General features: G+C 47.6%; 4 protein-coding genes and 3 long non-coding RNA genes across 31 annotated transcripts in view; 3 read left to right on the top strand and 4 right to left on the bottom strand.

Annotated features, from left to right (window-relative positions):
* Positions 1-37,022: 37,022 nt before the first annotated feature.
* Positions 37,023-89,387, bottom strand: LOC106029413 (uncharacterized). 11 transcript variants are annotated; one of them, XR_010825443.1, is made up of 5 exons: positions 88,245-89,387; positions 51,894-51,974; positions 47,816-51,126; positions 40,288-40,443; positions 37,023-39,393 (listed from the first exon to the last, which is right to left on the bottom strand). It is a non-coding gene; the product is annotated as an uncharacterized lncRNA (long non-coding RNA). The 11 variants fall into 11 exon arrangements; XR_010825451.1 differs by having other exon boundaries at positions 47,816-48,025; XR_010825446.1 differs by lacking the exon at positions 88,245-89,387 and adding an exon at positions 56,362-56,404.
* Positions 89,388-97,839: 8,452 nt separating this feature from the next.
* Positions 97,840-105,815, bottom strand: LOC136786558 (uncharacterized). The gene is made up of 2 exons (XR_010825546.1): positions 103,757-105,815; positions 97,840-98,676 (listed from the first exon to the last, which is right to left on the bottom strand). It is a non-coding gene; the product is annotated as an uncharacterized lncRNA (long non-coding RNA).
* Positions 105,816-112,954: 7,139 nt separating this feature from the next.
* Positions 112,955-167,136, bottom strand: MAJIN (membrane anchored junction protein). Of its 7 annotated transcripts, XM_066978807.1 has the most exons (15): positions 162,733-167,132; positions 154,509-154,608; positions 148,416-148,736; positions 145,267-146,128; positions 143,371-144,763; positions 142,756-142,878; positions 139,033-139,078; positions 137,249-137,324; positions 133,676-133,801; positions 131,082-131,113; positions 130,155-130,264; positions 126,254-126,308; positions 117,593-117,665; positions 115,544-115,688; positions 112,955-113,293 (listed from the first exon to the last, which is right to left on the bottom strand). In XM_066978807.1, the coding sequence occupies exons 6-15, from the start codon at positions 142,854-142,856 to the stop codon at positions 113,248-113,250; spliced, it is 810 nt and encodes a 269-aa protein (XP_066834908.1). In that variant the 5' UTR covers positions 142,857-142,878; positions 143,371-144,763; positions 145,267-146,128; positions 148,416-148,736; positions 154,509-154,608; positions 162,733-167,132; the 3' UTR covers positions 112,955-113,247. The 7 variants fall into 7 exon arrangements, with proteins under 7 accessions (XP_066834908.1, XP_066834906.1, XP_066834909.1 ...); XM_066978805.1 differs by having other exon boundaries at positions 143,371-146,128; XM_066978808.1 differs by lacking the exon at positions 145,267-146,128.
* A 3,299-nt stretch (positions 167,137-170,435) lies between these two features.
* LOC125180555 (apelin receptor A-like) lies at positions 170,436-172,797 on the top strand. The gene has a single exon (XM_066979078.1). It carries the CDS (start codon positions 171,193-171,195, stop codon positions 172,273-172,275), a length of 1,083 nt encoding a protein of 360 aa, XP_066835179.1. The 5' UTR covers positions 170,436-171,192; the 3' UTR covers positions 172,276-172,797.
* Positions 172,798-181,564: 8,767 nt separating this feature from the next.
* On the bottom strand, positions 181,565-234,905 carry MORC2 (MORC family CW-type zinc finger 2). Of its 3 annotated transcripts, XM_066979099.1 has the most exons (26): positions 234,677-234,905; positions 229,028-229,081; positions 226,863-226,897; positions 226,300-226,368; positions 219,692-219,782; positions 217,839-217,947; positions 216,432-216,591; positions 216,238-216,349; positions 214,785-214,910; positions 207,611-207,690; positions 202,603-202,685; positions 201,589-201,674; positions 198,045-198,185; positions 197,356-197,510; positions 197,077-197,205; positions 195,727-195,832; positions 191,508-191,640; positions 191,095-191,169; positions 190,591-190,971; positions 190,054-190,194; positions 189,906-189,960; positions 188,972-189,113; positions 188,432-188,623; positions 188,239-188,332; positions 185,260-185,448; positions 181,565-184,545 (listed from the first exon to the last, which is right to left on the bottom strand). In XM_066979099.1, the coding sequence occupies exons 1-26, from the start codon at positions 234,742-234,744 to the stop codon at positions 184,477-184,479; spliced, it is 3,075 nt and encodes a 1,024-aa protein (XP_066835200.1). In that variant the 5' UTR covers positions 234,745-234,905; the 3' UTR covers positions 181,565-184,476. The 3 variants fall into 3 exon arrangements, 2 of the variants coding, with proteins under 2 accessions (XP_066835200.1, XP_013054426.1); XR_010825563.1 differs by lacking the exons at positions 181,565-184,545; positions 185,260-185,448 and having other exon boundaries at positions 189,019-189,113; positions 234,677-234,866; XM_013198972.3 differs by lacking the exons at positions 226,300-226,368; positions 226,863-226,897; positions 229,028-229,081; positions 234,677-234,905 and having other exon boundaries at positions 219,688-219,782.
* Positions 234,906-234,982: 77 nt separating this feature from the next.
* Positions 234,983-241,205, top strand: LOC125180550 (uncharacterized). The gene is made up of 2 exons (XR_007159181.2): positions 234,983-235,784; positions 235,915-241,205. It is a non-coding gene; the product is annotated as an uncharacterized lncRNA (long non-coding RNA).
* A 13,913-nt stretch (positions 241,206-255,118) lies between these two features.
* The window catches only part of SMTN (smoothelin), a 27,134-nt gene continuing 5,614 nt past the window's right edge, over positions 255,119-276,638 (top strand). The window contains exons 1-19 of one of the 7 annotated variants that reach the window (XM_066979096.1): positions 255,119-255,290; positions 262,184-262,344; positions 262,593-262,752; positions 262,920-262,998; positions 263,106-263,443; positions 265,627-265,729; positions 265,998-266,311; positions 266,541-266,604; positions 268,056-268,148; positions 268,479-268,871; positions 269,967-270,058; positions 272,350-272,466; positions 273,807-273,965; positions 274,102-274,177; positions 274,486-274,650; positions 275,531-275,593; positions 275,759-275,822; positions 276,229-276,399; positions 276,477-276,600. In XM_066979096.1, the coding sequence (XP_066835197.1) occupies positions 255,240-255,290; positions 262,184-262,344; positions 262,593-262,752; positions 262,920-262,998; positions 263,106-263,443; positions 265,627-265,729; positions 265,998-266,311; positions 266,541-266,604; positions 268,056-268,148; positions 268,479-268,871; positions 269,967-270,058; positions 272,350-272,466; positions 273,807-273,965; positions 274,102-274,177; positions 274,486-274,650; positions 275,531-275,593; positions 275,759-275,822; positions 276,229-276,399; positions 276,477-276,600 (2,787 nt within the window). In that variant the 5' untranslated portion in view covers positions 255,119-255,239. The remainder of the gene's footprint in view (positions 255,291-262,183; positions 262,345-262,592; positions 262,753-262,919; positions 262,999-263,105; positions 263,444-265,626; positions 265,730-265,997; positions 266,312-266,540; positions 266,605-268,055; positions 268,149-268,478; positions 268,872-269,966; positions 270,059-272,349; positions 272,467-273,806; positions 273,966-274,101; positions 274,178-274,485; positions 274,651-275,530; positions 275,594-275,758; positions 275,823-276,228; positions 276,400-276,476; positions 276,601-276,638) is intronic. The other 6 variants (XM_066979097.1, XM_066979093.1, XM_066979095.1 and 3 more) reach the window with 6 other exon arrangements.

The raw sequence follows: 276,638 nt of genomic DNA, 5'->3' as shown, positions 1-276,638 counted from the left end.
GCTTGAAACAACACCAACATCTCTCTGCCCTTCATTTATGAGTCTGTGCCAAAGCATTCAGCAGGCTATTTCCAGGTCTACTGTTAAGGGCAGACCCCCTCCTTTTAGGATTTACACTACTTCACCCTGGCCTTTGCTTTGAGCACAACAGCCCACCACACATAAACACTGGTTCTGCATAAAGTCCCAATGGCAGGCGTGGCAGCGTTTTCCATCATGATTTACTGTTTACTCACCATGTCCTCTGAAGGCTGTGACTGGCAGCTCCATCATAAGGAGAGCCATGAGGTGGCGAGTCACCAGTTTAACTCTGGAAAAACTGGACTTTTCTGAACAAATTCCTCCAGCTGGTTCCCACTGGAAACGAAAGCCATCCTGGTGCCTGTGGTGTGTATGAAGGGACTGTCCTGGGGTGCTTGTGATGCCGGTGGGGAGCAGGATCTCAGGGGATGGAGAAACCCAGCACAGGATGTGGAAAACTTGATGGCACCTCTTGGGGTACCTGGCCCCTAACCCTTGCCCAGGCTCTGTGAGGCAGCAACATGGCACTACAAACCTCAGTTACAAGCCAGGATTAAAAGGCTTTACAAAAATTCATCATGTGATACCACTTCAAGGTAAGCCTTTTTAAAAACAAACAAACAGACAAAAAAAACACCAGATTTATGGAATATATTGGTCTTCCTCTATGGAGACTGATAGTTATTTGATAAGAAATTAATCAAATTTGTCTGACATGATTTACGTCTTGCAAACTCAGTCTGACTCACACCTTTCAAAAAACACTTTCCTACATGTATCCTGAAGGTACCCAAAGACAACAGTTTCTTGAGTTTCTTTTCACAGGGGTTTGGCACCAGGCTGGCAACTTGCTGTTTCCAGTAAAACTGATTATACGTATCGGAATGAAACACGATCTCACTGCTACCTTTGTTATTAAAGATTTGGTATTAAACATAATGATCTTATTGATTCCTGACTTTGTATTGCATTTAGGGATGGAGTCCCCAGACTTTTGGGGCTTTGCTCTTCTGTACTGGGAAGGCCTTAGCAGTCACTACTTGCTGTGATGAATATAGATGAGAAGGCAGGATCAGTACTTCACACGTTACCTTTTCAGGAACAAGTAATTTCCAACTTTCCTGCCTTCTAACAACTCTAGCGATTTTCTCATTGTTAAGCACACCAGATTATGACACTGGTTTAATGTGTTACACTGGTGATAATAATAAGCAGCTCTGTGCATCAGTAGGTCTTAAAATATTCACTCAAAAGAGGGTAAAACACACAATTTTACAGAAAACCAAGGCATAGAATGATGACAGGCTTGTGATGATGCTTCAGAGCAGCTGCATAATGTGGAGCAAAAACACAAATTTCAGGGTCAGCTGTCACATTAATTGGTCTCTCTTTGGCAGGGTTAACATGGTCATGGTCTCATTGCACTGGCTATTGCATAAATCCATTGTCAGACATATTCCCAGCTCCACAGTGACTGTGCAGGCTGAAATAAGAGAGGGGCATGTGGTGACAGAGCATGAGGGGCAATAGCATTGCACAGCTCCCAGGACAGGTACTTGCCTTACTCAGGCTTACTAGGCTTACTTGTCTTTTAACACGGACATTTCACCCCATCCCTGCTAGCGATGCCCACCTATGCTATCACAGTCAGCATTTCTAGAGAGCCTCTGTGACTTTTTGAAGGGCAGCTTTGCAGATTGTTTTCATGCACACACACACACAAAAAAAAAAACCAATAAAACGAACAAAGTAAAAACACTGCATTTCCTTCTCATGCACACCTGCCTCATGTAGGGAAGTAAAAAGATCCTTGAAGGAAAAGGGAAAAGTTCACACTTTTCTGCAAAGAGAAGATTCAGTTGGGCAATTCCCGAAGGACGGCTGTCCCCTGGTGATAACCCTGGGGTGCTGTACTGCGGTACTCTCAGGTGCGCTGTGCTCCCCATGGCTCATTTGGATGTCTCTGATTGCTGCACGGGTGCTTTGGGTCCCATTGTGAAACACACAGTCCTCAACAAGCAATGAGACATCACTCCTGGTCCTGGTCCTGGTCCCCGCTCCCAGGCACAGCCACACGGAGCTCCGCATCTCCTCACCATTGGGGCATTTCTCTTCTGGGCAGCAGGGACAGCAGCACTGCTCTGTCACTCTGGCATTAGCTACAAATACACCCAGGGCAGTGAAATGGCCAGACACTAGTGCTGTAGATTGTTTTGGGGGCAAACACCCATGTTCCTACAGTGTTTTACATGTTAGGTAAATCAACGCTGGCCAAGGATGCATCCTGCTACACTGCTGCCAGCTGGCCATGTATATACCCTTATGCCAAGCCCTTGCTTCTAGGCAAAAGGGCTTCAGCAGCTGTAATGGAGGAGACCAAATGTTGCAGAACTGGGGTAAAATTTCTCCATGCAAGAAGACCCCATCAGGCACACGGATCATTTACTCGTCACGTTCATTAGCCTCAGCTGGGAGATGAGTGACATTTGTTCTTACCTCGGGAAGAATTTTACCAAAGAAAGGCCAGAGAAATTATGACATATTTCTGGAATGAATCAATCACTTTAATTAGACCATCCAATATACCTGGAAAAAATCCCAGAGATGTTTTCAAGCACAAAACCCTTTGTTCATTGCGGGACCCAAATGGCTCATTTTTTTCTCCATCTGCACTCTCAGTCTATTGGAAGCCACCACCTCTCTTTTCACCTTAGCCTCACTGACACCATCACACTCACACCTATGACAACAGTGTTTGTACAAATAATTTCTCTTGTTCTGTTCCAATCTTGTCTATCTTTATACTTTCCTTTGTTCTCCCAGCTAGAGAGCAAACAGGATCTTACTTCGTATGCATCCATCTGCTCCAAATACTGTTCCTTCCCTTGTGCTCACTGACTGCATCGCAGCCATCTCCATAGTAACTTGGGAAAATGTTTTCTCTCCAAGAACTGGACAGAAGAAACCGTGAGTGCCACTGGAAGATCCAGCAGACATCAACAAAGACCAAGGCTAACAGCATGCCTTCTCCATCTCAGGAAACACCTGGGGAAACCAGTTATTTCAAACAATGGATAAGCTACCTCATTAAGTGACATAGCTGGGGCTGTCTGTAGGAAAACTGAGTTATTTTATAGTCCTTGACAGTTCTATATTATCTCAGGTTGCCCACTGATATTTCTAAACAGTAAGAGCCAACCTTGAGAAGAAATCTAGCAAGGGATGGAGGGATGGTAATGAATTTCATCCTCATAAAGTGTCTTGATGCTGAATGTACTTGCTAAGGTGAAAAAAAATAAAACAAAAAACACCAAGTACTGATTTGGAAGGTTCAGGAGAACAATCCTGAGGTTTGTAGCAGGATGTCTGAAGCCAGAACAGGAACTCACAGGAGCACTACTTCATATGGACTTGTTCCTGGAGAGAACCTAGAGGAGATGACGATAGGGAAGAGCATGAGGAATAGCCAGAAGATTGTTCTGACACTAGAAGCACTTCACAAAACAAAGAAAAACACAGCTGATTTGTCCAGGTTTACTCACTTTACACGTTGCTTGTCTGCAAAGCAGTTCCTACAGCAGTTAGAGGCACCTCCGTGAGCCTTACCTGGACCACACAGCCCTGCTTCTACCCCCATCCCCGCTGGGGATGCTGTGCCAGAGGAAGAGCTCTTGCTTGCAGGGTTGTGCAGAAGAAGTCCCTGGAGCAGAAAGGAGAGGATACCCATCTTTCAGATCTGCCCTACAGCTCAGAGTTCCCCACCTCTGCTCTGCAGCAGAAGGAAGCCCTGGCCTTCAGTGGGGAGGCACAAGAAGGGCTGTGAGAAGCAGGGGTGATGAGAGGACATGGCTGCCTCAGCTAGTAAATGCATAAGCATGGGAGAAGGACACCTTTGCAACTCTCTGAGCTTTTCTAAACCTCTTCCCCCAACCCTTGGTGACCGTTTCCTTCTCCATCTTTCAGGGAGAAACTCCCCAGAATGTTCCCATGAAGTTCTGTAGGAGCAGAGGTGGAAATAATGGTGATAACAGCACACTGATAACCCTCCAGTGTCCCTGACCCATCTGACATGGAACAGTGCTCTTTCCTAATGGCTGGCACTCATTAGTCCCTCATTGTTCAGGTTTCTTTGTCTTTCTCTGCTGCTCTGGGTGAGGCATTTTGTGATACGGCCTCCAGCTTCATTTGCGGACCTTGTAGCAGCGCCTAGCCCAGCCCAGCCCAGCCCAGGGGGGTCTAGGTGGGGAAAATCTGTTTTCATCCTGGTTAAATATCAATGCGGCCCTCTGAGTTCATCATTAGACGCTTCCTGTAGAGTCAATATAAGCTGTGGAGACTGGGTGCAATTAATTTCAATTAAGGCGATTGGCTACATTTGATCTGATGAGTCAGTGTCCAAAATCTCCTATTTTTCTCCACAGGAATAAGGGAAAAAAGGGCTTCCTGGGTGACTCTGCATTAAAGCTTCCCGTTGACTCTTTTCTCTTTGACTATGGTTTATAGCCATATAAAAAATGACTCTTTCATCTAACTAAGGGTTTAGTTAACATATCTCAATAGTTCCCTGCTGGAAGGACAGGTGCATGAATTCATTTTAAATTAGAAGTTGGAAAGAGGTGAAAATCCCATAAAAGATAAATAGGCTGGAACAGGGAAGTGCAGAAACAAAGGGAGAAAATGCAATGGCATTCAGCTTGTATAATGCAAATGGGTGTGTTTGCAGAATAAGCACCACAAGAAAACAGCTTGATCATCTTTAAATCTAAAGGTGAGACTGCGTGGCACGGTAGAGGTGGCAGATGGCGACAGACAGTGCTCAGATCAGTCCCAGCACAGCGTAAATAGCCCGGAGACAGCAGAGCTCTGGGGGGCTCCTGCTGGGAAGCCCTGCTCTCGATTGCCATCGCCTTAGCAAGAGACTTGGGTAAAGTGGTGAGGATTTGCAGACCAGCATCACCCACAGCACGGAAATGGGGAGAGGTGAGAGAAAGACACAGATGCGTCTGGCTTGGTGAGCACACAGACTGATCTGGGCTGAGGGAAGGGGAATCCATCCGCAGAAGAAATGGTTTTCTTTGTGCTGATACACAGGACACGGACAGAAAAAAACACACTCTTTTACCAAGAACAAGGTAACGAGCAGAACCATTTTCCAGGGATGTATAGCTGTGGCTGGAGGTCTGTTTGTTTGCCATTTCTCTAAGAAGGAGGAGGAAAACAAACACCGGGGTGGACTTCCCAGCAGTACGGTGCCGCAGGCTGTGGGACTCATTTCGGAGAGAAGGGCAGGTTATTCCATCACCTGCAACACTGCAGCCCAAATGTCAGCAGGATTGCCCTCCCCAGGCCCTTAGGGGAGGACTGGGCCATTTCATGGAGCTTTTCTGCCTCCCTCCTATGAAGCCACGGCTGTGGTTGTTATTTTCCCTTGCTGATGTCTCCAGCAGATTTTTTTTTTTTGTTGCCCATGAAGCAATTCATGTGAGCAAGCTAGCTGTGTGGGATGGAAATTTATTTTACACTTAAACAGCTAATGTTTTGTCTGTACAAATTTCCATGGGGACAGGCAATAAAGCATCTGGGACAGCCCCTAAATAATGGCAAGATTGTTGCTGGGTGCCCAGGGATTTCACCGAACAGATGTGGCAGAAGAAGAATGATTTGTAAATGGGTTGATAGTAATTAGTGTCTAGTTTTACCACATTATAGTCCAGGCTGATGGTGGGCAGCAAGTTCAGGTGAGCAGCAAGGAAACAAAAACAGCTTCTGCCACTGCTCTTTCAGGCTAGAGGAGCTGAGCTAGCAAGGTTATTAGGTAAAGTTATAGAGGATTTTTTGGTCACTCTCTGATTATTTTTGCAGTTTTTAGGCAGGGGTTGTGACTCTGCACCCACTCTAAACAGGGCCGGTCCCTGCAATGGTGGCATCAAACCCTGCGACTGAGTGGGGTTCCGCATTCAGAGTGGCACAGCAAAGTCCCTGAGCTGTATGGGCTTGTATCACGGTCCTTCGCCCAAGGACCTGGACAGGAAGGCAGGAGGGAGAGACGTGGCCTTCCCTTTGTCTTTCCGGAAAGGTTTTGGTTGGGTTTTGGCCACCAATGCTGCCCTGCTGGATGGTGTGGACACCACCTTTAGCAGCAGTCCCATAGCTCCTCTCATGTTGTGACTGCAGATTTGTACCATGTCTACTCCACCATCATCCTACAAGGACGCAATTAAAGACTCACCCCCAGTGCTGCTCCTTGGCCTGTTTTTGTGTGGCCAGGCCATGCATTTTGCTATGTCCGTGACTCCAGCAATGCCCAGGACTGATTTGGTCCCTCTCGTCCTTGCAAGCTGACCCAGGAGGCACGGTGCTCGCGCTAATCTGTCGCTGGTGACTGGTGTCACTGGCACGAGTGACACCTGTCCAGACAGGGCCCTGTCCTTTCCTTTCATCCCAGTCCCGATGCCGAGAGCAGACCGGGCCCTCTTCCTTCTGTCTCCTGGTGGATTTTGGAGGAGAATGGCTACTCCTGGCTCAGTACCCTTAAATCAGGGTGGCTGACAGAGAACTTGCTCAAAGTCTTGGGAATCCCACCAGGACTGAAAAAGAAGAAGTTCCCCAGGGTAATGTCCACAGCCTGTCCTGCCAGAATGGGTGTCCCACGTGCTGTGCTCACACAGCCAAGGATGAAAAAATCAATGCCCTGGGAGGAGCGTGTGGTGCGTGGGGCTTACAGGGACTGTGAAGGCAGGAGCCTAAGGACCTGGGTACGACTGTTCCCCATCTGCCTTCAGATCTGTGCTGGGAGCGCAGGGAGTGAGGAAGAGTAATGATTTCCTGGGAAAAGGAATAAAAATTCTGCAAGGTAATATAAACCCAGCGTGAGTAATTGAGTCATGTTTGGCAAAGATTGAGTCTGCTGTAAAAAAATGTCACACTATTTTTGTAAATAAGGGCTTTTGCCTTCTCCCACCTCACGGACATGGTCCATGAGGCTGTGCTGGTCTCGCGCCCACACCAGCAAGGCACTGGGGTCCTGTCCACGCAAGCTGCATCGTGGACATCTGTCCTCTTTCCCCCATGACACTGCTCTTCTGCGGGAGAGGGATGCCTTTTACTTCACCAGGGAACCAAAGCACTTCTGTTTAAAAGCCAGGGATAGCTGAAGACTTATTTTCTTCATTTAATTCACATGTACATGATCCCATAAAGTGGGATGGAAATTAATTTACTTTCAAGTCCCCACACTGGAGGAAAAAAGAAAAAAAAAAAAAAAAGAAAAAAAAAAAGATCAGCCAGACTATTTTGTTTTGGTAAAATAAAAATGTTTGATTCCAATTTTAGGTTTTTGCTTTTTGTAGATAATCTGAAATAAAATAAACAATGCAAAATCTAATTTGGAAAAAGAAAACAAAATGTTCCTTTCTGAGAAAACCAAAATATTTTGGTTTTGTTCAGTTTTTCTTCTGAGTTAAAAGCTGAACAGTCTTCCACAAATTATTTGGCTTTCAGTATGGAGGGTTTGCAGGCAGGAACAGGGTCTTCTGCAAATTTCTGTCAAGTGCTCTTAGGAATTTCTCTCTAATATTGCTCATGAATTGACCATTCTTAAATATTCAAGACATCTCTGATGAAAACAAGAGAGAGGCTGTGATTTGGCAGCTTGAAACTCAGCTCAGGGACCTTATTTCCAGATAAAAATTTTCGTAGTGATGGAAAAAAAAAATAATCCAAACTACTAATTTGTTCTCAACCTCCTCAGTCTTCACACAGAAGGTATCAGAAAAACAACACCCCGCAGAGCCCCAGGTGGTCTGGTGCTGAGCAGCAGCACATCCAGCCTTTTACTCCAGAGGTAAACAGGGAGTATGCGCCCCAAAGGCTGCAGACAGGGACTGCCTGGAGAAGCACGACGGAGGGTGGTTATCTGCTCAGTGGTTCCTGAGGAACGAGGCCGGTGGCTCACACCCAAGGTGGTCGTAGACGTTGCTGCTGTCCACACCGAAAGCCCAGCTCTGAGACGTCGGGTGTGGTGCAGCAATTCAGGTCCCTCAGCTCTGCCGTGGTCCTCGCGGGGTCTCTCACTGCCCCTCAAAGCGCAGAGCACACCTAAGGGGAGCCAAACACGTGCAAGACCTGGGCAAGAGGCAGAAGCTCTCCTGCTGGCCTCGCCTGACGTGAGAGCAGTGCCAAGGCTCTGCTGCAGCCATTCCCCTCCCACAGCTTCTCTGCTCCTTACACAGAGCTTCACCTACTTCATCCACATCCAAAAAGATCTTGCACAGCTGAAGACCTGGAAGATGGGATAAGTACGGTGTTTTCTGTTATGCACAAGGAGCTCCAGCTTCTGCTTTTGCTGATGACTCTATACAGAGGTGCCTTTGACTTGGCTAGGAGCTACCAGACACAGCTTTACTCCTTTTCTGGTCAAACATTGGGAATTTACAGCCACACTGGGCTACAGATAGAGGCAAGGTTAAGGAGGAGGAGGCCGGATGATGTTGGTCTCCTGTTCCCCTCTGCACAGGAACAACCCACCCACAAGCTGGTTTCTTTGGTCCCCACCTCAAGCTGCTGCCCTTGGACTGGGAGAGCAGGGTGCCAATGCCCAGCATCGCAGCCACTTGGCAAAGGGTGAAATGCCCTGAAAATGGACAGCTTTTTGGGGATTAGAATATGATTTGCAAGGTGCAAGGAGTGAAGTCCTTCTCCATGCCAGAAAGTGCTTTATCTTTTCTTCAGATTTACTTTGCCGTGGGGCAGCAAGGTACCTTGACTCTTACCCTCTGCCCACCACACAGTTACAGCCTCCTCTTCTTCTCACCTCCTCCAGTGTGGGGTTGTGTTGTCCCTCCCCCCTTTACCAGTCCCTTTCCTCACAATATGCATTTCTCCTTGATTTATTTCCTTTTCTTCCCTCTCCATGTTGCAGGCAATGGCAGAATCTTTACTTCACTTTCTGCCCCATTCTGCCAGGCACAGAGGGTCTGTTTGCCCACTCCCAAACCGAAGTGTGAGCACTTACCCCTGGCAGCGTCTCAGAGCAGCGTGGGAAGGATGGTCTTTGTCCTGGCACCAGAGATGGCTCTTCAGTGGAGATGGGACAGTAAGGATCTGTTTTGTCACCACGAGCTGTGCTTGTGCCACAGATGCCGAAGTCAGCAGCCCTTAGAGGGCCCGGGGCTTGGAGGGTCCTCACAATGCCAGGAGTACCCAGACACTGGGCTATACGCAGACATTTTGGTTTTCTATATCCTGTTATTTTCCCTCTTTCCAGCTGTTTCCTCACTCACCCATGCACCATGAGAGCAGCCGGCAGCACTGGGAGGGCATGGTTGGACCAGGTGGGGAGGCGTGGGGACGCTCCTGTACGAGGGACACACTGAGATCCGCGCAGGGAGCACCTCTGGGTGCTGACTCCCGGGAACCAACCGCAGCAATTAGCACAGCAGAATGAGGGGCACGGAGCTGCTCACGACTGTATTGTTTGAGAGCTGAAGGCGTTGCTCATCCAGACAATGAGCAGATCATCACACATGAAGAATCGGATTATCTAACCAACTGGAAAAATAGAAAAGAGATTAGACTTAATAGGTCAAAAGGCAAAGTCCTGCCCTTTGGGATAACAGGAGGAGCTTTTTCTCTGAACTAAGGATTCACTAATTAGACATAATGAAAGAGGGGAAAGGTCAGCAACAGTACGCGTTGGTTAGCACTAGTGTAACTATGGATTGATGGAGGGATGGAGCTCTAAAAGCAGTTGCTGTAATTTGGGGATGCTTCTGAAATATTTTCAGCAAAGTTAAAGAAGTAGTAGCCTACTATACGAAATATCAGTAAGAATTTGATTGAACTGTTACTTATGGGTTTAGTAAAAAAAATTAGTTTTAAATTGCGTCAGGAAAGAGGAAGGCTGTTGAATCAGGCTGTTTGGGGGAGTGGAGTACCTGTCTTAGAAAAACACACTTTGAAAGCTTTGCTTTGTCAGTATAGCAAAATGACTTTGAGAAGTTGGGTGATGATTCTTTATAAATACATCTGGGGGATAATATCAAATGTGGAAAAGCTATTAAGGGATAACATGGAAATAGATCAAATAGATATAAACCAGTCATGAGTACACTGAAACTGGAAATTAGAAGATTTCTAACTATCCAAAGAGTGAAATTCTCAAATGCTTTCCAAAATCCATTTGTCTGTATGGAGATGAGGAGGGGGAGGCAGGAAGGAGGGAACATAAATTATATGAAGATGGAGCTCTTGATGAAAGGAGCTGTTTGATAGAGTAGAAATAATTCCAGGGCTGGAAGCTAAAGGCCCTGGGCATGTGATTTATTGCTATTACACTGGATGGAGATTTGATCACTGCATGCCAAGTGCATTTGCCTGTGCTATATTTATATCACATTAATCCCAGATTTCAGTCTTCTGCTGGTCACTTGCGTGGTCTAGGAATCCTTGTTCACTCCTCAATTTGCCACTTGACTTCTGGCCCTGTTTTAGCCTTCCTCTGAATCACTGCAAGTGCTGTTCACAAAGGGTGGGTTCAGAGCAGGGTGCTCCTCTGGTTGACGGTAGTAGGAAAGCCTTCCACGTGATAGGCAGGATTACAGTGATCTTCATCTCTGGGATTAGGAAAGAGTTCCTCTGTCAAGAGCTGGGATTTCAGGTTATTTTATTTTATTTTATTTTATTTTATTTTATTTTATTTTATTTTATTTTATTTTATTTTATTTTATTTTATTTTATTTTATTTTATTAATGAAATGGTCCATTTCTTAATATCACTTCTGAGAAATTAATCTAACTGAATTCCCTGCTATTTCAGGAATCCAGGAGGCTGGTGATGGCTTGGTCTCTGCTGCGAAGTTTGACAGCGATGCGTTTGCTTTCTTACACTGCATTTGTAATCTGCAGGGCATTGAAGCGAGATGTTTTGTGGGCTTTGGTGAGAACTAGCATTTGAAGAGGTGTTCTAGAGACCCTTCTGGGTTAAGCTTTTGTTGCAAGCATGCCTGTGCTTGCAGAACACTGGACTGAGACCGGTTGGTAACTCTCAGCCTTGTGTTTCCAGCAGTGGTTACCCTTTGCCAGTACCATTTTAAGGCATCAGTTCTTGGATGCAGCCCCAGGTCCTTGATTTAAAAACTGTCTGCATTGGAGCAGGTCCACAGGGAGCCTGTTCAACGTCTGGTTGTCAGTGGCATTCAGCAGCGCATGTCCATAGGTGGCTCTTCACCACGTGTACAGTGAGACACGGTGTCCCCACACACCAAAAAGGGGTGAGGCTCTGCAGCCACCTGCCTGAAGATCCTGTGAAAAAAATGGAACCGCAAAAGGCAGTAGGAGGGTGCTGTCTGCTCGTCTTTCTCACTGGGAAATGGTTATTGTAGGTGGTCTGGTAGGCCAGGATCCCAGCCCCTTCACCTGGTCTAGTTTGGGAGCAACAGCGACGCCCAGCTGCATCTCTGAAGTCGCATGAGGATCTCCATAAGCCTAAGCTTCTGTGTCCTGATTATCCCAGGAGTGATCTGGAGAGGGGAAAGGAATCAAGGAAAGAGGAAAATTGGCATAAATGAGCTAAGGTAGCACTTTCCCCCTGCTGGGAACAATTCATACATTTCCTCCTGAGTTCAGGCAGTCCTGGCCCCCCTCCTGAAGCGTTCACATGGAGCCGAGCTGGGTTTCTAAAAGTGGGGTCACCTGTTTCCTGTATCTCCGTAGCTCATACCCTTGTCTAATGTGGCACAAGAGCAACACACAGGCACCACGTAATTAAGGAACAACCGATCAAAGGAGCTGGAGCTGTCATCTGTGAATCTCACATCCCTTCTCCTCCAGCACTTGTATACACTGCACACTTCTTGAGCAAAGCATCCCGTCTGTGGGATGCCCTTAAGCAGCTGTGAGTGGAGCATCCTCCTCCTGCTGCCTCAGCAAAGGAGCACTCACTGCTCCTCAGTCAGCAATGATTGCATTTTGCAGGCACATTTGGGTTGGCAGGTGAGTGATGGGGAGACAAAAGCTCCTTTTGTGCTCTGACGGTGGCAGTGGGAAGGCTGGGGAAGGCGAAGGGACTGCAGCAATGTGCAATCTTTCCTCTCAGCTACAGACAGATGATGACAAGAACAGTTTCAGGACTACTGGGAAGGAATCAAAGTGGCAATGTCATACATGCTCCTGGCCCAGTATAAACTGAGATTCATTCTGAATTCTCAGCCCTTCATCACAGGAGAGTTAGGTGTACTGGTTTGTTGTCTTGGTCCTTTCAAGAGTGGGATGTTGCCTGAGCTGCTGCCAGCTTCTCCATGCTCAGCTCTTCTTCCATGCACGGCTCCCTTTAATTTTGCTTTGTCTAAGCTTGGACTTTGCTCATTCATATTTCTCCTTTTCCTACAAGGGAAGCATGGTCCTAGAGTGGGCTACAGCATCATCCCAGGTAGGCCTGAGACTGACAGACTTGGAGCCATGCCTCCCCCTCATCAATTCATGAAGCCCCTTTCGAACTCAAAGCTTGGTTGCAGCTCTCTTATTTTAACCTCTAAATGCTTTGTGCAAATATTGGCTCAGTTACTAACTAAAACTAACAATAGCTATTTATTTATTAACACCCTAGAATACAACAAAAGTTTGAGAGCTAATAATGAATAGCGAAGTGAATGAAGCAAGTGGAGTTTCTGCCTCCTGGTTTTGTAAAAAAAAAAAAAAAAAGAAAAGTCTAATGTCTAAAATATTCCTCTGTCTCCATTATTTTTTCTGTTCTTCTGAAGTTCAGCTGTTGATCTTGAGTTCCCCTTTGCAATTAGGCTTAGAGGATCCCAGCAGCACCCTCCTTTATTTCCAGAACAACTTATTTTCCTGTTCAGAAGTGGGTCCTGTTCTTCGCTGACCACTTGTCCCGCCTTCCATTGTCTTCCCCACTGTGGCACCAAGGACAGAGCTGCATGTACCAAAGCTTCTGCGTGACTCGTTTTCCCACCTGAAGTTTGCATTTTCTTTTTCCATCGTGGTATTCACACGATGGGTGCTGTGTGCTGGGTGAGGTCTGGGAATCAAAGGCTTCAGAGGGGCATGATACACATGGCTTCCCTCACTCCATGTCAGACGAGGTCTTGTTTCAGGTGGCTTGGCCAGTTCAGACCCACCTGGGACCTTTCCCATGTAATGCAGAGTGGTTCATCCATCCTGTATCTGTTACAACCATTTTTTTTTCTGAGTGTAGCAGAACACTAAAAATAAACCCATGGCTCTCAGGCGGATTTCAACTGCTCCCATTTTCCAGTGGGAATCTACTTGTTTTGTACAATAGTATCAGTAATGAGCGGAGCAAATTTATAGCAAAGAAAACTTCCCAGCTCTCTAAATTATTATTGTAATGATATATTGTAAACCTGCACTACCAAACAATTGGCTTAGTTGTTTTACATTTATGGCAAAGATGATTTAGATCTCTACTGGGAAATAAAATGCGAAGAAGTGAAGTTTATTATAGATAAATACATTAAGAAACCATCTTTCAGGCAGAGTAGTGGGGGAGGTGAATGTGTACTGGTGATGGCTGTTTCAAGTGTCTTGAAATATGAGTTATCATTTCACCAGTTTAGCTGAGTATGCCTGTCAAGTATCTGTGAGGCTGAAATGCTGACCTCTAAAGCTGAACTTGCTCTGGAAGTATGTTAGATGTCTGTCATTCCCATGAGCTGCCAAGATCTATCTGGGAATTCATTGTGTACAGTCTGCATTGTACGAGGCTTTGCCAGACTCAAAATCAATACTTTGTGTGTGGTCAAACAGCACTGACAAGATCTGGTGTGGGAGACACAAAGTTTATTATTTGAACAGCTAGAAAATAAGTCTCTTCCAGTAGAAAATTATGAAAAAAAGAAAAAAGATCCCCAGCAAAATTCAATAGCAAATTTTGAATTTTTGATGTAAATCTAAATCTTTTTTTTTTTTTTTTTGTCCAGTGTTTTTCTCATCTGAGTTGCTATCACTGGAGTGTGCCTCAGGCTGTTGGTCTTATGGTCGTGGAGATTTTGGCACTGGTGAGGAGCTGCAGTCCCTCGTAGCACTGACATGGTCACCAGGCGGCAGGAGGAGCTGCGACCACAGCAGAGCATGGAGACATGAAGAAGCTGCTACAGCTCTGAAGGCAATATCACAGCAATATTTCAGCTGTGGGGAGCTCAGCAAGAACATACTGTCTCCATGGAGCATATGCACATTTTACACACACAAAAAATTGGTTTAGACAAAACCCCAAGTTTCTTTCAAAACACATTTGAGGCAGAATTTTTAACCAGCATTTTCTGTATCATCACATCATCTGAGACTGCAGTGCCTTCCCTTTTTCCAGTGTCTACATTTCCATCTCTTTGTCTGCCTGCTGAGCCTACAGCCATTTTCTGCTTGTAGTGGATTCTGCTTTTTGCAGAGGACATAAAACACTGTGCTCTCATTCTCTCTATTCTCTCTCTTCAATACTCAGCCCTTCTTATTTATTTATTTATTTATTTATTGCAGTAAAGAAAAAAAAACACAAGTGGAGAGTACTGCCTTTGCTTTTTTATGTATGAGAAATAAAGTAGGAAAGCAGTAGCACACAGGTACAGAACTTGTATACATTTAAGTGACACTAAACCTGCTGTTTCAAAGCATAACTACTATTGTCTATTAAAGTCACTTATGAACATTAGTAACACCACTCAAGAGTAGTTTGCTTCATAATTTAGCCCTACTCCTCTGTGACAGAAGGAGCAAATAGAAAAATGAAAACTGGTTGTGCATTATAAAACTCAATTGACAGAGACGTTGTTCTTGGAAGGTCTGACTACAAGATGGGTGGGTAATTGATACTCGTGCACAACTTAAAAATGGGGGCAATGCCTGGCCATGTTAATACATCTGCATTAAACCACTAATGTAGCTGTTGCTATGCCTACAACAGGTGCACCTGCACTGGCAGTGATACAGAGCTGGTGGTTACGGCTCTACCCTGGGTGTAGATGGCTCAGTCTCCTCTGGCTGGGCAAATGCCCCAGCCCCTGGACCCAGTGCCAGGGTGAGCTCATAGACACCCAAGAGCTCCCTACTCAGCTCTTCTGTGAGGACTTTGTCTCCTTAGCAGTTTCCTCCCTTGCCATACTGCTTGGCTCGGGAGGTTCCTGCCATCAGAGCTGTCCCACTGACCTTCCAGAGCAGCTTGCCTGCTGTCCCCTGGTGAGGGGACTGCTCTCCTCACAGGCACCTCATGGGTTTTGTGGGAATTTTTGCCCACAGTGATGTCTATAAAGTGCATTACTGTTTATCTACATCCTTTTCTCCTTAGTCACACCTAGAACTCCTTGTAGAGCTTGGTATGTTGGCAGCTGCCAACTTTGTTCTACAACTGCCATGGTGAATCAGTCCTAACAGGCACATTTTTTCTTATACGCTGCCTTTCTAGATATATATTACAGTAAATTAGTTTAGAGACCTATCTGCTTCTGGTGAAAGGCATGGCTGGTGGACACCCAACTGTGCATCCAGTAAGTAGGGGGCAGGACTTGACCACACGCTTTCCTGTCTCAGCACAGGAACGACTTTTAAATGATGCTTACTAAGAGCATGAACCAGCAGAAAAAAAAATAATCAGAAAAAGCCAACAAACATCTTGCAAGAGGAGCTCCCTCCCTGATAATCTGAGCCACCAAGTGAAACTGGATGTGTAAAATGGCTCACACACTGATTTCCGTATTTCTTTAAACTGGAGAAATGTCATAGACCTGGTGGAAGGCTGGGCCTTTGTGGACAGTCAAAAAATTCAGGTGGACAGTATCTGAGCTGGCGTCAGGACTGCCGTCATACACATGGGTTTTCATGAATGTGAATACACTTACAAAGATGACAGGAAAAAGCCTGGAAAATAAATAATGGGAGATCACAGAATAGAATCATAGAATGATTCAGGTTGGAAAAGCCCTCTAAGATCATCTAGTCTATCCTTTAACTGAGTATGGACATGTCCACCAATAAATCATGCTACGAAGTTCTACATCGATATGTTTCTTGAAGACCTCCACGGACGATGACCCCACCACTTCCCTGGGCAGCCCATTCCAACGCTGCACAACCCTGTCAGTGAAGAAATTTCTCCTAATGTCCAACCCAAACCTCCCCCTGGCACAACGTGAGGCCACTTCCCCTCATCTTATCACTTGGTGCTTGGGAGAAGAGCCTGATCCCCGCCTCGCTACAGCCTTCTTTAAGGTAATTGTAAAGTACAATAAGGTCTCCCCTGAGCCTCCTTTTCTCCAGACTAAACACCCCCAGCTCCCTCAGCCGCTCCTCGTAAGACTTGTGTCCCAGACCCTTCACCAGCTTTGCAGCCCTTTTCTGGTTATGAAATCGGAGACAAATCTAGAACAAAGAAAATAAACATCTGCCTGTCCTGCATGGGGTAAACAGAGTAGCAGAGTACCAAGAGAAGACACATATGCCCCCTTCATGAGCAAGTTCAATCTTAAAACTTGATTTTTTTTTTCTTCTTGCTTTTTTATTTTTCTTCTTTCTACTCACTGCTATCTGTGAGGCTGTGCCAGAGCCTCATTCCTCCAGCTGTTAGGAGCATTCTTCTAATTTCCAGCCTAAATTTATGTCTGGTCAATTTATAGACACATATCCTTGTGATAATATTGCTTTTAGCTTAAATGGCTCTCTTCCTCCTTGGAGTTTCTGCCAGTGAATTTATAGAGAGCAATTTGAGCCCTTCCTCATGACCACAAGTGAGCAGCGAGGGCACAATGAGAAGCAGATGGAGAGAAAGAGGCTGCTGCTTCCCTGCTGGAAATACTCTCCTGATTCATTTTGGACTGCATTTAAATGTTGATTATGTGCACGACACCTTCATTCTGTGATCAGACAGTGCATCAAGATCCATTTCGTCAGTCGCTGCTAGCTGATGAGCACTGGGAGAGCGGCGTGCAGCCATCCCTGCAGCCCCGCGGCCAGTGTCTGCGGCAGCCCGGCCACCCCAAAAGGCATTCAGTGTCCTTCAGGGTGTTACTGGGGACTAGCAGGACCACTGAGCCTGTCCCCATTCAGGCAGGCTAAAATTACACAGCAGGGAAATCACTCTTTGAAGGGACTCACACACAGTTGGTATTTCTTCCGCGTTCCTTCCTGCTGCCCTGCCTGCTACTGGCTCAACAGATGGCAGGGTGCAGGTGTGGGATGCTGAGCTTATCCCCTTGCCTTGTTGTCTCCATACAGAGGGGAAAATGCTTAGTTGAGGGCGCTTTGGAAGACTTGGTGGGTCACGGGGGCCCGAGCTCCTCCCCAAACACGCCACTGGCAAGGGCATGCAGTTACCGAAATGCAAGCCTTGACCCCAAGAGCGGGTCTCTGTGGGGATGAGTGCGGGACTGAAGGCTTGGGCATGTGCACTGCTCTGCCTCTTACGCACCCTGGGGGCCTACAGAAGTTGTTCCTGCAGGCCAGGCTTGGCAGGGCAGAACTGGCCTCAGCTTTGTGAGTCTATGGAGCAACAGTGGGGCCTGACCTTTAACTCTTGCAGGGGGAAAAGATTTTTCCATGGGAAACCTGCAGAGTACATCACAGCCTGGCAGTAATGCCATGGCCCCTTGTGCCCTTTATCACTGTCTCCTCAGGTATTCCCCATTTGTTTTTTCTCATTTGAGTTCTCTTTTCTGAGCTCACTGCTTCACATTCGTTTTCATTGAATTTTCTCTTACTCAGTTTGCAACGTTTCTCTTATTTATTGAGGTTAGTTTTGAACTCCAGCCCTGCTCTCCAAAGTATTTGCTCCTTACAGCAAAGGTTCACCCACAAATTTGTAAGTGCATTTGCTAGTCCATCATCCATGTCGTTAATAAAAACGCTGAACACAACCTGACCCCTGCAGGGCTCCACGTGCAGTGCCCAGCCAGCCCGGCAGCACACCTGCGATGACTGCTCTTTGAGCACTGTTTTGAAGCGCTGCTTCTGTCTGTTTGTCTCCTCTTCCCAGAGCTTCCCCCTTTTTGTTTAGTTTCATTGTCAGGGCATGTTCCCCTCTGGCCTTTGTATTTATAGGCAGCCTTTATTGAGCAGATGTGCAGGCAGCCACAGGAAATCTGTGCAACACGGTGTTCAGATAGGCAGCTTAATAAATCACAGGTGCCGTGAAACAATCCGTCTCTGAAGAGCTGATGCAGAAGGAGTCACAGCCACATCAATGGGATGAGGAGCATATGCTGAGCTGTCTCTAGTCTTGCCAATGCTACAGCGACTGTCTGGTGGCACTGGGACTGAAATCACCTTCTTGGGGGCATGGGCAAATGGGTATGGGGGCTGTCCTGGTATCACAGCCAAGGCTTTTGCTTTTTCTCCCCACGTCCTCTGCAGAGATCTGTATTGCCCAGTGATGCCATGTTGACGATGTAGCAAGCAAAGCTCCCCCAGATGTATAGCTTTGTCCTCTTTAAAAGCTGTCCTGGTCTGGTCAGACAGAAAACGTCAGGAGGAAACAAAAGGACAGGAACAGTGTGGGCGCCTTTCTGAGCAGGAGCATCCATCACTTGGAGGACAGGTTCAGGGTCTGTCCCCCTGCACAGAGTCAGCCAGGAGCCTCCTGCAGCTCCCTTTGACTTCAGCAAGAGCAACATCTCAGCATCTCCCAGGCCCTGGTGCTACCTAGCCTCTCAACAGCAGGCTCTGGAGGCATCAACATTACTGAGTGATGACATGATAACAGGGACAAGAGGATATGTTAGAATAATACAGCAGTGGAGAGGACATGTCTCTCTGAATGCTCCTCTCATCTTCAGCCAGCAGCTATGGGTTTGATGCAGGAGCCCAGGGTCAGGTTTCTGGATGGTTCCAGTAAGAATTCAGCTCTTGGCAGGTTATACTGGTATCTACAGCAGCAGATCTAAACATCTACAGCAGCAAAACAATGGAGACCAAGCAGAGCAGCATCACGGTGCCTGTGGTCCAAGCCTTGCATACTGCACCCAAACATCTGGGCTGCTGCTGTGACTCCAGCCCCTTCTGCCACCTCGGTAAGAAACCAGGCGGTGTTTCAGCTCCCTGCTCCATCACTGGGGAGGGAGAGGGGCTGGGGGGGTTGGCTTCCTCTTCCCAGCTGGCAGAGCTCTCCTTCCCCAGCAAAGTGCAGCCCTGCTGTCCATGGTGACACCGGATGGGGTCTGTGTGTCCCTGCTGAGAAAGCGATGTGCTGCCCCAGGGTGGTGGGCAAGGGAAGGAGGCTGTAGGACTTTGCTTGCGTTTGTATTCCAGCTCTCTCCAGAGAGCACACCCGTTTTGTGCTGACTTCTACAGACCCAGGCTTGAAACCCTGCGCTGGCATGAGAGCAGAGGAAGAGCTGATGCAGGGGATTTCTGTTAACGACCCCCATGCAGGGCAGCTCTTGCTATGGAACTGCTACATGAGGGGAAGGTACGCACATGCAACCATTAAAAATTAGAATCAGAAGTGATTCCTCAACCCTGTCTCTGAAATCCAGACTAAGGCTTTGCAATACACAAGCACTGAAAGCAATGACTTTTTGATCCCAGATGCTTGCCTGCCTCTCCCTTCCCATCCCCCTATCCCAGCAGGGGTTCCCTGCCCCATCTCCTAGATGCCTAATTATGCTCTAATTATATGTGGGTCAGGCTGTGTACAAGGTCTAAGACATGACAGAAACACACTGAAAAGATGGGGTCATCTATCCCAAGGGGAAGAGCAAAAAAGTGCTGGCCAGTGAGGGCTTGGAGGAGGAACTGGGATAGAAGGGGCTGGATGGTCCTAGGGCCATCCACGCCACAAAACAGGAGCAGCATGCAATCACGGCAAGTATTGGCACTCAGCAGGAATTTTACCCCTGATCTGGGACCAGAAACCCGACCACAGGTGATGCAGCTCAGCACTGGTAGCTCAGCTCTGTGGCTGAGCAAGAAGAGGCCAGAGCCCCCTGCACACATACAGACCTGGGCACAACCAACCTTCAGCCCCCGTGCTGAGAACGCCTCAGCTGTTGCCACTGAACACCCAACAAGCCCTGTGCACCCAATATAAGGTATGCACTGTCCTGTAGCTGCCATGGCCTAGCTTGAATACTTAATTTCAGGGTGACCCAGCCCTCCCAACAAATCCCTACATGCACAAACAATTGGACTCTAACCCCAATACTGCAGCATAGCTCAGTCCTTGCACCAAGCCACTGTACAAGCCAGCAATGGGCTTCCAGCTCTGTTTTAGCCTCATTTTGAGCTGTCAAGCATACAGCAACCCAATATGAGCACCAATCATGGCATGTCTGTAACCGTGAAGTCCAGGACAATCCCACTCCTAAGTTTGCAGACACAGTCAGGCCATGAAGCTGCATTGTCCTTGCTGTGTACTCCTGGATCTCAGCAACACCACAGCTCAACACTGAGCTCCCAGCTGAACACTCAGACCCAAGGATGCTCAGGATCAGAAAATCTCTTCCTGCCTACTCTGAACTTCTAGCTTGGCTCAGCTTTGACTCTTCATCATGCAGACAACCAAAAGTTTGCACATCCCACCTTAAAAAGCTCAGAGTCTGAGCTGAACAAGCCTAATGGATTGTCTGCATTGAGTAATCCCATGTTACATCAGCTCCCATCACCAGCAGTGTGCACAAAGCCCCCAGACCACCCCTCTGCCCAGGCTGCTGCCCTGCATCTCACAGACCCCTGGGGCTGCCCACTGCTGTGTGCTCGCCATGCTGAGATTGATCCACAGCAGTCTTTGTTCGAGGGCTGTGTCACATAGATCAGTGACAGCGTGCACAATGTGTGGGTGTTTGCTTTGTCAGTAATACTTCATCATCTTTTAATTCATTAAATATGTTTGTCATTCATCTCTATTAGAGGTTGACACTGCTGCTGTTTGCTCTGCCCTGTGTCAGTGTGCTTGTAAATTTATACAATAACCAAGAGAAAATCACATTTGTCTTCTTTTGGATTTAGAAAATGTACTTTAGGAGATGAGCTTTTCTTCATGTGTTCACAAATCTCACAGCCTTCCACCCTCCGACCTCCCCTTCACCCTGCCCACCTCCCAGCCCCATCTATGCACTTCCCAGTCTCGCTCCAATACATCCATCACACATCCCAGCCTCATCCAGTACGTGTTCCAGTCCTGGGATCCTTCAGTCCCAGACCCTCTTATCTCCCACATGCATGTTCTCCTTTGCTCATGCCACAGTTTACTCCCTGCACCCTCCTACCCTGTCAACACACCTTCAGGGACTTGGGACCCATTATTTTCTGAGAGATGGGTGCTGAGTTGAGAGGGGCCTTTCTGCCATCTCTCTTCTGGGAAGCTGATTCAGGGCCTGCCTCACCCTTGGTGTTCCCTGTTAAATAGAAGGATAATGTCATGCTCTACTGGCTACAAGGCTCCCTGCCACTTTCATCAATATCAGAGGTACAAATCTGGGGGTCTCAGCAAGGCTCAGCACTCAGCAGTGAGCTGAGACAACGCCTCCCAACGAGTGGGACAGACATCATAATGTGGCAGACACCACCTTTTCAATGTGCACTGCTACCCTCAGAATCAACAGCCGTGGGTGTGTGTGCATATGCCTGTGCATGTATGTGTGCGGGGATTATACTCTCTGGTTGCCCCTGGCTCTTCCGGCCCTTCCTTGATATCCCACCTGCAGTGCTGTGTCCAGTTTGAGGCTCCCCAGTGCAAGGAACGCATGGAGATGCTAGACTGAGTCCAGAGGAGGTATCAAGGTGGTCAGGAGCTGTAGGATGGGAGATGCAGAGGGATTCCCATAAGCCTGGAGATGAAAAGGTGAAGAGATTTTATCGGTGCCTTCACTCCTCTGATTTGAGGGTGTAGAGACAGAGGTGCACAGGGATGGGGCAAAGAACTGAGCCCAAGATGGTTGTGAAATTCCAGCCAAATACAGGAAGGAAATTTCCCACAGTGAGGGTGGGCAAATACTCAAACAGGGACACAGAGAGGTTGTACAGTCTCCATCTCCGGAGATATCTGAAACTTTGCTGGATGAAGCTTGACTAACCTGCTGTAGATATGCTCTTTGCAGGGATTTGGACCAGAAACCTTCTGAAGTCCCTTCCAACAACATTTGATCAGATTATTTCTTAATTTTCTGTCTCCAACCCCTATTTGGCTTATACACTCTGCCTGTTCCCCGGGTGAGGCAGGACCAGCATGCAGCCAGTAACAGCCTGGTCCTCAGAACCCTCCATGGCCAGGGCTCCAGCAGAGGCACCAATTAGGCCTGACAGATTAGCAGCTGAGAAGGTGCTGAGCAGGGTGATTTTGAGGTTTGAACCAGCAGCTGAGAAAAGGCAAAGGGAGCAGATCCCATTACTGGGCTTTGTGGTGGGAAAATGTCCTGTGTTTCAGCACATGCCGTCTTAATGATACAGTTGTGTTCAGCAGCTTTGAAGACCCAGGTGCCCCGATGAAAAGACTGCTCACTTTGTCTTCGATTGCGTTGGATAATTAGGAAACGTAGGTCTTTGTGTCTTTAAAAGATGTGTTTGCTTTTGCTAAATGACACCATGTTCTGCTTGCTCTTTTCTATTAATCCCTAAATACTGTAACGGTGTGTTGCAGACAGAGATTTGTCAAGACTAATTCTATTACTGGGCAATGTTTGCTTTAAACTTTTATCTATTAAAAATAACAGGCATTTGCAGAAGGGCTTGCAGGAGGAGCAGCAAACCCAGAAGTACCCCATTCACAGACAAACCCTTCTAGCAGGCTGCTCCCCTGTTCTTAAGAAACCTTTCCCACTGAAGCTTGCTGTTCCTCTGGAAAAGAAAACAGGGCTAACTCTTCATGGATGCAGAGGAAGAACATGTCTAAAGCAGATGGAAGTGCAGCCTGAAGGTTAAAACTGTACTCACTCGTATAAAGTGATGAAAGTTCACACCTAGATTTCTGCAGTGTCTCACACCTGGACGAGACATAGATCCTCTGGGAGACATGCGTGGCTTTGCCCTGTGCCATTCCAGCTCCCTCCATTTAACCCACCCTCCCTGCTAGGTCACCTTTGTCTGCAGGAAGGAGCATGGGGAATTCCGACTGACTTTCTTGGATATCTTTACTGCATGGGAAAACACTGGAGGATAAAGGGATCCTGTACATTAACAATAACTGTTGCATCTGCACTTGTGCTTCTGCCACCTGTGCTGATGGTAGTGCACAGCAACAAAATACTGGGAGACTTCTGCTTCTGGCTTATTCACTTGCTCTGGAGCTTTGCTGTGCTTTTACCTCCCATTTGCAGCTGCCCAGTGCTGTGGCAGTCACAGCACAGTATGCTTGCTGTCAGAGCCACACTGTTGAGCAGTCCAAATAGATTTGTCTGGATGATCTGGGCTGGGAGCTCTATGGGGTATGCTGGTCAGGTCCTGCTGCACATGGTGCATCACACTCAGGATCCCATGAGCCTTCACAATGTGTCCACCTGAGGATCCTCAGCTTTCCTTGTGTGCAAGATCAGAATGATCAGCCTAAAGGCTTTGGATTTGCTTTGTTTATCCACAGCCTGTTTAATGTTTTGAAAGCAATACATCATGGATTAGGGTAGTTGCTAATACTCTTTCTGGCCCATCAGGGTTTTTTAAATCACTCATCCTATGCCTTTCATTCAGTACACAACAATCACACCATTTGCTCTATCACGGCAGAGACTGATGCTTCTGTCTAAGAGCAGCAACATCCCCTGTGTCCAAAGGACCTGCCTTTGTGAGCATGTCTGCATAGCCAACTACCATACAGCTGCAAGCTCCTGCAGAGCACAGACCCAGCTGTGCTTGGATGTGCATGCTAAGACAGGAGAGCTCTGCAGATGTGGGTGGGTGCTAGCTGTGATTACTATGTCTGTGGTTACAGAACAAAGCGTGCACCAAGGCAGCTGAATTGGTGTCAATGTGCAGCAAAAATGCAGCTCTCATGGAGTCTGAAGCAGGACAGACTAGAGGACCAGTGGTGCTTGTAATGAAAGGAGTCCTCTGAATGGGGAGTCTCAAATTCTGGTTCGTGTTTGCTCATATATTGTTGACTGCTGAATATAAATGGAGTCACAGGGCCAGGTGCTGCAATGTCAGTTTTCATCTGCCCTCTGAATTGTAATGACCCGTTAAGTGGTTTGCAGCCACCCAGAGTGCTCTGACAGAAGGTGCTGTGTGCAGGGCAGAGTTCTGGCACCTTTACTGCTCCTCTGTCCAGTCATCTGCAGCTCTTTAATTTCTGACATGGATGGGTCCCAGAGGAATGCTTTTCCTGAATCAAATGTTGGCTCATCCTACCTGTGCCCCATGAACATCAGTGTAGTTTATAGGGCAGTGAGGGATGGAGTTTAGCACAGCAGGCTGTTATGTGATGCTGATACTCCTGTGAGTCAGACAGAGAGAAGAGCAGATGGAACAATGGCTCCATATTCAGAATGCAACTGATTTGATCACACTGGTCTTTATGCTGACAGAAAATCATTTCAGGACAATGACAGAAATTGTTTGCATCTTCTGAGTCTCTGCTTGAGAGAGATTTGGTCAGTCAGTGTTTCTGGGAACAGGTTTTGGGGTGCCCAGGCTTGGATCAGGAGGATAATATGAGTTTTGCACTTTGTTTTCCCTAAATCTTTTCCCTCTTTTTGTGAACAAGCTGTAGTCATCATTGCTGGGGCAATCAAAGTCATTGGGAGAAGCATCAGTGAAACTGAGCTCCTCTGCCAGGGCTGTTGGGGCTGCTGAGTTTCAGCAGCAAGTAACTTTTATCTGCTCACACTAATTCAGCATTGTCCCTTCAAAATGTGATCTTGTCACTGAGCTGAACTGTCTGAAGTCTGCTGTGCCAGGTGCACATCTGTGCTCAGATCCACTATTAACAATCATGAAACTGTGGCCTCAGTGAAATGAAGGGCACTCTTATCTCATCTCTTGAAAAAGTCGATGAGAAATGAGACAGTGATGACAGAGAGGCAGAGCGCAGATCTCAAGCAAGGCTCAGTCCATGAACATCTTCACGCAGGAGGACAGAAAACTGTGCTCCCCTCTGAGCCAGGAATGCTTACCCTGAGACCTGGTCCTGCACTGGTCCCAGTTCTGCATTGGCACAAATTCTCAGACTACACCCAGCCTCTTATCGTGCACCTTTCATCCACCTGTGGGTTACAAAGTGCCCCAGAGCACCTCCATCTAAAAAAGAAATACTTGGGTAAAGAGGAGCTGTTTGGTCTGTCTCTACCATTTTATGGGAAAAGGCAGAGCCAGATATTATTACCAAAATGCTGGACAGGCACTACAACTGTAAGATGAGAGAACATTAAGCCACTCTACTGCAGCATATGGATGTTGTTGAAAAGACCAGAAAATGCAGTGTTTTTTTGTTGTTTTTGCTATTGTTTGTCTGGTTTTTTTTTTTTCCTCTTTTACTTAGATATTGCCTGGTCATCAGTAGGTGAACCCCTAAAGAAGCTCTCCCTCACTGGGTTTGGGCCATGGGGCAAGAGTGCCCTCTGGCATGTCCTGCAGGAGCCTGCCCAGGCTACTCAGATGTGCCGCAGATTCCTCCCCACCCCTGGGCCTGAGCCGCCTCCCCTGCAATAAGGATCTGGGCTGGATGCATTGCTGGGCACCAGGCTGGGGGGGAGCACCATCATGGACACCCACCCCGAGTACAGATTCAGCCTTAACTGCTTGTCAGAGGTCTGCCGCCCATCACTGCTCACATCCTCATGCCGACGGTGCAGGCTCAGCTGCATCCCCGTCCTTTTTCTGGCATTTGCTGAGCAGGCTGTCTACAAAATGCCTCTTCTCCGAGAAGCTGAAAGAGAGAGAAAAGTACAGGCAAGGGGAGCAGACTGCGTGGCAGCAGCCAAGACCTGCCTTCTCCTGCCCCCACCCCATGTCCTTCCCCTCCCTGCCTCAGCCCTTCTCCAGCACTCACGGCATCAGACAGCCCACCTGCGAGGGTCAGGGCATGTACCTCAAGGCCTTTACTCCTCCTGGGCTGGGGCCACAAGGTGGACTCCAGGCTCGATCTGGACCGTGAGCGCCTTGTGCCCAGACAGCACCACTATGCACCGGCCAGCCAGCTGTGTGGGAGGGAGAACCCCCACAGCTGGAGCCAAACAGGAGACCCGTGACCCCCACCCGCTCCCTGAACAGCTCCTGCAGCTGCGCTTGGCGCTGGCTGGAGCAGCCTGACGGAGAAATCATGCACCCCTCCTGACTTCAACAGACCTGGCCAAAACTAGGTTCAAGCAGAGTCCAGTGTGCTCTTAGCACAGCTCTTACATACACGGACCCCCATGGAAATTGAGCAGCCCTCACATATCCCACGGCTTGCGTAGAAATATTGCTCACTGGCTCCAGATAAAACATCTAAACAAATGCCTTTAAGAGAATGAGTCTAACAAAGGTTAGCTTTGAGAGTTAACTTTGGTACTTGGGGGAATCTGTAGGCTGCTGCTCTGTAGTGATGGAGCAGTGCTTTAGAAGACAATATCTGCACAGCAGCCAAACTGCTCCTGTCTTGGGCTGTTCAAACTGCCCCTCACAGAGCATCTCCCCACCCTTTTCTGTCCCTATTACCAGAGATGTGGCAGTGGCTCCTATGTGGCCCTTCCAGTCGCCACAGAGACTGAAGGAGGATTCATAATCCCCGTCTACATGCAGATGTAGAACTGATGTTCGTGGAGTCAGTGCTGGACACAGAAAATGACCGTGGTCAGCACTTTCAACTTCCAGCTCTCATGCACTTGCATCCAGCTAAGCCTCTGCTTTCTTTCCAGCTTGCCAGTCATCTTCCCTCTTTGTTATAGATAAAGCTGTGGAAGCTTTAAATATTTTTTTATGGATGGCAGAACGTGCATCCGCGAGATTTGGTCGAAAAGCCTTTTACGTGGAAAAACTGTAGAAGCTGGTGCGACAGGAAGGCTGGTATTCTCTCCATCTCAAAAGTAAACAGAGTCGACATGCACGACATGCAGCTGGGTGGGATTCTGCCCTCTTGAGTCCTGTGCTGCACCCCATGGTCCTCAGGAAGTGTTGTAGACCATGTAGAGAAAGCAGAGGTCACAGAAATGCTCATTCAGGTTTCTTGGCAGGTTTTCCCAAAAGACCCAGTTTAGGGACATAAATGGAGCATTTGAAGTTATTAAAATCATCAGCATACAGGAATGTCCCACGTCTTGCCATGACAATGCCGAGGTCTGCTCCGCGATCAGAGTCCAGGCTTTCCACGTCCCTCACTGGCTCTCAGCTCCCTGAAGGGGCTTGTGCAATTGTCCAGCCCTGCTGGTATCGATAATACATAAGTGACAAAATAAAATAGAAATTACTAATTTCAAGCTTCACTGGTAGTAAGGAAAAGAAAATCAATGCTTGGCAAATGGAACCAGGAGAAACTGGAAGAAAAGGAAGGCTCTCTCCTAGCTTCAGTAGCTTGTCTGTGACAAAGGCGGGGGGTGAGGCTGTAAAAAGGGGTCTTGACAGTGTTGCTGTTTCAGCTGCGGCATGTTAAAGCTGGCCTTTTGCATATTAATGGCAAAATAAGCTCCCTGTTTGTTCACACAGCTGTCTCAAGTCCCATTGACGTTGTGTCTGTGCTGTGCCCCTGCAGAGTGGCAGCGAGCTGGGCTGCACGGAGGCCCATGCTGCCCCGGCAGGGCTTGCACCCATTTTGCAGAGCAGGAGATGGCCTGCAGGAGGTAGCCCCAGTGGTGCTGGTGAGGTCCTGTGCCCACCCGCTCCCTCAGCTGTGCGCCTCAGAGACCTCTGTAGCCCATGGGCAGGATGGGTGCAGGAGGCACAGCAAAACCGAGGCGGGGGGAGAAAGCAGCCGGGATGCAAAGTGCTTCAGCCAAAAGCCAGGGCTCAGTTGTGCACTGCAACATTTGGAGAAGCTCATCGAATTTACAGGCACATCGGCTCCCAGGGTGCTGGGAGCTAAGACACAGAAGTTCAGAGTCAGATTTCAAAGGCACAGCTCACATTTAGAGACCCAAATAAGGGGCAGATGCTTGAAAAAGCTTTGGTCTTGAAGATGTCATTGTAGCACTGTAACAAGATGTCCTGGTTTCACTTAGGACAGAGTTAAGATTTTTAAAAGGCTAAGGGTCTAGGGGGGCTGAGGGCACAAAATGCGATCACGGGCTGCAGAAACTCTCCCTGAAACGAGGTGGAAATGATTAGGAAGTACTCCTATGGTGAGCAGATGAATAACGTCTGTTTAACTGCCTGTAAAACAGCCAGGTACAGATAAGTCCTCTCAGCCTCCTGACACAGGCAGAAGCATATTTTCAATTAAACTGAGAGATGGAAAATCCAGTGTTGATGAAAGGACATTATCTTTTGCACCGTGAGGTGGGATTCAGCTCCACGAGCTAGAGACATCTAAAACACAGACCTCTGCACCTGAACTGGCTATTTGAGGCTTCTCTTTAAGACAGTCAGGGGAGACAGGCATTTTCAAGTAGCAATTCATCTGGCCAAATGCAAATATCCATTTGCGGAAGCGATAACTCCATGCCTCACGCTCTGCTGACTGTATCTGCTAGATGTCTGCTGATAATAAGGCTGACTAGGAAGGCCAGCTCAGGTTAGACACCTTGCCTAGTCACTTGAGTTTTTCTGTGGAATATTAAACCGTGGAATTTATTTCCACAAAAGGTTATGGAAGGCAAAAGATAAACTATATTCAAACAGAGACTGGAATAAATATGAAAAACAGGAATAGCCACAGTTATTACAGGTGATGTTAAGAGCATTTTGGAACAGATATAAAACTGCTTGCCTCTAGTCTTAAACTCATTTTAAACTCTTAGGATTACAATTAAGATCATCACACGGGGCACCCTATTTCATGTCTACCTGCTGGGTGATCAGAGGTAGGCTACTAATTTGGATGGACTGTGAATCGACTTGAAACTGTCAATATTTTTACCTGCACATGGTCTCCCAAGGTTTCCTGAAACTCTTAACAGCTGGTACTGAATTGCAAGTAGTGTGAAATCAGAAGTTTAATGGAATAGTATAGATTAGACTGGAATACAGCAGAATACAGTAGAATAGGATAGAAGAGGACTAGAAAATTAAAACAAATACACCTGTGAAGGAAACAAAAAGCACATGGAAAAGGATGCTTTGAATACCATCCACGAGTGCATGACATAGAAAATGCTCAGGCAGGTAGGTGGTTAACTCTCTTGGTCTCACAGTGGTTTTGGCATACAATTAGAGTTACTGTGGGATCAAATTATAAACCAGACAGTGCAACCCATCTGCAGGCCAGTGAGCAGCTTTATGAATGGTCCTAATGGAGTCAGCATAACTAGTTAGCATGAAATACACTCCACAGCACACCAAGCTGAGCCTCAGGACTGCTCCTTTCAAAAGTGACTAGAGAAGCAGCAGCACAGAAGAGAGCACGGTATGTAGACAGGAGCTGTCATTCCTATGGCAGATTCAGGGAACTGCGGTAAGCCACAGTAGAGTTCAGAGCCCAAGAACAAACTGGCTTGGTTTTATGAGCTATAACTGCAGTGGCTTGTTTAAAAACATAAGAGAGAGAAGCACCCCTGTGATGAGGCAGTATGAGTGAGATTGGCTACGTGCCAGAAGCTATTGCCTCCTAAACCAGTGGAAGGAAGACCAGTTAAAATGTTGGGTACATGAGAAAACAAGCTCTGTCCACTGGATGATGCCGGGGAACAGCTACAGGTATTTAATTTCATATTAACTCAAAACTGCATCATTAAAGAAGTGATCAATGGACAAACCAAATGTGTTGCCCTCACTCTGAGCAGATCAGATCTGAACTTCAGCCTAGTTTCACAGAAATCATAGAATGGTTTGTGTTGGAAGGGATCTTAAAGACCATCCAGTTTCAACCCCCTGCCATGGGCAGGGACACCTCCCACCAGAACAGGTTGCTCAAAGCCCTATCCAGCCTGGGCTCGAACACTGCCAGGGATGGGGCATCCACAGCTTCTCTGGGCAACCTGTTCCAGTGCCTCAGCACCCTCATAGGAAAGAATTTCTTCCTTATATCTAATCTAAATCCACCCTCTTTTAGTTTAAAGCCATTAGCCCTTGTCCTGTCACTACATCCCCTGACAAAAAGTCCCTCCCCAGCTTTCCTGTAGCCCCCTTTAGGTACTGGAAGGCTGCTATAAGGCCTACCTGGAGCCTTTCCTTCTCCAGGCCAAACAACCCCAACTCCCTCAGCCTGTATCCATGGGAGAAGACTGTGCTGTGTGTTCCTCTAAACCATGGTTACCTAAACCAGCCTGATTTTGTTGGGTAGCTGGTTCTTGCTGTGAAAAGTTCATTCCTCTGTAACAACCCATCTGTGACCATTTCTTCTGATTCTTCTTCACTTGATAGTGGTTTTTGGTTTAACCTGGGAAAGCTAATTTGAGAATGTCTCAATCTGACAAAGCATCATGCAAAAATTTGTATAGAAATCCTCTTGCATTATATATACTCTTCCTAGTGCTTCTGTGTAGATTTTCTGGTTGTTCTTCAGGTTAAGACCCATCTTTTAACTTTGTGTTTGTATAGCACCTATTGAACAGTTTTGACCCATGCCGTGGGCTCTTGGGTCTGTGGACTGAATTAATTGTCCAAGCATTCTGCCAGTATCCTTGAATGAGGGTGTTTGGTTTTGTTGTAGCCATTCTTATCTTCTGAAACATACAAGGAATTAACATAAAGAGAGCAAGGGACAGAGAGGTTGGCTACAGCCCGGAGAGGGTGCTGCAGACCGCCATCATTCAGCAAGCCAGGCTGGCTGTGGCTGGTCTGTAAAAGTGAGAGACTCAAGGTAAGAGGTGACCAATTAGGGCAGTAGGTGTTGTCTTACAGTGTAGCACCAAAGCTACACATAGCAGGTGGATGGGGAAGTGTTGCTGCAAAGACTCTGCAGGAATACACTGGGCTGTTTGCAGTAGCTGAGCTGCTCATCGTGGCAGCATGGAGCAGGACATAGATAAAAGCAGGCTGCTGTCAATTCCCATTGTCCAAATTCTACTTGTGCACGGACGGGAGATGAAAAGCATACTCCACCTATATGAACATGGAACAGGTGGGGACCTAGAAGCACTCAGTGACCCTTTAAGACAGGCTTTTGCTCCCAGAACATCTTCCTCTTGAGTTGTAAAATCTTCCCCTAAGTGAAATTGGTTGTCTGAGTTATAACAGCCATCAAATACAGAGCAGGCACATGGAATCTTCCACCTAAACTGTAGCAATTACACATATCAAAGAACCGCAGCATCACAGAATGGCTGAGGTTGGAAGGAACCTCTGAAGATCATCTAGTCCAACCCTGCTGCTGAGCTGGATCACCCAGAGCACGTTGCACAGGATGGCATCCAGGCAGAGTTTGAATACCTCCAGAGAAGGAGACTGCTCAACCTCTCTGGGCAACCTGTCCCAGTGCTCTATCACCCTCACAGTAAAGGAGTGCCCCCTCATATTGAGCCGGAACCTCCTGTGCTTCAGTTTGTGCCCGTTGCTTCTCGTCCTGTAGCTGGGCACTACTGAAAAGAGACCAGCTCCAGCCTCTCAACACCCTCCCTTAGATATTTATGTACATTGATGAGGTCTCCTCTCAGCCTTCTCCTTTCCAGGCTACTCAGCCTGTCCTCGTACAACAGGTTCTCCAGTCCTCTAATCATCTTCATAGCTCTCCCCTAAGCTCGCTCCAGTATTTCTGTGTCCCTCTGATACTGGGGAGCCCAGAACTGGGCACAATACTCCAGGTGTGGCCTCACCAGGGCTGAGCAAAGGGGTAGGATCACCTCCCTCAACCTGCTGGCAACACTCTTCTGACTGCACCCCACGGTACCGTTGGCCTTCTTGGCCACACGGGCACATTGCTGGCTCACGGTGTAGTGGGTTTATGTGACAAGGTTTTGGTAGCAGGGGGCCATAGGGGTGGCTTCTGTGAGAAGAATCTAGAAGCTGCCCCATGTTAGATAAGGGCCCCGCTGCTGACTGGAGCTGAGCCAATAAGTGATGTTGTTTGCGCCTCTGTGAGAGCATATTTAAGAAAGGGAAAAAAAACGCTGCTACACAGCAGCTGGAAGAGTGAGAGGAGTGAGAAACAGCCTTGCAGGCGCCAAGGTCAGTGAAGAAGGAGGGGGAGAGGTGCTCCAGGCGCTGGAGCAGAAGTCCCCTGTGGCCTGGGGTGAGGATCATGGTGAAGCAGGTTGTCTCCCTGCAGCCCATGGAGTACCACAGTGGAGCAGGGTTCCACACTGCAGCCTGTGGAGAAGACCATGGTGGAGCAGGTGGACCTGCACTGACGGAGGCTGTGGCCTGTGGAGGACCCCCACCGGAACAGATTCTGGGCTGGAGCTGCAGCCAGTGGAGAGGAGCCCACACAGGAGCAGGGGGTCTGGGTGGAGCTGCCGCCCGTGGGGGACCCAGGCTGGAGCAGTTTGCTCTTGATGGATGTGCCCCATGGTATGGACCCATATGTGGAACAGTTCTTGAACAGCTGCTGCCTGTGGGAAGCCTACGCAGGATCAGTTCGTGAAGCCCACAGCACAGGGGAAGAGAGTGACCAAGAAGGAGTGGCAGAGACGAAGTGCTATAGACTGACCGCAGTTCCCATTTCCCTGTTCCCCTGCACTGCTCGCAGGGAGGAGGTGGAAGAGGGTGGATGGGGGGGAAGGTGTTTTTGGTTTCTTTCCTTTGTTTCTCACTTCTCTAGCTTGTTAGTAATAGGCAATAAATCTTACTGTCTCCCTACTCTGAGCCTGCTTTGCCTGTCATGATAATTGTGGAGCAATCTCCCCATCCTTATCTCAACCCTTGAGCCCTTTTCATCGTATTTTCTCTCCATTCCTCTTTGAGGAGGGGGAGTGAGAGAGTGGCCATGGTGGAACTTGGCTGCCCACCCAAGTAAAACCACCACACACGGTCAGCCAGCTGTCCCCTAGGATTGCCAGATCCCTCTCTGCAGAGCTGCTCTCCAGCAGGTCAGCCCCCAGCCTGTACTGGTGCTTGGGGTTATTCCTCCCTAGGTGCAGGACCCTGCACTTGCCTTTGTTGAACTTCATGAGGTTCCTCTTGGCCCATCTCTCCAGTCCGTCAAAGAAGCATGCTATAAGCATGGCTCAAGACCCATATGCCCAAGACACAGTAGGAATAGAGAAGAGCCTGTGGCAGGCACTGCTTTTGGGACATTTGATACAAGGCGTGGAGTAAGAACCATCATGTTTCCAGCTAGAACGCAGTGAAGGCTGTTATATGGGTTTGGGTAACAAACAAGAGGAACCGGAAGCCATTGTGCAGCAGGCAGGCTATGACTTGGTTGCCATCACAGAAATGTGGTGGGACCACTGTCATGACTGGAGTGCTGCAATGTCTGGCTACAGGCTCTTCAGAAGGGACAGGCAGCACAGAAGGGGTGGTGGTGTGGCTCTCTATATTAGAGAGTGTTTAGATGTTGTGGAACTTGAGGCTGGGACTGATAAGGTTGAGTCTCTGTGGGTTAGGATCAGAGGGACGGCCAACAAGGCAAGCATCCTGGTGGGGGTCTGTTATAGACCACCGAACCAGGATGAGGAGATGGATGAGGAGTTCTACAGGCAGCTGGCAGAAGTTGCAAAATCATCAGTGCTTGTTCTCGTGGGGGACTTCAACTTCCCAGACATATCCTGGAAGCACAACACAGCCCAGAGAAAGCAGTCTAGGAGGTTTCTGGAGAGCGTGGAAGATAGCTTCCTGACGCAGCTGGTTAGAGAGCCTACCAGGGGAGGTGCCCCGCTAGACCTTCTGTTCACAAACAGTGACGGACTGGTGGGAGATGTGGTGGTCGGGAGCTGTCTTGGGCAGAGTGACCATGAAATGGTAGAATTCTCTATTCTTGGTGAAGCCAGGAAGGGGACCAGTATAACCGCTGTCTTGGACTTCCAGAGGGCTGACTTTGAGCTGTTCAGGACACTGGTTGGCAGAGTCCCTTGGGAGGTGGTTCTGAAGGGCAGAGGAGTCCAGGAAGGCTGGGCACTCCTCAAGAAAGAAATCTTAAAGGCTCGGGAGAGGTCTGTCCCCACGTGCCCAAAGACGAGCTGGCGCGGAAGAAAACCGGCCTGGCTGAACAGAGAGTTGTGGTTCGAGCTTAGGAGAAAAAAGAGGGTTTAAAATCTTTGGAAAAGAGGGCGGGTCACTCACGAGGACTATAAGGCTGTTGCGAGGCTGTGCAGGGACAAAATTAGAAGGGCCAAAGCTCATCTGGAGCTCAATCTGGCTCAATCCGGTTAAAGATAACAAAAAACATTTTTACAAATACATCAACACCAAAAGGAGGACTAAGGATTATCTCCATTCTTTACTGGATGCGGGGGGAAATTTAGTTACAAGGGATGAGGAAAAGGATGAGGTGCTTAATGCCTTCTTTGCCTCAGTCTTTAGCGGCAAAACCAGTTGTTCTCTGGATACCCAGTACCCTGAGCTGGTGGAAGGGGATGGGGAGCAGGATGTGGCCCTCACTATCCACGAGGAAATGGTTGGCAACCTGCTACAGCACTTGGATGTACGCAAGTCAATGGGGCCGGATGGGATCCAGCTGAGGGTACTGAGAGAACTGGCAGAGGAGCTGGCCAAGCCGCTTTCCATCATTTATCAGCAGTCCTGGCTATCAGGGGAGGTCCCAGTCGACTGGTGGCTAGCAAATGTGATGCCAATCTACAAGAAGGGTTGGAGGGTAGACCCGGGGAACTATAAGCTTGTTAGTTTGACCTCAGTGCCAGGGAAGCTCATGGAGCAGATTATCTTGAGTGTCATCACGCGGCACTTGCAGGGCAACCAGGCGATCAGGCCCAGTCAGCATGGGTTTATGAAAGGCAGGTCCTGCTTGACGAACCTGATCTCCTTCTATGACAAAGTGACACGCTTGGTGGATGAGGGAAAGGCTGTGGATGTGGTCTACCTTGACTTCAGTAAGGCTTTTGACACCGTTTCACACAACATTCTCCTCGAAAAACTGGCTGCTCGTGGCTTGGACAGGCGTACGCTTCATTGGGTTAAAAACTGGCTGGATAGCCGGGCCCAAAGAGTTGTGGTGAATGGAGTTAAATCCAGTTGGAGGCCGGTCACTAGTGGAGTCCCCCAGGGCTCAGTACTGGGGCCAGTCCTCTTTAATATCTTTATCAATGATCTGGATGAGGGGATTGAGTGCACCCTCGGTAAGTTTGCAGATGACACCAAGTTAGGGGTGTGTGTCGATCTGCTTGAGGGTAGGAAGTCTCTGCAGGAGGATCTGGATAGGCTGGACTGATGGGCTGAGGCCAACTGTATGAAGTTCAACAAGGCCAAGTGCCGGGTCCTGCATCTGGGGCGTAACAACCCCAAACAGCGCTACAGGCTGGGAGATAAGTGGTTGGAAAGCTGCCTGGCAGAGAAGGACCTGGGAGTATTGGTCGATAGTCAGCTGAATATGAGCCAGCAGTGTGCTCAGGTGGCCAAGAAGGCCAACAGCATCCTGGCTTGTATAGGAAGCAGTGTGGCCAGCAGGTCTAGGGAAGTGATTGTCCCCCTGTACTCGGCTCTGGTGAGGCCGCATCTCGAGTACTGTGTTCAGTTTTGGGCCCCTCGCTACAAGAAGGATGTCGAGGTGCTCGAGAGAGTCCAGAGAAGGGCGACCAAGCTGGTGAGGGGTCTGGAGAACAAGTCTTATGAGGAGCGGCTGAGGGAGCTGGGATTGTTCAGTCTGGAGAAGAGGAGGCTCAGGGGCGACCTCATCGCTCTCTATAGGTACCTTAAAGGAGGCTGTAGCGAGGTGGGGGTTGGTCTATTCTCCCACGTGCCTGGTGACAGGATGAGGGGGAATGGGCTAAAGTTGCGCCAGGGGAGGTATAGGTTGGATATTAGGAAGAACTTCTTTACTGAAAGGGTTGTTAGGCATTGGAATAGGCTGCCCAGGGAAGTGGTTGAGTCACCATCCCTGGAGGTCTTTAAGAGACGTTTAGATGTAGAGCTTAGTGATATGGTTTAGTGGAGGACTTGTTAGTATTAGGTAAGAGGTTGGACTAGGTGATCTTGGAGGTCTCTTCCAACCTAGACGATTCTGTGATTCTGTGATTCTGTGATATACCACTGCTCAGCAGAAAATCTGAATGCCACAAAAATAAACTTCTTACAGAAGTACAAATTCATAGCCAGCCTTTGCCTGATCCCTGGGGGATGGAGATAAGTGAATACAGATATAAAGAAGATAGTAATAACCCTCAAGTCTAAGGTCTGACTAAGATTTTTGACAGAGAGTACATGAAAACATATGGTATGGTAGAAAGTTCAGAGGCCATCTGTTTTCACTGACTATGAAAAACTTTATGCTGCAGCAGTGCAGTAATCATGATAATGACAGCTCATATAGTACTAGAAGTAAAAGAAATATGCAGCTGGTTATAAGTAGGAAAGTGCGGTAGTAAGTTGTTTTAAGTATGTCTTGAAACGAAGCGTAAGTTGTCTTGCCAGCCTGACCAGGGCCTACCAGCTGAAGGAAAAGCTGCAAGTACTTAGTTCTTCTTTAGTTTCAGATGAGAAGAGTTTTATTATCAGGAGACGTAGTTAACAGCTGAAGAAAGGAAATTAGGAGACTGAATTGGGGATAGCACAGATCCAGCAATGAGGGCCTGGCTAGAACTGGAGAGCAAGCCCATGACAGTAACTTCCATCTCGTAGGTGGCTGCTGCTAGTTCTTTTGGCCCCCACAGACTGCCAGGCACCCGTTTGCACGTTGCAGGGTTATGTGCTCATTTATCTTGGGTTGCATCTCAGGGAACCTAAGTCAAAGGCTTTCAAATGTAACTGCAGTCATAAGTGGGCCCTGAGCTTTGTCTGTGAAGTGCCTGAAAAAAGCAAAAGACTTCACTCCTGGAAATGTCTTTCCACAGGGCAGGTCAGCTTTTAGCTTTTCCAGTAGTTACTGCATTCATTATTAATATACTTTGCATGCTTTAAAGGGCTCTAAGCACAAGACTGACAAGCAGTACGGCTTCTCCTGGCTGTTAACAGCCATCTGGGCTGTCTCATTTCTGTGCCAGTATGTTCTGTTTTGAAGACCAGCACCAGTCTCCAAAGCAACCTAGTGCATGGTGTGGAAGATGTCTACCGTGCTGAGTGTAGATCTGTTCTCACACAGCTTTTCTTGACAGCAGCTCTTGTAAGATGCTAATACGTTGCATTACACATGCACCTTCCTGACAGCTAAGAGCTTAATACCCAGTACAATGCCTACCTTACAGAGCAATAGAGGTACTGCTGTTCTGCCTTTGTACAGGGAGCTGAATATTGCTTTAATGCATTCATATTTAGCTTAGGGTCCCCAGAGGGCTGTTGATTTATCTGTGCTCTTAGGCTTCCTATTTGGCACTGATATTGTGTGTCACAGAGCAGAAGGGAAGGATTTGCTGCACCTTATCTCCATTCAGATGATAGTGACGCTCCCTGATAACTCACTAATCCACAGAGATAAGAACACTGCAAGCAGATTTTGCAGCCCTTAGTATGAAATGTGTGCAGGGATTTATGTTATTCCTGCAAATACTGAAATCATACATTTTGCTGTGTGAGCCACAAACTTCATGTCACTACGACAATTAGCTCCCAGGATCAGGCGTATTTCAAACAGCATTAACTAGATGAGCAGACAATGTGATATAATAAAGAGAAAAATAAGATCAGATGAGCAAGACACTTAATGTAACATCACTTTTACCACTACATACTATTACCAGAGAAGCAGAATTAGAAGATACATTTTGTTGCTCCCCCCCCACCCCCAATAGATTTGTTATTTTGTTTGGAATTTGGTGGTAGTGGTGGGGAGTATGGAGACGAGAAGGAAGAGGAAAAATCTTCAGATTCTTGGGGAATAAATGTCTGCCACGGACATTTAAAACTCACTGAGAAGTGACAGCTCTGGACATAGGGGTTTCATCCTCTGAAGGCTTTCATGGCTGCAGTAATCATCAGGGCTGAACAATGTTTGGGTAGAAAAAGCCAAAGTTGGGCCTTGTGCATAACCTCCCCTCTGCCCCCGCACCCAGGCATCGTCCATCTCATTAATGCTCAGTGTCACATCCTTAAAGGGGATCTTGCATCTTATCTACTATAGCCATATTGATGTTCTGGTTACATTTATACAGTTGTTGTTTGTTTGTTTTGTTCGTTTTTATGCTACTTTCTTGGTTGTGGTGGCCTGTGCTGTCTTTATGGACTTGGACTCTTGCTGTGCTACAGTTCTGTATTTCAGTTCCCATGAGTTGTTCACTGGGACACCTTGTTTTTGTGTCTGACAGGCACACCTCAGAGCTGGCTCTTTCCCAGAGAACTGTCAGATCATAGCTGTGAAGTTTCAGAGAGTGTGAGCAGGTCTTCCTGCTCTTGGATGTACAAATCTGTGAAGCAGAAGGACCCAGCAGTCCCAACAGTAGCTTCTAGAAAGTGGAAAGTAGTCTGAAAATACAGATGGACCTGTAAAGCCAAAATATGTGATGAAAGAGAGCTGCAGCAGAGTGGTACAAAACCTGGGAACATGTTCTAGGGACTAGAAAATTGATCCTACACAGCTCTCTCACAAATGCCGAGTTTAGCTTTGCTGTGAGTAAGTGGTTTAAAAGCTGAAGCAGGTGGGTTTTGGTAGTCCTCCTCCACCTCCCATGCTCACACAGTTGTCAGAGGTGTTACAGCCTGAGTGGAAGGCGAAGCGTGTCCCTGTAGACTCAAAAGCCAGGATCTTCATTTGTCCATGACATCTGAAAAGGCGTGGGAACATTCTTATTGCAGCTAAGCCCACCTAGCACCTGCAGAAAGTTTCAGGGTTTGTGCAGTAGCTGGGATGCAGAACAACAGTGTTTAACTCTTCTTTCTCCTTCTAGGCCTCCAAGTGACTTTTCACCACCTGCAATAAGGTTTAAGTATAAAACAAGAAGTGCAAATGTCTCAGAGGCCTCCCCGGCCTAGACCTGTAGGCAGACACAGCATCACAAGGCTGCTCGACCTAAAGGGCAAAATCCAAGGAGACCAGTGGCAGAGCTACAAATTGCCTTGAGAAACCAGATAGCAGTTCTTTATGGCAGCAGCTCTCCTACAGAGTTACTCTGGAGTCCAGTGCTGATGTTGCTGTGCTCCCAGTTATGTTGTCAGAGCTCAGAAACACTATCTTCCTCCAAAGGTTTCACTACTTCATTTATGAGAAAAGGGGCAAAACCTTTTAAAATGTTCCCAAAAGCCCCTTGGGTTTTTCATTCACTGAAAAAAAACGCTGGATTGATTCCATTTTGCATTCTAGAAACTCTGTCCAGGGATGTTTGAAAGGATGCCTCGAAGCAGAGATCCCTGTGTAATCAGAAATGTCGAGACGCCCAGCTAAAATAGAAAGGGAGAGACAAATGGCATTAAAAGCAGGGGTCCAATAAGAGGATAGAGAGCTTTGAGAATTAGTTATTTGACTCTTTTTGACCTAAATCTCTAGTTTAATAAAGCAAAATCTTTCCACGTGGTGCTTTTTAAAGCCCTTTAACAGAAGGTTTTTGCAGCCTGCCCAGGGACTCAGCAGAGGATAGAGCTTACCAAGCCTGTCAGCCGGCAAAAGGAAGGGTGGTTGAACCACTGCCTAATCCTGCTCACCCTATTCTGCACCTCACTCTGCACGCTCTGCTCAGCATGGAGTAATGATCTTTCCATTGCTGTAACCTTCACATTACCATGCATAGGGGAACGGGTGAAAGCTGCAAGGCTGAGACCAGGCGTTGATTTTCCTGCAGGGATGAAGCAGGGCAGTGCTTCCAGCACTTTGTGGGAAGGTAACTAGAAGAAAGGGGATGTCAGGGTGGGTGGTTTCAGCATAACACCGTCCCGCAGCCTGCCTCACCCTCCTCATGGGCTAGTCTGCAATTGTCTAAATGATGGGAAGGTGATTGCCTTGATGCAATTGCCTAACCATGGACCCCCCTCCCCCTGCTGGGAAGCGGCGTAGAAGCAGAGGACTGCAGAAGCAGATCCTGCCCGGGGTTTGCAGCCACTCCATGGAGCCAGAGCTGGAGGCTGTGGGGGATGGTGAGCGGTGATGAGCCTGGCATTGCAGCTGAGACAGCACAAGGGAGAGGGAAATAAAGTCAGTGGTTATGTCTGGCATTACGGATTTCATGCTAGTAGTTGTGCTGGAAGGAGACCCCGCCAGAGGCTTGTGTCTCCTAGGGCTGTGTGTCCCTGACCAGGGGGCTCTGCTGCACTTCCCTGCTTGGCAGAGAATGAGTTCACCTGAGCATCCTCTGCTTGAAAAAAAGGCCATCTTCCCTGGAAATGAAGAGACTGTTCACTGCTCTGAGCTAATCCAAATCCTCTCTGGCAGGCCCTTGCAGTAGGGAAGATTTCTGTGCTCCAGGATCTTCAGGATCTGCTCATCCCAGATGAGGGCTGACAGTGACAAAAAATACATGCTCTTTGTCAAAGCCTGTGCATACTCCTCCTCCAGTGCTTTGCTGAAGCTCTCTGACTGCAGAGCTGAGCTTATCTATCAGTGTTTTCACTTTTCCACCACTCAGCTCTGGAGTCTTGCTTCACTGAAAGAGCCTGCAGGGATTCCAGAGGGATCAGGGTTTCCATTCCAGTCCTTCATGAACTCTCTGGAAATCAAGATGACACCATCATTTCCAGCTGTGAAGAAACTGTGGATGTCAGTTTAAAGACCATGTCTAAAGCTGGTCCAATTTCAGCCAGCCACGTGCTGCTTAATGCATCTATGCCACTGCCATGCATGCTACTGCAGTGAGTTGAGCTTCAGATATGTAAATGCAGTGCTACAATGGCACCGGATTCTTGCACAAATTGGCCGCTCCCTCTAAAAAAACACCCCAAGGCCCCCCAGAATGGGACAGTCTTCAGGAAAAGTGTAGACTGGACAATTGGATCGGATTTGGCAATGTGAAGCAAGAAATCATTCCTATCAAGTACAGACCAGCACACAGCCTGGAAGTGAGACTACAGGGACCCAGGAATCTCTGCCATACATGTCTGTAGCTCCCAGCCCCACCCCTTTCTATCTAACCACAGCCAAAGTCAACCCGCTGCAAATGACAGTGCTTGTGAGATTTCTGGCCAAGTTTCCTACAACCAATAAATGCTCAGAAACCTCCCAACCTGATGATTGTTAAACGTCCCTGAGCCCTTCAAGCCGCCAGCACCTGCAGTGTCTCCCAGGGCTAACCCCTGACATGCATACCGAAGGGTTAACTGGGCTGCTCCAGGCTTTGACAGGTTCTGGCAGCTTTGATTTACTCCATGTTCATGGTGAAAGGAGGGGTAGTTTTAGCCTTATAAATAAAGAGAAAATCCCAAATCTGTTGAATTAAAGTCTAAGCACCAGCTCCTATAATCACTCTGCAGAGTCCCTGGGATCTTCTCTCATTTATAGAGTGATTTTTTTTTTCACTTGAAGGTACTGCACACGCCTGATTTCAATTAATCCTTCTCTGCCCAAGTCCTTTAGGCATATGGCCTGAGAGGTTCCTGGCATGGAGCGGGTAACTCTGAGACCTCCTAATCCAACATCTGCCAGCTGATAAATCCCCATGCTCTTTTGAGTGGCCCAGTAATAACTTTAATCACCCCAACCTGTTCCAGCTTGCTTGTGTGATGCTTTCCCCCTTCCAGTATGGAAGGGTGATTTAACATCTGATGCTGCATTGGCAGACAGTCCTCCTGCTGTCCTCTCACAGCCACTGTCACTGATGTGGACCTTAGAGGACCGTCACTGGCCAGGACCTTGGAGCACGAGTTCCTCGGGGGGAAGAAAAGTGCCTGGTGTGCTGCACTGCCCTGCTGAGTGAGCAGACTAGAGCAGCTCAATGACTTCGCAGGATGCAAAGAAGTAGCTGTGCTCAGTAAGGAACAGCAGAACACCTCGGGCTACAAAAAGCCTGTGGAGCCCAGGAGGGGAATGATGAAGTCCAAAAATATGAGATGTCATCATGGGCTTCGGCTCATTTGTACAAAATTTCCCAGCTTCAGGATTTACAAGCCATACCATGTTCAAAAAGAGCCTACAATTTAGTGCCTGAAGAACAGTGGCCATTACAAGGTCAACGTCCAGCCTGAAGGAACATATAACACTGAAAGTCTAGAGCTCTGCATCCTGAAATAAAATGGTTAGGGGCTTTCAACCTCAGGAGGTGGACAGAGAGAACATCATGCAATAAGGTAGCACTACAGGATTCAATGGACAATATGGTTTCACAAAATATTTAAAGTTGGAATTTACTTGAGGGGTGGTGGGAGCCTGTTTCTGGTTTGTGCTGTGCAGAGCATTCAACCAAAAGATTATAATGTTCCCTTCTTTTTCTGTAAGTATCAGCATTGCGCTTGTTTCAGGCTGTATAGTCTTGTTTGCCTGTTTACCAGGTGCAGATGAAACTTCCCTACTGGCTGATAAATAGGGGAATTTACTCTCCTCTTCTGTTTGTTCAGTAGCAGAGTTGCCTCGGGAAGCAGAGGAATGGAAAATATTTATCCATGAATGACCTCGGCAAGGCAACGTTCCCGAGGGACGCTGTCTCTGAGATGGGGAGAGAATAAAGCATACATGGGTATGAAATCCTGGAGGAGCTAGGGCAGGCTTGTCCTCAGAGCAGGGAAGGACACAGTGCTGGTGATTACGTGTTAAGGTCAGGATGAACAGAGCATTCTGCAGCATGCCTGTTTTCTGAGTGCAGCATAGTGAAAGGGTTGGAAGATCCTGAAGATCCTGACATTCTCCAGCTTCCATTTTTTATGAGAATTTTGTTTAAATGCTATAAAATCACATGCACCACCCAGGATCCATACAGGAGGGTTTGGAGGACAAAAGGAGTTTATCTTGCCTGGGTTCCATCTGAAATGCATCTTGCCCAGTGAGGAAGCTGCAAATTCCAGTGAATACATTAGTTCATTCAGTCTCTTTGACAGTGACTGACATTTCCTTATCTCACCTGTCATTATACAGTATCACAGAATAATACACCAGCAACGTTCTACAAGGACTGTGTGCACTTCCACTCTGACTTGGTACTTACACCACAGCCCAGTGGCAGTGGTGCATGTGACTAATTCTATTCTGTCACTGGTTTCCAGTTCTGCTGTCTCTCTATCAGTGTTTCCAGAGGCCTGGTGGATGACGGCTTGGTAGAGTTAATTTGTAAAAATGATAAGCAGGCTTCTTCAGCCCCAGAAGTTACAGAGAATTTCTGAGGAGGTTCCGACTCATGCTATTTGTCTCCCTGCCTGGCAGGTCAGATTAATAATGCAGCTTCCTATTGCCTAATGTCAGTGATGCTGTCTCAGCAGTGCACAGCCCCCCAGATGCTGGGAAGTCACATGTCTGAAGGGGAAATGACTGGAGTGGACACAGATAGTCTCACTGAGGCCCCGTCTCCAGCAGCTCAATTTGATTAAACAAGTAAATCAAAAGGCTGCAGGAGATCAATGTTCCTGACAGATGGAGGCCTTTCAGGAGTGGCACTTGCTCTGAACTTGATCCATCATTGCTGTGGGAAGGGATCCCAGAGCTGCCATGGGATCTGGCTGCCCTCTTGTGCAGAGGCAGAGCTATGTGCAAGTGAGAGCCTGTCTGGCAAAAGGCAGCAGGTACAGCACAGAGTGGTGAGGAGCTAAAGGTCTCCCTCTGGCTGTCCTGGCACTCCTGATTCCCCTCAGGCTTCTTTCCCCAGTTCTAGGTTGTGGCCAGACGTGGGCCCTCACTGTTTTGTTCAACATAGCACATTTCCCTGGAACGCAACATGGCGTTCATATTAGAAGTGTGGCAGGGAGGATGAAAAATGAGGAAGTGGGGCTCAAATGGCTTAAATCAAGGGCTGGGTGGTGGCAACCACATTGGGACCTGGGCTCTTCTGTGGTCTTCTGCTCTGCCCTACTCAGAGGCTGCTGCCCAGCAGGGAGGTTCACACTCCCAAGTTCGGTGCATATGCACACAAGCAGCTGCTGCCCTATCCAAAGGCCTCACTCTAACAGATCCTCCACCTTTGTGTGAGCAGAATCCACCAGCAACCCCCTTGGGTGGTTTCTCTCTGCTGGTGAGGTCTGGACAAGGCAGTGCTTCAGCGAGCACAGGGTCAGGAAGGAGACCTGGGACAGCGGGAGACTGCACAGGGAAGGTGAGCTGCATGGCAGGATCCTATGCCAGACCAGGGTTGGGAGAATGGCCATGTCCAAGGGGACAGATGCTGTCACCTCTCGGACAGAATGGGAAAGTTCTCTATTTTTGAGGAAGCTTTTGGTGGGGCTGTAGCAAAATCTCTTCCCAATCTGAAGATGGTGTCATATTTTCTGGCTACTAGGTCTGTTCTTCAGGTGTGATGTTTTCAGCCAAGTTCACCTGTCCCCTGCTAAAATAAAGTATTTGCCTACCTGGCCATTCTTCTTGCCCTGGAGTAGTCATACAAGAAGTCTGTATAGACCGGCAAAAGTTCAGTATAGACTGACAAAGATATTGGGTAGGGGTGGAGGACCAACTGCGATCTGCTAAGCAACTTTCAGTGGTTACTGAAAAAATCTGGTTGCTCACTGTGCTCTCAAATACCCATCTTTTGGTATGTCTCCCCAGACCCTCTAAGCTATTGCCATGATTATTTTGGATCCACTGTGGGGGTTGGCTAATTCAATTACTGTTGGTGTCTGGAAAGATGCTGAGAAGGAAGGAAGGTACAGATATGACCTGTTGATTGAGCAAAAACAGTTTCTTTGTGCAGGAGCCTTTAGAATGGTTATACAGTACATTTCCATGAGTAGTAGAAGGCTTCCCAGATTTTCTTGAGGGTAATTTTAAAAGTTCCAAAGATATTGTTCTAAAATATGATTCATTTGTTGGTTGGGTCATCCTGTGGGATGCTTAGTGGAAGAGAGGCAAGAAGCTTGATTTTGAAAGATTTAAGAGCTTGTGATAGGAATCCAGGTCAAACAGAGCTTTCAGGTGGAAAAAAAACCACCTCTGTTTGCTTACCTTCAGGCTTGCCTTCACTCCAACAACCTTTTAAATTTCATGGATTGCAAACAAACTCGACATGGTATTGTGTGGTATCAGGAAAAGCCTTTTCCCTTCCATCATACCCCAGACTTGGCTGCGTATCTGCTGCCTGGTCTCAGGACTCATTTTGCCTGGCTGGACCAGCCGATCTTTCTTCTTCTTCCATGTATCCATCCAAACCTTTCTGAATATGTTATTTTCCAGCACTGAAAACAATCTGTGGCAAATTCCACAGACAATTTACACACTCTATGGATAGACTGTTTTTTTTTTTTTCCTGCTTCTTTTGAGCCTGCCGTCTGACAGATGCAGAATGCTTCTTGGAAGAAATGGCAAACAATTGTCACCTCTTTTGCAAGCTGGAGATTCATGGTCTGTTTATCTATTTCTCACACAGATGTCATTTGTTACCTTTCATCATCTCTGATGCCCTTTTCTATGTTTTCTTCGCAGTTTTACAAGTCTTTCTGAGATGGGGAGATCAGGATTGCAGAAAATGTTCAAGAAGTGAATACACCATGGATTTCCACAGTAGCATGAGGTTGTTCTCTGTACTGTTTTCCACTCATTTCTGACTTAGCAAGATTTACTTTTTTGATTACTGACAGAGGAAAAATCCCTATCTTTTGTCTATCTCTCACTGGATTCTTCTCTTGAAGCATTCTTCAGTGACTGTCAGGAGGAAGAAACCCTACCCTGGGAGTCCAGCTCTTCTACTCTGCTCAGGGCAATGCAGAGATTAGCCAAGGGTACTGTATCCATTTATTATTTGTGCCATGTTGACTGGAGGAAGATTCACATGATGATTTATTAGATATATATCTAAAATACTAAGGACTACCAAACACAAGGCTGTTGAATATGTGTTACTAAACTGCATCCTCTTCTGCCTTATTATCCTACGTATTTAAAGCAGCATGGTCATGATATTAGTTTCCTGTCCTACTGTTTTCCCTGCAGAGACCCACATGAGTTAATATGAGGAATCTTTGCAATTATCATAGTGTAATTATCTGTAGCAAAGATACACTTTGAGATGGAGGAGAGATGACTAGTTAATGCTACAAATCTATAGTAATTAGAATTAAATTCTTAGAGTATTGGATTCCCCTCAGTGACCAGCTCATTAATCTCCTGAGTCATTTAAAATATTTTTTATTATTAACATTCTTTTGTGAGTTTTTTTTTTTAATTTCAAACGGAAATTTTATTTTCTTTCCTTCCTGCACTGGAGTGTTTATGGGCCTCAACCACCACAACTAGCAGTTTCAAATTTGCATTTTTTATCAAAGCTTTTTCTTTTCTTTTTTTACTGGTTATCTAGGACCATTTTCAACAACTGATAATCACCAGCATTTTTCTTGAACTTAAGGAAGTAGCTAGATTTTGAGCTAATTTTCTGCACTGTAGAAATGGATTAAGCCGACTTTCATCAGGCCTTGCCTATTAACACTGTCTGATGACCTGACCAGTTTCTGTCATACAGTGGAGTCAGTTTTGACCTTACGCTGCTGTCTGACAGTGACCAAATATGGATCTGAAGGCTAGAGCCATATACATGAATTTGGGGAAATCTTGATACAAACCTCAGTCTTTAAATAAAGAATTGTTTGTGGTGAGGATGTAGACCCAAGAAACTGAATTAGTAGTTACTGGTTAGAATCCAGAAGCAGCCTCAAAATGCAGCCAGTTGTAAACAGTGTAGGTACAATTTGAGAAAGGGACCAATACTTCAAAGATTTTTTTTTTTCTTTCTGCTAGAATAAATCTCAATGATGCACTTCCAGTTGCAGTAAGGAAGCAGTATTTTAAACTAAGTGAGGAATCCCCTGGAACATTTGGATTTTTTTGGGTAGATTATCTTGATGAATTTACTTGTGGGTTCATGCATCTCAATAGCACCTCCAGAAAGCATCAGCCTTTGTGAAATTGCATTAAATTAGCAGTTAAGTGTTTGGAGACTTAGTTTCTTAATATTGTTTAGCCAACCATATCATGCAGATTGTGAAAAGTGCTTTAATCTGCAACATACAGGACTTCCTGAGGGATTAGCCACAGCCCTGATATGTTAATACTGCAAAAATGGATGATCCAATTAAGCTCTGCTAAACCATAGCAGAATGTAAGGTCCATATGTTGGCTTATCCTTATGGTTTGTGTATTAGTTGGAAATTGCTAGGCAGCCTGTACTGGTCACTGGATTCTGAGGCTTCATCAGGGTTGGTAGAGAAAGTGAAAGCTCTTTGCCTTTCTGAGGAGGGCTTTCCCCCTTCCCTTTACAGTGTATGCTCTCTCACAGGGCAGTTTTCCAAGAAGAAAAGCATCTGTGTGTGACCAGCCCATTTTTGGAATAGCCCAGGAAAGCAAAAGCTTTCCCTGTATGCTTCTGGGCCCTAACACCATTCCCAAAGGGCAGCTAAGTATGAAGAATTATTTTCATCAGCAGGTAGAAAGGTGCCTTGATAACTTCAGTATGACTATATCTGTACTCTCACCTAGGCTTAGTGCAAAGGACTGACCTGCTGGGAGACAGGAAATACGGTTAACAGGTCTGCAGTGGGTCCCGGACCTATCATGCATTTGTGTCTCCACTCAAGCCCATGGGAAATACTGTTCTGTGAGCTGTTTGATAAGTTTTTTTTTTCCTCAGTGTGCTTTGTGCGGCCTTGTCATCTCCACACAGACCAGACTCCATCAGAAAACGCTTTGCAAATGAGTTCCCTGCCCACCCTCAGCAGTGTTTCTGTGTTGCTTATGTGGGAGATGTAATACCTGGGCTCCAGAAGCAACTGGAGTTGAATAAACTGTTTCGGGTTGAGGTGGGAAAAGCGGTCCTCCAAGCTGCTTCTAGGGCAGTCCTGTTCTCTGCCACAAGACATGCCCTGCTGTCCACCTTTGCAGACTCTTGTTGAAGAGATTTCCTGCTGGGTGACTGCTCACAGCAGCTCCTCCAACTTGTTAGCTCTTCTGAAGAGGGAGGAGCTGACAGAAGCCACAAACAATTAGGATTTCCCACTACAAAAACTATAGTAATAATACTGCAGGGGCATATCCCTGAATGAAGATTTTAGGTTTCTGCCTCTGTACTGGGACTCTGAATATGAAAGTCAATCAGCAGTCTGGTGATCACCTTAATTATGTGCATTACTGCACAAAACATATGGCTCTACATTGCATGACTTCCTTATAACGTTATATTTTGTCCTAATGGTTTTCTGTATTAATACTTTTCAGTCTGACATTACTGCCATAACTAGGAACTATACGTGTAACTGGTTACCTGTGTACCCTGAGAACCACATGACAATCAAAATGAGTAAGTGATTGGAGAAACTATTATACGAGAAGAGATGAGAAGTATATGGCTTGTTTGGTATGACTAAGTGAAAGCTGAGGGAAGATATGATTGCTGGCTATAGAGTTGTCAGCAAATAAATATCCAGAGACAGAAGCTAAACAAGATTCTATTGAAACAAGAACTAATAGATGAAAACTAACTTTGAGCAAATGTAGGCAAGAAAGCAGAAGATGACTGGTGCTTTGGAATAATCTCCTAATCAGAACAACTGGAAGAAAAAATCAAATGTGTTCTAACGTAGCTTAAAACTTTTATGGATTATACAATGCACTACTTAGTAGCAGTGGCCTAGCCTTTACCATGTGCAGATTCCTTGCACCACTATTTCAGGGCTAGGGCTTGTGTTTTTAAGCACAGATTTTTTTTTCTTTTTTTTTTTCTTTTTTTTTCCCCTCGAACTATGTTCTTTGTTTTAGCATTAAACCAATAAATATAGGCTAATTTACACTGTATTGCTGGTGGATTTCTTAATAAGAACGTCACACATGCAGGTTGAACTTCTCACATTGCCCAGAGAAGCTGTGGATGCCCCATCCCTGGAAATGTGTAAGGCCATGTTGGATGGGACTTTGAGCAACCTGCTCTAGTGTGAGGTGTCCCTGCCCATGGCAGGGGGTTGGAATTAGATGATCTTTAAGGTCACTTCCAACCCAAACCATTCTATGATTCTACGAAATGATTTTTGCCAGAGGCTGAACCAGAGATCACCAGTTCCCCTCCAATCTGTAGCATTCTCTAAGTCTATGACCAGAACTTGTAGAAGCCATCCTTTTCTTTTGTCCCTCAGAGCTGCATTCCTAGCACTGCTGGCTGGCAATGACCATTCACTGTGCAAGGCCACCACACCAGAGGAGAGTTTGCTGCTACTATTTGTGATGCTGGGTCAGGTAAACACACAACATCCTCGAAAATGATGTCTATTTGATGTTCTGCTGTTGCCTGATGCATGCAGTGCACCAGTTGTCACAAGTGTGCTACCCATCTGCTTGTGGGAAGCCAAGTTTGTCTTGTTTAGAATTCCAGGACTCCTCTGCACTGGTCTGCCTCACGTCATTGAGACTGTGCTGCTGCTATTTTGTGATATTTTTGTTCTTTTTTTTTTTTTTTTTAAAAAGGACACCTCTGTTACTCTTAAATTGTGAATTAAGAACAGAAGACAGTAGTTACACCTATAGTTACTAATTTCCTGTGGTACAGAGAATAGCATACAACACCTTCTGGTGCAGAGAAATAGTTCAGGTTTTTCCCTTTTGGAGGTACAGATACACGCTGCCATTTCTTGGGGCACTTCTGAATACTTCTAATTTTTTCAGCTCTCTTTGTGATTGTATTACAGTATCCCTTCCCCCATATTTCTAGCTGTTATTTTCTCTTATTGATTATTTCTTTTTCAGACTGGGACAATATTAGCATACTGTAGCTTTTAATTATCTTTCAAAAACTTGGCCCTTGGACTTGTTCAACTGGCTTGAATACAAATATATTGCTTTGCCAGTTAGGATTAAGAGAAGACACTTTTCTTGCCTCTTTCTTGTCCTTGGCATTCCCAGCTAAGAGTAAAGTTCATACTGGAAGACATGATTTTATCTTCTTTCTTTCCTAATAGTTTAAGGAATTTTGCATTTAGAGAGGTTCAAAAGTTCACCAAGCAACACGATGGCTCTCTGCTTATTATGGAGTATTCTGGTTAGTTATACAAATTGAAAAAAAGTTTAAAGTGTTATAGACACCTGCCTTCCTTATCAATTCATTCATGTTTATGTGCTTAAATTAAAAGGCTAAAAAATATATATGTTTGAATTGTAAGCTCTTTGCTAATGTGCCAGCTTCTACCAAAAGATGGAATGATGTTCTGAGGACATTTAAAAATAGCAACCAGTAAGGGCTGGGGCCATTTTCTTGATACACTGAAGTTCATCATTTACACTCAGCACTGCAGAGCTGGGTGATGATCATTATTGGATTTCAAGTGCAATTTTGGTGATAGCTTTGTGCTCCTGGGAGGTAAGACATTTCAAAGGAAGAACAGGATCTCTCCCATTCTCAGTAATGGTTACAGTCCTTGGGCGCAAGGCAGATACCATGCTTGTGAATCTCTCCTTTTATTTTCCTTGCTTTTTTTACAAGTGCACAAAATAAAACATTTCATTTGGGAATGCATGAAATATTTCATGCTGAATGGAACACTGTGTTTGGTTTTTTTTTTTGGTTTAGCAAGATAAATAACATTCCAGTGTGATCCAAGTAAAACCTTTTTTTCCACTTGATTTTTCAATTTTGCTGTCAAACTGAAAAATCAGCTATTCTCCGAGACCAATAACAGGCAGCTCTGCTCTCCCATATGGAACAGCAATGTCCTGATGCTGAACAGAAGAATATTTCCTGACAGCATTATTTGTTGTAAGTCTTAAAAGATACTCTGATCACAAAGAAGAAAGTGGAGCAGAGACTCCAGGCTTTCCTCACCAGTAGTGCAGCTGATCAATTTCAAGAGGCACCAGCAGGAAGCCGGTTCCTTTCCCTGCATCAGGAACTTCAAAACATCCCAAAGAAAAGTGATTTTATTCCTTTTTCTGTCTCACAGGCTCTTAAAACAAGTGACTTGCACCTTCAACAATCCTGAAGGAAGTGTTTTCAAGATGAAAAGGGGAAATGAGCATTCACTGAACCACTGTGGATGTCATGTGGGCCATCAGAGAAGTCTGGTCCCATCAAGCAGAGACTCCTAGGGAGAAAAAAGACTAGCCCAGAAGGAAACTAACTGCTTCAGCTCAGAACCATCTGGGGTATGGTTCCCAAGCCCTTTGGTGCAAGAAGTGTCTGGCCCTGGTTATTAGTAGCTAGTTTGGCAAACTCCAGAGTAACCAGCTGAGATCATGGTGCCTCTGCCTGTGCTACCCTTCACTCTGAACTTGAAGGTATGGTGGCATGGCAATGCCAGCTGAGGTATGCAAAACTGCAATCTTCAATTAACATAGCTTGGATACAGCCACTCCAGCAAAAACAAACCAGAAGGGTTTATTCTGTTCTGGGGAAACTCTAAGTGGAAGAGTGATTCCATTTTGTGCAGCTATTTCAAATACTGTTTTTTTTCTGTTTCAGAAAACAAAGAAACAAACAAAAAACACCACCAAAACCAAAATTAAACAAAACAAAAATCAGACCATAACTAAACTGAAAACCTAACAGAATTAGAAATTCTCCCCGACAGAATGGTGCAGGCCATTCTATTCAGGGCTAGGTGGCAGGCTGCCAGGGATGTGGCAATACAGTAATCCTTGGTGTTTCTTCCCACTGCAGCACCCTGAATGAACCTGGGAGGATGGTCTCCCATGACTTCAGACACTCATTACCCTTCCAGCCTATGGAAAATGAATTTGGATGCCTCAGTATTGGAGCAGTAAGAGATACTGAGTAGTGGAAGTGAATCCACAACTGGAACATTTTAATAAACAAGCCAATGAAGCTTGAAGGTAATGAAGCGCTACTAACCTTGAAGGAAAACCAGGGCCATAGTAGAAATCAACAGTTCTAGTGGAAGGTAGTATCTTTATAATCAAATCTGGATCATGGCTGTAGAAAAACAAAACAAAAACAAACAAACAAAACAGTTTACATGAGCTTTTTATTCCTTTGTAAAATGGAAACCACTTAGAACAGAAGGGATTCAGGTGTTCCTCCAAACCACCTCCCTGACAAAGGCAGGAGCAACTGGTGTGACTCCTGTTATTTCTACCCACCCTAATCTTGAGATTCCATGGAAAAGAAGGATGTGCACTTTCCCTAGGAAAACCTACTTCATTACTTTATGAGCTTCTCTGCTAGACAGATCTCTCTAATGTCTAACCACATTGTTCTGTGCTGCACTTTCAGCCCACACTGAACAAGGACAAAAATATTCCTAAGCTTTGTTTAAGTGTCCTTTGTATATTTGAAGACAACTACCATGTCTGCTCTCAGTTATCTGTTCTCTAGACTAAAGGGACCCCAGATCCCTTTAGGTTCATCTAGACTTTCATAAAACGTAGAGAAACACCAAATTTAGGCAAGGTGGCTCAGGACACTTCCCACACAGGTCATGTTTCCAGGCCTTTTATTTCCTGCTTCTGGACCTTTTCCAATAGCTCCACGTTGTTCTTGGAACAATGCTCACAACAGAAGTTCTCAAAACAGAGTCAACTATTGCAGCTGAGACATTATAGGAAGCAAGTGGTCTACAGCACAGATTGCATGTGTCTTATATGTTATATTTGTCCTTCTGTAGGCCTCATACCTTACATGAGGTGTATATATATATATATATGAGGTATATATATGTGTGTGTGTGTGTGTGTGTGTGTATATATATATATATATACACCTTACATATACCTTCTGTAGACCTCAACCCTTATATGTTATATTTGTCCTTCTGCAGACCTCAGATAGGCCACAGGATAACTATCTTGGTCATGAGGTTACAAGCTCAGTCCCTACCTTCCAGTTCTTTTACTTCTCTGTCTCCAGAACTGTTCCCCTAGTGTTTTTTTTTTTTTTTTGGCAATTAGTGTTTTTTTTTTCTTTCTCAACTTTATAATTGTGCATTTGTCCTTTCTGAAATGCATATTTTTTTTTCCCATTGGTCCAACTTGTCAAGAACATTCTGAATTCCAACCCCTTCTACTAAAATGTTTCCAGCCCCTTTTATCTTAAGGTCATGTGCTAACATAACCACACGGTTCATTCCCTCTTTTAAGTTAGTGATAAAAATATTGACTACTATCTGGCCTGGGTCAATGTCCACAAAATCCCATCTGACTCAATGTTTCAGTTTAATAGTAAACTGTTGATAACTGCTCCCTGAGTGTAGCTTTTAAACTTCTCAGGAGAGCTTTCATCCAGAAGATGTTTGTTCAACTTTCTGATGAGAATATCACATGAACCTGTGGCAGAAGTCTTTCTAAAATCAAGATATATGATTTCTACCACATCTTCCTTCTCTACAGAGCCCATTACTCTGTCAAAGATGGAAATTGCATTAGTTTGACATAATTTTTTCTTTACAAATCTGTTAGCCGTTGTTATCGCCTAGCTGTCTTCTGGGTGTTAAAAAAATATATGATTTTGTATTTGGATCTGCATTTCTCTAGGAGTCGTTAAGTCTATAATTCTGATTCATCTTTATTTTATGTGTAAAGAGATCCCAGTCTGCCATTTTTCATCCTTTTGAAAACTACTCCATCTTACTTTCAAAGAAAACCACAAAACTGTGTTGAGATTACAGGCCTCTGAGAAGTGGCTGAAGCAGTGATTTTTTTCTTAGGTCACGATGATTTGAAAGAATTTATGAACAATCTCATACCTTTGTTAGATGATGAACTTTACTTCAAGTAATTAATCCTGTTTGTTAATAGAAGCTTTCCCTCCCTACTGACTAGTAACTGGTGCTTTCCTAGGTCTGTCTCTTATTTCTGAAGTGTTTGCAGTATGTCTCCTCCTGACTTCTTATGTCCCTTACTACTAGTATTTAATTTGGGTCTTGATCTTTCTGATTTTTTTCTCTGGTAATCTGGGCTATTTTGTGATGCACTGCTTAGCGAGATTACCTACTTTTCCCTTTTTTCTCTTGCTTTTGTTGCTACTGATTTAACCAAGCTGGTCATTCCTGGTTCTTATTTGACATTTTCCTTATAGGGATTAGTTGCACTTACACCCTTGCTATCAGTTGACCTAGGAAGCTATTAGTCCTCCCGAACCTCCTATTCTGATCAGCTGTCTTTATTATGGATACACGCACTGAACTTTTTGTCTCTATCTTTAAAAAAGTTTTAAGTTTGCTTTCTTCCTTTCTTGCTCTTTTAAGGATCATTAACTACAGTCATTTCTTGATTAGAATATTATCGAAATTCTCTTCCACGGTCCTTATTAGTGAGGATAAAACACTATAGCACTGCCGTACCAGTGGCTTTCCCTACATCCCTCTGCAGTTTTTTCCATTATACAACAAGAATCTCTGGAAATTTGACCCAACTTTCACGTTTTTCGCAGGAACTGTCAAAGTATTTTAAGTCTACTGAAGTCAACAGCTTATGTATTTTGGGGGCTAGTGGGAACCCTCACTTCCCTTCCCTCATCTTGTTTTCCAAAACTTCTGGGCTAGCTCCAAATACACAACTGCTTGTCAATACCAGCTGAAGATCCCTCCATGTTACGTCTCTGTCAGCTTTGGCCCTACTTTGGACGTAGCTGCATCCCTGCTAGCAACCATCGCTTCCTCCACAAAAGCTTCTCAAAATGTTTGGGATTATTCCTGAGAGCGATTTACCTCTGGGTACCAGCTGCAAAACCCTTCAGGGTAGGGACACCACAAGTTTGGCCAAGTTTATGCATAACTGTATGCCTGACAGCTACCCTTGCCTTCTCACCTCAGCATGCTTCTAGAAAAAGATTTGGCTTCCTCCAACAGAGATTTTTTCTTTGAGGATCCTAAACTCGGATCCCTCTAGGCTAGGTAACAGAGAATTTGGGCTAATTTGGACGTTGGTACATGCCCGCTAGCTACCTTTGCCTCCACCACATTGGACTTAGGGAAAATTTTGCCTTACCTGCATTAGTTCTGGTCAAAAGCAGCTTACCTGTCTGGTATTTGTTACCTGCCTGTGTCTGCATGTCCTGTAGCTCTCACGGATTACCTCAAATTGCACGGAGGTTCCCCACTTTTTTCTCCATTTGTTGAGGTCTGCTCCTGTTTGACCCTTAAGGCTCTTTCCAAGCATCTCTTTCAGCCTTTCCTTTTGGCATTCTCTGAACACAGCTGAAACCTCGGCTTGCTGCCTCAAACTCCTCCAAGGCTGTTGCTCTAATTCCTTTGTGTCCATCGGTGTACGTTCCCAACCCTGCAACAATGGAATAGACAGTTTTTGTTTGATTTTGTTTTGTCTGGTTGTTTCTTTTCATTATGACCTTTTCTTTCTTTGGTCTTTCCTTCAATCCTACCACTTTTGTTAGTTTGAATCCTCCTCTTAGTTTTGTTGTTTCTTTGCTTTTTTCAGACATCAGCACCCCACCCCATTTTCCCTGTGCACTGCCTCCCTCATAGAATCCTACAATGCCTGGGGTTGGAAGGGACCTTAAAGACCATCCAGCTCGAGCCCACCTGCACTGGTGCCCCAGGACCCTGTTGGGAGCCGCACGTCTGGGCTGGGGCCAGCTCTGCCTTGGGGGTGACTGAGGCTGTGCCTGTCAGCCCTGCACTGGGACATGGCGGTTGCCTAGCACCACTCTGGGTCACAATATGCACTGCCCCTCACAGCACAGGGCTGCCATGTGGTCACGGTCCCTGTCCTTGGCTTCCCAAGGAGCTGCGTCCCCATGCTTGGTCCTGAGCGAGGTGCTGGATGTGCGAGTCCAGGAGTCCCCAAGTGCCACAGGGTGGACTTCTCTCTCTTTCCCCTGGAGCTGAACACTCTCTTTTGGTTCCACCATACCTCTGCCCCTGAGAAGCTCCACAGCCAGGACGTCCATGGCCCAGCTCTCTCAAGCTCACGGCTGGGCTGTCCTGCCCCAGGGGGTCCTGACAGGTGCCTGGAGCACACTGGAAAAGTTGGGCCTACATGCCTTAGTTCTGAACAAAAGCAGCATACCCAGGCTGTGACAAACCCTCTTTGGGCATCAGAACAGAATCTTGAAGTCCGCGGTGCCCAAAGTGAAACCTTTTTCTTCATTCCTTATAAAATAAACATTAAAGTTAACTCTTAAGGAGATAATGAGATTAAGGAAGTACATGCTAAACATAGAAGACTAAAATACGCAACTTTTTGCCCAAAATATGCTCATTGTCATCCCAGGGTGGGACAGATAAGCTTAGGATATAAAAGTGTTAGGAGGTAGTGGTAAAAAAGTTAATGACAGCAAAACCCTAGAGTGAGGAAAAAAGGGAGAGCTGGGGGGTTGGGGGGGAGAAGAAAAATTCAAAACCTACAAGAGGCAGTCGATGTTCTGTGCTCCTTCTCCACCAAGACAGGGATGTTAGTGTTGGGGAGAATCGAATGGATGTTTTACTAATGTCTCTTAGGTAATGGGACATACAGTATAATTAAGCATTGCCAAATGTACTTACATTATCAATTAATCTATGTACACTGGAAACTTAGGGAGTACACTGAACATTTAAAGGAATCGTTGAAGGGGAACCCTGGGAGGGAACAGGTACAACCTGACCTTGGATAAGGGCCTGGAAATGCTGAAATGAGTTGAAGCAGAACCAAGGAGCGGAGGGAGCATGCGTCGAGTAGAAAGGTGAAAAGTTTAGTGAAGAGGAAGACTCCTTACTTCATCTGGACGACCACCTGGACGACCACCAGAGTGCGCCACGCATGTGCAAAGGGGAGGGGAGCTAATTAGAATGGAATGCGAGGCTGATGTTGCAACCTGTAATGAATATGTATACCTGACACAATATTGTATGTATAAATAACGGCTGGGAAGTAACGGGACTTGAAGCCAGATTTGGGCACCTGCCCCGGCTTCCAGCGCTGAATAAAGCACCTTCATATAATCACTTGGTGGTTATGTGGTTGCTACGCTAACAGGGACACCTCCTTGGTAAGCTCTGCACCTTCACCTTCACTTTGGTGAGGAATACCTGCGATAGCATTTATACGTTAAATAAACATATTAACTGCCTATTGGGTTAGGGGCATAGATTCATTTTAGCTGCCTATCGGGTCAGTGGAATAGACCCAGAAGAAGGAGGACAATCCCTTGTCATGAAGACCTCAGGGTTCTCCCATTTGGCTGCATCTGTTCAAAAACCAGCCTGCATACAAGCAATGCAGGAGAAGGATCTCACGGAGATCCCCAAGGCTAGCCCTCATTGATCTGGCAAGTTTAACTCCCCCTTTGCTGTAGCCTCCCAGACAGCATAAAGACACACTTTGCTAGTCTCCAAGAAGACATGCAAACTGCCTGTGCTATCAATGCTGCCCTGGATGCCACACAGCTGGCAGATCTGGTTTGCCAACACCTTGTGGCTACCTCCACATACAGATTTACTTTGGGATCCTACCCTCAGATCGCTTCAGGCTAGGTACCTGACAACTTTGCCCAATTTCCGACGGAGGTACCTGCCTGGGTACCTTCACTTCCCTTCCCTCATCTTGTTTTCCAAAACTTCTGGGCTAGCTCCAAATACACAACTGCTTGTCAATACCAGCTGAAGACCCCTCCACGTTACGTCTCTCTCAACTTTGGCCCTACTTTGGACGTAGCTGCATGCCTGCTAGCAACCATCGCTTCCTCCACAAAAGCTTCTCAAAATGTTTGGGATTCTGCCTGAGACACATTTAGCTCTGGGTACCAGCTGCAAAGCCCTTCAGGGTAGGGACACCACAAGTTTGGCCAAGTTTACAGGGAAGTGTATGCCTCGTAGCTACCCTTGCCTTCTCACCTTGGCGTGTTTCTGCAAAAGATTTGGCTTCCTCCAACAGAGATTTTTTTTTGGGGATCCTAAACTCGGATAACTCTGGGCTAGGTAACAGAGAATTTGGGCTAATTTGGAGGTTTTTACATGCCCGCTAGCATACATTGCCACTGCCAGATTGTACTTTTGAAAACGTTTCGCCTCCCTGCGGCTGTTCTGGACAAAAGCAGCGTACCCGTCTGGGGTAGCTACCTGAATTTTGGACAAATTGGGAATTATGTGCATGCCCAGTAGCTACCCGTTCCTCCTCCCAGGCATACTTTCTGAAATGTTTTGGCCTCTTCCAGAGAGAGAGGGACTTGTGGATTCGGTCCGCAGAACCCTTCAGGATAGGTACCTGAGAACTTGGGCCAATTTTCGACGGAGGTGCATGCCAAGAGGCTTCTCTTGCCTCTGCCTGATCTGGTTTGCCAAAACCTTGTGGCTACCTCCACATACAGATTTACTTTGGGATCCTGCCCTCAGATCGCTTCAGGCTAGGTACCTGACAACTTTGCCCAATTTCCGATGGAGGTACCTGCCTGGGTACCTTCACTTCCCTTCGCTCATCTTGTTTTCCAAAACTTCTGCGCTTGCTCAAATATACAACTGCATGTCAATACCAGCTGAAGACCCCTCCACGTTACGTCTCTCTCAACTTTGGCCCTACTTTGGACGTAGCTGCATGCCTGCTAGCTACCTTTGCTTCCTCCACAAAAGCTTCTCAAAATGTATGGGATTCTGCCTGAGACACATTTGGCTCTGGGTACCAGCTGCAAAGCCCTTCAGGGTAGTGTTAGCGTAGCAACCACATAACCACCAAGTGATTATATGAAGGTGCTTTATTCAGCGCTGGAAGCCGGGGCAGGTGCCCAAATCTGGCTTCAAGTCCCGTTACTTCCCAGCCATTATTTATACATCCAACATTACGTAAGGTATACATATTCATTACAGGTTGCAACATCAGCCTCGCATTCCATTCTAATTAGCTCCCCTCCCCTTTGCACATGTGTGGCGCACTCTGGTGGTCGTCCAGGTGGTCGTCCAGATGAAGTAAGGAGTCTTCCTCTCCGCTAAACTTTTCACCTTTCTCACTCGACGCATGCTCCCTCCGCTCCTTGGTTCTGCTTCAACTCATTTCAGCATTTCCAGGCCCTTATCCAAGGTCAGGTTGTACCTGTTCCCTCCCAGGGTTCCCCTTCAACGATTCCTTTAAATGTTCAGTGTACTCCCTAAGTTTCCAGTGTACATAGATTAATTGATAATGTAAGTACATTTGGCAATGCTTAATTATAAAACATCCATTCGATTCTCCCCAACACTAACATTTCCCCCCTTTGAAAATACTTCACTCATACCAAGAGCAAGTATTTTCATTACTATTAGGTTGAATCAGGTTAGTAGAGGTTAGTGAGTATAACTTGATATAGAGATTAGTAAGTATAATCTTAACGCATCTTCGTTAGTCTACTATCTTATTGATTCCTCTATGCCTGCTTGTTAACGCTAGTACTATAGAATGGGGGTGGAGTAAGTGGGATAGGGTGTTCTGGGTGATTCCCAGTAACCTACTAACCTCCTTAACCACATTGGCGATGAAATGTGGTCCCCTGTCTGAAGAAATACCCAATGGTACACCAAATCTAGGGATTATTTCCTGTAGTAACCATTTTACCGTTTCATTTGTTTGGTTGGTGCGACAGGGAAGGGCCTCCGGCCATCCTGAAAAAGTATCAACCCCTACCAATAGGTATTTATAACCTCTTGCTTTAGGCAGTTCTACGAAGTCTATTTGCCAGTAATCTCCAGGCTCTATCCCAGCTCTAGTTCTTCCCATCTCAGCATGTTTCCTTGCTACCGGATTATTCTTTAAGCAAAGCTCACATTTTGACATTACTGACTTTGCCATTGTTAACATGTGTACCGAGATGACACCTCGTTTCAAATAGGTCACCATTGCTCCTGCACCCCAGTGACATTCATTATGTTTTATTTGTAAGATTTCTCGCATTACTATAGGAGGCACTATAAGTTGTCCTGTCGTAGTCACATACCAGCCGTCAGGATTCTTCTGGGCCTTCATCAAATTTGCAAGTCTCTCATCTTCTGCTGAATACTTTGGGTCTTTAGGTAATTTAAAACAAGAGAGGCCTACCTTTGATGGAATTAGAGCCATTACCTTCCATACTTCACGCGCAACCTTCCGGGCCGTCAAATCTGCCAGTCTGTTACCTTCTGCAATCTCTGACACCCCTCCTTGATGAGCTTTACAATGCATTATGGCCACCTGTTGGGGTTTCTGTACAGCTGTTATTAATTTCAATATTTCTTCCTGGTTTTTTATATTAGTCCCTTGTGAGGATAGCATTCCCCTTTCTTTCCATAATGCCCCATGTACATGAACTACCCCGAATGCATATTTTGAATCTGTCCAAATATTCACGTTCTTACCCTCGCTTAGTTCCAGGGCTCGTGTCAGGGCGACTATTTCTGCTCGTTGGGCTGAAGTCCCCGGAGGTAGGGAATTTGCCTCAATCACTACCTTTGATGTAGTTACCGCGTATCCTGCATAACGAGTCCCATTTTCCACAAAGCTGCTTCCATCCGTGAAAAGTTCCCAATCCGGTCTCCCCAGAGGCTGACCCTTTAAGTCTGTTCTGCTGGCATAGGTATGTTCGATGATCTCCACGCAATCATGACTGAGGTCTCCTTCCTCCGTAGTTGTTCCTAGAAACACTGCTGGGTTTAATAAGTTAGTAGTTCTTAAGATTACATCATCTTGCTCAGTTAGTATAGCTTGATATTTCATCATTCGGCTGGGCGATAGCCAATGGCCCCCCTTTTGCTCCAATACCGTAGTCACCATATGTGGCACGAACACCTCAATTCGTTTCCCTAATGTGAGCTTCCTGGCTTCCTGTATTGAAAGGACTGTGGCTGCCACGGCCCTTAAACACGAGGGCCATCCAGCGCTTACCGCGTCCAATTGTTTAGAAAAATACCCCACAGGTCTTTTCCAGCTCCCAAGTCGCTGGGTCAGTACTCCTAATGCCAATCGTTGTCTCTCATGCACAAACAGCTGGAAGTCCTTTGATAAGTCCGGGGCATGGCATTCTGTACCCCGACTTGTACCCAATCTTGATATCTCTTCAGCCTCCTTATTCCATCCCCTGTGTTATAATCCCATTGGGGATCCTCAGTGGGGAAGTTTTGATCTAGATTTCCAAGCACTAATCCATTTCGTATATCTTCTCGGGCTCTCTCTCTGGCTGCCCGCAATACCATGTCTTTTTCTGTCGAGTCCATCAAAGTATCCAGGATCACCTGGAGATCATCCCAATTGGGATTTTGGGTTTTAATTATCATTTTCATTACCCTGGCTACTTTATCTGGGTTTTCCCTGTAGGTGCCGGCTGCTTGTTTACATATCATTAAATCCCCAGCTGAAAAAGGCACCTTAACATATACCGGTCCTTCTGTCCCCACTCCTTGCCTGAGGGGAGCGATTATTTTCCCTCCCTGTTCATTTATAGTTTCTCCTGCCCTTCGCTGTTGCCGGGTCCTATGTGACACAGGGGAGACTAAAGTCGGGGATTCTCCATCACTACTGCTATCTTCCTTTTCTCTTTTCCCTCCCTGTCCTGGCTCTTCCGGCGGGACGGCGCAACTTCCAAATCAATATTTCCATTATTCATTTCCCCATAATACTTATTATTCTCTATTGCCTGATGCTGTATACAGCGTCCCTCCTTAGTACATGCACAACAACGTTCCTCAGTTGAAACTTCAAGCACCATTATTCCACAAGCATGCTGCCATTCAGGCTTTCGGCGCAAATAAAAGAATAATTCCACATACGGCAGTTCATCATATTTTCCTTCCCACTTACAAAATAGCATTAATTGTAAAATTGTATTATATTGCAATGTTCCATTCTCAGGCCAAGTTTCTTGGTCCTCTAGTTTATACTGTGGCCACCAGATATTACAATAATCAACCAGCTTTCCTTTCCGCATTTCTTGACCAAAACCTCCCTCTTTCCAATGTGCTAGCAAACACCCCAGTGGGGATGTTCGCGGGATAGGTACATCTTTTCCCAGAATTCCTTTAATCTTTTTCATTTTGAGCTTATGACACAAACCCAAAAGCTGCCAGAGCAGCAGCACACTCTCCCAGAAGCTGCCGGAGCAGCAGCACACTCTCCCAAAAGCTGCCGGAGCAGCAGCACGCTTTCCCAAAAGCTGCCGGAGCAGCAGCGTGCTCTCCCAGAAGCTGCCGGAGCAGCAGCACGCTTTCCCAAAAGCTGCCGGAGCAGCAGCGTGCTCTCCCAAAAGCTGCCGGAGCAGCAGCACGCTTTCCCAAAAGCTGCCGGAGCAGCAGCGTGCTCTCCCAAAAGCTGCCGGAGCAGCAGCACGCTTTCCCAAAAGCTGCCGGAGCAGCAGCGTGCTCTCCCAAAAGCTGCTGGAGCAGCAGCACGCTTTCCCAAAAGCTGCCGGAGCAGCAGCGTGCTCTCCCAAAAGCTGCCGGAGCACCAGCACGCTTTCCCAAAAGCTGCCGGAGCAGCAGCGTGCTTACTACATACCAATAATACCAAGTGCTGACCCTTCAGCACAAACCAATACAATTACCAATACCAAACCACCAATGCCGAACCTGCAGAGCTTTCGCTCTGTCTAACGGACGGCGCCTAGGCTTACCCCGGGAGCTCCCTGCCCAACCGAGCGTGGCTTTCGCGGCGTCTGACCGGCAGGCTTTCCCAACCAAATCGGTACCGAATACCCAAAGTTGAAAGCACCTTTGCTTACCACTCCAGTGGTACATCGTGAGCAGCGGAGGTCGGTCGTGGTCGACTGCTCCCCGAGAATCCCTCGGTGCCGGCTGGAGCGAAACCGAGACACGAGCCGCCTCAGCAGTGCCCACGCCGTCCCATCTGGGTCGCCAAAATGTTAGCGTAGCAACCACATAACCACCAAGTGATTATATGAAGGTGCTTTATTCAGCGCTGGAAGCCGGGGCAGGTGCCCAAATCTGGCTTCAAGTCCCGTTACTTCCCAGCCATTATTTATACATCCAACATTACGTAAGGTATACATATTCATTACAGGTTGCAACATCAGCCTCGCATTCCATTCTAATTAGCTCCCCTCCCCTTTGCACATGCGTGGCGCACTCTGGTGGTCGTCCAGGTGGTCGTCCAGATGAAGTAAGGAGTCTTCCTCTCCGCTAAACTTTTCACCTTTCTCACTCGACGCATGCTCCCTCCGCTCCTTGGTTCTGCTTCAACTCATTTCAGCATTTCCAGGCCCTTATCCAAGGTCAGGTTGTACCTGTTCCCTCCCAGGGTTCCCCTTCAACGATTCCTTTAAATGTTCAGTGTACTCCCTAAGTTTCCAGTGTACATAGATTAATTGATAATGTAAGTACATTTGGCAATGCTTAATTATAAAACATCCATTCGATTCTCCCCAACACTAACATTAGGGACACCACAAGTTTGGCCAAGTCTATGCATAACTGTATGCCTGGTAGCTACCCTTGCCTTCTCACCTCGGCATGCTTCTATAAAAAAAATTTGGCTTCCTCCAACAGAGATTTTTTTTTGGGGATCCTAAACTCGGATACCTCTGGGCTAGGTAACAGAGAATTTGGGCTACTTTGGAGGTTGCTACATGCCCGGTAGCATACTTTGCCTCCACCAGATTGTACTTTTGAAAAAATTTTGCCTCCCTTCGGCAGTTCTGGAAAAAAGCAGCGTACACGTCTGGGGTAGCTACCTGAATTTTGGCCAAATTGGGAATTATGTGCATGCCCAGTAGCTACCCGTTCCTCCTCCCAGGCATACTTTCTGAAATGTTTTGGCCTCTTCCAGAGAGAGAGGGACTTGTGGATTCGGTCCGCAGAACCCTTCAGGCTAGGTACCTGAGAACTTGGGCCAATTTGGGACGGAGGTGCATGAGAAAAGGCTTCTCTTGCCTCCCGTTTATCTTGGTTGCCAAAACTTTGTGGCTACCTCCACATACAGTTTCTCTTTGGGATCCTGCCCTCAGATCGCTTCAGGGTAGGTACCTGACAACTTTGCCCAATTTGGGACCGAGGTACCTGCCTGGCTACCTTCACTTCCCTTCCCTCATCTTGTTTTCCAAAACTTCTGGGCTAGCTCCAAATAAACAACTGCTTGTCAATACCAGATGAAGACCCCTCCACGTTACGTCTCTCTCAACTTTGGCCCTACTTTGGACGTAGCTGCATGCCTGCGAGCTACCTCTGCTTCCTCCACAAAAGTTTCTCAAAATGTATGCGATTCTGCCTGAGACACATTTAGCTCTGGGCACCAGCTGCAAAGCTCTTCAGGGTAGGGACACCACAAGTTTGGCCAAGTTTATGCATAACTGTATGCCTGGTAGCTACCCTTGCCTTCTCACCTTGGCATGCTTCTACAAAAAAGATTTGGCTTCCTCCAACAGAGATTTTTTCTTTGGGGATCGTAAACTCGGATTCCCCTGGGCTAGGTAACAGAGAATTTGGGCTACTTTGGAGGTTGGTACATGGCCGGTAGCATACTTTGCCTCCGCCAGATTGTACTTTTGAAAAAGTTTCGCCTCCCTGCGGCTGTTCTCGACAAAAGCAGCGTACCCGTCTGGGGTAGCTACCTGAATTTTGGCCAAATTGGGAATTATGTGCATGCCCAGTAGCTACCCGTTCCTCCTCCCAGGCATACTTTCTGAAATGTTTTGGCCTCTTCCAGAGAGAGAGGGACTTGTGGATTCGGTCCGCAGAACCCTTCAGGCTAGGTACCTGAGAACTTTGCCCAATTTTCGACGGAGGTGCATGCCAAGAGGCTTCTCTTGCCTCCCGCTTATCTTGTTTCCCAAAAAATTGTGGCTACCTCCACATACAGATTTACTTTGGGATCCTGCCCTCAGATCGCTTCAGGCTAGGTACCTGACAACTTTGCCCAATTTCCGACGGAGGTACCTGCCTGGGTACCTTCACTTCCCTTCGCTCATCTTCTTTTCCAAAACTTCTGGGCTAGCTCCAAATACACAACTGATTGTCAATACCAGCTGAAGACCCCTCCACGTTACGTCTCTGTCAACCTTGGCCCTACTTTGGACGTAGCTGCATGCCTGCTAGCAACCATCGCTTCCTCCACAAAAGCTTCTCAAAATCTTTGTGATTATTCCTGGGAGAGATTTACCTCTGGGTACCAGCTGCAAAGCCCTTCAGGGTAGGGACACGACAAGTTTGGCCAAGTTTACAAGGAAGTGTATGCCTGGTAGCTACCCTTGCCTTCTCACTTCGGCATGCTTCTGCAAAAGATTTGACTTCCTCCAACAGAGATTTTTTCTTTGGGGATCCTAAACTTGGATTCCTCTGGGCTAGGTAACAGAGAATTTGGGCTACTTTGGAGGTTGGTACATACCCGCTAGCTAACTTTGCCTCACCAGATTGTACTTTTGAAAACGTTTCGCCTCCCTGCGGCTGTTCTGGACAAAACCAGCGTACCCGTCTCGGGTAGCTACCGGAATTTTAGCCAAATTCGGAATTATGTGCATGCCCAGTAGCTACCCGTTCCTCCTCCCAGGCATACTTTCTGAAATCTTTTGGGCCTCTTCCAGAGAGAGAGGGACTTGTGGATTCGGTCCGCAGAACCCTTCAGGCTAGGTACCTGAGAACTTGGGCCAATTTTCGACGGAGGTGCATGCCAAGAGGCTTCTCTTGCCTCTGCCTGATCTGATTTGCCAAAACCTTGAGCCTACCTCCACATACAGATTTACTTTGGGATCCTGCCCTCAGATCGCTTCAGGCTAGGTACCTGACAACTTTGCCCAATTTCCGACGGAGGTACCTGCCTGGGTACCTTCACTTCCCTTCGCTCATCTTGTTTTCCAAAATTTCTGGGCTAGCTCAAATATACAACTGCATGTCAATACCAGCTGAAGACCCCTCCACGTTACGTCTCTCTCAACTTTGGCCCTACTTTGGACGTAGCTGCATGCCTGCTAGCAACCATCGCTTCCTCCACAAAAGCTTCTCAAAATGTATGGGATTCTGCCTGACACACATTTAGCTCTGGGTACCAGCTGCAAAGCCCTTCAGGATAGGGACACCACAAGTTTGGCCAAGTTTATGCATAACTGTATGCCTGGTAGCTACCCTTGCCTTCTCACCTCGGCATGCTTCTATAAAAAAAATTTGGCTTCCTCCAACACAGATTTTTTCTTTGGGGATCCTAAACTCGGATTCCTCTGGGCTAGGTAACAGAGAATTTGGGCTACTTTGGAGGTTGCTACATGCCCGGTAGCATACTTTGCCTCCGCCAGATTATACTTTTGAAAAAATTTTGCCTCCCTTCGGCAGTTCTGGACAAAAGCAGCGTACACGTCTGGGGTAGCTACCTGAATTTTGGCCAAATTGGGAATTATGTGCATGCCCAGTAGCTACCCGTTCCTCCTCCCAGGCATACTTTCTGAAATGTTTTGGCCTCTTCCAGAGAGAGAGGGACTTGTGGATTCGGTCCGCAGAACCCTTCAGGATAGGTACCTGAGAACTTGGGCCAATTTGGGATGGAGGTGCATGAGAAAAGGCTTCTCTTGCCTCCCGTTTATCTTGGTTGCCAAAACTTTGTGGCTACCTCCACATACAGATTCTCTTTGGGATCCTGCCCTCAGATCGCTTCAGGCTAGGTACCTGACAACTTTGCCCAATTTGGGACCGAAGTACCTGCCTGGCTACCTTCACTTCCCTTCGCTCATCTTGTTTTCCAAAACTTCTGGGCTAGCTCCAAATAAACAACTGCTTGTCAATACCAGCTGAAGACCCCTCCACGTTACATCTCTCTCAACTTTGGCCCTACTTTGGACGTAGCTGCATGCCTGCTAGCTACCTTTGCTTCCTCCACAAAAGTCTCTCAAAATGTATGGGATTCTGCCTGAGACACATTTAGCTCTGGGAACCAGCTGCAAAGCCCTTCAGGATAGGGACACCACAAGTTTGGCCAAGTTTATGCATAACTGTATGCCTGGTAGCTACCCTTGCCTTCTCACCTCGGCATGCTTCTGCAAAAGATTTGGCTTCCTCCAACAGAGATTTTTTCTTTGGGGATCCTAAACTCGGATTCCCGTGAGCTAGGTAACAGAATTTGGGCTACTTTGGAGGTTGGTACATGCCCGCTAGCTACTTTTGCCTCTGCCAGATTGTACTTTTGAAAAGGTTTTGCCTCCCTGCGGCAGTTCTGGACAAAAGCAGCGTACCCGTCTGGGGTAGCTACCTGAATTTTGGACAAATTGGGAATTATGGGCATGCCCAGTAGCTACCCGTTCCTCCTCCCAGGCATACTTTCTGAAATGTTTTGGGCCTCTTCCAGAGAGAGAGGGACTTGTGGATTTGGTCCGCAGAACCCTTCAGGCTAGGTACCTGAGAACTTTGCCCAGTTTGGGACGGAGGTGCATGCCAAGAGGCTTCTCTTGCCTCCCGCTTACCTTGTTTGCCAAAAAATTGTGGCTACATCCACATACAGATTTACTTTGGGATCCTGCCCTCAGATCGCTTCAGGCTAGGTACCTGACAACTTTGCCCAATTTCCGACGGAGGTACCTGCCTGGGTACCTTCACTTCCCTTCCCTCATCTTGTTTTCCAAAATTTCTGGGCTAGCTCCAAATAAACAACTGCTTGTCAATACCAGCTGAAGACCCCTCCACGTTATGTCTCTCTCAACTTTGGCCCTACTTTGGACGTAGCTGCATGCCTGCTAGCTACCTCTGCATCCTCCACAAAAGTTTCTCAAAATGTATGGGATTCTGCCTGAGACACATTTAGCTCTGGGTACCAGCTGCAAAGCCCTTCAGGGTAGGGACACCACAAGTTTGGCCAAGTTTACAAGGAAGTGTATGCCTGGTAGCTACCCTTGCCTTCTCACCTTGGCATGCTTCTAGCAAAAAGATTTGGATTCCTCCAACAGAGATTTTTCCTTTGGGGATCCTAAACTCGGATTCCCCTGGGCTAGGTAACAGAGAATTTGGGCTACTTTGGAGGTTTTTACATGCCCGCTAGCTACCTTGGCCTCCGCCACATTGTAGTTTTGAAAAAGTTTCGCCTACCTGCAGCAGTTCTGGACAAAAGCAGCGTACCCGTCTGGGGTAGCTACTGGAATTTTGGCCAAATTGGGAATTATGTGCATGCCCAGTAGCTACCCGTTCCTCCTCCCAGGCATACTTTCTGAAATGTTTTGGCCTCTTCCAGAGAGAGAGGGACTTGTGGATTTGGTCCGCAGAACCCTTCAGGCTAGGTACCTGAGAACTTGGGCCAATTTTCGACGGAGGTGCATGAGAAAAGGCTTCTCTTGCCTCCCGTTTATCTTGCTTTGCCAAAACCTTGTGGCTACCTCCACATACAGATTTACTTTGGGATCCTGCCCTCAGATCGTTTCAGGCTAGGTACCTGACAACTTTGCCCAATTTCCGACGGAGGTACCTGCCTGGGTACCTTCACTTCCCTTCGCTCATCTTGTTTTCCAAAACTTTTGGGCTAGCACCAAATACACAACTGCTTGTCAATACCAGCTGAAGACCCCTCCACATTACGTCTCTGTCAACCTTGGCCCTACTTTGGACGTAGCTGCATGCCTCCTAGCAACCATCGCTTCCTCCACAAAAGCTTCTCAAAATGTATGGGATTCTGCCTGAGACACATTTAGCTCTGGGTACCAGCTGCAAAACCCTTCAGCTTACGGACACCACAAGCTTGGCCAACTTTATGCATAACTGTATGCCTGGTAGCTACCCTTGCCTTCTCACCTCGGCATGCTTCTAGAAAAAAGATTTGGCTTCCTCCAACAGAGATTTTTCCTTTGGGGATCCTAAACTCGGATACCTCTGGGCTAGGTAACAGAGAATTTGGGCTACTTTGGACGTTGGTACATGCCCGGTAGCATACTTTGCCTCCGCCAGACTGCACTTTTGAAAAAGTTTCGCCTCCCTGCGGCTGTTCTGGACAAAAGCAGCGTACCCGTCTGGGGTAGCTACCTGAATTTTGGACAAATTGGGAATTATGGGCATGCCCAGTAGCTACCCGTTCCTCCTCCCAGGCATACTTTCTGAAATGTTTTGGGCCTCTTCCAGGGAGAGAGGGACTTGTGGATTCGGTCCGCAGAACCCTTCAGGATAGGTACCTGAGAACTTTGCCCAATTTTCAACGGAGGTGCATGCCAAGAGTCTTCTCTTGCCTCTGCCTGATCTGGTTTGCCAAAACCTTGTGGCTACCTCCACATACAGATTTACTTTGGGATCCTGCCCTCAGATCGCTTCAGGCTAGGTACCTGACAACTTTGCCCAATTTCCGACGGAGGTACCTGCCTGGGTACCTTCACTTCCCTTCGCTCATCTTGTTTTCCAAAACTTCTGGGCTAGCTCCAAATACACAACTGCTTGTCAATACCAGCTGAAGACCCCTCCACGTTACGTCTCTCTCAACCTTGGCCCTACTTTGGACGTAGCTGCATGCCTGCTAGCAACCATCGCTTCCTCCACAAAAGCTTCTCAAAATGTTTGGGATTATTCCTGGGAGAGATTTACCTCTGGGTACCAGCTGCAAAGCCCTTCAGGGTAGGGACACCACAAGTTTGGCCAAGTTTACAAGGAAGTGTATGCCTCGTAGCTACCCTTGCCTTCTCACTTCGGCATACTTCTGCAAAAGATTTGGCTTCCTCCAACAGAGATTTTTCCTTTGGGGATCCTAAACTCGGATTCCCCTGGGCTAGGTAACAGAGAATTTGGGCTACTTTGGAGGTTTTTACATGCCCGCTAGCTACCTTTGCCTCCACCACATTGTACTTTTGAGAAAGTTTCGCCTACCTGCAGCAGTTCTGGACAAAAGCAGCGTACCCGTCTGGGGTAGCTACCTGAATTTTGTCCAAATTGGGAATTATGCGCATGCCCAGTAGCTACCCGTTCCTCCTCCCAGGCATACTTTCTGAAATGTTTTGGCCTCTTCCAGAGAGAGAGGGACTTGTGGATTCGGTCCGCAGAACCCTTCAGGATAGGTACCTGAGAACTTGGGCCAATTTGGGATGGAGGTGCATGAGAAAAGGCTTCTCTTGCCTCCCGTTTATCTTGGTTGCCAAAACTTTGTGGCTACCTCCACATACAGTTTCTCTTTGGGATCCTGCCCTCAGATCGCTTCAGGCTAGGTACCTGACAACTTTGCCCAATTTGGGACCGAGGTACCTGCCTGGCTACCTTCACTTCCCTTCGCTCATCTTGTTTTCCAAAACTTCTGGGCTAGCTCCAAATAAACAACTGCTTGTCAATACCAGCTGAAGACCCCTCCACGTTACATCTCTCTCAACTTTGGCCCTACTTTGGACGTAGCTGCATGCCTGCTAGCTACCTTTGCTTCCTCCACAAAAGTCTCTCAAAATGTATGGGATTCTGCCTGAGACACATTTAGCTCTGGGAACCAGCTGCAAAGCCCTTCAGGATAGGGACACCACAAGTTTGGCCAAGTTTATGCATAACTGTATGCCTGGTAGCTACCCTTGCCTTCTCACCTCGGCATGCTTCTGCAAAAGATTTGGCTTCCTCCAACAGAGATTTTTTCTTTGGGGATCCTAAACTCGGATTCCCGTGAGCTAGGTAACAGAATTTGGGCTACTTTGGAGGTTGGTACATGCCCGCTAGCTACTTTTGCCTCTGCCAGATTGTACTTTTGAAAAGGTTTTGCCTCCCTGCGGCAGTTCTGGACAAAAGCAGCGTACCCGTCTGGGGTAGCTACCTGAATTTTGGCCAAATTGGGAATTATGGGCATGCCCAGTAGCTACCCGTTCCTCCTCCCAGGCATACTTTCTGAAATGTTTTGGGCCTCTTCCAGAGAGAGAGGGACTTGTGGATTCGGTCCGCAGAACCCTTCAGGCTAGGTACCTGAGAACTTTGCCCAGTTTGGGACGGAGGTGCATGCCAAGAGGCTTCTCTTGCCTCCCGCTTACCTTGTTTGCCAAAAAATTGTGGCTACATCCACATACAGATTTACTTTGGGATCCTGCCCTCAGATCGCTTCAGGCTAGGTACCTGACAACTTTGCCCAATTTCCGACGGAGGTACCTGCCTGGGTACCTTCACTTCCCTTCCCTCATCTTGTTTTCCAAAATTTCTGGGCTAGCTCCAAATAAACAACTGCTTGTCAATACCAGCTGAAGACCCCTCCACGTTATGTCTCTCTCAACTTTGGCCCTACTTTGGACGTAGCTGCATGCCTGCTAGCAACCATCGCTTCCTCCACAAGAGGTTCTCAAAATGTTTGGGATTATTCCTGGGAGAGATTTACCTCTGGGTACCAGCTGCAAAGCCCTTCAGGGTAGGGACACCACAAGTTTGGCCAAGTTTACAAGGAAGTGTATGCCTGGTAGCTACCCTTGCCTTCTCACTTCGGCATACTTCTGCAAAAGATTTGGCTTCCTCCAACAGAGATTTTTCCTTTGGGGATCCTAAACTCGGATTCCCCTGGGCTAGGTAACAGAGAATTTGGGCTACTTTGGAGGTTTTTACATGCCCGCTAGCTACCTTGGCCTCCGCCACATTGTAGTTTTGAAAAAGTTTCGCCTACCTGCAGCAGTTCTGGACAAAAGCAGTGTACCCGTCTGGGGTAGCTACTGGAATTTTGGCCAAATTGGGAATTATGTGCATGCCCAGTAGCTACCCGTTCCTCCTCCCAGGCATACTTTCTGAAATGTTTTGGCCTCTTCCAGAGAGAGAGGGACTTGTGGATTTGGTCCGCAGAACCCTTCAGGCTAGGTACCTGAGAACTTGGGCCAATTTTCGACGGAGGTGCATGAGAAAAGGCTTCTCTTGCCTCCCGTTTATCTTGCTTTGCCAAAACCTTGTGGCTACCTCCACATACAGATTTACTTTGGGATCCTGCCCTCAGATCGTTTCAGGCTAGGTACCTGACAACTTTGCCCAATTTCCGACGGAGGTACCTGCCTGGGTACCTTCACTTCCCTTCGCTCATCTTGTTTTCCAAAACTTTTGGGCTAGCACCAAATACACAACTGCTTGTCAATACCAGCTGAAGACCCCTCCACGTTACGTCTCTGTCAACCTTGGCCCTACTTTGGACGTAGCTGCATGCCTCCTAGCAACCATCGCTTCCTCCACAAAAGCTTCTCAAAATGTATGGGATTCTGCCTGACACACATTTAGCTCTGGGTACCAGCTGCAAAACCCTTCAGCTTACGGACACCACAAGCTTGGCCAACTTTATGCATAACTGTATGCCTGGTAGCTACCCTTGCCTTCTCACCTCGGCATGCTTCTAGAAAAAAGATTTGGCTTCCTCCAACAGAGATTTTTCCTTTGGGGATCCTAAACTCGGATACCTCTGGGCTAGGTAACAGAGAATTTGGGCTACTTTGGACGTTGGTACATGCCCGGTAGCATACTTTGCCTCCGCCAGACTGCACTTTTGAAAAAGTTTCGCCTCCCTGCGGCTGTTCTGGACAAAAGCAGCGTACCCGTCAGGGGTAGCTACAGGAATTTTGGACAAATTGGGAATTATGTGCATGCCCAGTAGCTACCCGTTCCTCCTCCCAGGCATACTTTCTGAAATGTTTTGGGCCTCTTCCAGGGAGAGAGGGACTTGTGGATTCGGTCCGCAGAACCCTTCAGGATAGGTACCTGAGAACTTTGCCCAATTTTCAATGGAGGTGCATGCCAAGAGGCTTCTCTTGCCTCTGGCTGATCTGGTTTGCCAAAACCTTGTGGCTACCTCCACATACAGATTTACTTTGGGATCCTGCCCTCAGATCGCTTCAGGCTAGGTACCTGACAACTTTGCCCAATTTCCGACGGAGGTACCTGCCTGGGTACCTTCACTTCCCTTCCCTCATCTTGTTTTCCAAAACTTCTGGGCTAGCTCCAAATACACAACTGCTTGTCAATACCAGCTGAAGACCCCTCCACGTTACGTCTCTCTCAACCTTGGCCCTACTTTGGACGTAGCTGCATGCCTGCTAGCAACCATCGCTTCCTCCACAAAAGCTTCTCAAAATGTTTGGGATTATTCCTGGGAGAGATTTACCTCTGGGTACCAGCTGCAAAGCCCTTCAGGGTAGGGACACCACAAGTTTGGCCAAGTTTACAAGGAAGTGTATGCCTCGTAGCTACCCTTGCCTTCTCACTTCGGCATACTTCTGCAAAAGATTTGGCTTCCTCCAACAGAGATTTTTCCTTTGGGGATCCTAAACTCGGATTCCCCTGGGCTAGGTAACAGAGAATTTGGGCTACTTTGGAGGTTTTTACATGCCCGCTAGCTACCTTTGCCTCCACCACATTGTACTTTTGAGAAAGTTTCGCCTACCTGCAGCAGTTCTGGACAAAAGCAGCGTACCCGTCTGGGGTAGCTACCTGAATTTTGTCCAAATTGGGAATTATGCGCATGCCCAGTAGCTACCCGTTCCTCCTCCCAGGCATACTTTCTGAAATGTTTTGGCCTCTTCCAGAGAGAGAGGGACTTGTGGATTCGGTCCGCAGAACCCTTCAGGATAGGTACCTGAGAACTTGGGCCAATTTTCGATGGAGGTGCATGAGAAAAGGCTTCTCTTGCCTCCCGTTTATCTTGCTTTGCCAAAACCTTGTGGCTACCTCCACATACAGATTTACTTTGGGATCCTGCCCTCAGATCGTTTCAGGCTAGGTACCTGACAACTTTGCCCAATTTCCGACGGAGGTACCTGCCTGGGTACCTTCACTTCCCTTCGCTCATCTTGTTTTCCAAAACTTTTGGGCTAGCTCCAAATAAACAACTGCTTGTCAATACCAGCTGAAGACCCCTCCACGTTACGTCTCTCTCAACTTTGGCCCTACTTTGGACGTAGCTGCATGCCTACTAGCAACCATCGCTTCCTCCACAAAAGCTTCTCAAAATGTTTGCGATTATTCCTGAAAGAGATTTACCAGCTGCAAAGCCCTTCAGGGTAGGGACACAACAAGTTTGGCCAAGTTTACAGGGAAGTGTATGCCTGGTAGCTACCCTTGCCTTCTCACCTCGGCATGCTTCTGCAAAAGATTTGGCTTCCTCCAAGAAAGATTTTTTCTTTGGGGATCCTAAACTCGGATTCCCCTGGGCTAGGTAACAGAGAATTTGGGCTACTTTGGAGGTTGGTACATGCCCGCTAGCTAACGTTGCCTCCGCCACATTGTACTTTTGAAAAAGTTTCGCCTCCCTGCGGCAGTTCTTGATAAAAGCAGCGTACCCGTCTAGGGTAGCTACCTGAATTTTGGCCAAATTGGGAATTATGTGCATGCCCAGTAGCTACCCGTTCCTCCTCCCAGGCATACTTTCTGAAATGTTTTGGCCTCTTCCAGAGAGAGAGGGACTTGTGGATTCGGTCCGCAGAACCCTTCAGGATAGTTACCCAAGAACTTGGGCCAATTTTCGACAGAGGTGCATGCCAAGAGGCTTCTCTTGCCTCTGGCTCATCTGGTTTGCCAAAACCTTGTGCCTACCGCCACATACAGATTTACTTTGGGATCCTGCCCTCAGATCGCTTCAGACTAGTTACCTGACAACTTTGCCCAATTTCGGATGGAGGTACCTGCCTGGGTACCTTCACTTCCCTTCCCTCATCTTGTTTTCCAAAACTTCTGGGCTAGCCCCAAATACACAAACGCTTGTCAATACCAGCTGAAGACCCCTCCACGTTACGTCTCTCTCAACTTTGGCCCTACTTTGGACGTAGCTGCATGCCTCCTAGCAACCATCGCTTCCTCCACAAAAGCTTCTCAAAATGTTTGGGATTATTCCTGGGAGAGATTTAACTCTGGGTACCAGCTGCAAAGCCCTTCAGGGTAGAGACACCACAAGTTTGGCCAAGTTTATGCATAACTGTATGCCTGGTAGCTACCCTTGCCTTCTCACCTCAGCATGCTTCTGCAAAAGATTTGGTTTCCTCCAACAGAGATTTTTCCTTTGGGGATCCTAAACTCGGATTCCCCTGGGCTGGGTAACAGAATTTTGGCAATTTTGGACGTTGGTACATGCCCGGTAGCATACTTTCCCTCCGCCAGATTGTACTTTTGAAAAAGTTTCGCCTCCCTGCAGCAGTTCTGGACAAAAGCACCGTACCCGTCTAGGGTAGCTACCTGAATTTTGGCCAAATTGGGAATTATGCGCATGCCCAGTAGCTACCCGTTCCTCCTCCCAGGCATACTTTCTGAAATGTTTTGGCCTCTTCCAGAGAGAGAGGGACTTGTGGATTCGGTCCGCAGAACCCTTCAGGATAGGTACCTGAGAACTTGGGCCAATTTTGGAGGGAGTTCCATGCCAAGGGGATTCTCTTGCCTCTGCCTGATCTGGTTTGCCAAAACCTTGTGCCTACCTCCACATACAGATTTACTTTGGGATCCTGCCCTCAGATCGCTTCAGGCTAGGTACCTGACAACTTTGCCCAATTTGGGACCGAGGTACCTGCCTGGGTACCTTCACTTCCCTTCGCTCATCTTGTTTTCCAAAACTTCTGGGCTACCTCCAAATACACAACTGCTTGTCAATACCAGCTGAAGACCCCTCCACGTTACGTCTCTCTCAACCTTGGCCCTACTTTGGACGTAGCTGCATGCCTGCTAGCAACCATCGCTTCCTCCACAAAAGCTTCTCAAAATGTTTGGGATTATTCCTGGGAGAGATTTACCTCTGGGTACCAGCTGCAAAGCCCTTCAGGGTAGGGACACCACAAGTTTGGCCAAGTTTACAGGGAAGTGTATGCCTGGTAGCTACCCTTGCCTTCTCACCTCGGCATGCTTTTGCAAAAGATTTGGCTTCCTCCAAGAAAGATTTTTTCTTTGGGGATCCTAAACTCGGATTCCCCTGGGCTAGGTAACAGAGAATTTGGGCTACTTTGGAGGTTGGTACATGCCTGCTAGCTAACGTTGCCTCCGCCACATTGTACTTTTGAAAAAGTTTCGCCTCCCTGCGGCAGTTTTTGATAAAAGCAGCGTACCCGTCTAGGGTAGCTACCTGAATTTTGGCCAAATTGGGAATTATGTGCATGCCCAGTAGCTACCCGTTCCTCTTCCCAGGCATACTTTCTGAAATGTTTTGGCCTCTTCCAGAGAGAGAGGGACTTGTGGATTTGGTTCGCAGAACCCTTCAGGCTAGTTACCTGACAACTTTGCCCAGTTTGGGACCGAGGTACCTGCCTGGGTACCTTCACTTCCCTTCGCTCATCTTGTTTTCCAAAACTTTTGGGCTAGCAACAAATACACAACTGCTTGTCAATACCAGCTGAAGACCCCTCCACGTTACGTCTCCGTCAACCTTGGCCCTACTTTGGACGTAGCTGCATGCCTGCTAGCAACCATCGCTTCCTCCACAAAAGTTTCTCAAAATGTATGGGATTCTGCCTGACACACATTTAGCTCTGGGGACCAGCTGCAACGCCCTTCAGGGTAGGGACACCACAAGTTTGGCCAAGTTTATGCATAACTGTATGCCTGGTAGCTACCCTTGCCTTCTCACCTTGGCATGCTTCTAGAAAAAAGATTTGACTTCCTCCAACAGAGATTTTTTCTTTGGGGATCCTAAACTCGGATTACCCTGGGCTAGGTAACAGAGAATTTGGGCTACTTTGGAGGTTTTTACATGCCCGCTAGCTACCTTGGCCTCCGCCACATTGTACTTTTGAAAAAGTTTCGCCTCCCTGCAGCAGTTCTGGACAAAAGCAGCGTACCCGTCTGGGGTAGCTACCTGAATTTTGGCCAAATTGGGAATTATGTGCATGCCCAGTAGCTACCCGTTCCTCCTCCCAGGCATACTTTCTGAAATGTTTTGGCCTCTTCCAGGGAGAGAGGGACTTGTGAATTCGGTCCGCAGAATCCTTCAGGGTAGGTACCCGAGAACTTGGGCTAATTTTCGACGGAGGTGCATGCCAAGAGTCTTCTCTTGCCTCTGCCTGATCTGGTTTGCCAAAACCTTGTGCCTACCTCCACATACAGATTTACTTTGGGATCCTGCCCTCAGATCGCTTCAGGCTAGGTACCTGACAACCTTGCCCAATTTGGGACGGAGGTACCTGCCTGGGTACCTTCACTTCCCTTCGCTCATCTTGTTTTCCAAAACTTTTGGGCTAGCTCCAAATACACAACTGCTTGTCAATACCAGCTGAAGACCCCTCCACGTTACGTCTCTCTCAACTTTGGCCCTACTTTGGACGTAGCTGCATGCCTGCTAGCAACCATCGCTTCCTCCACAAAAGCTTCTCAAAATGTATGGGATTCTCCCTGAGACACATTTAGCTCTGGGGACCAGCTGCAAATCCCTTCAGGGTAGGGACACCACAAGTTTGGCCAAGTTTATGCATAACTGTATGCCTGGTAGCTACCCTTGCCTTCTCACCTCGGCATGCTTCTAGAAAAAAGATTTGGCTTCCTCCAACGGAGATTTTTTCTTTGGGGATCCTAAACTCGGATACCTCTGGGCTAGGTGACAGAGAATTTGGGCTAATTTGGAGGTTGGTACATGCCCGCTAGTTAACGTTGCCTCCGCCAGATTGTACTTTTGAAAAAGTTTTGCCTACCTGTGGCAGTTCTGGACAAAAGCAGCGTACCCGTCTGGGATAGCTACCTGAATTTTGGCCAAATTGGGAATTATGTGCATGCCCTGTAGCTACCCGTTCCTCTTCCCAGGCATACTTTCTGAAATGTTTTGGCCTCTTCCAGAGAGAGAGGGACTTGTGGATTTGGTTCGCAGAACCCTTCAGGCTAGGTACCTGAGAACTTTGCCCAGTTTGGGACCGAGGTACCTGCCTGGGTACCTTCACTTCCCTTCCCTCATCTTGTTTTCCAAAACTTACGGGCTAGCTCCAAATACACAACTGCTTGTCAATACCAGCTGAAGACCCCTCCATGTTACGTCTCCGTCAACCTTGGCCCTACTTTGGACGTAGCTGCATGCCTGCTAGCAACCATCGCTTCCTCCACAAAAGTTTCTCAAAATGTATGGGATTCTGCCTGACACACATTTAGCTCTGGGGACCAGCTGCAAAGCCCTTCAGGGTAGGGACACCACAAGTTTGGCCAAGTTTATGCATAACTGTATGCCTGGTAGCTACCCTTGCCTTCTCACCTTGGCATGCTTCTAGAAAAAAGATTTGGCTTCCTCCAACAGAGATTTTTTCTTTGGGGATCCTAAACTCGGATTCCCCTGGGCTGGGTAACAGAATTTTGGCTATTTTGGACGTTGGTACATGCCCGGTAGCATACTTTCCCTCTGCCAGATTGTACTTTTGAAAAGGTTTCGCCTCCCTGCGGCAGTTCTGGACAAAATCAGCGTACCCGTCTGGGGTAGCTACCTGAATTTTAGCCAAATTGGGAATTATGCGCATGCCCAGTAGCTACCCGTTCCTCCTCCCAGGCATACTTTCTGAAATGTTTTGGCCTCTTCCAGGGAGAGAGGGACTTGTGAATTCGGTCCGCAGAACCCTTCAGGGTAGGTACCCGAGAACTTGGGCTAATTTTCGACGGAGGTGCATGCCAAGAGGCTTCTCTTGCCTCTGGCTGATCTGGTTTGCCAAAACCTTGTGCCTACCTCCACATACAGATTTACTTTGGGATCCTGCCCTCAGATCGCTTCAGGCTAGGTACCTGACAACTTTGCCCAATTTCCGACGGAGGTACCTGCCTGGGTACCTTCACTTCCCTTCGCTCATCTTGTTTTCCAAAACTTCTGGGCTAGCTCCAAATAAACAACTGCTTGTCAATACCAGCTGAAGACCCCTCCACGTTACGTCTCTCTCAACTTTGGCCCTACTTTGGACGTAGCTGCATGCCTGCTAGCAACCATCGCTTCCTCCACAAAAGCTTCTCAAAATGTTTGGGATTATTCCTGAGAGAGATTTACCAGCTGCAAAGCCCTTCAGGGTAGGGACACCACAAGTTTGGCCAAGTTTACAGGGAAGTGTATGCCTGGTAGCTACCCTTGCCTTCTCACCTTGGCATGCTTCTGCAAAAGATTTGGCTTCCACCAAGAAAGATTTTTTCTTTGGGGATCCTAAACTCGGATTCCCCTGGGCTAGGTAACAGAGAATTTGGGCTACTTTGGAGGTTGGTACATGCCCGCTAGCTAACGTTGCCTCCGCCACATTGTACTTTTGAAAAAGTTTCGCCTCCCTGCGGCAGTTCCTGATAAAAGCACCGTACCCGTCTGGGGTAGCTACCTGAATTTTGGCCAAATTGGGAATTATGTGCATGCCCAGTAGCTACCCGTTCCTCCTCCCAGGCATACTTTCTGAAATGTTTTGGCCTCTTCCAGAGAGAGAGGGACTTGTGGATTCGGTCCGCAGAACCCTTCAGGCTTGGTACCCAAGAACTTGGGCCAATTTTCGACGGAGGTGCATGCCAAGAGGCTTCTCTTGCCTCTGGCTGATCTGGTTTGCCAAAACCTTGTGCCTACCGCCACATACAGATTTACTTTGGGATCCTGCCCTCAGATCGCTTCAGGCTAGGTACCTGACAACTTTGCTCAATTTCCGACGGAGGTACCTGCCTGGGTACCTTCACTTCCCTTCGCTCATCTTGTTTTCCAAAACTTCTGGGCTAGCTCCAAATACACAACTGCTTGTCAATACCAGCTGAAGACCCCTCCACGTTACGTCTCTCTCAACGTTGGCCCTACTTTGGACGTAGCTGCATGCCTGCTAGCTACCTCTGCTTCCTCCACAAAAGTTTCTCAAAATGTATGGGATTCTGCCTGACACACATTTAGCTCTGGGGACCAGCTGCAAAACCCTTCAGGGTAGGGACACCACAAGTTTGGCCAAGTTTATGCATAACTGTATGCCTGGTAGCTACCCTTGCCTTCTCACCTTGGCATGCTTCTGCAAAAAAGATTTGGCTTCCTCCAACAGAGATTTTTTTTTGGGGATCCTAAACTCGGATAACTCTGGGCTAGGTAACAGAGAATTTGGGCTACTTTGGAGGTTGGTACATGCCCGGTAGCATACTTTGCCTCCGCCACATGGTACTTTTGAAAACGTTGCGCCTCCCTGCGGCAGTTCTGGACAAAATCAGCGTACCCGTCTGGGGTAGCTACCTGAATTTTGGACAAATTGGGAATTATGTGCATGCCCAGTAGCTACCCGTTCCTCCTCCCAGGCATACTTTCTGAAATCTTTTGGGCCTCTTCCAGAGAGAGAGGGACTTGTGGATTCGGTCCGCAGAACCCTTCAGGCTAGGTACCTGAGAACTTGGGCCAATTTTGGAGGGAGTTCCATGCCAAGGGGCTTCTCTTGCCTCTGGCTGATCTGGTTTGCCAAAACTTTGTGGCTACCTCCACATACAGATTTACTTTGGGATCCTGCCCTCAGATCGCTGCAGGGTAGGTACCTGACAACTTTGCCCAATTTGGGACCGAGGTACCTGCCTGGGTACCTTCACTTCCCTTCGCTCATCTTGTTTTCCAAAACTTCTGGGCTACCTCCAAATACACAACTGCTTCTCAATACCAGCTGAAGACCCCTCCACGTTACGTCTCTCTCAACCTTGGCCCTACTTTGGACGTAGCTGCATGCCTGCTAGCAACCATCGCTTCCTCCACAAGAGGTTCTCAAAATGTTTGGGATTATTCCTGGGAGAGATTTACCTCTGGGTACCAGCTGCAAAGCTCTTCAGGGTAGGGACACCACAAGTTTGGCCAAGTTTATGCATAACTGTATGCCTGGTAGCTACCCTTGCCTACTCACCTCGGCATGCTTCTGCAAAAGATTTGGCTTCCTCCAACAGAGATTTTTCCTTTGCGGATCCTAAACTCGGATTCCCCTGGGCTAGGTAACAGAGAATTTGGGCTACTTTGGAGGTTTTTACATGCCCGCTAGCTACCTTTGCCTCCGCCACATTGTACTTTTGAGAAAGTCTCGCCTCCCTGCAGCAGTTCTGGACAAAAGCAGCGTACCCGTCTGGGGTAGCTACCTGAATTTTGGACAAATTGGGAATTATGCGCATGCCCTGTAGCTACCCGTTCCTCCTCCCAGGCATACTTTCTGAAATGTTTTGGCCTCTTCCAGAGAGAGAGGGACTTGTGCATTTGGTCCACAGAACCCTTCAGGATAGGTACCTGAGAACTTGGGCCAATTTTGGAGGGAGGTGCATGAGAAAAGGCTTCTCTTGCCTCCCGTTTATCTTGGTTTGCCAAAACCTTGTGGCTACCTCCACATACAGATTTACTTTGGGATCCTGCCCTCAGATCGCTTCAGGCTAGGTACCTGACAACTTTGCCCAATTTGGGACCGAGGTACCTGCCTGGGTACCTTCACTTCCCTTCCCTCATCTTGTTTTCCAAAATTTCTGGGCTAGCTCCAAATAAACAACTGCTTGTCAATACCAGCTGAAGACCCCTCCACGTTACGTCTCTCTCAACTTTGGCCCTACTTTGGACGTAGCTGCATGCCTGCTAGCTACCTCTGCTTCCTCCACAAAAGTTTCTCAAAATGTATGGGATTCTGCCTGAGACACTTTTAGCTCTGGGGACCAGCTGCAAAACCCTTCAGGGTAGGGACACCACAAGTTTGGTCAAGTTTATGCATAACTGTATGCCTGGTAGCTACCCTTGCCTTCTCACCTTGGCATGCTTCTAGAAAAAAGATTTGGCTTCCTCCAACAGAGATTTTTTCTTTGGGGATCCTAAACTCAGATTCCTCTGGGCTAGGTAACAAAGAATTTGGGCTACTTTGGAGGTTGGTAAATGCCCGCTAGCTAACTTTGCCTTCGCCACATTGTACTTTTGAAAACGTTTCGCCTACCTGCGGCAGTTCTGGACAAAAGCAGCGTACCCGTCTGGGGTAGCTACCGGAAGTTTGGCCAAATTGGGAATTATGCGCATGCCCAGTAGCTACCCGTTCCTCCTCCCAGGCATACTTTCTGAAATCTTTTGGGCCTCTTCCAGAGAGAGAGGGACTTGTGGATTCTCACACAGAACCCTTCAGGCTAGGTACCCAAGAACTTGGGCCAATTTTCGAGGGAGGTGCATGCCAAGAGGCTTCTCTTGCCTCTGCCTGATCTGGTTTGCCAAAACCTTGTGGCTACCTCCACATACAGATTTACTTTGGGATCCTGCCCTCAGATCGCTTCAGGCTAGGTACCTGACAACTTTGCCCAATTTCCGATGGAGGTACCTGCCTGGGTACCTTCACTTCCCTTCCCTCATCTTGTTTTCCAAAACTTCTGGGCTAGCTCCAAATAAACAACTGCTTGTCAATACCAGCTGAAGACCCCTCCACGTTACGTCTCTCTCAACTTTGGCCCTACTTTGGACGTAGCTGCATGCCTGCTAGCTACCTCTGCTTCCTCCACAAAAGTTTCTCAAAATGTATGGGATTCTGCCTGAGACACTTTTAGCTCTGGGGACCAGCTGCAAAACCCTTCAGGGTAGGGACACCACAAGTTTGGTCAAGTTTATGCATAACTGTATGCCTGGTAGCTACCCTTGCCTTCTCACCTTGGCATGCTTCTACAAAAAAGATTTGGCTTCCTCCAACAGAGATTTTTTCTTTGGGGATCCTAAACTCAGATTCCTCTGGGCTAGGTAACAAAGAATTTGGGCTACTTTGGAGGTTGGTAAATGCCCGCTAGCTAACTTTGCCTTCGCCACATTGTACTTTTGAAAACGTTTCGCCTACCTGCGGCAGTTCTGGACAAAAGCAGCGTACCCGTCTGGGGTAGCTACCGGAAGTTTGGCCAAATTGGGAATTATGTGCATGCCCAGTAGCTACCCGTTCCTCCTCCCAGGCATACTTTCTGAAATCTTTTGGGCCTCTTCCAGAGAGAGAGGGACTTGTGGATTCTCACCGCAGAACCCTTAAGGCTAGGTACCCAAGAACTTGGGCCAATTTTCGAAGGAGGTGCATGCCAAGAGGCTTCTCTTGCCTCTGCCTGATCTGGTTTGCCAAAACCTTGTGGCTACCTCCACATACAGATTTACTTTGGGATCCTGCCCTCAGATCGCTTCAGGCTAGGTACCTGACAACCTTGCCCAATTTCCGATGGAGGTACCTGCCTGGGTACCTTCACTTCCCTTCGCTCATCTTCTTTTCCAAAACTTCTGGGCTAGCACCAAATACACAACTGCTTGTCAATACCAGCTGAAGACCCCTCCACGTTACGTCTCTCTCAACTTTGGCCCTACTTTGGACGCAGCTGCATGCCTGCTAGCAACCATCGCTTCCTCCACAAAAGCTTCTCAAAATGTTTGGGATTATTCCTGAGAGAGATTTACCAGCTGCAAATCCCTTCAGGGTAGGGACACCACAAGTTTGGCCAAGTTTACAGGGAAGTGTATGCCTGGTAGCTACCCTTGCCTTCTCACCTTGGCATGCTTCTGCAAAAGATTTGGCTTCCTCCAAGAACGATTTTTTCTTTGGGGATCCTAAACTCGGATTACCCTGGGCTAGGTAACAGAGAATTTGGGCTACTTTGGAGGTTGGTACATGCCCGCTAGCTACCTTTGCCTCCGCCACATTGTACTTTTGAAAAAGTTTCGCCTCCCTGCGGCAGTTCTTGATAAAAGCAGCGTACCCGTCTAGGGTAGCTACCTGAATTTTGGCCAAATTGGGAATTATGCGCATGCCCAGTAGCTACCCGTTCCTCCTCCCAGGCATACTTTCTGAAATGTTTTGGCCTCTTCCAGAGAGAGAGGGACTTGTGGATTCGGTCCGCAGAACCCTTCAGGCTAGGTACCTGAGAACTTGGGCCAATTTTGGAGGGAGTTCCATGCCAAGGGGCTTCTCTTGCCTCTGGCTGATCTGGTTTGCCAAAACTTTGTGGCTACCTCCACATACAGATTTACTTTGGGATCCTGCCCTCAGATCGCTTCAGGCTAGGTACCTGACAACTTTGCCCAATTTCCAGCGGAGGTACCTGCCTGGGTACCTTCACTTCCCTTCGCTCATCTTGTTTTCCAAAACTTTGAGGCTAGCTCCAAATACACAACTGCTTGTCAATACCAGCTGAAGACCCCTCCACGTTACGTCTCTCTCAGCTTTGGCCCTACTTTGGACGTAGTTGCATGCCTGCTAGCAACCATCGCTTCCTCCACAAAAGCTTCTCAAGATGTTTGGGATTCTGCCCGAGACACATTTAGCTCTGGGTACCAGCTGCAAAGCCCTTCAGGATAGGGACACCACAGGTTTGGCCAAGTTTATGCATAACTGTATGCCTGGTAGCTACCCTTGCCTTCTCACCTTGGCATGCTTCTGCAAAAGATTTGGTTTCCTCGAACAGAGATTTTTTCTTTGGGGATCCTAAACTCGGATTCCCCTGGGCTAGGTAACAGAGAATTTGGGATAGTTTGGAGGTTTTTACATGCCCGCTAGCAACCTTTGCCTCCGCCACATTGTACTTTTGAAAAAGTTTTGCCTCCCTGCGGAAGTTCTGGACAAAAGCACTTTACCCGTCTGGGGTAGCTACCTGAATTTTGGCCAAATTGGGAATTATGCGCATGCCCAGTAGCTACCCGTTCCTCCTCCCAGGCATACTTTCTGAAATGTTTTGGCCTCTTCCAGAGAGAGAGGGACTTGTGAATTCGGTCCGCAGAACCCTTCAGGCTAGGTACCCGAGAACTTGGGCCAATTTTCGATGCAGGTGCCTGCCAAGAGGCTTCTCTTGCTTCTGGCTGATCTGGTTTGCCAAAACCTTGTGGCTATCTCCACATACAGATTTACTTTGGGATCCTGCCCTCAGATCGCTTCAGGCTAGGTACCTGACAACGTTGCTCAGTTTCGGACGGAGGTACCTGCCTGGGTACCTTCACTTCCCTTCCCTCATCTTGTTTTCCAAAACTTCTGGGCTAGCTCCAAATAAACAACTGCTTGTCAATACCAGCTGAAGATCCCTCCATGTTACGTCTCTCTCAACTTTGGCCCTACTTTAGACGTAGCTGCATGCCTGCTAGCTACCTCTGCTTCCTCCACAAAAGTTTCTCAAAATGTATGGGATTCTGCCCGAGACCCATTTAGCTCTGGGTACCAGCTGCAAAGCCCTTCAGGGTAGGGACACCACAAGTTTGGCCAACTTTATGCATAACTGTATGCCTGGTAGCTACCCTTGCCTTCTCACCTCGGCATGCTTCTAGAAAAAAGATTTAGCTTCCTCCAACAGAGATTTTTTTTTGGGGGATCCTAAACTCGGATTCCTCTGGGCTAGGTAACAGAGAATTTGGGCTACTTTGGAGGCTGGTACATGCCCGGTAGCGTACTTTGCCTCCCCCAGATTGTACTTTTGAAAACGTTTTGCCTACCTGCGGCAGTTCTGGACAAAAGAAGCGTACCCGTCAGGGGTAGCTACCTGAATTTTGGACAAATTGGGAATTATGTGCATGCCCAGTAGCTACCCGTTCCTCCACCCAGGCATACTTTCTGAAATGTTTTGGCCTCTTCCAGAGAGAGAGGGACTTGTGGATTCGGTCCGCAGAACCCTTCAGGATAGGTACCCGAGAACTTGGGCCAATTTTCGACGGAGGTGCATGCCAAGAGGCTTCTCTTGCCTCCCGCTTATCTTGGTTGCCAAAACTTTGTGGCTACCTCCACATACAGATTTACTTTGGGATCCTGCCCTCAGATCGCTTCAGGCTAGGTACCTGACAACTTTGCCCAATTTCCGACGGAGGTACCTGCCTGGGTACCTTCACTTCCCTTCGCTCATCTTGTTTTCCAAAACTTCTGGGCTAGCTCCAAATACACAACTGCTTGTCAATACCAGATGAAGACCCCTCCACGTTACGTCTCTCTCAACTTTGGCCCTACATTGGACGTAGCTGCATGCCTGCTAGCTACCTTTGCTTCCTCCACAAAAGCTTCTCAAAATGTATGGGATTCTGCCTGAGATACATTTAGCTCTGGGTACCAGCTGCAAAGCCCTTCAGGGTAGGGACACCACAAGTTTGGCCAAGTTTATGCATAACCGTATGCCTGGTAGATACCCTTGCCTTCTCACCTTGGCATGCTTCTAGAAAAAAGATTTGGATTCCTCCAACAGAGATTTTTTCTTTGGGGATCCTAAACTCGGATTCCCCTGGGCTAGGTAACAGAATTTTGGCTATTTTGGACGTTGGTACATGCCCGGTAGCATACTTTGCCTCCGCCAGATTGTACTTTTGAAAAAGTTTCGCCTCCCTGCAGCAGTTCAGGACAAAAGCAGCGTATCCGTCTGGGGTAGCTACCTGAAGTTTGGCCAAATTCAGAAATAGGTGCATGCCCAGCACCTACCCGTTCCTCCTCCCAGGCATACTTTCTGAAATGTTTTGGGCCTCTTCCAGAGAGAGAGGGACTTGTGGATTCGGTCCGCAGAACCCTTCAGGCTAGGTACCCGAGAACTTGGGCCAATTTTCGACGGAGGTGCATGCCAAGAGGCTTCTCTTGCCTCTGGCTGATCTGGTTTGCCAAAACCTTGTGGCTACCTCCACATACAGTTTTACTTTGGGATCCTGCCCTCAGATCGCTTCAGGCTAGGTACCTGAAAACTTTGCCCAGTTTCGGACGGAGGTACCTGCCTGGGTACCTTCACTTCCCTTCGCTCATCTTCTTTTCCAAAACTTCTGGGCTAGCTCCAAATACACAACTGATTGTCAATACCAGCTGAAGACCCCTCCACGTTACGTCTCTCTCAACTTTGGCCCTACTTTGGACGTAGCTTCATGCCTGTTAGCTGCCATCGCTTCCTCCATAAAAGCTTCTCAAAATGTATGGGATTCTGCCTGAGACACATTTAGCTCTGGGTACCAGCTGCAAAGCCCTTCAGGGTAGGGACACCACAAGTTTGGCCAAGTTTACAGGGAAGTGTATGCCTGGTAGCTACCCTTGCCTTCTCACCTCGGCATGCTTCTAGAAAAAAGATTTGGCTTCCTCCAACAGAGATTTTTTCTTTGGGGATCCTAAACCCGGATCCCTCTAGGCTAGGTAACAGAGAATTTGGGCTAATTTGGACGTTGGTACATGCCCGCTAGCTACCTTTGCCTCCACCACATTGTACTTAGGGAAAATTTTGCCTTACCTGCATTACTTCTGGAAAAGCAGCTTACCTGTCTGGTATTTGTTACCTGCCTGTGTCTGCATGTCCTGTAGCTCTCACGGATTACCTCAAATTGCATGGAGCTTCCCCAGGTTTTTTCTCCATTTGTTGAGGTCTGCTCCTGTTTGACCCTTAAGGCTCTTTCCAAGCATCTCTTTCAGCCTTTCCTTTTGGCATTCTCTGAACACAGCTGAAACCTCGGCTTGCTGCCTCAAACTCCTCCAAGGCTGTTGCTCTAATTCGTTTGTGTCCATCGGTGTACGTTCCCAACCCTGCAACAATGGAATAGACAGTTTTTGTTTGATTTTTGTTTTGTCTGGTTGTTTCTTTTCATTATGACCTTTTCTTTCTTTGGTCTTTCCTTCAATCCTACCACTTTTGTTAGTTTGAATCCTCCTCTTAGTTTTGTTGTTTCTTTGCTTTTTTCAGACATCAGCACCCCACCCCATTTTCCCTGTGCACTGCCTCCCTCATAGAATCCTACAATGCCTGGGGTTGGAAGGGACTTTAAAGACCATCCAGCTCGAGCCCACCTGCACTGGTGCCCCAGGACCCTGTTGGGAGCCGCACGTCTGGGCTGGGGCCAGCTCTGCCTTGGGGGTGACTGAGGCTATGCCTGTCAGCCCTGCACTGGGACATGGCGGTTGCCTAGCACCACTCCGGGTCACAATATGCACTGCCCCTCACAGCACAGGGCTGCCATGTGGTCACAGTCCCTGTCCTTGGCTTCCCAAGGAGCTGCGTCCCCATGCTTGGTCCTGAGCGAGGTGCTGGATGTGCGAGTCCAGGAGTCCCCAAGTGCCACAGGGTGGACTTCTCTCTCTTTCCCCTGGAGATGAACACTCTCTTTTGGTTCCACCATACCTCTGCCCCTGAGAAGCTCCACAGCCAGGACATCCATGGCCCAGCTCTCTCAAGCTCACGGCTGGGCTGTCCTGCCCCAGGGGGTCCTGACAGGTGCCTGGAGCACACTGGAAAAGTTGGGCCTACATGCCTTAGTTCTGAACAAAAGCAGCATACCCAGGCTGTGACAAACCCTCTTTGGGCATCAGAACAGAATCTTGAAGTCTGCGGTGCCCAAAGTGAAACCTTTTTCTTCATTCCTTATAAAATAAACATTAAAGTTAACTCTTAAGGAGATAATGAGATTAAGGAAGTACATGCTAAACATAGAAGACTATAATACGCAACTTTTTGCCCAAAATATGCTCGTTGTCATCCCAGGGTGGGACAGATAAGCTTAGGATATAAAAGTGTTAGGAGGTAGTGGTAAAAAAGTTAATGACAGCAAAACCCTAGAGTGAGGAAAAAAGGGAGAGCTGGGGGGTTGGGGGGGAGAAGAAAAATTCAAAACCTACAAGAGGCAGTCGATGTTCTGTGCTCCTTCTCCACCAAGACAGGGACACCTCCTTGGTAAGCTCTGCACCTTCACCTTCACTTTGGTGAGGAATACCTGCGATAGAATTTATACGTTAAATAAACATATTAACTGCCTATTGGGTTAGGGGCATAGATTCATTTTAGCTGCCTATCGGGTCAGTGGAATAGACCCACAGGAAAGAGTACAATCCCGTGTCATGAAGAACTCAGGGTTCTCCCATTTGGCTGCATCTGTTCAAAAACCAGCCTGCATACAAGCAATGCAGGAGAAGGATCTCACGGAGATCCCCAAGGCTAGCCCTGATTGATCTGGCAAGGTTAACTCCCTGTCCTGGTTCCAGTTAGGACAGAGTTAAGTAGCTCATAGTAGCTGGTAGGGTGCTATGTTTTGGATTAGGATGAGAAGAGCGCTGATAACATGCTGATGTTTTAATTGTTGCAGAGCAGTGTTTACACCAGGCCAAGGACTTTTCGGCTTCTCGCTCTGTCCTGCCAGCGAGCAGGCTGGGGGTGCAGCAGGAGCTGGGAGGGGACAGACCCAGGACAGCTGACCCAAACTGGCCAAAGGGGTATTCCATACCATCTGACGTCATGCTAAACAATATATAGGGGTGGCTGGCCGGGGTGGGGGGCCAGCTGCTCGGGGATAGGCTGGGCATCGGTCAGCGGGTGGTGAGCAATTGCATTGTGCATCACTTGTTTTCTTACACATTATTATTGTTAATACTATTATCATTATCACTATTATTATTATTATTGTTATTATTATATTCCTTATATTCCTTATATTATTATATTCCTGTCTTAATAGACTGTCTTTATCCCAACTCACAGGCTTCACTTTCCCGTTTCTCTCCCCCATCCCAGAGAGGGAGGGGGGAGGGTGAGCGAACGGCTGTGTGGTGTTTAGCTGCCAGCCGGGTTAAACCACAACAGTCCTTTTGGCGCCCAACGTGGGGCACGAAGGGTTGAGATATCGACAAATCTGACCAGAGTGTGTTAAACTAAAATTGGTATAAGTATTGGACCTGCTTAATAGTTGCTAGTCACGATGTTGATTGCCTTAATCTCCAGTCTGCTGTACCTGTATTCCAAATTGAGTTTTATGGTGCGTTACTTTCTGTATGTGCTCCCTGTTGCACTGTTTATCCTTTCCGGGCCCTGGTTTAAGATTGTTATGGTACTGTGCGGTGTAGCAATGGCTTATGAAATGATGAAATATCTGGTCACGACTTTAACCTGGTATTTGTACTCAGCACTGACGTCGACTCTATACTTTGGAACCCATATCTCGGAAACTATTAGCAATTACACCTATTGCCTGTTTTCGTTAGGGAGCCAATCTGTGAAGGGGACAGGGGAAGACATGTTTCCCTACCTGTTCACTCTCCCTTTCTCCTTCACCACCACCCTCTTATCCCCCGAGTTAGTTACGGTGGTTCTCCGAGATGTTGAATATCCTTGGGATACTCAGACCAGCCTGCTCTTGTTGTTATGTCTCCTGAATGCGCTTCAGATTTTGTGGAGGGTTAAACAACTACTTAGGAATCTCATCCGGAGATCTGTCTTGAGGCGGGATAGCTGCGAGTGGCAGGGAGTGTGGGAGGATATGGGCAGGTTTCTAGAGCAGTGGTCACCTCCAGTGTTTTGGACATTCACCCCTGAACAACTGCAAAATCCTAAAAAGCTGGCAGAATGCTTGAAAAAAAGGTGTCATGACTCTGGCAGTTCCAAAGTGACACAAATCACTGTAGCGTGCTGGGGTCTGGCTTGTGCCTATCGAGCTGCAATTGATGCTACTAGCAACCTAGCTCCAGCTCCTGCAGCCGCTCCTGCTCCTGCAGCCATTCCAGTTCCAGCTCCTGCAGCCGCTCCAGCTCCTGCAGCCGCTCCAGCTCCAGCTCCTGCAGCCGTTCCAGTTCCAGCTCCTGCAGCCGCTCCAGCTCCTGCAGCCGTTCCAGCTCCAGCTCCTGCAGCCACTCCAGCTGCAGCTCCTGCAGCCGCTCCAGTTCCAGCTCCTGCAGCCGCTCCAGCTCGAGCTCCTGCAGCCGCTCCAGCTCCAGCTCCTGCAGCCGTTCCAGTTCCAGCTCCTGCAGCCGCTCCAGTTCCAGCTCCTGCAGCCGCTCCAGCTCCTGCAGCCGCTCCAGCTCCAGCTCCTGCAGCCGCTCCAGCTCCAGCTCCTGCAGCCGCTCCAGTTCCAGCTCCTGCAGCCGCTCCAGCTCCTGCAGCCGCTCCAGCTCCAGCTCCTGCAGCCGCTCCAGCTCCAGCTCCTGCAGCCGCTCCAGCCCCTGCAGCAGCTCCAGCTCCTGCAGCTGCTCCCACTCCTGTGGCTGGGTCAGAGAAACGAGCTGTAGCAGTGCAAGTTGACCCCGCAGAGGGTATTCCAACCCCTGTGGCAGACCCTGTGTCTGGATTAGAGAAACGAGCTGTAGCAGTGCAAGTTGCCCCTGTAGACAAGGTGAAGAAATGGTATAGAGGCTCAGGCCGTTTACAACGCAAACAGTCTTCTGCTAAGTCTGGGCATAGTGAAGACGAGGCTGGGCCATCAAAGGTGCAGGAGACTGAAGATGAGGATGAGGATGTCGAAAAATCAACAGTAACTACCCGGACTCTACACCAGCCATCAAAGGTGCAGGAGACTGAAGATGAGGATGAGGGTGTCGAAAAATCAACAGTAACTACCCGGACTCTATACCAGCGTGAGCTATGAGATGTGCGAAAAGATTTTGGTCGCTGTATAGGCGAGCAGCTTGTCACCTGGCTGCTCTGGTGCTGGGACACTGGAGCCAATTATGTGGAATTAGAGGGCAAGGAAGCCAGGCGGCTGGGATCCCTTGCTAGGGACGCATGCATTGACAAAGCAATTGGAGATGGAGCACGATCTCACAGTCTCTGGAGGCGTCTCCTGTCAGCTGTGCAGGAAAGGTATCCCTTCAAGGAAGAACTTGTATGTCTACCAGGCAAATGGACCACCATGGAGAAGGGAATTCAGTACCTGAGGGAATTGGCCGTACGGGAAGTAATTTATAAGGCCCTAGACGACGCACAAACATCCGCAGATCCAGATGCAGTCCAGTGTACACCACCTATGTGGCGAAAGTTTGTACGGAGTGCACCATCATCATATGCCAGCTCATTGGCAATAATAGCCTGGAAAGCGGAGGAGAATCCCCCAGTGAATGAAGTGGCTAAATTACTCCGGCAGTACGAAGGAAATCTCTCCTCTTCCCTACAGGCCTGTGTCTCGGCTGTGGAGAAACTCTCTGAAGAGGTCCACCAACTTAAAGAGAATTTATCTTCCCCTCCACCTGAACGAACCAGTGTCCACCAGCTAAAAGAGAATACTTTGGAGAAACTTTCTGAAAAGATCCACCAGCTTGAAGAGAGATTATTTTCCTCCCCACCTGTACAAACCAGTGTCTCAGCTATTAGGGGTAAACGTTCATCTATGCAAGGAAGACAATATGGTGGGCACACACACCGCGTCACCCTGTGGTTTTACATACGTGACCATGGAGAGGCCATGAGAAAATGGGATGGAAAATCTACTGCAACCCTAGAGGCACGGGTACGTGAATTGCAAAGGAAAACAAGTGGGAAAAAGGAATTCTCTGAAAAGTTTGCTGCTCCAACTTCCAGCAGGCAGTCCTTTAGACACAGAAACGAAGATTCTGACCAGGACTAGAGGGGCCCTGCCTCCAGCCAGGGGGAGGAAAGGGACAATCGAGTTTATTGGACTGTGTGGATTCGATGGCCTGGCACGTCAGACGCACAGAAGTATAAGGCTTTGGTAGACACCGGTGCACAATGTACTCTAATGCCATCAAGCTATAAAGGGCCAGAGCCCATCTGTATTTATGGTGTGACGGGGGGATCCCAGCAGTTAACTGTATTGGAGGCTGAAGTGAGTCTAACCGGTAATGAGTGGCAAAAGCACCGTATTGTGACTGGCCCAGATGCTCCGTGCATCCTTGGCATAGACTATCTTAGAAGAGGATATTTCAAGGACCCAAAAGGGTTCCGCTGGGCTTTTGGCATAGCTGCTTTGGAGACAGAGGACATTAAACAGTTGTCTACCTTGCCTGGTCTCTCAGAGGACCCTTCTGTTGTGGGGTTGCTGAGGGTTGAAGAACAGCAAGTGCCGATCGCTACCACAACTGTGCACCGGCGGCAATATCGCACCAACCGAGACTCCCTGAGTCCCATCCATAAGCTAATTCGTCAACTGGAGAGCCAAGGAGTGATCAGCAAGACTCATTCACCTTTTAATAGTCCCATATGGCCAGTGCGAAAGTCTAATGGTGAGTGGAGACTAACAGTGGACTATCGTGGCCTGAACGAAGTCACGCCACCACTGAGTGCTGCAGTGCCGGACATGCTAGAACTCCAGTATGAACTGGAATCAAAGGCAGCCAAGTGGTATGCCACAATTGATATCGCTAACGCATTTTTCTCCATCCCTCTAGCAGCACAGTGCAGGCCACAGTTTGCTTTCACTTGGAGGGGAGTCCAATATACTTGGAATCGGCTGCCCCAGGGGTGGAAACACAGCCCTACCATTTGCCATGGACTGATCCAGTCTGCGCTGGAGCAGGGGGAAGCTCCTGAACACCTGCAGTACATCGATGACATCATTGTGTGGGGTGACACTGCAGAAGAAGTTTTCGAGAAAGGGAAGAAAATAGTCCAAATCCTTCTGAAGGCCGGTTTTGCCATAAAACAGAATAAAGTTAAAGGACCTGCACGAGAGATCCAGTTTTTAGGAATAAAATGGCAAGATGGACGCCGTCAAATCCCAATGGATGTGATCAACAAGATAACAGCTATGTCTCCACCAACTAGCAAAAAAGAAACACAAACTTTCCTAGGTGTCGTGGGGTTTTGGAGAATGCATATTCCAAATTACAGTCTGATTGTAAACCCGCTCTACCAAGTAACCCGTAAGAAGAATGCTTTTGAATGGGGCCCTGAGCAACGACAAGCCTTTGAACAAATTAAGCAGGAAATAGTTCATGCAGTAGCCCTCGGGCCAGTCCGAACAGGACCAGATGTAAAGAATGTGCTCTACACCGCAGCCGGGGAGAATGGTCCCACCTGGAGCCTCTGGCAGAAAGAACCTGGGGAAACTCGAGGTCGACCCCTGGGGTTTTGGAGTCGGGGATACAGAGGATCTGAAGCCCGCTATACTCCAACTGAAAAGGAGATATTGGCAGCATATGAAGGAGTTCGATCTGCTTCGGAAGTGGTCGGTACTGAAGCGCAGCTCCTCCTGGCACCCCGACTGCCGGTACTAGGCTGGATGTTCAAAGGAAGGGTCCCCTCTACACATCATGCAACTGATGCTACATGGAGCAAGTGGGTTGCACTGATTACTCAGCGAACTCGAATAGGAAACCCCAGTCGCCCAGGAATCTTGGAGGTGATTATGGACTGGCCAGAAGGCAAATACTTTGGGATATCATCAGAGGAGGAGGTGGTTCGTGCTGAAGAAGCCCCACTGTACAACAAGCTACCGGAAAATGAGAAGAAATATGCCTTGTTCACTGACGGGTCCTGTCGTATTGTGGGAAAGCATCGGAGATGGAAAGCTGCTGTATGGAGTCCTACACGACGAGTTGCAGAAGCTGCTGAGGGAGAAGGTGAATCGAGTCAGTTTGCAGAAGTGAAAGCCATTCAGCTGGCTTTAGATATTGCTGAACGAGAAAAGTGGCCAGTTCTCTATCTCTATACTGATTCATGGATGGTAGTAAATGCCCTGTGGGGGTGGTTACAGCAATGGAAGCAGAACAACTGGCAGCGCAGGGGCAAGCCCATCTGGGCTGCGGCATTGTGGCAAGATATTGCTGCCCGGGTAGAGAACCTGGTTGTAAAGGTACGCCATGTAGATGCTCATGTGCCCAAGAATCGGGCTACTGAAGAACATCAAAACAACCAGCAGGTGGATCAGGCTGCTAAGATTGAAGTGGCTCAGGTGGACCTGGACTGGCAACATAAAGGTGAATTATTTATAGCCCGATGGGCCCATGACACCTCAGGCCATCAAGGTAGAGATGCAACCTACAGATGGGCTCGTGATCGAGGGGTGGACCTGACCATGGACACTATAGCACAGGTTATTCATGACTGTGAAACATGTGCTGCAATCAAGCAAGCCAAACGGTCAAAACCTCTTTGGTATGGAGGACGATGGCTGAAATATAAATATGGAGAGGCCTGGCAGATTGATTACATCACACTCCCTCAAACCCGCAACGGCAAGCGTCACGTACTTACAATGGTGGAAGCAACCACCGGATGGCTGGAAACATATCCTGTGCCCCATGCCACCGCCCGGAACACTATCCTGGGCCTTGAAAAGCAAGTCTTATGGCGACATGGCACCCCAGAGAGAATTGAGTCAGACAACGGGACTCATTTCCGAAACAACCTTATAGACACTTGGGCCAAAGAACATGGTATTGAGTGGGTGTATCACATCCCCTATCATGCACCAGCCTCTGGAAAAGTTGAACGATACAATGGACTGTTGAAGACTACACTGAAAGCAATGGGTGCTGGGACATTCAAAAATTGGGATACACATTTGGCAAAGGCCACCTGGTTAGTCAATACCAGGGGATCTGCCAACCGAGCTGGACCTGCCCAATCAAACCTGTTACGCACTGTAGAAGGGGATAAAGTTCCTGTAGTGCACGTAAGAAACATGCTGGGTAAAACAGTCTGGGCTACTCCTGCCTCAGGAAAAGGCAAACCCATTCGTGGAATTGCTTTTGCTCAGGGACCTGGATGCACTTGGTGGGTAATGCAAAAGAATGGGGAGGTCCGGTGTGTACCTCAAGGGGATTTGATACTGGGTGAGAATAGCCCATGAGTTGAATTGTAGTATGTTAATTATTATATAATAATGTATGTCATCACTACCATGATTGCTATATATCATAGATGAAAATGGTGATTAATTAGAATGTATTGGACAGAGTGTAACCTGAGCATGACATAAATGGTATGGAATAAGGGGTGGATATCTGTCCTGGTTCCAGTTAGGACAGAGTTAAGTAGCTCATAGTAGCTGGTAGGGTGCTATGTTTTGGATTAGGATGAGAAGAGCGCTGATAACATGCTGATGTTTTAATTGTTGCAGAGCAGTGTTTACACCAGGCCAAGGACTTTTCGGCTTCTCGCTCTGTCCTGCCAGCGAGCAGGCTGGGGGTGCAGCAGGAGCTGGGAGGGGACAGACCCAGGACAGCTGACCCAAACTGGCCAAAGGGGTATTCCATACCATCTGACGTCATGCTAAACAATATATAGGGGTGGCTGGCCGGGGTGGGGGGGCCGGCTGCTCGGGAATAGGCTGGGCATCGGTCAGCGGGTGGTGAGCAATTGCATTGTGCATCACTTGTTTTCTTACACATTATTATTGTTAATACTATTATCATTATCACTATTATTATTATTATTGTTATTATTATATTCCTTATATTCCTTATATTATTATATTCCTGTCTTAATAAACTGTCTTTATCTCAACTCACCGGCTTCACTTTCCCGTTTCTCTCCCCCATCCCAGAGAGGGAGGGGGGAGGGTGAGCGAACGGCTGTGTGGTGTTTAGCTGCCAGCCGGGTTAAACCACAACACTCCCCCTTATCTGTAGCCTCCCAAACAGCATAAAGACACCCTTTGCTAGTCTCCAAGACCACATACAAACTGCCTGTGCTATCAATGCTGCCCTGGATGCCACACAGGTGGCAGATCTGGTTTGCCAAAACCTTGTGGCTACCTCCACATACAGATTTACTTTGGGATCCTGCCCTCAGATCGCTTCAGGCTAGGTACCTGACAACTTTGCCCAATTTCCAGCGGAGGTACCTGCCTGGGTACCTTCACTTCCCTTCCCTCATCTTGTTTTCCAAAACTTCTGGGCTAGCACCAAATACACAACTGCTTGTCAATACCAGCTGAAGACCCCTCCACGTTACGTCTCTCTCAACTTTGGCGCTACTTTGGACATAGCTGCATGCCAGTTAGCTACCTTTGCTTCCTCCACAAAAGCTTCTAAAAATGTATGGGATTCTGCCTGAGACACATTTAGCTCTGGGTACCAGCTGCAAAGCCCTTCAGGGTAGGGACACCACAAGTTTGGCCAACTTTATGCATAACTGTATGCCTGGTAGCTACCCTTGCCTTCTCACCTTGGCATGCTTCTACAAAAAAGATTTGGCTTCCTCCAACAGAGATTTTTTCTTTGGGGATCCTAAACTCGGATTCCCCTGGGCTAGGTAACAGAGAGTTTGGGATAGTTTGGAGGTTGGTACGTGCCCGCTAGCTACCTTTGCCTCCGCCAAATTGTTCTTTTGAAAACATTTCGCCTCTATGCGGCTGTTCTGGACAAAAGCAGCGTACCCGTCAGGGGTAGCTACCTGAATTTTGGCCAAATTCAGAAATAGGTTCATGCCCAGTACCTACCCGTTCCTCCTCCCAGGAATACTTTGTAAAATGTTTTGGCCTCTTCCAGAGAGAGAGGGACTTGTGGATTCGGTCCGCAGAACCCTTCAGCCTACGTACCTGGGAACTTGGGCCAAATTTGGAGGGAGGTGCATGCCAAGAGGCTTCTCTTGCCTCTGCCTGATCTGGTTTGCCAAAACCTTCTGGCTACCTCCACATACAGATTTACTTTGGGATCCTGCCCTCAGATCGCTTCAGGCTAGGTACCTGACAACTTTGCCCAATTTCCGACGGAGGTACCTGCCTGGATACCTTCACTTCCCTTCGCTCATCTTCTTTTCCAAAACTTTGGGGCTAGCTCCAAATACACAACTGCTTGTCAATACCAGCTGAAGACCCCTCTACGTTACGTCTCTCTCAACCTTGGCCCTACTTTGGACGTAGCTGCATCCCTGCTAGCTACCATCGCTTCCTCCACAAAAGCTTCTCAAGATGTTTGGGATTCTGCCTGAGACACTTTTAGCTCTGGGGACCAGCTGCAAAGCCCTTCAGGGTACGGACACCACAAGTTTCGCTGGTTTATGCATAACTGTATGCCTGGTAGCTACCCTTGCCTTCTCACCTTGGCATGCTTCTGCAAAAGATTTGGCTTCCTCCAAGAGAGATTTTTTCTTTGGGGATCCTAAACTCGGATTCCTTTGGGCTAGGTAACAGAGAATTTGGGCTACTTTGGAGGTTAGTACATGCCCGCTAGCTACCTCTGCCTCTGCCAGATTGTACTTTTCAAAACGTTTCGCCTCCCTGCGGCAGTTCTGGACAAAAGCAGCGTACCCGTCTGGGGTAGCTACCTGAATTTTGGCCAAATTGGGAATTATGCGCATGCCCAGTAGCTACCCGTTCCTCCTCCCAGGCATACTTTCTGAAATGTTTTGGCCTCTTCCAGAGAGAGAGGGACTTGTGGATTCGGTCCGCAGAACCCTTCAGGATAGGTACCTGAGAACTTGGCCCAATTTTCGACGGAGGTGCATGCCAAGAGGCTTCTCTTGCCTCCCGCTTATCTTGGTTGCCAAAACTTTGTGGCTACCTCCACATACAGATTTACTTTGGGATCCTGCCCTCAGATCGCTTCAGGCTAGGTACCTGACAACTTTGCCCAATTTCCGACGGAGGTACCTGCCTGGGTACCTTCACTTCCCTTCCCTCATCTTGTTTTCCAAAACTTCTGGGCTAGCTCCAAATACACAACTGATTGTCAATACCAGCTGAAGACCCCTCCACGTTACGTCTCTCTCAACTTTGGCCCTACTTTGGACGTAGCTGCATGCCTGCTAGCTACCATCGCTTCCTCCAAAAAAGCTTCTCAAAATGTATGGGATTCTGCCTGAGAAACATTTAGCTCTGGGTACCAGCTGCAAAGCCCTTCAGGGTAGGGACACCACAAGTTTGGCCAAGTTTACAGGGAAGTGTATGCCTGGTAGCTACCCTTGCCTTCTCACCTCGGCATGCTTCTAGAAAAAAGATTTGGCTTCCTCCAACAGAGATTTTTTCTTTGGGGATCCTAAACCCGGATCCCTCTAGGCTAGGTAACAGAGAATTTGGGCTAATTTGGACATTGGTACATGCCCGCTAGCTACCTTTGCCTCCACCACATTGTACTTAGGGAAAATTTTGCCTTACCTGCGTTACTTCTGGAAAAGCAGCTTACCTGTCTGGTATATGTTACCTGCCTGTGTCTGCATGTCCTGTAGCTCTCACGGATTACCTCAAATTGCATGGAGCTTCCCCAGGTTTTTTCTCCATTTGTTGAGGTCTGCTCCTGTTTGACCCTTAAGGCTCTTTCCAAGCATCTCTTTCAGCCTTTCCTTTTGGCATTCTCCGAACACAGCTGAAACCTCGGCTTGCTGCCTCAAACTCCTCCAAGGCTGTTGCTCTAATTCGTTTGTGTCCATCGGTGTACGTTCCCAACCCTGCAACAATGGAATAGACAGTTTTTGTTTGATTTTTGTTTTGTCTGGTTGTTTCTTTTCATTATGACCTTTTCTTTCTTTGGTCTTTCCTTCAATCCTACCACTTTTGTTAGTTTGAATCCTCCTCTTAGTTTTGTTGTTTCTTTGCTTTTTTCAGACATCAGCACCCCACCCCATTTTCCCTGTGCACTGCCTCCCTCATAGAATCCTACAATGCCTGGGGTTGGAAGGGACTTTAAAGACCATCCAGCTCGAGCCCACCTGCACTGGTGCCCCAGGACCCTGTTGGGAGCCGCACGTCTGGGCTGGGGCCAGCTCTGCCTTGGGGGTGACTGAGGCTGTGCCTGTCAGCCCTGCACTGGGACATGGCGGTTGCCTAGCACCACTCTGGGTCACAATATGCACTGCCCCTCACAGCACAGGGCTGCCATGTGGTCACAGTCCCTGTCCTTGGCTTCCCAAGGAGCTGCGTCCCCATGCTTGGTCCTGAGCGAGGTGCTGGATGTGCGAGTCCAGGAGTCCCCAAGTGCCACAGGGTGGACTTCTCTCTCTTTCCCCTGGAGATGAACACTCTCTTTTGGTTCCACCATACCTCTGCCCCTGAGAAGCTCCACAGCCAGGACATCCATGGCCCAGCTCTCTCAAGCTCACGGCTGGGCTGTCCTGCCCCAGGGGGTCCTGACAGGTGCCTGGAGCACACTGGAAAAGTTGGGCCTACATGCCTTAGTTCTGAACAAAAGCAGCATACCCAGGCTGTGACAAACCCTCTTTGGGCATCAGAACAGAATCTTGAAGTCTGCGGTGCCCAAAGTGAAACCTTTTTCTTCACTCCTTATAAAATAAACATTCAAGTTAACTCTTAAGGAGATAATGAGATTAAGGAAGTACATGCTAAACATAGAAGACTATAATACTCAACTTTTTGCCCAAATTACGCTCATTGTCATGCCAGGCTGGGACAGATAAGCTTAGGTCTCTCACAATTTTGGCCCTACTTTGGAGGTAGCTGCAGCATGCCTGCTAGCTACCATCGCTTCCTGCAGGGAAGCTGCTGCAAATGTTTGGGATTCTGCTTGAGAGACATTTAGCTCTAGGTACCACAGAATCACAGAATCATCTAGGTTGGAAGAGACCTCCAAGATCACCTAGTCCAACCTCTGACCTAACACTAACAAGACCTCCACTAAACCATATCACTAAGCTCTACATCTAAACGTCTTTTAAAGACCTCCAGGGATTGACTGTACCACTTCCCTGGGCAGCCCATTCCAATGCCTAACAACCCTTTCAATAACGAAGTTTTTCCTAATATCCAACCTAAACCTCCCCTGGCGCAACGTTAGCCCATTCCCCCTCGTCCTGTCACCAGGCACGTGGGAGAATAGACCAACCCCCACCTCGCTACAGCCTCCTTTAAGGTACCTGTAGAGTGCGATAAGGTCACCCCTGAGCCTCCCTCCTCTTCTCCAGACTGAACAATCCCAGCTCCCTCAGCCACTCCTCGTAAGACCTGTTCTCCAGACCCCTCACCAGCTTCGTTGCCCTTCTCTGGACTCGCCTGAGCACCTCTATGTCCTTCCTTTAGCAAGGGGCCCAAAACTGAACACAGTACTCGAGGTGCGGCCTCACCAGAGCCGAGTACAGGGGGACAATCACCTCCCTAGACCTGCTGGCCACACTCTTTCTTATGCAAGCCAGGATGCTGTTGGCCTTCTTGGCCACCTGAGCACACTGCTGGCTCATATTCAGCTGACTATCAACCAGTATTGCCAGGTCCTTCTCGGCCACGCAGCTTTCCAACCACTCATCTCCCAGCCTGTAGCTCTGCTCGGGGTTGTTGCACCCCAGATGCAGGACCCGGCACTTGGCCTTGTTGAACCTCATACAGTTGGCCTCCGCCCATCGGTCCAGCCTATCCAGATCCTCCTGCAGAGCCTTCCTACCCTCAAGCAGATCGACACACGCACTTAGCTTGGTGTCATCTGCAAACTTACCAAGGGTGCACTCGATCCCCTCATCCAGATCATCAATAAAGATATTAAAGAGAACTAGCCCCAGTTCTGAGCCCTGGGGGACTCCACTAGTGACCAGCCTCCAACTGGATTTAACTCCATTCACCACAACTCTTTGGGCCCTGCTACGCAGCCAGTTTCTAACCCAATGAAGCGTATGCCAGTCCAAGCCATGAGCAGCCAGTTTCTCAAGAAGAATGCTGTGTGAAACGGTGTCAAAAGCCTTACTGAATTCAAGGTAGACCACATCCACAGCCTTTCCCTCATCCACCAAGTGCGTCACTTTGTCAGAGAAGGAGATCAGGTTTGTCAAGCAGGACCTGCCTTTCATAAACCCATGCTGACTGGGCCTGATCGCCTGGTTGCCCTGCAAGTGCCGCGTGATGACACTCAAGATAATCTGCTCCATGAGCTTCCCTGGCACTGATGTCAAACTAACAGGCCTATAGTTTCCCGGGTCAACCTTCCGGCCCTTCTTGTAGATGGGCGTCACATTTGCTAGCTGCCAGTCGACTGGGACCTCCCCTGATAGCCAGGACTGCTGATAAATGATGGAAAGCAGCTTGGCCAGTTCTTCCACCAGTTCCCTCAGTACCCTCGGGTGGATCCCATCCGGCCCCATCGACTTGCGTACATCCAAGTGCTTTAGCAGGTCGCCAAACATTTCCTCGTGGATTGTGAGGGCCACATCCTGCTCCCCATCCTCTTCCACCAGCTCAGGGTACTGGGTACCCAGAGAACAACTGGTCTTGCCACTAAAGACTGAGGCAAAGAAAGCATTAAGCACCTCAGCCTTTTCCTCATCTCTCGTCACTAAGTTTCCCCCGGCATCCAGTAAAGGATGGAGGTTCTCCTTAGTCCTCCTTTTCGTGTTAATGTATTTATAAAAACATTTTCTGTTATCTTTAACAGCAGTAGCCAGATTGAGCTCCAGATGAGCTTTGGCCTTTCTAATTTTGTCCCTACACATCCTTACAACATCCTTATAATCCTTCTGAGTGGCCTGCCCTCTTTTCCAAAGATCATAAACCCTCTTTTTTCTCCTAAGCTCTAGCCACAACTCCCTCTTCAGCGAGGCCAGTCTTCTTCCACACCAGCTCGTCTTTGGGCACGTGGGGACAGACCTCTCCCGAGCCTTTAAGATTTCCTTCTTGAGGAGTGCCCAGCCTTCCTGGACTCCTCTGCCCTTCAGAACTGCCTCCCAAGCGACTCTGCCAACCAGTGTCCTGAACAGCTCCAAGTCTGCCCTCTGGAAGTCCAAGTCAGTAGTTTTACTGGTCCCCCTCCTGACTTCGCCAAGAATAGAGAACTCTACCATTTCGTGGTCACTCTGCCCAAGACAGCTCCCGACCACCACATCTCCCACCAGTTCTTCTCTGTTTGTGAATAAAAGGTCCAGCGGGGCACCTCCCCTGCTAGGCTCACTAACCAGCTGTGTCAGGAAACTATCTTCCACGCTCTCCAGAAACCTCCTAAACTGCTTCCTCTGAGCAGTATTGCATGCCCAGGATATGTCTGGGAAGTTGAAGTCCCCCACGAGGACAAGAGCCAATGATTTCGCAACTTTTGCCAGCTGCCTGTAGAATTCCTCATCTGTCTCCTCATCCTGGTTTGGCGGTCTATATCAGACCCCCACCAGGATGCTTGCCTTGTTGGCCTTCCCGCCGATCCTAACCCATAGGGACTCAACCTTATCATTCCCAGTCTCAGCCTCAAGTTCCACAACATCAAAACACTCTCTAATATAGAGAGCCACACCACCACCCCCTCTATGCTGCCTGTCCCTTCTGAAGAGCCTATAGCCAGTCATTGCAGCACTCCAGTCACAAGAGTGGTCCCACCACGTTTCTGTGATGGCAACCAAGTCATAGCTAGCCTGCTGCACGATGGCTTCCAACTCCTCCTGTTTGTTGCCCATGCTGCGTGCATTAGTGTAGATGCTCTTCAGCTGGGCCATTGCCTGCTCCCCCAGCCCTGACACTGTTCCCCCTGGCACACCTCTAACGAGCCTTACTCCCTCCCCTGGTCCCTGCCCCCCTTTCTACCTAGTTTAAAGCCCTCTCAATGAGTCCTGCCAGCTCCTGTGCTGGTGTCTGTTTTCCCCTTTGAGATAGGTGGGACCCATCTGCAGTTAGCAGGCCGGGTGCTGAGTAAAGCACCCTGTGGTCAAAAAAAACAAAATTTCTGTGTAGGCACCAGCCTCTGAGCCATCTGTTTATCAGGTGGGCTTTCTGAGTCCTCTCTGAACCCCTCTCTGCCACTGCAGGGATGGAGGAAAGCACGACCTGTACTCCCGCTCCATCTACCAATCGTCCCAGTCCTCTAAAGTCCCATTTGATAACCTTCAGGCTTCTCTCTTCAGTATCATCTCTGACAGCCTGGACTATCAAAAGAGGATAGTAGTCAGAAGGGCAAACCAGGTTAGGAAGCTTTCTGGCAATGTCCCTGACCCTGGCCCCAGGGAGGCAGCAGACTTCCCTACGGATAGGGTCAAGCCGACAAATAGGGCCCTCTGTTCCCCTGAGAAGGGAGTCGCCTACAACGATTACCCTTCTTTCTTTCTTAGTGGAGGCAGTCCTGAGGCATGGAGTTGACTTCCTCGCCTTAGGCATCCTCTTGGGTAGGCTGTTCACCTCATCCTCACCCACCAGTCTCTCAAGTTCCAGGGCCTCAAACCTGTTGTGTAAGGGCACCTGGGAAGGCTGGGCCGGTAGGGAGGGGGGTTGCCTGCGATGTCAAGCAGGGACCTGTTTCCATTCCTCCTCATCTCCTAGGTCCCCTCCCTCTGCTCTGCAGGGCAGGGGGTCCACCACTGCTTGGGGTGTCTCACCCCGGTGCCTTTCCTTCAGGCCTTGCAGGGAGTTGCTCCACAGGTCTGTCTCCTGCTTGCATTCCCTGAGGGCCCTCAACCTCTCCACCTCCTCCTTGAGCTCCGCCATCAGGCTGAGCAGGTCATCCACCTGCTCACACCTCACACACACAGTGTCTCTGCGCGGAGGGCAGCAACAGGCCCAGGCACTCCGTGCATCTAGAGACCTGAAATGCCGCATTTTTGAGCGGGCACTCACTCTGGATGGCCACAGACTATCGAAAAAGAGCTCTCTGCCTCGTGATGACCATGGCGCTTTACCTATACACAGCCAGCCGGTAGATGAGCTGCTCTTGTGAGCGGGGCGGAACGCTCTGCCCTGCCTGAGCGCGCCCTACCGGCGCAAACTGCCCCACAAACTGCCGCGCCGCGCCCCCGCCTGTCCGCCTGCCCCGCTCCGCGCTACCAAGCGGCTGCCTTTCAACGGCCCGGGAGGGGGCGCTGCTGGCTCCGCCTACGCCCCGTCAGCCTCCCTCACGAGGGCTGCCGGGTCCTAGCGCCTCGCTAGGCGGTAGTTCTAGCAAAAGCAGCATACCCGTCTGTTCTTTGTTACCTGCTCCTCTGCATGTCCTGTAGCTGTCACAGATTAGCTGAAATTGCATGGAGGTACCCCACTTCTTTTCTCCAAGTTTGGCCAAGTTTAGAGGGAAGTGTATGCCTGGTAGCTACCCTTGCCTTCTCACCTCGGCATGTTTCTAGAAAAAAGATTTGGCTTCCTCCAAGAGAGAGTTTTTTCTTTGGGGATCCTAAACTCGGATCCCTCTAGGCTAGGTAACAGAGAATTTTGCCTAATTTGGAGGTTGGTACATGCCCGCTAGCTACCTTTGCCTCCACCACATTGTACTTATGAAAAATTCTGTGTTACCTGCACAAGTTCTGGAAAAGCAGCATACCCGTATGGGGTATCTACCTGAAGTCTGGCCAAATTGGGAAGTACGTGCATGCCCAGTAGCTACCCGTTCCTCCTCCCAGGCATACTTGGTGAAATTTTTGGGCCTCTTCCAGAGAGAGAGGGACTTGTGGATTCGGTCCGCAGACCCCTTGAGGCTAGGTACCCGAGACAATTGGCCAATTTTGGAGGGAGGTACCTGCCTGGGTACCTTCACTTCCCTTCGCTCATCTTCTTTTGAAAACCTTCTGGGCTAGCTCCAAATATACAACTGCTTGTCAGTAACAGCTGAAGACCTCTACGCGTTAAGTCCCTCACAATTTTGGCTCTACTTTGGAGGTAGCTGCATGCCTGCTAGCTACCATTGCCTCCTCCAGGGAAGCTTCTGCAAATGTTTGGGATTCTGCCTGAGAAACATTTAGCTCTGGGTACCAGCTGCAAAGCCCTTCAGGGTAGGGACACCACAAGTTTGGCCAACTTTCTGCAGAAGTGTATGCCCTGCAAGTGCCGCGTGATGACACTCAAGATAATCTGCTCCATGAGCTTCCCTGGCACTGAGATCAAACTAACAGGCCTATAGTTTCCCGGCTCTACCCTCCGGCCCTTCTTGTAGATGGGCATCACGTTTGCTAGCCGCCAGTTGACTGGGACCTCCCCTGATAGCCAGGACTGCTGATAAATGATGGAAAGCAGCTTGGCCAGCTCCCCCGCCAGTTCCCTCAGTACCCTCGGGTGGATCCCATCCGGCTCCATCGACTTGCGTACATCCAAGTGCTGTAGTAGGTCGCCAACCATTTCCTCGTGGATTATGAGGGCCACATTCTGCTCCCCGTCCCCTTCCACCAGCTCAGGGTACTGGGTACCCAGAGAACAACTGGTTTTGCCACTAAAGACTGAGGCGAAGAAGGCATTAAGCACCTCAGCCTTTTCCTCATCTCTCATCACTAAGTTTCCCCCCGCATCAGAATTTCTGTTCACGTGACAGAAAGGAAACTCAGATTTTAGCCCTAAGCAACTATTTTTAGAGACAGGCTGGGAAGCAGTTCTTTTCAAGCCAGGGACAATTACAGCATCCTCAAAGCTAAAGAAACAGTTGACCCCTCTGCTGAATCTTGTTTCTGGCGAAAAAAATTCTGGGGACCAGATCTGGGGACCACAGGAAAGTCTGGGGACTACAGGAAAGATGGAGACCTGTTAGAACGTGTCTAGAGGATGGCCACAAAGATGATCAGAGGGCTGGACCACTTCTCCTATGAAGAAAGGCTGAAAGAGCTGGGGCTGTTCAGCCTGGAGAAGAGAAGGCTCCGGGGACACCTCATTGCAGCCTTTCAATACTTAAAGGGTTCTTATAAAAAGGATGGAGAGAGGCTCTTTACCCATGTAGATAATGATAGGACATGGGGGAATGGTTTAAACTGAAAGAGGGGAGATTTAGATTAGATGTTAGGAAGAAGTTCTTTACTCAGTGGGTGGGGAGGCACTGGAACAGGTTTTCCAGAGAAGTTGTGGATGCCCCATCCCTGGAGATTTTCAAGACCAGGCTGGATCAGGCTCTGGCAAACCTGATCTAGTAGGTGGCCTATGGCAGGAGGTTTGGAATTAGATGATGTTTAAGATCCCTTCCAACCCAAGCCTCTGAGCCTATGATTCCGTGATTCTGTGATTCTATCATTCTATATAATTCTATGATTCTATGATGTTACAACACCAAACTGTGACTCTGTGCTGGGTCTTGAGGTCAGAAGAACGTACTGTATGTTTGTACTGGGCCACAATCTTATACCACCCCATTTTGTCTCTGTGATGGGAGTGGTGATGTCAAAAAGCACTGCTGAGACTCTTTGCAGGGACATGAAGTTACAATTCCCATCTGAGACTCTGTCCTCTACCACAGTATGACAACACTTTATTGTGATTCTGTTGCAGGACATAAGGTCACAATACCCTGTTCTGACACAGTACTGAGCCTTCATGTGACAACACCCAACTGTGACTCTGTGCTGGGCTGGGAGCTCACAAACCCTCCTTTGACACTGTGCCACTCCACCCATCCTGATTAGTGGCTGTACCCTCAGACCATGGATGCAACCTAGGGAAAAAGAGGAAAGAAGAGAAGGAAGAAGGAAGAAGGAAGAAGGAAGAAGGAAGAAGGAAGAAGGAAGAAGGAGAAGGAAGAAGGAAGAAGGAAGAAGGAAGAAGGAAGAAGGAAGAAGGAAGAAGGAAGAAGGAAGAAGGAAGAAGAAGAAGAAGAAGAGAAGAAGAAGAAGGAGGAGGAGGAGGAGGAGGAGAAGGAGGAGGAGGAGAAGAAGAAGAAGGAGGAGAAGAAGGAGAAGGAGAAGGAGAAGGAGAAGAAGAAGGAGAAGAAGAAGACGACGACGATGACGGCGACTGGTACTTATTTTGTACAAGTGCACCCCAAGGGACTGATGGTGCTTGGTCATCATTCTTAACATGACAAAAGAAATGTTGCTGTTTCTGATGTTCTTTTCCTACTCCTTGATCCATAAAGGTCAGATGAAGCCTTTATGTTTTTGAGCTTTCCTTGTTTGGGAACCACCAAGTCTCTCAGTGCTATAGATAGACTTCTCAAGAGGACTGGAGACAGTGGAGGCTATTCCTCTGTAAACACTGGCAGGGAAATAAGCAAAGGACAGGCTTTTTTGATTACTACAGTTCTTTCTCACACCTGATAATTCATTAAGTGAGATATCCAAATGCAGTAGTTGCAGATGTTCCCAAACCTCAGCTGGTCGTGAGTTCAGATGAGTTGAAGAGACTAACAGACATTACCAAGTTCACATTACTGACAAATAAAATAGGTTTGTCTCTACCACACAGGTATGTACTAACACTATTTTGCAGCTAGCAGCAAGACTACATTGTCAGGTTTTCTCAATACCTACAATAAAAGATACTGGAAGGAATTAAAATTTTCTAACACCAAGATGAGTAAGCTCCCACTGGAATTGTCCTTAGAGATCTACATCAGCCCAAAGATTAAGACAACAGAGTTTTGTAGATGTATCACTACCATGAGGAGTAGCAGTTCGATGGCAATCTTCCAGTCATCTATCTTAGCTGTTATTAAGGAGCATCTATTTGTTACCATCTTTGAGACCATCTTTGGTCTCTTTAAAGCCTCTAACTTATCTGAGTTTGATGGGAACTCTGAAGTGGGTCACAGAATCACAGGATCTTTGGGGTTGAACATGATCTTTGAGAGCATCTAATCCAACCTGCCCTGCTCAAGCAGGGTCATCCAGGACAGCTTGCCTAAGACCATGACTGGTCAGGTTTTGAATGCTTCCAAAGATGGAGATACCATAACATCTCTGGACATCTCTGCCAGTGTTTGACCACTCTCACAGTAAGCATGCTTTTACTTGTGGTCAGATGGAATTTCATGTTTTTCAGTTTGTGTTCATTGCTTCTTGTCCTGTCACTGGCTGGACATTGACACTGACTCCCTCTTCTTTTAGCTCTCCCATCAGGTACGTACATAAATATCAAAAAGATCACACTGGATCCTTCTTCTCCAGACTGAACAGTCATAGCCCTCTCAGTCTTTCCTCATATGAAAGATGATCCAATGAGTTCAAATCTTTCTTGTACTGAGGAACCCAGAACTGGACACGGCACTGCAGATGAGTCTCATCCATAATGAGTAAATAGGAAGGATCTGCTGGCAATGTTCTCCCTAAAGCATCTCAGGATGTAGTTCACCACTTTTGCCTTTACAGGGTGCACTGCTGGCTCATGGCAAGCTTACTGTCAGCTAGCACTCCCAGGTCAGCAGAGCTACTCTCCTGCTGGCTGGCTTCCAGTGTGTACTGGTGCATGGAACTATTCCCCCCCTTATGCCAACTACATTCCCTTAGCTCAACTTCATGAGAGCCCAGCTGTCCATCCTGTTCAGGTTCCTCTAAATGACAGCCCAGCCCTCTGGTGTCTTATCTACTTCTCGTGGTTTTGTTTTAGCTGCAAACATATGCAGTGGCCCCAGTATCCACCCCTGGGGTACACAGTAGTCACTGGACTCCATGCCGCACCCTCTCACACCCCTTCTGGTCCAAGCCATTCAGCCAGTTTTCAGTCCACCTCACTGTCTACCTTTCTACCTGTACTTCATCAACTTACCTAGCAGGCTATTATGGGGCACAGTTACATAAGCTTTATTAAAAGGATGCTGGCAGCTGGAATCTGCAGCTTCTGGATGACCAAGCTAACATGAATCCTGCTTTTAAACTCCCTAGGAAAATATTCATAAAATCACAGAAACACAGACTGTCTGAGGCTGGAAGGGACCTATGGATGTCATCTGGTCCACCACCCTCCCCATTTAAGCAGGGCCACCCAGATCCAGATCCAGTTAGCCAAGACCATGCTCAGGTGGCTTATGAATATCTCCAAGGAGGAGACTCCACAACCTTTCTGGGCAACCTGTTCCAGTGCTTGCTCACCGTCACAGTGAAAATGTATTTCGTTATGTTCAGGGGGAACTTCCTATGTTCCAGTTTGTGCCTATTGACTCTTGTCCTGGCACTGGGCACCCCTGTGAAGAGACTGGCTCCATCTTCTTCCCAGTCTCCCTTCAGGTGTTTGTACACATTGTTAAGGTCCCCCAAGCAGTTCTTTTCTCCAGACTGAACATTCCCAGGTCTTATAGGGCAAAGGCCCTTTTTTATGCAGCTGCATGCAATAACTTCAGGAAAACTGGGACATCATATTCTTGACTTAACCAATGCTAAAGATCAACTCATTGATGGACATCTTCCCTTCTTTATAACTTTGTTATTCATCTGGTCAACTCTATTCATTTTCTGGTCCTCACCATTGTCCATTTCATTGTACAATCCCCTAGTGGTAGGGGTCGAATCCTGTATTGAAGCCTTCACTGCTGTTTGTAGAACACAAGAAAGGAAAACAGGATAAATTGAACAAATTTTCCACACCTGTTTCCATTTTTTCTTGGAAGGAAAGCATTGTTTCACTCCACATGGGAGTCCAGGAATGAATACATAGGTATCTAGGGTGGATAATCAGTGGACCAGGGTGGAAACAAATAAAGCAAATACTGTGATGTATTATCTGACTCATTTAGAACATACGTTACCTCATTCTGTCCAGACAAATTACCACTGAGACAGTTAAATGACAGCATATTCCTAATGGCAACGTAACAGCCAGTCAGTGCTATGTATTCGACTATCATTGTGCATGTATGTGTTTATGGTGTCTCAGCTCAGGAGATAGTAGAAGAACGACAGTTTATTGTAAATAGACTAGTATGTTGGCAAAAAGCTGCCTCAGCAAGCCCTAGGCTTCTGAATTTTTAACTCCCGGCCTTATCCCACTACATATGGAAAACCATATTTTTTTCATTTAGAAATTTCTGCAGTGAGCTATGGACTAATTGCCAGACGTGACTTGGAAATCAAACTTATATTCACATTTTTAAAGAAAAGGTACAGCACTGAAGAAGCTTCCAGGCTGAAGTGTAACTGCATTATATGGAAGTTCCCCAGGCCTCCAACCTTAGATGTTGACCACACCAGGGGAACTTGGTGTGCTGACTCTAAGAGGAACTGTAAGGGGTGTGAAGTGGAGCAGAGACGCCATGGCCAGGCTCTGTGATAAGATGGGAACTTGATTGTTCTTGTGTGCACTGGAACCGACAAGCTGCACATTTGCTACCCTGGGCCAACAGCCTGTCATGTTTTTGACAAAATGCTGTACTTTGTTGAACTTTGCCCATTATAATATCATTATAATACCAAAACACACCTCCATCCCAAAGGCTACCTGCCTCCAAGGTGCGACCACACTTCAGCTTGCACTTTAAACTTTTCTAGTCTCTACCTTTAAAAGCAAAGTGAGAAAATTTCACAGCAATTGTAACAAAGGCATGTTGTATAACTAGATGTGTAAGAGCATAGTGATCTTATGACTGCGACCATGTTGTTTAGTCTGTTGTGGAACAGCTCATCCTTAAGCACATGGCACAGGGGGTGTAAGCTGCTGAGCAGAGGAAAAGAGGAAGAAAAATGCAGAACTAACCAAGCCTTGAGACAATGCTGGTGGGACTGTGTCAAGGCTGGTGAAACTTTGCAGCTTGGCTTGTGCCCATGACACTTGCATCTGGAAAAGCTGGCCAAAGGGCAGCAGAGAAAGACAATGATGGATGAAGTAACAACCCTTGTAGAGTCAGTGTATCCCCCAACTCAACTGGTGCACATGCACATTTGTAGACATGCTTATACAACACCAAGGAGGAGTCTGGTGGCCCTTGTGACATGTGTTGGCCCCACATGTCAGAACAGTTACTGGGTAGGAGAGGATAAAATTGGGACTTCCCCAGAGGAGAGGTGCAAGATGCACAACCGAGGTCTACGTTGCCTCAACAGGAATGCCCGTTCAAGCAGTGTGCCTAGCGACTCCTTTCTCTTAGGACACCAATGACTGGGAAAAGCACCGTGCTCATATGTACCATTGTCATCACCCTGGTGTCAGTATTTATGTAAATAGCTCATAAAAAAGCTTGTTTACTTTATATAGATATGTAGCTCTTGTCTGCTCCTTGCTAAGCTGAACCAATCAGCTTCAGCCCCCGGAATCTAACTATAACACAAGAGTCACTCAACCTCCACCTAAAAGATAAAAAATGGTGTAAATTAGCTTAAGGGAGAGAGGATGTTAGGGAAGATACCACTGTGTAAGGAAAGATAAAGATACCTTCTGACTTCTGGGATCAGTTGACAGGCTGAACCTCTCTCCCCTAGCCACTGGGATGCGTTTGGGTTATATTTGAACACTTGGTTATTCCAAGTACATCCCCAGGAAATTTAAAAATCTCTATAGAGTCACTTTATATCTTTTAACTCACTTGTAGCCAGGCTGTGTTACTCATATGTTTTGTATTTGCAAGTGCTTAGCAGACAGTGAATTTATTTATCCTGTGTATCTGTTGCTTTAATAAATTGCACTACTCATTCATCTAGCTATGATAGTTCTCATTGAACGTGACCGAACTCTTCAAGTGTGGCCGTGGTAATTCATGGAACGTGACTAGACTGAGGTTGTATTATGTTATTTGTGAATCCATAATTTTGATAGTTCAGTACACTGAACATGACCGGACTTACAAGTTGGGCATCATTAACCTTTAAAGGAACATGAACTCAGTATATTCCTGAAAGAATATTATATATATATATATATATATGACCTAATTATATATATATATATGGCCTAATATAAATATATATGGCCTAATTATATATAGATATATGGCCTAATTCTTTATAGCAAATATGATGATAAAGGTAATGATGTCTTAGGCTATTGTTTAGTCATAAATAATTACACAAGTTGTACTGTAGTGGTAAAAATCTCCTCCAGAGTATTTCCACCATTTTTGACCTCTTCAGTTCTGTGAACCACAGTACAGGAATTCATCTAATACTAGAAACCTCTGCTTCTTGTGTGGTGGGTACACCCTGCTCCTGTGCTTGGTATAAGTCTTGCACAGGCATGTGAACCACACTAGGCCTCAGTGTGATCTTTCTTTGAACTGGTCAACTTCTTAGCAACAGGGTCCCAGGCAGAGCTCATTCTCATGAAATCTCTCATGGGCAGTAATGAAGGAAACAGAAACTGACTACAAATCAGTCACTTTATGGGATAAATACGTTGCCTCATCTCTTTCTTCTCCATAATCAAAGGAAGAGTCATCTTCACACCATTGCTCTGTTATCTGTGGAGTCTGGTGAAGTCCGACTTCTTGACTCACTCCCTTTAACACCTGTTTTTTATACAACTAGGCCTCCCCTCTGATCAAATCTGGGCCCTGTGGTGTTACTAACTGACAATGACATGATTAAGTGCTAAGGGGAGGTGGACTGCAAACCTGATTCCTAAACAAATTGGCAAAGACCTGAATTCCAGAAAATTACTGATCAAAAGACAACGGCCTCACAATCCTATAAGTAATGATCCCAAACAAGAACTCTTGGAACTCTCCAGAAACCACAATGGGCTACACCCTTGATCTCCCCCTGAGGTGGGATGCTTCTGAGGGTACCCCTGAGAGGATGTGTATGTCAGAGCTAACCCTTCAAAGAACTAACTTGTCTGTGGACAAACACAGACGAGGGAGTAGGGTGAATAATTCATTCTAGGGGATATTTTGGAAGCATGCAACTGGACTTCAAACCCCCCACAGGACCCTGCAAGTAAGTCTTGGGTGAACCTTGCCATTCACAAACCTTTAACTAAGTCACTGTTTCTATTGCAGCAAATTTCTTTAGATCATTGTGTTAATTGACTAATACTTAGATGCTGATTAAGTGCTATTAAAGTAATATAATCTTTGTTATTTGCTATAAAGGTATATAACAATTCCTTAATTGCTGCTACATTAGAGTCATGTAAATCTAATTCTGCTAGCTCTTGGAAAACATTTTTTTTTCTGATTGGGCAAGGATGATTAAAATATCACACAGTTCCAAGATGATGTTTGTTTTATTAGAAGATCATATAATGAGTTTAAAATGTAAAAATACTTATCACACTTAAAGATCAAAATATTAAAGCTTTTTCCAAAAACTATAGGATGTGAAGACATACTATTTCTAACCCAACATCCTCAGTACACTAATTTTAAAATGTAAACAAAGGATAATTTAATTTAAAGCATTTAATAGCTGAGACAAGCAATGTGAAAAGCTGAATTACAAAAGAAACAATACAATCTGACATTCACAGTAGAAGTTTACCTTTCCACAACAATTAATACTTCAAGTTCAGTTCTTTCCACCAAAAAGATGCTGTAGTGGAGAAAAGAATATGCTAGGGAAACAAAAACAAAAGAGCACATTACACTTATAATACTTCTCTGAGAATTGTAATAACAAGGTTGTTTCTCTGCACTAGAATAACATAACTCCAAGTACAAAACTATTCAGAAGAAGACTGAAAAAAAAAAAGAGAGGAATAAAAGAATAACTCATGCCATAATGGTTTAGTCTCAATAGTTAAAGGGACTGACATACATTATGATTAATAAAGATTTTTATTTCTTCCAAATCTGTTACCTACCTATTACTGTGGTTGTTGGACTTGCGGTGTGTAGTGAATAGAATAGTCTTATGCTATGCAGCTTCTACAGCTTTAGAGCACTCTTAGCAATGTCCAGCCACTGTTTGCACAGTTACTTTACATGGTCACTGTTTGCATGATTACTTGATATGGTCACTTTACCTTCTATTTAAAATGATGTATTTTGGAGTCAAAACTACAAAGGCCAAAGTTGCTAAGTGACCAAATAAAGGTCATACTTACCTTAATGGGACTGATCTTCAGTCCCATTCACTCCCAGGGCCTGGAAGGCCCTGTTAGAAGGGGGAATGTGTAAGTCTTAAAAATCTGGTTGTAGATGGCACTCTTTATGTGATACAAGGGCAGTGATTGAAGTCAGTATCCCCTGTGGATTTTTTCCCACAGACAGATAAGAAAAGGGACATTTATTAGGAATGTGCACCTTTCTACAAGAATAAAGCACGAGTGGATGTTTCTTTACCTTGAAGACGTTAGTTTAACCACAGAAAAGGTGTATCTACTGTTCAAGATAATGTAGAATCACCTGCATGTCCAGAATCAAACAGCCACAGATACAGCAAGGACATAGCCAGCACAAGTGGCTTCTCATGTAAGTGAATTAGCTCACATGATATTTATTCCCTACTATCTGTGTAATGATTTCTGGAGGTGACTTGGAAATTAAACTGTTGTTCACATTTTAAAGAAAAGGTACAGCACTGAAGAAGCTTCCAGGCTGAAGTGTAACTGCATTATATGGAAGTTCCCCAGGCCTCCAACCTTAGATGTTGACCACACCAGGGGAACTTGGTGTGCTGACTCTAAGAGGAACTGTAAGGGGTGTGAAGTGGAGCAGAGACGCCATGGCCAGGCTCTGTGATAAGATGGGAACTTGATTGTTCTTGTGCGCACTGGAACCGATAAGCTGCACATTTGCTACCCTGGGCCAACAGCCTGTCATGTTTTTGACAAAATGCTGTACTTTGTTGAACTTTGCCCATTATAATATCATTATAATACCAACACACACGTCCATCCCAAAGGCTACCCATATCCAAGGTGCGTCCACCCCTCACTGATCACACACTCTGAGTTTCTCTGAGCCTATAACTTTAAAAAAAAGCAAGAAAAATTTGCACCAATCGTAACCAAGATATGCATGACTAGAGTTACTCAAGCTCCACCTACAAGACAGAAAATAATATAAATTGGCTTAAGAGAGAGAGGATGTCAGGGAAGATACCACAATGAAGGATACCTTCTGACTTCTGGGATCAGTCGACAGTCTGAGCCTCTCCTCCTCTCTCTCCCCCTCTCCCCCCCCCCCCCCCCCCCCCCCCCTCCAATGGGATGCCTTTAGGTAAGATTTGAACACTTGGTTATACTAAGTGCCTCCCCGGGAAACTTAGAAGTCTATAGAGTCGCTTTATACCTTTTAACGCATTTATAGCCAGGCTGTGTTACTCATACTTTTCGTATTTGTATGTGCTTTGGAGACAGTGAATTTATTTATCCAAAGAACCTGTGTACCTGTTTCTTTAATAAATTGCACTACTCATTAATTGATCTGAGATAGTTCTCACTGAATGTGACTGAACTCTTCAAGTATGGCCGTGGTAGTTCATGGAACGCAACTAGGTTGACGGTGTTTTACGTTATTTGTGAATCCATAATCATGATAGTTCAGTACCCTGAACGTGACCGGACGTAAAACAGCTAATTGGGCATCACTCCCAATTACTTTAACCTTTAACACAACCCTATCACAGCTGAAGCTTCCTCTCATACATAAGCTAGTTTTATTTATTGTTTTCTGTTGTATCTCTGCTCTGCAATGTTTTATGTAAAAAACATCCACCCACCAGAAGAAACAGGTCTCTTTTAAAAATCAGGAAATATGAGAACAGGAGGTTCTCAACCTCAACTAATGGAAAACAAATAATGGACTATGAGGCAGCTTTCAGTAAGAACTACATCTGATCATAGGTGCAGTGTTAGTACCTTCTCCAGAACTTTGAGAGACCTCTTCCTTTTGACTGCACAATTCTGTTGTTCCTGATTTGGTCCATCTGCTGCAGTAGCTGCATTTCACCTTCAGCCTGACTGGTTTCTGTACTTTGTTCCACATTATATTCCGCAGGTTCCCCTGTAACAAACAGGATCAAGAACAAAAATGTGAACTCACTCTTTCCATACTCACTGCATACTGACTGACAGACCTTGAAACTGATATGTACAAGCACTGACTGACATCTAAGAAGTTTCACAGAATCACAGAATGTTAGGGATTGGAAGGGACCTTGAAACATCATCTAGTCCAATCCCCCTGCAGTAGCTGGAACACCTAAATCATGTCACACAGGAACATGTCCAGAGGGGTTTTGCAAGTCTCCAGAGAACGAGACTCCACAACCCCCCTGGGCAGACTGTTCCAGTGTTCTGTCACCCTCACAGTAAAAAAGTTTCATCTAACATTTAAGTGGAACCTCCTATGTTCCAGCTTGCACCCATTTCTCCTTGTCTTATCATTGGAAGTCACTGAGAAGAGCCTGGCTCTGTCCTCCTGACACTCACCCTTTACATATTTATAAACATTAATGATGCCAACCCTCAGTCTCCTCCAAACTAGAGACCCAGCTCCCTCAGCCTTTCCTTGTAAGGGAGATGCTTCACTCCTTTAATCATCTTCGTGACTCTGCACTGGACTCTCTCCAATGCCAAGGAAAAGTTGTTCCATCCCCTTACCAGGGATGGAGGTGGAGCTGACCGGTCTATAGTTACCTGGGTCCTCCTTCTCGCCCTTTTTGAAGACCAGAGTGACATTTGCTTTCTCCAGTCCTCAGGCACCTCTCCCAATGCCCATGACTTACCAATGATGATGGAGAGTGGCCTAGCAATGACTTCCATCAGCTCCCTCAGCACCCGCGGATGCATCCCATGGATTTATGGATGTCTAGCTTGCTTAATCAGTACTTAACCCAGCCCTAATCAACAAAGGCAAACTCCTCCTTTATTCTGACTTCATCTGGGGCCTCAGGGATACAGGGCTCCTCAGGAGAGCCTCTGGCATTATGGACAGAGACAAAGAAGACATTCAGTAACTCCACCTTCTCTTTATCTTCTGTCACCAGGGCACCCACCTCACTCATTAGTGGGCCTACATTGCCTCTAGTGTTAGTTTGATCTGCAATGTATTTGAAGAAGCTGTTTCTGTTGTCCTTGACCCCTCTCGCAAGGTTTAATACTAAGGAGGCTTTAGCTTTCCTAGTTGCCTCCCTAAATACTGACAACAGCCTTATATTCCACCCAACTGGCCAGCCCCTCCTTCCATGATCTGTAGACTCTCCTCTTCCACTTGAGTTTGCCCAGCAATTCCCTGTTTAACCATGCAGGTCTCCTGGCTCTCTTTCCTGACTTCCTGCCTGTTGGGATGCTCTGTTCTTGAGCTCGGAAGAAGCAGTCCTTGAACACTAACCAGCTATCTTGGGCCCCTTTTCCTTCAAGTACCTTGTCCCTTGTCCCATTTCCCCTAGCAAATGCTTGAAAAGGCTAAAAAGTCAGCTCTACAAGTCCAGGGTTGTGTTTCTGCTCAGTACTCTGTTCCTGCCACATGAGATCCTGAACTCCATCATCTCATGGTCACTGCAACTAAAGCTGCCCTCAACCTTCACTACTTCAGCCAGCTCCTTTTTGTTAGTGAGGACAAGATCCAGCAGCACTCCTTTCCAGATCCAGCAGCGCTCCTCTTCAAACGACTTCAATAAATACAGATTGTGAGGTAAATTTCCATCTCACAGTCCAGTCCTGAAAGAGCTATGCAGCCTATGTCTGTGAGTGGGAATTTGTTATGTTGGATGGGAGTCTCAACCAAAATAATTTGTGGACTACAAGCTAGAAAATACCAAACACGATTCTTAAAGGAAAACCAATACAAATAAGAAAAGAAAACCAATTGGTTTCTTATTATAAGAAAACCAATATATTGTAGTTTTTGACTTAAGATGAACAACATGAATGCAACATGTAAGAATCTAGGAACTTCTTACTTACATAAACTCTCTTGGTTACAGCCCATGGTAAAGGATGCTGGACTATGCTCACACTGAATTTCTTTGGAATAATTCTGAAAAGAAAAGCAACCCATAAATTGTGTTATACAATACAAAATTCTATTTTAAATGCAATTTTTGTTTATTTGCTTGCTTTAAGAACTTGGCAAGGTCTACTCTTGTTCTGTGTTAATTTTTTACTTTTAGTATGACAACTTTCCTCAGCAATATATTTCTACCCCTCCGTCTCCAGGACACTCACAGACCTAAAGTAAAGCTGTAATTCATTTAGTAGACTTTAAAATATTACATACTAAAAGAGTAACGGCTGGTATGGTATAGATAGAGATTTTTTTTTAAATGAGGTGCTGTGAGAAATAACAGCCACTTGACAAAACAGACCCCTAGACATTAGACCTGCTCATTCACAGTAGTAGTCAATAGAGTGACAGACAGTTAAGGGGCAGAAGTGAAAAGTGTCAGAAGCAGGAAGTGAGCAAGAATATCAGAAATAAAAAGGGCCACAAAAAACAGAATCTGCATGTATGCTTATTTAAAAGAGAGTGAAATAACTTTGTCATACAGAGAAGATAATATAAGGATAGATTTACTGCCTCTTGATAATATAAGAATAGATTTACTGCCTCTTGCACTAACCTCAGGTTCAAGCAAGATTTAAACTTTAGATGGCTTGAGATCTTTACAGTTTGGTCTCAGAGTAAGGAAGTGTGGTGTTTTTACCCTGCTGGGCAGCTAAACTCCACCACAACAGCTCTCTCACTCCCCCTCCTCAAAGAAAAAGCTGGGGGAGGGGAGCAAAATATGATGGAAAGGGCTCAAGAATTGAGATAAGGACAGGGAGATCATTCAACAATTACTGTCACAGGCAAAACAGACTCAGCATAAGGAGATCAATACAATTTATTGCCTATCCCTAGCAGACTAGAGCAGTGAGAAACTAAAAACAAATTAAAAACACCTCACCCCCCATCCACCCTCTTCTACATCCTCCCCCTGAGTGGTGCAGAGGAATGGGGGAATGGGGGAATGGGGAATGAGGGAATGGTCAGTCTATAGCACTTCGTCCCTGCTGCTCCTTCATAGTCACTCTTCCCCTGCTCCAGTGTGGGGACCCTCCCACAGGATGCCATCCTTCCCAAATTGATCCTGTGTGGGATTCCCACAGGCAGCAGCTCTTCAAGAACTGCTCCAGTATGGGTCCACACCACAGGGTCCATCCTTCAGGAGCAAACTGCTCCAAAAGGGGTCTCCCACAGGTGACAGCTCCCCCCAGATATCCTGCTTCTGCATGAGCTACTCTCCAGTTGCTGCAGCTCCAGCTTCCTGTGGCATCCTTCAGGCCATATCCACCTGCTCCACCACGGGCTCCTCTACAGGCTACAGTGTGGAGATCTGCTCTGCTGTGGTACACCATGGGCTGCAGGGGGACAGCCTGCTCCACCATCGTCCAGGGGAACTTCTGCTCTGGCACCTGGAGTACCTCGTCCTCCTCCTTCTTCATTGGCCTTGGTTTCTGCAGGGTTGTTTCTCACTCCTCTCTCCCAGCTGCTTTTCCACAGCAGGTTTTTCCGTTTCTTAAATCTGCTCTCAGAGGCAAAATCAACATTGCTCACTGGCTTGGCTGTGGCCAGTGTCAGGTCCCTATTTGGGGGACCTTCTCTAACATGGGGCAGCTTCTGGGCTCTGCTCACAGAGGCCACCCCTGCAGCACCCCTGCTACCAAGGCCTTGCCACATAAACCCAGTACAGGAAGGAAAATTATCTTCAGTGACAGGCTGATGGTCTGTCAGTTCTCTTTCTTTCTTTGTTCAACTTCTACCAGTGCCCTTGGTAAGCAGAAAGGTGCATAGGCTGGACTCCAGTCATCCTGACCAGACAGCTGACTGTCAAAATTGAAGGCCTACGAGGTATTTGGATGAGTGCTGTAAATACAACCTATTTAACAGGTGTGTGACTGTGACACTTCCATACTCCTTCTGAATTGAAAGCCGATGTTGTAAAGTTAATGCTAAATGTACTTAGTAGACATAAGTTCTTCATATTTAAGAAGATCCTTCACTTTTTGAGATACATCCTAAAACACTGAGTGGGTTTGGATGCAAAATCATACACTGCTGATAAGCAGAACAAGAACCCTGGAGGAACATTTAGATTCTCCACAGTTCTCTAGCCAGCTGGGAACATCATGGTACTGAGAAAGTACAACAGCTACAGATACGTGTTTTTTTTTCCTAAGAATAATCTTTCTTCTTATTCTGAACACCAAAAGAAACCAAATGGAAAGCATGTAACAGATGCATCTCCTAAAAAAATGCACACAAGGGAGAGATCATCTGCCCACAATTTCATGCAGTACTCATGACATCTGGTCTTTTACTCATAAAAACAACAGTTTGTGACTGAACATCACTCTTGATATAACAGTGCCCTGACTAGTGCAAATGACAGGCACAAGTCATGGTGACATAAGCATCTTTTCTGGAGAAGGGTTACTCCCACGTTCTTCTCACCTGAATTGGTATTCACTGAACTGATGATTCACCATAATTGAAGTTGAATTGGGAATAGCTCAGGCTATGCCCTTCCACATTAGTTAATACAGGGTGAGGTTATGGTGATGTCTGCCATCTAACACAATTTCTAAGGACCCAGTAAGTTAACCTGGAGTTCCAGTGTTCAAGGATTCTAATGTTTGGGAAATTCAGCTACCATCAAGGACGGAAGGCACTCTCAGGACAGTGATTATAGCAAAGTGAGGAACGAAAAAGCACATTTCAGAGGATGACTCTTACCCACCAAAAGAGCGTTTGAAATACCTAAAGAAAGAAAACAGAGAGGGCAGTGAGTAGATACCTGTCACTAGTACTAAAAAGGTGAGCTGAGAAAAAAGTGACACAAGTTTTAGAGATCACAGAATCACAGAATCGTCTAGGTTGGAAGAGACCTCCAAGATCACCTAGTCCAACCTCTGACCTAACACTAACAAGTCCTTCACTAAACCATACCACTAAGCTCTACATCTAAACGTCTTTTAAAGACCTCCAGGGATGTGACTCAACCACTTCCCTGGGCAGCCTATTCCAATGCCTAACAACCCTTTCAATAACGAAGTTTTTCCTAATATCCAACCTAAACCTCCCCTGGCGCAACTTTAGCCCATTCCCCCTTGTCCTGTCACCAGGCACGTGGGAGAATAGACCAACCCCCACCTCGCTACAGCCTCCTTTAAGGTACTATAGAGAGCGATAAGGTCGCCCCTGAGCCTCCTCTTCTCCAGGCTGAACAATCCCAGCTCCCTCAGCCGCTCCTCGTAAGACTTGTTCTTCAGACCCCTCACCAGCTTCGTTGCCCTTCTCTGGACTCTCTCGGAGCACCTCCATGTCCTCCTTGTAGCGAGGGGCCCAAAACTGAACACAGTACTCGAGGTGCAGCCTCACCAGAGCCGAGTACAGGGGCATAATCACTTCCCTAGACCTGCTGGCCACACTGCTTCTTATACAAGCCAGGATGCTGTTGGCCTTCTTGGCCATCTGAGCATACTGCTGGCTCATATTCAGCCGACTACCAACCAGTACTCCCAGGTCCTTCTCTGCCACGCAGCTTTCCAACCACTCATCTCCCAGCCTGTAGCTCTGCTTGGGTTTGTTGTGCCCCAGGTGCAGGACCCGGCACTTGGCCTTGTTGAACCTCATACAGTTGGCCTCAGCCCATCGGTCCAGCCTATCCAGATCCTCCTGCAGAGCCTTCCTACCCTCGAGCAGATCGACACATGCACCTAACTTGGTGTCATCTGCAAACTTACCAAGGGTGCACTCGATCCCCTCATCCAGATCATCAATAAAGATATTAAAGAGAACTAGCCCCAGTTCTGAGCCCTGGGGGACTCCACTAGTGACCGGCCTCCAACTGGATTTGGCTCCATTCACCACAACTCCTTGGGCCCTGCTACCCAGCCAGTTTTTAACCCAACGCAGCGTACGCCAGTCCAAGCCATGAGCAGCCAGTTTCTCAAGAAGAATGCTGTGGGAAACGGTGTCAAAAGCCTTACTGAATTCAAGGTAGACCCCATCCACAGCCTTTCCCTCATCCACCAAGCGCGTCACTTTGTCATAGGAGATCAGGTTCGTCAACCAGGACTTGCATTTCATAAACCAATGCTGACTGGGCCTGATCGCCTGGTTGCCCTGCAAGTGCCGCGTGATGACACTCAAGATAATCTGCTCCATGAGCTTCCCTGGCACTGAGGTCAAACTAACAGGCCTATAGTTTCTCGGCTCTACCCTCCGGCCCTTCTTGTAGATGGGCGTCACATTTGCTAGCCGCCAGTTGACTGGGACCTCCCCTGATAGCCAGGACTGCCAATAAATGATGGAAAGCAGCTTGGCCAGCTCCCCTGCCAGTTCCCTCAGTACCCTCGGGTGGATCCCATCTGGCCCCATCGACTTGCGTACATCCAAGTGCTGTAGCAGGTCGCCAAACATTTCCTCGTGGATTATGAGGGCCACATTCTGCTCCCCATCCTCTTCCACCAGCTCAGGGTACTGGGTATCCAGAGAACAACTGGTTTTGCCACTAAAGACTGAGGCAAAGAAGGCATTAAGCACCTCAGCCTTTTCCTCATCTCGTGTAACTAAGTTTCCCCCTGCATCCAGTAAAGGTTGGAGATTCTCCTTAGTCCTCCTTTTTGTGTTGATGTATTTATAAAAACACTTTTTGTTATCTTTAATGGCAGTAGCCAGATTGAGCTCCGGCCTTTCTAATTTTGTCCCTGCACAGCCTCGCAACATTCTTATAGTCCTCCTGAGTGGCCCGCCCTCTTTTCCAAAGATCATAAACCCTCTTTTTTCTCCTAAGCTCTAGCCACAACTCCCTCTTCAGCGAGGCCAGTCTTCTCCAGTGCCGGCTTGTCTTTGGGCACGTGGGGACAGACCTCTCCCGAGCCTTTAAGATTTCCTTCTTGAGGAGCGCCCAGCCTTCCTGGACTCCTCTGCCCTTCAGAACTGCCTCCCAAGGGACTTTGCCAACCAGTGTCCTGAACAGCTCAAAGTCAGCTCTCTGGAAGTCCAAGACAGTGGTTTTACTGATCCCCTTCTTGACTTTGCCAAGAATAGAGAACTCTACCATTTCGTGGTCACTCTGCCCAAGACAGCTCCCGACCACCACATCTCCCACCAGTCCTTCTCTGTTTGTGAACAGAAAGTCTAGCAGGGCATCTCCCCTCTTAGGCTCACTAACCAGCTGCGTCAGGAAGCTATCTTCCACACTATCCAGAAACCTCCTAAACTGCTTTCTCTGGGCTGTGTTGCATGTCCAGGATATGTCTGGGAAGTTGAAGTCCCCCACGAGAACAAGTGCTGATGATTTCGCAACTTCTGCCAGCTGCCTGTAGAACTCCTCATCTGTCTCCTCATCCTGGTTTGGCGGTCTATATCAGACCCCCACCAGGATGCTTGCCTTGTTGGCCTTCCCGCCGATCCTAACCCATAGGGACTCAACCTTATCATTCCCAGCCTCAAGTTCCACAACATCAAAACACTCTCTAATACAGAGAGCCACACCACCACCCCTTCTGTGCTGCCTGTCCCTTCTGAAGAGCCTATAGCCAGTCATTGCAGCACTCCAGTCACAAGAGTGGTCCCACCACGTTTCTGTGATGGCAACCAAGTCATTGCCTGCCTGCTGCATGATGGCTTCCTGTTCCTCTTGTTTTTTACTCATGCTGCGTGCATTAGTGTAGATGCACTTCAGTTGGGCCATTGCCTTCTCCCACGGCCTTGCCATTGTTCCCCCTGGCACACCTCTAACAAGCCTTATTTCAGCCCCATCCCCCTTCTTACCTAGTTTAAAGCCTTCTGAACGAGCCCTGCCAGCTCCTGGGCTAGGATCCGTTTTCCCCTTAGAGATAGGTGGGACCCATCTGCGGCCATCAGGTTGGGTGCCGAGTAAAGCGCCCCATGGTCAAAAAACCCAAAATTTCTGTGTTGGCACCAGCCTCTGATCACCTGTTTATCAGGTGGGCTTTCTGTGTCCTCTCTGAACCCCTCTCTGCCACTGTAGGGATGGACAAAAACACCACCTGTACTCCTGCTCCATCCACTAACCTTCTCAGTCCCCTAAAGTCCCGTTTGATAACCTTCAGGCTTCTCTCTTCAATATTACCACTGCCAGCCTGGACTATCAAAAGAGGATAGTAATCAGAGGGGCGAACCAGGTTAGGAAGCTTTCTGGCAATGTCCCTGACCCTGGCCCCAGGGAGGCAGCAGACTTCCCTACGGGTAGGGTCAGGCCGGCAAATAGGGCCCTCTGTTCCCCTGAGAAGGGAGTCGCCTACAACGATTATCCTTCTTTCTTTCTTGGTGGAGGCAGTCTTGAGGCATGGAGTCGACTTCCTCGCCTTAGGCATCCTCCTGGATAGACTTTCTACCTCATCCTCACGCACTGGTCTCTCAAGCTCCAGGGCCTCAAATCTGTTGTGTAAGGGAATGTGGGAATGTGGGGACAGTAGGGGGGGGGCATTGCCTGCGAGGTCGAGCAGGGACCTGTCTCCATTCCTCCTCGACTCCTAGGTCCCCTCCCTCAGCCCAACAGCGAAAGGGCAGGGGGTCCACCCCCATTTGGGGTGTCTCACCCTGGTACCTCTCCTTCAGGCCTTGCAGGGAGTTGCTCCACCAGTCTATCTCCCGCTCACACTCCCTGATGGCCCTCAACCTATCCACCTCCTCCCTGAGCTCTGCCACCAGGCGGACCAGGTCATCCACCTGCTCACACCTCACACACACAGTATCTCTGCCTCTCTCTGATGGCAGCAACAGGCTCAGACACTCCCTGCATCCAGAGACCTGAACTGCCATATTTTTGAGCAGGCAGTCAGTCTGGGTGGTTACAGACTTTCCAGAGAGAGCTCTCTGCCTAGTGTAGACCATTGCGGCCTAGCTAGTGGTAGACAGCCAGTAGATGAGTTGTTCTTATGGGCGGGACGGAACGCTCTGCCCTGCCTGAGCGCGCCCTGCCTGCACACACTGCTGCGCAAACTGCCGTGCCCCACCCTTCTGACGCGCTCCGCCCTGTTTGACCCCCCTGGTCACCACGCTTCTGGTCGCTCGTGCTCCCTAGGGGCTGCTTTTGAACATCAGGGTAGAGGGGCGTTGCTGGTTCCGCCTACGCCTCGTCAGCCTCCCTTGTGAGGGCTGCCAGGTCCTGGCGGCTCCCTCGGCTGCATCAAGTGGTCTCAATGCCAGAAAAAAAGCCCTGCTCACCTCGATCCCCCGCTCTGCCGCAGAACGCGTCTGCCCCAGAGCTGATCGCCTCGGAGATAAGTAAGTCTGCCTCTTTTAGAGAAGTTCTTCTATACTGACTGCTCCCAAAGAGTAACAGGCATTCTCTTTACTATCTTGAAAAAGCTGACAAACTTGTCAAAAGTCCCTCTTCTGAAAGAATATTTGGGGCTTACAAAAAAGGTAAGGGTTGTTTCAATATCAGAGTTTAATCTGTGCAGGCTGAAGATAACCATGCAACCTGCTAACACCTGAAAATGCAAGCTATTGTATATCACTCCAGAAAAATTATGATTGTATTGCACCTTTGTGTGTGGAGAATGGTGTGGTGGAGTTCAGCTACCCATCAGAGTAAATCCACCACAGAGTTCCAAAAGGTTCTGGACATAGGAGCATCATGTTGTTACACAGAAACACATAGAAATCCAGGTATTTGATTCAAGTGTTCACCTCACAAGGAACAGTAGGAGCTGAATCTGTTCCTTTGATACTACCAGGCAAATTCCTTTGTGGACAATCCGATGAGGAAGTAGTTTACCTACTCTGAAAAGACTCCCCTAAGAGCATGGGATTAAGAAAGGCCAGGAAGGTGATAGTATGGCAGGAATTTGAACTAAATTTAGAATAAGTATCAGTATCCTGGAAATAGATCAAGTGCACTGTGACATTTAGAAGGATGTGGAACACATAACAGAAGGAAAATGGGAGTGTTAGGGAGGAACGTATTCCCTAAAGGGTGTGCCCAAAGGTAGCTCTGTAAAAGCAGCTTTTTTTGCAGACTGATTCTTGACGGCTAGGAGAGAGAGAATCTTCCCCTTCTGACAAGGTCTTTTGAGAACCATAGATTTAGGAAGCAACTGCTTCTAATTATTCCTTCTGGAATAATTACTTTGTAAACCTGACCGCTGATGACATAGTGAGAAAACTCGTGATACTGTTTAAAGAGGAAGTAGATGCCCACAAGGCCATCTACACAGAGTAGTGTGTGGTGACCAGTAAGTATTGACACTGAAGTCTGTATCAAGGTCAGCACCTACTGCAGGCCCATTATGCGGCCCTATATGAAGAGGCATCTGAGGTAAAAGAACACAACTAGAGTCTTGAAGTCAAGGTAAGGCATTCGTCAGGTTCATCTCTGAGAGGCTAAGCTTACCCCTATTGTTCTTAGTTTGAGAATCAGAAAAGCGCATGTAGTCTCTCTGTAAAACTCATCATGTGACTAATTTTAATAAGAAGCAATCAAAAATGTTCTCTATCACAGATGCAAGTGAAAAAAAAATTACCTGAAGGCACTTTTATGCTTGCCATTTTAAGAATCAAGGACTAAACAAATGCTGTTGCATCTTTCTGAGTATTCTGCAGCTTACCATTTCAAATCCATGCTTTGCTTTAATTATATGATGAACGTTCTCAGCTCCAGGTCTAAAAATAAACCAAATATTACAAAAAAGAAGCAAACATGTAAATAGCCACCTAGGTATGTTATTATAAACCTCTAGCCTATGATATATATACCCTTAATATATATTTGTACTCATATTTCAAATTTTCACTTAAAAAATGAAAATACGGATACATTACAGTAGAGAAGTTTTCCAGTAGAGAAGCTTTCTGCTTCTCTAGAAAAAACAAAAAGCACTTAAAGACAACAGAAGTGTTAAGTGGCATAGAAAAGGTGATGAGCAGTGAGTTCAGAAAGCTTGCAAATCATACAAGGTTATCGACATAAAGAAAAGGGATGACAGCAAAGAACCGTAGAAGGGTCCTACAAGACTTGTACATGGAGGAATACAATGGCAGAGAAAATTGTATAGAGAAGTATGAAGTGATGCATGTGGAGAAAAACAATCCGCTTTAAACTGATCAACATAGATAATACAAAATATTATCTATGGAGATAATTAATAATTACATTTCTATCCCTATTAGGGGATAGAAATTCTGACAGCTGAACACTTGGTAGTACCCTCAAAAAAAAAAATCCAAAGTTAGGAAAAGGGAGGAATTACTAGCAAAAGAACAGAAAACAAAATTGAAAAATGGGATTATGGCACTGTACAAAGGCAAGGCTCTCCCACACCTCAAGAATACTATGTGCTGGCTTGGTCCCCCAGCATTAGATGGGGAATCTGGAGAGTTCCTCCTTTTCTGTAAGTTGGAAAGGCTCAGAGAAGAGGAACAAAAGCTATCAAACATACAGAATCATTTTTCTTTGAGGAACAACTGAGCAGACAAATAAGACTTAACAGACGGGAAAAGAGAAAGTATTAGAGAGGATAAGAATTTTACAAAGTCCAAGTAAGGAGAGGAGAGTGGAAAGGGACTTAGCATTCACCGTCTCTCCAGCACAAGAGACATGCCAATTGAATTAATGGGAACTAGGCTCAAAATGAGCAAGTGAAGGAGACTTTTCATTCCAACAGTAGATGACCAGTGGAACTCCTTGACTAACAAGTCCCAAGACCTTTAAAATATGAGTAAAAAATGGACGTGGCTGCAAAGGGAGACTGTAAAATTGCATATAGGAAGAGGGATCCTCTGAGGGTTATTAACTTGACAAACTGCATTAGCTTCAGGAAAGTCTCTAAACTGACAACACTTAAAGACTGGGAGAGTATTTAGAAGGTACCACAGACATTTGCTCTGTTCCTCTTCTTACCTGGATATCTATTTCTGGCACATGCTAAAGACAGGAAATTAGACAGACCCTTGGTCTGAACTACTGGGTGGGTTCCCAGGTTAAGATCTTTTATTTCCATAATCTTTTTCTTAAGGCACATACAGTATCCCCTCCCACAAAACAAAAATCTCAAATTGACAAATTGAGAGATGGGTTTGTCAAAATAGTTGACAAATCATAATTTTTTCTTTCTTGTAGTTTAACTACAACCAAACTTGGGGAAGCAGGGGTCTATATATGACTTAAGTACAGAATTGTACATTTTATTCAGGTAAGAGGGTCTGCATTGCATTCATTTGCAGATCTGCAGAGTTGTTGTGAGACACTGTGCATAATGGGCTGCCCAGGGAGGTGGTTGAGTCACCATCCCTGGAGGTCTTTAAAAGACGTTTAGATGTAGCCCTTAGTGATATGGTTTAGTGTAGGACTTGTTAGTGTTAGGGCAGAGGTTGGACTAGGTGATCTTGGAGGTCTCTTCCAACCTAGACGATTCTGTGATAATTTTGGTGTCACCACTTTAAAAGAGATAGAAGTATGGAATGCTGTTCAGAGAAGTGCAGTGTTTTTAGGAAGGGAGAAATAACTTAACACATGAGGTTTAAAACACCTTGTCTAAGAAGTAAAAAAAAATCAAGAGCTGGTATGATTGCAGTGGAAAAACACCTTCCTAGGGTAGGAAACACTCAGAATGAATAAGCAATTCAGTCCAACAAAGTAATCAGAAAAAATGGTAAATGACTTGAAGTCAACGCCTCACCAATTTCGTTTTGAAATAATAAATAGACTTTAAAATGATTAATTGTTTTAAAGTTCTTCTGCAATAGTGTAACTGTTGGGTCAAGATACAGGATTAAGAGGAAACTGCCAGATAATGAAATAACTACTTCTGAGTATGTATTTTATGGTAAAGGTCAGAAACGGCTATTGAATCCACTTCTGATTCTACAGAAATGAATCTACAACTCACATGTTGGCTAAAAGAGTTTAAAAAGTATTCTAGATCCTGCTCTCATTCTTCACAAATTTGCAACAGTTATTATCTCTAGAAACACTTGGGCAAAAAAAAATGAAAGGATTACTTTTGAATGAACAGGAAAAGAACTGGCTTCAGTCTTCACCTGTTCTAATTTCTGCATGAAACAAATTTGGAAATTGGTTAGACTATACAGTAAAAAGGGAAATGATTTGACATGGTCTGTAAGCTACCAAGGAAGGAGAAAGGTGAGCATAAACACCAGATTCCAACACTGGATTTGGGATAGTTTGTCATGTATTTGCAAATATTAAGTGCAGGCACTATTTTATTTTTAAAGCTAAACTCTAGATAATAAGGTGATATATTTTAGAGAGTAAAGAAGCTTGCTAGACTATTAATATTGTGCCTGTCTCTGAAAGACAGTAAAGAATTGAGTTTGAGATTAGCCATGGTGAACCAGTGTTGCACCTTGTCGTCAAGGAGGCCAACAACATCCTGAGCTGCATTAGGTGGAATGTTACCAGCAGGTGGACGGAGGTGGTTCTTTATTTTTACTCAGGACTTATGCGGCCACATCTGTGTGCTGTGTTCTGTCTGGGCTCCCCAGGAGAAGACTTGGACTCACTGGGGCAAGTCCAGCAAAGGACCACAAAGATGATTACAGGACTGTAGATCTTTTCATATGATGACAGGCAGACAGAGCTGTGACTGTTTAGCCTGGAGAAGGCCCAGGGTGGGATCTTATCAACATATGCTTGTTGAGAGGGAATGAAGAAGAGGAAGCTGTACTCTCTTCAGTAGTGTACAATGACAGAACAAAAGGCAATGCGCACAAACTGAAAAATGTGAAATTGATATGAATGTAAGAAAAAAAACTTTTTTGTGTGTGCAGTTGTGGTCAAGCACTGGAATCAGTTGCCCAGGGAAGTCGTGGAATCTCCACCCCTGGACTTATTCAAAACCTCACTGGACACGGTCCTGGGCAACCAGCTCTAGCTGACCATTGGACCATGGACTAGGCAGTCTCAAACATCCCTTCCAACCTTCAATCATTCTGTGAAATCCAGAGATATAGACACATTTTGGAATAACCATCAGTAGTTCAGTTACCAAGCAATCTGAACTGAAAGATGTGTGCAAACACAACACATGTACATTCTGTGAGACTTTAAAGCACTTTGAAAATAATAAGCTCAAATGTGTTTTGCCATCAATCTTAGGCTGAGAGGCAGCATTCATTAGCTGACTCACAGAAACAGAATAGAAAATTGTTCCCAGTTTTCCCCTTGTCATTTTTGGCTCAGGTGTGCAAGCCAATACAATGTTTTGTGTAGTTTCTTAATTCTCATCCCTCTGTAATTTTATATACAACATTAAGACAAAGGAGTTAAAGGGGAAGATTTATGTCCCCTATTAAATGGCATTGGAACCTGAAAGCATATGATAAGTCTTCTCCAAATAAGGGCAATACTGCTTAAATTCTTTCATCTAGGAAGAAAATGAAAAAGAACAATGGGGCAAAGGGCTACACAGCAATGACGTATGAGGATGGTCAATGGCACATGAAAAATATTTACATACACCCTGGAAGAATATTTTGTAGTCAACTGACCTGTTGATACATGACTTTGGGTATGAGGTCTCTGCTTGACCTTCAAGTCTTCTCCTCTTCACTGTTTCTTCGATTTCAGTACTTTCTGACATCTCATTTCTTCTCTTGACCTTCAAAACATTGCAAACTTTGCATTGGTAACATTTGATTTTGACTTGTCTATTTTATAACAAAATTCAAAGTAAATATACATTTAAATTTAGCAAAATTGTTCACATATATGTAATGAAAACAAACAAAAAGATTCATGAATAAACTACTAGCTTCTTTATTCAAAGGGTTGATAAGCAGAGAGGACATCCAGAAAATTATGCTCAACAGTTTTAAGCTCAAAATTGTGCTTTCAGGGCATCATATTTTCTCTGTCTTTAGAAGAGTGCCTTGATTTTAGTAGGAGTGTAGTTCTAACAGAGATAGTGGGATTTCTTTGGGAGAATTTGGACAGGACATCTTCACTAACTTCATCTTCAGATACATATCCATATTGAAAACAAACCCATCCTGAGCTCTCATTAAACAAAAGCATTCCAAATTAGCTTAACTTTCTTGTTTATGACATATACACTACTTAGGAAACAATTATTCAGAAATGACCTCATACAGACTTTTACATTGAGGATATTGGACAGGTCAGTTCAGACTTGTAGAAAGTACACTTAACTAAAGCCAGGAAGGTGCTAAGGTCCTGAGGCAGGACTTCATTTAAAGTCCACTGGAATTAACGTAAGTATTTCACCTGACTTGAATGGTTTTAGCTGAGAATTGAATGCCAATTGAAATTGCCTGACTGGTACCTAGGAATTGGAGAACTATAGAATTGCCTATATTTAAATACTTTTGGCTGTAATTTGGAATTTCTCTCTATATATATATTCTGCTTCTACAGACTGTTTAAAATATAATTCAAAACACACACACACAACTTACAAGTTCATAACTGTCATTGTTTACTTCTTTACCTGTAACAGAGGAATTACAAAATTTGGTGAATATTTACACTGGAGTTTCTTTAACCAACTTAAAAGTAAATTTTTGCATTGTACCTCACTTTCTGAGAACAAGGCAGACTGTGCTGAACTTGCATATGATATGCTGAAATTGAAAAACTGTAAATACAACTCTAGAACAGCTGTAGAATTAGAATTCCTGCCAATGAATGTCACACGTTGATGGCAATGGGGACAATTGTTATTCTTGAAAAAGTGAAAGAAGCCTTCAGAAGAGAAGAATGAACTTTAGAACTGTTAGCGTCACACTGTGATCTGGCATCAGATAGAAGATGCAAGGACATCTGGAGCATAGGCTCCAGAAAATATTGACCATCTAACCTCTTATGCATGAGATCCATACATAGTTTCCTGAAGAAAAATCCCCGTGAACAGAAACCAGAAACATTGGTGCCTGAAATTTACGGCATGTTATGCTGCACATATTTTTATAATAGAAATGTTGTACAAATATCTGGGGAGGGCAGTTAAATACTGGAGTAAGTAAGGTGTACAGGGAAGTGAGAGAGTTCTCCATGTTTAGAAGTTTTTACATCAAAACATGTTATGTTTGGCAGGGGATGTTACAACACAAGCAAATGAGTGAGACTAAGAGATTACTATTTCATTTTATAAATGAAAGAAGACTAGAATATCTAATTAGCAGTTGTAAGACAAAAAAAGGAAGCTTTCCTTGGGGACCAGTAACAAGTTAGAACAAGAAACTGTAAGAATAAACACTATTTTTTCACAACAGAGAAGGATAAATGTTAAGTCCCACACAGACCTTAGTTGGGGCCTGAGCCTGTTCAGTGAATTCGTAGAAAATGTGGAAAATGAGACACTCGTGAGGTGACAACATTTACTAGTTAAACAAAAGACATTTCCATTATTACTATCATTATTCAGAGAAACAAAAGCATTCTTTCTTTATAAAAACAACAACAAAGAATGTGATGAAATGGCAGGTGGAGTTCAATGTCAGCAAGCATTGTAAAGTACAAGGAATTAAAAAATGCTGTCCATATGCAGTACTGGCTCCAACCCAGTTACTGACATTACGCAGTGAATGTTGGGAGCCACTGGTCATTACTTCATAAAAATACTAGCTGAAAAGTCAGCAGTGGCTGAAAAGGCAAATAGAAATCCAGTAAATTATAGCAAAGTAAAACAAAACAAAAGAGAATACATCGTTATTCCCAATTTCAAATCTATAGTACAGTCATACTGAATGCAGTTTTGCTCCCCCTACTTTAAAGATATGGTAGACATGAAGGGCAGAGCAGAACAAGGTATTGAAAAGCTTCTGTTCAAGGACGTCTAAGCACACCTGAACTTTTCAGTTTCGAACAGAACATAACTGAAAAGTCATAGGATATGAATTCATGATGAGAACACAGAAAGGGAAGGTGAATTGTTATTATTGTGCCTACCTCGAATAAGAAGAAAGGGGCATGAAATGCAATGATCTAGCAGCAAGTGTAAAAACAACCAGCAGGACTTTTTCAGGCAGTGCACCCTGAAATTCATTGTATGTGATGCTGCAGTGCCAAAATGGAAAAGAAGGTTCCAAAAGCAACTTTGTAAGTTCAGGGAAAAACAGTTCATGAGAACAAATAGAGAGAGAAATTGACTTGTAAAGCCTTTCCAGTGTGAATTGATGGAGACTGGTGAGCTGTCCTGCAAAAAGTATTTTTGTATGCACGGGGATTTATATACTAACCCAAAGCATCTGTTATCAACCACACTCAAAGGCTAAATTCTGGCTAGCTGGATCTTCAGGCTGAGCCAGGAAGGTTATTCATACAGCTTCAGACTTGCTCCTCTGAGCCTTCAATATGTTTTGTACTGTGGTAGTTGATGCTTTCCATGAACCTGTGACAGGGTATGTCATTCCTGTCATTTTGGAATGGGACAATATTTGTTCAACAACTCAACAGTTTTAAAAAGACCTTCAGCTTCACCATGATTTTTAAATATGTCCTCAACACTTTTGAGGATAAGAAGGAAATTCACTGGAGAAGTTTCAGGATCTGCTTTATCATCTGGGAGTCCCAGAGTTAGCGAAAAACTATCCCAAGATACTTAGCTTCTTAAAATCAGCATGAGATAACACAAAAGAGAAAAGCAGCCTGCAGCAGCGATTCTAGAAGCATTATTGTAGAAAAGTGAAAGCTAGAGGCAGCTTCCTAAGCTTTTTTTTTCTGATGGGAAAAGGTGAAGAGGGATTTATCAGTGAAGACAGAAGTATTTACCTTCTGAGTATGCCATGGGCAAGATCTCCAGAGAATTATTTTTTTTTCTGCAGATGCTGCTAGAAGACTTCCTGTTCATATGCCTATAACTGAGCTGGCAAACATCATATGTAGATGTATATATCTGAAAGCTGCAGCAGAATTACTTCACCAGTGTTTCAATGAAAAAGCTAACTTCAGAGTAGAAAAGTATATTTTTATTTAAGAGCAATAATGGCACCATGCTGCAACATACTCATTTGTTTCCCAAAATTATCCAAACATAACCATACAGACTTACCAAAAGATAAATTTTGCTGAAATGAGTTGAGTTCTAGATACATAGTGCAAATGTAGGGATAAGGCAAAAGATGTACATTTTTGTGTTTGAATCTCATTTTTGATACTCTCTCCCATTTACGCAAATCTGAGAATGATGTTAAGACTTATGAACCTAGCACTAACATTTTAAAAGTACAGGAGTCCTGAGAATGCCTTACAAGCTTCAAAAATCATACTATACTGAACACATGTATAAAGCAGCAAATACAATCTGTGGGTACTAACTTTGTGAAAAAACACTAGTAACACGTAACAAAAAACACTCATCCAGGTGATACTCTTCCATCAGTAGCTTGTATTAATATGTTGTGTTTCCTTAACTGTATTTGGCTCAAGTCCTGACATTCTCCCTCAAGCAACAACATGCCAGGCTCTTCCAACCCTACGAATAAAACCTAATCAGCATTCCTAACTATAAGGTAATTATTTTAGAAATCAAAAGGGACTAGGATTCATATGAGTAGCATCACTACATCTACTTCATAGTTCAAAGTGAGGAAAAAGAAAAGATAACTGACATGACAGCCAGCACCTATGAGCTCATACATGCAAGATTGTGTGGTTCTAGACAGCAATTTCCTTACATGCTTCTGATACAAAGAAGAAACAGATAAAATGAACATTTTTAGCCTATTTGCTAGCTGAAACTAACATCCTGAGGAGTGGAGATGGAGACCAAGATTTGCCTAAATGAAACACTTACACGATCAGTTCCTTTAAGGTATGAAATCGCTCACTTGAGTTTTTCTTCAAGGACTTCCACAGCTGGTGATTAACTACAAGTTATGCTGCAGCTAGGAGTTCTACACATAACTACAGGATTATCTACAGGATAATCTAACACAGTAGCCCTCTGAGATTGCACTTGTCATCAAGGACAGTGCTAGCGTGTAATGTGGATGGGCTTCCAAGTTCTAGAATATAAATGTGTGAATCAAAGACTCCTCAAGCATGCAAGCAAGGCTAGCTGGGCTTTACTGAAGTAAACCAACAATAAGGCTAGATTTTTTTATCTACAGATCCTAGATGAGGAGAGCTACCCTCTGTGATCCCAGTTATGTTGTTTCAAAAGTCTGGGCAACTTGGGAAAGATTTATGTTCCCACTAGTATTACCAAATAATGCTCTTCACGTACCTCAGTCATGCAGCTGGACTTTATCAAAGTGTCAAACATGGCATACAAACAATTCCAGAATGGTATCTGAATGTGCAGGTTTAATTTCACACCAATGCTTGCATAAGTCTCAGGAACACATTACCCTTACAGAATCTTGCACAAATTGACCATACAAACGAGATCTAATCCCACACTCTGCTGTCAAAAAATGACTGTCACAAAATAAAAGCCATTTAATGAAGAGATGAGCTGAAGAACATCTTGGCAAAGGTTAGAAATTGATCCCTACAGACAGAACAAAATGAGTAAGAGACACACACACACACACCCCTCAGAGTGCACAGAGGCTGTTAAAAAGCCCCATGAGCAAACACCATCACTTAGACTTTTAGAAGCAGTTCTTAGGAGCAACAATCAAATGATCATGTCTGTCAAAATGGAGATAAAGAGTACATAACCTGCAGCAACTTCTGGGTGATATCCATCAGATTTGACATGGCTATGGAAAGTTGCATGAGAAGTGCTGTTGAAATGGTTGTGTGGTTAACATTTATCAAACAATAATTTGCTAGTTAATCATCATTCTGTCTCAGCTTTCCAAAACCATGGGGATTTTCAAGAAACTGGTGGAAGACCTTTTATCAGTTCATATATCCATGAAATACGAATGTGAATAAACAGAAACTACAGCTAACATCCTCTGTGAAAACCATGTATTCTAGTTCCAATAAAAATGTCTCAAGAATTCTGCATCTCAAGAAAATTCAGAGAACTGAAGGAACGGCAGACAATTTGTATTTCTTTCAGTATTTCATGTCTGATGATGCTCTTGGCTACTTTATCTTCTTGGCAGTAACAGGACTAAGTTGTGATCATGTGTATCAGGTTCTGACAGATAAAAAGACGATGATCTCACTTTTGCCTGCTCATATGAAGTGTGGCAATACTGCAGTCTTCTAAGACTGAAATGGAATGCCTTGAAGGCAGAAACACATGGGTGTTCATTATTTGTGGGCATCCAGAACTATAGGAGGTGATGCCAAAGGCCATAATGTCATTCAAAAATTGACTCACCTTAGGATCAAAAAAAATTTTTCATTAAATTGACTTACTTTTATTTTAAACAAGAGCAACAGGACTTCTTTTTTTTTTTAAACCAAACCAACTAGAATAGAAACATTAATTAATGCTTGTCATTTAATTATTGTCAATTTAAATGTATAAGATGTGGAATACACAGCAGACATAGCTAAATTATATCAAGTTGTGCAAGAAAGAAATAAAGGCTAGTGCACTCTGATGAAAAAAAAAATCTAAAAGAAGAAGGAGCCTCTAGTTGAGCTGCTAGCCAGAATAATCCAGTCTCAAGTGCTTCAGAATTTACATACCAAAATCGAAATCCCCAGGAAATAACACTCAACAAAACCAGTACATGTGAATATTCTAATATTAACTTCTATATGCCTATACTCTGCAATGGCATAGAGCTTTTACATTATTTTCTGATAGCAAATCAGGCTGAGCCACTAAATGCCTCTGTAAACTTCAGGGAAGAAGGAAAAAATCTGGTCGCTGGTCACAAAGGAATAAATAGGATGAGCAAAATAAGATGAATTCATTTGTTCTAGTTTTATTTCTATACTTCAAAGCTTATATTGAAGATGTGAACAGAATAACTAGATGACAACCCTATAGGTATAATGTGTTCAAAACCCAATCTAGTCTTCCAGCTATCTCAGATCTACCTCTAACTCATAATTACCTCTCCTTGTAAAACTCACTCCACAGGTATTTTTCACTTCTCTCAGCTCTCAGTGGGTATGCAAGCATATACTCACATTTGCACCCTCCCAAGAAACAGCTTTTGTATTAAACGTTCATCTAGGCAACGTAAGAATTCATGAGAACACTACCCTATTCTCCTGAGGTCAAGCTCAAACTTCTTCCTGAACAGACTGAAGCCAGCTTTACAGAAGCAATCCTCCCTCAGAATCCCATGACTGTGATTTAATTCTAATGTACCTTACCAGAAAACTACTGTAGTCTTTTCTACCAGTGAGCCAAAGTTTCTGAGTCTGTAAGGAACGTTTTACATTTCATTAACAGTTTTAAACAATGCACTAGCTTTGTTTGCAACTGCATTTGGTGAGTTTACTATGACTTCATATATATGCTTTTGTTTTGTCTGACTAGATCTGACTTGGAATGCAAGATCATTAATCTAAAAACAATGCAAAACACCCTTCTGAAATCAATTCTTTGGTGAAGGCAACAACTGAGGTGAGTCCTCGGCTAACATGAAGTTGTGAAGCTCAAAGTAACTAAAGATCTGCAAAGTACTGTATGTGAATGCTGAATTAAGTAATGCCCAACATATTCATTGAATCATTTATTTTTATGAGGCTGAAAGGATACAGGGAAAGACAGTGAAGTGGTCTGTAGAAAATGGATGTAAATTGTCAAGATTTCCAAGGATTACTCGAATTGCTTCCTGGAGATAGAGAAGATGGAAAAAAAAAAAAAAAGGAGGGAAAAACATTAACAATATAACCACAATTCCATTGTGAAGTACAGTTTCAAGGAGTGGGAAAAATTTAAAATAACCTTACAGTTTGCATGAGTTGTGGAAAGCACATTCTAGATACATACAGCTTTGCTTATCCTTTTCCCCTTCTTCTCCCCACTCCCTCTGTTTCACCTTGAGTGCACTGCAGTAACACTAATAGAAGTTGACGTGAATGAACATCTTCTTAAATTAACATAGAAACACTTGTTTTTCTGAAGAACATGGGCTTTTAAATTTACGAAGTTTCCTTTTTTCAGCAAAACACATTCGGTATTTATTTATTTCAAAAATAAGAATATTCCTCTTTCTCTGAATGCTGAACCAATTCAACTTAGAGAAGAGGAAACTAAGGGATGACCTCACTGCTATTGACAGCTTCCTCATGAAGGGGAGCAGAGGGGCAGGCACTGATCTCTTCTCTCTGATCACAGCGACAGGACCTACGGGAACTGCATGGAGCTGTGACAGGGGAGGTTCAGGTTGGATACAAGGTAAAGATTCTTCACTGAGAGTGTGGTCAAGCACTGAACAATGTTCCCCAGGGAAGTGGTCATGGACCCAGGCCTGTCTGTATTCAGGCAGTGTTTGGACAATGCTCTTAGATGTATAGTTTAACTATTAGTTTGCACTATGTGGAATCAGAAGTTAGGCTTGATGATCCTTGTGCATCCCTTCCAACTCAGGATATTCTATGATTCTAGTTGTAACAATTCATTTACAGAGAAACTGTAATTCAGCCCCAACAAAATCCTGTTTTACAAAAAGAAAGCTTTTTTTTTTTGGTATTATTGTTAATTATTTTTCAAAGACAACAAATAATAATTTTCCATATCAAAATCAGCAAATTGTCTTCAACAATATTTACAATACTATTACCATACTCTGAAGATTTTTTAAATTAAGTAATAGGAGTATTTTTTAAGTAAGCAACATATTTGCCTCATTTCCTTGGGAATGAAAGGGTCTTTCTTCTGTCTCTAATAGGGAAAAGATGAGGAGATCTCATCAGCTATGACCAAGCATGGTTGCAAAGTAATGGCATCAATACAAGAACATCCACTGGTTGCACTGGCTCCACAGTTACGACAAAAGCACATGCAATTTAGCATTAGGAAGAAAACACTCTGTCAATCCAGTTTTGCCACATGCAAACAAAGCACATGCAATTTAGCATTAGAAAGAAAGCACTCTGTCAATCTAGTTTTGCCACAGCTCCTTAAAAAACAGGAGTGTTTCACAGCTAATGAAGCCTAAGAAGTTAAAAGTAGTGGTCAGGTCCTACACCAAGAGTGAAACCATGGGAAAATTCTACTTCAGAATGAATCTGAACAGGAATCAGAACGGAATGGTGTGTAACTGGCTCCACAAACATGAGTTTCCATTTATCCAATTCATTAGATTATTTGAAATATTTCAAATAAAAGCATTATTCTTTTTTTTTCCAGGCCAATTGTGCATTTTGATGAAATTATTTGAAGTATTTTTTCACCCTTGTACTTTCCCAAGTTCTCCATTATTCTATTTAGAAATGTTTCATTTAACATGATGTTCACAGCCCCGTAATGAATAAAAGATTTACACAGCTGAACATTCGGCTAAGGCCCCATGGACCTGCTTTATATCCTAGTCCTACCTCTAACTCCTTGACAGCACTTTCAGTGTTATCTAGTTCAGAAGCACTGTGAAACAAACAGAGAGAATTAGTCCCACCCCAGTCACAAAACAATGGAATTACATTCATTGGCAGAGTTCAAATGACAACAAAACATCATGAATAAGGCATATTCTCACTACATAGAGGAAATACTTAGCAGGAATTTGAATTCTTAAAATATTGTTCTTAAAAATTCTATTATTTCAGAAGGATTGTTTCTTTTGATTTGTGTCCATTTGTATACTGTGTGCACATAGAACAAATAAGAGGTCAGATCTTTTCAGTCAATCCCCACTAACTATTATGATTTCTTTTCGACAAGGTGGCCTCAAACTAACACTTCTGTCTTCCAACCTATCAATTATCCATTCTACATTCTAGTCAAGAGACAAAAAGAAGCCATCAGAACTTGTCCCTTAATTCCATCCACAATGCAGAACCGTTGAAGAAATGGGCTTTGCATCACTGAAGTAGGGCCGTTTGATGCTGGTAATTGTGTACTGCCTACATCAGACTTTGCTCTCACAATGTTAAACACATTTTTTGTAAACTATCTTCTCAAACGTTGCTTGCTGCTAGGTATCAGCCAACAATAAAATATACAGTGAGAAATAAGGTCTTTAAAAAAATCAGAATCCATTAAAAAGTAAACAAATCACATAATTGTTACTTGGAAATAAGTAAATTAAGTGGAATATAAGTAATCATGGCATGCAAGTATTCTCTGATTTATGGTTTGGTAGTGCAGTCATTTTTATATCTAACACATTCAGGGTCCCTAGTCAGAACTTGGTCAGAGATGAGAACTTTCCTTCCTCTTCAGAAATGCTCTCTCCTTGTTTGACACTAACAAGTTAATGAAAGGAATTGCACAACATGCCACAATAGGAGGAAATTGATATCACCCATCCAAGTCTTACACTGTGGTCATGATGACTTCATTAAGCAGCAGAAAAATGAAAGATTCAGTAAGGAATTACGTCATGGTGATGAGGAGAAAAAGGTGGAAGAAGTGGAAGAAAGCAAGGAACATTCCAGGGTCTCCTGGCACAGGTGTCAGACTTGCTATCTGATTGCAGGGGATTCATTTGGCTGGATTTGGGGGCACCTGGGAAGGGGTGATTTTCTTTTTAAGCGTGGAATGCAGAGATGCAAAAATGGAGTCATCTTTCTGACTTTAAAGAAAGAAAGAACCTTTATTGTTACCTCATTTTCCCTAGGTATTTAGAAGATTTTCAGTGAAGATGACTTCACACTAGCAAAAGCCTGCACATGTCACAATCAGGTCTGTGATCAGCTGGGATCAACTCTTTCAAGTTTCTGTTGGAAATCTATCCTGAGAGTGGTCACAATCTTATTGCGGGGAAAACGAGTTTCACTTCCCAAATCCCAAGGCTGGCTGATAATGTTTCTCTGAACATGACTATATATGCATGTAGGAGTTACAATTTTACATTTTACTCTCTTTTATGAATTAGGAATGAATCAGATGCTTTGCTATCACTTCATTTCAGTGTGGCAAAGAAGGACACTGTGGCAAGGGCTGTATATCTTCCACAGACATCTCTTGTCCCTGGTGCATGAATATGGTGACTTTCACAGCAAAGAGACAGTGAAGAAAAAAGATTTTTGAGTTGTTTCTCATGTTTCTCATCCAGCTTCAGAGCTACATTCAGAATCTCTGCCAGGTATTAAAGATCTTGAAAATAGTCCAAATTTAATTCAAGAAACATCTGCAAAAGGAGTTCTGCCTTCTGAAGAGGAAGATCACAGGTGCTCTGAGCTACTGCTAGATCAGATACACTGATTATTCTCTCCAGTGCTTAAAGGCAAGATCATCTAATTCATAACACATTAAGTCTTCTTCAGCCTAATAACAGTTACTTCCTGAATAAAACCAGGCTCTGGCAATGTCTTTGTGTATATGATTACCCAAGGAAATTCACTTTTGTTGAGAAAACCACTCTTATAGACAGAAACTCAAGGGAGTTGTTCCATATGGAATTTTAGCCCTGCTGCATAAAAACAGGTTTTTTATGATGGCACAGGGCTTCTCTGTTTCTTTGATGCAAGCATATCTGCTGATCCAAAAGGACCTCAGTCTTAGTTCCTGTATGCTTGTCATCATCTGGAAAGAGATATAATCTCAACAGTTTTACAAGACTTTCCAAAAGCCTTTGAGGGCATCACCCTTGAACTGCTGTCTGTTGATGATCACAGCCTTGAAGGATGTACACAAAGAGACAGATTATGCTAATAGAGCCACTGGTTTTGCTTATTTTAATTTTATTAATGTTTATGAATACTAACATTTATACTAACATTTATACTAACATACTAAACTATTAATATAGTTTATCAGAAGTTGACAGTAACAAAGTATAAAGTTTCAGACCAAGTTTCAGATATACAGAACACTCCTGTGGCAGAACACAATCTATAAACACCTGGTTTTGAATGCTATTCTTAAACCTGAGCAGTAGTATCTCCTTTTGCCAGAACAGCTTAAACTTCTATGATGATTAGAGCCCACAGCCTCAAGGACTGAGTCCCCTCTCAAATTAAAACCTCCAAAAACTTCTTGAGTGGGTTGGTCAAGGCTTTGTTCACTCACAAAAGGATCTGTTTATCATATCTGCATGTCTAAATTAGCAAACACAAGCAGATTCCTCCAAGGCAATAGCCTCAGGGAATATTATTTTTTCACCTTTTAAAGATCAACCTCCTTTCTTGTTTTACATCTTCCCCATCTGACCAGACTAATCAGCACACTGCGATTAAGTTACTTTGCTGTCTAGTAACTGTAACTTCCTATTTGAGGCTTACCACACAACCATTACCTCCCACAACTCTTATTCATTCATTATCCTCTGCACACCCAAAGGCTATTTTCCTTTCTCTTCCTTGAATGCCAGCAACACTGACAGACTAAAATACTGTCCTTTCACTATCATTTCTCAGGCTTGTCACTACGATACCTTCTATAAATTGAGAGAAGCAGTTATCAAAGAAGTCCTCCTCAGTTCCTCTACCTGCAGGAAAGGCATGCTGTTGTTTCAAAACAACAAGTTTGTCTTAAACATTTGAAATAAGAGTGGCAGTGGAAAGGGAACCTTCAGAGAAAAAAATCCTGAGAGTAAAAGAAACTACTCCCAGGTGCCAGGGAGAGTTTCTAAAGACTGTGCATATATCTACGAGTGCATTATTGCAAGACCAGCAAAAGGCAATTTGCTAACACTGACAGCCTAATAAATAAGTACACATTGAGTATGGAGCTCCAAGGTTCTACAGCTTCTAAATTTGATTCTATGATTCTGCAGTGGGTAATATTGGTGGTAGGGGGACAGTTGGACCAGATGATCTTGGAGATCTTTTCCAACCTTAATGATTTTATGATTCTAAATTAAAAACAAAATTTCAAAACACTGGCAGTAAAAATAGACTATTTTTCCAATGAGGCAAGAAATCCATACAGGGAAATGAAATACAATATTTTTTTATGGCTCATGTTACTCTCCCATGCCAATGCTCAGTGTGTACAACAAACTAAAGCGCAACAGCAGCTTTTAAGTGACAACTTTCATAGTGAAAGAAGGCAAGAAATGAGGAGCCCCCAAAATTTGTATTGACATTCTCATATTAACTCAGTTCTACAAATGATTATCAAGCTGCAGGTTGACTTTTCAGCTTTAACTTTCTTACCTTTTGAAGCTACCATAACGGATTTTAAACTTATACACAAGTCTGCCTGCATGAAGAAACCTTGTTTCAGGCAACAGATATGTAAATGGTTTTAATGACATATTTTTCTTCCTCAGTGTACACCTAGGGAAGCAAAAGAATTAAAGGTAAATTATTAAAACCCTTAACCAGATTTCATTCTGTCACAGTATAAGAAAAGATTACATGCAACTAGTGGGGACGGGAGGAAGAGGGAGTCTGGCAAAGGGCAGGAGCATGGAAGGACAGCCCAGCACTGGAGGTGGTTCTGGAGCAAAGCCTTCTAGTGGAAGGAAGGGGCCTGCGGAAGATGCCAAGCCCAAAGCCCTCCTGCCTGCTGAGAGGGGAGACACCATCGCCCTCCTCCTCCTCACCCTCCCTGCTGGCCTGCTAGGTGAACAGGGTGTCACAGGCCCCTTGGGCAACCCTGACGCGGGGACACCACCTCCACCTGTCCTGCCAAGAGAGTTTTCCGCAGGGGACAGGGGCTGACAGCCTGCTCCCGGGTGCCAGAGGCCTATCAGGCACCATGCCGGCTCTGGGCCAGCAGCGGAGTGAGGGGGCTGTCTGCCCTGGGAGGGGCTGCGCGGTGCCCACCCGTGCCGTCGCCTCGGAGAGCAGAGTAGAGACCGAAGCACCCGGCCCGGCAGCCCCCCTCAAGTGCCAGCAGGCCTCTTCGCCGCCGCCTGCCCCAGCGCCACCTCGGCCGCAGCGTTCGCTGAACGGGAGGAGCCGCCCGCAGCGGCCCGGACCGGCCCTTCGCAGCGGCGGGTCGGAACTGCGGCCGGAGAGGAGCGGGCGCTGGGGCCGCCTCCCGGCGTGAGGTTCCACACGAGGAGACGATGAGCGGCGCCTGGCAGGACGGCCGACCCGCGCCGCCCCGGGACACCGGCCCGCTGGCAGCCCGCCCCACGAGATGGCTGTCGCGGGAGTGTCAAGGGGAAGCGGTGAGGCGCCTGGCAACGCTGTCCCCGTGGCGCATAGCAGGGAAGCCGCAGGAGACGTCTGAGTTGCCTCGGGGGAGGCTCGGGGTCACTTCCCAGCCGCAGCACCTCCTCTTCCCTTTCTCCCTGTCTCCTCTGCCTTGCCACAGAGTCCGGGCTCTGGGTCAGCTGGGCTGCCTCTGGCCTCAGCTCCAGTTCCCTCACAGCCACATCATGTTCTGCACTGGTTGCAGATGCTGCTGAATTTCAGAGCCAGTGGCATTTTGCTACTGGAAGCAGTTGCTTGTAGCAGTTTGTGTTCCAGTGTGAAACAAAAGCATCAGAGGAGTTGTTGCCCCTTTATCTTGTGCCAGGTCTTAAAACCATTTTCAAAGGAGTGTGGGTTCTGCCTAGGTTTCTCAATGCAACATTAACTCTGGTGCCTAATGACAAACCCTTGACAGCAGCTCTGCCCTTTCTCTTCTAAATTTCAATGATGTCAGTTTTGTCTTTTGTTTTAGGAACTCTTCATGCAAAGATTCCCAGGTATTTTTTCATTCCTCCAATAAACAGAGTGTGCTTCCTTGGAGGGTGACAAAAATGCTACAGCAGAAGTCTTGTCTCATCAGGTTTTTTATTTTGTTTTGTTTTGTTTTAAGGGAAATGACCACTCGAGCCTTTCTGACAACCATGTTTTACAGACACAACTGAAAAGCTGTAATAACCAATGACCTAACAAAGCAATGATCAAAAAAGGAAATACTTATTACCCCATGAAAGCCTACAGGTTATATTTGTAGGAAAAACAAAGACCAGATTAGTTTTCTGTATGTTTCAAGAGAACGCACATGCCAAAAAGGTACAGTAGAAATACAGAGTAATCTCCTTTAAAAATCAGATCCAAAAGTAGTCCTCTGGAGAAGTTTGTGTTTGCTTCCCTCCTGGGGAAACTGCCTAGGCATAGTGAAAGCAGACTGCAAATGTACCAGGGAGTGGCTAGTGTGAATGCAGGAAGGTTTATTCTCCATCCTATGCTCACAAGCTGTGTGCCCCAAAACCTGTTCTCACTAAAAAAAAAAAAAAAAAAAGATAGTGATAGTGTTCATTTCAATCTATACACATACACAGAATGAGAAGGTCTTAAGCTTCTGGAATAACAATTTGCATTTAGTTATCAAAAAGACCTGTACAATCTTAACAGAATCAGTAGACAGTCATAAAAACTTGCTACTCTCCAACCATTACACAAGGAGACTTTATTAAGGTTAGTAAAGTACTCCAAGATCATCTAGTTCACCTGTCCCCCTACCACCAGTATCACGCACTAAACCATATCCCTAAGCACCACGTCCAACCTTTCCTTAAACACCCCCAGGGACGGTGAATCCACCACCTTCCTGGGCAACCTGTTCCAATGCCTCACTGCTCTTTCTGAGAAGAAATGTCTCCTAATTTCCAGCCTGAACCTTTCCTGGTGCAACTTGAGGCCATTCCCTCTTGTCCTATCGGATGGGTTACAGATGGGTTACCAGGTCTTAGAAGGAGATGAGGTTGGTCAGGCAGGACCTACCTTTCATGAACCCATGCTGGTTGGGTTTGATCCCCCAGTTGTCTTGCACATGCTGTGATTGCTCTCAATATGATCTATTCCGTAACCTTCCCTGGCATGATTCACTGACAAAGGTTAGTAACCCTTTGGAGTTAAAAAGGCACTTATGCCCTTCTTAACACTGGCTATTGTCCAACTTTTAATTTCCTGGGGTATTTTTTCATATTGTCTTGTTGAGTCCATATTCTGAAAATTGGGCCTTCCTGAGAGGCAGTGGTGTGTTATGACATTCTCTATACTTGTCTGTACAGCCTTACTACTGAGGCACATTCCACTCAAAGACATTTCCAAAACATTTATGAGCAATTATAAAAGAAGGGTTGGGATTCCCAGATTTCAAAAAGGAGTAATGTTTTATTACAGGTTAGCAGCCTTTTGACAGTCATTCCCAGGTGATTTTTTCTCATCCAATTAAACCAAAGTGTTTCCTTGAGCTACGTATGCCCCTCAAACACTAATAGTTTCAGGCAGAATTATTACCCAAAATGCTAAGGAATTTTCCTCAATTTTAACAACCATCTGCAAAGACTGGTCAAGTGAAAGAGCAGTCTGTAATGTACACTAGGGAATGGAGGCCACATGGGAAACTCCTTCACCAGTACCAACTTCAATTTGAAGTGCTGGGCTGTACTGAGACCATGTTCAATAATAACAAGATTTGCCATGATGGGTAAATAGGATCACAAGAGGTGCCTTCCACTATGTCAGGGATCATGCTATAACTTCAGCTGTAGTCATCTATCTGGCCTTATCAACATCTACTTTTTCCACTTCCTTTTCCTCAGTGGATTTTAAAGATCTTCCAGTGATCTTGGTGTCAATCCTGGCAACAGGAAAAGAACTAAAATGAAGCCATCAAGAAACAGTTTTTGGCCATTGAGCAAGAAAACATGAATCATTTGAGAAAAAGTGTTAGCAACCTTTTAGAATCAACACAGGCACAGTATGCAAAACAACTCATTCATGCAGTTACAAGAGCACAGGTAGAATACTGGCAGAATACTTTTTGTCTTTGTCTTTCTCCAGCATTTTATCAGATAATTTCACTGGAGAAAGCCTCTCTAGGTAAATAGGGTGCAGGAATGAAAAAATTCTTCTAAGTATGAAATGGGAAAGCTCTTCAAAACAGTGACTCTCTGACCATTCAATCAAGAACGATGTGCAGATTTGCTTACACATGTAATGAAGTTGTCTGAAGTGTCATTCTGATTCTGTTGGTGCCAGGTATTCTAGGCGGTCTTAGGCCTTTCCTAACATTAAATCTTATCTTACTACTAATTTTGACAACACAGTGTCATGGGTTATTTTTATTCCTGCTGCATTTATGAGCTCATATTCTGACAATTACTGCTTGCTCAGAGATACCAGTGACCCCACAGAGCCTGTTTTAGGAGTAATCATTTCACATGAGGGGAATATATCCTTGGTTGTCTATACTGGTCTCTCATAGACTGAGTTACTTTTTAGGGTGTTGGGCTGCCCTGAGTTCCACAACAAATCTCTTGGGATTTACCATAATGAGTCACAAAAGGTGCATTCAATTAACCCAGGTATCATGTAGCTTTCATGACCTGCTCAGGAAGACAGAAGTAAAATGAACAAACCCCTCTCAGATGTCAGCTGCTACATTACCTGTTGTGTAACTGTCATCATTAATCCCTTCCTTGTGCATGTCTTGTCTTTTTGCTACTACCTTCACCTTGACCCTGGAAACAAACTAGTTTGAAGGGAAGGCACTGAAGCTTGCACTGAAATGTGGTCACAGAGGTGTTTGAGAGCTATTGTAAAGCCACATAGGCAACATCCCTGAGGACTCCATTAGGAAACCAAGTGACACAGTCAAGAACTACAGAGTCTGCAGGGACAAAGGCGTCTCCATCACCCTGGTCCATTGCTTCACTATCCTTGCTGCAAGGTTTGTTCTTACAGAAATCTTCCCTCCTGCCACTGAAGCCCATCTTTTATTGTCAGTTAATGTTCACATCCATGAAGAAAGGACTATCTGTTTTTTCTCCAATTTGCCACCATCGTTTTGAATTTTACTCTGACCCTTCTGTTTGCTTATGAAAGCACAGGGGAAACAGTTTTCTTAGACTGGGTTTCTGGCTGTTGGTTTCTGTCTTTCTTCTTGTTTGACTGCTTTTATGATGGTTGCAAATGTTTCAAATGTGGTATTAGCCTCATAGGCTCTGCAAAGACTCAAATGGGTGCACCTGCTGCCTGGAGGGACAGAAAGACAGAGCCCTTTTTGGTCCTTTGCAGTGTGTAAGAACTAGGAGTGCCAAGCAGCTAAGAGGCGTAAAAGCAGCATTGCAGGGTTCTCATGTGGGACCCACTGAAGTAAAGGCTGGGAAAAGGCCTATAGTCCAAGGAACCCAGTGACAAGATTCCATAGTTGAAGATAGCAAGAAGAAACAAAAGCTGGGATAAAAGGCTCTGTTAAAGCCTTCTGGTGTTGCCTGCAGAATTTTTTTTAGTCCTTGGAGGGAATGAAGGGGGCAGCTGATTGCTTTTTACACTGCAGCTTTCTGGAGACTCCTGAAAGCTCACATTGAAGGACAGAACCATAATGGACAGCTATGAAAGGGCATCATGCTGATGATATATCTGTGATATATCATGGCCATCAAAGGCAGCAGGATGGGTGCTCACACTGGGACAGGAAAAGCCCTTTCACATCAGCAGGGCTTCAGACAGCCCAGGAAGGTCTGATATGGACAACTAGCCCACAACAGCATCAAAAGGGTTCTTGTCTCAGCAAGAAATAAGTCTCTTGTCTCGGTGTCTGTGATCCTACATCCTGTCCAGAGACAGGGGAAAGCAAAAACCTCTGCAATCTCTTTGGCCTTTTTGATTTTAAGGCCCCTCCAGGAACACTTCTGATGGTTCCAACATGCAGCAGTCAGCCCACTGGGGCCTGAATTCAGCTAAGGCCTTCAGGTGTCATTGTTGGGATTGTTTCCTATCCATATAATACCAATTGTTTTTGACAAGCTGAACATCTTGTCAGGACTTTTTGGAGGAATTCTAGGCTTTTCTCAGGCCCTTGTAAGCAGCAATTAGTGTACACTCCAGAAATGTTGTAAAGGGAAGCAAATTTTTCTACTTACCAGGAATATCAACATAAGCATGTTGTTGTGAACAAGCTTGGACACAGCAAACATGGGTCTCTGAGCAGTAAAAGCCTCATTGTCTGCAAGATGGTTCTCATGTGGTGAGGCACTGGATCAGGTTGCCCAGAGAAGCTCTGGATGCCCCATCCCTGGAAGTGTTCAATGATGAGATTTTAAGCAACACGGTCTAGTGGAAGGTGTCCCTGCCCTTGGCAAGGGTTTGAAATTAAATGAGCTTTAATGTCCCTTCCAACACAAACCATCTATGTTTCTACGGTTAAGCACATGGAATGGTCCCAGCCTTGTTACTTGGACACTCTGAAATGAGGAGAGGAAAAAAGAAACAAGTCAAAGGTTTTTTAGATAGTCAAACTGACTGAGGGTTTGTCAGCATGGGACTGGTGCTTTGGGCTCTGCCATTTCCTGAGACACAAAAGGGCAAAATGAGATATGTTGGAAAACTTTGGAGAAGACAGAAGAGCCATGCAGGTACTCCAGTGTACTGGACAGCCAGAGGGGCCGTGCCAGTACTCAAGAGACCTGTGAACTTCAGACTGGACTAGCTGGTGACCCATGAACTGGGTAAGGGGGCCTGGGATCCATGTGGGGATACAGGGCTGAAAGAGGGGCTGTGCTGGTACTTGAGGATCCATGAATGTGTGTGTGTGTTAGTAAACCTAGAGAGTTCTCTGTGTGCCTGCACGAGTGAACTTCAGTCTCTACTAGCCAGAAAGAAGGAAGGGCTATTAGCTGTCTGTGTCTGTTTTACGTTGAGTCCTATGGGTAAGTTCTGTTGAAGGCAGCCCTTGGCTGAGGCAGCCTGTGTGATCAGTCATGTCAGTATCCTGTCTCTGTTTGCATCTGTGTGTCTCTGGGTGTGGCGGTTTTTACCTTGCTGGGCAGCTGAACTCCATCACAACCAATCTCTTACTACCCTTCCTTAGAAGAAGAGGGGAAAAAGAAAGTATACTGAAAAGGAAAAAAAATAAAATATAAAAACAACTCACAGGTTGAGAAAAAGATAATTTATGTAAAGGGAGAAGGAAGAGGGGGAAAGAAATAAAAAACAAAGGCCGCGCAGAAGCACAGAGAGAGAGAGAAAAGTAATTACTCTCTACTTCCCTTCAATAAGCGATGTTCAGCCACGTCCCAGGAAGCAGAGCCTCAATACGCGTAGCGGTTGTTTGGGAGGATCGACATTTTCATAATGAGAGCCCTCTCTCTCCTTCCCCTTTTCCCCCTTTTCTTGCTGAGTGTGACACCATATGGTATGGAATGTCCCTTTGGTTGGTTTGGCCCTGGTGATGTCCCCTCCCCAGCTCTTGCCCACTCCCAGCCTGCTGGCTCCTGGGTGGGTTGGAGGGAGTCCTGATCCTGTGCCAGTGTTTCTCAGCAGTAGACACAACACTGGTGTGATACCAGTGCTGTTCTAGCTACGAGTGCAGATCACAGCACTGTATGGGCTGCTGCAGGGAACGTTAACACCATCCCAGCCAGACCCAGCACACTGGGATATGTGCTCAGGTTTGCTACCAGAAGAACCTGCCAAGGGAAAAGCAGCAGCCATGTCCCCAGCCTGGGTAGAGACCACAGTATCCTGGGCACACCGGGCTGGACCCTAGACTGGAGCAGTGCTGGGCTGGAGTGGCTGGAGGAGTCAGCCACACTCCTCACTATTTACCTCACTTGTCAGAATATTCAGGAAGCAATTGGACAAAGGGCCAAGGTCCCTGTAAATAGTCAGCAAGAGAAGAAACAGAGAGCTGATACCTTCCAGAGCAAGTGAATCATTAAATTAATAAGGTTGGAAGAGACCTCTGAAGATCATCTGCTCTAACCCCTTTCCTCAAAACAGAGCCTTTTAATTTCTGCACAAAACTACAAGTGAACAGCATTACCTTACACATACACACACAGATCTATTCATTGCTATTATGCCAACTATGGGCTCCCACACAGGGTCTACACAAATGCAAAATCAAAGGACAGTCCCTATCACTATGAACACACTAATCACACAAGGACAGGTAACTATAGCTCTTTCTCAAATTCCAGTGTCTCTGGTCACATGACTGCTCACTCAAATTGGTATATAACATCAGCAGCATAGCCTGTCAAGGAAAACAACAATTTCAGAAAAAAATATGCATTACTCAAGAAAATCATGCCAACATATTTGTCCAGAAATAGGAATGAATACACTCTCTGAAAGTAATATCATTACAGTGCTTGATGGAATCTATATTCTCCTTGGATGCTGGCAGGAGTAAGCTAGGAAAATCTGGAAACAAAAGAAAAAGAAAAAACAAAAAAGTTTCTGTTTTCAGCTCCAGAAAAGATTCTTGTTCAATTGCTACAGGAAAGCCAGTGTTATCTTTGCAGCACAGGAAAAAAGCTTATTCAATATAAACTTAAATGCAACTTGAAGTTAGAGCACAAATCTTGACAAGACCAAATATGTTTGGTTTATGGACAACAAAATATGTTAATAATTTTTAAATACAATTCTTCAAGTTTTCTGCCAAGTCCTGACAAATAAACAGAGGTACGTTTGAAGATCCCTGCAATTCTACCCAACTTTCCCACTATGCTGCAACAGCTTCAAAGACATCTGTAGGCACACAAATCACCACAGCAGCCTGTCTCATCATGGCATCACACACCCACTGCGAAACCACTGGCAGGGAGGCAACTGAAAACAATGGAAGCAGCTGCAGCCTATGACTGCTTGGTGCCCAGGCTTGTCCCCACTGTCCCACAGCACTCACCCTCAGGTTGAAGCCACACCTTCCACCACACGTTTTGTCCCAGTGTCTGCTGAAACAGCATTAGGCTGCCTTTCTGGTGAAAATAAAGCACCAGGGACTAGAGACAAGCAGACAGAAACAGCGGCATACAGTGCGAGGACGAGGACTGGGCACCAGCAGCAGGAAAACATTCCAGAACTACTTCACCTTCAGGGCAAAAAGAAGCCCCGGCAACATCTCTCCCATAGGATGCCCTGTCCCCAAGCGGGGATGTGGGCCGTCTAACAAGCCCAGCTGCAGGGTTGGGCTAGCCAGCAGCGCTGTGTAAAAGGCAAAATATTTCCCCAGCCAGGTGCTGGAAGCTTACACCAAAGGGGAAGGCAGTCTGGAGTAGTGTTCTTGCTGGAGTTTTATGCCTCAAGAGAGCGCTGAAACAATGAGAATCCTCTCATTCCCTTTGCATCAGTGTCCTAGTCTTCACCGCAGTTGCTTGCCAAGACAAAGGAGGCCCCCGGAACGTCCTGCAGCCTCGTACTCCCCTTCCCTCATTAGTGTGCCACCCCATCTGCCCCTCCTGACCTAGGGAGAGACACATCTGCTGGCTGTGGTGGAGAAAGGCACCACAGTGGAGAAAGGCACCACAGAAAGTGTGAAAGTGTCTTCCTTCAGACTTGCATTTGAAACCCCAGTAAAAAATGTGTACGATTTTGATGTGCTTCTGAAAATTGACAGTGTGTGCCAGGGGAACTCCCTTTTTCCCCAGGCCACTGGACAAGTGTATTCACTTGAGTGTGGCTACATGGGCTTGACAGCCATTTCCTCCAGCTCCAGTCCATTCCTCAGTGCTGCTGCTGGACCTTCTGTCCTGCTCTCCAGGATATCCTGCAGCCAAGTGCAGCCCTACTGCAGAGAAGATCAGACAATGCCAATCTGCCCAGCTCACCAGGCTCCTTTCACTGTTGCACTGAAGATATCCCCAAAGCTTCTCCATGTGGTTTGCTCCTGCAAGGTGTGGCCTTGTCATGTGGGTCCTAACGGTCTGCAAAGCATTATCACCTTCCAGACCCTGCTTGCTCCTGTAGGTCCCACAGCAGCTAGAATTAAAGTCTGCTGCATATTGTTTACATTTGCCATGTTCCCAGGAGGAATCCTAAATGTTCTGCTATTAGTTTGCTGGGTAAACAAAGAGGCAGTATAGAAGTTTCATGTAGAAGTTGATCAATCACTGTTTCAGAATCATGGCTTAGCAAATGTGGGAAGGATGGGCCAAAGTTTCTGACTGACTGGTCTGAGCATTCTACTGGAGGAAAAAAAAAAAAAAAAAGCAGTATCACAGAGCCCTGGGTGCCCCCTATTGGAAATCCTCCATGCAGCCAAAACCAAGACGCTCCTCAGCTCCTGCATCCAGAACAGTAGCTACAAGAGCAGCAGTCACCAGATAGCTGCAATCTCCACTGCAAGCTCTGGTGAACAGAGGATTGGCTCTCACCTCAGCAGGGTGAGGGACTCCCACATGAATCTCCAGCAGTAGATTACAATACAGCACAGCCAGCACGGTAATCAAAAGAAAATAAAAAAAAAAGTCCCAGGATTGTTCAGTGCTCAGGTAGCTACTGGCAGTATCAGCGTTGTGTTGGGACCCAGCACAGTTCCTATCCAGCTAAGAAACTGCTGCTTGCTTTGCTCAGAGTCTTGCTTTCCAGAGCCTCTGATAAGAGTTATCTTCCAGCATTTGCCTAGCACTGGCCAGGCAGATTTGGAATCCTCTCATGGCCAAGCATGAAAAAGGTGAATTTTGTTCTGTGGGAACTTTGACAAGTAATCTGTTCAGACCAAAACAGAGAACCCCAGCCCTGTCAGATACCTTCAAAAAATTGAGCAATACCAACTTTGGTAGGCAGATAATACAGTATCTGATGTCTTTTTTTCCTCAAACCCTGGGGACATTTAAGACTCTCAGTACTCACTTTTCCTTCAGAGAAATTTTCTCTATATGCTTGAAAAAAGCCTTGCACCTGTAGACAATTGCTGGCTTATAAACCAAGAACAAAATTAATACCATTTAGCTTTTGTTCTTATGATTTGTAAACTGTTCTCATGATATTTGCAGGTAATTGCCCCCAGATTTTAACTGTACTGCCTGTATATTTGTTTATGAAGCTGACAAACCTGTCTCTGTAACAGAATCTGCCCTGGAGAATCAGAGCAGCCCTGGGAAAGTAAGACATCATTTCTTCTGCTTTGCCTATCAGCAGTGAAACAGTACCTTCACTGTTTCTTCTCTGGTATTGCCCTGGCTGGATCTGCAGCACTCAGGCTTGCCCAAGGGCTCCTTCTCCTCCTAGTTTCTAACAGGACTGCTCTCCTTAGTAGATAGGTGGATAAAGCTGACAATGCCCCAGGGCCAAGAGTGTGTGAGACTGAGATATACCATTTTATAGGTAGATTAGGCTGTTTACATCTCACTTCTGGCAAAATAGTCCAGATAAAAATTCAAGGATATTATAAAGGGAAGAAAAAACTGCTCATGCATCTTCAGTCTATTGTAAAACAACAATCTCAAGGAAAGAGAAAGACTGAAGAGCCTCTATGAAAAGCTCGTTGGAGGTACAGCTGCTGCTGAAAAAAACAGCACCAGAAGAAATCTGTGGAGGGAGGAGACAGAAAGTGACACTTCCTGTGGATGCTTTTCCACACACCAGTGACAAAATCCTGCCGCACTGGCTGGTTGTCTAGGTGGCTGGTTGGCAGTTCAAAAAAGGACCAAGAAAATGAAGAATACTTTTGAAAGAGAAATGGAGAAGACAGGCAAACATGATTTAGGCAGAAAGCTCATAGGGAGGTTACAGTATTCGGCCTTCTTCCTGAATGAGTCCAACCTGAGACTGAAATGTGGACCACTGGGAGGAAATATGTGCCTCACAGTATATGTGATTTGTCTGCCACTGTTGGAAATCAGCTGGGCTACAGACACTGCACTGGTCAGAATACTGAATTTTAGAACCACTAGGGGGACACCAGAATTATCCACCGCTACAAAAATAAATAAATAAATAAATAAAATAAAGTAATAAAAAAATAAATGCCAGCACATCAGGATCAGGACAAACGAGCTTCTGCTGTCCCAGATGGCAGTCTTGTTTGCTGGAGATATTGTGCCAAAGCGTGTGAAATAAAATGATGTGGTGCTTTTTTGCTTTTTTTTTTTTTTCTCTCACCTCCCAAAGTCCTTTTAGTTGGATTTCCTGGCTTGAAAATCTTTTTTCAACCTGCTGCCATTTCAGTTGCTTAGGAATTAGTTTCCCTTTGGAGCAAGTAAGAGTAAGGTAAGAGTAGCACTCACCTGCCCAGCCTTTGACAACTGATAACATCCTGATCAGAAAGCCAGGATGCAGCATGCCAAGTGCCAGCCAGCCCAGTCCTCCCATACTCTAGCCAGATGCCTAAAAAAAAAAAAAAAAAAATTGCAGGAGCAACTCCCAAACTCCTTGTTAGCGTTCATGAAGACACATAATCCACAAAGTGATTATATGAAGGTGCTTTATTAGGTGCCGGAAGTTAGGGGCATGCCTGCCCAAATCTAACTTCATCTGATTTGTTCTCTTAGTTCTCTTTTATCTCCTAAGATACTACATATGCATTAGGTTTCACAACTCATCTATGCATATTCATTTCCTAGCTCCGCCTAGCCTCGCTTCGTATGCTAATTATCTTATCAGTCCTTCTGCGCTTGCGTATTACTCTCTGGTGGTCGTCCGGGTGGTCGTCGGGATGAAGTAAGATGTCTTCATCAGAGTTGAACTTTTTAACCTTTCCTTCTCACGCATGCTCTCTGAGCCCTTGGTCTCAGTCCAAACCGCAAGGTTGGTTTGACCCAGTTCCCAGAGTCCAAGAAGCCCCAGTTATCTAGATGTCTTGCAAATTGAGCATTCTTTTAATCCTCCTTTCTCCTCATCATGAATTGGTGCATTCTCATGTTACCCTTGCACATATATTTTGTATCTTCCAAGCGCAGCCTCGGAACAGTACATCGCAAATGTAACATACTAAACAATATTGTATTATTTCTTCTTCTATTACTAACATTTCCCCCCCTTTGAAAGCATTTCACTCCTTTCGAGGAGGGCAAATGCTTTCACTAACTAACTAAAATATTTTACACTCAGTGCTCACCAATAATATAATCATGGAAAATTACATCATTAAGAATCAAGGAAATTACAAAGATTAGGATTGTCACAACATTTCATAAGTCCACCACTTCTGCTTTATGTTACGTTCACCCTTCTGGTTGGGTTCACTTGATCTGAAACTGATCTTGTCTATTTGGTTTTCATTCCATTTCACCTCCTGGGTTCCTCAGATTCTTTCTCTGAAATCCAAAGTTGTTAGATGCCGGTGGAGGATATTGAGGATGTGGTTCCATTTGCTGAGCAATAGTTTGCATCACTGTCCGGTTCCAGGTTGTCTTCCTTAGAATCAGACTTTTCAGCATTATAAATGTTAACCAAATTAGTACCCCTACAATCACCAATATAATTATTGTCTCCAGTAAGGACTTAACCCAATTACTAATATTCCATCCACTAAAAATTTTATCCAACCAGCTTGTTGTCATATCTTTCTCTTCCTGTTCTGCATCTTGTTCCACTCAAGCCAGTTGTTCTATGACATGATCTACATCAATAGTCACATTTGAAATGTGGATGCAGCAATGATCAATATGATCTTTTAGAAATCCACATACTCCATGTTCCTTTAATAACAGTGTATCTAATGCCAATCGATTTTGTAGCACCATTTTAGTTGTAGATTGTAGTTGGATATTAAGGTCTCTAAAGCCTTCTTTTGTGGCTCTCGCAAGCCTACTCACTTGTCCTGTAAGTTTATAAATCATTTCCCTATTTCAATAAGTAGCTACCTGTGCAAATAGAGATTCTAATGCCCAACTGAATTTTACTCCATCCGAGGGTTCATGCCACGTATCTTCATCTGCCCCTTCTTCTAAACTTCTTTTTGCCCTACTAATTTGTAGGGTTTCCAACTTCCCCTTAAAAGGAGACTTTTTCCATATTGGACACAATGTGGGGAGTCCTAGAGTTATTTCTTTTACTTCCCCATCTATCGGTGGGTGTGTAGTCCAAGTTCCATCACTGGCTGCCCATACAAATTGTCCTGGACTTTGTATGGTACTATAGCTACAATCCACTGCGACTTGACTAGCCTGGCTATTTCTTTCCGAATTGTACTTAATTCCTCGGCAAGCACATCCTGCCCTAAGAGCTATCAATACCGGAAGTAAGTGCTCGATATCTTCATTATTACTGTCGCAAGTATATTTCTTCTCACAAGTCCACCAAGCTACCTTTGTTGACTCTTGTCTACCACTACTATCAACCCGGCTTACTGTATAAAACTGATCAGTTCCATTCTGCTTTCCCTGCCATTTAATACACCATGATGTATTCCCTCCATACTGGAATTTCTGCAATAAACTTACTGTCCAATCACTATCCCACCCTTTCATTCCTTTTGGCTCATTTTTCTCTTGACATTCCCAAACAATCTTTTCTCTAACTCCTTCTACTACACGTAGTTCATCGTAATAACACTGTCCCACATTCTTAAATCTGCCTATCGTTATGAAATGGTAGTTCTTCTTCTTTTCACATTCAGACCTTGATGTTGGGGGCTCAGTTTCCTATAGTATTGTGTAACATTTATCCTCTCTAGAACTTTCACTTCTTTACATTGAATTGTTTCATTTCCTTTTACTTGGGGCAGTGGAGAGGTTATTATACCCGACTCAAGCGGGTCCCCCGTTGCTTTTGGGATGGGCAAACAAGCAGTAATTCTATCAGTTCCTTTCATTATGGCAAAATCTTTAATCAATCCTACCAGTAAATTCTCTGATGGTTGCCTAGGTGGGATCTGTACCACTTGTGTCCATGGTGCCTGGCCCTCTCTTCTTCTTCTAGATCCTTTTTGGTGGGCTACCAATATTCCTTTATCCAATTTCGGATATACCAATATCTCTCTTATCCCGTAATCTGTGCTATTTTCATGTGTTACCACGCACCGGTAATTTCCTTTGTTGACTTTAGTAACACTAAACAGGGTTAAGGTGGTAGCTCCTCTCAGTTGTTGGCCCAATTCTATGGTTATACTTACGTATGCCTTCCCCTTCCATCTAGCCTTCAATCCTGTATTGTCCCTGGTTGTGTCTACGTATATTTCCTGGCTCTGTCCGGAGTCATTTATTTTTCCCCAGACCACCTGTAGAGAGCTAATTGTTATTGGTTTATCGTTGTGCATTCCACATTCCAAAGTAACATTTTCTCCTCTGAATATTTCCTCTTTCTTATATTTTTCTGGTATTTCTAGGAACTCAATTACAAGGTATTTACACAAAACAATTACTGTTATCGTTACTGTTGTTAAGAACCCCAACATTGTATGGTTATATGCGCCTCATCTGTAGTTTTGTATCTCCGATTGCTCGCACTGACCAAAATTCGGGAACCTTTTTCACCCGAGTATAATGAATCCAAGCATCCACCCCTTCTACCTTTACAGCTGTAAAAGTAGTCAATAATACTTGATAAGGTCCGGCCCACCGTTCTCTCAGGGGTTCTTCATTCCAGTTTTTAATGTACACTCGGTCACCTGGCTGAATGTCGTGGACAGGATTTTCCAGTGCCAACGGTCGGTTCCACACCAGAACACTTCGAAGTTGAGCTAAAGTTTTACCAAGAGACAATACATAATTATAAACATCCTGGCTCCCTGTTATATGCATATTAGGATTTGGTTCTGGGGATTCGTAAGGCTTTCCATACGTAATCTCATACGGGCTTACTGACATTCCACTCCTTGGCTTTATCCTTATTCTCAGTAAAGCTATAGGCAAAGCTTGTGGCCATTGTATTTTGGCTTCCTGGCAGATTTTACTGATCTGTCCCTTTAGAGTTTGGTTCATCCTTTCTACCTGTCCACTAGATTGGGGTCTCCATGCAGTATGTAAATTCCAAGAAATTCCTAATAGCCGACTTATGTCTTTAACCACAGATGAAACAAAGTGCGGCCCCCTATCCGAGGATATTCCTAATGGTACCCCAAACCTCGGAATGATTTCCCGCAGTAACCATTTTACTGTCTCTTTAGCTTGATTGGTGCGACAGGGAAGGGCTTCTGGCCATCTGAAAGAGGTGTCAACCCCTACTAACAAATACCTACATCCCCTAGTCCTAGGTAACTCTACAAAATCAACTTGCCAGTAATCTCCTGGTTCTATTCCTACTCTAACTCTTCCCATTTCAGCATGTTTTCTTGCTACTGGATTATTTTTCAGACAAATCTCACACTTTGACATTACTGATTTTGCCATTGTTAACATATGTGTAGAGATGATGCTACGTTTTAAAATGTTACCATTGCCTCTGCACCCCAGTGACACTCATTATGTCTTGTCTGAAGTATTTCTCGCATCACCAAGGGGGGTATTACTACCTGGCCCGTAGCGGTTACATACCGTCCATCAGAGTTCTTTCGGGCCTTTAGGAGATGTACTAATTTCTCATCCTCTGGTGAATATCTTGGTTCCTTGGGAAGATTAAGACAAGTGGGGCCTACCTTGAGTGGTACCAAAGCCATTACATTCCACACCTCCCGAGCAATTTGTCGAGCTGCTCGATCTATCAGCCGATTCCCTTCTGATATTTTTGAGGTTCCTCCTTGATGAGCTTTACAGTGCATAATAGCCACTTGTTTTGGTTTTTGTACCGCATTTATCAAATTTAACACCTCCTCTTGATAGCTTATATTGGCTCCTTGTGAGGACAACAGCCCTCTTTCTTTCCATAATGCTCCATGAACATGGACTACTCCAAAAGCATACTTTGAATCTGTCCAAATATTTACCATCTTTCCTTTACTCAGTTCCAGTGCTCGAGTTAGGGCTATCAGTTCTGCTCGCTGTGCTGATGTTTCAGGTGGTAAAGGTTTTGCTTCGATTACTGTCTTCAGGGTTGTTACTGCATACCCTGCATATCGTGTTCCATTCTCCGCAAAACTACTACCATCAGTAAAAAGTTCCCAGTCATACCTTTCAAGGGGTACATCCTTCAAATCCTCGCGGCTCGCATGGGTATGTTCAATTATTTCCACACAATTGTGTTCCAACGGTCCTTCTTCTGGAACAGTTCCTAGAAATACTGCTGAATTTAACAGGTCAGTTGTTTTCAAGGTTACGTCATCTTGTTCAGTTAGTATTGCCTGATATTTCATCATTCGGCTGGGTGATAACCAGTGGCCCCCCTTTTGTTCTAAAACAGTTGTTACCATATGTGGTACAAAAACTTCAATATGTTTTCCCATTTGAAGGCAAATAATTTTCTACTATCTTTATCAAGAGGTATGCAAAAGAAGGCATCCTTTAAATCTATCACAGTAAACCATTTATATTTCTCTCTCACAGATGTTAACAATGTGTAAGGATTAGCCACTACCGGGTGAATGTCCTTTGTTATTTCATTTATTGCTCTAAGATCTTGTACCAATCTATACTCACCATTCGGCTTCCTTACTGGAAAAATTGGAGTATTGTATTCCGATTTACATTCTTCCAGAATCTGATGTTTGAGAAATTTGTCAATAATTTTCACTGTCCCCTGCCTAGCTTCTATCTTAAGTGGATATTGTTTGATTCGAACAGGTTTGGCTCCTTCCTTTAATTCCACCTTTACCGGTTGTGCCAGTTTCGACTTCCCTGGTACATCTGTTTCCCATACTGTTGGTATAACTGCATTTTCTACTTCTCTTGGAATATTAACAAAGGGTTTATCTTTGATCATTAGGATTTGTCCTACTTTGGACTCAGGTACCTTCATTATTAATTCTCCATCCTCAAAGGTTATTGTTGCATCTAATTTAGCTAGTAGATCCCGTCCCAAGAGTGGAATCGGGCATTCTGGTACATACTAAAATTCATAGGTTAGTTCCTTACCCCCAAAACGCAAATCAAGGGGTTGTAAGAATGGCCGTTCCTCCTCCTTCCCTGTGGCTCCAATTATTGTAGTTGTCTTAGTTCCCAGTCGTACTTTTAAACTATTTAACACTGAATATGTTGCTCCTATTACATTTACAGACTAATTAACACAGAGAAAGAAGCTCCTGTAACCAACAACAACAAAAAAATTCAAGCCTCTCTCTTCGTTTCCTAGCTTTATTTCAACTAGTGGACCTGCTAGGGTAGATGCCCCAGGTCCCCATCATTTCTGACTGTTGTAAGTTTATCCTGCAGCCTAAGACAAATTCTTTCTGATATCAGGGGCCGATTGCCCTAGAAAGAGGCTAGCCAATTGCCTCTGTTTGTTTTCTGAAGCCAGGTCCAAATTTTCTGTCTTTTTTTTTTTTTTTTTTCCATTGCATTTCAAAGTCGGTCTGAAAATTCAAAAATTCCATAGGGTTTTCTTTTGGACCTTGTTGGAACAGATTCTCAATTCCCAATTTAACCAGATTTTGGTATTTACATAATTTCCGGGGTGGTAAGGGTCTCGGGGGGGGGGGGGGGGGGGGAGGGGGAGGGGTCGGTCAGGGGACTGCAATGGTTGAAAGTTCCCTGAGCGGTCCCATTGGCAATCTGAGCTTACACAGGAACTCAGGTTGTTTTAAGAGTTAGCTGCTTTTCTGTTTCCATGACAACTCTCTCCCGGACCCATCATGGTCCCTCCTCCCCAGAGGGCTCACACCGCGATTTTGAGATCTCAGCCTCGGGTTGAGGCGGAACTATTAACATTCCTACATCCTCTTCCCCTGCTCATTCAACTTCAAACAGCTCTGTTAAATACTACATGCCACACAGCCTTTAACACCTTCAACAACCCTTTTAACACTTCCTTTATCTTCCTCCAGCCTGTACTTTTCTAATGCCAACACCAAAGGCTCAGTCAGGGGCCAACTTAATTCCATACCTTTTCCCTCCAAGATGCTGAAACAACATATCAGTATACAACATTTCATCCTATTTTCCTTCTCTCCTCAAAAACAACATTAATTGCAAGACACTGTTATAGTCGATTGATCCATAAAGTGGCCATTTAGTTTATACAGTGGCCACAATTGATTGCAATACTTAGTGGAAATCCTCTTGCTTTCCGCGCCCCCCCCACTCTCCCTTCCGACAATATCCTTGCAATGTGCCAATATACACCCAAGGAGGCTTTCTTTAAAACGTCTTTGTTTTGGATATTACCCATTTCCTTGATTTCCCATTCCCTTTTATTTATTTATATTAATTACTGTCCCTTGTTTCAATTTCCACGCTTTTTATTGCAGGTTTTTACTATGTTTTCCTAGTCTTCTCAAATGTCCCAATTCTCTGGGATTAAACTCCACATACAAACTTCACTATTTCAGATTATTAATGAGCCCCGTTCCAATCGTAAATCCACAGGACTTCGGAAAAACACCTGAAGCACTCAGCCTTCCGTCTTCTAGACAAACAATACCACCTTTTCCACAAAATTTACATTTCAACAAGGCCGAATTTCAAGCCGAATGCTAATTTTTCTCATGCACTTTGTTAGTAAGCCTACACAAAACAAGGAATCACTCCTGTGTATCCATCAAGACGGGGGTTTAAAAGGTACTGAGGCCTAAATAAATTCGCTCTCCCCCTTCTTACCAAATTCCCAGGGCTCAGGCCCGAACCACCAAAGAAGTGGCTCTCCGTTCTACCGCTTTGATAATCAGTCAGCCCCCCTCCCCCGATACTTGGGAAACCGACCAAACACCACCGCAAATATACCGAAACTTTTAAACTGTTACTTAGATAATGCTCCCACCTTCCTCCTTGTCACACTCAAAACATTTAAGAACGAAATAGGATTGCAAGATGCACCGCCGGGCCCGTGTATTGGGCACCACCAATCAGCATTTGGATAAAGCAGCACTTCTTTTCGGTCTGTCATGCGCTTCGTTCATCTCCGGCCGCTCCCCTCGCGGAGAATACGGAACCGCGGATCGGAACTCTGCACTCGCTTCGCAGCGATGCTGCGTCTCACTCACAACACAATCACGCAATCACACAGAGAGGCCCCTTGCACTCTCGCTCACAAAATAACATTAATTGTAAGATAGTATTGTACTGTAAGGTTCCGTTTTCTGGCCAACTTTCTTGATCTTCTAGTTCATACTGTGGCCACCAAACATTACAGTAATCAACCAGTTTACCCTTTCGTAACTCCTGCCCGAAACACCCCTCCTTCCAGTGTGCTAATAAACAGCCCAAAGGGGAGGATCGCGGTACCGAAGCATTACCGCCCAGAATACTTTTAAGTTTTTCCATTATCAGCTATAGCTTTTACCGAACCGAACCAGATGCTGAGCCTGCAGCAAAACCAGACCACTGATGCCGAACCTGCAGCGCTTTCGCGACTGTCTGACGGACGGCGCCTAGGCTTACCACGGGAATTCCCTAGCCCAACCGTGCGTGGCTTTCGCCGCGTCTGACCGGCAGGCTCCCAGACCAGATCGGTACCGATTACCAGAAAGCACCTTTTTCTTACCCTTTCAGAGGTACGTTGTGAGCAGCGGGGGTCGGTCGCGGCCGATGGCTCCCCGAGAAACTCCCCGGTGCCGGCTGGAGCGTGATCAGTTCGCGAGCCGCCTCAGCAGTGCCCACGAGGTCCCATCTGGGTCGCCAAAATGTTAGCGTTCATGAAGACACATAATCCACAAAGTGATTATATGAAGGTGCTTTATTAGGTGCCGGAAGTTAGGGGCATGCCTGCCCAAATCTAACTTCGTCTGATTTGTTCTCTTAGTTCTCTTTTATCTCCTAAGATACTACATATGCATTAGGTTTCACAACTCATCTATGCATATTCATTTCCTAGCTCCGCCTAGCCTCGCTTCGTATGCTAATTATCTTATCAGTCCTTCTGCGCTTGCGTATTACTCTCTGGTGGTCGTCCGGGTGGTCGTCGGGATGAAGTAAGATGTCTTCATCAGAGTTGAACTTTTTAACCTTTCCTTCTCACGCATGCTCTCTGAGCCCTTGGTCTCAGTCCAAACCGCAAGGTTGGTTTGACCCAGTTCCCAGAGTCCAAGAAGCCCCAGTTATCTAGATGTCTTGCAAATTGAGCATTCTTTTAATCCTCCTTTCTCCTCATCATGAATTGGTGCATTCTCATGTTACCCTTGCACATATATTTTGTATCTTCCAAGCGCAGCCTCGGAACAGTACATCGCAAATGTAACATACTAAACAATATTGTATTATTTCTTCTTCTATTACTAACATCCTGAACCTCTTGTGTCCTCATATGATGCAGGCAAGGCACCCTCAGCTGTCCCCAGCAGGACATTTGACAAGGACGTTTCCAGGTTGGACCTCTATGGGATTTCTTAGGCACATCCAGGAGATCAATGTTTGAGATGAGTGCAGGGCTCAGTGTGCTGCATTGACCACCCTGAAGGTTCCCCCTACACTTTGCATAGGCAACCTCTGTTTCTCAGCACACACTCTCTGCTGCCCATTTCTACAGCCTATCACCTTAGCCAGGCTGTACTGCAACCAGGTAATTTGAACTCATCTTATTGTAACTGGTGGCCCTGTGGACTTACACAATAACATTTATAAAGCAAGGAAACACCACATCATAATTCTCTGAGGCCACACAAGCAGGTCCCTACCCCAGCAGGAACCACTCTCCTTTGGCATCTTTCCCCCACCACAACGGGGCTTGGGACAAGCGTGACTGCTTCCCATGACTGCTTCCTGCCAGGGTCAGGCCTGTGGCTGGGCCAGCTGATCCATGATGAGCTGAGCCTGACATGCCTTGGCACAATGCTTTATATGTAAACAACATCTTCCAGGAACTTGTTTCCTGCCTGACCTTGGCTCCCCATCTGCTCCAGCCCCTGGTCACTCACCCAGTCCCCATTCTTCCTGTGTGAAGCATTGTCTTGGCCATGCCTTCAACACAAGCAGGATGGGGCAAAGGGAAGATGCTTCTAACTCATCTGTCAAGGACATTGTTTTTCTTTGCTCCTCTAAATAGCTGAAGAAGGTGTTGGACCAAGATAATGATCCCTCTCTACAAAGTGGTCTTTTCTTCTTGCTGTCGCCTTCTGAGTTTTGGTTTGTTTTCCCAGGCCATCCATTAGAACACAAACTAGACAGGCTGATTTCAGGTGCAGGGTGGAAGGTAAGTCCTCCTCCAGAGCATTTAGCACTGTGACCTGGCACCCCTGGGCAGAGGCAGCCTGGGAAACCAGCACTGAGTGCTGAGCAGTAAGGAGATGCAGGGTACAAAGTGCGAAAAATAACACTGCTCTCCCTTCTCCTCCCTTCATCACCCTGGTCTTGCGTGAAGCCCTGCTGTGAAGGAAAAGCATGAAATGAAACTGCCTGGTGCATTGGGGCATTGCAGACAAGAGATTCCATGGTGAAGGGAAGTGCGGTGGTGAAGTTTAAGGATGTTCTGGGGGAGATGGTGCCAAAGCCCAGGGATCCCAGCAGACCTTGTGGAAAAAAGGAGAATGAATGTAGCCAGGGCAAGTAACAGAAGTACTGTATCAGGACACACAGCATCACAGAGTCACTGCAGCACAGGGATGTTGTCATTGTCAGGGACACCGTCCTAGAGGACCTCACAGCCTGACAGGTTCCAGAGCATGTAGATGGGGTTTTCTGCTCTGATCATGGTTGACGGCAGCCTGTGGGAGGGGAGGTCCCTGCTTCATTAGATGGGGCTTGGCTCCTTCCCAGACTGCCGTGCCTGCTGTCACTCCATTGTCCAGAGCAGGTTGGCTGGCCTGAGGCAGGACAGCCTGTGGTTGCAGTTAATCAAGTCATGACCACTAGATGGGCAGCAGGCTGTCCCCACATACAGATATGGGGGCCAGTCACACAGTATTTAGCCTGGCTGGCATTCCAATCCACCTCTGTGAGTTGTGAAGATGAGAAGGAATTACCTGTGCCCCTCCCTAGAGGATGTTAAGAGATGTTTAGATAAGCAAGGGGTAGTATGGGGCAGAAGACAACAAGATCTAAGTACCCAGTTATTGTTAACTTGCCTTTGTAACTGTGGAAGACCCTAGAAAGGGAATGAAAGAAAACCTGCAAATTGCAAGCATAACTGGGAAGTTTGGAAGTTTGCACCCTATCTGGTACAGGGCAGACTGCCTTTATGTACAAAGCCTTTCAATGGAAAGCACACAGTACAAACAGGATTCCCAGGGACTGGACAATCTTAAGACGGTGCTGGGTGCATCACTGTGAATGGAAGATGTCCTGGTTTTGGCTAGTATAGAGTTAATTTTCTTCATAGTAGCTGGTATGATGCCGTGTTCTGGATTTAGGATGAAAATAGTGTTGATAATACACCAGTGTTTTAGCTGTTGCTCAGTAGTGCTTACACTAAGCCAAGGACTGTTCGGCTTCTCATACCACCCTACCGGTGAGGAGGCCGGGGTCGCACAAGAAGCTGGGAGGGAACACAACCAGCACAGCTGACTACAACTGCCCAAAAGGATATTCTATACCATATGATGTCATGATGAACCAGAAAAGCTGGGGTAAAGAAGAAGGAAGGGACGATATTCAGAATGATGTTTGTCTTTCCAAGAAACCATTACACCTGATGAGCCCTGCTTTCCTGGAAGTGGCTGAACATCCGCAAGACAATGGGAAGTAGTGAATGAATTCCTTGTTTCACTCTGCCTGTGTGCATAGCTTTTGCTTTACTTATTAAACTGTCCTTATCTCAACCCACAAGTTCTTGCCCTTTTACCTTTCCAATTTTGTCTCCCATCCCACTTGGGAATAGTGAGTAAGCAGCTCTATGGTGCTGAGCTGCCTGCCGGGTTTAAACCACAACAGATGACATCCTGCAGTAGCTGCATGGACAGGCTCATCCACACATGTTCACACCTCAGATTTCTGCAGTCCAGAAATCAGCCAACAAAGTATCTGTTGAATAGTCTATTTGCTGGCCTGCTGGTTGTGATGGAAAGCCCATAGATCAGACTGGGTTTGCAGCCTGGGAACTGATGGCGCTGGGCTCCCACAGTGTCTAAGACAACCTAGGGAGCTAACAACACTTTACAAGTCATGTCTAGCTATTGCATACATCTTGCTGAAGAGGCAAGTGCTGTTTGGGTAGGAGCTTCATGTACAGGCAGTTGTGAAGAGCTCTGGAAGTACATGTTGCAAGGGGATTGGTATGCAGTGCCTGGCTGTCCTCTTTGATAACATGGGGAGACTGAGGCACAAAGAGGACAGGGTTACTTGTGTGTATGCAGACCCCTGCCAGCCTGCTTGGACATGAGGAGTCTTGCAAGGTCCATCATGCCAACCCATCTGTGAAGGAGCTTGGACAGAGGGCAATTCCCAGTGCCTGCACATCTGGACCTGCAGAAGCCCTGAGCCATGCAGCCTCTGCTGCAACTCTCCAGCTCCCATAGGTCCATCTGGCCAGAGAACACCCTGGTCTCTCCTTGAGACTTCAGTGTCATGTTACAGTGTTGGCCTCTGTGATGGTTTTACCCTGTTGGGCAACTAAACTCCACCACGACCACTCTCTCACTACCTGTTCTCAGAAGAAGAGGGGGAGAAGAAAGTATGCTGCAAAGAAAAAAAAAGGCTCATCAGTTGAGATAAGGAAAATTGATAATTTAATCAAAGGGAAAAGGAAGAGGGGGAAAGAAAAGGAAGAAACGGAAGAAAAGAAAGAAAAGGAAGAAAGGGAAGAAAGGGAAGAAAGGGAGGGAGGAAGGAAGAGAGAGAAAGAAAGAGAGAGAGAGAGAGAAAGAGAAAGAGAGAGAAAGAAAGAGAGAGACAGAGAGAAAGAAAGAAAGAAAGAAAGAAAGAAAGAAAGAAAGAAAGAAAGAAAGAAAGAAAGAAAGAAAGAAAAAGAGAAAGAAAGAAAGAAGAGAGAGAGAGAAAGAAAGAAAGAAAGAAAGAAAGAAAGAAAGAAAGAAAGAAAGAAAGAAAGAAAGAAAGAGAAAGAAAGAAAGAGAAAGAAAGAAAAAGAAAGGGGGAGGGGAGGGGAGGGGAGGGGAGGGGAGGGGAGGGGAGGGGAGGGGAGGGGAGGGAGGGGAGGGAGGGGAAGGGAAGGGAAGGGAAGGGAAGGGAAGGGAAGGGAAGGGAAGGGAAGGGAAGGGAAGGGAAGGGAAGGGAAGGGAAGGGAAGGGAAGGGAAGGGAAGGGAAGGGAAGGGAAGGGAAGGGAAGGGAAGGGAAGGGAAGGGAAGGGAAGGGAAGGGAAGGGAAGGGAAGGGAAGGGAAGGGAAGGGAAGGGAAGGGAAGGGAAGGGAAGGGAAGGGAAGGGAAGGGAAGGGAAGGGAAGGGAAGGGAAGGGAAGGGAAGGGAAGGGAAGGGAAGGGAAGGGAAGGGAAGGGAAGGGAAGGGAAGGGAAGGGAAGGGAAGGGAAGGGAAATAACAAAACCGAAATACAAAACAAGTGATGCACAGCATAATTGCTCACCACCAGCTGACTGATGCCCAGCCTATCACTGAGCAGCAGCCCCCCTCCCCAGTTTTATTGTTCCACGTGTCATCACATGGTATGTGATATCCCTTTGGGCAGTTGGGGGTCAGCTGTTCTGGCTGCATCCCCTCACAGCTTCTTGTGCAACCCCGGCCTCCTCACCGGCCAGGGTTTCCCAATCCAAATCACAGCACCATCCAAACTACTAGGAGAAAAAATAACTCTACCCCAGCCAAAACCAGGAGAGGGTGGCCAGGAAGGGATTGTCCTGGAGGAACCCCAACAGTGTGGAGCTGAAGTTTGAGTGTGGTCCTCTCCACCTGGCTGCCTCTACATCCCATTCAACTGCCTGGGGTCAGAAGGAAAGTCATGAGATGTTGTGGCCCTCACAGACTGGCTGCTCTGAAAGCAGCCTAATAAACTTCCTCACAGTATTTCAGCTATCTCACAGAGTGGACAATGGAAGAGAAAGAAAAGCAGGATATCTTTTTCTGTTCAGAACTCAGCTGAAGTTCAGTCTGGGACTTTTGTAAAAGCTCCCACTACAGGTTTATCCCAAGCATTTCACCACTCTCAGAAAAACTGCTCCAAGTTCCTGACACCAGTTCCTGACACCATGCGCAGCACCACACAGCACTGCTGCAGGCAGAGCCCTGCTGCCCCAACAAGCCCTGGCTCCCAGCTGCTGCAGGAGGGATGGGCCCTGCCCCACTCCTCCAGGTGAGGGGAAGCCCCATAGCCCAGCCTGGCCCCATGGTGTGCCTCAGATCCCAGCTCTGGGACCTCACCTGCACCCAGCTGAGGAGGGGGATGGTGTCCAGGGCATCGTTTTGCCACAACTGAGAAGCCAGATGCCCCACACCTCTGAGAGGAGCACAGTGCAGCTCTGCTGGGAGACAGCCTGCTCCTGACCCCACAGCCATGGGAGGAATGGGAACCCAGCACCCGCCTACTTCTCATGGGCAAGAGAGAGCATCGGGGCCTGGACACAAAGCAGCACTGTCCTAGGCAGGGGGGCTGCAGTGGTGTGAAACAACCCCTCCTCAGAGAACAACCTTCCCTGTTCCCAGCACAGATCCAGGTGGTGACCAAAGACATTTCCATCTTCACCTAGGATACATCTCATCACCCCATAGCCAGGTGAGCTCAGGGAGGCTTTCCTGGCTGCACGTGCAGCACAGCCCCACGACTTCCTCGCTGGCACCAAGGCATAGAACCATAGAATCAAAGACTCATGGAACATCCCAAGTTGGAAGGGACCCACAGGGGATCATCAAGTCCAACTCCTGGCTCCACACAGGACCACCCAACAATCAGACTGTGTATCTGACAGTGTTGTCCAAATGCTTCTTGAACCCCGGCCGGCTCAGGGCTGTGACTGCTGCCCTGGGGAGTCTGTGCTGTTGCCCAACCATCCTCTCAGTGAAGAATGTCTTCATCTAACATCTTCATCTCCCTGGCCGTGTCCCAACGCAGACAACACTGCATTACTACAAGCTGCAGCAGGTGTGGGGCACCCTTCCTGCTTGCCCTGAAGTCCCCTGGGATGCCAGGTTTAGCACAGCAGGGTAGCTGAGGTGGAAGGAAGGCTTTATGGTGTTGGTCAGAGAATGGGGGAGACAGAGAAAGGCCCTGCCGCCCTGGGAGACATGATTCCTGGCTCCCAGGTACTTACTGATCTTGATTCAGAGTTCAGTTTGTTCACTTCCCACTGTGGCCACAGGCCTCGGCCACTCTGAGGGATGCAGCCCCTACAAGGAGCCCTGTTGCAGTGGAAGAAACAGTGGAGATGTACAGTGGTGACTCAGGAGAAGCTTTGGCTGACCTAGCTGCAGAGTCTCACCCTGTCAAAAACCACTGGCCAGTGAAGCATCAGACTCCACATGCTGAACTTGCTTTGATATGCTGCAGTAACAAACAGCCAGGGAACAGGAACGTCCTCTATCCCAGTGAGGGGAAAAACCTCTGCTGCAAGCAAACAGCCCACCACAGCCTAGCGCTCCCTCCCTGCTCCTGGCAGAGCTGCAGCTGGCCACATGCCACCCTCAGGACCAACACAGAGGAAGTGTCTTCTGCAAGGCTCTCCTCGAACAAGGACGTCTTTATGGCATGTCTGAGAAAAGGAAAAAAGAAAAAAAACAGACACGAAATACAGAGACTGGGATCAGCAGGAAACCAGCCCAGCGGACAGAGAATTTTGCTTCCGGAGACTTTGCAGATGCTGCTGGCTCCAGGGCTCCTGCCTACAATCCTGCCTACAATCCTGCCTGTTCCCAACCCTGAGCCCAGCTGGGGGGTATGAGGATGCTCCATGGGTGCAGCAGGCCCAGTCCTACTGGGGAATGTGTAAACACCTGACAAAGGGGCTCTGCTGCCACTGAATGTTGCTGACAGGGACTGATCCAACACATCCAGCTAGCCAAGCCATGACTTCAAGAATAACAAAGTCCCACTCAGCCATAGTGTCATCCCATCCTTCCCCCTCACCTGAAACAACCCGTGCTAAGAGCTCCTTCACTTGCTCCAGTACAGGCACGTTCTCCTCCCGGACACTATGCATGCAGTCTGTTTTGCAGGAAGTAGCCACTCTCCTTATCATCTGGGAATGACGGCCCGACAACTGTCACACAACACTGGCCAGGACAGATAAAACAAACTCAGTTCTGCCATTGAGAAATGACAGTAAATGTCCAGGTCTCCTGGGACACACCTCCACCTCTCTCCCACTTTTTTGTGTGAGAAATGCTGGAGGAAGGCATGAGTTACCGATGGGGAGGTGAGGGATGGTGTTTCACAAGGTCAGGATGCTCTTGGGCTTGCTTCATCTTCTTCCCCTAGACCTGCTAGTCCTACTTATCCAAGGCTGTGCTCTGGCTTGGCATCACCAACAAGTGCAATGGAATTGTTTTGTGCAAGGATGGGGTGCCAACACGCCCAGAGTAGGGACCCCCACAGGCTCCCTATGCTGAGCACTGCTCCATTTTCCTGCTGCGCTCACCATGAAGCTCTTGCAGCATTCACTTTCTGCCCTCCCTGCTCATCCTGCACGTTTCTAGCCTGGCTTACAGGTCCCTGCTGGCACTTGGCTCCGGCACCCGGCTCTGCCACAGCGTATGGCACATGCTCACCTTTGAAGGCTGGCAGGGATTTGGGGTGTGCTGGTGACACCCACGTAGGTCATTCCCAGAGGCATCACGGAATTTACAGCATTATTTTCCCACCCGTGCCTTTCCTCTCCCACCGCCCTCGGCCCCCTCCAGCCAGTGGGGGCTCCGGCCAGCAAACTGCTCCTGCCCCTGCTCCGCCCCGCCCCGCCCCGCCCCGCCCCGCCCTGCGGAGGGGGCTGCGAGCGACGCTCTGCCGGGGCGCGGAGCAGCTCCGGGGCGGGGCGGGGTTGGGGCGGGGGTCCCGGCGCCTCCGGGGGGCGGGGGTCGCGGCGGGGCCGCCCGGTGCGGGGTCGCGGGGGGCGGTCCGGGGCGGTGCGCGGCGGCCCCTTATAGGAGCGCGGCGGGGCGCGGGGGCAGCGCGGCACCATGGAGTACGCGGGCGAGGAAGCGGACTACTACTACGGGGAGGAGGAGGGCAACGAGACGGGGCAGGCGTGCGAGTGGCAGGCGGACTGGGAGGCGTCCTTCTCGCTGCTGCCCGTGCTCTACACGTTGGTCTTCGTGCTGGGGCTGTCCGGCAACGGGCTGGTGCTGCTGACGGTGTGGCGCGGCCCGCGGGCCAAGCGCCGCTCCGCCGACGCCTACATCGGGAACCTGGCGCTGGCCGACCTGGCCTTCGTGGTGACGCTGCCGCTCTGGGCCGCCTACACGGCGCTGCGCTTCCACTGGCCCTTCGGCGCGGCGCTCTGCAAGCTCAGCAGCTACCTGGTGCTGCTCAACATGTTCGCCTCCGCCTTCTGCCTGGGCGGCCTCAGCGCCGAGCGCTACCGCGCCGTGGCCCGCGCCGCGCCGCCGCCCCGCGCCGCCCCGCGCCGCCCCGCCGCCGCGCTGGGCCCGCTGGCGGCGCTCTGGGCGGCGGCGGCGGCGGCGGCGCTCCCCGCGCTGCTGCTGCGCGAGGCGCGGCGCGGGCCGCGCAACCGCACGCTCTGCGACCTGGAGCTGGGCGGCGCGGCGCGGGCGGCGGCGGCGCTCAGCCTGGGCACCACGGCGCTGGGCTTCGCGGCGCCGCTGCTGCTGATGGCCGTCTGCTACTGCTGCGTGGGCGCCGCCGTTCGCCGCCACCTGCGCCCGCGCCGCGCCGAGGCGGCGGCGCGGCGGCGGCTGCTGCGGCTCATCGCCGCGCTGGTGGCCGTCTTCGCCGGCTGCTGGCTGCCCTTCCACCTGCTCAAGAGCCTCTTCGTGCTGGCCGCCGCCGGGCTGCTGGAGCTGCCGTGCGCGCTGCTCGGCCTCATCTCCCGCCTGCACCCCTACGCTACCTGCCTCGCCTACCTCAACAGCTGCCTCAACCCGCTGCTCTACGCCTTCATCGACGGGCGGTTCCGCGCCCAGTGCCGCCTGCTGCTGGGGCTGCGCGGGGCGCGCCGCCCGCCCGCCGCCGCCGCCGCCTCCTCCACGCTCAGCGGCCAGACTCAGCGCTCCGAGGTGCCTTCGGGGGGCACCAAGGTGTAGCTGCCGCGGCCCCGCCGCTCCCCAATAAACGCCCGTTCCGCGGTCGTAGCCTGCTCCGTTCTTCGTCCGGCTCCGCCCGAAGGGGCGGGTTGGCGGGCGGTGCCCCGGCGCCGCGCGTCCTGCCCGGCATCCCGCAGCTCCCGGCTCCTTCCCCCTCCGCTCCCCGCAGGCAGCGGCCCCGGAGCTCCCGAGGGAGGGTTGAGACCGGGGCGGTCGGGGCCCCGCGCCGGGGGCCTCGGGTCGCCTTGGGAGCTCCGCCAGCCTTCCCCCACCGGCCCCCGTACGGTGCCGGCTGCTGAGGCTGCTCCGCGCGGGGCTCGGGCCATGCGTTCCTGGCCGGGGGCGTCCCCTGCAGCCGGTGTGTCCCAGCGGGGCCGCTGCCGTGCGTGGGGATGCTTCAGGCCGCTCTGCACAGCACGGGCACGGCCGCTGTGTGCAGGCCACCGCGCTGGTCGTGCCGCTGCCGCCTGTTTGTCCCGGGACTGATTGTCCTGTTTGTCCCTGCAGCAGGCCGCTGCAGCCGTCGCCCGCGGGGTTAACAGTGAGGCAGGGACGTGCCCCCTTCCCCGGTGGTTCCCCTCGGCGAGGGGTGTCTGGCATGGCAGCTGTCACCTTTCCAAATGACTGCTCTCACAGCCGTCCAGTCACTGTCCCCGCTGTCTTGCTTTCCTTCCAAGCCAGGTCCTGGGCCCATCTGGCCTGGTCTGTCCTGGGCTCGTGTCATCTGTGCACTGCCATGGCTGGAGGCTCAGCTCTTCTCCCCACCACAGAAGCTCCTTGAGCTTCAAAGGGCTGTCAAAGATTGTGTCTGGACTGGTGGCTGAGGACATGGGTGTGCTGCTGTCTCCAGGGTATGGTCATCCCAGAGGGGGGGTCTGCAGTCTGTTGGGCCCAGCCTGCCATGAGCAGGAGTTCAGTGTGTTTTCCTTGAACCCAGATGAGCCAGCATTTCCCTGGGTGCAATATATTAGTGGAAGTGTTTTCCTCTAAGAAAACACTTTCTACATCCAAGGGGTTACACCAGGGCCTCTGGGTGTCTGCATGTTGAATTGATGCCAAGCAGGTGGCACAGAGTCTTTGGGGAGCTTGCACTGGGCAGGAGTTACACTTGCTGCACTACCATAAGCATGGGCATGTCTTTCTTTGGGCTGTACTGAGGTTTCACTTTTGGAATGCCACAGACTAGTTACCCCTTTCCTGCTGGGAAAGGGCAGCCCTTTTGTGGTGTCAAATGGCTGATGGCTGCCTTTTAGGGATGAGCTTCTCAGAGGGTGCAGCTGCTGATGGTGCCTCTTAGGGAGATGGAACAGCGACAGCCAAGACTGCAGTGTAGGGATGCTCTCTCACTGGAGAACTTGCACCAGAGAGAAAGCTGGGTCTGAAGTGAGTGGACAAGACCCCCCTTCATGGCACCATATGCATGGAAGGGTGGATGTCCTCTCCTCCAAGCCCAGGCTCTGCAAAACCTTCTGTGTTTTTGTTCTCACTCTGTCTCAGCACACACACACACACACACCTCTGCAGATGCAGCGTACCAAGCCCAGACTGAAGTGAGACCTGCATAGTCTGTTTGGGTGGTATGCTGTCCCACCTCAGAGCTGTGCTCCCAGAGGGAATGGAGGAGCATTGGGAAGAACACGACATGATGTAAGCAGGAGGTCCTCAGACCCGCTTATCATGGGACATCAGGGCAGCAAAATGCAGGCTGTAAGCACTGTCTGTCCCCCAGAACCAAGTAAAAGGTTACTTCTCTAGCAGTTTGTGCTGCTGCTTCCCGTGGGACAGCTGCTGGCTCCAGCAGCATGGTCTTCCCACTCCTCTCCATGCCCTGTGCCAGCCTGGGCACCAGCATAGAGTGGATGCAGGTGTGGAGAGCAAGGCCCTAGGCCCCTGCAGCCACATGCCCCTGCTCCATGGGGAGGTGACAGCCTAGGACCTGCCAGGGCAGCCACGGGGCATGGCTCCAGACCATACAAAGGAGAGCATGAATTCTGTTAGTAAGATGTCTTGAGGAAGCGTTGAAGTCACAGAGGGCAGTCCAGGACTCAGTAGGCACCTGATGCAGACCTTTGCAGCCTCCCTCCTCAGCATGAGTGCAGCAGAGAGGAGTTGGTGGCAATGGGGGTGGCAGGGCAGGAGCTGGCCTTGCTATGAGGCACTGCGTTCCTTGGGAAGGAAGACTGGAAAAGAGGGAAGGGCTCATAGCACAGTGCCCTACTGTCCCTCAGGGCCTCAGGCATCTCCTGTGTCCTGGCAAAAGCCAAGGCCCCTGGCTGCAGCAAGGTGGCCCCACATGCTCACATCCATGTTGGTCACTCATTCTATCCCAAGGCCCTCCCAAGAAGCCTCGCTGTTTGTACCTCATCCTGGCACAAAAGGTGCTCACCATCCACCAGCCCCTGCTCACTGGCACTGTGCCTGCTCCCAAAGCACCAGCTCAACGCCAAACCTGTGACTAGGGCCCACGTCCTGTGCTGGTACAGTTGAGCAGAGCAGGCTCTGCTCTCACCCTCACCACCCTCCAGGCTAAGGGGTGACCACACCAGTGAGGACACGTGCCTTCCCTGCTGCTCCAGGGTGAAAGCCCCTTGGGGGGAGAAGGAGCAGAGACAGCTTGGTGTTTTTCCAGGATTTCTGCTCCATGCACATCTACTGCTCTGTACTCGGAAGATGAGTACAGAGACTCCCACTGCTCATGGGGGAAGAGTGGGAGCTACGACCAGGGTGAAGAGCTGGGCACTCCATCCAGCCTCTAAACGTGCTCCAGCTGCTCAGGCTCACTGGGCAATATCTGGTTTGGAGCTTCAAGATGGATTTGGAGGAAACACAGAGGCAGCAAGCTGGTCTTGCCCATGCTGCTGCACAGAGCAGCTCCCCTCTCCAGCTGCCACTGCACCCAAATGAAGCTGGGTAGCACTGACGAGTGGAGGGCTGCTGTGAGCAGAAGGTCACCAGTCCATAGTCCCATGTAAACCAAAGGAACAACAGCAGCTGCTCATGCAAGTGAGAAGGAGGTAAGAGGTGGGAGGACCAGCTTGGAGCTGGGCCAAAACACACAAGGGAGAAGGAGGTGACCCGTAGGAAGAGGGCTCACCCCAGCACCACTCCCTGTGGTGAACGCTCAGTCATACCATGGGAAAAGTCATTCTGCAGCTGCCTCCCCTGGCACCCCAAAAGAACGTCCTTGTGCCATCATGCTCCAGGGAGGGAGCTTGGCTGGTGGTGGGTGCAAGGGTGTGGTGGTTTTACTTGGGTGGGCAGCCGAGCTCAACCACAGCCACTCTCTCACTCCCCCTCCTCAAAGGGAAAGGGGGAGAAAATATGATGCAAAGGGCTCAAGGGTTGAGGTAAGGACGGGGAGATCGCTCAACAATTATTGTGACTGGCAAAACAGACTCAGAGTAGGGAGATAGTAATAGGCAATAAATCTTACTAACAAGCTACAGAAGTGAGAAAAAAATGAAAGAAACCAAAAATGCCTTTCCCCATCCGCCCTCTTCCACCTCCTCCCCCCAAGTGGCGCAGGGGAAGAGGGGAATGGGGGCTGCGGTCAGTCTATAGCACTTCGTCTCTGCTGCTGCTTCTCAGTCACTCTCTTCCCCTGTGCTGTGGGGTCCCTCCCACAGGATGTCATCCTTCCAGAACTGATCCTGTGGGGGCTGCCCACAAGCAGCAGCTCTTCAAGAACTGCTCCCACACGGCTCCGTACCACGGGGTCCATCCCCCAGGAGCAAACTGCTCCAGCACGGGCCCCCCACGGGCAGCAGCTCCCCCCAGATCCCCTGCTCCTGTGTGGGCTCCTCTCCACGGGCTGCAGCTCCGGCCCGGGGCCTGCTCCAGCAGGGGTCCTCCACAGGCCGCAGCCTCTGTCAGTGCAGGTCCACTTGCTCCACTGTGGTCTCCTCCACAGGCTGCAGGATGGAACCCTGCTCCACCATGGTACTCCATGGACTTCAGGGGGACAACCTGCTTCACCGGTCATCACCACAGGCCACAGGGGACTTCTGCTCTGGTGCCTGGAGCACCTCTCCTCCTCCTTCTTCACTGACCTTGGCACCTGGCAAGGCTGTTTCTCACTCCTCTCACTCTCCCAGCTGCTGTGTAGCAGCATTGTTTGTTTTTGTTTGTTTTTTTTTCCCTGTCTTAAATCTGCTCTCACAGAGGTGCAGACAACATCACTTATTGGCTCAGCAGCAGGACCCTTACCTAACATGGGGCAGCTTCTAGATTCTTATCACAGAAGCCACCCCTATGGCCCTCTGCTACCAAAACCTTGCCACATAAACCCACTACAATTGTGGATGTGAGAAACCTCCTGTGCTCGCACAAGAACTGCAGGGTGGAGGAAGATTAAAAACCAACCCATCCTACTCTGGCTGTCCCCTGGCTCAGATATGATGGGGCAGCGGCTTGCACAAGGCAGGTAGAGCCAGGGAAAGGACAAGAGGGGCAGAGGCAATTGAGAGGAAACAAGGGGTGATGTGGCCCTGAAGGATAAGGGCACGTGGAGTCCCAAGGAGGGGGGGCCACAGCCAGAGTGTGCGCCCCAGCAGCCACAGTGCTGCAGTTGGGGTGCACTGGCAGCAGGAACATGCCCCACCACAATAGCTCCTGGCCCTCCCGGGGCCAACCAGAGCAGGTGGGCTGGGCACAGGCTGCCCTGCTCCCTGTGGGGCCAAAGACACTGATCCTGCCAGAAGACCGCACGGCAGGTGAGAAGCTGTCAGCCGCTCTGGTAGCTGTGACAAGGGCCCTGTGTGTGCTCACCCACAGCAAGGTGGCAGCCCTGGGCCTTGCAGTACCTTGGCCCAGGGCTTGTGGTGATGCTCAGTGGTTCCCTTCTCTCCTCTGGGGCAGCTGCCAAACTGACCCTTTCATGACAAGGGAGCCAATTCCAGGCAGCTGCAGCAGGAGCTGATGGCTGCCAGGAAAAGGAAGACTTCATTCTCTTTTCTCCCAGACAAACACTGCGGAGCCAACTGAGCCAAGGTCAGGCTGGGGGTGCCCCAGCAGTGGCTGGGGATGCCTCTACCATCATGAGACGTTTCCCTGGAGACAGGGCAGCACCAGGGGCTGGCACATCCACACGTGCCCACGTTCCCAGGCGCTGGCAGCCCCCGTGCAGACAATGTGACACTTCATGAGCTTGTGGCAGTGCCTGCTCAGAGGCTCCCAGCCCGCAGTCCCCACCTGGCAGCTGAGCTGGCAGCTTCCTTTCAGCCTGGCAAACCGAGGCTCGGGGGAAGTGGAAGGGGAATGGCCCCAGTACTGGAGCCACACTGGGTAGGGAGGGCATGTGAACCCCAGACCTGCAGCACCACACAGAGCTGCCCCTGCTTTCCTTGGCAAGCAAGGCCAAAGCCACAGATTGTGGTCAGCTGTGGCCACAAGCAACTGGAGCTAGCCTGGCAGTACTGACTCTACACAAGCTCCCTGCAGCCCCATGCAGCACAGCCAGGCTAGGGCCCAAACTAGTACCTGCATGAGGCCATGGGGCACAGGGTCACACAGAGCTGCTCCTTCCCTCCAGCAGCCTGGATCCCCCCCCCCCCCTTGCCTTCCACACTCTTCTCAGGAAGGGTAAGACAGCAAAAACAAGGGTTGTGGGTTCAACCCACTATGCAAACATTCTGGACACTCTCCCTTCTTCCAGGCTGAGACAGGGCTTCCTATGTATGGTTGTTTTGTTTGTTTGTTTGAAGTCCCAGTTGCTTGTGACACTGGCAGTCTGGCTACCACCTTCCCCCTGAGAGTGATGGGCTCTGCAGCACCCAGTACTTTACACAGCCTGATACACCAGCTACTTTGCTCATAGGATTTAGTAACAACATCATCCTTAGAAGGGCCTTATTACCCCCAGCCCTGTCCCCCTCACCTTGTTGGGCTACCACAGTGGTAGGACTCAGAGACATAGGGCTCCTGGAAGGATGAGGGCATGGTGATGTCATGATTTGTTCTGCACAGAAAACTGCCACCTTGGGGAAAGAGGAAACATTTGAGGGCTGGAGCAGCCCAAAGTGCCTGGTTTCTACGCACAATGAAATTGCAGGGCGCCCTGGACACACAACCCAGGCTCCCTGAAATCCCCATGAACCTGACCCCTCATTCTACCAAGGTTGCAGGTACCTAGAGGCCTCCAGGACTCCCACTGGGTGTGGAAGAGATTCTTGGAACATTTCCCTCAGCTACTTTTCTTGAAAGCACAAGGATGGCCCATGGACCAAGTGCAGGATTAGAAGGTCTCCCCAATCCTGCTGTGCCGGTGCAGCTTTGCTTATGAAAGTGGATATAGTAAGATCATCCAAGAGGTGTCTGCCTGTCAGATCTCACCCCACATAGAAGGAACTGGTCAAGTGCAAGTCACATGTGAACAGGACCCTGGGACCACAAACAAATTAAGATCTTGTTGAGAGGGATTTTCAAGAAAACTGGCTACTCTGAGTAGATTAAGATAACCTGGTAGAGGCCAGGAAGACTCTTGGCAGACATTTCCTATGCCTTTTCAGTAAGGCAACAGCAGAAAGAGAAGAAGAGACTCGTATACCTCACTGGGTGAGAAGGAATAGTCCTGAAAGATAGCTGAAAGCAAACTGCATCCCCAAAACCCAGCCCAGCCAGTACTTGCTGCAGGCAGCGTGAAGCGCTTGCAAAAACAAACAAAAAAAAGGGAAGATGGTGATCCTATTACGGTAAATCAAACCCTGTATCTGCTGCTGGCAACATGGAGGTTCAAGCCTTTACTTAAGGAACAGTAGCGATACACAGAACTTCAAAAACAATGAGGGGCTGCACACACAGTACTGCACATACCTACACACAACTCAGAGTTGGCAAGTCCAAGCTGCAAGGACTCTCTGCAAAGCACTGAGTGAATCTTTATGAGCCTGAGGATGACTGACAGAGACTTCAGATTCCAAGATAAGCCTGACATTTCAGCAAGGGAAGCAGCAAGGACAATTAAAGTTCTGCTGACAGGAGCTCCCCAGCACTGTGCACTACAGTAGGTAGGTATGAAGATGGACTGCTCGAAGGCCCTGTATAAATGCTCATTTAAGAGTAGGAAAGGGGTTTACAATACAACACAACACTGCTGAAGAGGAAGAGGCAGCTGACAGTTATTCTGTGCAGAGACCCAGCTCTGCTCCACTCACAGGGACCACAGCTCTTAGTGGAACAAGGCTGTGTGCAAAACCCTTACTGGCACTTGCATGGGCTAGGAAGCTTTGCAGGATGCTGAAGAAACACCACCCAAACAGTGCTGCCCCTGTAAAGGAGCTCCCTTAGATGCTCACTCAGGTTTTTCCTTCTGCTGTGGTCTTTTCTTTTGCCTCTTAAGGCAAAACTGACCTGGAGCAATAACTGTTAAAAAAAAACACACACACCACCAAAATTCATGTTTAAAAAGTTATTTTCCTGCTTCATTATTAAATATATGAATTTGCAACTTTACTGATAGAAATACGTATGCTATGAAGACTCTAGGTGACAGCTGTGGGAATAATTTCCCAAATGGTTGACTGCAATTATGGGCACAAAGTTAGTCTTACAAAGAGGGAGGTGGCCTTATAAAGAGGAAGGATGTTGTACAAAATACAACTCATATACTTCTAAGTATTCCTGCTGTAGAAAAGACTCAGCTGAAAGCCGAGAAGACTGAGGGAACTGAACATACATATGATAACAACATGATTAAATGCAGCAAAGTCTAGCTGCCTAGGCTGCAGCAGGTGAGATATTTTCAATAGGCAGCAGTAAGCCTCCAAAGCTGCAACAGAATCACAGAATCGTCTAGGTTGAAAGAGACCTCTAAGATCTTCTTGTCCAACCTCTGCCCTAACACTAACAAGTCTTACACTAAACCATATCACTAAGGGCTACATCTAAACGCCTTTTAAAGACCTCCAGGGATGGTGACTCAACCACCTCCCTGGGCAGCCCATTCCAATGCTTAATAACCCTTTCAGTAAAGAAGTACTTCCTAACATCCAACCTAAACCTCCCCTGGCGCAACTTTAGCCCATTCCCCCTTGTCCTGTCACCAGGCACGTGGGAGAATAGACCAACCCCTACCTCGCTACAGCCTCCTTTAAGGTACCTATAGAGAGCGATGAGGTCGCCCCTGAGCCTCCTCTTCTCCAGACTGAACAATCCCAACTCCCTCAGCTGCTCCTCCTAAGACTTGTTCTCCAGACCCCTCACCAGCTTGGTCGCCCTTCTCTGGACTCTCTCGAGCACCTCCATGTCCTTCTTGTAGCGAGGGGCCCAAAACTGAACACAGTACTCGAGGTGCAGCCTCACCAGAGCCGAGTACAGGGGGACAATCACCTCCCTGGACCTGCTAGCCACACTGTTTCTTATGCAGGCCAGGATGTTGTTGGCCTTCTTGGCCATCTGAGCACACTGCTGGCTCATATTCAGCTGACTATCCACCAATACTCCCAGGTCCTTCTCTGCCAGGCAGCTTTCTAACCACTCATCTCCCAGCCTGTAGCTCTGCTTGGGGTTGTTACGCCCCAGATGCAGGACCCGGCACTTGGCCTTGTTGAACTTCATGCAGTTGACCTCAGCCCATCGGTCCAGCAGGGACAGACAGGGACAGACTTGTTAGATGCAAAGGTAGACCACCATCACTGGAAAGGTATGTGATGCAGAAAACTGGTGCAACCTCTACCCTTGAAGATTTTATGAGGGCAGACAGAGAAGGCCTTGAACATTATGAGGACAGACAGAGAAGGCCTTGAACAATTGATACAGCTTTTGAGTACATCCTGCTTGGAGCAGAAGGTTATTTAGACTTCGTTCCCCTTTTCTAAAGGCATTAGTAAAAATCAAATGCTCTATATAGGTCTAGTTACCAAGGTTTTTAAAAAAATATTCTAAACAGATGCAGAGAAGGATGAGCAGAAAGGTTTTGAGAATGGTTTTGATTAGCACTTAAAAGCTAATGAAAAAAAGCACTCTTGCCTTCCTTTTCCTAGCAACATTGAAATTGAGAGGGGACAGTTACACATCAGTTGCACTGTTGAAAGTAACTCCAGGGAAGAAATATAACTCAATCAAAAATATTTGGTGTGAGAACAAAAAGATGAAATGCCTTAAGAGAAGTTAAAACTGTAAAAGAGATGTTCCCAGAGAACAGAGGAATAAAATTGTGTAACACCTTCCTAACAGGAGGAGAGAGGAAGAGTAGGGGATCAAACTGTTTCATGAAGCTTAAGAAACATGTGAGGACTATAGGTTCCACACTGGCATACCCCCTGGTGTTATGAAATAAAGATTGCAAGCTGCATCATCTTTGAGCTGTATTTTAATGAAATCTAGTTTGGAATTCCTGCTGGTCACCTGAAAAGGACATGATTTCTTTTGACCTTAACATAATATTCAGGCTCTACAAAACATCACCTGATGTACCAGTGTGCAACTGCAATTAACCAATAAACTGCAATTAACCTCCAATACCACAGAGTCACAGAATGTTAGGGATTGGAAGGGGCCTTGAAACATCATCTAGTCCAATCCCCCTGCCAGAGCTGGAACAACTCGATCAGGTCACACAGGAACACATCCAGGCAGGTTTTGAAAGTCTCCAGAGAAGGAGACTCCACAACCCCTCTGGGCAGCCTGTTCCAGTTGTTCTGTCACCCTCACCGTAAAAATGTTTTGTCTCATATTTAAGCAGAACCTCCTATGTTCCAGCTTGCACCCATTGCTCCTTGTCCTATCATTGGGTGTCACATAGAAAAGCCTGGCTCCGTCCTCCTGACACTCACCCTTTACACATTTATAAACGTTAATAAGGTCACCCCTCAGTCTCCTCCAAGCTAAAGAGACCCAGCTCCCTCAGCCTTTCCTCGTAAGGGAGATGCTCCACTCCCTTAATCACCTTCATGGCTCTGCGATGGACTCTCTCAAGTGGTTCCCTGTCCTTGAACTGAGGGGCCCGCAACTGGATGCACTATTCCAGATGTTCTGTCACCAGGGCAGTGTAGAGGAGGAGGAGAACCTCTCTCGACCTACTAACCACACCCCTTCTGGTACACCCCAGGATGCCATCGGCCTTCTTGGTCACAAGGGCACAGTGCTGGCTCATGGTCATCCCGCTGTCCACCAGGACCCTAGGTCCCTCTCCCCTTCACTGCTCTCCAGCAGGGCAGTCCCCAATTTACGCTGGTGTCTGGGGTTGTTCTTGCCCTGATGCAGGACTCTACACTTGCCCTCGTTATATTTCAGTAAGTTTCTCCCCGCCCACCTCTCCAGCCTGCTGAGGTCCTGCTGGATGGCAGCACGGCCTTCCGGTGTGTCAGCCACTCCTCCCAGTTTTGTGTCATCAGCAAACTTGCTGACGGCGCGCTCCATTCCCTCATCCGAGTCACTGATGACTATATTAAACAACACTGGTCCCAGTACCGACCCTTGAGGGACTCCACGAGATACAGGACTCCCACTCGACTCCATCCCATTGACCACAACTCTCTGGCTTCTTCCCTTCAGCCCGTTTACAGTCCACCTCACTACTCGATCATCCAGACCACACTTCCTCAGTTTAGCTGTGAGGATGCTGTGGAAGACAGTGTCAAAGGCTTTACTGAAATCAAGATACACCACGTCCACTGCTTTACCATGAGCTTGCTCCTGCATTTCAGGAATGTTGCCCCTCCACCCAGGAATGTGTAGAGTAGTTGGGGGGATGCTTCTTACCTTCATTTATACTAAGAAGTAGGGTCCACACATTCTGAAAGAAACTGATCAGTCTCAAATTGTATGCTATTCTTGTAATATGCTTTCTTGACCTGAAATGCAGGCAAATAAGTATATCTACCTCCTCTTCTGCTTTTTTTTTCCTGTGGTATGTAAAACTTAGAGGAGTTGTCTAGTACTATATATTAGTACTGCTTGAGATTTTTCGTGCAACAGATGTTTAATTTTTTTTCTCTACAACATCTGTTACACATTCAGCCATCAGAACAACTCCAAAGGCCCATTTCATTTGGTGTTCCTGAGGGTGAGAACATCTTGGTCACACTGTGTTCTTTAAGCCACTAGGCTGTAGATTTCAGTTTTCTGAGCACTGAGTTCATAGGCATCCTGTCCTAGCAGACCTGAGACGATGGCTAACCAATGAACTCAAACCAAGTCATCTGTGCCACAAGTGGTCTACTAGGAGCTGTAGTGCAGCCTCTAGCTGGAAGGAAGTTGGAAAAACACTGTCCTTGTTGCTGACCCATGGCCAGATGCAATTCATCAGTGCAGGGCTCCAAATTACAGCACTCTAATTAAAATTACCTGGAAGAGCAATTGGAGCAAAGCAACACAAACCTGAGGGAGTGACAACAGAACAGAGGGTCAGTTTATTTTCAGCTGGTCAAGTTGTTCTTCTGCCATTCCAGTTACGTCTCAAAGAAACAGAAACAAAAATGTGGAAAAAGGTGACTGCTAGAAAGCAATCTGAACTCCAGCTTTCTCTCTCTAATGATCACAATCCATTGAGAGTCACCTACGAGGCCACACTCTTTTAAAAGTATTTTCACCCTCTGAGCTGTTAGCATCATGACAACTCCACCTACTTACAGAGACTTATTGAGCAACCTCATTGCACTGGCAAATGCCAATCCCCTACCCCCACACATAGCTTTGCCAGAACCCTCAAGATTTCATCCCTTCTACCCATGCTCCCACAGAGACTGTTTTGATCTCCTCTGTGTTGCTCAGGTTCCTAGCTTGGATTTCTCTCACCCCAGGTCAGCATCTTGGAAGTCAGAGTCCTGACTTCTTCCACAACTCAAGACCTAATTTTAATTTGCTGTCAGATTCTTATTAGAGACAATGTGCTAGGCATGATATTCTGGTCTTTCAGGTTTAGCATATGCCCCAGATGCGAAAATGGGTACCCACATGTTAACCTCACTAAAAACATACAGCAACCCTCCCATCATACCAGGCACAGTTCCCATTTCTTTTAAAAATAAATATTTATAAACAAAAGTAATAGATTCAAAGAACTACAATGTTAAAAACTTTCCTGCCAAAAGCACGAATGTCTTTTTCATGTAAAGTCACAAGAACGAGTTGTACACCAATACAAAGGAAGTACTGTCTAAAAACCCTCTCCTCTCAGCTGTCATAGTCCTCCACTGCAGGAATCCACATCTCCGTAGAAGAAACCAGCTCCTCTGCACTTCCCTGGATGTATAATGGGGTCATTCAGTCTCCTTTTGTGATCAAGTCCTCGATATATGCATCCAGTTCATCATCTGTATTAATGTCAATGTCCTGAAACCAGAAACACAAGAAATACTAGTGAAAAAGTAAATCTTGAAGAGCAGTGCAAGAATGAATAAAACAAAATGCCTCCTTGTACGGCAGCACAGCATCCTCTGCAACATTTGTCCTGATCATCCTTTGCATCTTGCCTGCCAGCACTCTCCAGGAGTGCACAGCTGCAGACATCTGCTGTGAAAGCATTGCCAACTTCCCTTCTCAGAGCCTGGCAGACTTTAAAAGTATTAGTATTTTTAACATTATATTACATTAAATAATGTTTTAATATTTGATAGTATATTTAATATATTTAATCAAAGTTTTTTTATTTGAAGTATTGTTTAAAGCCTTGCATTTCTATACAAGAGATTCAGAATCTAACACCAGCTTCCTGCACAAGAATAGGACAGAAAATCCTGCAGTGCCATGTTTAATAGCACAAAGCAGAAACTAATAAAAACTGTGTGCTATGTACACAACACGAAGATTCCAACTACAAAAGTTAACACTCCTCACGGCCACTAAGGCCTAGATCCTGAAAGGTGGGCAGCAACAGCGGCACTTAGTAGCTTCTGACAGTCTGGGCCCAAGTTGAACCAAACTGAGTAAGAACCGAAGCACAGCTAAATCGTAGACTAAAACATCTCAGGTGCCTGAACTGGCCTTGGTCTGGTGAAGGTTGCTACTTGTGGTGCTGTTCTGGTTTCACACCCCTTCCTCACCTACCTCCTGCACTTTCTGCAGCAAAGCCATAATGTTAGTCCTCAGCTTCTGCAGTTTCTCCTCTGTCTCCTTCAGCTTTCTCTCTGAGTTGCGCAGGCTTTCTTCACAGGCTTTGGCCCGGGCATCAGCACGTGTCTGATATGAATTGCACAGGTTCTGCAGACCCACTTCATACTGTTTGAAATATTCTTTCTGTAGAAGACAAAAAAACAACAGATGGTACCTTAAAAAAAAAAAAGCACCAGCTGTAAAGAAAACCACAGCACCTGCAGCTTCTAGAAGAATCCAGCTACAAACATACTGTGACTGAACAGCACAAGCTGAACAGCACTCCTCTGTGTTCTCTGGCTGCATTCGTTATCATGTTCACATTTATATATGATTTGCCTACTGCATGCAGCAAAAAAAAAAAAAAAAAAAATCACAAGTCTTCACATTCCTCCAAGACCAGAAATGCAAAAAAAGCAGAATGAATTCAGACTAAAGATGCAAGATTTTAAAAAGCCTAAAAGCAAGTTACACTGTAGATAGATCTGACAGCCTCCATATGCAGTTAATTTCATCTGTACAGACCACTTGGACAGCACAGCTTATTACTGTGAGGATGGGATGTCAACTCTCACAGAACATTCCAGGCAACACCAACTTGTTACATGGAAGCAGCATGACACACATGACTCACATAAAACTGAATTGACAGAAAGAGGAAGAGACACTGAAGTACACGCCTTGTGAGTGAGGGAGTAGGACACATTGGAGACTATCATATAAACAGTGGTTTTTGACATTGTCTTTTTTAGGTGGTTTTTGTCACCTACAGACTCCTACTGCAAAGCTCTTTGTGGTTTGTCTGTATGTCAGAGAAGAGACAAGTCAGAGAATCCAGTTCTCCACACTTCAGCCCGCATTGCTACACAGACGCTGGTGCAGGCTCAGACACCAAAGGGAAGACAGGCTGGGTAGCAGAAGACTTCATCCCTGCTGGTTTACTCCCACCACTTCTGAAATTGTTCAGAGATTTTATGCCTTTGGGTCAGGGAAGGAAATCTACATAGTTATTCCGTGGGGGCATTCTTCCAGTCATTCAAACTAAGGCGAAAGGCAAAACCTGCAGAGCTTATGAAGTATTTCTTGAACGTAACACAGTGCTGCAGCTCAGAGAAGCACTGACTCATAACAAGCAGAACAGTTAACAATGTATTATTTCTTCAGCTAGCCTGCTGGTGGGACACTTGGAGAGAATTTCAGCATGTCTTCTCAGCTTTAGTACATAGAATCACAGAACCATAGAATGGTTTAGGTTGGAAGGGACCTCAAAGATCATTTATTTCCAACGTCCCTGCCATGGGCAGGGACACCTCCCACTAAATCAGGTTGCTCAAAGCCTCATCCAACTTGGCCTTGAACACTTCCAGGGATGGGGCATCCACAACTTCACCAGGCAACCTGTTCCAGTGCCTCACCCCCTTCTGAGTAAAGAATTTCTTCCTTATAGCTAATCTAAATCTACCTTTTTAGTTTATCATCATTACTCCTTGTCAATTCACTAAGCTCCCTAGGAGTCCCTCCCCAGCTTTGCAGTAGTCCCCCTTTAGGTACTGCAATGACACTCTAAGGTCTCCCCAGAGCCTTCTTTTCTCCAAGCTGAATCAACCCCTACTCTCTCAGCCTGTCTTTGTAGGAGAGGTGCTCCAGCCCTTTCATCATCTTTGGGGCCCTCCTCTGGACTTGTTCTAATACTTCTGTGTCCTTCTTGTGCTGGGGGCCCCAGAGCTGAACACAGGGAGCACATGAGAGCAGAAGAGAGGGGTAGAATCACCTCCCTCACCCTGCTGACCATGCCGATTTCAGTGCAGCCCAGGATACGGTCGACTTTCTGGGCTGCAAGCACACATTGCTGGCTTACGTGGAGCTTGTCAACCATCCCCCCAGGTCCTTCTCAATCCAATGAGAGCTGCTCCCAATTCATTCTCCGCCCAGCCTGTATCTGTGCTTGAGATTGCCCTGACCCAGATGCAGGACTTTGTACTTGGCCTTGTTGAAATTCATGAAGTTCTTGTGGGCCCACCTCTCAGGCCTGTCCAGGTCCCTATGGATGACATCCCTTCCCTCCAGTGTGTTGACTGCACCGCACAGCTTGGTGTCATCAACAAACCTGCTGAGAGCACACTCAATCTCACTGTCCATGTTACCAACAAAGATATTAAATAGTGCCAGTACCAATCCTGACCCCTGAGGAACAGCACTCGTTACTGATCTCCACCTCAACACTGAGCCATTGACCACAAACTCTTTTAGCACAACCATCCTTACCCACAGGGTGGTCCATCTGTCAAATTAATGTCTCTCCAATTTAAGGACAATGATATCATGGGGGACAATGTCAAATGCTTTGCACAAGTCCAGGTAAATGAGTACATACATCAAGAAATACTGACCCCTACGCAGAATTCCATACATTCCTTCCCAGAATTCCTCCATTCTTAAATGGAATGAACACCAAGAGCCTTAAGAAGCATCACAGGTGGTCTGTGAATCTTTAAACTCTGCTCTATTTTTGTGAGCCTGGTCATCTGGAGAAGTACAAGGAGCGCTGGCATCCACGTTCTTATTTTTCAGATTTTCTCTGCATAAGTTGGACTTTTAAGACTGGGGCATAACTAACAGATGTGCCTACATTTCATTTCTATGCATCTCTAACCTGGCCTCTCTTCTTAAAAGCTTAACAGCAATGGACAAGAACTCCAGACTGTAGCAGCCAATAGGGTTCTCACACAGATGTATGGTAATAAAAAAATCCTCATCAAAATCTTCTCTCAGAAAAACTGAGGCACACTTCAAGAACTCTCATTTTTTTTTTCCACTACATTAATCATGCTAAGGATACAAATAACTTCCACAGGATGCAGGCTCGCCATAAGAATGGAATGTGTAGTGAAATAAAAACAAAAAAAAACTTTTTTCTAGATGTACTGAACTCACCAAGGGAAATGCCAGCAACCCTTCTGAACTCATGGAACTCAGCTCCTTCTTGGAAACAGGAAAATTTGGAGGCAAGAAGTATCGCAAACAATTCCTATGCAGGAAAGAAAAAGCAAAGCCAGAGTTTGCTTTAGTCCTTCAATCTCAATCTCAATCAGGCTGCAGCAGCTCACAAGAAGCACTGTGAACCCACCGAAGGATTTGAACTAGCAAGTCTACTGTTTCTTGGTTACTGCTAGGTCCAGTGGTGTCTGGCTCAATTCTGACACAGTCTGAGGTAGAAGGTTCAGCCACAACAACCCCCTCTTCCTGCTGTGTATCTGGAGTCTGATACTCTGGAGACGGAGGCTTCATCAGTCTCACATCCTCACTGCCCTTCTCTACCCTGAAGACAAAAAAAAAGGGGGGGGGGAAGGGGATACATATGTTTTTTTCTTATATCAGCCATATCTGAAATACTGTTAGCTTCATCAGAACCTGTACACATCTGTCACTGAGACTTCTAGATTACACAAGAGCTGCCTCCACAGGAAGGTCACACTGAAGCGATGAGCAGACTGTACTGAGTGTGTTGCATTCATTCTTTAAAAAGCAGATGGACAGTCCTGAGCACACACACTCTCCCTGATATGACAACAACATATTTTTATCTTCAGCATCTGTGTAAGTAAAACAAGGTCTTTCTCCTGAAAGCAGAACAAGCCTCCAAAATCTAGTAGCTGAAGATAGTTACCAGCGATCTCTTGGTGTGGTGTCTGTAGGAACATAATCAAACTTCACCTTCCAGCGTACTGCATGCTTGCCCATTTCCACAGCTGTGACACGGCCTGTGAACCACTCCTTGTTTACACGCACTTCCACATGCAGCCCTTTATCTGAAGGGAAGATGACAGTAAAGATGTTTGCAAACATTCAGATGCAGGAGGGCACCTTCTGTGTGGTCATTAGAGAAGACAGCCACCCTCATCTGTGAGCAAACCTACAGCTGTGACAATTCTTTCAAGTGGTACATGAACCATAAAAACACCACATTCACACAGTTCAACTCCTACTTAGAAACATTAATATGCAAGGAAATGATATGGCATTCTCAGATACTGTTTCTCTTGTACTCTGGGCTGTTTGACGCATGCTGTTCCGGCTTGTACTGGACTAGGACGATTTGCTATGGGTTCCCAGTGGGTTGCTTTCCATAGAGCTCCTCGGGAACAAGCTGCAGAAATTAACTGCTCTGGCAGAGGTACAACACCATCCTGGCTATAATTTTTCTTACAGGTCTCTCTGCCCCTCTCCTTTCACAGTAGCGCAGCACGTCTAGATAACACCCTCAGTATTTCTCTGCTGATATAACTACATGATCCTTTCAACTAGGAAGGATGAGCATGACATCCATCTACACTATGCAGCCAAACAGCACAACAGTTAAGATGATGCAGCTCTCAGATTATGGGTCTTCCTACACCATAATTGCCTCCTGTCCAATCAAGGGGTCCTGAAATTTTGTTTCACTTAGAGTCATCTCATGGTCTGGTATCCAAATTTACATGAATTTTTGTTTTAAAAAGCTCATTAACAAAATGACATGTTTAACCAATGAATCTAGTTCTGCAAGAGCTCTTTTTCATTATGTTATATACTGGAAAAGAGTTCATGGGTTCATTTCTCACCTTTCTGAGCTTTCTTCAGTTCTGCTAGTTCTTCTTCTCCTGCACTATCTGTGAGCTGTAAGCAGAGAGCTCAGATTAGCTCAAAAATTATAAACACTTGACAAATATCTTCTGCTGGGGAAACCAGTGCACTCCAGTGCACTCTCACCTCTACCACAACCTCACTGGAATCCTTCTCCTCTTTCACTGCCACAAATTTGCCCCGTTTTGTCTTCTCCTTCTTATACTCCCCTTCCTCCTCAGACACCTCCTCTGTGGTATATAAGGTCCTCTTCCGGGTTGTGGAGGCCTGCAGGAAGCAAAAAAGCACTAGCTATAATTCAAGTATGCTACCAAACAATCTTTTTTACAGAAGTATTTAAAATTTTAAAAAAGCTCAGCACCCACTATCTTCATTTGATACCTTAATCGGTTTTTCAAGAAGGCTTTAGAGGGTGCCATATGATAACATAAGTCCTCAAGCCTACCATTCCACACTTTTTTTTTGTCCGGAGAAATAGTCTGGTCTAACAGGAAAAAGATGATACAAGCCTTTATTAGAGGTGTAGAATGGCACTGTAAGCCAAGAATAAAATAGGAGTTACCTTGTCCTATGCAGAGAATGAAGCACAAATCCCACATGACAGAGAAATATGGGTTATGCAGAAAAGTAGGTAAGGATAGTTTTCATCCCATTGAATCTCACCTGTGGGCATTTGATAGTGGCAGATTTCTTTACTGCTGGCGCCTTGGCAGTTTTTGAGCTGGGTATCTCACGTGGGCTTTTGGGGCTCTGCAGGACAGCAGTGGATGCTTTTGTTGTTGTAGCTGTTTTGGCAAGAGTTTTTGAAGTGCTGTTAGACTTTCCAGCTGTCACAGTATGGTGGTGTGTCCTGGAAGTACTGGCCTCCTCCTTGCAGAGAATGCTTGCCAGTTTAGGAGAACTAACAGTTGGCCAAGCTGGAGAGCTCTTTTTCAGCTGACTGACAGACCTGGGAAGAGGCGTAGCTGGTGGTGGTCTGCTGGGAGCATTCTTAATTACATCAGGTAAAGGAGGAGATCGGGGGCGCTGAAGTCGAGTCAGTGACTGGGTGTTCCAAAACAAATTAGGGTACAGAGAGAGGAGACAAAAAAAAATCAGGTTCTGCTTTTCAATAACAGTTTAGGATAACACAGGAGAGTACAAAGCCTACAGTGGTATCCCGTTTACCTCCCCTGCAGGCCGTGTAGTCACTTCCAGAGGCAGTTTTTTCAAGTCAGCTTGAGATCGAATTGGAGTGGTTTTCTATTAAAAAATGAAAAAAATCAGAAAATTTATTTTTGAAAGCTGTCAGAACCTGCATGAACCCATACTAGCAAACAGTCTTCCAGTTTAAAAATCAGTAATTGCAAAGCAGATGTTTTCTGCTGTCTTTCAAGACCTAGAATCCAGCAGTCACCCACATCCTCCTAACAGGAAATGCAATCTAAGATGCTTGTTTAATAAAACAACCCCTACCCCATGAATGCCACATGGCATATGTGCTATTACAGGCTGAGACAGACTTCATTCTCAGCATCATCTGCTTGCACTAGGAAGTCCCTGAAAGCCTGCTATGCTTAGCAGGAGACCTTCCAATTTACCTGCAGAGCTTCCAGTTTTTCCTGCTGCTGGCGGATTTTCTCTGTCAGTTGTTTCTGCTTTTCCTCTTGTGATTTCAAGTCTTTCTTCAGAGTTCCTAGTGGTACTTTCTGCTTCTGCTCTGCAGCTTCACATCTAGGACCAAAGAAATGTAAGACAACCTCAACGAAGACAGCAGAACCTGCACCATCTCTCCCACACAGCACCATCCCTGTGTCCCATTCCCAGTGCAGCAGTAAACCCCCCTTTCCTTTTTGCAGTGGCCACAATCCCAAAGAAAGCTGTTTTCTCCTTAGGAAACACATATATGATTTAAGGATCAAAACCACAACCAATAAAAAACAAGCCATTTACACTGGGAATTACCAGTTCAGAGCCCTGGAGCCATAGTAAACAAAGTTTAGGAACTGACAGGTCAATACAAAGACAGGTAACAATTTGACTGCATCACCATACCAAGGACCTCTTTCTAGCTTGCCCTGAGAGAGACTTGTGATATAGGTTCTTGGGGAGTGCAAAGGCTGTAGGAAAGTGATCCAAGTTAGACGCTAGCTACAGGATGATCACCATGATCTACACGAAGGCAGCAATCCTCATGGCACACAAGCTGGAGGCCCCTGACCCATGCTGGCAACAGCAGTGCTTCCCAAATCCTCGGTCATCCCTCAGACCATGCAAATACCTGGAACAGAATAGCTGGGGGATGGAGCCAAAATACAGCAGTAAGGGTGTCCAAATCCATGACACAAGAAAACGGGAAGAAACATCAGACAGTAGAGCACTTGGAAGGCAAGGTCAAAAATACAGGGACTGCAAGCACACCCTGCTTTCTACTGGCACCAACAAAGGCAAAGGAGTTCTCAGACAGAAAACCTGTCTCATGTAAAAGGACACAATGGCACTCACTGATAGAAAGGGCAAGTGAGCCTACTCAATACAAAAATATTCGAGTTATTTATCCCTCCAGAGGGAGATTTCTTTCAAAGAAGGTGAAATGACCAGAAGTTTGGATCACCTCTCCAAGGAGTCTTGCCTGCTCTTTCCCACCCCCCTGGATACAGGACATGTGCACCCTGTGGAAAAGAAAAGAATTCCAACTCATGCTCCAACCGAAATTCCAACACGTTTTCATATAACGTGCAGCCACACCATTCCAAATTTTCAACATACTGCAAATAAGAAGTTTCATTTATTATTAATTCATATTTCTGTCAGGTTAATTGATAAAAGAGCTTGTCTGCACATAGGCAAAAGAGCACAAAGGCAAGTGTGGGGGAAACCTGAATAACACCCTTGCTTTGGCTACTCTCAGGCCATCACAGGAGTCACCAGCCCTTCCAAGGCCCATGCCCACATGCACGGAGTCCCAAACGCACTTCAAGGAACCCAGATTAAATATTTAGAGGAACAGGCACCCCATTTGGGCTCTGGCAGGGCTGTCCAAGGGCAGCCTCAGCCCCAGTGTCCAGTCAATGGGAATAGCTCTCCAAAGCATCTTTTGGATCAAGGGGAGAAACCAAAGGCAGGGTAAGGAGGGGATTCAGATGATTTTGGGAGGAATAAACATGGGAAAACAAAGAGATAAAAGGATAATAAGGATCGTTGTCATGTAAAGAGGAGGCTGGTCAGTACACATGTCCGGCCATGCCCTGCACCTGATCAGCACCGTCCCATCTTCACATTAAACTCCATTTCTGGCTATTTTCTTGAGTGAGGGGCTCTATTCTGTGTGCATGTGTGTGTATGGGGGTCTGAGTGCCAGCAGCTCAAGTGGGACCACAGCTCAGAGGGGCCCGCGTGCCTGGGGTGTACCAGCTGCAGCAAGTGCAGGTGTGCAAGGCAACGTGTGCTCCACAGCAAACGTTGGGCCAGACGTGCCAACAAGGAGGTGAGCTGGCCTGGGAGCAAGACCTCAGAAGGAATGCTTACTGGAGGGAACGGGGAGTCCTGACCAACTGCTGCAGAGGGGTGTGGGATTGTAGGTAGAGGTGTGGGAGTCTCTAGGCAGGAGACACCAGTGAAGAGCAAAGATCCAGGATCTGCTACTGAGTGGACAGTGTGTCCAAGGTGGAAAACTGTGGGGTGTATAGTGTGCAAGTGTGTGTGTGTTTCAGGGGGGTGATTGCTACATATGTCCACACGAGGGGGTCTGTGGGAGTTCAGGCCCCATATATCCCACTGCAAGTAACTATCAAGACAGGCTGCAGGGGGCAGCAGATACAGATGGTCCTCATCCTGATCAGAGGAGAAAGAACAGGATGAGGTTACTGGTGTGCTTTGTGTTTGTGTCTGAGTGCTTAGAGTGTCTGCCTGTGTTGAGCTGTATAGCCAGCCATGTGCGGTATATCTGTGTCTGTCTACTGGGAATACATTCCCAGCCATGCTACTGCTTTGACCTGGGGTGCTGGAGATGTGGCAGCCTCTTGTTGGTCTTGCAGATTTGTCTCTGCCCCCAGGAGTTTCATCTAAGGACATCCATCCTCCGTGAAACAGCCCCCATTACAACTACATCACAGCATGAACACACAGAGCTATAGGGATGTTATCTCCCATATTTTTCAAATGACAAGTGCCAAAAAGAAGAAGCTAGAAAATCAGTATTTTCCCAATATCAACATAAACACTTTTTGTAGCTTTTCTGGTTATGGATATATTAAGGTTTTGATTCCAATTAACAGATTCTACCTGGATTCATTTGTATTTAAAACACTAAACCAAGGCATCTGAATTACAGCCTAATCAGCTTCTCTCATTATACAACAAGGATAAGAATCAAATTCTAGCAGTCTTTCTCCACAGACAGAAAGGAGAAGCCTAGAGCAATCATTTTTCTTATTCAAAGTAGTGAACTCTGCTTAATCTTATAATCATGAAACACACCTTTGGTATATGAATCAAAGCGCTGCTCCCTCAAGTGCACAAAATGCCATTCTTGTGTTCACTGCAACTCAGAGGTGTTGCTCCAGCTTATGTGCCTAATGAGTTGGAGCAACAGTAGCAATAGAGACACCTGAAAAGACTGAGCACTGAACCCATGCTGCTCCCGGCCTCCACTTAGGACTATTCTTCAGTTGCTACCTATATTAAAGCTAACATGCATAAACTATAGCTACAATCATATCTCCAATAGCAGTGCAGAAAAACTACAAAGGAACTAAATTTCACAGAATCACAGAATGGCTGACATTAGAAAGGACTTTCTCAAGACCATCTGGTCCAACACCCCTGCTCAAGCAGGAACACCTAGAACGGGTTGCCCAAGGCCATGTCTAGACAGCTTTTGAATACTTCAAGGAGGCAAACTCCAAAGTCCCTCTGAACAACCTATGCCTACTATCACTGTCATGGTGAGTGACCTTGAATTTCCTGATATTCAAGGGGAAGCTTCTGTTTCAGTTTGTGCACATTGCCTCCTGTCCAGGCACTGGGCACCACTGAAAAGAGCCTGGCCCTATCCTTTTTTCACCTCTCCTCAGGTACGTATAAATTATTAGTGAGATCACCTCTGAGCCTCCTCTTCTCCAGGCTGAACAGTCCCAGCCCTCTGAGTTTCCTCACAGCAGAGGTGCTCCAATCCTTTCATTTTGTGGTACGTCACTGGACTCTCTCCAGTATGTGCATGTCTCTTGTACTGGGCAGCCCAGCACCAGACACAGTACTCTAAGACTGCTAAGACTGACCTCATTAGTACCTCACCTCATCAACCTCCCTGTACTTGCCAGCAACACTCCTCCAGATGCAGCCTAGGACACCGTTTGACATCTTTACCACAAGGGCACATTGCTGAGCATAAGCATGCTCAGCTTGGTGCCCACGAGGACCACAAGGTCTTTTTCTGCAGAGATGTTTTCAGCTGGGCTCTCCCAATATGTCCTGGTGACTCAGGCTGTCCCCTCTCCTGAACCTCCACCCCCACCCCACCCAACAGGAGGGGGGAAACTTTGCCCTTCTTGCAGCATATGATCCACCCTTCCAGTTTTGTGTCATCAGCAAACTGGCTGAGGGTACACAATGCATTTGCCATGTCCATCCATGTGTCAACTCCAAATAGGTATGCCATCATTACGCATTCACAGACTCTGAGCACAGCTTACAGGTGTATCATACAGGTATAGAATTACTGTCTATCCTTCCAATAGTTCTCAAAGAATCCATGACTGGGAAAAAAAAAGTGCAAATAAGGCACACCACAGAAAATTCTTTATATTAACCGATTCTTACCTGTCTTGTTCAGGATCAGGGTTCATAGAGCATACCCAGCTATCAGGGTAATTCTTCTCCACTGAACTCATCTGGAATGGGAGTGTTCGCCACTTCAGACACACATCTGTTAAGGTAAACACTTTGCAAGTCAGAAATACACATCTTAAGCCATAAAATCAGATTTTACCCCATAGCACTTCTCAAGCCTATTTAAAGTCCAAGGACCACACCAGTTTCCTAAATATATCCAATGGCAATTAAGACCAGTGGCAAAAAAAGAAACAAACAAGATATACTAAGTCAATTTTTGCTCCATGTTCACAAAGTACTTTGAAGATGACCTCAAATCTGGTAAACAAAGCAACCATAACAATAATCTGATAAAGCCTAGCATGAACTACTACTAGAGCATTTCACATTCACTGCTGTAATGATAGCACTTACAAATGAAACTGAACAGCCTGTCCTGAAATCACCGCTCATCTCAGAAGGCAGGCTTTCCCTTACTGGTATCAACACACAACACCCAACACCTAGGAGATGTATCCACTAAAATTAGATAATAATTGAATACATTTTAGATGAGCCAGATGTACTAGATTTGGTTTCCAGAACATTATTGGACTACCAGAAAATCAATATCTTAAAAATCACATTTTGCTAAGAAAAGGCAAGTATTCTTAAATCAGTCTCTGGAAAGGCTTCACAGGCCCTGGCAGATGTCAACAGAAAAGGTCAAGAAGAACAATAGGAAAGCTCCTCCTATACGGGAAGTTTGATGGCCCTCTATCAAAAGAGAAAGTGCTTATATTGAGATCTCCCTTCTTCCAGCTGTAACAAGGGCTTAGCCAGAGCCATTCGTGAGTGCACAAAAGAAAATCTGCATTAAGTTTAAAAGCTGACTGTAAATGGTTCCTTTCTGTGATGATACCTAGAGCCATTTTACAGACCAGTGCATCAGAGTAAGAGTTATTTGACTACTTTCCATTGCCTATTGGAAAAAGTTTTGGATCTTATCCCATTGTTGGGATGGGTGGCTTTGGTCAGTTCCAGTTCACGTGACGTTTTGAAGCCCATTCTCAATTCTGCTACTGACCACACCAGTCCCATTCTGTAAGTGCACCTGAAGAAGAACCTGAAGACTGTGCAGGAAAGAAACCTTACTTTAAGATGTTTAAAAGTGTGCCAGCAGATGCAAGCAAGGGCAACTCACAAAAGGAGACAAGCCCCAGAAGGGAGCAATGATAGAGGAGGTCACCTCAAAGCTCCTACCCATTTAGCTGCTCCCCAACTGCAGACAGGATTTCCCTCCCTCTCGCCCTTTCCCAGGGAGGACCAGCCTCCTGATTGCAGCCTGGTCAGACGCACCACACTGAATCGTGGTAGGAATCTCCATGGCTCTTCGGCGTTTGTAGCGCAGTTCACTAGATGGAGGCTGGTTCCAATTTGCTGACAAATAACCAAATTCATCCCAGAACTTGATGATACCCCTCTGGGCTGGAAAACAAGAAGCCCCCATTCAGTATGGAGCTATTATCACAAAAATCACCACCTTCAGTCTTGGTTGTCCTCCCCCTCAGCTCCTTTCCAGCCACCAAAGTCTCCCCTTCCAGCAGCTGGTAAAAGCAGCTGGTGAAGCTTTATTACCTATAGCTACATCTTTCCAATACTGAGCTAAATGCTCTCCCATGGCCTTCAACAAGTGTCGATATTCTTTGGCATCAGCAAAGTCTTGTTTATTATGGGTTGGTTCCAGAACCAAATAGGGCACATCCACTACACCTACTACTCCACCACATGCCCTGAAAGAGGAACATACAGTTATGAACATCATTAAACTACTAGGTCAGTGTTCAGACAAGCAATATTGAAAATAGTGGATTACAGACACACATGTTCCTGCAGTAGTACTATTCTGAACTTACTAGCTTTCTAAATCGGACTTGATACTCAGAGCTGGTATTCTGAAAAAAGTAAGGTGGGCTCAAATATTTGTATTTGCTTTCAAGACCTATTCTCCCTGTCCCTAGAATGAAGTAGTATTGCTACCAGTATTCATCTGTTAGCCCCAAACATCAACACCAAGCATAAGAGCCTCATACTGCTCTAGGTATGACCAAAATTTGTGGTCATAAAAAAGAATTTTTTTTAAATTGGGAAGCTAGGGAAATACTGAGAAATATAAAAATACGTTTTATTTGCCAGAATCCAAACTGAAGGTTGATAAAATGAAAAGGTCTCACGCTCATGAAGAACGATTATAGCAAGGCCAAAGTTATGTGTGGGAACATGCCAGACTTAAGTAAACTATTGCTGAAAAATCTCCAAAAACTCACATGCCACCCTCCAGCTGTGGGCCCACCTTCTCATACATCTTTATCAGACGACTGCAGTTATAAATGAACATGCCATCCAATTCACGCTGCTCAATATTCACACCAAAAATAAAATTCAGTTCTTTTGGTTCCTTCAATGCCCTGTAAAAGAATGAAACAGAACCTTTGAAATATTAAAAATAAAGATTTTGGAATCAAAATTATTTGCTAATTATTCATTATTAGACAAAGGGCATGAAAATTCCAGCACCTTTGAGCATTAAGGTTTTGCTAAAAACTTGCCCTATATTCAGCTATTTCTAACAAAAAAAAAATGTTTTTGTTGAAACATTATACTGAATCACATTACAACTGAAGACAAATTAAAAAAATGACTTTGCAATACAGACATCAATTTAGGCTGGACAGTATCTGTTGAGGCAATTTAATTATTCATTTGGATACGTTTTCTCCTATAGGAATGGATTTTGGTTTTTATTTCAGATCCACTTTTTGAAAGAAATTGCAGTTGAGTCTTCTGAACGTACTGTTAGGCACAGACTGGTCCTTTATGTGATTTTGGTTTGTACCTTCTAGATGGAAATAAATGCTAAATCAAGCATGAAAATTAAGATTTTAATACAAAACTACAGTTTTGATATTCAGATTCTTGGAAAGTTCTTGTAATTACGAATTTTATAGTGTTATTCAAATTCAAATAATGTTATTATAATGTTACTCAAAGCTCGAAAGCTGGAGAATACAACACAGCCAAAGTGGACTTTTTTTTGCCTGGAAATGACAGGATAGCAATTTGCATGGTTTCTATCTTATTGTGATGACTTCAACAGAAGTTGGCCTCAACTACCTTTGTGAGCACATACAGATTTTCTGAATCTGAATCTTTGATTATCATGAATTGTATTTCCTGTGATGCAGAAAGCCTCAAGAGATTTATCAGTGTTGTAAAATCAAACAAAACCTCTTTATTTAACAGAATTATTGGTCTTCGAAGACTAACTTAAATGGATTCCACAGCTTTCATGAAAACCACACTGATTGTTTCTCATAATGAGGATACCTGTTTCAGGCTGAAGGTATCAAACAAGGCCAAATTTTTTAACAATTAAAAGGCATAGTCTACACCACTGTCCTACCCATTCCTCTGATTTTTGATCTCCCCTATTTTTCCTCCACTCATCAAATTTTTAAGCACTAATGTGCATTGTCCCACTTAAGTCATTTGGCTTCTCTAAGTGGTTAGTTGAAGATACTTGGAATTCTTTGAAGTTTAAAGTCTTAAAGATCTCTTAACTGTCTACTACGACCATCAGATACTAAGAGAACCTGAGCTGTGCATTCATGAGCACTATGCAGTAATAATACACAACTAAAAGACTATCTTAACTTTTAAGCATCACATTTCTTGCCCCTTTTCTGTTTTCTTGAGGTCACCCTTCTCCTCACGCAAATGTATACATAACCTGTAACACCCCTTCCTTTGAATGGAAGCTCCCACAAGGGCCCTAAATGGGACACGAGAGTCTAACATGGTCCAAAGCTGGTATCAGCAATCTCTCTCCTACTCTACTGTCAGCTTTTGAGATTCCCCTTGTTTCAAAGCAAAGCCATCAGAGGTGTTTGCAGACTTCCACGTTACATATGAAGCAGACAGCAATGTTTTAAAAAGGTACGCTTGGTTCAGCAGAACTGATGTGCTGGTTTACAACAATGTTTTTAGATAACAGACAGAGAATACCTGTTCCGTTATCAAAAGCATACTTCTCTAACCATGACACAATCACTCATTTTACAGGTAACTACAGACTCAGAGATCATTTTTAGTAGATGACAATCTAAAATGAGCTACTAGAAAAACACCCAGAATAGGAGCTTTCAAAAACTGTAAAACTAAACATTTGCCAAAAGATGTTCTGAACATTATCAACAGAGAAGCAGAGCTACAGCATTATTACCATTTTGGTCTCAGTTCATCCAGGTGGACAACTGTGATTTGAGAACACAAATGGGTGTGGCAAAACAGCAGACCCCTCACTCTTATCTCAGGGATTAATTTTCTATCTTCTGAAAAGGATGTAGGGCCTTGAATTTCAAGTGAAAAAGTATGCGCTCCTACAAACTAGGAAGGACATCTCATTTTTATTAGAGAGCACAAGAAGTCAAAGTATGATTCAAATCATGGAAAACTAAGTGGTTGTCTAAAGCCCAGCCAATTACCTTTTATTATTAGGGCTCTTGTATCTGTCCTGTCTGCTGGATTTGTAACTGGACCTTACACAGGCTTTGGGAGTATACACATTTTTCAGGAGTTTGTTCTGTTTCCTGGATTAAGTGTAAGGTTATGGAAAAGCCTGACCCTCTAAACTGTCTCTTATTTCCAGTGATGTATGCAGGTATATAAAAGATGCTATATGCTACTCTAGAGCTGACTGCACACTTGGTAATTCTTGCTCAGGAAAAGAACAAGCAAGCCTATACTGGCATCAGGAGAAAAGGGGTTTTTGTCTGTTGTTTGCTAACTGTAATATAGTTTTTCTTCATCATCACATATTTGAAACCTGACTACAGCTTTCTCTGACTAAAGAAGAAAGTTACTGAAGAAAATATGGAATTTCTCATTTCCAACTAATCACTACAGAGAAGCTAACTTCTGTGTTTTAAGTTCTATATTTGTTGCTCAGCTCTTTAAAAGCAAAAATTATTTTGCCCATTGAAAGAAAGGCTAGCCCATTCACAAAATTTTACTTCATACGCTGATGTTGTCAAAACCAAGAATTAAGAGACGCTGTAAAAAGACAAGCTGTACACAGAAAATTACATAGAAGCTGAAGAAAATGGCTTCTCTATAGAGTTTCTGCATTCTTCAGATCACAGCTCTACTACTCCTGAATTAAAAACATTTATTAATTTAAGATCTTCAAATACATTAGATTCATCTCTGGCAACAAGTCTGGGATGGAAAATTAACATGCAAGTCAAACTAGGTCGGAAAATCTTCATTTTTGTCAAATGCGTATGACAAATTTGCAGAGAACTGATATACAAAGAGAAATATTCCTGTGGTTAAATAATAACTTTAATTGTAACCAGAGCTAAGTTGCAACAATATCTTGAGGATTTCATGGCAGAGACTACAACAGAATTCAACAAGCTTTTAGGAGACACCCTACAACTCTAAAAGCCATTTCCACTGTTACTTGCTAACACTTGTGTATTTCCCTGAATCTTATCTGCAAATGAAAAACAGATAAGCAAAGCAATGAAAAAAGCTTATGTGAAAACCAGGTAAATATCTCCAAAATAACCAACCAACCACAACAAAAAAGCCAAATTTAAATACTTCTTTCAGCAAGATGGGAATAGCAGAAGCAACCAGAAGAGCAAACTTGCGGTTAAACAGCCAGGACATATAGGATACTCACAGATATTTAAGCTTTGAGCTGAACTGCTCGCTCCACCACATGAAGTAAAGCAGAAGAAACACTCAGAGCATGTGGAGTGAACAGGCTGAGAAGATCAGAGCTTTCAACTGCCTTTTACTCACCGCTGCTTTGCGTCCTTAATCCTTTTCTTTACATCAGCCTCCCGGCGCATGGTTATTGCAGAGTTCTGGACTTGACGTAATGTCACCTGCCAATAGGTATTTCACAGTGAAACTCTGCTGTGAAATTCATGAAATTAACTCACTTCTACATTTTTTCCCCTTCAAAAGATCTCAAAGAATTCACCAGCTGTGGAGGACAATAATTAGCACACCAAAACATTTAGGGTAGCACCAGTTGCTGCCTTGGTTAAGTAGCTACACAGCTGCTTGGAAGAAAACATCCAAATGCAACTAAATGTCTAATGTAACTAACCACAGGGTAAAGGGTTGGACACAAAATGAAAATAGATAGACTACTCAAATGCTTTTTTTTTTTCCCCACATTAGATGTCATTAGTAAGGAAAGTAATTTTATGCTAATATCACCTGCTGGCACTTCCCACAAATCCTCTTTCTACCTAGGTGCTGGCTAGGCCTAGGCCTTACCCACCTTTCAAAAAGCCCCCAGTCTCAGCACGGGAGCTGTGGCTTCACAAGGTACCATTCAGAAGGAAACAAAGAACTCTCTAGCAACAGCTTGAGAAAACTTAAGAGCAAACTGCAAGGGCAATAAGAGAGAATAGCCAAAAAAAACAATTTTACTTCTGTTCAAATACTTAACATTCACCCGGACTCTTCAGAGAACATAAAATATAGCACCTTCACAGTAAAACTCAAACAAGGCATCGCCTTCCCACCTGATAGTGTATGCAGTATGCATGGGAATGTCAGCATGCTTCTCGCTCAGACTGGAAAATATACACGTTTAAGCATGTCCTGTGGTGACGACACCACACAATTGCCCGGGACTGAACACTGCTGACAACTTATCTCCAACAGAATTCACCACCTGCTTCACATACCAAAGTGCTAAAAGGAGATGCTAATCAGCCAGTTCTCTGCTCCAAAAGCACAGTTCTCAACCTTCCCCCTCAATACTTAAAATCCAACTTGTTGGAACGATAGAAGTCTCACCCTAGACTCCCGTGTAAGATCCCCCCCGAGGCGCAGCTCAAGTGCACGAGCTTTACTCTCTGCTTCTCGAGCCTTCTCCTCCGCTAAAACACAAGGAGAAAGAACAGTATTAACCGTTTAGTACAGACATCTTATCATCGGGCATTCACCTGAGGTAAGAGATTTCCAAAGACAGGATTAACATATACAACGGAGAGATGAAAAAGTAGCATAAAAAGGTACAGAAGAAAATCTTACATATGAGAGGATACCATTGACAAGCCATCTTAAACTTGATCAGCAGTCACAGTCAATACTGGCATAATGGCAGCACTAAACTCTGCCAAAGTACATTTATGGGAAGGATCTGCATGAAAGTTAGTGAGGAACTGGAAAGAATAAGGATATAAGTGTCCCTGCCTGGTCTGCACAGAAAGTGCGAAAGCTGAGAAACTCACACATTGCCTTTTCATTGGCTCCACAAGTAAATTACCTCTTTGTAATTCTTTTTCAAATCTGAACTCAGTTTTTGTTTTGTGGCAATAATCCTGGAAATGTGTGCATCTTTGATATTCACTAAGTTTTGCCTGGAGAAAAAAAAATATCTGTGCTATACACAAAATAGGACAAAGAAAACCTACCACTATGTCTGATTTTCTTTACATGCCCAATGTTCATCACTTAAATTTCCCTTCCTGCCTCTCTTCCATACTACCACCAAGACTATCTGGCAATTGGTAAACGCCATCCTATATCACTTTACATTCATTCCAAAAATTTCATTTTCAGCAGAGAAATTCCTTCCTAAAATGGAAACACAAGCAGCTTTGTTAAATTAGTGTACTGGGTCTGGCTGGGATGGAGTTAACTTTCCCTGCAGTGGCCCATATACTGCTGTGCTCTGCACTTGCAGCTAGAACAGCCCTGATATTTCACCAGTGTTTTGTCTATTACTGAGCAGTACTGGCACAGCACCAAGTTTCTCTCCAAACCTCCAGAAGCCAATATTCTGGTGGTAGGCAAGAAGTGGGGAGGGGACATCACCAGGGCAGCTGACCTAAACCGAGCAAAGAGACATTCCATACATTTGATGGGACTCAGCAATAAAAGCTAGGAAAGCGGAAGGAGAAAAGGGGGCTCTCATTATGAAGATATCTGTCCTCCCAAACAACCAATATACATTTTGAGGCCCTGCTTCCCAGGATGTGGGCAAACATTGCTTGTTGATGGGAAGAGTAGAGAATAATTATTTTTCCCTCTGTGCTTTCGTGCAGCCTTTGCTTGTTGTATTTTTTTCCTTCTTCCTCTTCTCTTTAATTAAATCATTCTTATCTCAACACCTGAGGTTTTTTGTTTGTTTTGTTTTGTTTTCTTTCCAGCACACTTTCTTCTCCTCCTCTTCTTCTGAGGATGGGTAATGAGAGAGTAGTTGTGGTGGAGTTTAGCTGCCCAGCAAGGTAAAGCCATCGCAATTAGCAACCCATATCTTGCATCTGCATGCTCTCCCATCCAAAAGCACATTGGCTACAATCCTCTAATACATAATATACAATTCAACCCTCTAATATACAATACACAATTCTCCACTATATCCTCTCAGGTTAGAAGGCTGTTGTGCTTACAACTGTATTGACGAAGAACTATTTGTTTTGAGCACATAAACTTTCTCCAACCCATACACTATGAGGTCATGGTAAACGTGTACTGACAAGTAATGCCTTACTTGTACAGGGAAAGTTAGAGCCTCCAGCTCCAGCTGCCACCTGTACTGAAAGCACCGCCAATCTCAGTCTGACATTGCAGCTGTTGATGCAAGACTGATATTACTGCAATACTCCCTGTGTCAGCTTCCAAGAGCAGAAATTTCCGAGAGCAGACTAAGTGACGCTGCAGCCTTTATGAATTGTAGATACTTCTACCAGAAATAGACAGGTATAGAAAAAAAAGTATGTGTGGAAATATTTATGTGCAAGATCACTAGAAGAAAAAGCAAAGCACTTGTTAAGAATGGCACATACTGGCAAGCATAGACATGATTTGGAAATAAAACCAGTATGCACTGAGGAATGGTGCATCTCACAGTAAGACGAGCAGCAGGCCTGTGCCCCAGTAACAGGAGGCTGGCAATAAGTTTCAGCACACTGTATAAGCCACTTCTCTCCCCGTTTTCCCAACAGGGAGATAGGCTCTGCCTTGTAAGATACTCAAAACAAGAAAATGAAACAGTGGAGTAGCAACTTAGCCTAAGATTTAGATGAGATACGTGAGATGAGGCAAGAGATCACACAATTGCAATTGTCTCTTAGAGACTACCAAGCCATTACACCAGTTCACAGAAAAGCACAGAGGTTCACAGTAGCTTACCAAGCAAGCAACAGCTTAACTGCACTGTGTGACAGACTTAATCACCCAAAGAGACAGCTTGGCTAAGCATAAAAACAGACTTTGGAGACAGTTTGAAACACTTACATGCATTTATGTATTCTGTTTATATCAAAGCTTGTATCATAGAAGCTGGCAAACTAAACACAACTGAGTCTAAAGGGAAGAACACAACGATGTCTGTAAGGGCACAGGTCAGACCTGTTCTACTAAAGCAGTGACAGCTGAGAAGACACATTTCACAGGGAATGATTCAATTACGAGTCTGAGCGTTGAGGCCCTAACACGCAAAAACATGTCCTAAGCCTGACAGAAAAGCATGTAGAAGCTAGAATTGGCATTCGTGTCCATCAAGGGGACAACAGACATGGAACAGCACACCAATGTTACTGCCAGTCAACTCACTGAACACTCTAAAATACTCTAGAGTAATACTAAGTGTGGAATATAGCTCAATGACTAAGTATTGGGTACCTGAATAACTCTTTACCTTTTCTGTTTGGTTGCTTTTCAAACTTCGTAAAATGATTTCTTGAAACTAGGCAATGGCAATACCTAGATGTCTCAATGCAGTACTTAATCTCCACTCAGAAATGCAGAGAAAGCAGCTGACAGCCTTTTGTAACGATCTTTACCAGGCATGGTACTTGTGTTCTGGAACAGCTGAAGAGGTCCTTCTGCTCACTAAGAGATCTGGATGCTATAGCTTATCACAAGAAGCAGGAAAAGTTGATTCTCAGGGAATAAGGAGTGTTTTTCCCTCATCTAAAATACAAGCACGTCTCACTCCTGGTCTATGATTCTTTTGGGATACCAATTCCTAAAGCCATGTCATTAACAATCATAGTTGCCTTTATTTATATATTTTTGTTGTTTGGTTAGTTTTGGTAGGTTTTGTGGAAGGGGGCAGTAGTTATTTATCAAAGTCTTATCAGTCCCTTAGTAGAGATCTACAGTATGATGGATTCCAATGCATCCCTAATAGGCAGCCACGGCACACTGAAATCAGGGGTTAGCTCAGCTGGGACCCGCTATTTCTCACAATGCACCTCTAGTTAAGAAAGAGAAAAACATAAATCTTTCCCTAGTGAAGATCCCTGTTAAGAGTGGTGTGCATCCTCAGAGAAATCATATGCTGAAAATAAGGAGAAATTAGTCTTCTCTATCAGCAGCAGAAAAAGAGCACTATGTATTAAATAGTACACTATAGATGAAACTGATTTTCCTAAAAGCAAAGAAACAAGATCTATGCCATTGAAGCTGAGGTGAATGCTACAAGAATGTTTTAGTCCTGAAAGCTTTGTTTTCCGTAAGAACTGATTACATAATCTGATGTCTGCCTTGAGCTTTCACCACCATGTTCAAAGCCCTTTGTTCAGCACCCACCTCACTATTGGGGACAGGGAGCTAGCTCTGGTGATGAAGCTTACATTTACATGCCAATAGCCGTTTCAGTAATGGTATCCGTTCTTGGCACTGGGACACTGAATGGCAACATTCTTCACTGTCAAGACTCGAAAGATCACTTTTTAAACAACATGACGGCCTCATGGACTGCTGCAAAAAAGAAATCTTACCAAATCACGATACTTGTACCTTTCTGAACAGAACACAAGTGTATGCTGAACACCTGCATTGTCTATAGGACGCAAACTAAAAAATAAATTCATCTATGAGGACTGAGGCACAGGATAAATTGCTTAAACCCTATAATTGCCAGTCTTTCATGTCAGACTGTAGAAGGAAAAAAGGAAGAAGAGGAAACACAGCAATTTACATAATTTCCTTTTATTGCTTTTGGCATTGTCAAAATTGCACTGCCCTTTATGGCTACAGAGGTTGAATGTGGCACTGTCATTTTCTGACAGCGATCCATATCTGATCTGATCCCATGTAATGTACCTAGAGCAGCTCTTATGAAGGGAGAGGTCACTGCAACATCAAGTTTATTTAAGAAACCAGAAAACATAGGTTAACATGTCGTACAAGTTCAAGATTCCTTGTTCACTATGGGTTTTCCCCAACATGGGTTGGGATGACTGATTTGTATGCTAAATTTATGAAATTTAACAAAGATACACGCTATATACATGTTTATGTTATTTCTATATCCTGAATGTCCAATACTGTCAAATCTGGTTTCTCCTGAGGACAAGACATAATAAGAAGGGCAGACTAAATGCACAAAAGGTAGTCTTGAAGCAAGAAAAAAAAAATCAACACCCAGATCAATCACTATATATCAGGTGAGAGAATAAAAATCTGTGTTCGTACAATTGCCTCTAGAAGAAAGAAACAGAGGGAGAAGAGAACTAAAAAGCTAAAGATATGCAAAAAGGTGAGAGCAGAACAATGGGATAACAAGTAGGCGAGGCTTCAGGTGGAGCAAGCAGAGAGCTGTGCATTTAAAGGGTTATTCTGTACCTGTATTCCCTATAGGAAGTGGTATTAGGGAATTATGTAAATTTCCTCCATTGCATGGAAGCAAGTCTCAATTGCCTGTAATCACTGTAATAACTAACTGCCTGAGCAACCACCGTGATCACAGAAACAAGCAATCCAGGTCATATCCAGCAAAATAGCCTCTTTTATTCCTTTCTTTTGCTACAGCAAAATCAGGATGTGCATGCAGAACCCAAAGACTCACCTATCCTTGCCATATGCTCTGCTTTCTTCACCTCTTGCTCTGCACGGGTCTTGAAACGATTTGAAGTATATTTGTACATCCTGTGATGATCAAAACTTAATTAGCAATCTCAGCAGTAAGGTCAAACCAAGATTTCATCACTGTATTCCTGGAGAATAAGATCTTCACATTCTACTGTACTTTTTTCAACAGACTGAATAAATGAAGGAAGTTTACATACCAGTAACTGCGCATTTTGGGGAGTACTTAGGACATACCTTTAAGTCAGAGATGTTTTAGCTGTAGCTGCAACCACAATACCCCCTTCTACATTATCCAGTGGAGGTGCAACATATGCCATATTCTTGGAAGAAATCCCCAGGTTAAGGGGAACAAGTTCAGAAGTGAAAAAGAGAACGGAACATATTTATAAAACTTCTCCAAAACCTCCCATTCTACATAAACACCCCTTCCTTTCTCCTGCAAATGGCCATCTACACATGCAGTTTCACAGTTCACGTCTCTAAGCAGGGCTAGCTCAAAGCCTTTAAGTAGTATAGGAATTGTATGAACACAGCTTCAAGCTGCAGCTTCAAAATTTCAGGACATTACCATATGCTACACATGTGACTCACAACCTTGTAAAGTGTGTTTGATTTGCAGTGACTTGTTTTACCTTCCCTGTAGCATAAAATGCCAAATGCAGATTGCAATCTAACTATGACTATTGCAGAGTAAAAGAGGCAAAAGCTCATGAGTATGCGTCACTTCTACGTAGAGATGTATAACTGGGGAAAGAGATGACACCAAGGATGATCAGAGCCTGCAAGAACTCAAGCCACCTTGGACATAAGGTTTTGGAAGTATCCAAAGGAAAATCCTGTCTAAAATACATTTTTATGGAGGGGAAAAAAAAAAAAAAAAAAGTCTCCAGCATTTAGCCAAAAGTAAAAGCCACAAAAATGCTGTTTTTACATATGGGAAAATGTAAGGACTTAGAGCTTGATTGACCAGCTCATTAAAGTAGGAAGAAGCACATTTAAGTCCCAATGAGATAAGATTCCCCCAAGTGAAATATAGTCTATCAAGATCCATGAGAAATCACCTTGCACAGATGAAAAAGATTGGTTATATATGTTTTTGTGGGTTAGCACCTATGTGCTCAGATGTCAGAAACAGTCTAACAGAAATCCTTTATTCTCAAATCCAGTAAACTCAAAACACAAGCACAGTCCACTTAAATACATTTCTGCATCTAGTAAACTCCTTCGCTGCTACTCATAAGGACCTCCTCATTGCAGATAAAGCAGACGCACACTAACTCTTCCAGAAAATCACCCAATAACCAGGAGATGCAGAGTAAGGTTTTGTGTGGCACAGTCTCTTCAAATCCACTTAAAAGGTGATTTAAGCTACCTGGAGCAAAGAGTCAGAACATACTCTCAAAACCAGAACTACCTTCAACATGCTGGCGTAATTACATTACCTCATCCACATCCTGCCTTACTTTGCTGGGTGGGAGGGAACAGGGTGAAGCTGAATTATCTCAACACACGCAGCTCTTAAGACAGAGAAGTACCTGAGCATGACCACAGACAGACTGCTTTAGAAAGTGAGGTACACCTCACCTTTCCAACAGGACACACAGAGCACAGCTGTGGAACAACCCAGAGAGGCAGTGAAGGATGTCATCCCAACTCTATGCCCTCCTCCCTAGTCCTACTCCCCGTACGAGCTTCAGGTGCCTGCAGGAGTGTTCAATATACCAAAAGCAAACCAAGGACCACTGGAACTCAGATCTGGTTCCAGATAAACTGTCCCAGAGACTAACCATTTCAAGAAAGAAGAAACCAGCCAGCCATTATGTTTCACTTTAGTTTCCAATGCCAAATGACTTTGGCCACAGCCAGGAAAGCCGACATTTAAATGGTCTGGAACATCATATCTAGCAAAGACATATGTAAGACCGATAGACAAGAAATCCAGATGATATGATAGCAAAACATATTCAGCCGTCTTCAAAAGGTTCTCTACAATCATCCTAGAGTGCCCTCATAAAAGTAAACTCCTTGCACATGGTTCAGTAACACCTGGTTCACAGTAACAGCCAAAGAAAGCAAAACAGCACACACTACTACTGCAGCCACCAACACCAGATGTCTGCTGTGATCACTGGCCATTCGAACGGCTTCCATATAAACTGACATGCAAAACTGCCTGCCTACTTCTAGCTGTACAGCCTGCACTGCTGAACAAGTTCCAACAGCAACTGTGGGAGGAAGCAGATGAAGTAACCCTTTAAGAGATGAAAGCAGCTTCCAGGGAGTCTGGTACTGTGGTATCATGCCTACAAATGCTGCTGAATGATTTGCACAAAACCAGCCTGCTCCTGACTCCTGGACATTACAGGCTCCCGAAAGGTTTTGAGAAGTTGGTCCCAGTTGGTCCCAGCCCACATGGGTTCATGAGGGGTAGGTCCTGCCTAACAAATTTGATTTCCTTTTATGATAAGATCACCCATCTAGTCGACCAAGGGAAACCAGCTGATGTGATCTTTTTGGGCTTCAGCGAAGCTTTTGACATGGTTTCCCATAGGATCCTACTGGACAAAATGTCCAGCATAACAGCTAAACAAAAACATCATGTGATGGGTGAGCAATTGGCTGACGGGCAGGGCTCAAAGGGTTGTGGTAAATGGGGCCACATCAGGCTGGCGGATGGTCACTAGTGGGGTCCCTCAAGGCTCCATTTTAGGGCCAGTCCTCTTCAATGTTTTTATAAATGATTTGGATGTAGGACTAGAAGATGTTTTGAGCAAATTTGCTGATGACACCGAACTTGGAGGAGTTGTAGACTTGGCTGAGGGTGGAAAGGCCTTGCAGAGAGCTCTGGACAGATTGGAGAGCTGGGCAAACGCCAGCCACATGAAGTTTAACAAAAGCGAGTGCCAGGTCCTGCACCTGTGATGGGGCAACCCTGGCTATACATACAGACTGGGCAATGAGACGCTGGAGAGCAGCCCCGCAGAGAAGGATCTGGGGGTTGTGGTTGACAGCAAGTTGAATATGAGCCAGCAGTGTGCCCTGGCAGCCAGGAGGGCCAACCATAGCCTGGGGTGCATCAAGCACGGCATTGCTAGTCGGTCGAGGGAAGTGATTGTCCCGCTCTGCTCCATGCTGGTGCGGCCTCACCTCGAGTACTGTGTGCAGTGCTGGGCACCACAGTACAAAAAGGATGTAAAACTGTTGCAGAGTGTCCAGAGGAGGGCAACGAAGATGGTGAAGGGCCTAGAGGGGAAGACGTATGAGGAGCGGCTGAGGTCACTTGGCCTGTTCAGCCTGGAGAAGAGGAGGCTGAGGGGAGACCTCATCGCAGTCTACAGCTTCCTCGCGAGGGGGAGTGGAGAAGCAGGTGACCTATTCTCTGTTATCACAAGTGATAGGACCCATGGGAACAGTGTTAAGCCGAGGCAGGGGAAGTTTAGGCTGGACATCAGGAAGAGGTTCTTCACTGAGAGGGTGGTCGCACTGGAACAGGCTCCCCAGGAGTCACTGCACCAAGCCTGTCTGAATTTAAGAAGCGATTGGACTGTGCACTTAGTCACACAGTCTAAACTTTTGGGTAGACCTGTGTGGTGCCAGGAGTTGAACTTGATGATCCTTATGGGTCCCTTCCAACTCAGGATATTCTATGATTCTATGATTCTAAGCCTTTCACTGATCTCTAGCAAAAGGTAGAAGATAACTGGAGCTCTTCTGGGAAGAGAAACTACTTCCTCCATGGTCTTGGATATCCTGGATATCTTGGATATCCTTTCACCTGAACAGTAAGGTCGTATTAGTAATTGACTATACAACCCACAGAAACATAGCTTCCAGAAAGAACAGTGACAAAAGGACAATAAGTGTCCTGCTCAAGAGACAAGCTGTTATTCCTGATGAAGAACACTGTAACGGCAGTAAAACCTGGATTTACACAGTAAAGGCATTTAAACACGCTAAATCCGGTGACAAATCTCCATTCTTTGTTCTCTAACACCAAAAAATTAACCTGCAGACAAGCCACTGTTAAATGCTTTTCCTTCAGAGATGAAGACAAGCTGACTTGCAATCCTACAAACAGGAGAGAACACACTGCCTCCTGAAGACAATCTTCCTAAGCAGATCTTGCAAGCAGAATGCTGTACCTACCAAGACCTGATGTAAAGCATAAAATGATCACTTCAAACAGAAGAACACCTAGCCAGAAGTTCACCAAGAGGGATGTAAAAAGACTACACTCAGGAGTCACTCCTTAGATCAGCATCAAGTAATGCTCTTTGCATGGCAAGCTGGTTTATAACGGACTTTCTTATAAATCCAGGAATATAAATGGATAGATGTGTGTTTATGCTAATGGATGAATGCCATTGCAACACAGTAGTTCACTAGCCTTTAATCAGGACATAAAATTAACAATCAGGCATCATGACTCTTCCCCAAAGATGAGCAAATAGCCCTTACATATAAACACACAGCAAACCATCTCTTTGGGCTGTCATCCAGGAGAACCTTCACTACCTGCTACACATTTGTTTGCTGGACCAAAAAAGTACAATACTAATCTGGCATAGACTGGACAAGCACTACAACAAACAGCTATGCTGAAGCACAGAGCTGCACTGCAGCATTAACTGAACTCTAAAGGAATGCCTTAACATTGGTATGCGCCCCCTTTGTGCACCTATACAAACCAGAGTCATTTTGTAAGTTCAGGAAAGCAGTGTTAAACTACAGAACACTCAAAACCCAGTAAATAAATGGGGATCCATGACCTCTGGCTTCAACTCTAAAGGGAAAATCCAGGGCACAAGCACCTTTTCAGCAGGTTGGTAGAAATAAAAATCCCCAATAGATGTAAAAACAGTAACTACAATCTAAGAAAAGACTAATCTATTGTTTTTCCTTAAGCAGGCCCCTCAAGAGCAAGCCACCTGAGAGAAAATAGGCTCTACTAAGGTGTCTGAAGGTAAGAGATCAATTTTCACAGCCTGTCCATGGCATAAGGTGGATGCCTACCAGAAGGGCTGTACTGGCTCCCACAATGAAAGTTTTAATGTGTCATCCCAATGGACATGCAGCTTCTGGAATCCATGCCTGGCATTAGGAGCACGATACAAGAAGAAAGCAGTTTGGACATTTTCTTCAAGAAAGGCTATAATTGCCCCATGTCCACAAAGATCTACACTGTGTTCTATAAGGCAGCCTTGTTTGGAGTCTTTGCTTCTGAACTGCAGAAGTGGGTATTTTAAATGTAAATGTCTTTCCAGCTGCCACATAGCAATATGTTATTCCCAAGAAAAAAAATGAAAAAAAAAAAAGAAGAGCAGAGAGAGAATTGTACAGAATTGGTGATAGGGATCCAGAATAGCTGATGCTTAAATTGTCTAAACAGTGACTCTTTTCAACAGAAAACAGTCCAGTGGCTTTGGATGGAACTGAATCAGTCTTATCCCTCCTCAGGAATCAACTACTGACCATTTGCAAAAAGAAGATACTGAAGCAGATCAACATCTGGAGTGAGTTGGTATGCCAGTATTGTCATTACAATGCTGGCAAAAAATACGTAGTGAGGACATCCTGTCTTTGAGTCTTGCAAGAAGCTGGTCTCTGATGAGATAAAAACTTGTGCCCTCTTTTGCTTTCCCTTGCATAGTACTGTTTTGGACTGTGGCAATTGATGAAGTAGCACATGCAAGATACTCTCAACCCAGCGAACCACGATTTACAGTGTCAAGTCATGCTGTACCAAATTGACTGCCTCTGAAAATGAAACGACTGACTATTTTGACAAGGGGAGAGCAAGGGATGCAATCTCCTGTGACTTCTGTGAAGTTTGATACCACTTTCCAAATTTTAATTTAAGAAGCTGAGTAAGTATGAGCTTGACAGGCAACAGCCAACATTGCTTCACTAAGGGCAAATCACACCTCACAAATCACCATAGATGGGATGATAGCACTGGTGGATAAGAGAAGAGCAATTGATATCATCTGCCTAGACTTGTACAAAGCATTTGACACTGTCCTGCATGACATCTTTGTCTCTAAATTGAAGAGACATGGATTTGATGGATGAACCACTTGGTGGGTAAGGAACTTGGCTGGATGGTCACATTCAGAGAGTTGCGGTCAACAGCAAAATGTCCAGCTGGAAACCAGTGACAAGTGGCATTCCTCAGGGGTCAGTATTGGGTCCGGTGTTATTGGGGAGAATGGACTGAGAGCAGCCCTAAGGAGAAGGACCTGGGGGTGCTGGTTGACGGGAAGCTCACCATGAGCCAGCAATGCGTGCTTTCAGCCCAGAAAGCCAACTATATCCTGGGCTGCATCAAAAGCAGCGTGGCCAGCAGGGTGAGGGTAGTGATTGTCCCCCTCTGCTCTGCTCTCATGAGACCCCAACCTGGAGTAGGGTGTTCAGCTCTGGGGCCCCTAGCACAAGAAGGACGTGCACCTGTTGGAGCAAGTCCAGAGAAAGGCCAGATGATCAGAGGGATGGAGCACCTCTCCTATGAAGACAGGCTGAGGGAGCTGGGGCTGTTCAGCCTGGAGAAGAGAAGGGTCTGGGGCAACCTTATGGCAACCTTCCAGTACCTAAAAGGGGCCTACAAGGAAGCTGGTGAGGAACTCTTTGTCAGGGAGTGTACTGATAGCACAAGGGGTAATGGTTTTAAACAAAAAAAAAAAAAAGGTAGGTTTAAATTAGATATTTGGAAGAAATTCTTTACTATGAGGATGGTGAGGCAACTGGTACAGGTTGACCAGAGAAGCTGTGGATGCCCCATCCCTGGAGGAGTTTAAGGCCAGGTTGGATGGGGCTTTGAGCAACCTGGTCTAGTAGGAGGCGTCCCTGAACATGGCAGGAGGGTTGGAACTAGGTGGTCTTTGAGGTCCCTTCCAACTCAAACCATTCTATGATTCTGTGTTTACTTTTAAAGGGAGACAAATTGCACAAGCTACTTTTGATTTACAAAAGCATTAGATTTTCCATTATCTTCCTGTTTTTCCATGATGTCAACCCCACATCCTATAATCTTGTGATCTGTTTCTGTGGCTTTAACATGGAGTTATGCAGGATACACACAGAGAGCAAAATGCTAAACCTCTTCTGTAAGGAAACTCCTGCACACATATGCAGACTTCCAGTCTAACACTTACCTTGGCTTGTACAAGCAGCAGGAAAGTCGCTTGGTTTGTACTTTGTGTCCGTTTATGAATATCCTCATTCTAGGATCAATATAGAGCACAGCAGCGTAGGCACGGAAGGAACGGCGCTCAGGCTTTCTGTAATAGATGGATGTTTACAGATATTAATCAGTTTGTTCAGCATTTCACTGCAGGACTACCTGGAGACATTCTCCCTATTATATCCACATACCTCAAAGATGACCCCATCAACTTACCACCCGAATAACCAATGTCTTATTTGTCAGAGTGCTCATCCTTGTCCCTCCTCTTTCCTTCACAATTTTTCCCCTTAATTATTCTCTGCTTAAAAAACAGCCATCACATACTACTGTCATAGTCTCGTCCTCTACCCAAACCAAATGAACAAGTTTCTCTGTTGAAAACATTTGTAAGATTCTTATTTCCCAAGAAACTGCTACCCAGGTTCCAAATGACCAACAGAATCACCTCCCCACACTACTTTTCACTATCCTGTGACATATCCTGGCACCTATTCAGCAGGATTCACACCTCATTCAGTTGTGTTACCATGTCATCTCACAGGCATCTTCTCCAAAACATGCCAAAGATATAACCTACCTCTCAACAAAGAGAATGAGGTTCTTTCCATTTTAATCACCCTTCAGGTAAATTAAATGAAGTTCTTCTTTTACTTTTTCAGCCTGTCTTCTGCAGTGATTTCCTACCAAGCTGTGTACTTTAAATTCTGTTACAAAACACTACCATAAATGCTGTTACTGTACACATTACTGTAGCTTGAAAAGGCTGTTCTGAATACAATTAGATAATAAAAGTCAAATCTATGAACTGGACCACTTAACACTAACTGCCCCGCTTGCTAGCGCATTCTCTTGCCCTTGAGTTAGTTAGGAGCATGCTCCAACAGAAACTGCACTGAACAAACACAGAAATAGCATCACATGGAAGAAGCAGCTCCTTCCATTCATCAGTGGTAATCATGAAAGCTCAGCAGCATGCGCAGTGCAGGTCAACGAGGCTGACCTGCACAGAATATTTTGTTGCCGTTCATTTAATCAAATTGAACATCAGTTTGACAGTGGCACAGAGTCATTACCAGCTGCCATCCTGACAAAAATATCTTTGACTGTAGAAAATTAAACCTATAGCTGAGGGCTTCCTCCCCTTAATACAGATAATTAAAGAAGGGTATTGAGTTTGCTGCTTTGACTAAGCTGAGACGAGTCAAGGCAGAAATTCACAACAAACACACAAGCATAACATCTGTGAGCTATTTACATGCATGAACTCCAAATTGCTGAAGAACTAAAGAACGTCTAAATTCTCCTACTCACCACAGAAAGAGAAGCTTTGAAGAAAACAAACATATGCACACAGCATATAGCTAAACCCCAAAATATAGTTAGATCAGAATCCAAGGGCCTGTAACATCAGTCATACTTACGTTCCCTCTGGGGGTGTTTCTGCCATCTGAATATCTTGGAGGTCAGAAGTCACATCCAGCTCTGGTTCTCCATTATCCATTAGCTTGAGGTTAAATATGATCACCAAGGTGCCTAAGCAAGCAAGAAGTTGATCAGGTGAATCCCACCCAAACCCTCAAATTCCTTGCCCATGACCAGCACCAGAGATACATACCTTTCTCACCACGGATCTTATTGAACTGCTCCATCACTTGCTGTTCTGATTTGAAAGGGGAATACTTGTAGATGAGCTCTGTCTCAATAGCAAACTTCTCCATGTTGTCAGTCACAGGCTCTCGGCTCTGTGCATTCCAGGTGGGCAGTGGAACAATGACCTGCAAATAGCATTACACCAGGAGCAATTCAGACCTACCCACTCCAGTCAGCCATTTACGTGAAACGAGGTTGAGCAGTAGCCCTTCCTAACTTGTCAGCGGTTTGCACAACTGTCAAATGCTCAAGGACCTTTCTTTTCCAGCCTCCAAGTTACTTTTCTAGAACATCTAGTCTTATATGAAACCATTTCAAAGTAATCTGTGTGGTTTTGGCTGCTCAATGTTAACACAACCAACATCATTTTTACCTCTTGTAATAACTTTCATCTAACAGTAAAAAAAAAAAAACACAAGTTTTGCTTCTTAAAAAAAAAAGCATCAACCTCTGTGCTCAACTCTTCTCTTGAACTGAAGAATTGTTCTTCGCTTATTTTTCTGATTTCATTTTTTCTTCTTGGTAGGATTCTAACAAGATTGGCTTTGTGTTGTTTAGAACATGAACAAAGATAGAATTACAGACTGCAACTGTGTATCAAGGACAGCAAGTCCTCTCCTTATTTTAGAAGTAAGCTCAAACCAAAACTTCTAGCTCCAGAGGCACTATGGGAACTACATTGCTGCTAGCTAGCCACTAACAAGCACTGCTCCCTCAACAGCTTTGCTGTACAGCTCCCTCCACTATCAAAATGGAAAATCCTTACATACTATCCCAGTGCGAAAACATAACTTCTCACTATTGGCTATGCCTTAAAAATACTTGCACATGAGCACAAAAATACTTCCGTGTTAAGAGTTCAGATACAGAATGGTATCTGAACTATCTGTTAAAGATATACAAGTTCTCAATAGTTAGAACCATACTGATTTATGACTTAAAGAGATGCAAAGAGATGCATCTGGAGTTTCTGACCTATGGGGAGCATCTTCAATCATACCTTTAATTCTCTACAGATAATCAAATATGAACAATAAATTTAAATACATCTCAAAATCAGATTTTGTGGGAAAGGAAAACACAAGAAAGTCTGGACATAGCCTGAGCTCAGCATAAGCAACATCAAGTGATATTAAGCCCTACAAACCCACAGTAGTTTAGAGAGACCTCTTGAACAGATTTAAAACCAAAAGGAAAAATCAGTCATGACTTTGCAGATCCCCTACCAGTGTATCCCCAAGAGAAAACCATACACTGAACAAAACATAGTGGAAATCCATACTGACACAGACTCTCTCCTTCAAGAGCTGGGTGAAGTTCAGATGAGACAGTATTCACCATATTACTTCGTTACAATATTTTATGTACAAACCTCATCAATGCCTTCTTCCTCATGGAATGTCCGTGACAAGAGAAGGCAAGTCATGGTGTTGTTTTTCTTTGTGAAAAGGATAAAGTCTTTCCCAATCCGCATGGAACCCCTGGAGACAGATTTCAGGCAGCATGTTATACTTGATGATCAATACGTTTCAGCAAATTAGCACAATTTACGCTAATTCTTTAAAAACAGACCAAGTTATGTTTTCATTCCACTATGTTCGAGTATGAGACACCAAAAACAGATTAAGATGGGTAAAAAGGCTTAAACAGCAGCTACCCTCTCTCCATCATTCCTTCCAAAAAAACATCTAAATCTGGACATTTTCACAGGAAGAAATGGAGCTCTCTAAATTCTTTCCCTAAAAGATTAACACTAATCACAATTAAAAAGTGCAAAATGGAGCTTTCCAAACTCATACTATGAAGAAAGTTTAAAACAAAGGTTTTGTTTCTAAATCTGAAAAAGTTGACAACAGTGAGATGTGATAATAACCTTCAAATATATGAGCAGAAATGTAAGTCAGTGAGATAATGAATGCAGCCTTCATTTCGCTGTACACACAAATGAATAGCAGTAGACAAGTTTCTGGGAGACAATATATTTTCCAATGTGACAGGAACATTAGCAACTCAGCAATTCAACTTATCAGCTAGCTATCACAAAAAGGACAGTCCTCCTCCTCCTAACTCTCATATTCCCATTAAGACCTTCCTTCCCAATATTCTCTTTTATCCTATCAGCCAACTCCTCCAAAAACCCTCAACAGAGAAAAATTAACATTTCATCAAAAGCTGGATCAGGGGTTCTGTCGGTTTATTTCTCTTTAGATTAGACCAATGTAATAGCAAACATCTCCTTTGCACATTTAGGCTTCAGTCTGCAATTCCTAGCTGCAATATAGTATGCCCCTCACTCAAGTTTAAGAACAGGTGAGAGTTCTGCCCTGGAAGAGCACAGGTAGAATCTGAGATCTGTCCTACACTGAAGATGGATTGATGATATCTCAAGACCCCTTTCAACCCACCCTGATTTCTATTCTCCCCCAGATATCTATTGAATCACACAGATTCTCCCACTAGGATGAACATACATCAACAAACCACATGGAGACCAGAAGCATAAGGCAGAACAGACAATCAGAGTAATCTATAAAAGTCCTCCAACTTTCTCAAACAGGTTTTACAGTTGTGAATGGTTTTTCTCTTTCATATCAAATCTGTTCCAATCAGCAAGATTTACTTCTGTTCATCTGTCACTTAAATCCCACCCCTCCCCTCATTCCTACCATCATTCCCCTTCATCTCTGTGCAATTCATAGAATCATAGAATGGCCTAGGTTGGAAGGGACCTCAAGGATCATCTAGTTCCACCCCCCCGCCATAGGCAGGGACGCCACCCACTGATCAGGTTGCTCAGGACCTCATCTAACCTGGTCTTGAACACCTCCAGGGATGAGGCATCCACAATCTCTCTGGGCAACCGGTTCCAGTGCCTCACCACCAGACAACCTTCCTAGAGAAAGGCTGCAGCACTATTTTGTTTTGATTTTACTATTTGTATGATATTGACATATTAAGGTCGTTTTTTTTCCTGCTTTCATTTTTTCCACCTGATCCATTCCCCTGAATCACTTAAATATAATGGAAGACATTGTCATCAGTTTGAACACGCTTCTCTACTCATTCTGTTCATAGAGTTCCTGCACACCAAAACACGGTATCTTTCTTTAGATTTCATCTCCAAGCGTTTTTCTGGTAAAAAGATACACACCTCCAAGCAAAAAATACGTTTGCTATCTCATCTCTAACCTCCATAATCTCACGAAGCTAGCTTTTAATACCTACGATTTCAAGCCGTTCCCATACTGCCCAATTTGAGTTGACTCCGGTGATCGCTTGGCTGATTTACCAAATTGAATAACACTGGCAGCTTCATCTGGAATGAGAGACAGGTAGCAAATCCAAAGTTTGTTTTAATATACACAGAGGCACATATTACAATGATGAATAAGTTTGTATTTAAATAGCACAGAAAGACTGCTGCAAGGAAGAGGCCTGAAGGCCAAGCCAAGGTCTTGCCCTGAAGCTCTACCATCCAGCCCCATAAGAACTACACTGGTCAATGGCACTGACATCGGAAGTTTTGTACAGATGCTGTTACGCTGACAAAAGGAGTTTTAAGTTTCAGACTAGACCAGTACCCCATCTGAACTGGGTAAAGATGTTCTCTTTTTACAAAAAAAGAAGTCAACAAGATGATCTGTTGTGTTAACCACAATTACCAATGTGCTCATAAATAAACCAAAATCCAACCCTGGGACACTGCAGCTCTGGTTCTACTAACACCACAGACTCAAAACCCCTGGTACTCGGGCATAAGTCACTAATACAGAAAGGTCTTGAATTCAGAATAAACTGAGTACATTTTCTTTATGGAGTTGAGCTGAACACTACCACCAATTACTGCACTAGTAAGACAAAAGCTATTTTTTTGCAGCAGATTCCTGGACAACTGACAGCAAGACAGCTACGAGTATAAAAGTAGTACTAGCAACTACCACAGGAAGTCAGAGCATTTTATTGGCACAGGACAAAACAAAAGGATATGATAGTTTTACAGATGAGAGGGTCTGTCATTTTTAGTTCAAGCCTTTCCATTGTTCAAGGTATAAAGCCTTTTAATATCATCCATAGGACAGAACAATTGTACTCCCTTCTGCCAAGAGATAGCAATCGTTTCACCATGGAATTTACTGGGAAAAATTAAATACAATTCCAGAGATGAGGGAACACAAAGTGCCTTAACAGGAACAATCATTCAAACAGGAAGGCTAACAACAATTACTGCCCTCAATGCACATACAAGCTGCAAGGGAGGAGGGGACAACTATTTCAAACACAACTTTTGACAGGATTGCAGTACTTCTTCCCTTTCCTCAGCCTACTAGGGTGTTTTCTTGCCAGCCAAAGCAAACATAAGATTCTCTCATATTTGGAGATCTGGACTTTTTTATTATTACTATTGTGTTAGTTTTCAAGCCTAGTCAGACAGGGGTATATGGGATATTATAAGAAGAGAATATTACTGCCCCCCCCCCCCCCTTTGCTATACTAAGAGTTGTATCAACAGCTATTTTTAAGAAAAAATTCAGAAGTCTAAAAAAGGAAAGGAGTAATTGCCTGAAGCATTTCCTCACTCAGAAAAGGTGAACATATGGTTTATCATTCAGGGTTGGAGACCTAAAGCCACCCTAAAAAGGTGATTCTTCTTGGGAAGAGAAGGATAAACAATGCCCAGAAGAAGGGACTCCTGAAGGGTGAGGGAGCTTCCCTCTCTGCTACAGTTTGTCTTTGGGAGAGACTTAGTCTTTACCCTCCTCCCAAAAACCAAGGTATAATTTATTTTTTTCCAAATTTTTAGTTAAGGCTCTAGAGGGAGTTTCACTTATAACTATTTTAGTCACACTGTGTTCATTTTGTTGTGTCTCAGAGTTACTAGACTTTAAAAATAAACTCCCTGGCAACAAAAAGAGGGTTGACGTGATCTATGCCAAAGAGACAAGAAAAAAAAAAAAAAAACAATCTGAAGGAATTCAGTGAAGAGGGCAGATTGATATTCAAAGCTCAAGAAAAGGAATCAGGTCTTGCACTAGGAGTACAACAACCCCATGCAATGCCACAGGCCGGGGGGAAAAGCGGCTAGAAAGCTGCATGGTAGAAAGCGATCTGGAGGTATTGGTTGATAGCCAGGTAAATATGAGCCAGCAGTGTGCTCAGGTTGCAAAGAAGGCCAACAGCATCCTGGCTTGTATCAGAAATAGTGTTGCCAGCAGGACTATGGAAGTGATCGTCCCTCTGTATTCAGCTCTGGTGAGGCTGCACCTTGAATACTGCATTGAGTTTTGGGCCCCTCACTACAAGAAGGACATTGAGGTGCTGGAGTGTGTCCACAGATGGGCAACAGAGCTGGTAAAGGGTCTAGAGAACAAGTCTTGCGAGGAGTCGTTGAGGGAACTGGTGCTGTAGAGAAAAAGTGGCTCGGGGAGACCTTATCACTCTCTACAATTATCTCAAAGAAGGTTGTAGTAGGGTGGGTATTGGCCTCTTCTTCCAAGCAAGAAGTGATGCAACAAGAGGAAATGGCCTCAAGTTGCACTAGGGGAGGTCTAGGTTGGATATTAGGAAAAATTTCTTCACTGAAAGTGTTGTGAGGTGTTGGAACAGGCTGCTCAGGGAAGTGGTTGAGTCACCATCCCTGGAGGTATTCAAAATAGAGGTAGATGTGGTGCTTAGGGACATGGTTATTAGAAGACTTAGCAGTGCTAAGTAAAGATTCGTACTTGATCTTGGAGGTGTTTTCCAACCTAGGTGATTCTATAATTCTAAATTAAAAAAAAAATCCTAATAAGAAACATCAAACAGCTGGGATATAGAACTGGGGGATAGAGCTGTTTAATTCTGGAGTGTTGTTCCTCCAGGACAGCAACAGAAAACCCTTCTGAATGACATGCTATTACAGTAGGCATGCTGTCTGGCACAGAGCTCACCAACTATCGCTCACAAACCAGACCTCCCCACTGCTTCTCTGGGACTGTTGTTTGAGATGCATCATGTCAGTGCAAGTAGCAACAAAACAGTATCTGCAAAGTGGCTTGCATCACCTGGGGAGACGACTCTTTTATTAAGGAGTGTAGTAATAGAACAAGGGGTAATGGTCTTTAAAAAACAAAAACAGAAAACAACAACAAGCTTAGATTAGGTATTCAGAAGAAATTCTTCACGATGATTTACTAGAACAGGAAGTCCAGAGAAGCTATGGGTGCCCCATCCCTGGAACTGTTTTAAGCCAGGTTGGATGGGGCTTTGAACAATATGATCTACTGGAAGGTTTCCCAGCACATGGCTGGGGGGTTGGAACTAGGTGATCTTTGAGGTCCCTTCCAACCCAAAACATTCTATAATTCTACGAAAAGGCAGTCACTGCAGACAGACCTGGCTTCACCCTTTCACAGAATGTTAGGGATTGGAAGGGGCCTTGAAACATCATCTAGTCCAATCCCCCTGCCAGAGCTGGAACACCTCTATCAGGTCACACAGGAACACATCCAGGCAGGTTTTGAAAGTCTCCAGAGAAGGAGACTCCACAACCCCTCTGGGCAGCCTGTTCCAGTGTTCTGTCACCCTCACCGTAAAAATGTTTGTCTCATATTTAAGCAGAACCTCCTATGTTCCAGCTTGCACCCATTGCTCCTTGTGCTATCATTGGGCGTCACAGAGAAAAGCCTGGCTCCGTCCTCCTGACACTCACCCTTTACACATTTATAAACGTTAATAAGGTCACCCCTCAGTCTCCTCCAAGCTAAAGAGACCCAGCTCCCTCAGCCTTTCCTCGTAAGGGAGATGCTCCACTCCCTTAATCACCTTCATGGCTCTGCGACGGACTCTCTCAAGTGGTTCCCTGTCCTTGAACTGAGGGGCCCGCAACTGGATGCACTATTCCAGATGTTCTGTCACCAGGGCAGTGTAGAGGAGGAGGAGAACCTCTCTCGACCTACTAACCACACCCCTTCTGATACACCCCAGGATGCCATCGGCCTTCTTGGTCACAAGGGCACAGTGCTGGCTCATGGTCATCCCGCTGTCCACCAGGACTCTAGGTCCCTCTCCCCTTCACTGCTCTCCAGCAGGGCAGTCCCCAACTTATGCTGGTGTCTGGGGTTGGTCTTGCCCTGATGCAGGACTCTACACTTGCCCTCGTTATATTTCAGTAGGTTTCTCCCCGCCCACCTCTCCAGCCTGCTGAGGTCCTGCTGGATGGCAGCACGGCCTTCCGGTGTGTCAGCCACTCCTCCCAGTTTTGTGTCATCAGCAAACTTGCTGACGGCGCGCTCCATTCCCTCATCCGAGTCACTGATGACTATATTAAACAACACTGGTCCCAGTACCGACCCTTGAGGGACTCCACGAGATACAGGACTCCCACTCGACTCCATCCCATTGACCACAACTCTCTGGCTTCTTCCCTTCAGCCCGTTTACAGTCCACCTCACTACTCGATCATCCAGACCACACTTCCTCGGTTTAGCTGTGAGGATGCTGTGGAAGACAGTGTCAAAGGCTTTACAGATATCAAGATAAACCACGTCCACTGCCTTTCCGTCATCTATCCACCCAGTTATATCCTCATAGAAGGCTATCAGGTTGGTCAGGCACAACTTCCTCTTGGTGAAGCCTTGTTGACTGCCCCTAATGACCCTCTTATCCTTGATATGACTAGAGACAATGCCAAGGATAAGTTGTTCCATCCCCTTACCAGGGATGGAGGTTTAGCTGACCAGTCTATAGTTACCTGGGTCCTCTTTCTTGCCCTTTTTGAAGGCCAGAATGACATTTGCTTTCTCCAGTCCTCAGGCACCTCTCCCAATGCCCATGACTTACCAAAGATGGAGAGGGGTCTAGCAATGACTTCCATCAGCTCCCTCAGCACCCGCAGATGCATCCCATCAGGATCCATGGACTTACAGAAGTCCAGCTTGCTTAATTGGTCCTTAACCCAGCCCTCATCAACCAAGGCAAACTACCCCTTTATTCTGACTTCATCTGCAGCCTCAGGGCTCCTCAGGAAAGCCTCTGGCATTAGGACCTTTGAGAAAGGTCCTCCTGTATTTTTGAGTCCTCCAGTTAAGCATACAACCTGAGTACAGAAAGTCATCCTTCTTGCCTTCTCCATACAATCACCCTCTGTATTCACATTATTTCTACTACAAGTACTCCATCTAACGACAACATATTCAAACAAACATCTCACATCCAAAGTATCTTTCTTATTGCGTGTAGGTAATCAGCTTAAAGCAAGATTATTTCCAGTCAACTTTTCCTTGGGACAGTAGAAAACGGGGAAGAAGCTCTGAGATCTTTCATTACCTTAACAACTACAGATACAAACCAACTATCTAAGTGAAATGACTGAGCACAGCTAGTTATTGAGGAACCAGTTTCATACAAGTTCCTATAGAGACCCAAGATTTATTTCAAAAATCCATCAACACAAGAGGAAACTTCAGTGTGCTAACAAGACTGTAGACACACTTACCCTTAGAAATATGCAGGCCACTCTTCTGACACTGGTCCTCTAAGTGTCATTGACTACGCGCAAAAGCATGTATGTGTGCTTTTAAAGAGTGCCAGAATCCCAAATACATTTAAACACTGTTTTTCACCAAAGTATGCCTTGAATACATAATATTTGAAGAAATACAAGATCTAAAAAGTAATCAAGACTTTAGTAGTTAACTGCATCCAGTAAAACGAAAGCACTTTTGAGCTCCCAAACTTCAAAATATAGCTTAAGCTTACTAGAGCTGGTATAAAAAGCAAGTTAAAGACTCATTTGCTTCTATCATTTAGATAATAGAATTACAGATTACTTCCTAAATTAGTTATAATACTTCAATCTACAAACAGTTTTTGAGTCATTAAAATCTTGCAACACCTTGAGTCCAAACAGTAGGTTAAATTTCTCAAATCTAAGTATCCTCAGCAATGACACCACTGATAATATGAGAAATCTCAACCTGAGATATGCAACATAAGATCTAGAGTTTGGTTTTCTAATTGACTCATATTTAGTCTCCCATGAAAAAGCTTAACTTTTGAACCAGTGCTATGATCTTCATATTTCCCTGCGAGATGCACTGCTTTTTAAAAATTATCTGTACTATGATGACACTGAATCCTCAAATATTTTGAAGGTTTTTTGACTCTACAGCATAAGATAGGAAGGCTGCAGTTTAAGTACAAACGTTGCCAAGCAGAGAGCTCCTCAAAGCAGGAGCTGCCATCTTCAAGATGCAAAGAAGGTGGTGTGGATTAACAGTACCGTTCAACGATGCTAAAGCATTGCAAGAAGGCTTTACTTCTGCTAGATCCAACAGTGATTTACATCAGTTCTTATGATGAGGCAGACTTGCATTTATTATATTCTTCTCATGCTCCTAAGATATTATATTATCAAATATTGATCACTACCACAACGATAATGATGAAAGAACAGAAAAATGCTTTCAAAGTCAAGCTTGAAATTTTTGTCATGGCACACTTTCATACTAGAGACAAGATAAACTAATCACTCAGCGGCCCCTAACATGCTCAGAAACCTTTTCCCTTTTCTGGCTACATTATTCTCCCTCCAGCCCCAAGGCCAACTTTGGTATGCTGGAAAACTACAGACCAGGCTGACTCATCTCTATGATGCAGCACAACAATTTTCTTAAGTTTTCTGCAAACTGAAGAGGTGAAGAGTTTGATAAGTGATACAGCGTGACAGTGAAGAGGCAGGAACACATACCCAGGCACAAAACCTCCCTCTTTCAACAGGACCAAGCTGTTAATTCAGTTTCAGCCATAAAATGAAACCTCATCTTGAAAATATAAACGTAACTTGTGTCACTTACTTGAATCCATTCCAGTTCCATCATCCAAAAAACACAGCATGAATCCACCTCTCAGGTCTTCTCGTTGTTCTATGAGAGAAGAATTATTCAATACTCCCATACAGAAATTTGAGCTTCATAAAATGGAATCAAACTAAACAGTGTTCATGAGAAAAGTAACGCAATAAACTAGACTTCCATAAACTTAGTACAGCTATGCTCTAAAAAAGGCACCTTTTTTTTTAAATAACAGAATGACTAATTTCTCCTACACTTTAACTTCTATGTAAATATATGCTACAACAGTGTATTGTAAAAGCAGGTTTCCTAAACACCCAGTACAAATTGCTGTTCACTTTGTTATCTAACCTCAGCTGAAAACTGATCTAGCATACTTGTCTGAGTCACTTGTAATGGCACTACTTTTTGAAAGTTAACAGACATCGGGGCACATGACAAAAACCAACAGGCATAAACACCTTCACTCTTATTCTACCAGTCGCAACACACATTTGCGGTCTAAATCCAAGTTTTAACTTGTGACTTGGCTGATGACATGCAATGAAGCAACAGGAGTGACTTACCAGTATAAATGTCTATTCTTGTGGCATCTGCATCTCTACAAAGCAATAAAAACACAGTCAGTATTCAAACGTCAAATAGAAATGAAGCTAAAAGGCAGACACATGCAATAGTTTCCAAGATGAACCAACTGCACAGATCAAAGTCCAGAGGCCTAGCAGGCAGCACTAACGTACAGGTAAGAAACACATTGTTCCAGTTTTTGCCTATTTGAACCCAAACTCAAATGAAAAACATTGCTACTATACATAATTAAACTTAGTTACAGTGAATATCACTGACTTTTTAACAAAAGTCATGCTAAGGAAAAAAAAAAAAAAAGCACATTTCTGAGCTCCTTCCTGTATGCAATCAACACCTAAATTTTTTCAGTCAAGCTGCCTATGAAAAGCTTAGTAACTTCTGCATAAAAGTCCATCCAAATACATTCACGTTTGTCATAGGAAACTGTCATTAAAAGATCATTTAATTAAAGGCATTCATATGCTCTGTCCTCTATATTGGAAAAAGTAGCACATATAGCACTATTGCCTGCTTCTCACACCAATTTTTTTATTTTATTTTATTTTTTGCTATGTGCAATATAGACCTTCACATATCTTTGGTTTACTGATCAGAAGAGTGCAGTTGTGCTATTGCAATAAAACCCTACTTCCTAAATGCCAAGTCACTTTATTTCATCCTTGTATCTCTAGTCAAGTAAAACTACTTTTCCCAGAAGGCTAACAACGTATAAGCACAGTTCCTCCTCTGGGAAAAGAGAGATAAGAAGTTTGAAAAGAAAAAAAGCCTCAGTCTAAAATAAGCTACATTATGTTGTAGAAAAAGTGAAAACAGCAACAGCTGCTGATCTGAGTTAAAACACAGTTCAATACATAGGCACAGAGTCCTGGCTAGCTTCCTACGAAGACTTTGTCCAAAGAAATTTTTCAGTTCAGCTCCTTACATTACTAACTGCATAGTGTGACAATTCATGCTTGATAGAAAGTAATCTCAAAATATTTCCACAATATCACATCATAATATTTGATGAAGCTGAAGGAATAAATATGCAAGGCTTGGTATGCAGCTATAGACTGCAATATGAGAGATGTGGCCTAAAACCTCTAATTTCCAAGTACCAACTCTCTCAATTTTCACAATTGCTCTACTTGTTCTTGCTCTATTTTTCAACATCCCACTTCTGATTTCATTTTCATCCTATAACTACCAGGAGCCAAAGATTATTGAAGGATCTTAAAGTCCCAACTCCAGTAATTATTATTTTACCAATTTCTTTAAACAAAAAGGGAGAGTTACTTTTTCCTTAAAAAAAAAAAAAAAAGTGTTCTAACAATTTCCCTTCTAACGTTAGTTATTCTGTGATTGATTCAAACTTACCTTGTTGGGAATACTACTTTGTTTTTTAGGGGTCAAATGTGGCAGTATAAGAGGACCAACTGAAACACACTGTGTTCAGTTTTGGGCCCCTCACTACAAAAAAAAAAAAAAAAAATCGAGGCCCTGGAACACATTCAGAGAAGGGTTACAAAGCTGGTGAAGGACCTGGAAGACAAGCCCTATGAGGAGCAGCTGAGGGAACTGGGGTTGTTTGGTCTGGAGAAGAGGAGGCTCAGGGGAGACCTTATTGCTCTCTGCAACTACCTGAAAAGAAGCTATAGGGAGCTGGAGGTCAGCCTCTTCTTGCAGGTAACTAGTGATAGGACAAAAGGGAATGGCCTCAAGTTGCGCCAGGGGAGGTTTAGGTTGTAAAATAGGAGACATTTCTTCTCAGAGTGGTCAGGCATAGGGATAGGTTGCCCCGGGAAGTGGTGGCATCGCTGTCCCTGGGGGTGTTTAAAGAAAGGTTGGACGTGGTACTCAGGGACACGCTTTAGTGGGAGACAGTAGTAGTAGGGTGATGATTGGACGTGGTACTCAGGGACACGCTTTAGTGGGTGACAGTAGTAGTAGGGTGATGATTGGACCAGATGATCTTGTCTTTTCCAACCTTAATGGTTTACATAATCTGCTATTGACATTTACACTAAGCTATAATGAGGTTTTCTATTTTTGTTTTTCTTAAAGTCTACTAGAAGTGAAAATTGCTCAAGATCTCCTAAACAGACAGACTAATTAAATCTTTACTGAATCTTCCCTTGGGAATTAGGCAGTCTCAGAAACATACCTGGCATTATCCACAAGTTCAGCAAGGGCACCAAATAAGAACTCGTGGGTAGTTCTGCAAAAAAACAGAATCAGCAGGGTTACACTGACACGGAAGAGAGACCTTTAAATAAACACTAATCTCAAACATATTTTAAACAAGTCAAATCATATGTCTACAATACCAATGCCTTCTACTGACACAAGACTAAAAATTAGTGTTTTACTATCTGCTGGGAGCAGATGCTCAGCAGAAATGCTGCCCAATGGAGAGTCTGTTTCAGCAAACCTGATTCTCTTTATGTTCTGAAAAACATCGCGTGGTAAACTCACGCATTCTTAACAGACATAGCAGAGAAAGTTAGTGACCTGTGAACAAGTCATTGCCTATGAACGAGAAAACAATTCATATAAATCCTCAATTATTCACCACATTGCCAAGTCTCTTTGTGGCAACTAAACAGTGTCTATATGTAAAATAAGGACAGATTAATATTACAGATAAGGTCCGTCTCTACCATGCACATATTCACATAGCAAAAGTTATTTCTAACATGAAGAAATTTCCAGATCCTGGTAGACTTCCAATAAATGCAGCTGCTCCTAGTTCAGAAAAAAGACAGTCTTCTGCTACCACTGTACCACACCACCTTCCAAACTCAATGCTAAAATCACCCAGACAGCTGCCACTAGCACAGTCACGAAAGCTATGTTTAGCTTCTAGCCTTTTAATTACCACATTTTATGAGCAGCACCCATTAAAAAGGCTTTAGTTATGTACCTTAACCTTGGAAAAAAAAAAAAAACCACAGTGAGGAAACATTAGAGCTAGTAAAATGATTCCAATATGTTGCCCCCAACATTAATGTAGTATCTCCACTGAAAGCCCAACTTCTTGACGCATTTTCAAAATCCAACAATTATTTCACATGTAGATGAGACGTATCTACCCCAATATTAACTGCAGCTACAATACCTGAAGAAACAGTTGATCTTGCTGAACCAAATAATTTAATCTACCCAACAAGGATTTATGCAGTTTATTTTTTCTCTAGAATGGCTGATGAAGAGACTGAGCCCTCAGAAGATGTTTTTATCTACATATTTCAGTTTGCATGAAACCTCTTCACATACAACCTGTTTTCACTACTACACAAAAAGGCCAAACAAATTATACCTAAAAATCAGATTTTCAGCTTTAGAAGAACAGGTACAAAGGTACTTCCTGCACATAAAATATATGGCTGTCCAGGATGTCAATAATTACAAAACAAATTTTCATATTCATCTTCAACGTCATGAACTCTAACCCATCAATGTAGCTCCAAGTTGAGATAAAATACATCAGTTTTCAAAGTTATCGCTAGAACTACAAGAAGGGAGCTTTCCATCTCTCTAAGCTTCCACTTGTCCATAAAGAAACAGGTGACAGAATGGAAAGAGTGTTCTAAAGACCATCATACCAGTCAAAAAGCTTTATCAGAAGCTCAGACCTGGTACTCCTTCATTTGAGCAGGATTTCCTGTGCACATATTTCAAGTGCTCCCTATCATTTAGTTTAACTCTACAAATCAACGTTCCAGAAACACATTTAAAATTAACCTGTGTCAGGGGAAAAAACACAAACAAATGGATACAGTAGCGCTAGTAACTATACTTCGTAAACAGCTTTCACTCTACAATTTAAAGAATACTTAAAATCAAGGAAAAATGTTAACAAGGATTTCCAAAGAAAGATATTGGAACAAAATAGCTGAAAAATCATCGGAAGATAAGAAACGCAAGAGAAAAAATTATTTCTAAATAGCATGACACCATACCCAACTTAAACACCTACCAAAAATGGAATCTCTTGTGCTGACCAGGTAAAGTGAAACCTTGCTACAAGCAAGCGAAATCAATTCAAGCTATTTACCACTAACAAAAACGTGTATACACTATAATTACCTTGTATTAAGGTATATTAATCTCAACACTAAGACTCCTGAAATGTCCTGAATTATCTTGTCAATATCTAATTAAAGTCACACGTACTGCTTGGCCTAACAAAAACCATGATCTCGCCTTACAATCAAGTGTGCCTAAAATACCTAACATCCATCATTATCAACTGGTAGCAATCCTCTCCCCACCTTCTGGGGAAAAAAAAAAAAAAAAGGATTATTTTATTGCAACATAAGTTTCAAAAACATACGCTAAGCTGTTGGTAAAATTGAGGCTGTACAAGCTTGTACATAACCTGGACATACTTAAGCGTAAGCTAGATCATCATCATCAGAGGCAATATCAACCTCAATCAAAGCACTAGAAATACAACCATTACTGGTCATAAGACTGATTAAATGAAACATGGGGAGTCAGGAAGAAAGCATTATTAAAATCTGCAGCCTCAGTGAAAACTTGGCATAAGTGGGTTGACTTTGAACCCTCTTACAACTTCTACCTTTCATTCAATACAGCTCCATCCATGCAGGAGGCCAAACTGGTCAAGGAACAACAGAACAGGGACATCTAAGGCTGCCAGTATATTTATTCAAATATGGGTTACAAAAGTCAAGTCAGACAACTCCATAAAACATGACCAATTTCAAGCATGTCTACAAACCAATTAGAGTAGCATACCAAGGGGTGGGAAGGAAAAAAAAAAAAGGCAGCTTATGTTCTGAGTTCAAGAATCGTTCCTGTTTGAACCCAGCTGGACTTCCAATCCTACATAGTCAGACAAGTACCTAGTAACTAATGAAAGATGTAAGACTTTATGTTTGTTCTGAAGGAGGACACATCTGGGAAAATATTTAAGTTGGAAGTTTGGCATCTGTGTCAGAAACAAGAGCTATCCTCTTGTTACTACATTGTTTCAAGCCAGAATACAGAACATCCACAAGAAGAAACCTGAGGGCTTGAGGGGTGGGGAGATGTTGTTTGTCTATTACTAGTATTCCTCAAGTCCACCATTCAGTTATTTTGAAATCTTTTCATCTGAGTGAACTTCTACTCAAGCTGTATTTAACAGGGGAATTCTAGTTACAGAAAAAAAAAAACAAACTCAAGTTCAATCACAAGTTAACTCTTTCTATACAACACTGTTTGAAGACAATTTCCGCTCTTCAGATTTTAACAAGCTCCTTCGATCGTGCATTACAAATATTCAAAATATACAAAAAAAAGTTGGCTGAGATGAGATGCATTTTTGTTATCATCTCAATGAATAGCCCTGGAAGCATCTTAAAGTGGCAGCATCTCATTTTCAAGGAAAAAATCCCAATCATTGTTAAGACAGGTAGGTAGCTTTGGGAAGTCACCATAAAGACAATACACTGGTAATTTTCATGTGCTTATGCTCTCAGGCTTTCATTATAGCACATATACAAGAACTTTCACATCGCTCAATTATTCAAGTTCCATAAAAGCACTTGGAATAACATCAGTGTTATTTGAGAACTAAATAAAAAAGCAACTGAAGTGCTTCAGGTACATCCCGTGAAATTTGCCATGACGCATGGAAGCATTAAGAAAGCATTCAAAATATCAGCTGTAAGTCCTCAAGTTTGAGGACCAGATAAACTGGCTCCTGAAATGCACTTCGGAGCATACCCTTAGGTATATCACAACTTATCTCTCCTTCAAAGAGCCTAAAAAAGGAACAAATACAAGTCATGGTTTCCTTCTGCTGCTCAACACTGATGGCTGACTTTAAACTACAACTTAAAGAAATTCTACCTCCATGTTATGAAACATCTTTTGACACTGCAGCAAAATTTGAGATGGTATGGTTTTCCTCAGAGAGCAACAATAGTCTGAAAGACAAGCCTCCATTATCAAAAACCCTATGCTGTTCTTAGGTTGTTGTATGTTGGGTTGGTTATTTTTGTTGGTTGGCTTGTTGGGTAAAGATAGAAGCTGTTTATTTTCTGTTTGTTTGGTTTTGATTTTAAAAAGTATTTCCATTCTTTTCCACTGCTCTTCTTAGGGAAGTATTGGCTTACGCGCTGATCTCCATGATCTCAGAAGGCTCTTCGCTCACAGTGGATGAAAAGCCCTAGCTTTGGCTTATTCATGATCGTTAGCCTCCAACTCCTCCTAACAATTTTATAATGCAGCACACTACAAGTAGACCAGCAGCGTATGCAGGACAGGAAGTACAGTGGCAATACTAAGTGACTTTATTACTTTAGGGCAGGAACAACACTGTCGGTCTTTTCTGTGGCACAGACTTTATCTTCTTATGAAGCACAGCCAATCCTGTTGTCCTACTGGCAAATACAAGCCACCACCAGAGCAATGTCAGAGCTTTCTAATACATACAAATATATGCCTTCCACAACCAGACATGAGAATTTCACAAGGCAGCAACAGCACCAGGAACTTGACTCAATATTGTCTTATCATCTTCAGGCACCAGACTGCTTGCTTCACGTGCAACTGCTACAGGCCAAACCAGAGAGCAAAACCACTGGACGTGGAACCAAGGGTGACATCAGGCTGTTGCTATCTTACTCTTTTGTGCAGAACCCCTTACTTTCCTGATAGCGAAAAGAATTTGATAACGTTCTTGGCACATGTGAGATTTGTCCGAGTAGTTGTTCTTGTAGCCATACCTTGCATTACCAACAAAAACAGTCAGATCTGCTTCAAAATCAAGCTGACCAGTTTTGTGCATTAGTAGTCCTTAGAATGCTGCAGACCACTGAGGCCCCTCGTTCTACACTTGCCTTCACACATTGAAAAAAGCATGCAAGAGATGAGGTGGCACTTGATATCTTCTTCTACTGATGGTAACATTAAGAGTCAACTCTTCCACAAAACATTAGAAGACAACCTGACACTGGTCATCAGTTGATCAAAATGAAGAGATGCCAAATGTGGTTCACGTTTCTTCTCCAAGACACTTTGGCCAAAGCAAGCTCTTTCTTTAAGCTCTTCTGTTTATGACACAACAATATTGTTGTGTTTTGTGGGTTTTTTTTTCCAACAGGCACGTCTCAGGTGGATGCTTAACCATGTTAAGCAGCCGTTCCCAGTGGCACTTCTCATTTTCTAGATATGCATTCAGAAGCAATAAATTTTAAAGTCGGTGAAATTTTGTCTCTTCCCAGGAGATTTTGTATCGGGGACTCTACAGTGAAAAAAGTCACAGCTACTTCAAAAAGCCCATCTGAAGATTCTCATAATCCTGCTTGAAATGTATTTCCACAAGACATTCAGGCATGAATGAAATGAGATGCCACGGAAAGATGACAGCCATGACAGTCAACGGAAACACAAGGTTCCTCCAAAGGGAGACAGATGCAGATGCAAAAGTAAGGCAGATCTAGAGGCTATGCCCTCCTTCCCCCCATCGCGTTCCTCTCAGGAGACCTGCGCCGTCCGGTTCCCGTCTAAAACCGCAGACCGTCTACGTTAAAGACGCAGCTCTGCTTCGGGGCGTGCGGACGACCGAGCCGCAGAGCTGCTCACGAAGGCGCCCCGGGCTCTGCGCTCTGCTCCTCCGGGCCTCGGCCGCCCGCAGCCGCACTTACCTGCCCCGGGGCGCCGCAGCGCGGTTGAGGCGCGGCCTCCAACGGGCTGCGCCGGGAGCCCGCCCCGCCGCCGCCGTGCCGGCGGCCCCGCGCCCGCCGCCGCGACGGCGAGGCGGCAGCTGAGGCCCATGGCGGCGCAGCCCGGTACTCACGAGTTGGTGTGCAGGTACTCGAAGGTGAGCTGCGCCCGGTTCAGGCTGCTGTAATTGACACACGACATGGCGGCGGCCGCGCCCGGGCCGCGCTCCGCGTGCCCTCGAGGCCTCCCCGCCCGCCACCTCCCCCCCACGCCGGTCACCGCCCTCGCCGGGAGGCCGGCGCCATGCGCACGGACCCCGCAGGGCCGCGGCCACCGGCCGATGGTGCCGGGCACCGCTCCCCGCCCCGCCGCCCCCGCTTTGTCTCCGCCGCGGTCACGACCGCGCCCCTCCGCCACCGCCGCCGCCGCCTCCGCCGCCTCCCGCAGCCACCCCCCCCGCGGGGCGGGGCCGGCGCGCTGCCCGCCCCTTGGGCAGGCCGCGGCGCGTGACGAAGGAGCCATGGCGGGGGCCGCTGCGGCTTCCTCACGGCCGCGTGACGGGCGGCCTCGGCCAGTGAGAGGCGCGGGCGCAGGGCGGGCGGCGCGGGGGCGGGCGTGTGCGGCCCCGGCCCCGGCCCCGGCCCCGGCCCCGGCCCCGGCCCCGGCCCCGGCCCCGGCCCCGTGCTCCAGTGGCGGCCCCGCTGCCGGCCCGGCCTCTGGCCGAGCGCTTCCGCCGCCTCGCGCCGGGAGCAGGGAGCGCCTCGCGGGGATCGGCAGCAGCCGCTGCGGCCTGCCTGAAGGGCGGGCGCGCTTCGGCGGCTGCCCGGCGCCGGGACCCGCGGCTCGCGGCAACCCCTCCGGGACGGTGGGCAAACGGCGGCGGCGGGGCCGGCCTCGGCGCCTCTGTCGTCCCCGGGCAAGGCGGTGCGGCCGCCAGCCTCGGCGGACGGCGCGCATGGGCGAGGGCACCGGCACGCAGCAGGAGGAGCCTCCCCCGGTGTCACGGGCGCGGCGGCGGGGGGCAGCGGGGCCCCCGGCAGAGCCGCGCGGCAGGACGGAGCCACACCACAGCCGAAACCGGGCCTGGAGACCGCCGGCTTCCTGCACGGCCGTTGCTTAGACTAACGCCGCGACTTGGTTTTCCTGCCGGTGGCTGCTCGCTGCTGCTGAAAGCTCTGGAAAGACATGAAGGAGAAGCAGCTAAATTTCTCCGTGCTTCTTAAAATACCTTAATAGAGAGGGTATGTAAACTCATAAATGTTCTTGTTGCATTCTTGTGCCTTTGGTTCGTCTTGAAACCTAAAGCGACAGAGCAAAGTTGTGCTGCCTTCCTTGTGTCCTACGGACATGTTGTTCCTCTCTAAATCACAGGCAGAAGCCAAGAATCCTGAAGGCCTGAATTACATTGCTGAATACTTGGGTTGCCCAATGGAAAAACATATCGAATTCTTCTGAAATGATCTTTGAAATGGGATGACTGCATCTGTGTCTTGGATAATAGGAATCTGGACAATCCAAAGGTCCAAAACTTGAAGGAATTCAGTCTACAGAAACTGAGGTGAAGCAAACTGCATTGGAGCGAGACACTGAAAAGTTAGATCTAATTATCTATTAAGCTTAAAAGATGAATGGCTAAAATGTTTGAGTTGCTTGTCTCCCATTTTGTTTGCAACACCTTCTGGTCTGTGTGTTTGTGTGCAATGTGTCCCCTGACACATCTCCAGTCCAGAGCTGACGATTCTGCAGCTTTTACTTGAGAACTTTGCTTCCCAGCATAGGATTTAGTTCTGTTCATCCTCAACTCAATCAGTTCAAATCTAAATACTCCTTCAAGTCCATGAGTCCTGTTATTACTGCTGAGGCGGATTGCTCTCTGTATGCACGTGTATAGTGACTTTTTGATGACTGCATACATATGTGCAGTGATTCTTTTAGGCCTTCTCTTTGAAAAGCTGTGCGTGGCAGAACATCAGAGCCACATGAATGCATTAGGAAAATTATTGGCAAGAACAGTGTTTAGGTGTCCGTAAGTTTATGACAGGAAGTATCTGCTTGGGTCTTCTAAAGATTGTAGCACTATCTGTCGTAGTCAGCTTTCATTGCATCATATTGCACTCAATATGAGAACCAGATAGTCAAAAGCAATGCAAACCCAATCAACATAAGGGCAAAGTAGATATCCAAATACATGTCACTAAGGAACATGAATCTAAAACTTGTGTGTCCCGTCAGCCTTGCCCTCTTTGGTACTCAGGATATCCCCTCTTTTCCTAACAGGAACTTTGTGGTAGTCTCATCATCTTAGGTTTGGGGAAGAACAACATTCTTTTCCTGACAACAGAGAGTTTAGCAGCTTCAAGAGAGTATTGTGTCAGTCTGCAACAGCGCGGTTGGATGCCTTAATTGATGCTGCTGTGGAATCCCAGGACTGGGTTGGATGCTAGTCCTTTCCACCTGGCCCATGGGAGAAGACCAGCACATTGCAGTTCCATTTTATTTCGTCAGTCCTCGGCAGGAAATTACTCTTTTCCATCCCACCGATTGGTGGTGTTGACTTCCAAGTCATTTTCATTTTCTCCGACAAAAAAGAAATCAAAAATTCATTTTTACTTTTTCTGTAGCTGCTCTGAAGTAGATTTCAGATATGTTTCTGTCTTCTGCTCTTCGGCTTCTCTTGCCAAAGTCTATAAAGGATTATATTGTTGTTTGCTAGCCCTCTGAGCTGCCAGACATCCAAGGAAGAATGAAATTACCTGTGGCAAAACAATACTGGGTTGCACCACAGCTCCGATTTGGCCACAACTTAGCTATTCTTTGATGGGCAGCCTTTCTGCCAGTGAATGGAGAGATGATGCGCTCTTTTTGCCTGTGCACCAGTGCTGCAAACTGTTCATTTCCTTTGCTTGTGAAATGGAAGTCTTCCCATTGCAAATTCACTTATATCCTTTTCTGGGCGTGACTTTTATCTCAGGAACTGCCTCTCCAAACTTTTAGTAGTTCTAGGTCTCTCTGTTACATTAGTTTTGACAAACGGTTTTCCTTTTTTTTCCATCTGCCATCAGCGCCATTTTCTTGAGTTCCTGTTCAGCACATGGGCGTGTCTGCAGACATCTTACACCAAAAGGCAGAATGAATCTGGCATCTTCCATCACTTTCTTTTCCACAGATGTGACAAAGTCATACACCCCCTCACTTTTGAGGGGCTATTCAGTTGCAGTAGAAAGCAACAGCTTGCAATGATGCACACGACTATCCTGATAAATGACCTGCGGAATGGTGGTTCAGCCAGCCAGTGCAGGCTGGGGCTTGAGGCAAACCGTCCTGCTCTTCTTTAACCTGTATTTGAGTTTCTCACACAGAGCTGAATTTGAACATCTCAGTCTGTACAGCTTTCCTACTCTGAAGTAATCCCCAAATCCCCTTGGAAAACTAGTCTTTGAATCCACGCTGGTCAAGATTTGTGTTCCTGGGTTCAGTGAGAGTTCTCGTGGAGTCCTGCATAGTGTTTGTTCCGTAGTCTGGTGTAGGATTTGCAAAGCCTCTTCCCGCTAGTCTGGGTCATAGCCAGAGGTACTTGGCCATGTTCAACAACAGTTCAGTTGTGTGGCCCCTGTTCTGAAAAGTGGAGGTAACTGCTTGTAATACCTGCATAGGCCTTGAATCAACAGTTATTCTTTGTCTTCTCTAGTTTTTGAGAAACTTTACTTACAAGCCAGTACCCCAGGAGTGAGTTGCCATAGTGGTGAGCACTGTGGCCTGCACCAGACAAGTGCCATGAGTGCAACAAAGTATCTTTTCCACACTTACTTGAAGTTTCCAAAGCTAGTTAGTGGCTTTATTCTGTGCATATGGACACAAAGAAACATAAACTTTTGCACTAAATAAATGTGTTTTTCCCTGTTGGAGTAGTACCTGCAGTGATTGTACTGGAAAATAAACCTGGGAACCTCACCAATGATCCTCAGTGACTTACCAGTCCTTCCTTTATCTTTCCTTTCTCTGGAAAGAAAAAATAGCATCTAACACTGTCTCTGTGTGCAAAGTCCTCTGTATACATTGTGACAAAAGCTGCTGAAGTTCTCATCCATGTTGTTTTTGCACTGAGTGTTCACTTTCAGTGTACTTCTCAAGAAGTTCTTCTGCCATTACAGGACCCAATAACCTAACTTGCATGGATCCCTTTTCTATTGCCCTGAATTTCTAAAAGGAATTTCGAAGTATCTTACCTTAACGGGCTGTGAAACATCTTGTGGACTCGCAGCTTTTTGTTCTTTTGTGTTGTGACAACACTGGCTCTGCTCCATGATCCACCCTGATTACCTTCTGTTACAGATGGAAATTCTCCCTGCCATGAACTATGCTACTCTCAAAACAGGATGAGATATTCTTCATTAAATGGAGCATGATTGTTTCACTCAAAGAGAGGAGCTACATTATTCAAACCATTCTGACTTTTCCTGGGCATGAGTTGAATCTCAGGATCAACCTAAGACAATGCAAGAGCACAAGCCATGAAGTCAGGAATTTAGATAAAAACAAGTGTCTTACCTCTAGTTTTTTTTTCTTAGCAAGGAGTTCTGCCTTATGTGATCTGGAGTAGACACACTTCTTGTATTCATGATAACATTCGTCCTGTCTCTCTGTTGTTCGAGTCAAGTAGCAGAACAATTGGCTGACTAATTCAAAGTAGACATGGAATGAGACCTCTCTTCATGGATGTCTCTTTTTCTCATTTGTGGGGAGACATAGCTCCTGGCTTTCTACTTTCTGGAACAGTCATTTAATGAGCAGTCAGCGAGTCAGTCCTTATAAGACATGCAGACCAAAATGTTCAGATGCATCTACCTAAACGTGTATGGGAGGCGCTGACCTGAAAGTCCAACATCCTTTTCCATAGTGCCAAATGTCAGCCTTGTGCTTGCATGTCTCATGGGAAAGTCACACCATGGATTTAAATTAATTATTTCAATCTAGATACTATTCTCAATAAGACACTGGCTGTCAGAAGTGACTTTGTAAATTAGCTTGCAGAAGACTGGAAAGGGAAGGAATAGATGAGAACAAGGAGACATCCTGAAGGAAGAACCAGGAAATTGTCAGCAGAATGTCTGGATGTTGAGGATCCTCCTTCTGCACCAGTCAGGATTCCCCCATCCTGAGTCTATCTTTCCCTAATGAACTAAGCAAAGGAAGGAATTAACAGACGAGAAAAAAAAAATTACAAAATGGCAGTATACCACTTCTTCACCACTTTGGGCTTAAAACAGAAAATGTTCTGTGCCTTTTTGAGAATGATGTACAGAAGAGCCCACAAGAAGCTAGTAGATGTGGAACAGTAGTGGAGTCTTAAAAGAATTTAGCTGACAAACTTGGAAGGGTTATGAATGGCATGAACTGATCAGAGATTTACAGTTTGGCCAAGTTGCATGGTTTCCCCCAGGAATGATGAGAAGGATCCAAGCCTGAAGGCTTCTTTCCTTCTAAACTGATTGCATGACATTTTAGTGGCCTCTACCTAGATGAGAAGGCTTGCAGGCTTCTTAACAACATGACTAATGAGCAGAATTTATTTTGTTCATGAATAAATATTTTTTCCTATCTCATTATTTGAAAAGTGTGGACTGTGTTATCTGTTCAGTTCAGCATTTTCTTAAACCAGCCCAATGGACTTGTCTAACATCAGCACAGCTCAAATTATTTCAGTTTGGCAAACTTGCAAGCAACTGAAACCATGATCTTGTAGTGATCACAAAGCTACTAGTGATCTTGTAGCTTAGGGAAATCTCAGATGTAGGTGCCTCTTAAAAGTATCAACCAGGTGGATGGGGCTGTGATACAAATGAAAAGCTGAACAGCCAAATGATCACATCTGGAAGAGAACACAGCTGGGAAATTCTAGCGAGGGAGGAAGGCTCCATAGGCTCTTCCTATAAAAACATCTCTCAGTGACTGTCAACAGAGAACTGCTCCTCTGTCCTGTGAATACTACCATGTGTTAAACGTCTTTTATCATCTCCGAAGGCATTCATCTACCGTAACTTTAGATGCAGGCAGATACAGTACCCCAGAACTCTAAAATGCCTTTCTGCATCATGTGAAGTTGACATCAAAGAGAACAGGCCCATCTGCTTTGGTGGCAGTGGATGAGAGGAGCTACACAGATGCATAGCATCTTGCCTGCTGTACAACTGCATAATGCGGCTGCAGGAAGCCGATCAATGTGACAATTACAAGCACGTTGGCAAGAGATGGTATATGGAGCAAAAGCACTGTAGCAGCTAACAGACTTGTAGCGAAAAGCAGACAGTCCTGCTGTCAGTGCACACCTCCAAAGACACTCCCTAACCTGAGCAGGGGCTGTTGGGGAAGCTGGAGGTTCTCATGAGACGAAAGAAAATGGAAGCTGTGTGGTGTGACATTTTTTTCAGCAACTTCACCATGAAGTTATTTGTTCTTGTCACTCAGATCTGCCATCCAGACGTGGTTATTTTAATTAAAAGAAAGCAGCTCAGTAAAGGTTGCACCAGCATAGCGTGATCATCTCATGTGACAACTTGACCAGTCCTCAGTAGTCCTGTAATCCCATCAGTGTCTAATCTGGAGGCTGTGTGGAGATGTTGCCATGCTTGTTCAGTACATCCTGAGCTCTTGTTCTTCTTGAAGTCTGTCTGTCTTTAGTCTGAGCTAATGATTGAGATAGTAGATGTTCTTTCCTGACATGAGCCTAAATATTTCAAAAATCCTGCCTTTGCTCTGTAAAGGCAGCTTTGCCTGTGTGCCTCTCCCAAATGATTTCTCTGCCATATCTCCACCTAACCTGACCTGACTGGGAAGAGCAAAATATCCATGGGCTCACAAGGAGCGTGGTAGTGACGTGTTTCCTACAGTCATGAGAGGGCAGTGGGTATGTGAAAAGCCAATGGAAAGACAATGTCTCTGATCTGAACTGAAAGTTAACTCAGATGCTGCAGCAGCCATGCCAGCAGTTGAAACATAGTGTTAATGACATTAAGTGTGACGTTGTGGGCAGGCAGACAGCCCTGGGCTCAGATTAACTGGAGGGATAGCAGTGAAAGAAACCACCAGGAACTGCAGAAAGTGGAGAGGCTAATGTGGGGCCAGCCCTGACCTGGAGCTAAGATGATGGAGGGAGCAACAACCAGACAGAAGCGTGAGAGGTAGTGTCAGGCCTCCCCTGGGTGGAGAGTGAGAGTGGGTGCTGGCTTAGGGATCATTCAGCAAAGCTATTACTAATTAAGGGCTAATTACTAATTAAGGGCTGGGGGGATCAGGTAAGGAGAAGAGGCCTTTTCTCACTCTCTCTACACATTCATGACCATTGGAGCTGTAGTTAGTGGTGCTGCCATAGGCCCACAAGGATGCCCAGGGCTCCTATCTGCACTGGAGCAGAGTCAGTGGTGTAGCCAAGAGCCGGGAGAAGCTATGGTCAAATACATGCAACCACCTTATTGTGGTGTCGATATGCAGGCTGCACTACACAACTGATACAGGGCTGGTCAGATCCCCGTTGCTTGTCTGCACATGGACAATGCGATAGCCAGTCTTCCAGGTTTATGGAACTGTGTTTCTGCAGCACATGCAGGTATTTGGCTCAAATGTGGAGGTATGCCTTGCCAGGAGGAGCACCGCCATTCCCAGATGCATGCCACTAGACCTCTCAGTGCATCTCCGTGCCACCAGCAGTCATCCCAACTCCAAACCCTACATGGGAAAGCTGCATGAAAAATGGGAGAAAACTTTTGCATCAGATATGACTCAGGACTTTGGTATATTGCATTCTTAAATATTTATTTCAGTGATCTTATAAATGTTTTATTTGAAGAAAAATACTGTAATTGGCCAATATTCCACAAAATATAAATATTTTGCTCTAAAACAGTACTTCCTTCCCCTGCTTGCAGAGATTTTGTTCTTTGCTGATTATACAGTTCAAGCTCTGTGCATGACAAGGGCTTTTCCCCATGCTACAGTCTGTTTACATGTGGATGAAGTCTTAATCCAAGCACTGTAATAGCAAGGGGGAGAAAAAAGGATTTATCCTTGGTTAATCTTCAAAAATAGCTTTTCATCTGACAGTCTTTTCCGCTGAGAAAATTTGCGTGTGGGAACAGGCTAGGAAAATTGAGCGGAAAAGACAGACACCCCTGTAACACCTGCAATGGCTGTGCAGAGAAGGGGGGACACTTGTCAGGAACAGGAGCCATGCAAGAGAGGCCACTCGTGCAACACAAGGGGTGCTGGGGAGCAGGCAGTGTGGAGTGTGTGGCATGTCTTGGGCTTGTCCCTACGAGCTCCTCCTTAACAAAGTTGGTGGAGGGACTTGCCTTCTCTCTGGTGTCGCTGTTTTTTTAGCACTTGAAGAGTTGCTAGCATGCTGGATGGTTCCTCCTGTGGATCAATGTCCTACCCTATACTCAGGGCTTCTCTGTGTGCTGATTTCATAGTCCAGAGACCCACCAGGCAGTGCAGGCCAGTGCTGAGGATGCTCAGGGTCCCACCCTTGCAGGACTCCCGTTGGAGCATGAGGAGCTGGCTCTACTCTCACTTCTCCCAAGCCTGTGGCAGAGCTGTGATCAGACTACAGGGCTGCAGCTATAGGAGCGAGCAGGCAGCAGCCTGGGTGGCTTGCCTTCAGAGTGCCAACATCTGGGAGACAGGAGCTGTTGAGCTTGTTGAAGCTTTTCAACAAGCATTTCCCTGAAATGAGAAGAAGAAAGATGCAGGAACTGGAGGTCGGATGACTCAGGGTTGGGAGCAGTGGTGCACAGCATGTTGATGTAACCTCTGCCCAGCACAGAGAAGCATGCTCAGCTGGAAGTTCACCACCCCAGTTTGCTATTGAGGTGTAGCTAATGAGTTTAGTGTCAGCTGGACGACCATGCTGCCATCAAGAGGGTATGTCCTTCAGAGGGAGACCAGGCTAGGCATGGTGTGTGGCTGTTAAGGGGACCTGGGCAGATGGTGTCCTTAATTGTATGTGGTAGTTGGTGGGACTTGCTGCCTACATTTTTTGCTTCCAGCAGGACCCAAAGTAGGGCACTACTTGTTCAGTGCTGCTGTCTCCTAAGCAACTGGTCTGGAAGTATCCACTGTATTTATGTGGGGTAGGTAGAAAAATCCATGGTGTGAGTATCTTAAAAATTGTAAGTTTTTGTTTGTTTGTTTTGTAACATCAGCTGGAGGCTTTGATCCATTATATATTCTCAGTGAACACTGCTGTCATCCATCATTCTGCTAGGCTCAGTTTACCATCTGTACCTGGGTCCAGGAAACATTTTAACAGATAGGAGATTAAGAGAAGGAAGCTTGTCACAACAACTTGTTGATTTGCAGAATGGCAAAGGAATGTACATGTGTGAGAATGAAAAGTAAACACTGTAAGTGGATCAGAAACAGCTTCGTTTTCTGACAGGTGGTTTTTGTGTCCTGCACCACAGTGTCCAGAGTGGGACAGGAATGAGGCACGTTTTGGGTGGCTGGCAGAACAGTTTCCCTGAGAGACTCAACACGGCACAAGGGGTATGCAAATGTGGGAACAGATTGTGAGAAACGTCCATGTTTTTGTGAAATGTAGCATGGCTGATGTTCAGGGGCTGTCTGTGGGGATGTCAAGATAGGAAAACTCATCAAGAGAGATCAAGCTGCAGCATTCAGAACTGTGAAAACTCTTAAAATTTCCAGTGGCTTTCACAAGTAGAACCAGAAGGATGTGGAGAAGTCTTTCAGCTTTGGAGGGTGCTGTGAGTCATCTTGTGCTGGTGTTCCTGCAGTGAGGAACTCAGTGCTCCTTTGCCCAGTAGCCTAAGAAACCCTTTTCACTCCTTCCACTTTGGATGGAAGAAAAAATAAAATAAAATTACTTCAAAGTCACCACCAGCAACTTCTTCAAACAAGGTTTATTTCAGCCTATTGCATCCTTCCCCCTCACTGAGGCTCTCAACGCTGTTTTTCTGTAGCGTGGTGGGATGGTGGCAGAGGTGGAAAGCAAGAGAGATGGCAGAGCAACATTAACTGGAAGCAGCTGCTCTCTCCCATCCCCATGGTATGTTGAAAAAGAGCAGAGAACTGGACCTGTCTGGGCACAGCCTTTATCCCGAGTGCTGGGAAAGAGAGTGAAGAGCCACTAAGATGCAGAAGAGTGGGAAGGAAGGACTGCAGGCAGGGTCTGGCCAGGATGGTGTCTTAGCCCCGCTGCACTGCCAGGCTCAGGGCCACTGATACCCTCTGCAGCCAGCATCTGAGGCTCCAGCGCAGCTGGAGGGCACACAGCCAGCTGCAGTGCCACAGGGACACTGGCAGCTGCCCACAGCCACATCCAGCATAGTGGCAGTAGAGACCTCAGGTGCTTGCGTGGAGTTTGAGCTGTTTGCAGCCCAAGTAAGCAGAGCAGGAGCTCAGCCGTCACTGACACGTAGGACTTCCATTCAGAGTGGGGTGCAGTGGTCAGAGCAGTAACTGAGTCACAAGGAGTACAGCGCTGTCTTGTGACACCCATGCAGGTGGAAGCCACAGATGACCCAATTCAGTGACTGAAGTGACTTACAAGAATGACCTCTGGACAAAGAAAGGGTAGAAAAGTACCTCACAGGGACCAGGGAGCCAGCAGAGCTGCCTGGGGTGCTGGTTGGAGCACTGCATACATTTGCTGTGTGACAAGGACCTATTCATGCCAGTTTTGCTGTAGATAAATTTATCTCCCATCTACAAAGGGAATTTGAGACAACATATGCAATGGAAAACAGCGTGCTAGCAATCTTTTTGTGTGTAGACAGGGCATTCAAATGCAATATAGCTCAGCCTGCCTGCAGCAGACTAGACATACCAACAAGGATTAAGAGTCCAGTGCAAGACTTGGCAGAGTCACAGCTGGGCAGGAAGGACTCCTAACCAGGCAGCTGTTTGGTTCTTTCTTATATAAGCTGTCTAGACCAGACAAGAAGAAACGAAGCCAACCCTGGCATAAGACTACTGCTCCTGCACAGACTGTTTCCAACCTCCAGCTTTCATATCTGAGCTTGTGCAAAGCAAGAGGGAAGCAGAAGTATGTTAGTAGTCAAGCCAGCTCTGCATCAGAGAAAAGTCTGTGAGCAACTACAAAAATAATGGAAAAGAACAGTAACTAGTGAGATTTATTACAACTAGAAAAACATTTGATGTTTTGCACACAGAAGGTACTGTGTTGCCAAGAACTGTCTTCTTACAGTGAGCCTGCAAATGCTAGGGGACACAGCTCAAGCTGCAGGAGAGGGGAGGATGCTCCTAGGGAGAAGTGGCCCAGAAGAGAAGGTGCAAACTCAGAAATCGCTAGTCGGTCGAGGGAAGCGACTGTCCCGCTCTACTCTGTGCTGGTGCGGCCTCACCTCGAGTACTGTGTGCAGTGCTGGGCACCACAGTACAAAAAGGACATTAAACTGTTGCAGAGTGTCCAGAGGAAGGCGACGAAGATGGTGAAGGGCCTAGAGGGGAAGACGTACGAGGAGCGGCTGAGGTCACTTGGCCTGTTCAGCCTGGAGAAGAGGAGGCTGAGGGGAGACCTCATCGCAGTCTACAGCTTCCTCGCGAGGGGGAGTGGAGAAGCAGGTGACCTATTCTCTGTTATCACAAGTGATAGGACCCATGGGAACAGTGTTAAGCCGAGGCAGGGGAAGTTTAGGCTGGACATCAGGAAGAGGTTCTTCACCAAGAGGGTGGTTGCACACTGGAACAGGCTCCCTAGTGAAGTAGTCACTGCACCAAGCCTGTCTGAATTTAAGAAGCTTTGGACTGTGCACTTAGTCACGTGGTCTGAAGTTTTGGGCAGACCTGTGCGGTGCCAGGAGTTGGACTTGATGACCCTTATGGGTCCCTTCCAACTCAGGATATTCTATGATTCTATGATTCTATGAAATGTTTCACCCAAGTTTCCCTGTGACTGTTTCAGTGAAGAATCAAGTTAATTTAAAGAGAGAATGTGATCAGAAAAGAGGCTGGTCTTGAAATATTTCACATGGCAAATGAGACAGAAGGGCCTGTGGCTGGGACAAGTGCAGCCACAAGGGAGTAAAAACAACCAGAGCTGTCACCAGGGAGCAGCAGAGGAAGGTTCATCCTGTTGGTCCATAAGGACAGGACACCCCTAGCTGGAGTGTGGATTAGCCATTGGCAGCCTGCAGATTGAGGGAAGCCAGCTGTGTGCTGTGTGCCATGGGGCAGGACATGACCACTGGGTGCAGCATACCCAAGAGCACTTTGTCGCTGCGTAATTTGTCCCGTTAAGGAATACCAGAACCAGTCTCTTATAGGTTGTCCACAACACTACAGGCTTCCAGACTTTTTGGAGCAGTGTGTCATGAGTGCCTGTGATGCCGTTTCTTGCTGCCAGGGCCCATGAGAGATCAGCTGCTGGGAAATGGGGTGCATGGGGCCCTGCCCTGCCTCGTTAACTGTAGAGGAAACAGGTTTGCCCCCCTGCCCAGCCCTGGAGGAGAAATGCATGCAGCCACCCTCCCTGTGGAGAGTGGGGCCTGGGGTAGCCCTGGGCTCGGTAATGCAGCTTCCTCCGCTCTGATCCAGGCGGTCTGCCTGCCTTGTCACGAGGCTGCGAGAAGAAAGTCAGGTATCCGGAGGGGTTGGCCACCTCTGGGACTCTTCAGCTTTGTTTGTGGCACCGTGGTGCCACTTTGTGTTTCTCCTGTAGCCCTCGTGACCCTGAGGACCTTCCCCAAACCCATTTCTGTAAGAAGAGTAGTAGTGCTGAATGAAGCCAATTTTTAAGGCAGTTTGAAAAATGGATTCCTTGTCTCTCCCTTAACATCCCGATGTCCAAAAAGCTCTGTTTGAAAGGCCAGGCCCTTGGAGAGGATGATGGCTGCCCTGAGCAGGAAAATCTTCTGGGAAGCTCTTAGGAAGGACCATCATGTTTGAGAGTGTCTGAAACTTGGTTATTAAATTACCAGGATTGGTAGCTTCCCTGTACCCCTTGTCCTTATTCCAAACCCTTCCTTTCTTGGCTACAGCAGATCTCAGCATTGTAATTTATGGGCTTTAGAGGTGTCCCAAAAAGGGAAAAAATAGCTATGTTCAGTCAGTGTGACAAAGACATTTGAGGGGGGGTGGTGCGGCGGCGGTGCTGGGGAAGGACGGGTCACCTCTTAGGAATGTCCTGCCTGTGGGAAGGCTGGAGCAGCCTCCCTCCCTTTCACACATGGCCAGGGCCTTGTGCAAGTTCCTGGAGATGAGCTGGAACTACAGCACGTGCATGACCTCCCTCTGGTCGGCCAGACAGACCTCTTCATCTCCAGGTGTGGCTTTTGAGATGGCCAGGAGCTAGGACACAGCCCTGCATGCGATTCTGCCTGCAAGCCCCACACAGCCATTTACGAGCTTTAAAACAATCAGGATTAAGAGTTTCCTGGCTGTCAGCTGTGGAGCAGCACCTCTGCTCAGGTCTCCATCATGGTGGCTGCCTGTGGGCCCACTCATGCACCGAGTCACACACAGAACTCATCCCAGCCCTCCGTATGTAGTGCTGTAGGACTGAGAAAGTGACTGCAGACCTGGCGGAGCTGTGGGTTCCCTGAGCAGCTCTGGGTGCAAAGCACAGCAGGATGAGACACTGTGGTCAGTGCCCCTGTGCTGTGGGAGTGTTATGACCCCTTGGAAGTGACGGATCAAAGCTCTGACCATGCTCAGTCCATCACACTCCCCAGCCCACTGCCAGGCAATAGGCTGAGCTGTGTCCTGAGCAGATGCCAGCCCTGTTCCTGCCTCCACATCCCATCTCCCTCTTCTCCCAGCAGACACAGTGCTCTTGCCAGCCTCCTGCCTGCAGCCACACCGTGAATTGCTAGGTGCTGTGTGGCACTGCAGCCTGGCTCTGGGCTGATAAGGAGCTGGTGGTGCTTCTCTCTACATCCTGGGGTACAGGCAGGGTCTCATGGCTAGGCAGCCCTCAGGTAGTGCTGGGGAAGCTGCTGTGGGAGAGGCTCCAGGCTTCTATGGTGGCCCAGCAGAGACCCTGGCAGAGGTGTCCACATCATCTTGCTGGGCCCTTGCTCATGGCGTTGGGCAGCAGGACAGGCTTCACAGCATCCTCCGGGACTCGGTGCAGGACAGGGGCCAGCAGTAAGCAGAGAGAAGAATCCAGGCGGTGGATTCACTGAACCGTCAGCCTGCTAGCTCCTGCTAGCTGAGGCTGTGGCAGGTAGGACCCCTATGCCTCACTGCTGCAGGACACAAGCCTGGCCAGGATGGACACGCTGCAGGCAGAGACAGCACGCCTTCTGACCCAGCAGCCCTGCACATGCAGTGCAGGAGCTGCCCTTTGCAAGCAGCTCCTGCTGAGGGGTGCAGGGTGCACCCACACAGGCTGTGCCCCAGTCACTCATCAGCAGCTGCTCCTTCAGCATGGTACTGGCATGGTCAGGTGCCCAGTGCAGCAAGATATGAGACGCACCAGGAGCATCTTGCTCAGCGGAACAACTCCTCCATGCACCGCTGGACCCTGTGCAATGCTTCATGTGTCACCTGCTGCACACACCACCTTGGCTGGTGCGCCAGCACCTCTGTGAGCAGCATGAGCAGGCAGACCAGATCTTGGAGACATACAAAGTTGATGGCTTTCTTGTGTGCAGAGTGACAGACACAAGAGATGTTCAGCCCTGGAGATTCATGCTTGCTGTAAATCACTTTTTACACAAAGAGAAGTGCTGCATGCTTTCTGTTCTCATATTTGCCAGCAGGTCGTGAGAAGTGGAGTCCTCAGTGCTTGTAAGAGCGTTGCTCCTCCTCAGGCAGGAGTGTGACCTTCCTTATCACATGGTTCCTTCACATCTTGGTGATGCAGCATCCCCAGGGCTGGTATGAGGCTGCACAGTGCCCATGCCAGAGCAGGACGTGAGGAATTAATCACACATGATCCTGCCCTGGCCCTAAGCAGGACGTGAGTCACACCTGAGAAATGGGCACGTGTGTTTAGGTACGAATGCCCTGTCCTGAGCAAATGGCACCAGTCCTGTCAGGCATATGGTCACCGTGGCTGGTCTTGTCCAGGGACTGTGCCGCAGAAGAGCTTGTGCTGAAGGGGTGGCAGCATCGCAGTACTGATGTACTTCGCTTAGCTTCTTTTCCCGAGGGGACAGGAGGGGAATTTTGGTTCCCTTAGGAGCTGGCTGTTGCTTGTGCCTTACAGAGAGCCCAGGAAGGGTGCACAGCAGCACCCTTGGGGGAGCTGGAGGGTAATGCAACTGGGAGCAACCCCCCGTCAGGCTGCTCTCCACCCTGCAGCAGCCCTCTCAGCCTGGAGTGCTGGGCGACAGGGATAGTGCAGGATAGGGATATCTATATCTATATTGACATTGATATCGATATAGATATATAGACAGGGATATGCCTGGGCACATGCTGACAGGCTGGGGCAGGGGGGTGGGGGGGGATGGAAAGCTGCACATCAGCAGCTCCAGCTCCTTGCCCAAGGGGAGTATCAGGGAAGGGACAAGTGGAGCAGACACTGCCCCAATATGGCCCTGGAGGGAGTGACATGCTTCCCAAGGTGCTGTGAGCCAGAGAGAGATGCAACCTGAGAGCCTGAAGCATTCCTCCACAGAGCCCATGCCAATCTCCACACTAACTCATGCTCCAGCTATGTGGTGCCCAGGGACCACTGTCTGGGAAGGTCTTGTCACATCCTCATATCTACTCCCCCCTCAGTGATAAACTTCCCCTGGCTGGCACAGACGCATGAGTTGCTTTTCCTTAGGTGACAAAGCCAATGCAGAGAGCTTCTTCCACCGGCACCTAGCCCCACGTGCTGCTCTGTGCCCTGCAGAGCCACACTGCACTTCTGCTTGTAGGGCTGCACAAGGCACATGATCAGGGAATAACCTGGGCAGCTGAGGCAGGTCCCTGTGGTGCCCTGAAATAGGGTGGACTAACCCATGTCAGGCATAAGATGTCAGGCAAAGGCAGCCCAGGACCTCCCAGACCTCAGAGAGCTCTCTCCCCTGCAGTCCTCAGGAGAGAGAGGAGGAGACACAAAGCCCAGCTGCTCAACTCCCTCCTTCAGCTAGGCAGATGGGTGCAGCCACCGTGCTCCCCTCAATAGTCACAGGCAGCTGGAGGAGCCTCTCTCTTGCCTGGACACCTTGGGGGCCATCAGGCATGGGTTGCCCTGGGAGCTGGGTCTGAGAATCCTGAAACTCATCCAGCATGATGTCACTGTTTGTAATAGCACTGTGCTCTGTGGGAGCTGCCCTGGATATTGGCTCACAGGGGAGTGACGACGTCAGGCTACACATGTGCCTGCTGTGGGCAAACAGTGCAGTGCCGCAAAGCCAAGAGCTGTCCTTCTCCTCCTCGTCCCTGAGCACATGCAGTGGCTTTTGGCAGCATGGGGGCAGGGAATGGGGGGTGCCTGGCCCAGCATCCCACTGCGGTAGCAGGTCCTCCCCCTCTTTGCCTGTGAGATGTGGCTTTGTCTGTGAGATGGGGCCAGCCAGGTCCAGGAGATTTGTGACATTGGCTCTGAAATCTGGGCTCTACTATGAAAAATTGCATGTGGAGTGACACACAGTCTGTGGATGTCAGGTGTTCCCAGAGGAGGAGGGACGGGTCTCTGCAAGCTCCAGTCATCATGTGTCTCTGAAGGAGGGAGGACAGAGGGGTCTCAGCACCCTCCTCTCCCTGCTGCCAGCGGTTCCATCTGAGCCAAGGTGGTGGTACGGGAGCACTGGCCACAGCAGAAGGGAAGGGTGGGATCTGCTTCCAGAGGGGAAGAGGAGATCACCTCTGTCATGCCCTGCCAGGGGTTTAGGAGCTTTGCCTGTGTCCTCCTCATCCACCTGCTATGGGGTCCCTCCTGTGGGTATGCTCAGGGCACCAGCAGCCCTGAAAGCCCTGCAGGTCCGTGCTGGCAGGACAGTGCTGGCAGAATATCAGGACCAATGCCTGCTCCTGTGCTCCTCTCCTCTGCTGCAACACCCAGAGGAAGGGCCGAGGGCTAGAAAGAGACTGAATTCTCCTTCCCTGATGCTGCAGCAGGGTGCCTACACAGTGGCACTGACACCTGGCCTCCATCATCCTGCCCTTGAGTCAGGCAGGCGTCTCCAGACCCAGGCAGAGCCAGAAGAGTCACAGATGCACACCGGCACAATATAATTACATTGCTGTTATTTAACATTTCATCACCTACAGCAGCAAAAGGAATCCAAAGGACTCCTGAACCTCCTCCCCTGCTGTGCTTGTCCCCTGCCTGGGAGAGCCCCCAGAGACCAGCCCCTGTGTGCTTGCCCTCCATGACAGGGTTTTGTCCCATCTGCTGGGCAATCCGCCCATGCCAGTACCTGGCAGCTGCCCTGAGACTTCTGTGCACAGGTGAGATCATGCCCTCACGTGCCTACTACTGATGCGCTCGGTAGCAGCCTCAGCCTTTCCTGTGTTCCCCAGAGCCAGTTCTGCTGCCAAATTCCTTGCACTCACCCAGAGGTTTGTAAATCTCTCCTTGCCTCACTTTTACATGAACAACAAGGTCTTCTTCTGCAAGGCTGTGTTCAGCTGGATGCACACGCAGGAGTTCCCTGAGCTTACTGCCATGGGGAGCCTGGGGGATGCTGTGCAGAGCAGAGCTGTGCTGCCCATTGGCACTGGGCTTGTAAGAATGCAGCAGGGTCATTACCTTGGATAAACGAAATTCAGAGAGGCATAGACTTGCAGGAGCAGAGGCAGGGATGGGATTACAGCAATATTTGGTACATATCTAATGAGAACTGGGGTGAAAAGACTAATTGGATCAGACTGGAGTTGTTTCTGCTCTTTCCAGATGTCAAGCTGGCAGAAGCTGCACAGCAAAGCAGAGAACAAGGAGCTGAGGGGTACAGGAAAGCAGTCTCTTTTTAAATGCCACTGTACAGTAACAACCGATGGACAGGAAGTGCAAGAGGAGTCCTCTGCATATGCTGAGACTTACATGCCGAAGGCTGCTTTATCAGTATAGCTCAGCATGCTTCTGCATCTGGGTGCTGTGTGCAGGACTGAAGTCCTACCTGCATGCTTCCCCTTGCAACAGCAATACAACCAACCATGCAGCAGTAGCCAGTGCTGCTGCTGCAGAGGTGCTGGGGAACAAACCAGTACTGATCCCACCAGCCCAACTCCACCAACAGGGCCCCTTGTACACCCCATGTGCAGGAGAACTGCTGTAGGGCAGTTGCAAGGGAAGGGATGGTTGTGCCCCAGCAGGACCCAATGCTGCTCAGAGCCAGGCAGCGGGAGCTGCCAGGGAGCTCCAGGGTTCAGGAAGAACAGAGCTCTGGGGTGCCAGGCCAGCTGGAGATCCCCACCATCAAATGGTCCCTCGGGTAGGAATTTTGAACCAAGAGCACTCCCAACCTGAAAATTGCTGTAACAATCAGGCACTTCCATTGCATCCCATTTTTGTGGCCTGCAGTGGTGTCTGCTTTTCCTGTGGTCCCGCTCCACACCCAGAAGCCTTCCCAGAGAGCTGGAAGCTCACAGAAGATCTGATCTTGGGAAGCCCTTTGGTCTCTGGGCTGCCAGGTAGGGCTGTAGGCCAGCACATCCTCTCCTTCCAGGAGCTGAAAGCAGGAGTCAACTGCAGAGCTGAGGCAGCTGGGAGCCCACAGCACTTCTGGGCAACAGCAGGCCAGGCTTAATTCCCTCCAGGGAGTACTCCAGGAGGCCTTGTCCAGAAACAATGGAGACCCAGGGCTGCAGCTTCACAGGTGAGGAGCTTGGGGTCTCCAGGGGGGTTCTCCCCACTGTGACACCAGGGTCTGGTCTTCTGTGGTACCGAGGCACTACACATCTAACTGGGGCTGATGCAGGCACTGCAGAAAACAAGGGGGTGATACAGAGAAACATGCGGCTCCTTAAGCCCATGCATCTCTGGTTGCTCTCACACCCGTCTGGGAGAAGCGGCATTTGGTGAGCAGCACAGTAATATTTGTATGCTGTACCCAGGAGAGCAGAAGACTGGGCCAGGGGGCAAAACAGACTCCTGCAGGAATGTGGGGGTGGCGTAGGGCCAGGATGCCTTCTTCAAGGGCCAAGGGGACACTGCGAGAATTCTTGAGTGCAATCGAGTGCTGGGACCACACAGGGCAATGCATCTGCATCCTTGGAGAGCCACTGTTGGGAGGAGGGCAGCAGCAGGGCTGTAAATTAAGCTCGGAGAGGTGGCAGGAAGAGGCTAAAATGAGCCCCAGAAAGAATGCTGGCATGCACCCCTCATGCTATGGCCTACCCCCTGAGTGCAGCAGGACAGTGCCCTGGGCAGGCGCCAAGCAGCTCTCCCCCACCTGGGCATGCAGCAGTTTGCTCTGTTTGCTGCAGAAGCAGCTCTCCTGCCCTAGCTATGGCCTGGATGGGGAGAGCACTCCTGGAAGTAGTCCAGCCTGGGCTGGGGGTTTAGCTGTACTCGGAAGGAAGGTGGGGGCCTGGAGAAGTGAATTGCCCTGTCCTACACTCAGCACCTCTACATGAGCTGGCCCAGGCAGACCTCAGGGAAGAAAGAAAGAGTTAAGAGCTGCAGCCCAGAGGGGCACTCTCTGGGCAGATTTACACCCAAATTTGGGGTTTTGCTAAAAGCTGTCACAAAAGGCTGACTGGACAGAAATATTTCCATGATGTACCCTGCTCGCTTCTAATTCCAAACGAAACAGTTTCCTTTTACACAAACAAACTTTGCCGTGCTGCGGCAGCAGCGGGCAGGCGCTGGGTAGCACTGCTGGGCAGAGCACGCTGACTGTGGCCCCGGACCCACACGGGGCCTTGCACCATGGCTGCAGGAGACGGAGGCCGTGCGCAGGGCCGCAGCAGGGCACGCGGGCAGCGCCCAGCCCCGCTCCCTCGGCACCGCGGGACGCTGATCCCCGCACCAGCCCCCCGAGCCCATCCTTGCTGACCGCCAGCGAAGATGGTGTCTGACGAACCCAAGCCGTGCTCCGGGCCGAGCTGGGCTTTCAGCTGCTCCCCCAAGCTGCCCCGGGGTTGGGCTGGGGGGGGGGTTCCCACAGCAGGGCTGCCCCGTGCCTGCTGGAGCGGGGCCCGCGGTCCCCTCAGGCTCCCTGAGCAGTGCCCGAGGGGGCCCACGTGGGGGCCCCGCTCCCCGGGGGTCGGCACCGAGCCGCACGGGTGCGGGGCCTCCCGTCTCCCGGCGAGGAGGCAGGGTGCAGCGGGGCACGGAGGAGGCACGCTCGGCGTGGGCCCGGGCAGCAAGGCGGGCCCCAGGCCTCCCCCCGGGGGCTCCGAGCGCCGCCCCGGCCGGGCACCCGCGCCAGCCGAACCGCCCCGGGCCGGGCCGGAGCCCCGCAGCCACCGGGAAGCCGAAGTCGGGGCTGGGCGGGCGGGAGGAAGCCCAGAGCAGCCCCGGTCCCGCGCGGCTCCGCAGGCCCGGCCCCGGGCCCCACCCTGCGCCGCCCCCGCCCCCGAATTGCGGCGGGACCGGTCCGGGCCGTCCCGCCCGGCGCGGAGAAGCCAATGGAGGCGGCGGGCGCGGGCGGGGCCGCGGTGCAGCGCGGGGCCGGGAGCGGGAGCGGGGCCGGAGGAGCGGGGCGGGGCGGGGCGCGGGGTCGCGCCGCCCTTTGTTGTCTCGGGCGCGGCCGGGCAGCGCTGAGCCTCGGCGGCAGCGCGGCCCCCCGAGCTCCGCGGTCGCCCCGGGAGCCGTCGGCGGGTCGGGCGGGATGGCCCAGGAGAGCCTGCTGGGCATGGACGAGGGGGCGCTGAGGAAGCTGGTGAGTCCCCGCCGCGACCGCGCGGCCGGGTCCCGCTGCCCGCGGCCGTCCCGCTGCCGTCCGAGCGCCTCGAGGGGGCCGGCGCGTGCCCGGGGGCGCTGCGGCCGCGTGTGCCCGAGCCCTGGGGCTCCGGCAAGGGAGGAGAGGGACGGGGGGGGACGGGGGGCTGGAGGCGCAGGCAGGTCGGGCTGGCTGTAGAGGCCGGGGGCCTCCCGCCCGGCAGGAGCGTGTCTGCGCGTCCGCAGGTGGGAGAGCTCCTGCTGCAGCATCGCTGAGCCGGAGTCCTCGGGCCTCCGCAGCCCGGGAAGTGAGCGGGGCTGCTCGCAAGGAGCTGCTGTACCTCAGAAGGAAGCCTTGGCCCCAGACAGCGAGGGCTGGAAGGATTGGGCCCTACCTGGCAGAGGGGAGGTCTGGGCACGAGTGAGCTCTGGTACCAAGCCCGCTTCTTGCCTCAGTGTTGGCCTTCGGAGACTCCAGCCCTCATGCTTTGGCCAGAGTTGGCCCTCCGCTCACACCCATGCTCGGGCTGTAACATCTGCCCGTTGTCTCTGTCACCGTGGCCGGCAGCTCCAGACCAAGATGTTTCCTGCTACCTCCTCAATTACCTGCTCAGTGCCAGGTGGGGAAGCTGCTGTCTGCCTTATCTGGCTTAGGTCTCTGCTTCGTCTCTGCCCGGGGCTGGCTCAGCCCCAAGAGCTGAACCCTTCCCAGTCCCGGCTACTTGCCTCCTGCTGGCAGTGCTGTGCCTGAGCTGCTGAGCATCCCAGCAGCTGCTGGAGCAACTTCCCAAGAGTCCCTGCGGAATTGCTTCCCTGCTCGGTTCAAGTCCCCCAAGCTGGAGCTGAGCCCTGGGCTGGGTGTGCTCATGGGCAATTAACACTTGCCTGGCCCAAAGGCAGGAGCGGGGTTCTGACTTGCTCAGACAGGGCTGTGTCGGGAAGCCGTGTGCTTCTGGCAGCAGCATGCTGCTGGCCAGCCACATCCACTTTGGAGCCCAAGCCAGACACCCCAGCAGGATGCTGCACTGCTTGGGACAGGCCAATACCTTCCTGCTGACTCAGCCTCCCCAAAGCTAATCCCCCGCTCCGGCTCTGCGGGCTCAGGGCTGGGGGGCTTACTTTGTGCCGTGGCTGAACACGGGGTAGCCAGGAGCAAGCGCTGGAGCAGCACTGGGGACTGGTGAGCGGCAGGAAGCTGAGTCAGCTTGGAAAGAACGTCTGCAGGGAACAGGAAAAGGTCGGGGTGCTGGGACAGTGCTAGGGAACTGGGAACAGCACCTCTGGGGGCAGGGGATCGGCATGGGGGCTGTACTGCAGGGAGCTTCCCAATCTGCCTTCCTCAGCCTGCTCTGGCTGACAACTTGCAGACCTGTCCCCTATGCTCACCAAGGGGGGAGAGAGAAGGAAAGAGGGGCGTAAGGACTTTGAGGGAGCTGTTGTACAAGGCAGTCGATGCAGGCAGCGCAGGGCCAACAGCGATCCCTGAGTCTTGCTCTGTGCTAAGATCATGCCTGTGCTAGCCACTCAGGGTTTTGTGACTCCTACTGCTCGCTCCCTGTGCACCGGAGGAGCTGCTGTAGCCAGCAGCATCCTTGAGGACAAAGCTGGCTGGATAGCAATGTTGCTCACGGGCTGAGTTGTGCTTCAGTTAAAGAGCCCACTGCTGTCCTTGAGATGAAGCAGGGGTCAGAGGGTGACCCTAGAGATGCGGGAATGGGTGGTCTGGGTTTCTGCCCATCCTGCCGGTGCCCTGGCTCTGCCGCTTCTCACCTGAGACTTGCTGAACTCTTTGGACTGATGCAAGGCCCCAGGAATGGTGGCAGGGAGGTGGGTTGAGTGTCCAGATGTAGCTGGGTCTCTGGCCTGCCTAGTGAGGCAGATTTTACCCAAGCAGCAAGCAGTGCTTCTCCCTGGGGCTCTCTTCTTTTGAACCAGACGGGGCTTTGCAGCCCGTGGTGGGGACTGGTGCCTTCCCTCTGCAGTAGACTGTTTGTGCATGCTGCTCCCTGGCCAGGCAGGCGTCCAAGGTAGAAGCTGCCCCCACCTTACCCTGTGATTCTGCTGCACGCAGGCAGAGCACGGGGCTCCTGGAGCTGTGGGCAGCATTGCTGGGTCAGCTGGACAGGTCCATGAGGAGAGTGCTCTTCTCCATCCCGCTGCAGGCTATGAAGCTACCCCTTCGTCCCTGGTTGCTGTGGCTTGTCCGCTCCTCCCTGTGGCTGTGGGGGACTCTGGAGGATGGCAGTTGCACCTATGCCCTCAGGTTGCCTCCTGCCCTGGCTTCACCCAGCTTTGAAGTGGCTGTTGTGCAGGTCTCCCTGTGCCTCTGCAGAGCGGGCTGGGGAAAGCCTGTTCCAAGCTCATGTGAGGCGGGGAAGGATTTTTTTTTTTTGGTTAGGTTTTGGCTCCACTCAGCTGGAAGAGGATTAGCCCATATAAGGGAAAACTGCCTGCCTCTCCCACTGCTTCCTTCACTCTCCCTATCCCTCAGCTTCTGTCTTGTTCTCCTCCTCCTTTCTCCCAGCAAATGAGCTCCCAGCAGCAGCCTGATGTCCCTGGGGGTGCAACTGTGTGGGGGCTGAGCAGGCTGGGCCAGGAGTGACCAGGGGAGCCTCTGCCACCCACCTGGCTCCCATGGGCTCCCATGCACATCGTTTCCGACAGATGCCAGTGGGCCCTGCGGCCAGCGGGCTTGGAGGTGCTGCGCTGTAGCCTGTGCAGGCTCCAAGCCAGGCTGGCAGCCTGATCCCAGGGAGGCTGGTGAGGAGGAACCCATCACGCAGCATGGAGGGCACTGAGGGCTTGGAGGAGCCTGGAGCAGATGCTGGCTGGCAAGGCAGCTGTGGGGGCCAGGGCAGGCCGGCTGTAGGGCTGGTCTTTGGATGCGTGGCTGGAAGCAGTGAGGATATTGGAGTTGTTGGAGCTGTGCTAAGCACCAGGCTGTGTGCTGCTGGCCCTGGACTAGGGGACAGCCGCCTCTCATAGCCTCTCCAGATCTCAGGCTGGTTAACTAGACAGGCAGGATGCAAATCCCTTATCAGGCAGAAGCAGGGGTAGGGCAGGCTTGAGCTAGGAGAGTCACAGGCATGAGTTGCCCTTCTTTTTACATCTGATGGCCTTTAGGAAAAGCTGCTGCTTCAACAGCCCCAAGGAGCTTTTGCATCCCTGCTGTGTCCCGGCCACCCAGCTGTCCTTCCTGCTTCCTCTGTGTGGGAGGCAGTCGTGCTCTCCACATCTCCTTCCAAAAGTGACAACAGGGGGCTAAGGAGACACTTTACAGGCGAGTGGCTCCTTTGAGGATTCGCGGCTGCTCTGAGGATGTGTCTGGCTCCTGTCCCCAGAACTGAGCTTCCCCGTGGCTGGGCTCCAGCCTGTTCAGTGCCCCTCTGTGCTCAGCCTCTTCCCGGAGGTGGGTGGATGCAGGGCTAATTGCAGCCCTCTGCTGGCGGGCGAGCCCTGGTGCGGCTGGGGCTGAGGCAAGGCTCTGAATGCTGCCGCACTTGGGCATCATCAGGAAAGCAGCCCATGGGTGGCTTGCCAGCACCCTTCTCACAAAGCCACTTTGTGTGTGTGACGAGGAGGGCGTTTGCTTGCAACCGTTAATTTGCTGCTGGCTGGGCAGGGCCCGTGGGGCCCTGGCATGTCCTGAGCTCTGGGCTTGCTATTGCAGGCTGGGCTGGGCCCCTAGGCCCCTTCCCACCCCTGGCTCCAGCTGTGGTTTCCGGCACTTTCCCCCCTGTCGCTGGCCACGAAGCCTCCAGAGCCATTTGTTTGCCTTGTCCTGGCTCTGTGCTGACGTGGGCTTGGGATGAGGCTCCTTCTCCTGCTCTGCTGCCATCTCTCCTGCAGAGGAAAGGCTTGCTGAACCCACCAGGACCCAGGTGCAGGTCAGATCCCATCCAGAGCCTCCTGGGCAGGGCAGACCCTGCCTGGTCGTTCTCCTTCCCTCCTTTCTGTCCAGCAGTGAGTTCTCTCTTGACTTCATATTTCTAAGTGGCAGCTGGGGTGCTGGAGGCAGGACACCTCTAGAAGTGCTGCTGCCAGATTTTTCTTTGCTTTTCACCCCTACCTTGCTGTGGGTTTGCCCCCAAGAGAAGCCAAGGCTGCTCTGAGGAGAGCGAAGCTGGGTAACAGTGAAAGAACTGGGGGGAGGCTGTCAGGCATGCTTGAGGGTCAGCAGGGCATCCTCTGCTCTGGGATGTGAACCAGATTGGGCGCTCCCAGCTCCTGTAGCCATGCTGCTGCCTCCGCACCACAGCTGGGAGGTTCTGAGCCTCCTGTGCTGGGTGCCAGGGCCCAACAGCGTGCAGCCAGCAGTTTATTTAGCAAATGGTCTGGGCCTCCACCTCCCAGCATGGGGTGGAAGAGAGTTTTTCTGTCCTTATGGCCTTTGCACAGCTGCAGAGAGCTTCGCTTGCCACTGTTCCTCCCCATTCTCCTCCAACCCTCTGCCTCAGGTCCGTGAACGTACCTCAGAGAGTCTGTGGGTCCCTGTTTTTTTGGCTTGTTGCTCCACCTGTCTCCGTGTTTGGGTCTGAGCTGTGCAGGCGCCATCTGTTTCCCTGGACCCTTGGCATCACCTTGTGCACACTGGAGCTGGGGTTCCTGCCTGGCTGGGCAGCACAGGGTGGCCCCAGGGTCTCTCCTGCTGTGGCATCAGGCTATCTTGTCTGCTGGGGCAGAGGCTTCTCCCACCCCAGTGCAGGCAGCAGGGAAGCCCCCGTGGCTGGGGCTGGCCCTGCTGCCTGGCCTGACGCTGTTACAGCTCTGCGTGGTGCACAGCTCACTTGCACTGGCCGCTCTGTTCCAAGACCCTACTTCTCTGCTGCACATGGAGCCAGCAGAAAAAGAGGTGTCTCCTTTGCAAGGGACACAGCTCTCCTCCATTCAGGCTTGGGGTAGAGCTGCTGCTGGGGAACGTGCACAGTGCGAGCTGGCCAAAGGGTCTGCAGCTTTTCTGGGCGCTTTCTTCTGTGCAGAAAAGTGCCAAGAAGTTGCTTGGAGGAGTCCCCACTAAATTTTTCCTGTTTCTAGGGTGACCTGCCCATTATCCACATAGGGAAAGGCCCCACCGCTGGTGTCTTTGTCCTCGCAGCCCCATGTTGCAGCAGCTTCCCAAGGGGTGCTGGCAGCAGCCCGGGCAGGCGAGCACAGTTGCGCAGTACTGATGGGAAGTGGGAGGCCCTCTGGATGGAGGGGCCGACTTCCTCCCTGGGTGTCCTGCCCTGGCATTCCCTGTGTCCTGGGAGCACGGCAGCTCTGGCGCTTCTCATCTATTTCCCTGCTCCTGTGCCTGCAGAGGTGCAACCTCCAGATGAGAGCCTCCACCCTGTGGGTTGGGGGGGCATGGTGCAGGGCTGCAAGGCCCTGGCTTTGCCCAGGGGGTGGATGCTTGCGCCGTGCAGGATGTGACAACCGGCTGCAGCGTGCCGATCTTGGCCTGCTGCCTGGTGGCCCAGCAGGGGGTGCCGGGAGGGAAGTGGGAGGGAGCGCTCATGCTTTGAGCTGCTGCCTCTGAGGTTATGAGGCAGTGGGGTTCCTCATCTCTAATACCATGTGTCCTGTGCTGGCTGGTGGGCGCTGCCTGGCTTTGGAGGGTGGCCCTGCGGGTTAGTGGTCCTGAGGTGCAGCCATCTGGGGTATTCCCAGCATCGGGCGAGACGCTACTCCCAGCTCGGCATCCGAGCTGTCAAGGTACCGCATTTCCAGCTGCCGCTGGGGCAGTGCAAGGCAGCTCTGTTCCAGGCTCCCTGCACCTGCTGTCCTCAGCCTGGATGGAAATATTCCCTCCAGCCCTGCCCCAGCCCAGTGCAGGGAGGAGAAGCTGGAGAGCGATGGCTCTGCTAGGAGAGTCTGTGCTGGGAGACGCAGTGTGTGCAGCAGACCTGCAGTGGCTTGAGGCTCTCCCACGGCTTGCTCCAAGCTTGCTGTGCTGCTCGCAAACCTGGCTTGAGAGTGGATGGGCTCAGCTTAGGGACAAAAGCTGGTTTTCTTGCTCAGCTGTGACCCAAAGCCTCAGTGCTTGGCTTGGTAGTCTGGTGGTGTCCTGTGGGACTGTAAGGAAGGGGACTCATGCTCTCGTTCTGTGATGTGGATGCTGTTACTCCCAGCATGCTGGGGCTTGATGCTGACAGCAGCTGCTGTGGGTCACAGGGTTTATTTTTAACAAGCTCCGTGGGAAATCACCTCCTCAGTTCCCTCGCTGGGAGCCAGCACCCTGCACTGGTCCCGATGTCGCACAGAGGGAAGGCAGTGAGGCTGTGTCTGCCACGGCTGCCCTTTCCCCACGTCTGGCATCCTGTACATGCATGGACATGGGCTTTGCTTTGGGGTAGATCCTGTTCTTGGATTTGGCTCCAAGAGCCACCTGCCATCCCTCAGTGCTGCTGGATGGGAGTGACGAGCCCGCCTGGTGCTGGCTGTGCTGGGGTGACCCTTTCCCGGGGGGGTGCTAGGATCCACTGTGCCAGCATCTCCCAGTGAGATGGGTGGTTATGCGAGAGGGGCCTGGGCAGTCTCTGCACTGCTGCAGGGGGCAGGAGGGCTCGCCCCTGTGCTGCTGGCGTGGGAGGGCAGAGGACTGACCCCTGGCTGCCACACAGGCCGCCGATGGGTGTTCGTGCCATGTGCCCCATCTCCTTGCTGTGCATGGTCCCAGCCATGGTGCCCAGCTCCCTTCCTGCTCTGTCAGCCTCGTGTGTCCTGTCCCATGCCAAGGCCAAGCTCTCTCTGTCCCTTGGCAGTGGGGGCAGGGGTGCCCTGCTCCACTCTGTAGGGCAAACAGTGCCAGGCAGTGTGTGCCATGCGCGTGGGCAGAGCAGGACAGACAGCCCCATTGTGCGGCGCGTGGGCAGCCCGGAGAGCACAGCACTGAGCCCTGCCCTGTTCTCGCAGCTGGAGGCAACGCTGGACCTTGCTGAGCGGCGCCGCATCCGCTCGGCCATCAGGGAGCTGCAGCGACAGGAGCTGGAGAGGGACGAGGAGGCACTGGCATCCAAGCGCTTCCGCGCCGAGCGTGGCAGCCACCGGCAGGACAACAAGGAGAACTGGCTGCGGTGAGTACAGCCTGGGGCAGGGCATGGCTCCCGCTCTCCCCCGCCTCAGCCTGAGAGGACCACGTCCTCGCTTGGCTGCGCCCCGCTCCCCCTGGGTGGGGGCTTTAATAACGCCTGCCCTGCTGTAGCTTGGCCGTACGCTGATGGGTGCGGGGGTGGGAGCAGCCCGGCACCGGGTAGCTGTGTGCATGGGGACCCCGTTGCCTGAGTTTGCCTGCGCTGCTGGTGGGGTGTCGTTGGCTGTGCAGTGCTTTGCTCCCAAGTATCCACCGTGGCTGCCGGCTGGCTGCTCTGATGCCCCAGCCCTGGTGCAGGTCCCAGCAGCTGGAGGAAGAGCAGCAGAAGGCTCTGGCTTCCCTGTCCCGGGAACTTGAATCAATCACCGATGTGGAAGAGCTGACAAAGCTGGTGAGTAGCTGCTGCTGGGGCTTGGGCTGGCCCTGCCTGGCCCATACCTCAAGGCTGGGGTGGTGTGGGGAGCCGTGTGTCATCAAGGCTTCCCTGCTCCCCACCCTGGAGAACCTGTGGTGGGAAGGTCCTCCCTGTGCCTCACTCCTGGGTCTTCCCCTCCGCAGCTGCGGGCAGCCAGTGAATACGAGGAGCGCAAGCTCATCCGGGCTGCCATCCGCAAGCTGCGGGCTGAGGAAATCGAAGGTGAGGTGTTCTCCCTGTGTCTCTGCCAGGGCAGGCTGGTACACCTACCCGAGAGGTGCTGGGACGTGGCCAGCTCCTTCCTAAACACCTTCTTTGCTTTCATCCAGCTGCAGCCCTGGCTGGTAATGTGCAGAGCAACCGGAGGGATGGCACTGAGTCCCCAGCCATCCCTGCAGGTGCAGAAGGCAGCCAGAGGGATGATGCTGAAGCGCCAGCTCTGTCTGGGAATGGGAAGAGCAGCCAGAGAGGAGACTCCGAGCTTCCAGCTGCAGTGAGGAGTGTGGACAGCAGCTGTCAGGGCAGCGCTGAGTCCCTGGCTGTAGCTGGGAGTGTGGAGAACAGACAGAGGGGTGACGCTGAGCAGCCGGTGCTGGCTGGGACAGAGGAGAGCAGCCATGGTAGTGATGCAGACCAGCTGCCTGCTGAGGAGCCTGAACATTCTGTGGTGAGTGTGCAGGGTGCTGCTAGCGGGGGAACTGCTGAACATCTCCTTGCCCTTTCCTTGGGCTCCGGTGCTAGTCTTCTGGGGGCAAAAACCCCTACACATATGTGACTTACTTGCCTTAGGGGACTGGAGCAGGTGCCACTGGTGGTGAAGCAGGGGTCTGTGGGGGCCTGGGAACACTGGGGATGTGACTGTGCCTGGTCACAGGAGCACCCAGGACACCAGTGCAAGCCGTGACCAGTGTCGGACGTTGCCTTGGACCAGGTTCACCTGGGCCTGTTCAGCAGTCGCTGCTGCAGCTGTCCTGGAGACACAGCCTGGGCGCAAACGCAAGGAGGCTGCAGGGTGCTTCAATGAGTTTGGTGCATCCTTCCCTGCTGCAGCACTAGAGGGATGGTGTTCTCTGGGGGGGAGATGTCTGCTCCATGCCAGGCTTTGATGGCTGCTTGTCCTGCCTGCAGCAGCTGCCAGTAGCAGTTGCCTTACACAGGCAAAAAATCTGAGCCAGCCTTTCCCCACACTGGCTGTCCCTCCTCACCTTCAAGGGGCCCAGGCTTGGTCTGGAGCTAGGCTGGAGCCCACCAGTGATGACTCTTCATGTGGGGAAAGGTTGAGCCGGTGGTGCAGTCAGAGGGCCAGGGCCAGAAGGAATGGGTGCAAACCCAAATTTCCTGTCTGGCAGTGATGACCCTGCAGGGCATGGCAGCTTTCATGTTGATTGCAGGTCCCTGCAGAGACACAGTGCAGGGATTCCATTTGGCGGAGAGGGTGGGAAAGGGAGAAGCAGTGGTTTTAACCACAGCCAAGTCAGACCTTGCATCTGCTTCTTTTTACCCTAGCTTCATCCTCTGCTTTCCCCAAGACCCTGGAAAGAGGCTGGTGGGAGGGGAAGGTGCCCAGCATCACCTTTCAGGACTTGTAGTCCTTCCCTGTCAGGATCTGCTGGCACCATAGCCCCCAGAGCACTGCCGCATGCAGCCCTGTCTGTGCAGGGGCATTTCCTGAGCAGCCAGTGGGGCTGTACCACTTTATCTGTCCAGCTTCTCCAAAATCTGAGGCATCTCCTTTAAACAGAGTCCACAGTGGGGTACAGGTTTGAGCACTGGTTTCTCCTGTGAAACTTTGGAGCATGGTCCCCTTTCTGCCTCCCCCCATCCCGGAGTTACACCAGGATCTGAGCCCATGTCACGCTAGATTCGTTCTGCTCTACTTCTCCACTGCGATCCTTCATCTCCTCCTGACTCTATGTTGCTGCTCCAAGCCCTTGCAGCCACTGGGAACCAAGATGGCCCCATTGTTCCCAGCCGTGTCTGTCCAGCCAGGACTTGTGCCCTGGCTGATGAGGCAAATACTGCCAGGATGCACTGACTCTGCTCAAGAATGTCAGGGAAGCAGGCCTGTCACCCACATACCCTTGCTGTTGTGCTTAGACATCAGTGTGTGATCCTGACCATCCCCATTTGAGTGGAGGTGCTGGAGACACTTGCAGAGACAGGCTGACATGACACCGTGAGGCAAGTTGGAGCTGGGTGCTCCCCTGTGCTGTGGGGCTCTCTGGATGCCTGGAGATGAGGAAGCAGGACAGGGGCACAGGGCAAGAACTGTCCTCTCCTCCCACCTCCTGCAATCAATGCTGGACAAGGCTGGTCTGCTTCTCTGTCGTGAACAGGTAGCAGAAGGCACAGAGGGACCCAAGAGGAGCTCCTTTCTCTGCCCTCCACAGAAGAGTGCTGGGAGCCCCAGGGATGGTAGGAGGGAGGGGTCTGATCACATTTCAGTGGACACACAGCATCCCTCCAGCCTGGCCAGTGCTGCCTGACTGCCCTGCCCTCTGACCCCAGGCAGTACTGCAGCAGGTTGCCAGTGGCCAAGGGTAGTCTGGGGGAGGCAGTGGAAGCAGCAAGGTGCAGGGACACTTGTCCCCGACAAGCCTTCTGCGGTAACCCTAGTGCAGGGCGCAGGATGGTCTGTGTCCACAAGGATGTGCTGTCCCCTGCCCTGCTGCATCTGGGTGGCACAGGGAGAGGCCACAGTTTGCAGCATGTCCCTGGCCAGGTGGCAGGGAGGGGACAGAGCTGCTGGAGACGGCACTTCTGACCTGCCTCCCCTCCCACTCCTGACCCCCCCAACTGGGGTGGGGGCAGCTGCAGGCACGGCTGGGCTCTTACCTTGACTCTCCCCAGGCCCATGAGCAAGATGCATCAGTGGAGCAGGAGCATGCCCAAACTGAGACGCGGGAGCTGAACAGCCAGCAGCTGAGAGGGCCCCAGAAACCCAGTGCCCAGGGTGAGTCCATGTAAATGCCATTTACCATAGGCCCAGCCCTACCCAGGCTCCTGCTTGGAGTATGGAGCAAAGTTTGGGAGTGTGGGGGAAACTGGGGTGTTGAGGGGAGTAAGAGGATGGAGAGGTATGGGGGGGAGGTGGGGGAAATCCCCTCAAAAGCCCAGGCTGGGTCAGAAAAGCTAGTTGCCTGCTTGGGTCTTTGGTAGTGGCGATGCTGCACAGGCAGCTTGAGGCTCCCCCTGCATGGAGCCCATTCTCTCTCTTGTAGGCACAGCCTCGGGAACCCTGGTGATCCTAGACCTGCACCCAGCACTGGAGCCTGCTCCAGCACCAGAGCCTGCTCCAGCCCTAAAACCTGAAGACCATGCCACGGAGCTGGAGCAGGTCCAGCCATGCACCAAGCATGTGGCTGAGTGTGAACTGCAGTACCAGGCCTCCTGGAAAGACAAGAGCCCCAGCAGCCCCTCTGCCATGCAGGAGCCCCACACTGAGCAGCTAGAGACCACATGCAGCACAGGGCAAAGCCGCCAGGCAGAGCAGCATCCCCAGCATCAGCCCTGTGCTGTCAACCAGGGCAACCAGGTACAGGAATGCTGGCAAAAGCAGGGGCTAGAAACCACTGAGACCATACGCCCCCAGGTCCCCTTAGCAGGGGCTGGAGGTGCCGCACATGGAGGCAGCTCAGGGACCTGTCACAACGCTGGTCCCAGCGCTTGCCCCTGTGGGCTGTGATTTGTCAGGGGTTTTGGGAGCGGTGGGGTGTGTTGGGTAGTTCCCTAGCTCACTGCACTGCCCCTTTTCCCTCCTGCAGTTTGTCATCTGTGTGCGAAGCCAGGCACCAGGGAAGGCTGTGAAGCTGGAGGAGAAGCGAGCGGGTAAGGGCAGCCCTCAACAGGGCAACACAGAGCAGCTTGGGCTGGAGGTTCACCCAGCCCTGGCAGCACCACCGGGTGCGAGCGCCCTGCACAGCGCCAGGCCTCGCTGCCCCAGCCCTGCCCTTCCAAGCAGCCGCTGGCCAGACGGTGCAGCCCCGTGCTGGGAGGATGCCTGGGAGGATGCACTGCCCAGCCTGGGGGCTGAGCCTCCCCAGAGCCAGCATGGAGTCCGCAGGTCATGATCCCTGGGAACATGACTCGGGGTAGGAATGCAGCAGCTGGAACTGGCCAGGTCAAAGGACATCGTGGCTGGTGACTGTTTGCCACCTGGCTGTGGGGCTGACCCTCTTCCAGCTGCTGTGGGGCCGGCCCAGGCCTCAGTCCTGGCAGTGGGGTGCCAGGCACAGTGTTTACAAGTCCCCCAGCTACTGGCCGGGCAGCTGCAGGGCCATGAAAGGGAATCTGCGCGTGCAGTAAACCCCGGCCTTTTGCATTCTTTGTCCCAATAAGGCTGGGAGCTGAGCACCCGTCTGGCCCCAGCTCCCCCCCCCGGGACTGTGCTTGCTGGCCTGTCCGGGAGCTGAGCACCGCTCCAGGACCTCCTTGCCTGGCTGAGTCCTCTTGGCAGCCTTGAGAGATCGCATTGGGCAATAGATGCCCTGTCCTGCTGCTGGGAAAATCCTTCCCTTCTGCTGTGCCAGGAGGAAATAAAGACTGAAAATGAGCTTGCAGCCCCAGGCACCCTGAAGGTCAAGTTCCTGCTTGGAGGTAGCCTGGCAAGTAGGGCCCAGGCCTAGCTGCTGGGTAACGGCTGAGCCCCACTTCTTGGGTGTCAGAGACCCAGGCCAGAGCAGGTGCCTGCTCAGTGCTGCTGGCCCTGGCCAGGAGCTGCCCCCTCTGCACCCAGCCCTGCCCTACCACAAGACGGCTGTTCCTGACGGGGCTCTGGAGCAGGCAGCAGCATGGGTGATTCTCAGCCTCTGCAGCCTCTCAAGCTAGCAGCTTGGCTCACCTGACCTGCAGTGGGGCCAGGCCAAGCTCCCAGCACAGGGCCTTGTGCCTGCACCTCAGGGCTTGCTGGAGGGGAGCTGAGCCACTGTGCTCCCTCCTCTTCCCCGTGAAGGCGATGCTGGGCTGGCCCAGTTCTGACAGGGTCCCACAGGGGCAGGGATGATCCCAGCTTCTCAGCACAGACCCCAGGCCCTTGGTGCCCACCTGGGTGTGGATGCCTCTGTCTTTCCCTTACCTTTCTGTGCTGTAAGTTTGCACTGCAGGGTGGCCTGCAGGTACCAGTGGGTTTTGGTGCTGCACTGTGGGGGAGCGTGGGGTGACAGGGGTGCTGTGCCCCTTGGTGGCAGTCGAGAACGCTGCCCCGTGCTGCGCTCACCCTCTGCTCCCTTTGTCTTGTTCTTTGCATATCTGGAAACGGCCTCTCTCTTCTCGAATGGCAGCGCCCACCCAGGACGTAGCGAGGACCCCGGCTCGCCTGAACACTCACCGCTGGGAGCAAACACCGTCCTCCCTGTGCCCGGCTGGCCGCGTGGGTGAGGTTCCCGTGGTGGCTCTTTTCTCTCTGTGCTTCCCGGGGGAAGGTCTCCCAGCAGCAGAGCCCGGGGAAGCGAGGAGCTTCGTCGCGGCGGGATGCCGCGTGGCAGCCGCCGCTGACCGAGCGGGGCCAGCCTCCGGCTGCCCGCGTGTTTCCTTCGGGGGGGACGGAACGCGAGGTGGGGGCGGCTCGAGGGCAGCACGCGCGGCGGTGCGGGTGTCTCGGGGGCAGCGTGTGGCGGGGCGCCCCAGGGGCCGCGTGCACGGCGGGGCGCTCGACGGCGCGCTCGGCGAGCCCCAGGCTGACCCGGCTGCGCTGTCCCTCACAGAGCCGAGCCCCGACGGCCCCGTCCGGCGCTCCTCCTCGGTGCGGGAGCGTGCCCAGCGCTTCGCCCCTGCGGCCCCGGCCCCGGCGGGCGGCCCCGAGGGGGCGGGCGGCGCGGGGGGGCGGGCCGGGCCCGGCCAATGGCAGCGGGGGCCGCGCTCGGCCCCGCCGGGGCCCGCTCAAAACGCGCGGGGCGGCGGCGGAGGCGCAGAGCAGAGCCCGGCCCAGCCGCCCGCAGGCCCCCGCCCTGCCGGCCCCGGCCCCGGCCCCGGCCCCGGCGCCCACGACGGCATGAAGACCTACTTCACCATCGAGATCAAGGATGGGCGCGTGCAGCCCCTCACGCAGTCCCTCACGCCCCGCGTCGTGGCCGCCCCCGGCAGCCAGCAGCGGGCAGGTGGGCACCGGGCGGGATGGGGGCAGCGGGAAGCGACGGGCAGCTGGGCACCCGCTGGGGAGGTGGGCGCTGGGGGGACGGCGGGGAGCGGCCGCGGGGGCCGCAGGCTGTGCCGGGAGGGTTGACGCCTGGAGGGGTGACGTGCGCGGTCAGGCAGGTGCCAGGGGCAGGTGGGCACCGGCGAGCGGGTGGAAGCCGGTAAGCAGGAGGGCGGCGACGGGCGTGTGGGCAGCTGCTGGGAGGTCGGTGCTGTCGGGATAGGCAGGCACCGGTAGGATATGGGGGCAGCAGCAGGCAGGTGAGCAGCAGGGGTGGGATTTGGGTGCTGGCGGCCAGAAGGCTGAGCGTGGGCTCTGCCAAAAGAGCAGACTGTGGGCAGGAATGTGCCTGGCAGCCCTCACCTGCTGGCAGGGAACGCTCAGCCTGCTCAGCACATCTCTGTGCTCGTAGGCCATCTGTCCCCAAGGTCCGTCCCTGTCCCTGCCGTTCTGCCACAGTCCCTTCCATGCCCATGGTCCTCACCTACCCCTTGCCCTGTCCCCGCAGTCTTCTTTCCTCTTGTCCCTACGGGCTGCCCTGACCCATCTGGCCCCAAAACACTACCCTATCCTTGCATCCAGCTCAGTCCTCTGCCCCATATTCGTGCCACATCCCCATAGACCTGCCTTCTCCCACTGGCCTGAGCGTCCATGCAACGTCCCATTCCCACCGCTGTGCAATGTCCAGTCCAGCCCTGCCTGCCTGCACAAGGACATTGCTGGCTCAGGATGCTTCCGCATGTTCTCCCGGGGCTGTCCCTCACACCAGGGAGTCTTGGCCACAGATGGAGAGCTGTGGAAATTGTCCTTCTTAGGGGGGAGGGCGTGCTGGGATGGTGAGGGGGGCCTGCCTCCCTCATCATGCAAGAGCTCCCACATTTATCAGCTGTCCCCAGAGCCCTTTCTGTGCACCAGAGCTCAGCGCCCTACTGCTGAGGCAGGATGCATACAGCAGGCAGACAGCCTGGCCGGAGCCGGAGCCTCTCCCCAGCTGTGAATGCAGGGCTGAGCCTGCCAGGCTGGAGCAAGCCCCGAGTACCTGTGGCTTCCTTTGCAGAGCTTACCCTGGGGCTTAGGAGCACACCCATCCGCATCACCACCATCCCCAGCAGCAGCAGCATCTGCAGCATCAGCAGCAATGTCGTCAAGGTGAGTGTACCCAGGTGGTGTCTAAAGGGGCTGTGTGCCACAGGGCTGTGCCTAACTTGGGCATGGTGTGCAGGGTCCTGGGCTTGGGGTGGGGAGCAGCCATGCTGTTCTGTGTGTCAGGGCAGGCAGTTGTCTGTGTTGTTGTCTATGGCAGGATGATCTGGAAGCTCCAGCTGATTTTTCTACAGGTGGGGGAGCTTCTGGGGTCTGTGTGTAGACCTGTGTCCCTGGACTGATGAGCCCCGTGCGCTCCAGTCTGTGCCACAGCATATACAGATGCTTGGGGTGGGGGTAGGTGGAAGGCTTTTGTGTGTCTCTCCCTCTGATCTCAGATACCTCTTAGGGTGGTGGTAGCTCAGCCATCCACCCCTGCGTTTTCCATCCTGGGAATGGAGCTTGGCCATGAAGGATCAGAGCCTGTTCTGGCAAACACCGCTAGGGGTTCTGCTCCTAGATCTGCCCTGGGGCGGTGGGCTGGGGTCTCACCTATTCCTCTCTCTGTGCTCTCAAGCTGTGCCTACCTGGCACAGAGGGATTCTTGGGTACAACTGGAACCACCACCTCTGCCCCCGTGCTCAGCTCTGGGGGGAGATCTGAATGCAGCCCTGGGTGTCGGGGCAGCAGGGCTTGTGCAGGGTAATGGGTTGGAGGTGCCCACGAGGCAGTCCAGTGTGTACAGCTCTTCAAGTGCTTTAATCTGCTCTTGGCCATCTACGGCAATGCAAAGCATGCGTGCACGCAGTGGCATTGGCAGAAGCTGGGATGTCAAGAGCAGTGCTGCCTAGCTCATGGCCCTTCAAGGCTGAATGCCAGGCCTGCCTGCCTGCTTCTGTGAGCATGGCAGTGCTGGTGGCCAGAGCGTTGCTTGCTCGTTGTAGGCTCAGCTCAGCCATTGCCTCTGCCAGCAGGAAGCAGGCAGTACCTGCAGCCTGGTGGGGCTGGCTGCAAGTGTTGCCTGCACCAGGATGCAGCTCCTGCTGCCCAGGGGCAGCTTACTGCCTGCGGAGGATGACTTCCCTGTGCTAACGCGCTCGCGCAGGCTTCACCCCAATGGCCCGTCAGCTCTCATTAAGGTATTAGCAGTGCTGCCGTGCCGGGAGGGGGCTCAGGACACATCAGCTGCCCAGTGGCAGACACAGCTTCCAGGTGTGCTGCAAGCGGGCAGGGAGGTGGAGGAGGAAGAGGCTGTGCTGCCCTCAGCCCTGCCAGGTAGGGGTCAGTCTGAGGGGACCTGTGGCGTGTGTGGAGCTGGGGGGCAGTAGCTACTGTAGTGTGCACCTCTTGCTGGCATGCTGGGGGTGCTGTGCGTGCTTGATGCATGGGGACCTGGCGTGCCATCCGGCTGTGTGCTGTGAGGGGAGATGGGTCCCCCCGTGGGTTCCCATGGTCACAGCTGGTGGCACAGGACCCTGCACCCTCACTGGCCTGGGGCTAAAGAGGTTTGTGTCTCGTGGGTGACATGGGACGGAGTCCTCAGCAGTGGCAGAAGGGACAAAGGAAGGCAAAAGGTGGTCCCAGTCCCTCGAGCTACCAGGACTGTGTAGGAGGGGCTGTCTGCATGCAGCAGAGCAGCACAGGTGGGGTGGATCATACAGGGCTGTTGCCTTTGCCTGCCTCCCCTCACAGCCCAGGGCTCATCCCACAGAGCCCCAGTGCCACTTGGCCATGATGGCACCTACCGACAGGAAGGGTACCATGGGCTGGCAGAGGCAGGACCCTGTTTCCTGCAGCAGCTGCCAGGCACCCACCCTGCCCCACAGTGTTGTTTCCACCCCCCCCTTACTGGGCCACCTGGTCCCCCAGGGCCTGGAAATCCTTCCAAGTGTCAGCGCCTGCCTAAGCACCCCTGCACAGGACCCCCAGCTGCTGCGACAAGAATAGCCGAGCCGGCGTGGAGCCGGGCTGGTCTCCAGCTGGGGGTGGTGCCCCTGGAGCTCGTATAAAGAGCAGGAGACAGCTGAGAGGGGCTTGCTGCAGCACCCGCAGCCCTGGAGCCCACCAGCACCATGCCGGGGGCCAGCCTGGAGGGCCTGGCGCAGGCTGGGGCGGCTGAGCTGGAGGAGCTGCGGTGGGAGCTGCAGGCTTTCGGGCGGGCGGTGGAGGGGCAGCTGGAGCAGGCGCTGCGGCAGGTGCAGCCCCTGGCCCGTGCCCTGCATGACCTGGAGGAAGAGCACCTGGTGCTACGGGCAGAGCTGGCGCGCCTGGGCCGCCGGCTGGATGTACTGGCCTTGTGGCTGGGGCCGCAGGAGCCCACGGAGAAGGACCTCAGCACCCTCTTTCTGGAAGCACAGGACCCTTGCGCTCACTTTGAGGGCACCGAGGAGCCCGGCAGCCCCGTGGCCCATCCACCCACTTTCTCCAGCACTCGCCAGCAGTCATCTGTGCACCTCTCCCGGAGCAACAGCTTTGTGAGTGTGAGCAGGGCTGGTCCCGGGCAGGCTGGCCCCAGGCAGCTCCCACCGGGGGGAGGTATGGGGGAGGAGGGTGGAACTGTCCTGACCTGGATCTCTCTGGACTGTGGGGCTGAGGGTGCTGCTGGCTCTGCTGAGCAGCGCCAGCCAGGCAGCTGAAGCTGGAGCCCCCAGGCCAAGCGGGTGCAGAGCTGGGGACAAGCAGAAGCCCTCGGCGAGGGATGGCAGAAGGAGGGCCTGTGAGAGTGGGTGTCTGGAACAGGCAGGCAGTGTCACCGGGATTAGCTGTGATTATGGCCCGCTGCTGTGGGAGGCTAGCACTGGGCAGGGCCCTGAGCCGGAGCCAATGGTGCCTGCCTGCTTTGCATTGCTGGCGTGCCAGCCACAGGGCGTGCTGGCTGTGGGGCAGCTGTCCCAGCCCCCGTGCGGGCTCATATTGCGGGCTCGAGTTGCAGGAGTCGGCTCACCCTGCAGTGGGGCTGGGCTCTGTGCTGCTCCTGCCACATGGGGCTTTGCTGTGGGGTGCGGGCATTGCTGGCTCCAGCCTGGGTTGAGTGGGGGGCCAGGTGCCAGCAAGTGTGTGCCTGCCTGCCCCACGGCTGGCAGGGGCATGGGACAGGGCCAGGTGTGCAGTGGGGCAGCCTTGGTCCCCTGCTGACACCTCCTGCCCACTGCCTCCAGGCCCTATTCTGGGCCTGGACAGCTGCCTGCGGCACATTGCTTGGGGGTCGCGCTGAAAGGGACTTGGCATCCTGGCTGTGCTCCTGTGGGGGCTGAGCTGGCCTAGTTCCTGAGCAGAGATGACGGGAAGGCTCTTGATCTGCTCCACAAGCTCTTCTTTACACTAAGTCCCTTAATTCCCTGGAAATCCCTTTGCTGCTAATGGTGTGCACTGGCCTTGCCAGCACTTTGCCAGCTGTGAGGCACCAGGCGTGGTGTGGCCCAGCCTGGTCCCTCTGGGTTCCCCCTTGCCTTGTTGGAGGCTCTGGTGGCTCTGGTGGGTCGTGGGCACCCACAGGCTGCAGTGGGAAATGTCTGGGGACATTTCAGCAGCCAGAGTAGAAGCAGATAACAGAAGGCCTGGAGTCTCCTGGGGCACGGTGGGCTGTGGTGTGCTGAGCTGGGGGTCATTACGCTCCCCTACCTGCCTTGGTCACTGCTGTCATTCACAGAATCCCACCAACTGTGAGTTCTTACACCACGCAGCACATCTCCTCCACGGTCCCTGCCACCTGTGGTACTGTGCAAGCAAACAGGCTCTTGGGGAACTTGGGCCCTGAGCAGCACGGTGGGCAGCAGAGCTGGCGAGGCTCAGGCATGTGGTGCTGTCCTTGCAGATGGAACCAGAGCTGGTGGAGCAGCCCCAGGCACCAAGGCTGGAGCCAGAGCTGCCCAATGGCATGGAGAAGGTCCAAGTGAAGGAGGTGGAAAAAAGGACCAAGCTAAACATTGAGGAGCTGAACAGGATTGAGGATGAGGATGTTCTGGATAAGATGGTACTTCCTTCACCGTGGTGCTCCTGAGGGTGGTGTGGGCTCCTGGGAACAGGACTCAGCCTGGGTGCAAGGGGTCTCAGAACTGGGCTGGAGAGAAGAGCAGACGGGAGATGCTAACCTCCCCTTCCTCCTGCAGCTGGATCAGACAACAGACTTTGAGGAGCGACGACTGATCCGTAATGCCATGCGGGAGCTGCGTCAGCGCAAGCGAGGTAGCTGGCAGCTGCTGGGCTGGTGGATGGTGACCCATGGTAGACGTGGGGCAGCAGGGAGGGCTGGGGTGTGTGGGGCTGCTGTTAGCCACAGAGGTGTTGCAGGTGGAGCCAGGAGGAGGGTGTCTGAGCAGGGGCATCTGGGTAGTAAAGATGAGGGCATTTTGTCTTCTGCTACACCCCTGGCTTTGCCAGGCTGGTTCTGGACTGGCTGCAGCTGGCAAGACCCTGGGATGGCTGGGACCACGTCCGTCACCCCATGGACCTTGCATCTTGCTGCTGATGCCATCTCACGTGTGCATTTGCAGACCAGCGGGAGAAGGAGCGGGACCAGAGGCTGCAGGAGATGAAGAGCCAGGCTACAGCAGGCAGGGCCGGCCACACCACCGAGACCACTACCACGCAGAGCACCCAGTCGGCCGATGGCTCAGCCCGCAGCACTGTCACCAAAACAGAACGCCTCATCCAGTCTAGTAAGGGCAGGTCTGGCAGAGCAGGAGCCTTGCTTGCTTGGCTCTGCAGGCGTGTTGGCCGTTTGGGAAGCTGTGCCGAGAGCTTTCCTGGTGCTCTGCTGCCAAGGCTCACCACTGTTTCTCTCTCTGCCACTCTCTCCACTTGCCCTGGATCTGGCCTGAGCTTACCATCTTTGAGGACCTCCGGCATTTCCATCATCAGCCCAGCCTGTGGTGTGCACTGGGCCTTGCAGAGCCCTGGGCAGGGACCAGCACAGAGACCCAGGCACCTTCTGTTGCTCTCCCTGTGCAGGGAGATGACACTGTGGGTGCATGGGGTCAGCTGCACCCTGGAGAGAGCAGAACCTTGGTTTAGGGCCAGGTTTTGCTGCCTTCCCTCTGTTAGCCTCCTGCTTCAGGAGGACGTGGGTGTCTCCTGGCTCTCCCAGAGCCTGCCTGGGACCTGAGCTTTAAGGGTTCAGTTTTAGTGCCTTCCTACCTGATCTGTACTCCCAATCAGTGTTGGCATAGGCCTCGTCTGCTCTCTGCACCTCAGGACTCCTGTCACCTACACCTCTTGCTGTCAGCATCCCTGAATGTGCTGGCCAACTGAAGCTGAGAGTTGTTGTCTGTGGCTGAGGGCTGCTCCAGCCCTCCTGCCTCCCCGCTCCTTCACCTGGCCTCTCCACTCTGCCTGGTCTCTGCTGTCTGGAGGGCACATGCCATCTGTCTCGCCCTTCTTGTCTGTCCTGGACATAGCTGTGCCCCTTCCTCCCACTGGCTGTCCAGGACTTCTCCCTTTCATGTTATGTGGACACAAGGGTGCTTTGCGGCAGTCAGTTTCTGTAGATGTTGCTGTCACCCCGACCCAGCTGATCCTACTTTGCCTTCCCCCTCGCAGATGATGGCTCCAAGACTTCCCGTACAACAACCATGGAGTCGAGTTACGTGAAGAGATCAGACAGTAAGAGCTTTTGCTGCCCCTTTGTGCTGCCCTTTTTCCGCAGCATCCTCAGGGCATAACCATGGGGGCATTGCTACTGCAGAGCATGTGGTGGAGAGCCCCTCAGCCTGCCCCGTTCTGTTTCTTTGTGGCTCCTGTCTGAGGCCTCTTTCTCTGTCTTTGCAGATGGCAGCAGCACGTTTGTTCAAACCAAATCATCCTACAGCTCCTCTTCCAAGAAGACAGGCAGGTGAGTGGTGGTGCCTCTGCAGGGCTCTCACCAGCCCAGCAACAGGACAGATAAAGCAGTCTGTCAGCTGTCTGGCTGCACACTCTTTGTCCAGTTTATGTTGTCCCCATATGGGGACGTCCCCAAAGCCAGCAGTCACCTCCTGTTCCTTGATGCACATTCACTTTCTCCAGTGGTCCTCACAGCAGCAGCCTGGGGGTTCCCTTTGTGGGCAGGAGCCTGGGTGGTGAGCCCTCCCACGAGGAAAACTCACAGCACAGAGTTCTGCCACCTCCACGTTCCTGGGACGGAACCAGTGGGACGGTCTTTGAGCTGCCAGTGATGACAAGGGTCTGGGGACATTGTGTGCACTTCCCAGGGCTGCATGCATCACCTTCTGCACTGATGCTTTGTCTGTTGCTTCCAGCATCTTTGACCGGGAAGATGAGAGTGCCTCAAGGCAGAGCAGCCTGGCAGCGCTGGAGCGGCGCCAGGCTGAGAAGAAGAAGGAGCTGATGAAAGCTCAGAGCCTGCCCAAGACATCTGCCTCACAGGCTCGCAAGGCCATGATTGAGAAGCTGCAGAAGGAGGGTGGAAGGTGAGGACAGGCCAGGCACAGGACAACTGGAGCAGTAAACATCACGTGTGTGTTACCCTCTGTGTTTTCTCCCACAGCTCTCCAAACCCTGCGGTGGCGCGCACAGCTGTGCAGCGCTCCTCCAGCTTTGGTGTTCCCAATGCCAGCAGCATCAAGCAGATGTTGCTGGACTGGTGCAGAGCCAAGACCCGGGGCTATGAGGTCAGTGCTGTCTTGTCCCCATCCAGGGCCAGGCTGGG

Source organism: Anser cygnoides, chromosome 17 (assembly GCF_040182565.1).
Source record: "Anser cygnoides isolate HZ-2024a breed goose chromosome 17, Taihu_goose_T2T_genome, whole genome shotgun sequence".
Classification (NCBI taxonomy): domain Eukaryota; kingdom Metazoa; phylum Chordata; class Aves; order Anseriformes; family Anatidae; genus Anser; species Anser cygnoides.
The sequence above is the reverse complement of the archived record's forward strand: the minus strand, read 5'-3'. Positions and strand labels throughout refer to the sequence as shown.

Bases quoted from the DNA above. Each gene is read 5' to 3' on its own strand.
- MORC2 (XM_066979099.1), bottom strand. From the start codon at position 234,744: ATGTCGTGTGTCAATTACAGCAGCCTGAACCGGGCGCAGCTCACCTTC. The intron at 226,898-229,027 runs GTATGTTTCTGA...ATTGCTTTGTAG, and splicing joins GAACTTGTGGATAATGCCAG to AGATGCAGATGCCACAAGAA. The intron at 191,170-191,507 runs GTAAATTGGAAG...ATTTTTTAATAG, and splicing joins AAAAACTGGAAGCTCTGCAG to AAAACCACTCCAATTCGATC.
- MAJIN (XM_066978810.1), bottom strand. From the start codon at position 142,856: ATGTCATTAAAACCATTTACATATCTGTTGCCTGAAACAAGGTTTCTT. The intron at 139,079-142,755 runs GTAAGAAAGTTA...TTTGTTTCACAG, and splicing joins CGTTATGGTAGCTTCAAAAG to TGCTTCTGAACTAGATAACA. The intron at 130,265-131,081 runs GTAAGTTGTGTG...AATGTTTTGAAG, and splicing joins ACAATGACAGTTATGAACTT to GTCAAGAGAAGAAATGAGAT.
- LOC125180555 (XM_066979078.1), top strand. From the start codon at position 171,193: ATGGAGTACGCGGGCGAGGAAGCGGACTACTACTACGGGGAGGAGGAG.